The following is a 288,358-nucleotide window of genomic DNA, read 5'->3' on the forward strand; positions in this document are numbered from 1 at the left end:
GATAAGGAGGAAACTTTAGTGCCAAATGAAACAAGCATTTGCAATGCAATAGGTCTCGCATTAGGAAAGCTTGAGCTACTGTTATTGTAAATGACACATTTTTTATTTATGTGTTGGTTTTGAAAATAGCGAAATTAGTAGCTTTGTCATTTACAATGCCAATAGTTATAACTTTCGCAAATGTGACCCCTATAGCATTTGTAATGCAATATGTGTTGTATTTACGACTTAGATGTATGGATATTACAAATAACAATGGCTTTTAATTTTTTTAAATAATTAATACTTAAATAAAAGTTATTGTAATTTATAATGGCAATAGTTTAAGGTTTTGTAAATAACTTTTGTGAAGATTATGTTCAGTGTATTTTATTGTGACGAAAATCCAAGAACAAAAGTAAAATATTAACATCTTTTGTGACATTTGTAATAAAGCGTAAAACATTGAGAGAACATATTTGAACCAGTTGTTCTTCAATGGTTGCACAGATTGATGCTGTGGTGGGGCTGAGTGATGTTGTAGTGGGGACTAGTGATGCTTTGGCATTCAGTGATGCTGTGGTAGCGCATAGTGATGTTGTGGTGCCCCTGAGTGATGCTGTGGTGGTGCTGAGTGATGCTGTGGTGATGCGATAGAGTGCGATAGATAGAGTGAGGGCAATATATATATATAGAGTGAGGGCGATAGATAGATAGAGGGAGGGAGGGCGATAGATAGTGGGAGGGCGATAGATAGATAGATAGATAGATAGATAGATAGATAGATAGATAGATAGATAGATAGATAGATAGATAGATAGATAGATAGATAGTTGTGTGTGTGTTTGTGTGTGTGGTGGTGTGTGTAGTTGTGTGTGGTTGTGTGTGTGGTTGTGGGAGTGGTTGTGTGTGTGGTTGTGGTTGTGTGTGTGGTTGTGGTTGTGTGTGTGGGGTTGTGTGTGTGTGGGGTTGTGTGTGTGGGGGGTTGTGGGTGTAGGGTTGTGTGTGTGTGTGTGGGGGGTTGTGTATGTGTGTGGGGTTGTGGGTGTAGGGTTGTGTGTGGGGGGGGTTCTGTGTGTGTGTGTGTGTGTGTGTCTGTGGGTTTGGGTTTGTGGGGGTTGAATTATCATTTAACTTGCAAGTGATACAAAAAAAGTAAGCCATGTACAAGTGATTAACGAATGCTGATATTTTTAAGCCCACAGCGAATGTTACTTTGCTAGTGGGAGAATAAAAAATAAAAATAAATTGACAAAGTGCGCAAACCACAGAGTCAATGGCCAATAAAACAAGTGGTGAGATAGAGTGAGGGCGATAAATAGATAGAGTGTGTGCGATAGATAGAGTGAGGGTGATAGATAGATTGATAGAGTGAGGGAAGATAGATAGATAGTTTGATAGAGTGAGGTCGATAGATAGATAGAGTGAGGACGATAGATAGATAGAGTGAGGGCGATAGATAGATAGATAGATAGATAGATAGAGTGAGGAGCGATAGATATAGTGAGGGCGATAGATAGATATAGTGAGGGCGATAGATAGATAGATAGATAGATAGATAGATAGATAGAAAGATAGATAGATAGATAGATAGATAGATAGATAGATAGATAGATAGATAGATAGATAGATAGATAGATAGATAGATAGATAGATAGATAGATAGATAGATAGATAGATAGATAGATAGATAGATAGATAGATAGATACATAGATAGATACATAGATAGATAGACAGAGTGAGTGCGAGAGATAGATGGTTAGATAAATACATAGATAGATAGATAGATAGATAGATAGATAGATAGATAGATAGATAGATAGATAGATAGATAGATAGATAGATAGATAGATAGATAGATAGATAGATAGATAGATAGATAGATAGATAGTTGTGTGTAGTTGTGTGTGTGTTTGTGTGTGTGGTGGTGTGTGTAGTTGTGTGTGGTTGTGTGTGTGGTTGTAGGTGTGGTTGTGTGTGTGGTTGTGGTTGTGTGTGTGGTTGTGGTTGTGTGTGTGGTTGTGGTTGTGTGTGTGGGGTTGTGTGTGTGTGGGGTTGTGTGGGTGTATGTGTGGGGGTGTGGGTGTAGGGTTGTGTGTGGGGGGGTTGTGTGTGTGTGTGTGTGGGGTTGGGTGTGTGGGGGTTAATTTATCATTTAACTTGCAAGTGGGAGAATATAGAAATAAAAAACTAAAAATTGACAGAGTGCGCAAACCACAGAGTGATTGGCCAATAAAAATTAATCCTAGAGCCAGCCGTGCACGAGTGAATAAGTAATGCTGATATTTTTAAGCACACATCTAATGCTACTTTGCCAGTGGGAGAATAAAAAATAAAAATAAATTGACAAAGTGCGCAAACCACAGAGTCAATGGCCAATCAAACAAGTGGATAGATAGAGTGAGGGCAATAAATATATAGAGTGTGGGCGATAGATAGAGTGAGGGCGATAGATAGATTGATAGAGTGAGGGGCGATAGATAGATAGATTGATAGAGTGAGGTTGATAGATAGATAAAGTGAGGGCGATAGATAGATAGACTGAGGGCGAAAGATAGATAGAGTGAGGGCGATAGATAGATGGAGTGAGGGCGATAGATAGATAGAGTGAGGGCGATAGATAGATAGAGTGAGGGCGATAGATAGATAGAGTGAGGGCGATAGATAGATAGATAGATAGATAGATAGATAGATAGATAGATAGATAGATAGATAGATAGATAGATAGATAGATAGATAGATAGATAGAGTGAGTGTGAGAGATAGGTGGTTAGATAGATAGATAGATAGATAGATAGATAGATAGATAGATAGATAGATAGATAGATAGATAGATAGATAGATAGATAGATAGATAGGTAGATACTTGTGTGTGGTTGTGTGTGTGTTTGTGTGTGTGGTGGTGTGTGTAGTTGTGTGTGGTTGTGTGTGTGGTTGTGGGTGTGGTTGTGTGTGTGGTTGTGGTTGTGTGTGTGGGGTTGTGTGTGTGTGGGGTTGTGTGTGTGGGGGGGTTGTGGGTGCAGGGTTGTGTGTGTGTTGGGGGTTGTATGTGTGTGTTTGTGGGGTTGGGTGTGTGGGGGTTGAATTCTCATTTAACTTGCAAGTGATACAAAAAAAGTAAGCCATGCACAAGTGATTAACGAATGCTGATATTTTTAAGCCCACAGCGGATGTTACTTTGCCCAGTGGGAGAATATAGAAATAAAAAATAAAAATTGACAGAGTGCGCAAACCACAGAGTGATTGGCCAATAAAAATTAATCCAAGAGCCAACCGTGCACGAGTGAATAAGTAATGCTGATATTTTTAAGCACACATCTAATGGTACTTTGCCAGTGGGAGAATAAAAAATAAAAATAAATTGACAAAGTGTGCAAACCACAGAGTCAATGGCCAATAAAACAAGTGGATAGATAGAGTGAGGGAGATAAATAGAGTGTGGGCGATAGATAGATTGAGGACGATAGATAGATTGATAGAGTGAGGGGCGATAGATAGATAGATTGATAGAGTGAGGTTGATAGATAGATAGAGTGAGGGCGATAGATAGATAGAGTGAGGGCGATAGATAGATAGATAGATAGATAGATAGATAGATAGATGGATAGATAGATAGATAGATAGATAGATAGATAGATAGATAGATAGATAGATAGATAGATAGATAGATAGATAGATAGATAGATAGATAGATAGACAGATAGATAGAGTGAGGGGCGATAGATAGAGTGAGGGCGATAGATAGATAGAGTGAGGGCGATAGATAGATAGATAGATAGATAGATAGATAGATAGATAGATAGATAGAGTGAGTGCGAGAGATAGATGGTTAGATAGATAGATAGATAGATAGATAGATAGATAGATAGATAGATAGATAGATAGATAGATAGATAGATAGATAGATAGATAGATAGATAGATAGTTCTGTGTGTTTGTGTGTGTGGTGGTGTGTGTAGTTGTGTGTGGTTGTGTGTGTGGTTGTGGGTGTGGTTGTGTGTGTGGTTGTGGTTGTGTGTGTGGTTGTGTGTGTGGTTGTGTGTGTGGTGTTGTGTGTGTGTGGGGTTGTGTGTGTCTGTGGGCGGTTGTGTGTGTGTGTGTGTGTGTGGGGTTGTGTGTGTGTGGGGTTGAATTATCATTTAACTTGCAAGTGATACAAAAAAAGTAAGCCATGCACGAGTGATTGACGAATGCTGATATTTTTAAGCCCACAGCGAATGTTACTTTGCCCAGTGGGAGAATATATATTTTTTTTAAATTGACTGAGCGCGCAAACCACAGAGTGAATGGCCAATAACAATTAATCTAAGAGCGAGCCGTGCACGAGTGAATAAGTAATGCTGATATTTTTAAGCACTCATTTAATGGTGCTTTGCCAGTAAGAGAATAAAGAATGAAAATAAATGGACAAAGTGCCAAACTATGGAGTCAATGGCCAATAAAACAAGTGGATAGATAGAGTTAGGGCAATAAATAGATAGAGTGTGGGCGATAGATAGATTGAGGGCAATAGATAGATAGATTGATAGAGTGAGGGGCGATAGATAGATTGATAGAGTGAGGTCGATAGATAGATAGAGTGAGGGCGATAGATAGATAGATAGATAGATAGATAGATAGATAGATAGATAGATAGATAGATAGTTGTGTGTGGTTGTGTGTGTGTTTGTGTGTGTGGTGGTGTGTGTAGTTGTGTGTGGTTGTGTGTGTGGTTGTGGGTGTGGTTGTGTGTGTGGTTGTGGTTGGGTGTGGTTGTGGTTGTGTGTGTGGTTGTGGGTGTGGTTGTGTGTGTGGGGTTGTGTGTGTGTGGGGTTGTGTGTGTGTGTGTGTGTGGTTGAGGGTGTAGGGTTGTGTGTGTGGGGGTTGTGTGTGTGTGTTTGTGGGGTTGGGTGTGTGGGGGTTGAATTCTCATTTAACCTGCAAGTGATACAAAAAAGTAAGCCATGCACAAGTGATTAACGAATGCTGATATTTTTAAGCCCACAGCAAATGTTACTTTGCCCAGTGGGAGAATATAGAAATAAAAAATAAAAATTAACAGAGTGCGCAAACCACAGAGTGATTGGCCAATAAAAATTAATCCAAGAGCCAACCGTGTACGAGTTAATAAGTAATGCTGAAATGTTTAAGCACACATCTAATGGTACTTTGCCAGTGGAAGAATACAAAATTAAAATAAATTGACAAAGTGCGCAAACCACAGAGTCAATGGCCAATAAAACAAGTGGATAGATAGAGTGAGGGAGATAAATAGAGTGTGGGCGATAGATAGAGTGAGGACGATAGATAGATTGATAGAGTGAGGGGCGATAGATAGATAGATTGATAGAGTGAGGTTGATAGATAGATAGAGTGAGGGCGATAGATAGATAGAGTGAGGGCGATAGATAGATTGAGGGTGATAGATAGATAGAGTGAGGGGCGATAGATAGATAGATAGATAGATAGAGTGAGTGCGAGAGATAGATGGTTAGATAGATAGATAGATAGATAGATAGATAGATAGATAGATAGATAGATAGATAGATAGATAGATAGATAGATAGATAGATAGATAGATAGATAGATAGATAGATAGTTCTGTGTGTTTGTGTGTGTGGTGGTGTGTGTAGTTGTGTGTGGTTGTGTGTGTGGTTGTGGGTGTGGTTGTGGTTGTGGTTGTGGTTGTGTGTGTGGTTGTGTGTGTGGTTGTGTGTGTGGTGTTGTGTGTGTGTGGGGTTGTGTGTGTCTGTGGGGGGTTGTGTGTGTGTGTGTGGGGTTGTGTGTGTGGGGGGTTGAATTATCATTTAACTTGCAAGTGATACAAAAAAAGTAAGCCATGCACGAGTGATTAACGAATGCTGATATTTTTAAGCCCACAGCGAATGTTACTTTGCCCAGTGGGAGAATATATATATTTTGCGCAAACCACAGAGTGAATGGCCAATAACAAATAATCCAAGAGCGAGCCGTGCACGAGTGAATAAGTAATGCTGATATTTTTAAGCACTCATCTAATGGTACTTTGCCAGTAATAGAATAAAAAATAAAAATAAATTGACAAAGTTCCAAACCACGGAGTCAATGGCCAATAAAACAAGTGGATAGATAGAGTGAGGGCGATAAATAGATAGAGTGTGGGCGATAGATAGAGTGAGGGCAATAGATAGATAGATTGATAGAGTAAGGGGCGATAGATAGATAGATTGATAGAGTGAGGTCGATAGATAGATAGAGTGAGGGCGATAGATAGATAGAGTGAGGGTGATAGATAGATAGAGTGAGGGCAATAGATAGATAGATAAGAGTGAGGGGCGATAGATAGGTGAGGGCGATAGATAGATAGAGTGAGGGCGATAGATAGATAGTTGTGTGTGTGGTTTTGTGTGTATGTTTTTGTGTGTGTGGTTGTGAGTGGGGTTGTGTGTGTTTGTCTGTGTGGTTGTGTGTGTGGCTGTGTGTGTGGTTGTGTGTGGTTGTGTGTGTGGTTGTGTGTGTGGTTGTGTGTGGTTCTGTGTGTGGTTGTGTGTGTGGTTGTGGTTGTGTGTGGTTGTGGTCTGTGTAGTTGTTTGTGGTTGTTGTTGTGTGTGGTTGTGTGTGTGATTGTGGTTGTGTGTGTGGGGTTGTGTGTGCGGGGGGGTTGTGTGTGTGGGGGGGTTGTGTGTGTGGGGTTGTGTGTGTGGGGGGTTGAATTATCATTTAATGCTGATATGTTTAAGCCCACAGTGAATCTTACTTTGCCCAGTGGGAGAATCTAAATTTGTTTTTTTTTAAGTTGACAGAGAGCGCTAACCACAGCGTGAGTGGCCAGTAAAAATTAATCCAAGAGCGAGCCGTGCACAAGTGAATAATAAAGCTGATATTTTTAAGCACACATCTAATGGTACTTTGCCAGTGGGAGAATAAAAAATAAAAATAAATTGACAAAGTGCGCAAACCACAGAGTCAATGACCAATAAAACAAGTGGTGCATAAACAAGCAATTTGTAGTTATAGTCCTTGTTTACGAGAAGCAAGGCTGGCAGTAAAAGAGGCACAGTTACTACCAGCCTTGCTTCTTGTAAGCAAGGACTATAAGTACAAAGTGTGTGTTTACGCACCACTTGCAGATTTTCAAAACACATAAATAAAAGGCACTGTCTTTTACAATACCAGTAGCTCAAACTCTCGGAAATGTGAGACGTATTGCATTGTACTGTTCCCTCCAAAGCAAATCATAGAAGGAAAGGCTAAGGACATGGTGGATAAAGAGAACTCTCCAATGAATGGTACTATCATGACACAAGTCTACTTCTGCAATGTTACGATGGTTGAAGCACGTTAAAACAGCACTGAAAGGTGACAGAGCAGAACATAAAACAAATGAAAGTTGGTCCTGGGGCAAAGGAAAATAAATATGTGACAACTGTGGTTGAGGCAATCGACAGGCAGCATACAAGAACCTATTTGCTCTTTTAATCATATAACACATACGGCTTGCTGTACAGAGTAACTTAAAAGGTAAGGACACGGCATTTGTGTAAACTTCACATGTGCCCCTTTGTGGCAAAGGTGGGCAACTTACCTGAGCAGAACTTGCGATTACATGGATCATCCAAAGCGAGCAGTGTAATTGCTTGTAGTATTCCAGGAGCCCTCCGGGAGAGAGGGTGATGGAGAGATGTGATGGCACCCCGTTGAGTGGTGAATATGCCAGGTGAGAATACTCCAGTGGGGCTGCCTACCATTATATGTAAAGATACAGCGCGGTGTACTGTGCTGACATGCAAAAGATAAAGCGGACGGGGCACCATATTTAAAGTGTAAGCGCGTCGCATTGTATAAAGGCAAACTGCTGTTTACACAAGATGGCGCTGACTGCGCCACAAAGCTGCTAGATGCGGTCCTTTGGGATTAGGGAGGGGCCAGGAGCGAGTGTTGTGGGAAGGGTGAGAGGTTTGGGAGCCACCAGGATGTTAACAGTGAAGCCTATGCGCGGAGGGTGGCGGGGAGCGGCTTCCTTTGAAGTCTGATGCCGAGGCTTAGACAAATGGTATCCCCAAAACCAGCCTCACCATGACGAAACATTCGACAAAACACACAGTAGCACCCATCGCCAGAGGAAGGCCTTGTGTATTGTGTTATAATTGCATTGATATACCGCTTACTAACCCCAAGGTTAGTGGTTAATTCAAGGTTTATTGCTGGTTATTAGGGTTAATCTTGCGCTGCCATTGATAAAATTTCAAACCAGAGTGTCTTTGAGTGGTGTAAATCAGCAGGGGCTGGGTGTGATTATAAGCAGGGCCTGGGGGGATTATTAGCGCGGGTGGGTATGTGCGCTAATGCCGCTGGCAGGCGCTATTTGTAGCTGCGCCCAGGATAGTAGGTACTGCTGGCTGCAGGGCGTGACTTTCAAAAAAGGACAGACTGGCATCTTTGAGGTGCGGTGTGGGCAGCTTCCTAGTTGTACAAAAATAGAGATTAAGGCAAGCATGCTACTCGACGAAAAGCACTTTGACGCCTTGTCAGGGGTAGTAAGCACTATATAAACACAGTTTACAATTGGCTGTACTCAGACAGAGGAGGCCGGAGGAAGGAAGGTAAGGAGAGGGTTATTCAGAGAAAAACAGGAGAAGAAACAATCAGAAGTTTTAGGCTAGGTCAACATTTTTAAGCAGGATTTTAAGAAGCTAGAGTGCATGATGTCCCGAAATTCTTTCTCTATGAAATGGGATCACAACGAACAAAAGAAATGCGCAGCTCTCATTAACCCTGCTGAGGCGTGCCGTGGTGGTTAAGTAAATTTGTTTTAAAGCATCAAGGGAAATCGTGTACTGCTTGCATGCACAGAGGGGGGCAGGGGAGCGGCTTCCTTTGAAGTCTGATGCCGGTGCTCAGACAAATGGTGTGGGATGTGGCTGGCAATGGTGTGGGATGTGGCTGGTGATGTGCACGCGCCTGGTCACATGAACTGTATCGAATCCGCAGTTTGGGGAGTCTTTTCGGAAGTCTTACTATAATCCCGCCCACCATCCCTACAGGATGGATTAGACGAGACCTAAAAAGGAGCTAAAATTGGGCAAAAAAATGACTGCAACCAAAATTGCTTTAAAATGTTATTCATACAATGGAGTAAACGTGATTCTTAAATAAATGCTGCTCAGTTGTATCGCCGCTGGTAGCATCCTGTCATATAAAAGAGTTTACAATTTAGATAATACATTTGGAGCATTATTTCAAACCAAGCAGAGTTGTCTAGCTTTTTGGAAGGTGAAATCAAACCAATATTTGTTACTGTCAAGGTAAGTCTTATGACCTTCTCTGTAAAAGTCAAGGATACTCACGAAGTTTAGAGTACATTTTGAAGAAATGCGGGAGACAGAAAATAACATGTAGCCAGCCCATCTGGGGAATATTGTAATTCAAAATTAATCACATCAACAAAAACAGTTGTGGCATCCAAAACTCCAGATGAAATCATAAGCACATTTAGACTTCATCGTGTTCAATTGAATTAGTTGAAATGACTGCACAGAAAACAAATGTAACAGACGCTGCTCATGATCAAACTAACATAACAGAACCAGCTTTTTAGGAATTACTTCAGCACAATAAACCACAGCAATTTCACAAAACGTTCTAAGACAACTGACATTTTTACACCATATTTGGAAATCTACAATATACAACACAAATCATGTGATCTTTACTAAGTTGTTTTGGAAACTTTAACAGAAACCTTTTTTTATTTTATCTAACCAAAATTATAGATTGATGGACTCTGAATCAGAAACAATAGGTGTGTTTAAACAAAAGGCACCAGAGAGTGTCCAACTCTGAATAACAACATTGGAATGCACAAACAGCTGCTTGGAAAGATGTAAAAAATATATAAGTCATACCCAAGAATACCAGAATGAATCTAACAGCCAGTGAGCGGAAATCAATTTAACAACTGCGGGAGGACAAAAATCTGACAATGTAATCCTGCAGACAAAGGGGTTCAAGTGTAATCATAAATATTCTGGGGTACAAACAATCAATAAAGAGAGCGTTAATTTAAGGTAGAGAAGCACAATTGGAGCCCAATACAATATGGGAGATTCAAACAAAAATACAAAAGATTGTTACACAGGTTCTAGTATCCCAGATTACAGACATAAAACAGTACAATCTAAGGACACTAGTGGTAAATGGTCTTACTAAAGTATTTAAGGATAAGACAATTCTTAGTTTCAGGATGAAATTCAGTGTTTGTACCCATTACCAAATTTATGGGTGTCTATTTAAAAGATTTATTAAAATGGTTATATGATTTTACAAGACAGACCAGACTAATTAACTAGACAAAAACCTAATGAACACAGAGAAGGAAATACAACTTTCAATTGTGATATCATTAAATTGTAAAGAAGCATTTTTAATTTAAAACTGACCATGCATTTTTTGAAATACTTGAAATTATGATCATTTTAGAATTACTTTTGATTTCAGGAGGATTGTTTTAGTTTAAAAACCACTGGCACTGACATGGGCTGCAATCTGACTCCGAATTACTCAAAGGTTTTAATGTATAATTTTTAAAAGGATGAAAGCTTTCAAACATCTGCATTATAAGAAATTTTTCACCTTATTCAAAATAACTTTAAATGTTGGTTCTCCAAGTGTTGAGTTTTTAGACACCATAATAATTCCCAGCAATAACATTGGGGTCTGATCTTCACATACAAATACTGAAAGAAAAAAATGTCATACCACCAAGTTTTCATCAAAAATCTTTAATCAAGAATATGCCTTATTGTCATGGATGACACGAAGTTTAAGATAAGACAAGGAGATATTATGCAAAGATTTCATGAGGAGAGTTGCAAAAGGGAGGTTTTGATTGATACTAAGCAAAGATTCATCACAATTAACAGAATGGATTTGTTACAAAAAAGGAAAAAACATGATTCTTGATAAAATGAGATTAAAACTGATTTTAACTTACAAGTAACAAAGTAGAAAATACATAAAGTGGTGAAAATGTTATAACATAATTTCTCTGTAAGGGAAGAATATACAGTCTGGTTGTTTATTATCCCGCAATGAGCCTTTGCCTCCATATGCTCACTGTGATTTTTCTATCACAGTTGTATTAGTTTGTGCTTTACCTTAGACTGTTCTCTTGTAAACCCATTGGGGGAATTAATGTGGTATAGTTCTATTTGCATCTCTTCTGAAAAGGGGATACATTTGTTAGTGGCTCCCAAATACTCATATCTTCTTTTTTGGGAACTAATGATATTGCACTTGTTGTATCTTGCACTCCCACTTTTGAATTTTTAGTATTATGGTTGGCAGGCAAGTTACTGTCACTCTACTATATCATCACAGATTGACTTGACTTGCTTGATCTCTTTCAATGTTAAATGACAATGATATCTGTAAATACATCAGATTGTTCAGTCTTGTAGCAATTGCCTTCTGTCACAACATGTGCTCTGGTTTACTATTGTCCTAACTTTTTTTTATCAAAACCATGTGTGAATTGTACAGTATTGTCTATACTGTACTGCCCATTGTTCTACACAAGCTTAATGTTATGCAGACATTTATACTTTTATACTTATCTGTTTATTGCTTTTATTCCAGTTGCACTCACTGTTCTTGATGTAGCAGAACACTCTGGTTTCCCCCGAGGACTGTCTATTGGATTCTTCTCCTGTATGTGTCTTGTAGGCTTATCAGCTCACAACATCTCTCCTCCACCTGAAACACATGTTGCCTGGAAAGGTGTGGCAAGCAATAAATGGGGTTATTTATACCATTACAAACAAAAATGGGCACCAGAGTTCTAGAATCTTACTTCCATAGAAAATATTGGGACTCCATAAACGTATGAACCATCCCACATAAATGCAATGCTAAACAAGGCTAAAGATGTACTTACCTCCACAAGTCACTTTGGAGAAAGGTTTGGGCTAAAGTGAGAGAACCTTCTACCAATTATTCAACACCTTCACATGATGGGCTGGTAAGGCTATGGCTTCCCGTTGCTGCAAAGATGTGAAACTTCAGCTAATGACTGGCACATAATTATTGCTGACCATGACAAAGTTCTTCCATTCTTTAAGCATTCAGTTCTTTATTATTAAATGCAAAGGTAGAAAGTCTGAGGGGAAAGTTCTTATTGACTATAGAAATTGTCTTCCACTTTTAGTTCTGGTGCTTAAAAACCAGGCATCTCTCTAATATGAGTAACAACCTCCTGAAGTTGGGACACTTGAGCATATTTCTCATGAGGTAAAGGTTCTGGTCACCGATATTAGGTCACCTCGGTCTACAGCAAGGTGCTTTGCTAGAGGAGCACCCATATATAATAGAGCAAATACAATTGCTTTATAGATAATGTCTTAGAGTTGTGCACAGAATAATGAAAAAAAATTCCTTATCCTGTTGAACCTCCACATTATTTTGTTCTCGGTACACTTTTATTACTCCATATTTTCAAATATGAGAATGAAGGAAAGTCACTTTAAATCTGGTATCAAATCTCAGATCTTGTGAGATATGAGAAAAAAAGAAGTTAACAAAGTGAGGATTGGCTTGTGCATTACTTTCTAAGCCACAATGAGGACAGATGAGAGGTAAGCTTAGCAAACCTCTATGCTATGAGAATAATTAGTATTATGATTTCTCTCTTGTTTTTCTGAATTTAGCATAATGCATTTTCAAAACTACCTAAGCACTATTAAATTACGCGAAGATTTTTTTAACTTTCATATCCCAACCGGGCTGGGATGGGATATGAAACAGGAAATCTTGATCTACAGTTGGCAGCTCAACTGTAAGGCTATATAAACTTTAACACTTCATTGTACTGTATTGACGTGACTCCAAAAAACCACTTGCAGGATTATGCTTGCTTGAAATTCTGCTATAACAAGGATTAGTAAAGCAAGAATGTTTGAACATGCTAAATCCGGATATAGCTGGGATCAATGTAGCAAATTTATTAAAACCCATAAAAACCTGTAATAGTATAATCTAAGTAGCAAGACTGTTCTAAGCTGTTAATTCATACTGTAGCAAGGATTGATGCAAAATCCATTCAAATCCACCGAATCCCTCCACAACCATACTATGTTGATCACACAGTGAACACCTGTATTTCTGCTTCAGCATTGATCTCTAGCCAGCTTTTAACTTTTTTACCTAACTGTCCTGCTAAAGCAGAACTAATAAGCAGAATGAGGTAATGTTTCTTCTTGGTGGCTAGGAGTCGAGATAAATAGGCAGTGATAGAGAAAATATAGAGGTTAAAAGAGCCACATTAGACTCTTTTCTTGTGTGTGCCCACATTTTAAACAATCTAATTGTTATCATGTGCAGATAGCATCAAACAACTAAATAAAAATAATTTATTAATATAATGAAAGAAAACTTACCTAATGAGGGCTTTTCTATTGGAACATAATAGAACACTTAGCTTAAGATCTATCAGAAGTAACCTTTGCTTTCCTTTAGGAGAGTGTATTTTGGTTTGCCCATGTGATGAAATCTCCCCCTCTACGTTGACTCTCTTCGTGTTTTTTTTGTAAATTTTATTAACCTTTTAAGCGCCTTTATTTATTTAAAAATAAGCATTTGTTAAAAATCTTAGATTAACATTTCTGAATATATTATTATCAGCAGATTACACAACACCAACCATCTCCACTCAAAAATGATCAAACTAAACTTCAACGCTAGACACAGCTGCCAAGGTTTAAGACTGCTTACGTGTGACATTTTCATATGAAATTTCAGTGTAAATGTGAGTGACATTCAACGACTATGAGTGAATCTTTTTCACAAGTAAAACCAAGCAATAAAGATGAGGCAAACATATATAAATATCAGAAATTACATCCATTTGAGCAACGAGAAAACTCTAAGAAGATCGTAAAACTGCTGGAAAGCACCAGAAATGGAAGGGCACCAGTGCCCTTGTAACCTGATCCTAGTTAAGCAAATGTGTATCCATGATAGTATTAGCCTTCAGGATTGCTGGTGTGAGCACAAGCAGCATGAAAAAATATCGTCTAAAAAATGCAAATATGAACTGTAGCAAAAGTACAAACATAGCTGCATTGTATTTGATTACCAAGATGGTTTTAATTATGTTCGGGAGCTGGGATGACCTGAGAGGATGGCAGTAGAGCAACATTAAGTCATTCCAAGACCCCTGAACTGTTTTCCAAAAGTAGCCCAATAATGTGTTTTTTAGCCAGTTGTCACATTTCTTATCCAATATAAAGTTGCATTCTGGGACATGTAGTTTAACTTTTCTGTGTAGTATTGACTAAAAAGCCAGACCTTACTGAAGATGTTTGATGCAACAGATTGGTCAATGATAAATAAAAGTTCCTTAAAAGACGTGGTATGTATTCTGTTATCGAAACATGATGCTCTGCATGTTGTACACTCATCAGCGAGCACATTTGTACATGTTGCTGACACCATGCATGCAGGGCCAAAATACGTAGTCAGGGCCAGAAGACAATTTCCCCCTAGCACTGTCCCTTATCTGCACACCTTGTTGGCGGGAGCACCCTAGCACAGCTGTGTCGGCAAATAATTGCAGAATATGGTCTCCGCTGAAATCACTATGTCACACAGTGCCTACTGGCGAAGCCTGAGAGATGCATAAAGCAAAAGCAGCCTTAATCGAGGCATGACAAAATGCTATGCGGTCTACTTATAGTAAGTTAAATAAATTATCAACAGAGGGCCTCATTACGATGTCAGGTGGAAAGCCTCCTCCCATCAGTCACATTCCCCTAGACCAGAGGTCTTCAAACTTTTGTAGGTTGAGCCCTCCAGCTGAATTTTTTTAGATGTTGGTCCCCCCTCTACCTGACAGAAATTTCTGGACTCGAGAAAGCAAAATCTGGGGAGGAACATGGCGGCGGCAGGTTAACGGCTGCTGCGAGGCTCTGAACCCAAAACGCCCCGGGACGAGTGTTTGGCCGGTCTCTATGCCTTAGAACGCGGATAATCGTATCTAAACAACTGGTGAGATGGACGATTATTTCTTCGCCGATTTTTAATGCATACCGCTGAGTTTTCCCCGTTCTTCTCTTCTTCGGAGATTTAAGTCACGGTGAATACGGAGGCACTAGGACCCTGCGTGGTGATCTGGTCGGGATGCGAGAGCGAAGGTACGCAATGGAGCAAGGCACCGGACAGCTGTACCGGATTCCGAGCAAGGAAAGTAGCGACCTACAGAAGCAGGGAAAAAGCAGCAACGGCTCGTCTGCAGAGAAGGGCGCAGAAATCACCAGACTCCGGGTAAGCTGCTGCGACATATGGCTGCGCTCGAGATAAGCTTTTTTGTGTCGAGCGAGTACCCCAGTGTGTCGGGACTCCTTTTCAGTAGTATTTAGAAGCGGTGTAGTGGGTGATTTTATGGAGGCAGACAGAAGCATAATTGACCCCAGAATGTTAATATCACCCCAATAGAAGCTACTTAGAGAGGAGAAACTTTAGAGGGGGGTGCTTCAACTGTTCATTTCGCAGAACTACCCCTAAAGCAAGTTTCCGCTACTAAAGAAAAAAGAGGAGAAGTAAAGAACCGTTACCAGCTACGATCTAAGCAAGAGCTTAAGAAGAAGGGGGTTCTCAATTCCACTGATTCAGCTGAGAGAGAGAGTAGTGGGCCGGTACCTATTTCGCCCTAAAAACAAAACAGGAAAGGGGGGGCAAAAAGAGGGAAGTCCAAAGGGATAAAGCAAACGCAAGTACCCAGAGGGACCCCCTCGCTAAAAAGTTACTTCAAAATAATGGAGCAGGCTATGAACTCTAAGGAGAGCATTACAGGAACTACGGGAGTTGACATAGGTTTACATGGAACTGAGAAGTCCAAAATAGATGAAACTACCAAGTCCACTATAACATCAGCCCCCTCACTTCTATCTACTTTTTCTTTGAGTAATAAGTATGCTGTTTTGGACTCAATTCATCCTGGAGAGGGGTCAGGGGCAATTACACAGGAATTCTCTAGGCATAATCTTGAGTTAGAGATAGATATCTTACCGAATGGTGAACGAACGATACAAACTGTTCCCCCTCCTTTGGAAGATTTTGCGGCCATGGATGCAGTAGAATTTCCCCTAAATAGTTCTCCACCCCTGCCTCCACCTAACGCAGGCTCGGGAAAACATGGCTTAACTTCACATCCTGATGAGGCAGCTGGAAGGTATGGAGTGGAAAAAGAAGAGGATAGACTGGGTTCCCTATTGCATACGTTGAGAGACGATTTATTGGGAAAATTTGAGATTTCTGAGAAGAACCAGAGAGGCTTACATGACAGATTTGACCTTCTGGAGGCCAAAATTGAAGGTATTAATGCTAGAACTAGTGTCCTAGAAGGCAAAGTGACAGCCCTTTCAGAGACCTCTAAAGGAAACTCTAAAGACATAGAAGCCCTAAAAACACAGAATTGTACCTTAACAATGGATCTGGAAAGGTTGGAAACCCAAAGTCGACGCAACAACTTGAGGATCCTCAAAATTCCTGAAGGGGTTGAAGTTGAGGACATAAAGGGGTTCGTATGTAGACTGCTTCGTGAGGATATCTTAAAGGATCGTCCTGATATCAATCTGGAAGCTGAGATCCAGCGAGTCCACAGAGATCCATTTAGGTTACACCCTGATCGTAAAGCACCTAGGAAGATTCTGGTGTACTTCCAGACTTATAGTGTTAAAGAATTGATCCTCACTAGATGTTTGTCACGTACTTCTTTACATTTCCGAGCCAATCCCTATCAAATAAGGACAGATATAGGTGGAAAATCTGCTCAAAGACAATGGGAGCTTGGCTCTAGAATGCCAGAACTGAGTTCAATGGGGGCGCAGGTACAAATGAAATTCCCAGCTCTCCTCAAAATAATGTGGAATAATAAAATGTTTACGTGCCATTTCCCAGAGGAAGCTGAGACAATATTAGCTAGGATGAAAGAGCAGAAAGAATAACTGTATCATCATTTAAATTAATTCTATTAAAGAATGGTTAGATAATAAAAAGGAAGAGAAAGGGTGATGGTGTGGGAAATAAGAAATAAAAAAAATAAAAAACAGAGGTGTGGTGTCCAAGGAGGGGAAAGGGGAAAAATAAAAAATAAAAAATAAATAAATAAATAAATAAATAAATAAATAAATAAATAAATAAATAAATAAAATAAAAAAAGAGACCAATACCTAATTATATGTAGGCGGGGCGTCAGAGGTACAGGGCCTCCAAGGGCGTAATTACGCCAATCAGGAGGGTAGGGTTCCTCGGAGGGAGGGAGGGGAGGGTTCACAGGGGAGAGGGAAAAAAACAGATAAAAAAGTCCTCATTTGCCATAAATCTTTATTCTTCTAAATTCAAATATTACTATAGGCCACTATGCTCATTACTGGCCGTATACGGAAGGGTAGCTATGCCACATGATGATTTTGTCTAGATGTAATAAAATCCTTTCCTGGAACTTGAATGGCTTGGGGAGCCGTAAGAAACAACAAAATATTTGTCACTTTTTGAAAAATACTGGAGCTTCCATATTTCTCTTACAGGAAACTCATCTAGAGGCAGAAGAATGTAGGAAAATATTTATTAGGTATAAATGGGTTCAGGATATCCTGTGCTCAAAACAAACGGGTGCCACAAGAGGGGTAGCAATAGTAGTAAGCGCCAATAAAGGGATTAGAGTTCATGACTGGACTACAGACCAGTCAGGAAGATGGCTGGCTGCAGTAGTTTCAATAGGTAATGTCAAGTTTCTATGTGGGGTTTACTATGGCCCGAATGAAGACAATGCCTGCTTTTTACAAAAGCTAGAAAAATATATGCTACAGCATACAATTCCTATTATATTAGGAGGTGACTTTAATTTACTATTAGATCCCGAAGTAAATCGCACTTCGAAAGCCAAATATAATTGTCCAAAAAAATTCCTTACAGTCTTGAAAAATATCATGAAAGATTATACATTGCGCGACGCATGGAGAGTTAAACATGGCACCCAAAGCGAATATTCCTTTTACAGCAAAAAGTACCGCCAGTTTTCAAGAATAGATTTCTTTTTATTGGACCAATCCTTCTTAGTAAATATTTCTTCTATTTCTTACATTCCAGTGGGTCTGTCAGATCATTCTGCGGTTGAATTATACATTAATTTCCAAAATAACATTCTAGAATATAGGTGGACACTGGATAGGACCATTCTACTAAATGAAGAGTTTAAGAATAACATTAAGGAAATTTCAATAGAATTTTTCAGGTTTAATAACAATACCGCTTCAGATTACATTATATGGGATACATTTAAGTCTTATATAAGAGGAATATACGGCTCCCAGATGACTTTAAACAGGAAGCTTAATAAAGAAAAAGACATTCAAGAGCTTAACTTGATTAAAATAAAAGAACTGCAACTTCATTCCGCAACTTTGGATGATAGAACCAGTATACCAAGACTTGAAAAGGAAATATTAGAACTACAAATAAACTTCAGAACAAGAGCTGAAAAAATACTTAAAGATAAATGGGAAGTAAGTAAGTTACGCAACTTTGAATATGGAGAGAAATGTGGGTCTTTGCTAGCGTGGAAGGCAAGGACGGAGAGAAGCAGGAACAGCATTAAATCCTCGATACAACGAGGGACCGGTGTATCCTTAACAGAAGATGCAGAGATTAAAAGGGAAGCCAGATCTTTTTATAAAGAACTTTATCTAGAGAAAACCAATCAACCTGTGGGAGAACTGGATACTTGGTGGATTTTAAGAGACGTGCCAAAGTTGAGTGATATAGATAAAGCTTTGTTGGTAAAGGAGATATCAGAGGGAGAGATTAGGTCCCAATTGAAGAAGATGACAAGAAATAAGGCTTCTGGACCTGACGGACTCCCGATAGAGGTCTACAAAGATAGTGTTGAAGAAATTTTAGATCCATTACAGAAACTATTCAATAAAATATTCATTCAGGGAGAACAGATATCGTCTTTTTGGCTAGATGCCACAATTTCTTTATTAGCTGAACCAAACAAAGACCCGGAAAGAATTGAGTCGTACCGCCCCATCTCGCTTCTGAATTCTGATTTAAAAATATATTCTGGTATCTTGGCGTCTAGACTTGCTAAAGTCATAAAATCAATTATCCATCCAGACCAGAGGGGATTTATTCCTGGCCGTCAATTAAATGAACTTACCTTTCAAGTAATTGGAGTCATAGATATTGCAATAGAGAAGAAGAAGCCGCTCACCATCGTTGCAATAGACGCGGCCAAAGCGTTCGATAAAGTGAACTGGCTTTTTGTATGGAAGACGATGATATCATTTGGCTTCCCAGAGATCTTTGTTAAGGGAATTGAAACCTTATATAGGGGCCCGAGAGCTAAAATCTTGGTAAACAGTGGTTTGTCCGACTGGCTGAACATTTGTAGAGGGACAAGGCAGGGATGGCCCTTGTCTCCTCTTTGGTTTGATATATATATTGATCCTTTTGTTTGTTCCCTAAGACAGGACCCAGTAATCAAACCATTTAAATAGGAGATCTAACATTTAAGACAGCTCAATACGCAGATGACCTCCTTCTTTATACATCGAACCCGCTGGAAGCAATACCAAGATTATTTAAACTAGCTGAGGATTTTGGTACAGTATCTGGGTATAGTATCAACAGAGATAAAACTGATATTATGTGCTGGAATAATCCTGTTCCTATCCCAGAAGCTAAATCCAAGATTAGATATTTGGGCATTCAACTTACTCAAAAACTGGAAGATACTCCTAAGGTCAGCTGGGAAATTGTAATAAATGAGGTTAAAAAACTCCTGTCTAGGTGGAACACCCTGCCTTTAAACATCTACGGCAGGGTGAACTTAATTAAAATGATAATCTTGCCAAAGGTAACGTTTCTCTTTAATTCCATTCCCTTAATTTTTAATAAAAAATATATTCTTAATTTGCAAGGTAGGATAGGCTCTTTTATCTAGGCTACAAAATCTCCCAGGATAGCTTGGAAGAAGTTGAGGAGAGGATTAAAACTTGGTGGTTTGGCACTCCCAGACTTACTTCTTTATTGCTATGCCTTCCAATTAAAATTTTTTAGACTTCTAGCCAATAAGCAGGATTTTACTTCTCACTGTAGACTTTTTCAGGCTATGCTACTAGACCTCCCACATAGTGCATATTTCTTTCTGTTTAAGTTTGGAGACCAAACATTTTTTTTAAAAGTTCGACTGAAGCTTTTGAAGACAGCCCTAGATAATTGGCTACAGATCCGTAAAATGTTAGATATTCATTACTATCACTCACAAGCCCCAATTTGGGACTCCCCCGGCACCCCAGAATGTTTGATGGATCAATTAGCTCTTCCATTAAGGAGAGCCAGTCTCTCAAAATGGGGGGACCTTTGTGACGCATCGAAATTATCAAACTGGGAAGTCCTAGTGAGTTTAACCGGGGGTACTCTCACGAGATTTAAGTTCTATCAACTGTCGGCCTGGTGGGGGAGTTAAAATTGGAATACAGAAGATGAGAACCCTTTGTTAGATTTAATAAGTGGTAATACGGGAAGGAAGGGGGAGACTGCTCAATGGTATAAAATCTTACTGGAAAGTAAGGATAATTTGGAAACAGAAATTATTAAATTATGGGACCCCTCCACAGATCAGATTTCAGCTAATTTAGTGGAACTTTGGGTAGATTCCTTTACGATGTCTCAAAAAATTATTAAACCTTCAAATTTAAGAAGAAATCACTTATTCACAATGTACAGGGCTTATTGGACTCCAGCAAAACTATCCAAAATGTCAGCGGTACAATACTCTTGTCCCAGATGCAAGTTTCGAGAAGCTAATGATACACATATGTTTGTTGGATCACTGAAATATTATCGACGGTCACATTATCGACTTGCTAAAATATCATAAGAAAAATTATCGACGACAAAAATATCGACTTTCTATACTTATTACACAAACTACAAAAATATCAAGTCAACAATATCCACTATTAAGAATATCGAGAACATAAATATCGCATCACTAAATATCGACTACTAATATATCGTTTTTCAAGAAATTACCCCTAACACTACAAAAATATCGACTACAAAAATATAGACTACTAAAATATCGTTTAAAAAAAATATCGAGTTCAGTTTTGTACCCTTTCATGTCTAAAATACCATATTAATCATCAAAAAAAGTCATTGCTCTATACAAAAGACATTTTACATATTATACATATTACTTTTATAACATGCCTATTTTTCTACATTTGCTATACATTCTATTAAATGCGTTCTATCATTTAAAATACATACTTTACATTTAACAAACATTTTCTTTACTTTTGATGGAGGGTCCCGTTCAACCATCTAACATCACCAGAAAGGAGAGTTCTGACAGCCTTGGTAACATAAAGGTCTGATGTGGGCCCTGCGTGATAAAAATCTGAGAACATGCTAAAATAACCAGCTTTCTCCATTAGTAAACAAAGGCCCCAGGGCCCACTATGCATGCAGGCTTACAAACTCACGTTTCTGTGCACCAAAACAAACAAGGTGAAAATAGGCCTTCAAAAGAGTGTTTAGCTTCACTGTCAGCTCCCAGACCAACACCCACACACACACACTTGCCCTGGTACATGTGGTACAACTTCCTGAAACCCCTGCTAACGTTATATTTTGAAACATAGCTTGCACAAGTATAAGCAGCAATTTCTAGCAATAAACAGCATCTATCATGGGAATTCACACTTTCAAATATGTAGAAATGTGCGTGACAGAAAAATGTCCTTTTTTAGTAATGTACAACATGTAACCATTGTGTTTAGAAAGAAGTGATGAAAATGTTCTCTTTCAAAAGTACAAAATGTTCTCTTTCAAAAGTACAAAATGTTCTCTTTCAAAGGTACAAGATGTTCCAGAAACGTTCTCTTTCAAAGGTACAAGACGTTCTGTCCCAAAAGTGTACGGAACATAATGTACTAGAAACATTTCCTTCCGGTGTCCGAAACACTTGTGGTTAAACCACCTGCACCGAAAGGCCAGGGGCCAGCGTCATCATAGAACCCTAGTTCCTCAATTTTGGGTATATCAGGCCCAACTGTCAAATCTGAAAGCAGACCTTTCCTGCGGATGCCCTGCTGCATGAGCGTGGAAGGATCTCTCGGCTAGCCGAAGACTATCTGACTTGGGACGTCGACGCCTCACTCAGGTTGTGGATCTCCCAGGGCAGATAGCCCATCTCTCTCTCTCTCTAGATCTCTGACCCTTCAACTATCTCTCTTCATGGATATATTCCTGTATGGTAGGCTCTTTTTAACATAGGTAACTGGCCTCACTCTCAGCCGTTTCCAGACACTGAATTAGTAGCAAAATGTTGTATCTTAGCTAAATCTACTTGCACCTTCTTTGCCCTGCCCTCATAATTCAGGGCTCTGATAGAAATGTGCAATCTATGACAATGGACCTGTCTCAGATGGTTGGCCCATAGATAGTTGGGCTCTATATTCTTGTACTCAGTAGTGTAGCATCTTTGATCATCTGTGTTAATGTTCTTTTAAGTGCATCCCATTTCAGTATTATCTTGAGATATTTTGAGCATTAGTCATCCAGCATTCATACCAGACAGAGCGAAGTCTGGGTCATATTTAGAAAATTACATTGTTGCTTGAATTGATATGCATTTAGCTCTCTGTTTGTTAATTGAAAAATAAAGTGCCACTCCAATTCGAACGTCTGGTATCTTACATTTGTATTCCTTCTCTTACTCAGTGAAGTGCTGTGTTGGTGATGTGCGAATTTTAGCCACACCTAAAAGTGGTGACCACTGACCGAAGGGGTCAAGACCTTCCCCTTCACACGTGGCGCCCAACGACTTCATCGTACCTGCCTGATCCATTCTGAGGAGGAATTCGGTGGTCTTCCACGAACCGCATTGGGTGTCCCCGCCGCAGCCTCTTGCCTACCATTGGTGAGTCAAGGAACGTTTTATTTTTTCCCCCTTGAGTCCCGGTGTTGGCTACTTGGCTGTGTGCGGGCCCCGTGTGCCTGGTTCTGGGCTAGACTCCTGACCCCCCCCCCACAGAATTGCACATGGTCACGATCCAAGAACCCTCTGTGCCCCTCAGTGGTCACATTTTCCAACTTGTCATTACGATTTTCATGTCAATGGTTCTGCGCCTCATTTTTGCACATATCTGTTCTTAACAATTGCTGTTGTGGTTTGTGGTTTGTCGGTGTCAGACAATTCTCTCTCTGTCGGTTCCAGGCCGAGGAGAGCGCCTCTGTGGTTTCTTCTTTCCTGTCAACTACCCCCAGGTTTATGATCCCTCTCGACAGTTTAAGTCTGTGAGCTGGGTGTGGTCCGGACATTACAGGTCCTGACTCGGGTTTGAGACCCACCCTGCCCCTTTTCTGTGGGCAGGTTCCTGATCCCTCTTCCAAGTCGAGTCTTGGGAGCTGGGTGTCCCCTGGGATTATCCAGGGTCGGAGGTTCTAGGTTCTCCACTGGGGGTCGTTTGACTCTGACTTTCACACTCTGGCATCCTTGCCACCTACCTTTACCACTGCCTACTTCCCTTCAGTCCTTTACTAAAATACTACACTGTTTTCTTTCTTTTTTCATCGTCATGCCATAAATACATTTCTCTTTTCTCCTATTCAATTCACTACATACCGTGCCCTTTCTACTTCTGCTTTTTTTTTTCACCGCCTTCTACTCCCCCACCCACCCCTCCCTTCACTCCACTTCTCAGCTTTACTGTCCACCCCTCTTCAATGAGGGCTCTGCCTTCGCTTTACTTTCCTCCAGACCTATTTTTACACGGTCTGGCTGTATTATTGTACATTTCCCTGCCGCTCCTACGGCCACCCAGCCAGCGCCCCAGCCAACGCCCACGGACTTCCTGCCTTTCACACCAGCGGCAAGAGGAACTGCTCTGTGCCATCTGTGGTTCATTCCGCTCATCGCGGACTCACTTCCTCCCCTGGCGCAGCAGCGCCACTCTGCCTCACAGCTCCCCCGAGCCCCCACCCGTCTATAACATTTAAACTCTACACACGTTCTACACACGTTCTCTCGCTCATCTTTTCTCCTCCTCCGTGCTCTTCCATCATTCTTTTTCTCACTACCACTGCTACACTCCTCTCTCTCCCTATCCATACCTACCTCTTTCATTCACTCCACTCTGTTCTTTCCCCCCCTCCTCGTAACATTTATCATTGCTGCTGACATTATTTTACACTGTCTCTCTCTCGCTCTCCTGCTATTGCATCTCTACATTGGTGACGTTCATTCTTTCGCTCACTAAATATTCCACTCCTTCCTTTGCCAGCATTGGTACTTCTGACATCTCTGTTCTCTGTTCTTCCATGCTCTTAGTTATTCCATCTCTGTTCTTCCATTACTGGAATTTCATACCCAGCCCGTGGATATCTTCAGGTCATTGATCACATTGTCAAACAGTGACATTTCATATCTTGATAATTGTTCTGGTCCTCAAGTACTGCAATTTATTTTCTACATCGTTCTTTTATTTCATATATTGGTCATTGATCTGATTTTCAAGTAGTGAGATTTAATATCTAGATCGTTCTTTTATATCTTGGTGATTCATCTGTTCTTCTACATCGTTTTACTTCAGGATGCATCCTCTGTATGTCATCAGTATTTATTGTTCTGTCATCATGTTGTTGATTATGTACTATGTTGATTATTGACCTTCTCAATTTCATGTTTTGTTCATTTGCCCTGCTCTATGTCACATGTGCTCTTGCATTCATGTGCTTTGTGTAAGTAGCAGCTGTGCTTTGTGACTACGACACCAATTCCCTTCCCTGTGACCCATTGTTCCCTTACTCATCTCTCTGCCTTGTCCCTCACCTAGGTACAGGGTACCACACGCCTTATAAATACCCCATTCCTCGCCCGCCTCATTGGCCGCATTGCCTTTCCCGCATTGCCCTTCCTTTCTCCACACATAGCACACCCATTTTTTGCCAATCATTTGCTTCACAATTGATTGCCAAGAGGAGGGAAGAAGTCATTCATCCTCTCCTGCCTCCCTACATCCCTTGCCTATACGTGTTATGCCTTACACCCGCCTATTTCCGTAATGTCCACTAGCCCCCCACACATTCACCAGTGTACCATTCAGTTCCTTCACGGCATACCTGACCTACTTCACAATTCCGCAACCAACGAATTCACATCCCTTACCGACAAACACCGCACCATACTCACAGACGCCTGGACACTTTTAGGAGCTAACCTTACACCAGGCACCCAACTTAACATCTCCACCCAAGCTCTTGATAATCTTCCAGACATATCTCTTACCCCACCATCCCCAGACACCGCTGCCCCTCAGCAGTTATATACAGAGGACACCTCTAGTTCTGGCTCTTCCACCCTATCTGTTCCCCACTCACTTCCCCCTGAATGCCCAGAGTACCCATATCACCCTGCTACCTCACCCATTCTCATCACTGACGACGAGTCTTCACGAGATTCAATTCTCACCATTAACGACGATTTTTCACTGGAATCAATACTGTCAAGTACCACATTTGAAATAGTATACATCCCACCGCCAGAGGGAAGAGGACCAAACTCTCCTCAACCATCCGGCCCCAACGAAGATACATTACCCCTTTTGAGAGCACTTCTGTCTGATCCCTCATAAAATCCTGGCCCCAGCATTCTGCCACACCTGCAGAGTCCATCACACTGCTCCAACTTTCACATAAGGGAATGTGCGATCATACCACTGATCATATCACCATATTCCTGATAAACAATAACGTTGTAGGCATTTCTGACGGCCACCCCTCTTGTTTTGTCCACGTCACACCCCTCAGTAGCACTGTTCTTCTCTCAATATTTCGGGCACTCAATATCGATTACGCCTACCCTCGTCAAGTCACTCTATCTCTCGCACCAGCATTTTCACGCCCCGCCGAGCCTGTAGTAAAGGCTCTCCCACACAAACAGTTCCACGCACCACCGCCCCCATAGTAAAGGATCACAGTAGCACTCACTACACCTCTGCATCACCTGCCTATCAAATCACAGGAAACAAACCCCATGCAGGCTCTTCAGGCAGTTTACGATAAACGAATATTTGGCACGTCAGTGCATAGAACTCCAGAGTGGATCTATATAAGGATCCGCCTATTATCCCCAGGCCTAGAACTTCCCACTGTATTCGAGTCCTCCTGGCCACGGAACCCACTGCAAAGCAAAATTCGCGACGCCTTTGCCCGTCACAATCTTGAATTCCCTGACTTCTCCCCAGAGGGAAAATACAGGGGACCTGACGAAATAGATTTAAGATTCATACTCTACCACATTGTCTGTACTGAAGTAGGAGAAGAGCTCATCAGAGACCTGCCTCCTCACGACTATAGCCCTGCACAAACTTCACAGCCCACAGACCCCAGCCCTCACAACAACTAGGCGAAAACACAACCAGGCAGGGTTGCTCAGTCTCTCATACATACATCAGACAGTATCCTACACAGGTTTGCAGCGACCATATAGGCACTAAGTAACCTCATGAATAGGATACAGAATCCCACCGTGTATAAAACACCGTACGGCTATCATATATATTTTATTGTGCATCTTGCAAATTTGGGAGGACCAGCAATCCTGTCAGGATTCTTCCCCAGACACCCACTCCAGTCTCAGATAGCAGACGCCTGCTTTGGCGGCCAACTCCAGTTCCCTGGGTGCACCCCCACACAAAATAGGCAGTTGCAAAAGGAGGTTTATGACCACGCCCTAGCAGGAGTAGCAGAAGAACTCGTGCCCAATCTCTAGAGAAGCGTGGCCAATACCCCGCATTAAAACCCCTGCCTTGCCGGCCCACAAATATCTTGTCATGGCAACACCACTCCAACATGTCCTGAAAACTTTCAGTGCCCAAGAAAAACGCATACTCAAACACTGTAGGGAGCTTCACAAATTAACCAAGAATATGGATTATCCGTGGCCCTCTGAAGGTTCTTTTGACGTAAATACTCTCGAGCACGCCACCACGTTCCTAAACACCAAATATTCTGGAGCCAGATTACAAAAAAGGAAAGAAACCTTAGCTCTCTGGCGTATTTTTAAAGAAAACACGCAAGAGCATCCTGCCACCCTGCCCACTGCACCTTCTGTGCCCCCACCATATCAGGCCAATGGCATGTACCCTGCCCTAGGATCAGCAAAGAACAAAGAACTAGATTTGCAGAGCACAACTAACTCCTTACCCACTGTCGGATACGATCAACTCCCAAGTGACCTCTTTTCCACACCCGAACACCCTCCACCAGGTGGTGACGGTAGTACTGCCTCATCGCCGCCACCCGGCATCAGCAGTGGCCCACTGCTCCCCGCCACAGGTTCAACCACCACACCCGTCACAATGCAAGCCCCAGTCAGTCCCCTCCACGTAACACCTGCCGCCGGTGGCAGTCCAACACTGCACGCCACAGTCCCAGGGTTGCCAGGACAAATAAGTGCGCAGTTTTCACTGCAACTGAACCCCACCTCCGTTCCAGCCCTACCGGGTGAGGAGGAGGACGAAAATGCGGACTGTAGGTCCATCGCCTCATCAAATAATTCACACGCGTCATCACATCACTCCTCTCGCCATGCACCCCCGCACTACCATGATCTCAACAACGTCCGCGAGACCATTGCTCCATCACCCCAGGAACAAGGGCCCACCTCACGAGACAGCATACCATTCGGCGGTACAAGCACAGGCGAATCACTAATGACATTTTCCTCAATTCACCAACAGAATAAGGAAAGGGAGACACAGGGCCCGCCGGCACCTGAGTTGGTCCATTATGACAACTGGAGACCGGCCATAGAACTCAATAAAAGCCTAGAGTGCAGTCCCAACGGGGATACCCGAGCAGACATGATCAGCAGTGAAGCACCACACGACCCTGACCATGACGACCTAATGCGGGTAATCCGACGTGCGTCATGTAAGTTAGAACACATAAGTGACAGGATGTCTGAGATTGTCAGAATCACTCACCCCGACACGTCACCCACCCAGCAAACATCACAGGCAGATCCCTTTGGAGGTGCTGAAGGGACTAGGGACCTAGGCCACGGTCAACCACAGACATCACTTTTCCCGTCCACATCTATGCAAAAAGCGGGCCCCTCTCGGGACATGGGAAACTATGGAAGACTACCCGGAGTACAGTACCATGGGTCCCCTTCCCAGAGCCACCAGACTACTGCACCTGACCATACACGCACTCCCACTGGGTCGGCACTGGTCCATTTCACATTCCCTGACAGACCATCTCGGCATCTCACGCCCGTGGCGGATCCGTTTGCTCCACTATCCGCCACAGCCATGAGAGACTCCCTCAGCCCGTCACGCACCCCAAGCTTGACAGAAAAACCAACAAACCCATTCTTTGACAATCAGACAGAACGCCCAATAAACACATTTTTTGATAACCAGGAATTATCGAACACAGGGGACCCAGTGAGGAAAAAGAAGAAAAGGACAACAGAGGTAGAAAGACTAGCTGTGTTAGGAACACACGGACGCCCAGAGGACATCGCATACGATGCCCCCGGCAATGACACTCCCATCAAATACCAAGTCACTGGCACTGCCTCCATGCGAAACACTCGAGCTAGAACAGGCAATGGCATGTTCCTTAGCAGGCCTTGTGCCCTGCGGGACAAGGACCTTACCCCCAACCAAATAGTGGAGATAGGCGAGAATTCAGATTTCGCTGTCATCCCCTTCACAGACAATCTGGCCGGATGGACAGAGTCCCTAGCCCCACAGATGATCCCATGGCCAAGGGAAGGGTCTTTCGAACCGCAGCATATGGCCACAGCTGTAGAATGTATCCTAGAGGGTGTAGGGGATGAAGACTGGGACTACGACTATATGCGAGCCAGTCTTGAAATTTGGCAGAAATATGCAATAAGATATGACACCACAAGACCAAAGTATCCAGGTGTAGGGATTAGTCGCCAGATGCCGCTAATATACAAAACACCAGGGGCCCCCGCGATATACAATTGCTGGTCATATGCAGAGAAGGAAGCCATTAAAAAGAACCTTCCACCCCTCACAGAGGGTGCCAGCAAATGGATAGTGGCCCTAGAGAAGAATACCACAGGCACCAAACCAGGGATTGGAGACATGAAAAGTTTGCTTATATCCATCATGGGAGGGGAAGCAGAAGACATTTTCACAAGTATCAGTAGAGGATTAATAACAATGAACGAGACAAAATATGATGGGGAACCATTTGATAAAATAAGGGCGGCAGTCTGGACTAAGTTGAAATTAAAATACCCTGATGTTCCCGACATTGGGTCTCTCATGTCTCTGACCATGCAAACAAATGAGGACCCTATTAATTTCATTTCTAGAATGAAAGAAAAATGGCATCAGGAGCTAGGTGACTCCTGGAATACAACTGGAGGAAACAGCAGGCTCTTTTACCACATGGTTAAGAGGGGATTACCAGACGACGTGCAGGAGAAATTAGATGGGGTGGTAGCCATGGAAGCAAAACCATGGCCTGAGATACAGGACCACATCATACATTTCTGCAAAAAGAAAATAGAACAGGAAAAAAGTAGACAACTAGCCATTGAAAATGCAGCTGCAAAGCTAGTACAGCAGAAGCTTAACAGGAAAAAGGATACAGTGGACACTCTCATGCTGGCGGCACCAGTCAGCCAAATGACAGCTGTCACCACCTTTCCACAGGACGCTCGAAATATGCTCGCCAACAATACCCAGTCCACTCCCCAGCAAGTGCAGCAGCCTGCCGTACAATATGCACAGGCACAGCCGCCACAAACACAACCAGCCATACAGTACGTACAGACTTCACCACAGCCAGCCATACAGTATGTGCAGACTCCGCCACAACAGACAGTACAGTATGTGCAAGCCCAGCAGCAGCCCACAGTGCAGTACATCCAACAGCAGCCCCCGGTGCAGTATCTAGCACCACAACCTGCCTACAGTAATGACCAACATCAGTATTACAACAACAATAGAAATACAGGGATGCAGGGAAGGGGCAACGGACAGCAAAGGGCCCAACTACAGTCAGGCCAACGTACATGCTTCTATTGTCACAAAGTGGGGCACCTGCAAAGAGAGTGTCGTTCTAGGATTCGAGACCAAGGCCAACAAGTTATGGGTCCCGCCCAGCAAACACCCCTGCAGTTCCAACCACAACAACAAATGTATGCTCAGGCACCCCAGATGGTGTACGCTTATGCCCAACAAACACCACAGCAGAATATGCAGCTAGCACAGCTCCAGACACCTGTAATGACCCAAGCTCAACAGCAATCCACAATGATGCAAGTTCCCGTGCAACTGCAGCAACAGTCACCCTCATACCAAGTGATGCCCCAAGCCCAAGCTGCCCCACCACCAGGTGGTGTGGTAGTCACGTCCAATAACCCATTTGCACAAGGCACCATCCAGCAATACTCACGCTAGGACAGCCCACAGACAACTCTTGTGTGCCCAGTTTTATCATGCATCATGAGCGGTGAAGATGACCCCACCGTCCTGGTCACGATAAACAATAAAACATATAGCTTCCTCATTGACACAGGCGCCACATACTCCTGCATTACAGGCGGACACCTGCCTATTTCTGATCAAGTAGCGGACACACAGGGATTCTCTGGGGCAATAGCAAGGGTCCCCTTTACAAAGCCAGTACCTCTGCAAATAGGAGACCGGGTGCTGGAGCAACAACTGCTTTATTCACCACACTCTCCAGTCAACCTTTTAGGGAGAGACCTAATGGCTAAACTGAACATGACTATTCACTTCCATGAGAACGGAACAATGGTTTGCTCTATACCTGGCACACCCTTAGCTAGAATGATGGCACTCACTGCTCAATCTTCCCTGACAGATCAAATGAGGGCTCGCCCTGTGGATGAACAAGCATTCTCCACTGCGGTACACATCATTGTAGCCAACACACCTGAACTGCACCAGCGCACTGTCCAGCTCCCGAAGGAATTCCTCTTTCGTCCGGAGTCCCAGCACTTTCAGATATGGGACAACAGCATGATCCTAGGCATACGTGCTCTTCACATTACACCTACATACGGGGCATTCATAGCAGGAGACGACAATATGCGCTCATGGGCCTGTGTGATTTTCATTGAACCCGGACACCAAGTGAGGGACATTACAGATGAACAGCTCTTTGGGGATCCTGATAACTATCCAATAACAGAGATTGTCTACGAGTATGAGGTACCCCTGTCAGCGACAGTGGAAAAAAGAACACCCACTGCCCCGCAGAAATATGACTCAGTGCGTGAAGCTGACTTAGCCCAAGTCCCGCCACACCTGTGGACCACTGGTCCTAATGATGTGGGCCTCATCCGCTCTGCTACTCCCTTTAAGATAACACTGAAACAAGGCGCGATCCTACCCAGAATAAAACAGTACCCACTTTCCAAGGAAGCAGAGGAAGGCATTGCCCCAACAATACAAGCCCTGCTAGATCAAGGAGTCATATACCCATGTGTATCTCCAGTTAACACCTGCCTTTTTCCTGTGCGCAAAGGCAAGACCAATCAGTGGCGCTTAGTTCATGATTTGCGCTCAATAAACAACATAGTGGTACCAGAATTTCCCATTGTCCCAGACCCTTCCGTCATCCTCACCAATGTTCCCCCGAATGCACAATACTTTTCGGTGATCGACCTGAAAAATGCGTTTTTCAGCGTCCCCCTTCACCCAGACAGTCAGTACCTATTGGCTTTCGTATTCGGCGGGGTGCAAATGACTTACCGGCGTTTGCCTCAGGGGTACTGTGAGTCCCCGAGCGTATTCAACAGAGTCGTCAAAGAGGACTTATCGAACTTCCAATGTCACAGTACCTTACTGCAGTATGTCGATGACATTTTGCTCTGCAGCACTACAGAATCCCAGTGCAGAACTGATACAGTCTCTCTGCTCACCACACTAGCTCATAGAGGCTACAAGGTGGACAAAAACAAACTTCAGTACTGCCAAACAGAAGTACAATACCTCGGTCAGTTAATATCAGCATCAGGGAGACGGGTCACGCCAGACAGAGTTGAAGCCATCAAAGGGACATCAGAGCCCCAAACTGTCAAAGACATGCAAAAGTTCCTAGGATTAGTGAACTATGTCCGCCAGTGGGTCTTTGATTTTTCCACAATAACTGCCCCTTTGTTGAAAGCAGTTAAAGCAGCCAAAGACAGACGCAACAAAATAGACTGGACACCTGAAATGGCAGCATCCTTTAAACAGCTCAAAGATGAAATAACAAACGCACCAGTGTTAGGCACACCTGACTACACAAAAGAATTCTACCTGTTTACCCACTGCAATGGCCAGGTCATGACTGCCGTCCTCACTCAGAAATACCCAATGGACCACAAGCCCCTTGCTTACTTCAGCGGAATGCTAGATTCAGTCATGAAAGGTCATTACCCCTGCGAGCAAGCTCTTGCTGCGGCAGCCTTTGCAGTGGATAAAAGCACACCCATTGTCATGGGATCCCCTTTGACACTATACACTGAGCACGCTGTCTTTGCCATAATTCAGAAAGCTAAAACAACATTGACAACACAAAGAGTGTCATGCTATGAAGTCATACTGTCATTACCCACCCTGAAGGTTGTTAAATGTCACACAGTCAACCCAGCCACATTCTTTGCCCATCCCATTGCCGCATCCGATGATGACACCCATGACTGTGCCACATATTGTCCCGATGAGTCAGGAGCAGCAAAAGAGGACCCCCTGCCAAACAGCACTGTATATTTTGTAGATGGGTCCTCCACAATAGACCAAGAAACAGGGATCAGATACACAGGAGCCGCAGTGGTTAGGGCTCAGCAGCATGAGTCCTCTGACTCCCTAGACATTGTACAACAAATTACATTGCCATCGCACTACTCCGCCCAAGCCGCTGAACTAGTGGCACTAATTGCCGCTTTAAACAACGGGGCTGGTGACCGCATCACTGTATACTCAGACTCTGCATATGTCACAACAACGACACACTCAAGCATCTTGCGCTGGAAAAGGCGCGGATTCCTCAAATCAGATGGAACACCGGTATGTCACAAACAATTGTTGGAAGAACTAATAGAAGCCCTGACACTTCCAACAGAGGTAGCCGTTGTCAAATGTGCTGCTCACACGAATGGACAAGACTTTGTGTCCAGAGGCAACGCTCTGGCAGACTGGGCAGCCAAAGCTGCAGCCAGACCCCCCTTGCCTTTCACTGAGCATGACCCACACAACACCCCAATTTTACTTGCCCAAGCTGTAACACCAACAGAACTGACAAAGACAAATGAAGACAGGGTACCCTTAACACCACACACAGACAACAACAACGACACAAGCACCATCCCTATTGATCCAAATGCTTCCTGCCCACTCGATGACACACAACAATACGATTTCACTGCCCAATTGCATCTCAGAGAGATACAAGAAAGTGCACCACCACAAGAGAAAGAGTTATGGAAAAAGAGGGGAGTACAGCAGGACCCTGCTGATTTTATTTACAGACAGACCATGTCCGGAAAACCTGTCATGCCACAAGCCTTACTGCAGGTAGCGTTAGATCAACTTCACCTTCCCGCACATGTCTCCCGAGATAACATGTCCACCACATTACAAGCAGACTGGTTCATTCCCAATGCTTATGAACTAATACAGCTATTTGTTAACAAATGCATCATTTGCCAACAGTATTCCCCAAACCCAACTCTCAAAACTGTTGCCTCCACTATTCCTAAACCTTCTGGCCCATTCAAAGAACTCCACCTTGACTATGTCGACATGATTGATCGGTGCCAAAATTACCGATATCTCATTGTGGTAGTATGCCCCTTCTCACGGTGGATCGAAGCTGGACCATGCGTCCACTGCGATGCCAAAGCAGCAGCCACATTCCTGCTCCGTGACGTCATCTCCCGCTTTGGAATTCCTTCCGCCATCAGGACTGACAACGGAAGCCATTTTTCAAACGCCATCTTCTCCTCTCTCACCACAATGCTAGGCATCAGACACAAGCTGACATCCGCTTACCACCCCCAAAGTAATGGCATTTGTGAACGCCTCAATGGTTTACTCAAAACCAAAATAAGCAAAATTAGCGCCACCATTGGCAAAAAGTGGCTCTACTGTCTCCCACTGGCCCTCTTCTCATTAAGAAATTCCCCGAGCTCGGATCACCACCTCACCCCCCACCAACTTGTCACCGGACGATCCATAAATGTAGCAGTCCCTCCCAGCAGGCCCAAAACTGATAGCGAGTCATCCTCTGAGATTGTTAAGGCTGAGCTTTATGACTTCCTGTGCACACTAACCCGCGCTGCGCAGTTCCTCTCTGTCCAGGTATCCAAAAGGAAGGAGAAGGGCCCCATCGATCCTGAGCTCCCACCTATCCGTCCTGGAACTCTCGTCTTCATCCGGAGGCACGTCAGGCGTTGGAAAGATCCTAAGTTCGACGGACCCTTTGAGGTGATTGACTCTTCTCCAACTGCCATCCGGATAGCCGAAAGGAAAGCATGGATCCACAGGAGAGACGTCCGCTTCGATCCTGCACCTGCGCAGCAACAGCCAATGGACTAAAAGAGGGAAGCGATATGCCCATGGTCTCCCGAAATGAAGACGACGACTTCCCATCCACCGTTCCATCCATCATTGAAGAAGAAGAAGAAGACGTCCACGAAGATAGCGCCCATGATGCGAAGTTATGTATACTCACTGTTCTTATGTTTTGTATTATTGTTGGAGTGGCACTAGCAACATTCAACTGGTATATCTTTTTTCTTGCTGTAAAAAATTATAGTGATAGAAACAGCCAAGTTGCCTCACTGCCTATTGTTCCATCCACTGTACCAGCGGTCACACTCAAACAGCAAAAAGCACCACACAGCACACTAGGTCCTGAACTCCCAGAAAACAGCACTGCTAGCAACACGTCCATTAGTGTGCACCTTGAACTCTCACCCAGTACCCCAGAGGGAAGGACTAGTTCCTGGAAGATAGCTACCAACGCCACAAAACTAGCGTCCTACCGCCACCCTTCCCGCCACCATAGAAAACGCAGATTCGCTATTGCCCCGTACAGAACAAAACCTCTCGTCCCCCGTAAGAATCAGAAGATAGGGCATAAAACATTCCAACATCTCGTGCAAATACAAGAAGGCCTAGGGCCCATGCTCAGCCTGCCCCAAATAGTAGGGGACCATTCAGTCCACTCCTCTCTAGTAGACAACTCCTGGTACAGGGACATGACAGCAGTAGGGAAAAGAGTGACAAATGAGTCTTGCTACGTATGCTCCTACATTCCCCATGCAGTAGGTGCTGACAGACTGATTTTTCCCAAGGAAGTCCCACCGCACATAGCCATGTGCCTTCTGCACTTGTACCTCTGCCGGATACTAGGGCAGATTAGGGTCCTTTCAGCCCAAAAGGTAGTGCTGCTTGTAAACGCCACCAAATGGGATTACCTTTACACGGTACACCAGGTTGTCACCGACGCAGCGGAACTTAGGGAGGAGTTCAAGGAATTGCGAAGGTTAGGGGTACAGGACATAGCGTGGCATGAACATCGTATTAAGTCACGAGGGTACATAACGAACCTCAAACCCCGGGCAGGGTGTGAATTAGCATTTAAACACCCCCCAGGCCCACACAACTGCCCATGTAATAATAGAACAATGCTACGCCTCCTAGCACAGGTCTACCTTAACTACAAATGGCAGACCCCCGGAGGGTTTTTGTGTAAGGCGGCAGCCTTGGGACCCCCTTGGGCGGACTGGAATGAAGGGGATAAGTGTGGTCAAATATGGGCTGAGGAGAGCGGGAGGTACACATGGAGTGGGGAAGGAATGCCAGAACATAAAAAAGGATTCAAACTAAAAAACCCTTCTCTTTGTTTCATAGGAAATGGCTCGGTGGCTGTTGGGCGCAACACAGATTGTAATTCCACGATTTTCAGCTTCGATATGCAGTTCGGCACCACTACTTTAATGGATTATTACTGGGCTTGCGGAGAGCACCTCTATATCCAACTACCTCCTCAATGGCTCGGACTATGTACCTTGGTAACTTTGCATGAAATCCATCTGGTCATACCAGCATCAAATGCTTCCCACATACTGTCACATCCAATGACAGGTGATGTGACATTCCTCCACCGACACCGACGAGCAGCCGAGTATTTCGCAACTGAAGCCCGTGGTAAGGTCCCAGAAGAATTCCGCCTCTTCAATGAGGCCCAGCTTTTCTTCGGAGGGGTAGTCCCATCGTTTCAAACTCAGGCTAATGCCCGCTGGCTGGAAGTAACTCGCTATGAAGTCATGAAAGCAATCAACAGCACCAGGGATGGCCTAAATGCAATTCGGGAAGAACTGCGCCCACTACGACTAATGGTTCTGGAACATCGCTACTTCCTCGACATGCTAACGGCCAAAGATGGTGGTCTGTGTCATCAAATCGGAAAATCCTGCTGCACGTTCATACCTGGGAACGACGAGGACAACGGATCAATATCAAGGGCCATTGAGGAATTGACTAACTTGGGAAAAGAAATGATTGAGGAAGGAGGTGCCCCTGCAGACATTATTCCAACGAACTGGTTCGACTTTGACTGGATGCCCTCCTGGCTAACTGCTATTCTAAAACTGATGATACCTATAGTCGGAATTATGGTCTTTCTGTGTTGCGCCTTTCAGTTAGGGAGTCACTGTGTCAGGAAATTGAGTACAAAAGCTGTAGGGATGAATTACGCTAGGACAGGGATTTACCAGATACCAAGATATGAAGGCATAGATCGGGCTCCTGGGGATGGGAATGGAGAACAGGTACAAATGATCGAGCTAGTACAAAGTAGCACACATCCAGCACCACCTGCCACACACTTTGGAGTACCACCAGCCCCACCTCTCCCTCCAGGTAGAAACACCGTAAGTAACAACACTGCAGCTGCCCGGTATGAATGCCTGCTCAACAAATCAGGTCAACAGTATAACCAGCTACTAAGGTCAGACGAAGACATTGCACGACCAACCAGTTTTCAGTGCTATGTCAATGACATGCCATGGATTCCACCCCTGGCAGAAAATTCAACAAAATACTCACTTAAGAGTGTGTTCATAAATGAACAAGAGGGGGCAGATGATGGAGGGTCCCGTTCAACCATCTAACATCACCAGAAAGGAGAGTTCTGACAGCCTTGGTAACATAAAGGTCTGATGTGGGCCCTGCGTGATAAAAATCTGAGAACATGCTAAAATAACCAGCTTTCTCCATTAGTAAACAAAGGCCCCAGGGCCCACTATGCATGCAGGCTTACAAACACACGTTTCTGTGCACCAAAACAAACAAGGTGAAAATAGGCCTTCAAAAGAGTGTTTAGCTTCACTGTCAGCTCCCAGACCAACACCCACACACACACACTTGCCCTGGTACATGTGGTACAACTTCCTGAAACCCCTGCTAACGTTATATTTTGAAACATAGCTTGCACAAGTATAAGCAGCAATTTATAGCAATAAACAGCATCTATCATGGGAATTCACACTTTCAAATATGTAGAAATGTGCGTGACAGAAAAATGTCCTTTTTTAGTAATGTACAACATGTAACCATTGTGTTTAGAAAGAAGTGATGAAAATGTTCTCTTTCAAAAGTACAAAATGTTCTCTTTCAAAGGTACAAGATGTTCCGGAAACGTTCTCTTTCAAAGGTACAAGACGTTCTGTCCCAAAAGTGTACGGAACATAATGTACTAGAAACATTTCCTTCCGGTGTCCGAAACACTTGTGGTTAAACCACCTGCACCGAAAGGCCAGGGGCCAGCGTCATCATAGAACCCTAGTTCCTCAATTTTGGGTATATCAGGCCCAACTGTCAAATCTGAAAGCAGACCTTTCCTGCGGATGCCCTGCTGCATGAGCGTGGAAGGATCTCTCGGCTAGCCGAAGACTATCTGACTTGGGACGTCGACGCCTCACTCAGGTTGTGGATCTCCCAGGGCAGATAGCCCATCTCTCTCTCTCTCTAGATCTCTGACCCTTCAACTATCTCTCTTCATGGATATATTCCTGTATGGTAGGCTCTTTTTAACATAGGTAACTGGCCTCACTCTCAGCCGTTTCCAGACACTGAATTAGTAGCAAAATGTTGTATCTTAGCTAAATCTACTTGCACCTTCTTTGCCCTGCCCTCATAATTCAGGGCTCTGATAGAAATGTGCAATCTATGACAATGGACCTGTCTCAGATGGTTGGCCCATAGATAGTTGGGCTCTATATTCTTGTACTCAGTAGTGTAGCATCTTTGATCATCTGTGTTAATGTTCTTTTAAGTGCATCCCATTTCAGTATTATCTTGAGATATTTTGAGCATTAGTCATCCAGCATTCATACCAGACAGAGCGAAGTCTGGGTCATATTTAGAAAATTACATTGTTGCTTGAATTGATATGCATTTAGCTCTCTGTTTGTTAATTGAAAAATAAAGTGCCACTCCAATTCGAACGTCTGGTATCTTACATTTGTATTCCTTCTCTTACTCAGTGAAGTGCTGTGTTGGTGATGTGCGAATTTTAGCCACACCTAAAAGTGGTGACCACTGACCGAAGGGGTCAAGACCTTCCCCTTCCCAGTTTTGTACCCTTTCATGTCTAAAATACCATATTAATCATCAAAAAAAGTCATTGCTCTAAACAAAAGACATTTTACATATTATACATATTACTTTTATAACATGCCTATTTTTCTACATTTGCTATACATTTTATTAAATGTGTTCTATCATTTAAAATACATACTTTACATTTAACAAACATTTTCTTTACTTTTTATCACTTACACATCTATTTTATTTAACAACTAACCTGCTTCAATGCGGAAATCACCACATACCACCATTCTCACATCAACAAACACACCAATTAAAAAAAAAAATTCAAACTAGCCTATACAATGCTTCATTTCATCCTACAACCAATCAAATCAAAGCACACAAAATACACATACTATAAAAGGGATACATGCATTCTACCATTTGTTGCTGCTAACTCTATCGAAAGAAGATGCCAACACTCTGAAGATTTTCTTCCTGAACAAACATCTTTAAAGATCCAGCTCACTAGCTAATTATTCAAGTAAGTTACAGTGCATCATTTTTAAATCTAAATTAGTAGTGTACTATTTTACTTATATCTCCTAACTCTTGCATTTATTTTATTTTTATGTCCTCCTACATTTCTGATAGAAACGACTCCAAATAAATTACTAATACATGCTCATATTTCTTCACCTGGAAAATCAGATAGTAAGTATATATTAATGCTCTGTTATACACCAAATCCTGTTTTTAAACACTATTGCACAAGATTCATTATTTATTTTAAACATTTGTTTCACAGATATTCTGAGATTTTCATATTTCAACACTACAAGTGTATAAAACGACACTAATTAAACATGTAAGTATATATGTTTTTGTAATTAAACACCCAATATTAAAACTGCTATTTTCTAAACAACATATCTTGCATATTACATCTTCCCTACAGATCCTATAAAAACATTCAACATCAACGATACCAAAAGACAAGACTACCCTCGTAAAAAATGTAAGTATACTTGTAATTTGTCTAAAACTTCCCAAAAAAACGCAAACTATGTTCTTAACACCATGTTATATATTTTATATTTCCTCTACAGATATTCTGAATACATCATACATCTATTCTACCTACAGCAAAGAAAACTACTTATTTAGAAGTTAGTATACTTTTAAATATTTCCCATTTCCCAACGGTTCTAAATGATATTTATCATAATTAAAATTAATTTATTCTATCTTCTCTACAGAGCTGAACTTTACTACCTTGATGTACTCCACCAAATACTACAACTCAACTATTTAAACAAGTAAGTATATGTAATGTGTAAATCAAATGTACTACTAAGCTAAATGAAAACTGCTTTTTCCTAGAAAAACATTTGTTAAGTGTAAACATTAACTTAGCATTTCTATATTTTCATACCAACAGTAAATAAAGAAATACAAACAAGAAAAGCCATCAAAATACAGTTCTGCATTTGTGATTACTACTTTTAGTAAATGTAAGTATAAATACATCATTAATTATGTTTGCACCACAAAGTGAAATATATGTATTTTGATTTTCTTTCTTTCTACTCTTTCCTAGAACAAGTAAAACAAAATGACAGAAGGTGCAGAATTTGTTATGTCACAAAAAGTTACTGTTATGTTATAAGGGTTATGTGTATAATCAGGAAAGACAAAGTGGTAGAAAAGTTTTTTGGAAGTGTACCAAATATTACTCCAACAAATGTTATGGGAGGGCTACAACTGAGGAAACTAATGTGTTATTAACCAGGGAACACAATCATCCCCCAAATGTCACAGAAATTGAAATAAGAGATGCTTTAGAAAGTATCAAAACTGCCAGCACACAAAGTGATAAACCAACAACACAAATCCTTAAAGAAGAACTTTTAAAAGTCCCAGCCCATGCTTCAGGTCAACTACCCTCTATTGACTCTCTGAAACGCACAGTTGCACGCACTAAAAGACTCACTAGCACAACCCAACCCAACCCTACTACTTTTGAGGAAATTATTATTTCACCAGAAATGTCCATCACACACAATAAATACAAATTTATCCTTTTTGACAATGAAAGCAGTACAAACAGAATCATTATGTTTGCAACTGCAAGTAATTTAAGAAAAATCCAACAGTGTCCCCAATGGATGATGGATGGAACATTTAAACCATGCCCAAAACCTTTTTATCAACTATATTCCATCCATGGTTTATACCATAACTATAACATCCCTTTCATTTACTGTTTGCTACCCAACAAACAGCAAAACACTTATACAGAAATTTTAAATGTTCTCAAAACAGAAATCAATAATTATTTTCCACAAAAAATAATTATTGATTTCGAATTAGCTATGATTAATAGCATTTTGAGAACATTTCCCCACACAGCAATCCAGGGTTGCTATTATCATTTCAATCAGAGCATATGGAGGCATCTCCAGAAATCAACTTTAAGTATTCTATACTCTACAGATAGCACCTTTGCCTATCAAATTAAAAAATTTATAGCACTGGCCTACGTTCCTGTTACCGATGTACACTACAATTTATTAATTGACAGCACATATTACAAGAGAAATGAAGATAAATTAACCCCATTACTGGACTATTTTGAAGATACTTGGGTGGGAAGGTTGCACAGATCTGGACATCGACGCCAACCCAAATTCCAAATCCCTTGGTGGAATGTCTATCATAGTACTTTGAACCAAGAGTCTAAAACAAACAACAGTGTAGAAGGGTGGCATAATGCTTTCCAAGCTATCACAAGCAGAGGCAAACCCACATTCCATAACCTACTTGAAGCTTTGAAAAAAGAACAAAGCTATCAAGAACTAAGAATGGAACAATCTTTGACCCAACTTGGTCCAAAACAAACAAAACAAATGTTCCGACTCCTGCAAAGTCAAGTCACACTCTATCCTACAACTAGAGGATTAGAATACCTATCAATAATAGCTAAAAGCCTACTATAAAAATGTCTTCTTACAATAATGGTAAATTTAAAAAGCATAAATATTAATAAACAATTATAAATAATACATATTTGTTTAACAAACTTATCAAACATTGGGACATTATTTCTGAACAAATATGCAATATTTATAATGACATCACACATACACATTACATAAAGATCGACATTTCCCACCCAATAAAAAAATTACTTTAAATACTTACAATTTTAGTAGATGAAAAAGACGTAATAAAGCAAAATACAATCCATACAATCCCTTCCAATATAGAACAATTCCAATATGGAAAACCCTAAAAAACCCGAAAAATAAGTAAAAAAGAAATAAACGCTCCTGGAAATCCCGAAAACAGTAGTGTGTACACTTTATTATTTAAAGTGACATACACACAACTTTTAAATAACGGTAACGCATATCAAAATATCAATCCAATTCGAAACCCTCCAAAAACCCGAAAAATGTTTAAACAATGTAAAATCCGCTCCTGGCAAACACGAAAAATAGGAGATACATGTGAAAATATAACCATAATAAGTCATACATTAATATCTCCGAATAAAAACACGCTTCCTTCCATGTAGTTTTCATGCGAGGAACCGGAACCTGTAAAAATAACATACATAACGAAACCCACCCACAAATAGCCCACAACATTTGTAAATACACTCACAATTAACATTAAGCATGTAAGAAGACATTTCCTAACACTTAAAATAACACTAGAACTAAAACATACACAACGCATCAATAAGGACGACATTTCACCTAACCGCTACCTAAACAATTCATACATACACACAAAAGCACAACACAGTTCGAATATACCCTCAAACATTATCACTTTGTTATAAATAGTATGTAAAATTAACCTTACCTCTCTCCACGCGAAGCAACTCCCAACCGCGAGCTTCTCAGTCCTGAACGAAGCGCAATAACCTTACGCGGTAAAAAAGTAGTCCCCTTAAACCATTTGTGCAAAGGTATCAACGGAAATACAATGTTATAGTTAAAAAATTTAATACATACACATTATTATTTTAATAATTTAATACACTAGACTCATTATAATTGAAACTGTTTAAAAAATAATAAATATATTTAATATTAAATAATATATATAAATAATAATATATTATTAATAATAAAAAAATAAGTAAGACTTGAAAAAATTAGATGTAAATAATGTATTAGTGTGTACATTTATATGAATAACTTTGTGTTTGTTTGTAACTAAACATTATAATTGTTTATGGTAATTATTAATAATAATAAATAATATAACTTATTTATTGTTATTAATATAAACATTATAACCATGTAATATATAAACAATGCCCTGAAATAATATTTAATTTTTTCTCTGAATGTCTGTTTTTGTGAAAAGTAAATATAAAAGATTATGTATTTTAATTAATAATAATAATAATAATAAATATATTTGTTATTATTTTTATTAATTATTACAAAATGTTTTATAATAATTTCTAAGTATTATAAAAGTATATAATTGCATAAATAATATTTTGTCAATACCAGATATTATTATTAAACATATTGTTCCCCTATACTGTTAGAAAGTTTACAACATCATATATTTATATGTTTAATTTACAAACAACATTGTCTGAAATATTTACCAAAAAATGTTATAATTTGTATTTCCATGTCTTGAGCAGATATAATAATTGTCATGTTACTTTATATAAATGTAAATGTAAAAAATATATATTTAATAATATTAATATATAATATTGACATTATTAAATATAAAAGGATGAAGCAGAAAAAAACCAGTTTTTTTATTTAATTCAATATAAATACTTGTTACTTAAAGTTAATGATGAAAATATTTGTTATTTACAGACAGAAAGTTGTAAAAAAAATTGTGTGATAATTTACTACATGTATATAAATTATAATGTGTTATTATGTGAATAAAACATTTCTAAATAATGTAATGTTATTTTTGTTTGTGATTGTATTGAAGTACACAATAAAAAATTAAAAATGTTTAATAAAGTTTTGTGCAACAATCCATTTTGTCTTATTTTGTAATATAATAACACAGTAATGTAAACATATATACTAATGTGCTGGACACTGACCAATTAATATTTACTATTGCTACTCCAGTCAAGGTAATATCAGGGAAGGTGGTGGACAGTAACCAATTACTAATAAGTATTCCAACTCCAGTGTATCTAATATCATGGAAGGTGCTAATACATATACATTAAAAAAAAATAAAAACTTAATAATGTGTAGTATTATTTATTTTTTAATTTCATTTAATGTATTTAATTGAATTATAATTTTGGATTGTACCTTGTACGCCTGTACACCAAAAACCCAAAACTGACCCTGAACCCTACAAATTCCCCTTTACTCAAAAACTGAAAACTGACCCTGAACCCTCCAAATACCCCTTTTCCCAAAAACTGAAAACTGACCCTGTACCCAAAAAATACCCCTTTAACCACAAACTGAAAACTGACCCTAAACCCAAAAAATAGCCCTTTACACAAGAACATAAAACTGACCCTGAACCCTAAAAATACCCCTTTGCCCAAAAACTGAAAACTGACCCTGATGCCTTTAAAAACCCCTTTACCCACAAACTGAAAACTGACCCTGATGCCTTAAAAAACCCCTTTACCCACAAACTGAAAACTGACCCTAAACCCAAAAAATACCCCTTTACCCAAGAACTGAAAACTGACCCTGAACCCTACAAATACCCCTTTTCCCACAAACTGAAAACTGACCCTAAACCCAAAAAATACCCCTTTACCCAAGAACTGAAAACTTACCCTGAACCCTACAAATACCCCTTTACCCAAAAACTGAAAACTGACCCTGATGCCTTAAAAAAACCCTTAACCCACAAACTGAAAACTGACCCAAATCCAAAAAATACCCCTTTACACAAGAACTGAAAACTGACCGTGAACCCTACAAATACCCCTTTACCCAAAAACTGAAAACTGACCCTGATGCCTTAAAAAACCCCTTAACCCACAAACTGAAAACTGACCCTAAACCCAAAAAATACCCCTTTACCCAAGAACTGAAAACTGACCCTGCACTCTACAAATACCCCTTTACCCAAAAACTGAAAACTGACCCTGAACCCTACAAATACCCCTTTTCCCACAAACTGAAAACTGACCCTAAACCCAAAAAATACCCCTTTACCCAAGAACTGAAAACTTACCCTGAACCCTACAAATACCCCTTTACCCAAAAACTGAAAACTGACCCTGATGCCTTAAAAAACCCCTTAACCCACAAACTGAAAACTGACCCTAAACCCAAAAAATACCCCTTTACCCAAAAACTGAAAACTGACCCTGATGCCTTAAAAAACCCCTTTACCCACAAACTGAAAACTGACGCTAAACCCAAAATAAACCCCTTTACCCAATAACTGAAAACTGACCCTGAACCCTACAAATACCCCTTTACCCAAAAACTGAAAACTGAACCTGATGCCTTTAACCCCTTCGAAGCTAATGACGAGCTGGGCTCGTCATGGCGCTTACCTGCCGTGCGCGGATGACAAGGCCAGCTCGTCATGAATAATGTTCATTTTGGTTCTTCAGCGCAGGACGGGAAAACGCCTAGCAGCCATGTGGTTAAAAAACACCTTTACCCACAAACTGAAAACTGCCCCTAAATCCACTAAATACCCCTTTACCCAATAACTGAAAACTGACCCTGAACCCTACAAATACCCCTTGACCCAAAAACTGAAAACTTACCCTGATGGCTTTAAAACCCCCTTTACCCACAAACTGAAAACTGACCCTAAACCCAACAAATACCCCTTTAACCAAGAACAGAAAACTGAACCTGAACCCAGAAAATACTCCTTTAAACTAAAATAATTATTAATAATTTATTACTCATTATTTATCCTTTAACTATCATAATTAAGTAAATATATTAGCACATTTGCTGTAATTAATATAATTTCTTTATTATTATTATGTGTTCCCAATTAAATAATTAACAATAACACAACATCATATATAAAAAATAATTAGAAATAATGAAATTAACTAATTTGTAATAATTAACTAGAAATGATTTACTAATTAAAAATAAGTACAAATTAATAATTATGAAATATGTAATTAATATTAATTAATTACCAATTAATAATCATTTACTTAATTTTTCAAACAAATAAATAAAAAATAATAATTTGTAAATTACTTCCCACCCTATTCCCCTATAAACCCACAACCCGCTCCTAAACATTACCTACTATTTATATGACTAATAATATTTTTTGTTACCTTTTTTCAACATATTATCGATTTTTTTTTTTTATAATAATTAATTAACTAATTAATATTAATTAATTACCAATTAATTATTAATTACAAAATTTTAAAAACATATATGAATTAATTATTTATTTTTAAATTACTTCCCACCCTATTCCCCTATAAACCCACAACCCGCTCCTAAACATTAACTACTATTTATATGACTAATAATATTTTTTGTTACCTTTTTTCAACAAAATCTCGATTTTTTTTTTAAATAAATTATGTACACAATTATATTAATTAATTAACTAATTATTAATAATTAATTACCAATTAATTATTAATTACAAAATTTAAAAAACATATATGAATTAATTAATTATTTTTAAATTACTTCCCACCCTATTCCCCTATAAACCCACAACCCGCTCCTAAACATTAACTACAATTTATATTACTCTTAATAAATATTCCTTTTTTTAACCTTTTTTCTACATATTCTCGATATTTTTTACATTGACTAATTATCGATATTTTGTGTTGTCGATATTTTTGATTCGATATTTTTGTCATCGATTTTTTTTTAACATTATTTTACTCGATATTTTGACCAACGATATTTATTTTGTCGATATTTAATTACTGTCGATATTTTTGACTCGATATTTAGTCCATTCGATATTGTGGAGTCGATATTATGTCTAGTTACCATGTTTGTTGAATGTCCTGAAATAGGTAACTACTGGGGACAAGTGTGTGGTTTCCTGGAAGAGGTACTTTCATCTTCATTTGTATGTACCCCCAGATTGGTTTTCTTTGGTCTCCAATTTGATTATGATATTAACAGCTACATATCACAGTTTATTTTTTATGTGATAGTCAACGCTAGAAGAGAGATCTGTAAAGAGTGGAAGTCGGAACTCCCTCCAAAATTTGCTGACTGCCTTAAAAACATCATGGCGGTGAGTAGATTCGATACACTATGTGGGGGTGAGAAGTCTGTTAATCTTTGGTCGGCCTTGAATGCATGGACTGAGAAATAAAGAACTAATAGTCCAATGATTATGCCAGAGGTCATGTGGTCCTGTCCTCCCTAAGTAGCAAGAACCATCACGAGAGGAAGTTGGACGGGTAACAGCCGTACCTCTGGCCAATCTTCATTGGCTATCCACAAACATAAGGGTTGGAAAGGAAGGTTTGTGTCAGTGGCCTGAAGAACGCCTATTTAGAGCTAACATCTACTGGTGGCATATATGAGGACACAAAAAGCTAAAAAAAAAAAAAAAGAAATTTCTGGACTCGTCCGCCAAGCGCACATTCCGGGCATATTGAGAGAATAACATTCAATACAATAAGAGTGTTGAGTAAACTGCAGGTTTGTGAGTGGGTGTGGTGAAAAGACCGAGGCTTATTACACAGCTCAAAACACCACTTTCCAAGATAAAATGCGTGCAAATAGTTTTTACTAGGATGCTTTGTTTTACACATTACATGTATTGCTAACAACACCACCAACATAAATGTGACAGGTGTGCCTGTTTTTCAGAGATGGTCTATCTGTGGATGGATTTTTGCTACTGCCATCCTCAGGTGTGCTCCACATCCAGTCTTGAACGGTACTTAGTCTTTAATACCGCAAGTGCTGAGAATCCAATCTCACATAAATACTAGGACGAGCTGAAAGGCAAGAGAGTTTTGATAGCAGTTTCTCCCAAAGCTAAATATTCGGCAGACATTTTCAGCCAAGACAGGGACTGTAAGGGAGACAGTGTTGTCAGATGTTTCGAGCACTCCCTAGCTCAGAGCTGGTACATGAGAATCAAATCTTCTGTATAAATCATTAACAAACGTTTTAGGCAGCATTATAATGGGATAATAGCCCACCAACCAGTTATGAATCCGAAGACAGTTGAAAGTCCACAGAGAAGGCTCTGAACAAACACCTCATTGAGAATTCCTTAGTGGTACGATAAGTTGCTTGCCTGAAGTAGTGGGGGTTTGGGACACGTCAGGCTTATGTTTAAATAAAATAGAACTAATAATACATTATTGATGTTGTCTAGTTTACTTCAGAGTAATGTTGTCAGACAGACTTTGTGATGGCAGGGACATGTTAGGGATTTTGAGTGCCCTGGGCCAAAACTATTTTGGGGGCCCCTGTTCATTACAGGTTTGAGTTTAAATTATTTATTTTCAGCTCCGCCATACCCTATTTAGCCAGGCTACTAACGGTGCACAGGCACTGTAGTCGAAATTCTAAAAGCGTTTAGAGCTAATATCCAGAGATAGTGATGTGTTTTCACTGTTGTAACAAAGCAGTCGCCCACTAATTTTACAGTGAATAATATCTGTGATATCCTTCAATTTCTCATATGTGAGGACCCGCTTGAATTTAACTTTTTATGGTTAAATTTTTTATGGTTGTTGCATGAAACAAACACATTTCTCTACAAATAGTAATAGACTCCCTCACATCAATTACATTAAAAAAGAAATTAAAACAGTATTTGCAAGAATCTGTTTAGGAATTATTCCATTCCATCAGGGCAAAAACAGAACTGTCTCTATCAAGGGGCCCCTGGAAGGCTGGATTGTAGTGCATTTAGATGTCTCCTTTTGTAATTTAGGACGAAAAACTTAATGGGGCACGACATGCCCATACTGTGTACAGGGGTGAGTGAGGTAACCATATGAATTTGGGTGCGCATGTTAGTACGAATGAATGTATGGTTAGTGGTGGGCTTATTCAAGCGAGATTGCAGATTGAACAGTGAGGGGGGGCAGGTGAGTAAAGTGTCACAAGTTCAGGGTGAGTTGTGTGCTCGTATGACTGCAGGGTGAGGTACAGGGTGAACAGCGCAAGTGCATTGTGAGTACAGAGTGATCACTGTGAGTGCAGGGTGAGTGGGTGAATGGTGTGAGTGCATGGTGATCAGTGTGAGTGCATTGTGATCGCTGTGAGTGCAGAGTGATCACTGTGAGTGGAGGGTAAGTAGGTGAATGGTGTGAGTGCATCAGCATCAGTGTGAGTGCTGGGTTAGATTGAAAGTGAAGGGCGAGAATGAGGAGTGAGTGGTCTGAATGCAGGGTGCATTCCCAGACACTTGAAGTAACTCAGCATGTTATTGACGGCAGCGTAGGGTTTCAAATGTAGTAAACTATTGCTATTATGGCAGGAACCAGGGATCAGGGTGGAGGAAATACATAATGTGCTGATCCCCCGACAAACTTCCAGTCTTATGATTAGGGTTGCCAGCTCATTATTTTGATGTCACAGATGGTATAAAAATAAGCAGTCACCTAAAGCTGTATTTTCAGCACTCGTCTGTGCATACTTTGAACAGCAAATATAAATAGAAATAACTTTTGTTTTCTAGAGCTGCTTGAATGATCCATGACTGATAATAAAAGGGAACAAAGATAGAAAAGTCACATTACAAATGAATCAACAAAAAGATGGGGGACTGGGAGCTTGTTAACATTACAAATTAATACATACTTCCTATTTATAACCATATTTAGCAATTAAGCTGGTTACTTTAAACAACACATGGCTGGCTGGCATTTTGCGCGCCTGCCTGTGAAATTTTAAAATAAACATTCGGGGACGTTTTAAGAATTTTGGGGCCTGTGGGCTAAATGTATTTTTGGGGCCCCTGTTCGGACCAGCTTTGATTTTATGATCCAGCCTCAGCTTTTTCAAGCCTTCTTTGGTCAAATACTAAGGGCCCGATGTAGGTGACCCAATACCGATCGGTAACGGCCGAAAATACCGATTTTCGGCCCTTACCGATCGGTATCCAGCCATCGTGATGTAGGACGCTGAAAGCCGTCCGATTCGGTATTCATACCGAATCGGTATAGTTACCGAATCGGAAATAAACCGATTCGGAAATACACCGAATCGGTAAAAGAACGAATCGGTAACAACCGATTCGGTAAATATACCGAATCGGACCATGTACCGATTCGGTAGATATACCGAATCGGTAAATATTCCGAATCGGACTATCTACCGAATCGGTAGAGTTACCGATTCGGTAAATTACCGAATCGGACAGGCCAAAACTCTGATTGAGATGTAGGGAAGCACAGAAATACCGATTTTGCATCAAAATCGGTATTTCAAATTCGGTATTTACCATGGATTCCAATCAGGTGGTAACCAACTGCAACCTATGAAAAGAGACCCAAAATGCGATGCAACTTGCAGGATGGCGGCATTTTATGTCATTGCAAGGCGGCTACGGCTACAGCAGGAAGGAGAGAGGGAATGGCAAAGAGAGGAACAGGTCTACAGACAGAGGATCACCCTGTTCATGCTCACAGAGGCAGAGATCCTACAGAGGTACAGGCTGGACTCAGACACCATTCTGGAGCTCATCAGGGACCTCAAACCACTGTTGGACCACCCCACCCCAAGGGCACACGCCATCCCAATGCATGTGCAGGTGCTATGCAGCCTACACCTGCTTGCGTCTGGCAGCTATCAAAGTGGAGTCGCTGCGGTAGGAGGGATGACCCAGAGCAGCCTGTCAAGGTTTTTCAACAAATTCCTTGACGCCATGATACAGAGGATGGACCAATACATATCTTTCCCTGCAACCCATGCGGAACTGGTACAAAAAAAAGCAGACTTTTACCAGATGGCACGATTCCCCCAAATCATCGGCTGCATTGATGGCACGCACATTCTGATTTGCCCCCCTGCTGACACAGAATACATATACCGCAACAGGAAGTCTACGCACACCATCAATGTGCAGGTGATCTGCAATGCTAAGTGCACCATCACAGACCTGGTAGCAAAATTCCCAGGGAGTACCCACGACTCGTACATTTTTCAAAACAGCGGCATCTATGCATGGCTGACGGCTGGGGAATTTGGTGAAGGATACCTCCTAGGTGAGACACATCATCAGACCCCCATAACACAAAGTAGCTAAGTAAAGTACATGTATGCATGTGAGTAATGTTACCCCTTTTCCTTCTAGGCGACAATGCATATGCCCTCCGCTCATTCATACTCACCCCCTACCTCAACCCCTCTACATCCAGCCAAAGGAGGTATAACCGGGCCCACAAAAGCACAAGGAATGTAGTAGAATGGACCTTTGGCATCTGGAAAAGCAGGTTCAGATGCTTGCACAAGAGTGGAGGTGCAAGGCAGTATACCCCCATCACCTGCTGCAAGATCATAGCTGTCTGTGCAATGTTGCACAACCTTGCGGTGAAGAAGGGCACTGAGGTGGAGTTGTCAGACTACGAGGACCATGACAACGATGTTGCTGTGCCACAAACACAACCTGCTGGGGTGTCTACACCAAGTGATGGCAGATACAGACGTGAGGAGATAACAGAAAACTATTTCTGAGTGAGTACAGATGCACAGACAGGTCAATGGATGTGGAAAAAATAAATTTAATAATGTTGGCACAACGTTACTGCACTGATGTGCAACAAATTAAATAAGTACAGAATAGGTGGGGAATGTAAATTGTCCGGGTTGCCTCACCCACCCTGGCAGTCTTACTTCTTGCTGCGCTTAGCTGACCCACTTGGATGTGGCTCACCCCCTTCTTTGTGTCCGGCTGCCTCAGCGGAGCGCCTGGTGCTCCGGCGCGGCTCAGATACAGCACTGGACGGGCTGCTGCGGCTGCTGCTGTCCCCAGCCTCGCCCACGTCCAGGGCAGGATTCACCACCGTGTTTGATATAATTAGTGCCTCCATGGCAGTGGTGATGCGGGCCATGCCCCTGGTCACCTCTGCAGTGTTCTGGGTGAGACAGTCCTCCATGTTAGCCCCTCAGCGGCATAGCTGGGCGGTTGCTGCAGCAAGGCAGTTGATTGCCCGGTTTTGCACGCGGGCATCCCTGCGCCTACAGTGCTCGTGCTCCTCCATCTTACTACACAGCTGGGTTAATGCAGTAGTCATGCGCCCCAGCCCAGTTGCTATTTCCTTGTTGCTATCAACGAAACTCTTAAATCCCTTTGTCATCTCCCCCATCTGCAGGTTGTGCTCCCGCAATTGGCGCTGGCAAGCCAGGATTGACTTGGCCTGCATCCTTTGGATCCGGACCATACTCCCCTCCAGCCCTTGGAATACGCTGCCCTCCCGTGCTGGTAAAGCACTGCTGGATGTGCGTGGCCTGCGCCGATTGCTGCTGACCTGCTGTGTGGGCTGGTGTGCCACAGGTATTGCAGGGGTGGGTGCTGGAGCCTGACCCGCTGCTCCCTCCATGGTGTTCAATGGTGCAACGATGATCCTCCTGGCAGGAGATGTGGCAGGTGCTGGGTGGGTCTGTGTGGGTGAGTTCTCCGGTGAGAACTGCAATGGGGGTGTTAGTGACAGTAGGGGGGAGTGGGGAAATGAGAGGGTATGTCCTGTGTCATCCTCTTTGCCCACGGCACTGCTGTTCTCCTCCTTCTCCTCCTGTGATGGTACAATGCTGCTTGGCCCTGCCACCGCACTGTCTGATGGTGCTGGAGCTGGAGCTTGTGTAGCTGCTGCTCCACTGCCTGATGGTGCCCCTAGGTATAAAGAAGCATTTGTGAACTGAGTGCAAATGTCTTACAGTCACTACAATAAAAGCATTGCACATCTCATTTTTAATACTCTGATTCAGTTATTAGGTGCATTTCATTTGAAAGTGCACTGGCATTTGTTACTACATTAGCTGACTACATTTACCATGATGCATTGCTCATGTATGTTGCTAGCAGTACTGGGCTGGGGTTTGGCTGTGCATTGGGGCTAAAGGGGAGGTGTCTGGTAGGGTGTGTCATGCTGCGCATGCTTCTTACCTTAGACTGTAGCTCTGGATGAGCTGTCCAGGTCCCCAACTCCCACCACACTCTCGGTCTCAATGGTCGTGGACACAAGTTCCTCAAGGTCAGTGAGGGGTGGCGCTGGGTTCCTGCCTCCACCTGTTAGTCCTGCCTGCTTGTGCAGCTCGGCCAGTTTCCTCTTGGTGAGGCTGCGAATGTCATAAAACCTCTTCTTGAGGTCGTCCAGGCTCTTGCGGGTGACACCAACTGCGTTCACCCTCTCACCGATTGCACTCCACAGCTTCCTCTTGGTGCTCTCTGGAACTGTGAGAGACAGCCTCCCAAACAGCTGCCTGTGGACCCTCACCACCTCCTCCACCAATACTTGCAGCTCCATGCTGCTGAACTTGGCCTTGCGCTTGCGCTCAGCCTTCTGGCTCTCAGAGCTGCTTGCCATTTCCACACAGATCAGGATAGTGCTACCACTGCTGCTCACTCTGAATGCTCAGCTCAGGCTGCCTCTCCAGAAAGTTCTAATGAGTTGCAGCTGCCTGGGTAGCCACTCCCTGCTAGGGTGGGGGAGGGTGGTTCCACCTCATTGGTTGTTGTCATTAGTTTCACTTTTACTTGCTCGCCGATTCCGTGTTTACCGATTCGGCTAATACCGATTCGGTAAATACCGATTCGGTATTTACAATGCATTCCTATGGGCCTTTTGGCCCATGGGGGTGTATTGCAATTACCGATTCGGTATTTGCCGAATCGGTATGCGCCGAATCTGTAATTACTGAATCGGTGAATACCGATTCGGTAAGTATCAAAACACGATACCGATTGTTACCGATTCGGTATTTTACCGAATTTTTTTTCCTACATATCATTTTCCGATTTCAAAATACCGATTCGGTAAAAATCGGTATTTTAATATCGGTAAATGGGTTTTACCTATATCGGGCCCTGAATGTGTTTCAATTGGATATTCAGGGATAGTGATGTGTGTTTTCAGTATGTAACACAACAGCAGTTCACTAATATTACTGCAAATAATATGTCACAACCTACTATTTCTCATATGTGAGGTCATGTATTGATCTAAAATAAACTTTTTATATGGATGTTGCATGACGCATAAACACATTTTGTCTGCAAAATGTCTGTAATAGACTTTTACACATTAAAAATGAATGTTCGAAAAACGCTGTTTACAACATTGTGTTTAAAAATGATTCAAGGTCATGAGGGCAAAACTCTGTAGAATGGAACTGGCTCGTTCAACCAACCCTCCCCCCCCCCCACCCCCCTTTGAAAGGCTGGGGCCCTGGGCCAGAGCCCATTTTGCCCATGCCTTAAACTCCTCTGTAAACTTTGTCTTCGTTCTGGGAAGAGGTAACTCTCCCAGGAGGGGGTAATTCATAGAGCTGAAATGCTTCAGCTGCATTGGGAGGCAAGGAGTCTCCTCTGCTAAAACCGAAACCGTGTCTGTTTGTTTGCTTTTGGTTTTAGCAGAGGAGACTCCTTTCCTCCCACTGCAGCTGAAGCTGTCAGCTCTGTGAATTAACCCCCTCATGGGAGAGTTAACAAGACAAAAGATCTCCCCTCCCTCCCCCTTCCACATACCGGAGTCCTCCAAGAAGACTTGCACGGACGCAGGGAACAAAGGTCAGATTAGAGTGGAGTGCGCGCCCCCCTAGGATGGAGTCACGCCCCCCCAGGGGGGTGCGCCCCACAGATTGTAAAACACTGCCCTAGACCATGTCGTAACCCTTCCGACCGACTTGGTCGGTTTGCAATCCGCCCAACCGATTACGATGTGCGTGGTCGGAATGTAAACTGCACGTTCCTTCTTTATCTGTTCCAACCCGCTCTCAGAGAATTTGTGTCAGTCAAAACCGCATTGTGTAACTCTACAGTTAGCGTTTGTGACTGAGTGTTTATGATGCTGGTTTCCAAGAGCCTTTCAGAGTCGGCCTGTTCAACACAAAAAGGCTGTCAGAACTGACTTTGGTGAATCCTGGCAGGCCCTCCCTTTATCCTGCGGACTCCGCCGAAGGGGTACTTAAGGGACCCCCCTGTTTTCTGCACCCCCCCCCCCCCATTTCTCCATAGGAACCTGTGTTGTCGGGGAGAACACAGGCTCACATAGAAATCAATGGGACTCCGACTCAACAGAGTTCGGTCACATCGTAATCGGTCAGGCGGAACTGCTGACCACAGGTCGGTCGGCTCCGATTACGAGACGGAGTTGGGCAGAACATTTCCGCCCGACTTTGTAATGAGGCCCAGAGTTGTAATATCCGCTTAGAACACACAATTACAAAATGAGAAGCTGTGGCATTAAGTGCACTCTTCCATTAAGGGAGGTGTAAAGAGAATGGTACAAAACACTAGAGCATTCTGAAGCTCTGTTGAAACATTACAGTGATCCCTAAAGCGGGCAAGGACCCCAAGTACTGTGCGTCCTATCGCCCGATTCCCCTTCTGAATGTCGATGCAAAACACTTTACCAGTGCATTTGCCAGCTGACTAGCTCCTTGTGTGGATCCAGGTCAAGCAGCGTTCATTCCGGAATGGGGGTTCAGTGACAACACTAAGTGACTGTGCCATCTGGTAGACAAAGTGCAACGCACCCGGACACCAGGGGTCCTCCTATCGATCGATGGCAAAAAAGGCCTTTGATCGGGTGCACTGACCCTTCCTACAAACAGTTCTGCAGAGGCTGGGTTTAGGTACCCAGTTCCGCAAATGCGTCCAAGCATGTTACCAGGACCCTCGGGTGGGGGTACAGATTAACGGACTGAAATCCACCACATTGCCCATCACACATGGGACACGGCAGGGTTGCCCCATGTCCCCCAAGCTTTTCGTGCTCTATATGGAGCCCCTAGTGGAACGTATATGAAATAACCCTACCATTGCGGGTATCCAGATGGCTGAAAGAGAGCATAAGATCATGCTTTACACAGACAATGTCCTTTTGACACTCACCAACCTGAACGATCTTTAAGTGCCATTGTGACGGAGCTGGCTGACTTTACAGCTGCTTCAGGCTTTAAAACCAATCTACAAAAGTCATAAGCACTTGGTATCACAGTCCCGGCAGCATAGAGGGCCCGTTTGACACCCCTCACACCTTTCCAGTGGGCTTATGGCGGGATTCCATATTTGGGACTCCAGATTCATGCTACACTTCCGTTCATAGCTGCCCAAAACTATGTTCTCATCCTCAACAGCATGCATTCGACCCTCACCCCCTGGAAAACTCATTACTTGTCCTGGCTTGGGCACGTAGCAGCCGTTAAAATTACAATACCCCCCAAGATCCTCTATCTGATGCAGACTCTCCCACTCCAGCCTCCCCCGGCCCTCTTGGATAAATTGCAGACACTTCTTTGGGATTTCATCTGGGCTGGCAAGCGTGCAAGGATGACCAAGACTCGTACCTACTTGCCGATACAAGTGGGCGGCCGAGGAATTTCGCACCTTCGCTGCTATTAACAAGCAGCGCAGCTGCGAAACATGGTGGAGTGGTCCCACAACTTGGCGGAGAAGCACTGGTGTTTTATCGATCAGGCTATTGCAGGCATGCATATCTGGAAAATACCCTGGCTTCCGAAAACAGGTACGCCGCTATGTCTCTACAGTGACCCGTGACCCATTGATGTATGGGATCGCGTCCAACTGCGACACGGGCTCTCAACACCCATATCTCCCCAAACTCCCCTGATTGGCAACCCAGATTTTCCCCCAGCCACTTTGGGTGTGGCATTTTAAGCATGGTAAGACTCCAACTGCATACGTATCGGGTATCTATTTGACACAGAGGGACTTATGGACTTCCCTGCACTCCAGGCCTCTTATGGTCTCCCGGAGACCACAAGATGGCAGTATCTGGCTGTAGCCCATTGGATGATGCAGCCATTGATCCAACTGCATGCCAGTAGAGTCTTGACACCCTTTGAGAAATGGCATCTCACGAGACACACAGATAAGAAAATACTCTCTGATATCTATACTTTTTAAAATACACTGGAGCCACCACTGCAATCGCCATGGCAAGCCAGATGGGAAAGCGGATGTGAGAGACCCTTCACAGACAGGGAATGGACTAACATACTACACTGAGTCCACACGTCTGCTCTTTACACTACCAGTAAGGAAATCTTCCTAAAAATAGCCCATTACTGGAACCTTACTCCAGCTAAAAGGGCGAATTGGAACCCGAATGGGGACAACCACCGTTGGCGAGGCTGTGGACAACAGGGCACTCTTACTCACCTGCTTTGTCACTGCCTCAGGCTACAATCCTTCTGGGAGAGAGTACTAGATGCAGTAAACACCATCTACATGTCGGACATTCCGAGGTTCCACAGCTACATACAATTAGGCCTCCCAAACTCACTCACTTACCCGTTACGGTCACCTAGAGGGAAAGTTATCACTCTCGCTCTTAGTGCAGTCAAACACCTTCTTCTTAGTGGATTGGAACCCCGCAACCATCCCGTCACACCTAAACTGGGTACATAAACTGTGGGACATAATTGTCATGCAGAAGTTAACTCCTGTAGCAATGCAGCGACTTCCCCTGTTCGACAAGATGTGGCAGGCTGCCTTGACATATCTCTCTACTGAATTCCGGGAACTCTCCTGTCCCCGCTACCTATGAGTCCTGCGTTTAACATCAGCAGAAGCGCCTAGAGAGCACCATAACACTTGAATACATCCCCACAGATTCCTTTACTACTTACTCTCTCCCCAGTTCCTTTTACTCCTATTCTACTGTGCTTGTTTACACACTACCCTGCACCCTCTGCTCTCCCAGGTTTTGCCTCTCCTAGTATCCGATCACCACTGGCTGAGCAGGTGAAGGCGGGTATTAATGTATTGATCTCTACAGTTAAATAAATAAAAACAGATTTAAACCTAAAAGCATGACACAGCAGCAGCCTCAAGCAGGCACCACCTGCTCCTATGTCCCAGACCATCCAATCCCCAAGTGATTTGTCACAAGAAAAAGATGCATGAATATAGAGGGCTTTTCATCCCCATTTTATCCAAGGATGTTACTGTCCTAACAGGACATTACACCACTAGTGGCTTAAGCAGTTCTCACGATGACAGCCTAACTCGGCCCCATTTTTTCCATAAAATAATGTTAAATTAATATAGTGTGCTCGTGAAAAATCGTAATGATCGTGTTCTTCTAGTGACTGCTCGCTTTTAAACTTTACCTCCCTTTCTCTTTAAAAAGTACATTCCCCACTTAAAGTTGACAGATGCCAAGTGATGCCCGATTTCCCAGTAAAGAGATATCATTAAAAGGACTGAGGAGACAAGTAAAAAAAATCTAGAATGTTTATCATTTAAATATGACAAGGGTTCCCCAAAGTCAGTCCTGGAGGTCCGATTCATGCCAGATTTGTAAAATAACTACATTTATGTAAACGGGGATGTGCTAAAAAACTGGCAAAGATCTGGCCCCCGTGGATCGACTTTGTAGAACTCTGAAATAGGCATATAAAGAAACACCGTTTCATATGGAAGAATGTCTATCGCCACATGACATTTATGCATCTCAAAATGAAGTTCACAAAATGATAAAAGTTAATTATTAGAACGGTTTGTTTGAGCATTTTTTTTAAAAGACATTAACAACTGGAGCACTAAAGCGAAGGCGCACTTCCTACCGGCATGTCATGATTCCTGAGGTTGGTTATATAGTGTTCTGTCACTGGGCTTCCAGCTGGATGGGTAGAAGGGGGAACCTTGAAGCTGTAAAGCACCCAAGAGAACTCAACATTCTTAGTCTTGAAGGCAGGGGACGAACAGTTGATCGCCTTGCTGTTGGGAAAAGCCTGATGTGCTCTAATTGTGGCCTAATGCTGCTGGTGCTCACTGTTGGTGTAGACGGGGTTCTAGGAGGGCAGAGGCTCTCTGGGAGGCTAAGTGCACTGCGGCTACAAGTTTGTTGACTGCCCTCTTGCAGAGATGAGTTTGGCAGCAATGTCTTTTAGGCCCTGGGTGTGGGTGAACAGAATATTGGCACCCTTGCTGATGATAGTGAATTCAATGAGGCAGCAGAGGGCCCTTTTGTGTTCACTGGTCAGTACCAGGATGAGCAGGGACTGACCCCTTAATACAAACATCCCCAAACCTTCCCCCTGCTCACCTAAATCACTGATAGCTTAGCCTCACACAGATGATGGTTTTGTTGATGTGTGCCAGCAGGGGCCAGATTGTGAAGGGAGGGCAAGGAAAGTGGGTAAAGGGATGTTAAAAACATTGCCTGCCATGTGATAATGAAAGACTAAAACCACTTTAAACTGGAAAATCAGACCAAAACAAACAGGCAGGGAAGGACAAGGACAAAGCTATTGTTGGAATAATCTTAATACACACATCTCCATGCGCTCCACAGAATATTGCCACCCTGTGCCCAGCTCACTCATGCTAAAGGGGGGCTTACTTCCTGGAGCTGCTGAGGTGGACCAGACTGTTAGGACATGGAAAACAGTCCTGCCTCAATGGTAGTGAGTGTGCCCTTCTACATGCTTATATGGGCGCCAGTCCGGAAAAACAAAGCTGCCAGCCCTTCTCTTCAGTGTTTGCTTATGGGCACCAATTGTATACTGCGTGATCACTGGGGCAGGCACCTTGTCTGTGACCTAAGTGGAAAACAGCAACAGACAAGGTACCACCCCTGGATCTACGTGAGGGACTGACTGATAATGTTTATCAAGACAACATGCTGACTGTGGACCATTAACAGTACTGGCTGACTGAAGGTGACTCCCCTGCTCTTGCAGCACCTAAAAGGAAACTTGATGAGGGGTGAAATGAACAATAAAAGAGCAAACTAGATAGAAAGATGTTAGTTTATCATGACATAGAGAGCTCTCTTTAAGTGCGCTCACTGCCAGCGCATTCGCTGCTTAATTGCAGCTTCTCATATGGCAAACTTTGTGGGGAGGTTCCTGGGTGCTACAATGCACGACTAATGCATTTTAGTGCCGTGTTGCAGACACCAGCACTAAAATGCGTTCCTCTAACACCTGATGGGTGGTACTTGACAGGGCTGGCTAGAAAGAAAATCTTCTTACATCAAAACCTCACAGGGTAAACGTTTCCAATATTAACTGTAAACATAGAAATTTCACCAGATTGCAATCCTTTTTGCAGTAAATAATTATCATCATCTCTTACAGATCTAACATTAAAAATGCATATATATTCTTTGGTGCAGACATCGGCGACATACATGGTTATTTTAAAACAAAGCACTAATTATTTTCTCCTTTTACTCCAATAGAGCAAAAGGTTTCAGAATCATGGAGAATATGCCATTAGCTGCATATGCTATATCAAAACTTGGAAACGTGCTATTAACCCATTGCGTGCTTCTGTCGGCCAGCAGCCGTCGCGCACACTACCTCTGTAGTGATGCGCACGTCCATTGACCGACGCGACCCCGCCCACTCATCAAAGGTACCGCACCACGGAGGAATTGCCGCCAGAGTAAATGGGTTAAATTTAAAGGGTATATTTATTGCAATGACAGGAATACTGGACCAAGAACTTATTCAGGGTGTGTTAATTAATGCTGCACCATTTGCAGAGGTACAGCAATTACTATTGGTGAGCATATTGAAAAATATACAGAACATAATCACTATGCCACTGCACCTGAATTAGAGGTACTGGAATTGGAACACCTCACAAGGTTTCTGTATAGCTTGGACTGTAACATTCATGCCGTGTACAAACTGATGTGCATGCACACAGGGGGGCACATGTTTTACCACCCTGTGTCCATACACAGGGCGCAGAGGAACATGTGGGCTCTGTAGGGCCCCCTTTATTTTCTCTCAACCAGGATTTTCATAGCTGTGGAACCGCCATGAATACCCTGGCGGAGAAGAAACTCATAATATGCTTGGCAGGACCACGGTGGTCCCACCAAGCATGTTGCAGCCTCTGACTGCTGCGTTACCACCAGGGAACAGCAGTTCCTTGGTGGCATCTGCGGTTGCAGGGCACTCCGACCGACCAAGTCGTAATGGGGCAGTTGGACCGCCACCAACACGCAACCACAAATCGGGCGGTACTCGGACCGCCAGACTCATGATTAGGCACTTAGTGACCTACTAATTCCTCCAGACTTAAAAAAAGTTACATAAATAAACCTTTAGTAATCTATGACAATAAAAGCCCTTTAAAAAAATACTAATCTTTGGCACCATACACAACCTAGTGACACTAGAAAATAGTGATAGCTGGATGATGGATGAGTGTTGAAAACATCACCCTATCTTTTCAACCAGATATATATTATGTATGCCACCTTTACTCACAGCAGAATACTTCTAATCTATGTTAAGGAAAAGAAAAAGGAATCTTCCACCAAGTATGATTTTTTTTATACAACAAAATACAAAATATAAACAAACGTCCTAAAAAAATTATAATTGATTTTGAATTAGCTAGGATTGCTACAATATTCAAACTGTACCCATCTGTCCTAATTTACAGATGTCTTTCTCCATTTATCACAGTAAATTTGGCATAAAATACAAAAATCGTTCTCTGCAGAGGATTACATGTCAGATAGCAAATGACAGTTCAAACTTTAAAAAAAAGCTGCATTACCTTTTGTACCCTCTAAACATGATACAAATTCTACACAACAATTATACAATATGCATATTTTAACTAAAATTGAGAAAATGGTTCACAATGCGTAATTATTGTAAAGAAAACTGGATTGGCCATTTTAACAGGTCAAATTGCAAATGGTTTCCACATTTTATCATATTGAATGGTGGAACTGCTACTCAACCTGGAATCATCGAGCCATGAGGGAAACGGCAAAACTGCGCCAGGCACTTTGAATCGCTCCAGGGTAGGAGCACAGCAACGCGAGCCACCATCCTCGCCGCCACCGCCGCCACCGCCGCCACCGCCGAGAGGGCAGGACTACAAGCCCTAGGTGCCCCGGCGGTCGCGGTTTCAGCCTGTCACAGCAGAGCGCCCGGAGGCGTGATAAAGCAGAGGTGCACCTCTCGCCCCGTGAGTCGCGCGCTGGAGGCGCCAGGGAGAAGCCCGGGACAAGGGCGGGGCCGTCTGTGGCCGTCAGTGGACTTCAGCGGCCGGGCGGGCCACCCATCTGACATCTCTCATTAGGTGAGTGGAGTCCCATTGAACATGGAAACTATCACCACCACGCCCGCACTTGATGATTTTCCATTTCCGCCCCCTTCTTTCGAAACCTATTAGAAAATGCTTTAAATATGGTGTCCAATGAAATCGCCAATACAGAAAGGAGAATGTCAATGAGCAATTCAAATACCAACCTTAAAGAGTTACCATACGCAAGTAACCCCTAATATTCCCATTTCCCCTGTGGTCTTGATCACGAAATCTACCTCCGGTTCTTTACCACATGAGCCCTTACCGGATGAAACTGGCCCTGCCATAATTATCGATTCCCAGACTGATACTATTTCAACAACCCCGGTGAATGGAAGCACTAAACCGGCAGGGGAAAAACGCAAAAGGGCCTCCTCCAAACCTTTTGTTAATAAAAGGAGACAACCCACTTGTAACAAAAATCAGCCCACACCGCAGAGTATGTGGACTAAGCAGAAACAACAACCCTCGAGTGGGCCAACAATTTCTATTGCTGATTTGGAACTTGTTGACCCCGATGTTACCTCCACTCCCACTGGCATTCCTATCGGTAACAACAATACAATATGGACACATACTGCCCCATTAGGGGATAATAACCCCTTAACTAAACAAAATGGGAACCTAATAGAGACTATTGTGGACACTATTTTTAAACGTTTAGAGAGTCAAATGATCTTACAGGTTAAGAATGTTTTTAAAAGATTGGATAGATTGGAAAATTTGGTAAAAAATGAAGAAGTGAAAAGAAAGGGAACTGTTGCGCTGGATCAGATTAGGGGTGACCGTCTCCTGAAAGACTTGGAGACACTGAGTAACACCTCATCTAGTGGGGGGCCTGCTACCTCTTGTAGTAGTACTAAACCTGTCAGTGCATCTAGCACTGGCGGCACCCAGACACCTAGCCAACCACCCATCCCTCCACTAAGAACTAACAGTGCCGGGCATAATAAGGCTGCAGCTAGCTTGCAACCTAAAACAATTACACCTGATGTCTCGAGCACTTCACACAGTGCTTGCCCTACCACTAGCAACCTGAAAGACTCTCAGCTATTAGCAAGATCAGGGTCTAACTTGGGCAGTACTAGTAATATGGGTCGGTCTAGGGATAGCAGACCCATAAAACATCAGGGGCCTGCCTTGCACTTGCCCCCTGATGCCTGCCCTTACGTTTTGGTCTTGGCAGGCATTCCACCACTTAGAGAGGGACAAGGTGAATCATGGGTCCAGCTAAACAACAAATGCATTGACTGGCTGACAAAGCGTAAAGGGGTTGGCTATGATATATCAAATAAGATTGTCTCAGCCCGTAGGGTGTCGTGGGTAGGCCCCCTATTTAAAGATATTAAAGGTGACTGAATTGTCATTAACTTTAGGAACCCCGGCACAGTTAGATTTTTGCTCAACACAAATATTGCACGCCCAGGCCCGTCCACTGTTGTAATCCCACTTCCTTTAAGTCACTTCTACAGACCACCACAAAGGCCACTTTATCCAGCTCTTTCTCCCTTTGGGTTATATAATAGGTTTGCACCCCTATCAGATCTGGATACCTTGGACTGACCACCAGTTACCAAAGTGACTGATCAGTCACCAGTGTTACCGAATCAAGAATTAGCATCAACGACCCCTGTGGCCGTTTCACCCACTGTTGAGAATAAATTGTCATGCATCACAGAAATGGTAGGGCAGAATTCTGACCTGTCTCTTATGAGTTGGAATATAGCTGGCCTTAAATCGAAATTAAAAGTCAAAGAATGGACCGATTGGATAAAAAGCTTTGATATACTAATGATGCAGGAGACCTGCTGTACCACCCCACTCACATTAGAAGGTTTCTGTTGCCACAATCAAACTTTAAATGCCCCGCCTATGGGTCGACCTAGCGGGGGTCTTTCAATCTGGGTGAAGATAAAAGCTGGTGTGCAAAGCAAATTGATTAAGAGTAATGCAAAGTGTCTCATGGCCTTGAAATATACCAATAGGTTAAAGTTATGTTTAATTAATTTTTATAATAATGATTTTACATCCCATCCAAATGAATTTTTTTTAATATTGTTTAAATTTATCGATGATGTGATTGTTGGGCAAAAACATGGAATTTTTGACGGTATTTGTATTGGTGGAGACTTCAATGCTCATATGTATCGTAGTAATTACACATGTAGGAGTGGAGAAGAATTGAGGGACCATCTTGCCCCTCGTGTCTTATTAAATGCCATGGAAATTGCTGGTACTGAGGGGAATAATGTTTCTACCCCCACATTTATTGGTCAGGGGAGTTCCTCAACTATAGATTATATAATTGTCTCCCCAACATTGTGTAACATCTTGGAAAAAGCTGAGGTCGTTTGCTTTCCCTACAGTGACCATTACCCAATATTAATACAACTAATCAATTGGGATTAATCAAGATGAAACTAATAGGGTAACTGGAGTAAAAAACCTGGAAGCATCCACAGATGGGTTAAGAGTTGTATGGAAGGGAGCGGACAACAAGGGCATTTTAGCAAGTGTGATTAATAAACATCTCAGACTAATTATGCACTGCCTGGCCTGCGACAAACCGGGGCACGTTATTATTGATTCCTTCTGTGAACTCTGTACTGCCATTAAAAGAGAGACCTCTAAACCTGCACGGGCTAATAGAACTAGTAACCCATGCTGGTTCGATTCGTCGTGCTCCAGGGCTAACAGAGATCTGAGGGATGCTATTAAGACCATACCGAGAGATTTGGCACTTGTAAGAACATTGAGGGCCAGGTACAAGTCCACATTACGTACCTGTTCTGAAGCATTATTGAAGGATCATTGGGAGGCTCTTGTACGCACTGCAGTTTTAAAAGACACTACAGGGTTTTGGAGGGAGGTCAAGGCCCTTAGATTGCTTGGCTCTTTAACACCTATTAGCTGTAACATCACGGGGGACACATGGGCCGAGCACTTTTCTAAAATCTATGCTGTATCAGGGTCACCCCCTGACACTGTCTTCCCCGTCAGGCCTTTGAAGATTGGACTACACAAGGTTGAGGATGCCATATCAGAAAGTGCGGGTAATAAAGCCCCAGGCCCTGATGGCCTATCAATAGATCAAATCAAATCAGAAATTAGTTTTTGGGCACCCCTCCTTTGTAACCTTTTTAACAATTTATCTGACAATTCCATCCCAGAGTCAAGGTCTAAAAGTGTTATCGTGCCAATATTCAAAAAAGGCGACAGATCAGACCCAGGCTGCTATTGCCCGATATCACTGATCGACAACACCTTAAAGGTTCTTGGGAGGGTAATTTTTAAGAGGATAAGCAGTTGGGCTAACGATAATGATATCTTACATCAATGTCAGCTCGGTTTTAGATCCAATGTGGGCACTGTCGAACAATGTCTGAACTTGAACCTGTTAACGGCAAAATATACTATTATGAAAAAGTCCCTCTGTATTTTGGTTTTATGGATTTAAGTTCTGCCTTTGATTTTGTTAACTGTTCACGCTTGTGGTCACTGCTGCTTAATTATGGTTTAGATGGTTCCTTGGTTTATTTTCTTTCCTACTTGCACAGGGATTTAAAAGCCTGTGTTCGCATCAATAATGAGGGTGAGGTCTCCAAGGACATTTTAATTGGCAGGGGGGTTAGACAGGGCTGTGTGCTCGCCCCCCTGCTTTTTATTTTGTATATCAATGAGCTGAGCAACACTTTATGTACTCTAACCAATGATGTTCCAATCGTTAATGGCACCCCCATTCCCGCTCTATTCTACGCGGATGACGCGGTGCTAATGGGCCACACACCCAATGCCCTGCGTATCTTAATTTTAGGCTTTGTTTCCTTTATGGCAGATTTGGGTTTGCCGACTAATTTCAATAAATCGTATATTATGAATTGCGGCCCTAAAAGATATAACATCACCACAATTAAATCTGGAGAAAATACTCTAAAAAGCACAAGCACTTTTCCATATTTGGGACTACTTTTCTCAAACTCTGGATCCTGGCAACCACATGTCGCTTATGGGAGAAATAAGATTGGCAAATCTATTAACTCGGTTCTCTCCCTCCGTCAACCTAGACATGCAGATGTTGTCTCGTCACTCATAAAGCTGTACCATACCCAATGCCAACCTACTGGCATGTATGGCTCAGAGGTGTGGGGTTATTCCAACTGCATCTCTATCCAAACTGTGGAAAATAGATTTTGTCGAAAGGTATTGGGGGGTGTTGTCTCTGCGGCAACATATATTTGCCATAAAGAACTTAACTTACCCTTCATAGAAGACTTCATCCGTTCAAGACCAGCTCTTTTTTGGCTAAAAATCTGGCTGAACCCTTCGGCCATCCTAACACGCAGCATACTATCTGACTCCCTACAAAGTGATAGGTCCCACCATATTTCATGGTTGAATGCGGTTGAGAAAAGTTTGACCAGTGTGGGGCATGGCTCTTTATTTACTTCTCCTAATACCATAGACCACTCCCATAAGAATAAAATTAAAGGGGCCTTGTACAACCTTTATGGCATGGAACCGGCAAGATCTGAACATCTTAAGCCATCAGTTATCAAGTGCTCTACCCTTCTCGACCCCAATGTTGGCTCATCAGTGTCACCACAGAGATATCTGCTTACTATATTAGGTAGATGGAATAGGAGCCTTCTGTTCCGGTTTCGGGACGGTAGTATTGTGAATCTGTTAAACTTTTCTCTGGGATATAACAAACATCTCGATAAGCTGGATTGCCCTTGTATGGCGGGTGGCAAACAAAGCTTGGTACATTTCTTCTTTTTTTGTGGTTTTTATAGGCTGTACACCTCTCGATACTTAATGCCGTATTGTCGTAGACATGAACTTAGAGACTTCAATCTGGCATTAAAAACTTTTCGAATGTTAAGTTCGGATGAGGAGATATTCTGTGCAAGCACCTTTCTTAAAGCTGCTGTTCGTTCCCGTGCTACTATGGATTCACTTTGATGAAATCAGTATAATTGCATTTGTTGCACAATTTCTTTTTTGTACATTTTGATGGCTGTATGTTAACGATTGGACATGTGGAGGCTCTCCTCTATATAAAATGATATTTTTAACTTTTATATAACTTTTGTACCAACCATTAATGGCCTTTATTAATTGCACTAATATGATGTACCTGTTGTTTTAACTATGATTATTTTAATGTATATTGTACTTTTATGGATGTATCTACTCCGAATAAAGATCATTTGACTTGACTTGACTTGACTACTCAACCTATTTAGAGGGGGTGCACAAACTAATTATATTATAGAGGGATGACATATCTCTTCCAGCTGTGCTATTGAAAAAGCCCATCTAACTTTCTACCATTTGCTGGAAATTTTCAGAAAGGAGCGATGTTTCCAGGAAATGAGACATGCACAATCTTTTGTCAATAGTCTACAAACCTGAGTTTCCTTAAAAACAAAACATATGAATGAACAAACTCTTTCAAACGTCCAACAAATATGTGGGGGTGTCGATTATTTGGAAAATGTTGCTTATATTATCAATTACTAACTTCTAACCACTTCCTCAGCATAAAAACACTATTTGTTTTCTTTTACTTTTCTGTCTACCAAAAAGATTATTTACGATTACCTGTACTCAAACAGTTATTAAATTCCTTCAAGAGAAATATTTCCTACCTGAATTTGTTTTCTCAATAGTTGCATATATATTAACATTGTTTTACCAGCTTCCCATGGTAATCTGAAAGTGATCTATTATTAAAACCCTTCAAAAACCTGAAAATATTTTTTAAAACGATAAAAAATACCCCAATAGAAATAAGGTACAATGCAAAATGGAAGGGTAGCTAAACAGTTTAACTTGTCACTGCACCTTCCTTTCTACAAAGAATCTCTTTTTCACCCCAGTTTGAAAAAATATATCTATTAAACAAATTCCAATGTAGGCACTAAACAAAATAGAAAAATAAACGAAAAATCCTAAAAAATATAGAAAAGGAAGAAAATTCAGGAAATTCAAAATAAAACCACGTGAACATCAATAGAGGACAAATAAAATCCCGAAAAATTCGGCATCTAGTGCCTATAGTTTCTGATGACCTCCGTAGGACTAAAAAAAATATGCAAACTAACAACAACTTCACTTCACGCAAAAGCCTCCCTTAAATTCTCCTTTCCATAAACTGTACTCTATTTTTAAGCTTTAAAGTAAAAAAATACCTTAAAAAACGTCTGCAGTAAAGAAAATAAAAGGACAATTAATACCATAGACTATAATGGCAAAGTGTGAGACTTTATACCTCAATGTATTTCTATAAGTGTATATAAATGCTATAAAATTCTAAAAAAAAGTCTAAACATTATTTTGTTAAATAAAAGTATTTTATATATTAAATATCTTATTGATTTGCATTCAATATTAACACTAATGGTATCATAAAAAAGTATTTATTTTTTAAAATATGCTCTTTGTTTTTTCATGTGTTTTAAATTATTTATATATTATTTCATTATATTTGATAACTTATAAATAATTAAGAGCAATGTTTCTACTGTTTTCTTATATCAACTATCTTTCCAATAAATTGATATATTTTCACAGATATGAAATGCTTTCTTTTCTTATATGCAATTTATTTAATTGAAAAATATAACTAATCAAGTTTTAATTTGTAAAGTATTTCAAATTATTAACTGTGTATTATTACACTGCCCATCAGCCGTGGTCCGTCCAGGTAAGAGCGATGGGGTGATAGGGCGATGTTGGGGGGGATTCGACAGACGAGCACTAGGGAAAAATAAATAAATAAATAATTTTCCCTCAATGTCGTCTGTCGAAATCGCCCTCCCACTCAGCCCCACTGCCCCACGCTCTTACCTGCATGGGTCAGGCTGCTCCTCCACCTATTCCCTTAAAACTCAAACATCCCATCCCTAATCGAAATCTTTCTAGAAGAATAAATAAAAATTCCTTTTTTATAATAAAAATAACAAATATTATTGTTTACTTTTATTTTGGCAGGAAAACTCCTCGACACCCCTTTTAATAATTAAGACATCTTATACAATGTTTTTATAATTCACAATTAATAATACCTAAGTATTAAACTACTGCCTACCCATGTTCTCTGTAACCCTTACACCTCGCTCCTTAAATGCAATTTATACAGTCATTTTTCTTTTTGTATTGAGGGTAACCCCGCCCTAAGACCTCTCTTACATTTTACAATAAATATAATACTACGTTTTTAAATTTATTTTATGTTCTGTTTCTTTCACTGTTGGGTAGTGGCCCCAAAGTGTTCCTTAATAAACTACATTTAATAGAAATTTGTTATTCATTGGATTTTAATACCAAATCATGAATTTTCTCCCCTCCCTTTTCCCCTATAACCCTCATTCCATTTTTTTATGTATTTAGTATTGTGCTTTTATAATATTGGGGTAAACTTCTGCAACCCTTCGCCCTTTTAATAAATATTATATTTAATAAAAGTGTGTTAAATTCATTAAATTATAATTCCTGAGTTTTAAAATGTTCCACATCCATGTCTTCTATTAACCTTACATCTAATCCAATGTGGGGATGGTGGATAAGTTGCCCAACTTCCTCTTAATTTAATATTACATTTCTAACACATTTATTTTAATTCCCACCCTTTTCCCCATATATCTCCCGCTCCTGAAAGTAAATTTATATTGTAATTTCTATTTTTATATTGGGGGTTATACCCCCTAATCCTACTTTTATTTTATAATAAATGAAAGAATATTTTGTATTTAATTATTCATAATATACGAGTATTAAAACACTCTTCACCCAATTCTCTTTTTAATAAATAAGAAATGTAATATTTACTTTTTAAATACTTACCAATACATTACGTAGCAAAAGCAGGCAAGTGTTAAAAAAATATATACCATGCACTTAAAATGTTATTAGATAAAGGCACTTGGGGTACGGTATGTGAGGTAAACTTACTTGCGAAAAAAAGGCTGCAGGTAAAGGTAGTGCAGGATAAAAGTTGCAGAGTAAATGTAACTTACCGTCTACCACCAGTGCTGACAAAACTATCATGGGCTAACATGTAATTCTGGGAGCACTTGAATGAAGTTGCATCCTGACCCCTTACTTCCATTTCAATGCCCACTAAATAACTTGCCTTAATTTTTTAATATGAAATAGCTGAAAGAGTGCTTCAATGGGCTGCACTTGTTGAAATAGATTTCCCCAGTAGGTAGAAATTCGCCAGTTGCCTTGGCAATGTGTTTAAAGTGGATGAATTATTAGCCTTTGCCATAAGGTTCCTCTTTTCTGCTGGCCTCCATTCCTGCACTACTTTATCGAATGATTCATCTGACCACTGGTTGAGTTGCCTCTGGGATACTTAGAGGCTTATTTACAAATCCCTTGTGCCTCCAGTGTGTCATTTTTATATGGGGAAAAGTGACGTACCAGTGGCAAAAGAAACCCCTTAATTTTTTCTCTAGTAGAGCCAAAACTAAGAAATATGCTGTGCGTGATGCTGCTGAGAACAGGATACAACGTTGGCAAATAATAAGGCAATCTCTGTCAAACTGCAGGTATTGCTAGTTATTCACCAATAAAAACTCTTTGCCAGGCGAGTGGTTCTTCAATCAGGGAGTAAAATGGTTGGGAAATAGGCAGTTTTTCATGATTGCTGGCCCTTTGCATCCTTCACAATAAAATAACGTTATTGTTTCTCCACTTGTAGTGATGGCCATTGGAAAGAGGTCTAAATAGTGACGAACATGCGAAAGGTAAGAAACAGATTCACTTTTTTTGTCCTCTCATCCTCTACATATTGCAGCTTCAGTTCCTTTCAATATCGGTTCCTTAGCTGCCCTCTGTCCCATGGACCTATGCATGGGATATTTTAATAGTTACATAAAATAGTAATCAGTTTGTTGCTAAAATCATATTAAGGCATTCATTTCATAACAACATGAACACAACTGTTAGACTGCTTCTACAACTTCTGTATGTAATTCATGTATGAACATAGGCAACTAAAATTGAAAAAGAACAGAAAATGAGGTTCAAGATTCTATGGCATCCAAGTCATATCGGAAATCTAAAAGGAACTCAGCCACAGTTCAGATAGGCCCTAGGGTTTGTTTTTGGTCAGTTAAGGATGTGTTGCATATTCAGAATGGATCATTGGGCAAAAAAAACATAATTAGCCCTGAGGCAAAACTTACCAAAATCAGGAGAAAAAAACTCTGAGAAATTCATAAAGGACAAGGTTCAAAAACGACTTTGTTCTTTTCATTAGTAATTCCTTTCACATTGTTCTGGATCGGGTGTTTGGCCAGTCCTGATGCCTTCCTGAATCAGGCGGCAAGGTCTGAACCATGGTTAGACACAGACACTAAGTAGATAATTTAATGCAATCGTTTTTGAGGTTTTGGTACAGTGGTTTAATGAATTACGGTCCCAGCAACATGCTGAACTTTCAGGTTCGTGAGCCTTCTTTGCACTAGTGTGCATTGTTTTCACAAGAATCCAGCTCAGTTGTACCAGGTACTCCTCCTGGAAGCATAGTCTCCACAGCATGGACTCCTCAACTCCCATCCCAATCTGTTTCCTGTCGGACTCTGTGGACAATTATCTGGGATACTCAACAACATAGAGAACTTTCTGGCACTTGCTAGATCAAATTAAATCAGACCTTTTCACTAAAAAAGAATGAATATGGCGGAAGTATCTAATGCAGGAGAGAGACAGTGGAAGAGAAAGGAGTCCAGAAAAGAGATTGTGGTGACTGGCGTGTGCGGAAGAGCTCTGAAGCAAGAAGCTTTGAGGCTCCAGGCCAGAGTACCACGTATTCTTTGTGACTTCCTCATATCTTCATCGTCCTTTTGGGCTCCCTCTACTACTCTCACACTTTCTCTGTATCCTAATGAGCTTTGCCAAAGCAGTGGTCCTACAGAGGATCCTCATGACCTCTGATGTTTGCCGTTTGGTACCCACCTTTGGCCTGGGCATCAACCGGGTCTGGGGTTCGTGACTCTAGGCCTAGCTCTGTATGGCTGACAGAACTCGCCATGACTCCATCAGCCTTGCAGCCACCAGCTTGCTTGCTTCTGCCACAGAATCTACTGTCCTAGGATACCCTGCAAACATCTACCTCGAGGCCAGTCTCTACCTCCTCTCTCAGCTCCTACTCGGCCTGAACTGTAATTTACAAAATGTTTCAATTCTCTGGACAGCTTTATTTTATACCTGTATGATGCATCTGAATGCGCTGTAAGAAAAGAGGAGAGGTGCACCACATAGTATTCAAATCACCGGCTTTGTTTAGGAAGGAGAAATATTCAAGTGGGAAACAATTTTGAAGAAAAGTAATAAGCGATTTAAAGTATAAAAGTGTGATTACAGCAATTGTCTAACTCTATTTACAGTACAGTGTACGATTTGTAGAGTAAGCACAATTGAGCTTAAGAAAACAGAAACAACATATGCTAGTAAATCACATGCCTTTGAATTGATTATTTCTGCCTTGCGTAATTAATTAATGCATAAATCAGGAATATTTATCAACGTATAAATAATATTTTGTAGTCGGTTCTTGGGGACGACTATCTATTTATTTACTTAACTTCATGTATAGCATTGGGTCGTACCCTTATAACCACTTTGCATCATGATTATAGCACACATAATGGAAAGAAAAAAGCGTTGCATCTAAAATGTAATGGAAGCAGAAAAAGGGAGCAGAAACACCCGAGGTGTTCGTTATCAGTAAAGAATGGAAATCATGTATTAATCCCTAGGTGGTGCATTCTTCAGTGGGGTAACATAATGAGGTATCACACAGGGTCCAGTGCCACACTGTTCATCTCAATGCATGACTTGCATTGACACAATTAGACACGAGCATTGTACTGGAGAAGCGCCCAGCACAACCCGGCTTTTATGGAAATAGCTCAGGAAGGCGAGTAATTGCCTCGCCCAGCAGTCTGCAGCTTCCCACGGCGGGCAGCCGCTAGTGGATGTTTAGAGGCCTGCACATCCTTGAAAACAGTACAGTGACATTTGGGACTGAATCATGCATTGAATTCCCTCTCAGGCACTTTTCATCCAATTTAAATTTAATGGTACAATTATTGAGCATCTGAATTGCTTTCAGTTCTTCGGCTTAGCGCCGCAGATTATCCTTAACCCCCTCGCTGCTGCCAGGACGTCCAGTTCAGCAGTTCACCTTCTGAGAAGAACACTGGCTTGCAATGCTGTTATTTGTTCTAATGCCTCTCTTTTAAGGGGACTGGCATAATACTCTGCAGCCTCTGCAAAGAACTGAAGGTTGGATGCTGGATCGTTTTGCAAGCGGGTCTAATGACAAGCTGACAATACCCTTTTCAATAGGGCGGAAAGGCGGCAGTGTACTTGGCTGCAGAGATACTTCAGGCATTTCTACATGATAGCTATGGAAACAGTTAGAAATAAATGGGCGATTTTCTCCTCACTGTTCAGTGCTATTACCATCACGTTGACAGGGAAATAGAGTGTCTTTTGCATGCTAGTGAACTTCTAGTAAATCAGTTTTCTCGCATTGAACTTACCTCTTTTTGTGCCTGTTTATCTTACCAGTGAACAATATCAGTCCCAAAAACTATTGCCCACTATAATTTAGCAATGGGGGTCTAAGATAGATATAGGCTTTGAGTGCAGTTACAGAGACAGTTGTTTGATTTGACACTTCAACATTGAAAATATAACAGGGAAGAGTGAGTCCTATGAGTTTTCCTAGCAACAAAAATCCCTTCAATAGGCTGGAATTTTGTATTTCCACTTGTATTCGGACAAAGGAAATGGAGTATTTCACTTTTTCTAATGTGTAGGCCTTCAAAATATATAGATCGAGATTACCATCTGGTTGGACAGGGTTACTCTGTCTCTAAAGTGACCGATATCCTGTTACCAAATTTCCATTCCATTATATCCTATGGAACTTGTAACATGGTGGACGGATCCTGTCCATCAAAATCGCAATCAGACCTTTAGTGTTGTTTTGTTCTACACGGTCAAGTGTTATGACTGAAATGTAAAATTGTATTCATTTATTTTATATATACTGAGTTTATAGAGCGCCTGGTTACACTGGCCAGTGTGTCCCCGCGCTATTCTGTGGCCTAAATGATCCCTAGTACATTGCATTCTGTGTGTTTTTATTACACAAAATATGGAACAGGTTTCACATAAGTGTATTACACGTCAAACTGGGATACAATAGTGTCTGGATAATGTCAGTAAATTTAAAATGCTGTGTATCCTCCAATGGAATGCAGTCTTTTTAGGTCTGACTAGAGACAGTTTTATTTGTGCGCCAGTGCTCCAATTGTAACAAAATAAAAGATTTAACAGACGAGCTTTTGTCCAGCCCTTTTGTTATGGGCCTGTTTATGGAAGGTCAGCATTTGGATGATGAGCAGAGAATTATTTTTTAGTCCGTTTCCAGTTGGAAATGTCTCTCTGGTGCCTGTCCTGCATAACAATAGAATTGACCACTGGGCTGCATCTGGTCATTGAAGGGATGCCTAGGCGTGTGATGTTTGTACTTGAACATATAGAAGTCTGCACAGGGATTTCTGGCTGTGCTTTTGGCAAAGGGAGCCATATCACATAAAGAGCCTTGTATACTAAAACTGTTTGGTAATCACAAACCCCGCCATTAGCAAAATACCCTTCCACTAAATCACGTGTTTTTATTTATTAAATCCCCTTGATATCTGAAAAGCCTTCCCGAAACATAACATTGGCATTTCATTCCAAATTGCAACAAGGAGGGGTTATGAAAGAACCATCTCCTCCTAAAGATCAATTGCCGTGAGATGTAGCAATGGGATTCAACCATTAAATGTTGCCAACTCATCAAAGTGATTCGCACAGGAACACAAAGGACAGCTTCCACTTTGGTACTGTGTCAGGTATCTTCAAGGGGAACAGACAGTTGTCCAACGGACCATTGACTCCTCCCCTGATACCTTCCCAAATGGGATTTTCTTTTTATGGCAGCACTAGTTCCTTTAAGGAAGATAGGCTGCTTATTAAAAAATGCTTTGAGTTTACAAATGTAAGCACAGAGAAGGTGGTCTTTTGTACCTTGCAAGTAACCATTCTTTGCAGCGGTAGCATTGCAAAATTACAGAGAGGTTGCTTGGGGTGCACAATTTGCACCCACTGTTTCCAACCTCATTGTTAGTACAGTGGGCTCAAAGTGAGCAATAAAAGTGCCTATTTAAGACATGTCTCTGACATTTTTGAGAAGCTGTTGGAGTGATATGTAACAACCTTAAACAGTAGCAAATGGTGGTTTATCACAGGAAATGTGAAGTAATGTGATGCTTTTGACTGGTATAGTTGGCAAATTTGTTGATGTTCCTAAAGTAAACAGCTGAACATAACACAATAACGTACTGAAAATTAAAATGAAAACACAACTAAAACATAAAAGGCAAAACATTAACAACAGTTAACACAATGGCCACAGTACAACACAACAACAACACAATGCAATAATGCAGCACGAAAACACAAAACCACAACAACTAGAAAATACAGTAAAAAGCCAATATACAAACAGTGTTTTCACATATTACATCCTACTTTAATCTAGTTTTCAATACAGGGGTAAAAAGTGTTTGAGATAAGCACTGCCGTACTTGTCACCAAAAGCAAGTAATAACGCGTATCAAAATGTTTTGTGATCTGGGCCATAACATTTGTTTATGGGTACGGAAATTACGTCTTGGATTTAGGACTGTATATGCTCATTTGGAGTAATACATTGTAGTGTTCTTGCATCCTGTTTATGCTTTGCATGTTATCTCCCTCTCTACTCCTGCTTGTAGAATGTTGCAGCAATGATGCTTTGTAGAATGTTGGGGCTCTGTGGGCTGTGGATGACAGTTGGCATTGGGCTGAGCATCATGCTAGATGTTCCTGGTGGGATGTTATTACCATCTTAACTACTTGACTACTAATAAACATCTCTACATCATCTTCTGTGTGGACCTATTCACTACATACATCTAGTAGGATTTAAAGTCTGAGCCTGTAACATCTCCATATATACCTCTTCCTTGGGAATTCACCATAGGCGGGTGATCCCAAAACAGGGAACCACCCACTAGACACCAGAGTGTAGGGAGCGGCCTTCGAAGGCATTGGCATCTGCTCCCTCCAAGTAAAACAAAAACAGTAACTCTGCCCCCAAGACAAATGAGTGAGACTCAGGAAGTTTCATATTGAAACGGAATTAAAGAGTTAATGGGTTCAGCTGTGTGAAATAGGATATCATTGGCTGAGGCAGATAGGTCCATTTCTAAGGAATTGTTTTTAAAGTTTTTCCTAATATATTACTATGAGGGAAAGGAGAAAGATCCGGATGACTTACCTATACTGCCATTGCTCCCGTCTTCCAGGCCAGCCCACTCACAACCTCTAAGAGGAATAAAAAGTTAATCATAAAAAAAGGACAAACAGGGGACAGAGACTAACAAAAATGAGAAACAAAGGAAGGGTTTCCATTTCATCCACAGAGAGCAGAGCCAGAGGAGACAGAACAAGACAGGACAGAATTGAGATGGCACGTGGACATTGGATGAGGATACGTTTCAGAAAACAGAGGAATCTAGGGATGAAGAAGAAATGGAGAGGCAAATGCGAGTGCAACAAGGTCCCAGAGTGAGGAACCTGCATCTACCCGACCAAGATAGGGAGATCCATCATTGGGAGGCCAAACGTTTAGCCACAGATGCTCACAACAAACAGAGGAATCGGAGAGACACTCTGTTCTAGTCATGCTAACCAGAGAGATGGCTCAGGCAGGTTAGTAACCACATATGCGAGTGGCAGGTGACCTGAAAACTCAAACGGTGCCACCATGTGTCAGACGACTTCAGCACCCTATACACGGTCACCCGGTGAGGAGCCGAAATGACATGGTGGAAGGAAAAAACAAGCTGAAAAACCACTGTAAATAGAGGATTTTTGTTGTGCCCTTGCACAGATGTAGACACAGGTAGCCATGTTGAGTTCAGTAGACCTGTTTATTTGTTCCATGTAATAGGAAAAAATTACTATTCCCACTCCAGTGAGTGCAACAGTAGGGAAAGCATTGGATAGCAGGAGGGGAAAAATTACTATTCCCACTCCAGTGAGTGCAACAGTAGGGAAAGTAAATACTTCATATATAAATAAAAATAAAATGAATAATAATACCAATAACAAATTAATTAAAATACTTAACACTTTTATATAATATATTAATTAATCAATTAAAAATGCAAATAAAAATTAATTAATGAAAAAAATTACCTACTAATACAAATTATTTACCAATTAACAAAAAATGTATTAACAATCAGAAAAGAATTAAAAATTTGATAAAATTAAAAAAATAATTTAAAAATAGAATTACTTACAATTAAATTACTCCCCACCCTATTCCCCTATAAACCCACAACCCACTACAGAAACTAAATTAATAAAATGAACATAATTATCAATTATTAAATTATTTACAATTAATTACCCATTATATTTTAATTAATTACCAATTAATAATTAATTAACAAATATTTCACAATAAATACAAATAAATAAATTAACATATTTAATTATTTATAATTAAATAACTTCCCACCCTATTCCCCTATAAACCCACAACCTCCTACTGAAAACAAATTACTAAAATTAACATATTTATCAATTAATCTATTAATTTTAATTAATTACCAATTATATTTTAAATAATTACCAATTAATAATTAATTAATAATTAATTCAAAATAAATACCAATAAATAAATTAACATATTTAATTAATTATAATCAAAATACTTTCCACCCTATTCCCCTATAAACCCACAACCCGCTACAGAATCATATTAGTCAAAAATTAAATACCATAAAAATAATTAATTAATATAAATAATAAAATAAATATACACTTTTCAAACATATACTAACATAAAAAACACTTCATAAATTGATATTAACTTACTTACCTCAAATTCGATATTTTTGTAGTCTATTTTCTGTCCATTCTATATTTTTGTAGTCTATATTCTGTCCATTCTATTTTTTTGTAGCCTATATTGTGTCCATTCTATATTTTTGTAGTCTATATTTTGTCCATTCGATATTATGTCCATTCTATATTTTTTAATTCGATATTAATGCTATCCTATTTGATATTTTTGTAGTCTATATTCTGTCCAGTCGATATTGTGTACATTCTATATTTTTTAATCGATAATAATGCAAATCGATAATAAAAACTCGATATGTTGACTGTATACCAATGAAACCTACTCCCAAAAACTAGGCAACAATCCAACAACATCTTCGAACTATTGCCCAATTATGCAATAGGTGAAAACTTGTCAACCTGAGAGAAAGTGCTGTCGTGGCTCCTTCAATTAACTGTCAGCCCCCATAGGGAACACAAACAGAAGTTGGCCCTGCTGACACAAACAAACAGCACTTATTGTGACACTGGACAACACCACAACTATAGTGGATTTAAAGGGAGTAGCAGTATTTTTACCATTCAATCAGTCATTCAATCAGAACATTTGTAGAGTGCACTACTCACCTGTGAGAGTCTCAAGGCGCTCGGTGGGATAGGGGGGTTGGACTATTCCTCTGCCTTTGATATAGTTCACCATGCTACATTGCTCTGGAGACATAACATTATAGGAGTACAAGTCACTGTCTTCAACTTGAATGTGTCATTTATTTCTAATAAATCACTATTAGTAGCCCTTCCCATTTTATGCTCTGCAACTTTCCCCTCAACGGCTGGACTTTGACCAGGATCTCCCATGGCAACTGAAAGAAATTGGGGTATTAGTTGAGGGGGGATCAGTATTCACCTCAAGCAATACACACAACCCTTGTTAGGATGAACCACTAAAGTCACTAAATAAACCTGAGCTCAACCTCATGTTGGCTATGAACAGATCAAACATAGAGGCATTGTATAGCCAAAACAGTAATAAGATTGAAATATAACAGAATAACACAATCAGCTGGATAGGACTAATGTAGGTACCCATTGAACTATGGTGCAGGGGTTCCTCAATTGGTGTATGTCTGCTATATGTGCCGGAGTGCATGCAGTTACTACATGATTGTGCCACACCTTGTAGACACACTACATTGCTGCTCTTTCAATGTGAGTTAGGATAGCCCAACTATGATGCTTGTGACGTCGCACAAGGTCAACATGTGATCCAAACATCCATGAACCTGCAGCCTTCCATTGATGTAATAGCTAAGCATAGAGTAGCCAGGTGGCTACAGTTGGACCTGCAGACAGTGCGACAGAGCATTAGGACATAGCTGCCTGTCCAGCTACTCCAGCCACCGACTCCTCAGGGATGACTGTGGACACCTGCTCCTCCAAGAGATCGAGCTCTTCCTGGGGCGCTGGACTACCACCTCCAGTCTGCAATGCAGCCTGTAGATTAGTTGCCAGTTTCTCCTTAGTTTTGCGCTTGGTATCATACTAGTGTTTCTTACAGTCTGTCACTAGTCTTGACTTCAGCTACGCAGTTCACCTTGTTCACTTTGGACTGCCATATGGCCTTTATGGTCCCCAATGACACTTTGGAGCTGACTAAGAGCTGGTGTTGGTGCTCCGTTACCTCCACAATCAAGATCTCATTCTCCTCCTGACTAAACCTGCATTTACTCTTACCTTTGGTATCTGGCTGGCCATTCTGGCTGGTAGTGGGGTTAGGGAGGTTGTTGTCCGGGTTCTTGTCCTGTGCTGTGCTCCTTCCTTGCTGCTCCAGTGTGCATTCAGGCAAGAGTAATTTATTTTTCCCCTCCTTACCAGTGGTTTTGTATTTTTTTTTTAATGCTAGGCACAGAAAAGTGACAGTAGGCTGGCTAACATGGTTTTTTCTTGCCACTCATTGGCCGAACATCACTTTTTTCACTGTTCTGTGTATTTTTTTACCAACTTGACGCTCGCGTTGGCAACTTTTTTCAGCCGTAACCTTTTCCTAACACCATGTAGTGCTGTATTGTAAATACGACACCAGCATGGCATTAGGATTTTTCGTACAGCAGCTGCAAATTCTTTGATACTCCGCTGCGTGAAAACAGCGGAGCGCCATTTCTTGTGAATTTACCCTTCTATTTGCAGCATCACCAAGGTAGCATATTGTTAAGACCACGAGTACACAAGTAAGTTTAAGGAACTTATTGTTTTAAATATGCCTCAAAGTAAAGTCAGCTGGACTTGCTGCCCTGCTGAGCTCTTCCCCTGCTCTAACTCTCGCTCGAGCCGCCGCGTTCTCAGTGTGGCCGAATTCCAGGTTATGTAATGTGCCAATATGTGTCAATCATTGTCAAACCACGATATAATTTATTTCCCTTTACAGAAAAACAAAAATAAGTACAATGCAAACCTAACTAATCTTAATAACATAGCTGCAGGGTGACAATGCAACACAAATCATGGAGTAATATAAACAGAGGAAAGCGAAAACAGCAAAAATGTAAGAACATACAAAATGTGTCTATTAGAACAATGTGTTACCTCTGTAAGTGTATAGGGATCTGAAATACAATGAGCACTCTCCTTAGCTGTCGCAACTGGTGATAATATGCTTTTGTTAGAGCCAATGTCAGAAGCAGGTACTGAAATAAAATTTTCAGTGTAGTTAATTCTGAGTAAACGGGATATCGCTTGAACGTCAGCAGAAAATTGCTCTATTTTCCAAAGGGATGTTACGGGAGACATTATCTCTACCCATATTATTTTCACCAACAGCTAATTGTTAAATACAAGAAAGACCTCCTATCAGATCCCTTATCAACGTTCAATCCTTCCACTCCCTACTTCTAACATCACGCCCTCATTTGTCCTCCTCTGAACACTTCTTTACCCAGTGTATCTCTCCGCGCCCCTTTTACTCTACAATGAACCATTCTGAACTTGAACTGAATCCTTACTTGAATGATTTACTTGTGCAGCATCAAAAACATTGATTGTGTTTTGCAGACGTTATACATTTTTCTCATCTTGACCACATTCCTCACTTTTAATGTACAACGTCTAACATGATGGGACTTCTTGTACCTCTCATTAGAGTGTGCCTGTTTTGTTTTGGTTTTCATATCACTCACTCTATCTTTTCCTTTCAAATCTTGTACATAGACAGGAACTAATTTGGAAATAAGAGACCTTTAGTAAACATAACATTTTATACCGGTTGACACCAGTTATAGAGTGCGGAGGGGAAAAGTAGTTCCAGAACCTGTCTCTCAAAGCGTATCCAGTGGTTTATTTGCAAGCCCATTGTGCCGCTGGTGCATCACTTTTTTTGGACGCACCGGCGGCCTAATGTGCTTGCCCATATTTACAAGGCAGCGTAAAGTCACCCTGCATGACTTTTCATTAACCCGGGGCGTAGTGGGCGTAGCGGGGCTGCGAGGAGGGCCACAGAGTTGAGAACAAACTGTGTGGAACTCCGTGGAGCTCCGCTATGCCACCCGCCACCTGCCTCCCACGCCCCCTATTAACAGCTGCTTAAAACTTAAATAAAACAACTTTAAAGTAAATAAAAAACACTTACCTTGGCTGCGGCGTCCCTGGGCTGCCCTCCTCCTCTCCATCACTGTCTCTGGGAAAACAGCCAAGGTACATGTTTTTTTTATTTACTTTAAAGTTGTTTTATTTAGGTTTTAAGCAATTGTTAATGGGGGCGTGAGAAAAACCAAAGGAAATGATTGACGAAGCGTTGACAATATAACCACTCACCCCCAGTCAACTGATCTGGGTTTAATCCATCACCGTTCTTTAGCCCACTCTGCCACCCCAGTTCACTCTACTCAATGAACTATGAGGAATTGTCCACCCCCCAATAGGAATAATATGGTGTTCAATACGATGTCAACACCCAGGATGTCTTTTAAGATGGACTCGATATTTGCGCAAAATGTCTTTATTCTAGGACATGTGAAAAAGACATGTTCCTCATCCGCTTTCATAAAGCCACATCTTCAGCATGGCTGTGTTACAAACGTTGCAATTTTTGGGGAATACAATAGAGCCTATAGATAGTGAAAAAAGTGATTTGACTTTAAGTTCACGGGCTTAACCATCAAGTATAAAGATTACAGGGGATTATTCCATATCAGTTGAATGTCCACCCTCTGGAGAATATCCTCCCAGATTGGGTACGGTGCCAACAAGTTTTTATCCTCAGCGCCAAGAAGCTTTCAATACCTGAAGGCAACTTCCTTCCTTTTGAGTCTCCCATCCTGAAGAGAGGACTCGAATTACCAGTCCCCTCTTACCTCCAAAGTTGAAGTTGCAAACCAGGAGGAAAGCTGCACATATTTACACCTAGAGAGGGTGCCTCTGGTTTTAGCTTTCAGGACCTCCCATGGTAATATTTCCCCTTCTGTCATCAAATCACCCCAAGACTCTGCCCCTCTCTACCTTAATGTAAGACTTAGCCCATCCTTCATGTATTCCGGGGTGCCAGGAGCATCCCAAATAGGGGCGAAATTAGAGTAATACCCTATATTGAGTATCTTCCTCACCCAACAACAAAGGCTTAATGCCGTCTTTAAAACCTTTATCCGAACCTTCTTTAAAAATGTTGTAGCTCCAAACTTATACAGGAAAACGTTCTCAACAAACTTCCTTGTCATTACACCAAGAAGTTTCCTCCACATAGAGCTGCCTGGTTTCCTGAGTAGCATCCAGAGGTTTTTAAACTGAAATTGTAAACAATAAAGGTTTAAATCTGGTAAAGCCAAACCCCCCTTCACAAGCCTTCGCCTCAACTTCTTCTAGGCCAGCTTCGCCCCATGAGAAGCCCATATAAAGCTGGATATTTTCCCCTGAATCTTGTTGATAATAATTGACCGTGGAAAAGTGAGGGGAATACAATTAAATAAATATGGTAATTTGGGTAGAATTGACGTCTTATTGAGGTTCGCCCATCCATAATTTGTCTGTGGCAGGTCCTTCCAGCTTAACAACATAGTATCCACCTCCTCAGCCACTTTCCTCAAATTATGAGCTGGTATTTCCTCAAGAGAATTAACCACAGATATCCCAAGATATTTAAAATCTGCTGATGCTGTCCCCCTCCAACTCTGCCACATACCTCTCCGTCCTAGGTAAAGTTTGGGCAGGATCAAATGTATAAATTAAGAGGTCATTAGCATACAGCACAATTTTATTGCTGAAAGGGGGAGAATTAAAAAGGATAACATGCTCATCTTCCCTGAGCAATTGTGCTAAAGGCTTAATGGCTCTATGTAGATATCAAACAAGAGAGGTGACCTGGTGCCTTTTGAATGTTAAAACTCCTGGTAAATGACCCATTAAGGAGAATCCTAACTGATGAGTTTTTGTCTAATGCTCGTAGTGTAGAAACTGACTGAAACCCATAACTTCCCAAACCATCCATTGATAGGCCCAACAGACTCAAGGTGAGTCCAAATTTCCTCCTCAGTTATCAGGGCTTTCATATGTTGTCTACCTTCCCTTGTAAGCCGCAGGTGCCCAAATGCCTTCCAACCAAGCTCTAAGAGTCTCAGGATCAGGATGAACTTCTTCAGTAGGCAACTCATTAAAAGAGAATACCCAAAAAGTCCTACATATCCTCAGCCTTGTACACAACATCTCCCTGTGCATTAATTACCAACTCCCTAATGACATTTCTAGACCTCTATGCCCTTCCCTCCCATACTAGCAATGCCCCCGCTTTCTTCCCATATTCAAATTGCTTCATACACCCAGCTTGTCATCTCTCTCTACACTTTGCCACCAATTTGACCTTGTAATTTAACCTGACTTCCTCCAGTTTACTTGATAGCCCCTCACAGATGTTATTAGAACAAGCATTTTGCTGCTGCATCTCAGCTTCCAATGCCCCCACTCTTTCTTCCAATCTATTCATCTCAACCCTTTCAGCCCGATTTTTACAGTGTGCCAAACTTTTCAACAACCCTCTGATGTCGTCTTGAAAATGTCCTAGAATATATCCAGTGAGGCAGAGCCCGCATTGATTGAGAAGAACTCTACACTAGCCTTTTTCAAAGAAGTAACTACACCGGTATCTAGGAGGATCATCCTTTTTATTGTCCACCCTGTGTTACTGATATAATCCAATCTGGAGAAGTGACCATACTTCTTGCTATTGAAAGTATAGCCTCTTCTTGACCCCATTAAGTATCTCCAGATATCCACCAGGCCTATATTATGGAGCCTATTCTTAAGGGCTTGTCTCTCCCTAGGGACTTGGGCATGAAACCTTCTGGTAGATCTATCTAAAAGAGGGTTCAGCAGGATATTACAGTCTCCCCCAATTATTATCGGGGTTGTCAGATCCACTAAGTTCCACTCCAGGTTTATTGTATATTGATCATCAAGGTTTGGCCTATAAAAACTGACTTTCGCATCTCAGAGCTGCCATAATCCACCTACCAGAACTATCTGTTTTTGAAGACATCACCTCCACCCCAGCTCCCCTCCTTATCAAGATGACAAACCACTTATTGTGCACTGTCTGTTCTAAGACAGGGTACCCATCTATCCAACTAAATTTAGAGAAGAGAGCTCTACTCTCACAAGGCAATAAATGGGTCTCTTGCAATATATTGATGTGGTCTAGGCTATCTTGTAAGTATCTCTAAATCAATTTCTATTTTTTTTTTAAGTCTAAGGCCATTCACATTCCACAATATGAATGAGATCTCCCTGCTAATGCCAATCCTTATTGGGGGGACTTGGGGCCTATATTTAGATTATTAGGCAAGCAACAGACCCTATTTGGAAGGGGGACATTGAGGTCTTGTTTTTTAGTTCACTGCTCCCCACTGCTAACCATCCATCCACCCACCCTGCCCACCCTTGGGCACCCTCACATTGCTGACAGGCATGGAGTGCCTGATGAGCTTACCCACAGAGGATTGGATGAACTCAAATTAGCTTAGCTTTGGCGGGATCCCATTTTATTCCCCCCCCAGCATATTTTGTCTTGATTAGAATTCAGGAGCTTGCCCCCTTTTTAATGAGTTCAATTAAGGCCTTTGCTTCTTCAACAGTACGAATTTGATTGTTCCACATAACCTGGATCATTGCCCGGAATTTCAACTAAGCTTTTGCCTCTAACTTATGGAGTTCCTCCATCCTTTTCCCTAGTTCCCACTGCTTTTGGTCTGTTGCCTAACATACCTCAGATCTGATCGCAAGGGAATAGGAACCGAACGTGAAGAGGCCATTCCTTAAAGCTGTACTCAGTATTGCCTCTTCCACTGAATATGAAAGGAAGTTCACAAAAATGTTCCTCGCCTTCTGACTTTGGGTATTACTTGTAACCTCTTCAATGCTCATGACGGAATTGTTCCGTCATGAGCATCGGTGCTCCTGTGCTTATGAAGAAACCATTCCATCATAAGGACATGGGCAGGAAATCCCTCTGCTGTACTCTGCAGAGGGATTTTCATTTTTTTTTTGCGCCTCAGGAGGTGAGGAAATGCTTCCCCAACCTCCCAAGGCCCTCCCCTGGTTTTGAGTGTAATGACGATCGCGCGCATGGTGCGCTGTCGTCATTACATCGAAAACGAAACTGAAACTAAGTTTTAGTGTTTCAGTGCTCGTGGGGCTATCTCAGCCCCCCGAGCACCGAAACACTTGGGAGAGGTATCATTGGAAAGGGTAGAATCTCCCCTTTCCAATGGTACCCATCCCTAGTGGATCCCTGCTTGGGGATCACCCCAGGAGGGCGATCCCCAAGCAGGGATCCCCCCACTAGCGCCAGTGAGGGGGAGCGGCCACTTGGGCAAGGGCCTTTGCTCCCCCTATTGTGTTTTGGGCCTACCAGTCTTTCTTCCCCCGGGGCAGAAAGCCCGGGTGGCCAGTGATTTTTTCCTAAAAAATGTACTTAGGGTGGGGGCTGCCCAAAAGGGGCATGACAATGCCCCCACCGCCTCACCAAAATTACAGCCTTTCTGCCCCCGGAGGGGTAGATGGAGGCAGTAGCCCTAATCTGCCCCCCAGGGGGGCAAAAAGCCCACTAGACACCAGGGATTTTTTTGGCAAATGAAATTAGGGTGGGGGTTCCCCAAAATAGGCATGTCAATTCTCCGAACCCCCCAAAAAATATTAGTCTTTCTGCCTCCCTGGGGGGCAGAAATCACTCTAGAAACCAGTTTTTTTGTATTAATGTAGGGGAAGGGGCTGCCCAAAATGGGCAAGACAATACCCCCACTCCCCCAGAGAAATTCCAGTATTTCTGCCCCAGACTTATTTTTAGCAATGTGCCTACCTGTGGATTTTGGGCCCTAGCAAAGGCAGAACATAGGGAAACCTAGCAAACCTGTACATTTTTTTCAAACTAGACGCCCAGTGGAATGCAGAATGGGGTGACTTGTCTGGCTGTCACCAGGTTCTGTTACCCAGAATCCCCTGCAAACCTTAAATTTAGCTGAAAAAAACACTTTTTCCATACATTTTGTGTGGAAAAGTTGTGGCATCACTGGGCTGACACAAATGTCATACCACCCAGCGTTACCCCAGGTCTCCCGATAAAAATGGTGCCTCACTCGTGTGGAAGGCCCAAGTACCTGCGACAGGCAAGGTTCCAAAACGTATTGAAGCAACATCAAAATTGCCTATCACGAAACCACCTGGTTTTGCAAGGGGAGTCACCTGGGTTTTTGGTCCCGTGCCCGGCGACCACCTAGGGAAATCTACCAAACACACACATTTCTGAAAACTAGACACCCAAGGAATGATAGGGAGGTATGGCTTGCATGGATCCCCCAGAGTTTTCTTACTCAGAATCCCCTCCAAACCTCAAATTTAGCAGAAAAAAACACCTTTTCCTAACATTTTTGTGTGGGAAAGTTGTGGCATCACCGGGCTGACACAAATTTCCTACCATCTAGCATTTCCCCAGGTCTCCCAATAAAATAGGTGCCTCACTCATGTGGGAGGCCCAACTAACCACGACAGGCAAGGGCCCAAAACATATTGAGGCTACATCAAAATTGCCTATCACAAAACAACCTGGTTTTGCAAAAGGGTCACCTCGGTTTTTGGCCCTGTGCTTGGCAGCCAGCTAGGGAAACCTACAACACCCACACATTTCTGGAAAGTAGACACCCATGGGATGTTAGGGAGGTATGGCTTGCCTGGATCCCCCCCAACGTTTTCTTACCCAGAATCCCCTGCAAACCACAAATTTAGCTGAAAAAAACACTTTTCCCACACATTTTGTGTGGAAAAGTTGTGGCATCACTTGGATGACACAAATGTCCTACCACCCAGCGTTACCCCAGGTCTCCCGATAAAAATGGTGCCTCACTCTTGTGGGAGTCCCAAGTACCCGCGACAGGCAAGGTCCCAAAACGTATTGAGGCGACATCAAAATTGCCTATCTCAAAACAACCTGGTTTTGCAAGGGGGGTCACCTGGGTTTTTGACCCCATGCTCGGCGGCCATCTAGGGAAACCTACCAAAACCATGCATTTCTGAAAACTAGACACCTGGGGAATTCAAGGGAGGTATGGCTTGTGTGGATCCCCAAAGTTTTCTTACCCAGAATCCACTGCAAACCTCAAATTCAGCTGATAAAATCACTTTTTCCACACATTTTTGTGTGGGAAAGTTGTGGCATCACAGGGCTGACCCAAATTTCCTACCACCCAGCATTACCCCATGTCTCCTGATAAGAATGGTGCCTCACTCGTGTGGGAGGCCCAAGCACCCACGACAGCAAGGGCAAAAAACGTTTCGAGGTGACATCAGAGATTGATTCTCAATCCTCTCTTAAGGCTTGGTTCTGTTTTGCAAACAAACTTAGGCCAGAGGAGTTTTTTTGTGATGTCATGTCTCATAAGACCTACCTCCTTCTTCTAATGCTTCAGTATGAAGAGCTACTTCATCCAACTTTTGGGCGAGGACAGAGCCATATACCACATAAAATAACATAAGGAGATATACCTACCAATAGCCCGAATACCAAGAACCAATTAACCAGTCAGTTGGCAGTGAAGAGAGTTCAATCGTTTATTATGCAAAATACTCTATAGAAGAGCCTCTACAACCCTCACCCATCAGGTGCACAGAGAAGATTGCTGGCTTACATTCAAAACAACACATATATACTTTCAGCACAGTACATGAAGTCACCGTAAATGGAAAAACACTACTTGGCTCTTGGGCCTCGAGGAAGGACCATATATGGCACACATGATTAGTTCAAAGCTCTGCTTAGTTATTATTGGGGTGGTCAGGAGGGGTGACTCCCTTTTGTCCCGGTGCCCGGGAGTGCAGGCACGGCACCTTCAGGAATGCACTTATCACACCCAAAGCCAGATGTGACCTTGAGTCCCAGGACAGAGGAAGAATGGTGTGCATTCAGCTGCTCTCAATAACTCAACTGAACTGGGGCCTGACAACTGTTGGAGAATAACACGTGATCACTGCTCGGGCATGGCACAAGCATAGAGAAAAGATGGCATCTGCATGGTTCTCGGCCTACTCGATGTAAATAGAACACACGAACAGCATATACCCTTATCAACTAGCTAAGACAGATATAGGTTAGGCATTATGCATATAAAACGCAAAAAGTATATAGATACATCATGCTAACACAATATATAGATATGACTAATACTGCTAATATAGGGGGAATTGGATTTGTTTCCCTCAGAACCGCCCTTTTAGCATGATGTAGCTAATTAAAAGGAAAGTCAGTCTTAAAAACTACCTTCATCAATCTGCATGATATCCTTTATTTCCTGCTGAACTAATCGAGCTTTTACTGCTGCTGGAGAAGGACTAGTCACAGAAGAGGCGTGCTTAGAAGCACAGTAAGAGCAACAAGCAGGCCCACAATGTATGCAGAGACAGCAGGTGAATATGATACCAGCTATACCCGCTAGTACCATCAAAATTATCCATCCCCAGGTGGACAACAGGCCCCAAAACCAACCTGATAAGGACCAGGTACCAGTATCTGCATGCACTTCAGAGGCCAAACGGTGTAACCTTTGAATGGCCAGATGAACACAGGGGGTGGAGTCAGGGATATATACACAACAGGAGCTGCCGATCACGCGGCATGCTCCTCCTCGGTCGGCCAGAATGACATCTATAAACATTTGATTCGGAAGCGAGACGAGTCTCGTCGCTTGAAGCTCTACTGTTAGATTGGTCAATATACCTGCAGTGGTATTGATCACCCTTTTGACTACTCTAGACAGACCCCTCACTTCCTTACTGGTAATGATGGGACCCCAAATAGGAAACACCCCCTTCGCAATGTCAATAAAATGTTGTTCAGGAGTATCTGTCTGATCTATGTCGGTGGTATCAATCTCTCTCTTATCTCTGACAATTGGCAAACTCCGCTTATCTAATCACTGATCCTTATGATAGTTAGAGGGGGCTATGTATACTGGAGGATACAAAAAGGACAAGTAACAACGGCCAGCCCAACCACGGGGGAGCCATGTATATGCATTTTCTCCACAGACAAAATGTACATTAGGGGGAGTCAACAATGGAGGACTACTGACGGTGCACAGTCGATAGGTATAATTACATCGACTTTCTCCTACTGAAATGTATCCTGCTCCCTGAACACAAAATACTGCTGTACTGTTTAATATGAACACTGGGATTGCTTTGTCATCTGTAACATTTCTTTCCTGAAATTGCTGAAAATACTGGGTAAAATTAAACTCTTTAAAGTTGAGTATTTCATTTTTCAACCAGCTAACATTCTCGTGCTCGGTATATTTAAATTCATAAAGGCATTTGGATCTAATGACCCTTCCCCTTCGTTTCCCTGCTGGTCAAAACCTTGATGTACTTCTATGTATGCTAGGATCATCTCATAGTCTTTTTCGGAATATCATTTAGGGCCAGATGTAGGTAGCCCTTTACCGATCGGAATCGGCCGAAAATACCGATTTTCGGCCGTTTCCGATCGGTAAAGGGCTATTGAGATGTAGGGGCACATTTTCGGTAATTTTACCGAATCGGTATCATTACCGAATCGGTAAATTTACCGATTCGGTAATATGTACCGAATCGGTAAAATAATTACCGATTCGGTAATATATACCGATTCGGTAAAATTACCGAAAATGCTATGTAGGTAGGCAATGTACCTTCTGCACATGGCTTACAGAATTGGTATTTTACCATGGAATACAAATCCATGGTAAAATACTGATTCCGGTGTGCATGCACATGTGTGCATGCACACCTATGTCATGTGACAGGCAGACCTGCCCTTAGGGCAGGTATGCCTGCCACATGGCACCCAAGCCTGTTTTGGGGGTGCCAGGGGGTGTCAAAGTGACACCCCCTGCACCCTTGTGAAATTCGGTATTTACCGAATCGGTAAATACCGAATCGGTAAAGCCTATTGATTTCTATGGGCTTTGAAGCCCATAGGAATCAATAGGCTTTACCGATTCGGTATTTACCGAATCGGTAAATACCGAATTTTCCCGATTCGGTAAAAGGGAACATCTGGATTCCCTACATACCAACCCCTCACATTTACCGAATCTTAATTACCGAATCGGTAAAATTCGGTAATTTTCGGTAATTAAGATTCGGTAAATGTTACTTACCTACATCTGGCCCTTAGTATCTACAGTATAATGCATGTACATCATAGATAACAACTTAAACCAAGCTTCGCAACTTCCTAAATATGATAATGGCAGAGAAATAAATAGATCATGTATGTGCATTACAGAGGGCAGAAGGCCGCAAACCCAACAGTTTGTTGTATTCGTAGCACTGTGCGTTTGATGAAGCATTTCAACAAATACATTTTTAGTATAAGTCTGATGGTGCCTTTCTTTATGTGGGGCTAAAGTATAAAATAGATGTTCTGGACGCGGGGTAGTTGTTCCCAAGACAGTATGCATAGGATGTTGAAATTCCAAATAAACAAAAACACTCATTAATATTAACAACATCGCTACGGGGACCACAAAGGCTACTTTGACACGCATGGTCTAACTAGAAAAAATAGGCATGTATGTAAGGTAATAATGGGGTGCAAGAGGGCGTTACTCTTCGGGAACAAAACGGGCAAAAGGGTACATGTTAGCTAAAATTCCAAAACGGAATTCGGGCAATGCAGTCCAACCTGCCAGAGGGTTCTTCTTTCCTGTGTCCGTCTAGAGCCTCACAGGTAGTCTCCTATTGTTCATCACAAATAAAACCAAAAACAGATCCTCGCGTTGGAGTTAGGTTTTTACACAACTCTTGAAGAAAAGGACAACATGGGCCCCTTTTCCAGGAGATTTAGTCTTTCTTTCTGAACAGAGCAAACAAAATGTACCAGGCTCTCAGCGTGTTCAGTCCAGTGTCTCGCCCAGTACCCCAGAGAGATTTCTAACAAACCCTATTACTCAAGTCTTCCCCTATCTCCTTCCATCTTCATCTGGGGTACTGTGTTGTTTTCTGGGCCGCAGACTGTATCGAACATGACCAGGCGCTTCCTTATCAGAGAACAAAACAGAGGAGGGTGCACCGTTACAACAGGTATATCATGAACCTTTCGTTCAACTGTAGGGGCAACAGAATTCAGGGCAATTACTGGTGCAGATGACAAAGCTCCTTTCGAGCCCACTGCTCCTTCTCCTTACCCTTCTCCAACTTTGAGGGCATCAGAAAAAGGGACAAAGCGAGGGGCTTGTTTACTGTCCTGGGTCAAAATTCCTTCTTGGTTCTGCTGATCATAAGGAAGCGGGAGAGGCAACTTTTTAACGTGGGAGATATGGATCCAATGTCTCCTGCGGTCCACCTTCACCGCCGTCCGCGTGGCCAAAAGAATCTGGTGAGGCTTGGACCACCGAGGGTCCAAGCTGGATTTTTGCTGATAGTTGTGGACCAGGACCCCCTGTCCTGTCTCCAAACGATGTCCAGGACCCTCCGGTAGGGGCTGCAACACTGCTGATACCTGTTGATGAATAGAACGGAGATCTTTAGTCAAAGCATACAGATAATCTGTCATCATAGAATAATCAATATCACAAAACGTTCTGGGTCTCGGGACACCACAAACATTGTCTGGTCGTCCAAAGACAACCTCATACGGTGACAAGCCAGATCGAGAATGTGGGGTAACTTGTAAATACATCACATCAATGCTAATGGTAGGGCATCGGGCCACTTCAGCCCAGTACCCTCTTGAATTTTGGCCAGTTTCAATTTCAGTATTCCATTATACTTCTTAACCAGTCCAGCAGAATGGGGGTGTCGTGCAGCATGAAACTTCTGCTTAATTTGAAACCCATTACAAACAGGACTGATAAGATCTGCATTAAAGTGTCGCCCATTATCTGTCGAGATCACCCGAGCTAATCCGTAACGTGGGAAGAACTCCTTTATCAAAGCTTTTGCTGCTGCCAGAGCAGTATTTCCTTTGGTCGAGTAGGCCTCCACCAATTTACTAAAGGCGCACATCACAACCAGGACATACTTTAGATTATTCACACGCTCCAGTTGGATATAATCCATTTGGAGCACCTCAAAAGGCAAAGATGCTGGTGCAAAGTTCCCAATGAGAACAGGTTCCCTGCCTCCAGGATTGTGTCGTAAACAAACCATGCAATATTGAACCAAATGGGCAGCAGTCTTTGGCATATTAGGATTATTCCACACAGGATCCAAAAGTGCACAAATGCCTTTTGCCCCGATATGTGGTGAACCATGTGCCATAGTTACTACAGCGTTAACCAATGCATTGGCTAACAACCATCTCTGTTTTTCCATCAAATCAACCCAACAGTTGTTTTCATCTAATCTCCCCACTTCTTTTTCCCAATGAGCCAGTTCAACAGGAGTAGCTTCTTTCTTTCTCGGGCACTCTCCATAGTGTTGTCAAACATCTCTGTTTCCGCCACCCATGTAGCAGAGGTAGTTATAAACATCGAAGACATTTTGGATTTGGCAGTTTCCTTTCCTACCTGATCAGCGAAAGCATTTGCCTCGCCTATCGCATCTACTAATGCCTTATGTGCACTGCATTTAACTACAGCCACCTTCTTTGGTAATGTCAATGCTGTTAGTAGTCGTAAAATCAATGGGCCATGTTGTATTCTTTGACCATGGGAAGTGAGAAAACCCCTCTCTGCCCACAGCCGACCGAAACTATATGCCACGCTGAAGGCATATTGGCTATCTGTGTAAATGTTTACTCTCTAATTCCTTCACTCAACTTACCGGCCCGCAGCAATGCCACTAACTCAGCTGCCTGTGCTGACTGATAGGGTACTTGAGAAACCTCAACTACAGTGCGAAGGGTCGTAATCGCATATGCAGCTGTTGTCGTGCCATCTGGTAACTTGAAACAAGAGCCATCCACATACAATTCCCCCTGGAGGTCAGATAGAGGAATGTCTGTGAGATCTACCCATCCCTTCGTCTCTTCTTTGGTCAGAAATATACAATCATGTACATCATTATCTTTCTCGTCCGAAGGGAGGGGTAGTAACGTGTAGTAAAGTGGCAGGATTCAGAGTGGCACACCGCTTAAGTGTAATATGGGGAGCAAACAAAGTCAATTCGTATCCAGTAAGACGTGCACTCGTAAGGGGCTGGGTCTTCGTTTTGTTCAATAATGTATCCACAGCGTGCAGTACCATCACTGTGAGGTCTGTATTCAAAACGAGCCATTCCGACTGTTGAATGGCCACCGCGACTGCAGCAACAGCATTCATACAGCTATGGAGGGCTCAGGCGACGTTATCCAACACCGCCGAGAAATAAGCACAAGGACTTTGCTTACGACCAACTCCTTGTGTTAACACAGAAAGCGAACAACCGTCCACCTCATGTACATAAACCACAAAAGGTTTTTGGTAGTCAGGAGTACCCAAGACGCGTGCAGAACAAAGCGCAGATTTTAAAAAGTCAAAAGCTTCCTGACATTCATCAGTCCAGGGTAGAGGTTCATGCACATCTTTAGTGGTTAAGTAGGAGAGGTTTAGTCACTCACTCTACTTAGGGAAGAAGCGTCAGGACTGCAAAAATATCCAATAGCACAATCCTGGGATGGCATGCTCAAAACTCTTATTCGCACCACTGCGGCTCTGCGGGAGCCTTCCGCAAGATAGGAGTTACCAAGCGTCCTACAAGCTGCATGGATATAGAGGTTTTGTCGTACCCGGGTGTCACCTCAACTGCGACCGATGTGATTGGTGCAGGTCTCGCAACCCTCACAGGACGTTATACAGTAATGGCTTTGTGACATGACACATAGCATTTACGTACACTGCATGGCACACGAGAATAGTAGTCCACATTTCTAGACTGCGTAATAGCCTAGATGTCACCATGCCCAAATGACACACTGCACACTAATTACATATCCACTCGGTTTTTTGGTATCTCATTCTTTTGCCTTGATATTGTTATTATTATTCTTTCTTCTTTTTATTATTTTATTAGACATGGTTGTTTGGTATAAAAATGGATATCTAATGTGAGAAATCGGCATTTACATGTAAATTGGTTTTACTTACCTACGAAGTGCTCTATACTGTGAACTAACAAGTGGGCCACTGTAAACAGACTGCTCTTACTTGTATGGTTGCATCATTGCATTATCAGACATCGATGCGGATAGTCGAAATTACTAGGCCCACTATGACCCATGACTGGAGACAACAGACTGTGCGGGCTGTAGATGCCCGAGGCGCTATGTACAGATAGGAGCATTCCCACACTGGTGAGGCGAATATTTTACAACCTTGAGAAAGAAATGTGTTAGAACATATACGCACTGTTACATAACGATTGTTATCATCATAAATGCTGACATGTATTATTGCTAGCAATGTATGTAATGGATAAAATGCAATAAAGATATTTTTAAAAAAAATAAGCAAAAAGCTCCAATGGGGATATCTGGACGCGCTAGTTCAGGCCAGCAAAGGCGTGCAGGACGGCTACATGGACCCAGTTAGGACCGCTTCACCAACCGAGGCTGTGGTGTGAGGTATCGATGCATAAACGTCGAGAATCCTGTCAACAGTGCTTGTGATGCGAAGGCCGATGATGATGTGGAACAAAATGAAGATGTTGCGTCAGTTTTGATGAGCAGTGAAGCTGTGATGCAGAGGTTCGGCGTCATCGTCATGTTTGCCGTCGATGAGGGTTGTGAGGAGCTTTCTCTAGGAAAAGCATTGCGCAATATTGGTTCCAAAGGTGATGCATCGGTCCCAGATGCAGGATGTAGCATCAACGTGAGTCTTTTGAGATGGGTCCAACCCACGCAACAGCGACGATGCGTCGGTTCTGTAAAAGATGCGCCACACGCCGAGGAGCAGCATCGGTTCTGCTCAGGGTTGTATCACTCAGCAAAGGATGCTTCGTTCTACTGGAGAAACACCTTGGTCCCACTTCCAAGGGTCCAGGACTGGGCTGGCACCACTTGGCAGGGCAGACTCACAGATAGCAGAGCCCAGGTGAAGAAGCAGTGTGGTTGGAATTCTTTTATGTCCCTGAGACTTAAGACCAGGTGGCCAGCCAGCTAGCCTTTGTAGTCACTCCGGGTTCGAGTGATACAGGTCCAGTTCCCTTACCCAGGCAAGAGGGCAGCAGGTCCGCACAGCAAGGCAGAAGTATGGCAAAACAGCAGTCCAGTAGCGGGGCAGTCCTTTCAGAAGCATAGCAGTCCTTCTTCCAGCAGTTTTCATGGGTTCAGAAGTGTACTAAAGTGGTAGTGTCAGAGGTCCAGTACTTATACCCAGTTGGACCTTTGAAGAGGGAGAATCTTCAAAGACAAACCTTTGAAATACACAGAAGTCTTGCCTTTCCTGCCATGGCCCCAGACTCACTACATAGGTATGCAACCCTTTGTATGGGGACAGGCCACAGCTCCTTCCTCACATCCTGCAAGGATGGTCCATCAAGTCACACCTAAGCTCCTATTGTGTCTGTGGCTTTCTAGAAGGAATACACAAAACCCAACTGTCACGCACCCCAGCCATGTGATGAAAGATAGGCAGCAGGCACCAAATGGCTAAAGTGAGTAAATGCCAACTTTTCAAAAGTAGCATTTTCAAAACTGTAATTCAACATGCAACTTCACCATAAGTCAGGATTTAAGATTACGATTCCAGAGACACCTGACTTGGGGGTTTTATCTTTTCCAAGTTGGAAATCACAATTATAAAATGTAATAAGGTATCCCCAATTATATCCTTTGGGAGAGATAGGCATTGCAGTAGTGAAAAATGACTTTAAGAATGATTCACTAACAGGACACTTAAAACTCAAAGGTACATGTCCTGCATTTTAAAGACATTTCACCCTGTCCTCTGGGTTGTTTAGGGCCTACCTTAGGGGTGACTTATATGTATGAAAAGTGAAGGTTTGTGTCTGGCAAAAGGTTTATTGTGCAAGGTTGACATTGCAGTGTAAATTGCACACAGAGGCTCTGCAATGGCAGGCCTGTGACATGGTTAAATGACTACTTAAGTGGGTGGCACAATCAGTGCTGCAAACCACCAGTAGCATTTAATACACAGCCCCTGGGTACAGGAGGTAGTACTTTACTGGAGACTTATAAGTAAATTAAATATGCCAATTGGGGATGAACCAATGTTACTATGTTTAGGGGAAAGACACAGCACTTTTGCACTGGTTAGCAGTGGTACAGTGCATAGAGACCTAATTTCAGCACAGATGAGGTCAGAAAAGTGGAGAAGGAAGGAAAAAGGTTGGGGGGGAGACCAACTGAAGGCTGTCGGGTCTACCACTTGCCTCATCAGCATTGGCGTGGTCTGACCCCGGATGGTGATCCATAGTAAAGTTAATTCCCTGTATGGAGCTGGACCACCTAAACAGTTTAGAATTTTTGCCCCTCACTGCATTTGCAATCTGAGGGGCCTGTGGTTTGTCTGAACAAGGAAGTGAGTCCCAAACAGGTATGGTCTCAACCTTCTCAGTACCCAAACCACAGCAAAATCGTCTCTCTCATTGTCAATGCACCTACTAGTGAAGGCTATTTCTTCATTTAACCGTGTTAAGACCACCCCTATGCCATGCTCAGAAGCATCTGTCTGTACTATAAACTTGTTGGAGAAATCAGGTGCCTTATGTACAAGTGCTGTACGCATGCCTTCCTTGAGGGTATGAAAGGTTTTTTGGAAAGCCTCTATGCAGATTACCAATCTGGACAGGTTCTTAAAAGTCAGCTCTGTTAAGGGGACCACAAAGGTGCCATTTCCCTCAGTGAATCTTCTGTAGTACCCTGTGAGGCCCAGGAAGGCTCTCACTTCTGTTTGGGTTTTAGACAGTTGCCAGGCCATCATAGTTTCCATCTTGGCCTGGAGGGACTGTACCTGCGCCCACCTACCAGGTGATCCAGGTACACCTCAGGACCCTTCCTTATCTGGCACTTACTGGCCTTGATGGTCAGGCCTGTCTGTTGCAGTGCCTGAAGCACTTCCTGGAGATGATGCAGGTGCCCCTTCAAGATGGAACTGCAGACAGCAATATCGTCTACTTAGACATCACAAAAGGCCTCCTTACCAGCTAGGACCCTTAACCAACCTTTGAAAGGTCGCAAGGGCATTCCTCAAGCCAAAGGAAATCACCCAAAATTGGAAGTCGCCTCTGGTGTTGAGAACGCTGACCTCTCTTTGGCCACCTCAGTCAGAGTGATCTGCCAGTACCCTGATGTCAAATTAAAGGTACTGAGGAATCTGGCAGCCCCCAGCCTGCAATGAGCTCATCATCTCGGGGAGGGGGTGGGCGTCAGTCCTGGTGATTGAAATGAGTCCCCGATAGTCCTGGGGGGACAGCCTTTGGTACCAGTACCACAGAGCTGGACCAAGAACTACTGGAGGGCTCAATCACCCCTAACAACAGCATCTTGGAGAACTCCACCTTGATACTGGCCTTTACTTTATCTGACAAACTGTAAAGTTTGTTCTTCACAGGTGAGCTGTCTCCATTGTCGATATCATGGACGCACAGGTGGGTGAGTCCATGAGTGAGGGAGAACAGAGAGGTAAGCTGCCCTGTGACCAATACCAGTCACTCTGATGCTCTGGTGTCAGGGAAGAAGAGAGGTTGACATCTTCCATAGACCCATCATGTTCCTGGCCAGAAAGGAGGTCAGAGAGAGGACCTCTAGAAGTAAGTCTTCAGTCAATCAATCAAAATATCTTTATTTGATTGTTAGAAGCAATCATAAAAGTACAAATAAAAAGAAACACATTTCATTACAATATTAAAAGATACATATTTACAATACAGGAATTCATCAATTTAAAGGGATTCAAACTCGAGGAAAATGTAAGATTTAAAGTGCGTTTAAATAGTCATGCTTTTCCTACTGCGCATCACATTTTTTTAAATACAGTGTTGTTGTCGCTACACATAGGTGATTGTCAAGACATTGAAAATTAAGCCTAGCCACACAACACTGACGGTGTCCTAATTCTCTTAAAAATAGTAATAAAACATTCTTTCTTACTGCATCATAGAATTTACAGAACAGAAAAACATGAATAGTACTCTGGGGTGAAATATTGTCATAGGGGCAGGGAGGTAAATCATGCATCCAATGATTAATCATAGGAAAACTAATTAATCTGTGAAAAATACCAAATCTAAAGCATGAAAGTAAAAAGTGCTCATAATTATTAGATACATAGATTAAATAGGGCTGAATGTTAAAAGTCGTTAAAACCATTTGATGCTGCAGAACAGAAGGTTTTAGGACCTCCGTTGCAATTCTTTGAGAATCCAGAAAAGCTAGGCCCTGCCTCTTCAAATCTTTCCGTGAGATAGTTGAAACATTGAGAGGATTCAAAAAATAATTCTATCTCCCAATATCTTTTAAAAAGGTATGAACATAGTTCACCCATGGTATCCTTGTGGCTCCCTCTAAAAAGTCTGTCAGAACATCTCTATTTATGTATGTTGCTTCTTGCGTCCAGAGCCGGTGCCATAATAGGACAGGCTCTAGTTTAATTAAGTTGGATATGTAAGCAAGACCCAGTTCTGCATGGCAGTTATAATTAGGAGAGCTTTTAGGTAGCGCCAGGATATACTTTAAAAGTGAATTTTCAGCCGCCTGGATGGGTGCGGGGTTTGCAAAACCCCAAACCCCACTACCATATGTAGCACCAGCCACACACTTAACTTGGTATATTTTAATTAGTTCTACAGGTGGTCTGGTCCCTAATTTATTTGAGAAGATTTTGAGAGCAGCAGTCGATTGGATCAGCTCACGTATTTTTTGCTGACACAGCTTGCAACCACCTCTCATTCTGAGCGGAGAGTATTCCAAGGTAAGAAAACTGCTTGGCGAATTCGAGCTTCTGTCCTGCTTTAAATAGGGGCCTCTTAGGTTTACATTGCCTACCACAATACATAGTGAATGTTTTTGATGTATTGACTTTTAGGCCCAGCTCATTCATAAAGCGGGAAAAGCTGTCAACCACACGCTGTAAACCCACTTGAGTACGCGACATAAGAACAGCGTCATCCGTGTACAAAAGCGCTGGGATTGGTCAGCCACCTACATATGGGGGATCCAAACTATCTTTGCACAGAACTTCTTCCAAACCATTTATATACAAATTAAAAAGGATAGGGGCCAGGACACAGCCCTGCCAGACCCCACTCCTAATTGGAATTTTTTCAGTGCGTTCTCCCTTTAGGGCAAAGCGAACGCGGGCTGAAGCGTCGATGTAAAAATGTTTAAGATAATAAATAATGTTATCTTCAACCTCAAGTTGTTCTAGTAGTATCCACAGCTTAGAATGGACCACAGAATCAAAAGCGGCCGAGAGATCAACGAAGGCCAAAAACAAGTTACCCTGTTTTGCTCTCGTGTATTTCCTGACCAGCATTAAAAGATTCAATCCCTGTTCCACTGTCCCCAGACCAGAGCGGAAGCCATACTGAAGGTCAGAAAGAACAGAGTTTTCCTCTGCCCACTCCAAAAGCCGATGCTAAATTACTCTGCCTGCTATTTTAGTAAAAGAATCCAAAAGGGAAATGGGCCTGTAGCAGCCCGGATTGTGTCTATTCCCCTTTTTGTACATAGGAACTATTACAGATTCCACCCAAGTGGGCAAGAAATCTGTAACACAACTGGCGTTAAACACCTGGACCAGAAGGGGCGCCCACAGAGAAGAAGTGGTCTTAAAAATATCTATGGGGACACCATCTGGGCCAGATGCCTTACCGCACTGGCTTTTACACAGAGCTTTTTCAACCTCCTCGAGAGTAAAGTGCAGATTTCTAGAGGGGGGTGATCAAAAGCAGGCGTCACAGATCCTACTTGTCCCTCACCCTCATATACTCTCGGGAAGTGCCTGACCCAATCCGATTCAGGAATTGCTATTTCTATTTTCGGGCCAGCCTCTTCCATTAGGAAGGGAGTTCTGACAAGTTTCAAAAAGCCCGCACTATCATTCCTCGTGGAAGCAGAATAAAGAGCTTCCCAAGCTTCAGTCCTCAGAGTATTCTTCCTGTCTTTAATTGCTGTTTTATATTCTTTCCTACATCTACTGACCTCCCCAGGACATCTAGGTTTTTTATGCAGCTACTTCTTTAGGAGCGCATAAGCCCTAGTACACTTGGAGTCAAACCAACCTCCCTCCTTTTTTTTGGTTCTTAAATTGCCTCGTAAGGGAAGCCTTAAGTTCGTTTGAGATTGAGAGGAAGGATACAAGAAGAATTTCAGGGGTGAGTCTACCCTTAGGCACGTCATTATTTCTGAAAAGCATTTATCAACCACTAATTTAATTATCTCTGTCTCATTCACCATGGCCCGTTTTAGCGTATATCCATTGACGCTACCAACAGCTAAATTTATGTCCAGACTGTCACTTTCTTTTTCATTAATCAGAGTGGATGTAGTAGGTAGCAGGACGGCCACACAGAGCGGGAAATGATCACTCAATTCTATATCAGAGTGTCAGAAGCAGTACCTGAATTGTCCTGGTTTCCGTGGGAGCGAGTGGCCAAGGCTTCTACGATGATTATTTCCTAATTCCCAATCACCCCTGCACCCGGATTGCTCCAAGCCCAGGAATGGAAGGGAAAGGGGAAGTGGATAACAAACAACAAAGAGAGGCTTCCACACTGGTGTCTTCGTCACTACCTCTGGAATGAGTAGCTGGGGAACACCTGCAACAGTTAACAGATCATTACTAACGTTCAAACCTTTCTTGGGAACATCACCATCACACACGCCCTCAGCTCACTTCGCTCATACCTGATTCTATGTGGAAATTGCCGCTCTCTTGCGGAGCCCAAAACGTTCATAAGGGGGATTGAGGACTCTTGTAGTTGTTTGTGTTGATTGGTGGAATGTAGTGATGAGAAGAGTAGAGGTGGTAGACAACAGTATTACCATATGCATATAATATATACTCTCATTTACTTGTTGAATCACACTGAAGCGGACTGAAACTCCGAAGTGTCTTTTCTGAAGCACAGAATATGTCCTTGCAATTTGACAGTTCTATTAGGAAACCAAACTTCACTTCTGACCAAGAAAACTCTGACGCAGAAGAAACCCAATTGCAATGGACAAGGAAAGCTTCACCAGAAGTCTTTGAGGATAGAATATTCTTACCGCGTAAGACTGAGGAGATGCGGAAGAATTACTTGCCAAGCTGGAAAAGTTCTCTGGAGAATGCCGCTGACAAGAACGAAGCCGACACCGCCGAACACTGGCAAGCGGAGCTGCGGCTAATGTTCCGGAATGCTGGAATCAAACTGAAAGGGAACGAACACGCTCGCAAGTCCCAAAATGAAGTCTCTGAGGATACTGACTGGGAAACGGGCAAAACTAGGAATTTACGCGGTGATTTGACGGGAGCCAAAATCAGGGCGTCGAACTGCCTGAATAGAACAGTTGAAGTGCGCCACATAGAACGCGCGGGATAAGGAAATGGCGGACTGATACGAAAGACTAGAGCGCTAACCCAACCAAGCGGTGGCACAATCAGGAAGCGCAACTAATCCTCACTCCGACTGTGGACATGAACTAATTTCTGAATGGAGCCCCAGAGTGGAAATGGTTGCCAAACAGAAAATCTTCTCTTAACAGTAGGGACAGGAAGTGATTTCTTTATGAAGCCCGGCATGGACCTGACACAGAGACACTAAAAGAGTGCATTCTAGTGCCCTATTTGTTGGAAACAGTAACACAATCTATAATTGCATAGCAACCCCTACCATTAAATGTTGAAGATGAAACCGAGGGTAAAGTACACAGTTCGTTTGCAAACCCTAGATCAAATGTAGCTAGCAAACTATTAAACTGTTCCCCTAAGGAGGAATGATTAAAATGTAGCCGGCCTTCACCATCATCCTGTGCTAGGCCACACCTATTATCCTGGGTTGCATCACACAATTACAGTTGAAATCCCCAAGCATAATTATGATTAATTTGTGCTTAAAAATATTTTCATGTTCAAACAATGCTTTACTCAATTTACTTAACCCCTTCCATGCTCATGACGAGCTCAGCTCGTCATGATCATGTCCACTAACATTAGGGCCCAGCACAGCAGGGTAATCTCCCTAGCATCCAAGGTGTTAAAACAATAGGTACATCACCAGAAGGAATATTGTTATATAGATTGAAAATAGCAATTGGAGTATCGCAGATCAAAACAAGTACTAAGAGTTGGAAATAAATGTCTGTGACAGGTTCAGTAACTCTTACAAGATCTAACTTGTTGGACAAATAAACACTCAAACCACCATTTGCTCTTCCATGCAAAACAGCAAGGGCCGGAGTATGATAGGTCCTATAGCCGTTCAGATGTACAGACTCAAGACTCCAGGTTTCCTAGAAACAGAGCAAGCCTTGTGTTTGGATAAAATCCCACCAAATTGAATTCGTGATTTTTGATCTAATACCGGCAATATTCCATGATGAAATTTTAAACACCGATGGGTCTTTCAGGGGAATGGACGGGAGAGCAGGAGTCACAAAGGTGGGGCCAGTTTGTAAGAAGGGGACCATTTGAATAATTCCCCCCCATGCCCACATCTGCTGTCAGAACACCCCCCGCAAATTCTAGAGCCTCAGATATGGCTGAGACTGCACATGATAGTTTCTCCCCAGAGTAGGAAATAGGGTCTGACTCTATATCTGGCGCACTAGAGGTAATAGTATCTAGCTGTAGTCAAACATTATTTTCCAGACCGCTAAGAGTTTCATAATAATTAAATGTTGGGATACCATATCTTCTACCTCATGGTTCTTCCAAGTTCAAAGGCGGGCAGGGAGGAGCAGGACACCTAATTGGTCGAGGCGGAGAATAAAAGTAACCAAGGGGAAGAATATTAACAGAGTGTGGATCAAGTGTCCCCATGGCTCCTCTCACGAGCAGAGTATGGACCAGTTGTGGGTACCGGAACGAAAGAACCACTCAGTCACCCCTCAACATTTTATTTGAGGTGCCTACCCATCTCACTCTTCTGGCCATTTTGAACTCAGCGTACAGGTGATTTTTAAAACCAATCCTAGAAGATAGGAAATAAAGAGATTTATTTCTTAGGGTCGACCAATGTTCAAAAGTATTGGGGGGTAATGATGCAACATTTGCTAAGACCACAGTATATGGTGTTGCTTCTGGGGGCAAATTTTAATTAAGTAAGTTTGGAATTACTCTTGTCTCAAGTTTATCCTCTGCTCTTCCATTTTGATGAGGTGGTACATAGGGAGATGCATTAGAAGCTACTAAGGTTGAGGCAGATGGCCCATTGGTATTAGATGCAATATCCCCACTTGAGTTTTTGTACTCTGGTCGACCAGTAGGCTTTGGATTGGGATTTTTAGCTTCAGCTGGAGCTGGAATATGAGTTACTAAGGTCGGTGTAATAGTTTTAAAATTTAGATTCGAGCAAGTGGCACTAAGTTGAGGTAATTTAAGAGTTGAATTTTCCTCAGTTGGTTTCTGCTTCTTGTCAAGCTTTCCCGCAATATTGGCCAACCTTGTTTCTATATTCTTAACCTTTAGGGTGATAGGTTGTAGGAAAGTCATTAAAAGGGTTTCCATTCTTTCCCAGAAGGGGTCCTCTTTAGTTGAGTTCCTAACGATAATTGATGGAAGTACAGTTTCGAGTTGATTATTCTCCTCACTTACTCTACTCCCATTTAACTTTTCAACAACATTTTTTTGTTTACTGTTGGTATTTCTTTTGCTACCTTTAGTAGATTGCCTTTCCCTAATGATATGTTTTTGCTTACGTCTAGCCTTCTGCCCTCTAGTCCTCACACAGGGGCTATCACTAATGTCTAGGACAGAAGTTGGGCTCTCATAGATACCATGCCCCTCCTTATCTAAAATATCCTCATTTAGAGAAATAGGGTCACCTATCTGATTACTGGTAAATATTGTAGGGGTCATAGATAACCTTGATGTCGGAGGCAAAAGTTCAGTAGCATCAGGGGGCACCCCAAGAAATATCTCATTTGTTGGCGTGATAGGATGTGACCCAGGCAAAGCAACAGAGGATGGAGCTAATATGGAATCCTGGGAATCAGTAGTTAACATTGAAATATTTGTGTTGGGTAGAGGCGGAAGAGTACCAGATGGAAATGAAAGACGTCTTTCTGTGCATTCAATTGCGGAAGCGACCACCCCAATGGTCTTTTGCAACATTCGGTCTATTGCTGTCAGACTAGGTAAGGGGGGATTAGGAGCTACCCTTATACCCCCATTAGAGACCGATTGAATGGGGGTATTCTTCCCCATTTTTCAGCGATGGATATAGGTATATTTAGGTAATGGCACAATCAAATAATAAAAACCATACACCAACAAATAAAAATAAACCTTCTCAATAAAAACACAATACTACTATATACAAATGATTGCTTCAAAGGACTAAATAGAATATGCCTATTGCTAATTAGTGGGGTATAATATATACAATGAATCGAACCAGAAAGGAAAGTCCAGAGGGGTGGCCCTGCCCAGCCTCGTCCTGCCCCGGACTGCCGCAGACTGTCCCACCCTTGTCCCGGGCTTCTCCCGGCACCGCCCGCGCGCGTCCCGCGAGGTGGGAGCTCCCCAGTGACTTTATGTGCCGGCAGACGCAGGAACAGCGTCGGCGGCGTCCAAGCCGCAAGTGGTGTTGGGGGATGTAGTCCCGGCAGGCGAGCACCACGAGTAGCCCAGTGCTCCTGTGCAGGGGGTCAGGAAGTGCTGCGGCGGCTCTGGAGCGAGAACGGCGTCCACAGGTTGGTGTGCCCAGCTCACTGGCAATGGCCCCCACTCCCCCGGAGCTCCCCAGTGACTTTATGCGCCGGCAGGCGCAGGAACAGCGTCGGCGGCGTCCAAGCCGCAAGTGATGTTGGGGGATGTAGTCCCAGCAGGCAAGCACCATGAGTAGCCCGGTGCTCCTGTGCAGGGAGTCAGGAAGTGCTACTGCGGCTCTGGAGCGAGAGCGGCATCCACAGGTTGGTGTCCCCAGCTCACTGGCAATGGCCTCCACTCCCACGGTGCTCCCCAGTGACTTTATGAGCTGGCGGGCGCAGGAACAGCGTTGGTCGCTGTCCAAGCCGCAAGTGGTGTTGGGGGATGTAGTACAACTGGGGTGGCAGAGTGGGCTAAAGAACGGCGATGGATTAAACCCCGATCTTTTGACTGGGTGTGAGTGTTTGATTGATTCAGATGCTCCGTCCATCACCACCCCCTTTTGTCCCGCTTTTGGCCGCCATAAGTGTGGCAGGGTATGCTCAGACGTGAGTCCCTTGCTCACTTTGCCACTGGATTCAAGCAAGCCGGGCTGAAGACGGCTGGAATGGCAGAAACCGGTCCTTGGAAGCTTGTTTCCGGTCCAGGGAAGACATGGCTTGGCAGTTCGGGCTAGACTGTTCCCATGAGGCACAGGGTCAGACTGATTTCCATATAGCCATGTCTGAACTGGGTTGGCAGAGTGGGCTAAAGAACGGTGATGGTTTCAACCCAGATATTTTGACTGGGTGTTAGTGTTTGATTGATTCAGATGCTCCGTCCATCACCACCTCCTTTTGTACCGCGGGAGATGTAGTCCCGGCAGGCGAGCACCACGAGTAGCCCGGTGCTCCTGTGCAGGGGGTCAGGAAGTGCTGCGGCGGCTCTGGAGAGAGAGCGGCGTCCACAGGTTGGTGTCCCCAGCTCACTGGCAATGGCCCCCCAATTGACATGAAGCACCCTTAGGGGGCTTCTAGGGGTCTGGAGATCTACCAATCAGGTGGTCTGGAGTTCTACTAATTACTGTTAGTCATGCGGTCCTGGAGAGCTTTGGGCTGTACTGGCTCTATGACCCATACTTTCCGGCCAGATTGAAACTCCACCAGAGTGGCGTTCAGGTCATATCAGAGCTACATGACTTCTTGACTGGCCTCAAGATTACTTTTTGCCTACTTCCAAATGTGATGCAACTGGTTGTCGAGGGCCAGCATGTAGCTGACTACACCCTGAGTTCCTGGGAGCTTGCACCCACCCCTGTCTGACAAGGCTCAGCGGTCCCCTAACAGGGTAGCCATAGAGAAGCTCAAAGAGAATGAAACTTACTCCTTTCTATGGCACCTCCCCTTGGTGACTAGGGCAAAGAAGCGGACTCTAAGGTTCAGTTTGCTGACCTTCTCTTAAGCTACAAAGCACAATAAACGGTAAGACGCCTAGCCGAATAGTTGCGACTGGGCCCTCCTGGTGGCTTCTGCTGGAATGAATCTTGAGGGCTTGCGACCCTTGGCTGTTGTGAAAGTGCACTCCTCTTACATCCTGAGAGCCTGGGACTTAGAAACTCTTTGGCACCAAAGACTTCCAGAGGACTGGTACAAACTTGCCAAGTCAATCCGACAAAGGCACATTGCAGCTGGGCGAAATATTTAGGTTGCTCTCCTGACCATTTCCACAGAAGCAAATCTTTTTCAGCTGGAGGGTGCAGAGGGTTCTGGCCTTGTTTAGCCCTATTTCACTACAGCTTGAAGTCTTGCTCTGCTGGAGGTATCCAAGCTTTTTCTGTCCGTATGTAGAAATGTAAACAGGGAGAAGGCACCAAAAGTATCCCACCAGTGAGGGACGTTCCTTTGATTTTCTTCCGCTCATAGATTTCCTGCCAACAGTCAATGGATTCACCAAGACCTCGTCCAATGGCAATCTGACCTCGTGGAAAACTTCTCAGCCATAGCCTACTGCCTTGCCCTGCTGAGAATTTTGGGCTTCTATTTCATAGACTAGGTCCAAAGGTAAAACTCCCAATTGGGTCAAACCTGGTTTCATTATCCGACCTGTGCTCTATCATGGTCAGCCCTAAATCATGCCTAGGTACCAGTCAAAAACTACTAGGTTATAGATAGAATGCTTGAACTACTCTCAACCACTGACTATCACTTGAGCCGCATCCTAATCCGTCATTTTTTTTCCCACCATATCACCTCAGTTTCGACTCAGCTATACGCATATCAGTCTTGACCCTGCTCCTCATATGAACAGCCAAGCCCGAACTGCCAGTTCATGGAGGACCTGGCTTGGTAGTTTAGGCTAGACTGTTCCCACGAGGAGCAGGGTCAGGACTGGATTGCATATGGCTGGTTACAAACTGAGGTGGCATGGTGAGCAAAGGAATAATGGGTTTGAGTGCTATCCCTAGTGATTGCCCGTGGTCAGATTTATTGCAAGTAGTCTCCCATCACCTTTTGTGTGTTTCATGTACGGCCCTGAGTGGCATGGGTAAGCCCAGACGTGGGTCCCTTGCTCAATGTGTCTCTGAAACCAAGCTGTTTCCGGCTGATGAGCACATACCTAGTGCGTAATTGGTCCCAGGTTGCTTGTGTTCCGGTTCAGTGAGGACCTGACTTGGCAGTTTGGGCTAGACCGTTTCCATGAGAAGCAGAGTCAAGACTGATATGCATATGGCTGAGTCCAATCTGAGGTGGCATGGTGATTAAATGAATGATGGAATGGAGAGCTACCTGAGTGATTGCAGTGGTTAGACTTATTGTAAGCTGCCTCCCATCACCTTTTGTGCGTTTTAGTTACCATTCAAGCACTAACAGATTACCCTTGTTACCACCTAATGCTTTTTGGTGATATTTGTATTTAAAACTTTAAAAATTCATATCTTTTGTTTTTTTTGTTGTTTTGGTGTCATTTTGTTCCCTAAATTATTCTCTATTTGTATAACTTAGAGCGGAATTTTTATTGTGATGTATTTTCAACTTTAAAATTGTTTTGTACTTTTAAATGATCTACACATTTTCTCAAGTTAAGTCTGTCTTCTTTGTGTCATAGCTACCAGGAGTTAAGCTCAAGTTTAAATTACTGTAACCTTTACTGGACCTAAAAAGAATAGTGACATTATTTCTTGTTGTGGACAACCATTCACCCCTACTAATAATCTGCTTTCTCACATGCTCTTACAGTGACAAAGGGTAAATATTCGAAATATTCTTATCTCAATACAAAACAACTTGTGAAAGTTTCAAAATTATTTTTCCATGAATTTGCCATAACCTAGTCATTCAGATTGCCACAGAAACTCATTAGTAAAGGGTAAAGAAACAAATTCACAATCATGTTCCTGCATCTGGTGCAACCTCAGTATTTTAACTGAAATATTTATTTTGTGATGTCAACCACATGAAATACATTTTAAGTTCCTCACTCCATTGATTTGCCTGACTTTGAACAGATATGCACACCCAGTTAAAAATAATACCAAATACGGCACAAAAAAATTGTTCTGCTCTTTTTGTCTACTGAATTACAAACATACTTATTCAAAATATGACACAATGCATAGTTCCCAGTGTTGCTGACCCATGAAGCTGATTTAAAACTTATTCCAGCTTGTCAGAGTTGTGGAACACACTGGCTGTTTCTATGACTTTGAAAAAATGTGATGCCTTTGCCTGATTGCGCAGGGATCGCACTTACAAGTTGTGTGATGTTTATTGAATCCAGGAGCTAAAAAGTGCAATACAGACCACACCTCCTAATTTCACCCTCTACCCCCCCATCCTGATAAATTTTGGTGGGTCAAACCTTCTGTTCAAGAAATATTTGGAAACACATAAGTTTTATTGACATGTTTTCTCAAAGTAAGACAGATTGTTACAACCAGAGAAGATCTTTTTTGCGTAATCCATCTCATAGATTTACAACTTTGGGCTTCATTTTGATTTAGTCGATACAACAGCCAACACACCGTGGCAGCGGGTTCCAAGTACTCCATCAAGATGACGGGGGTCCACCTGCCATATTTAGTTGTTGCAGCAATAGACAGGAGACTGCCGCTGTGATGGTCTTCTCTACTGGCTAACAGTACTGAGCAGATTTAGGTGTTCCAGTTGTGCTGCTGGTGTCCTGGCGGCAGTGTTGTGATGGAGTGAGGCCTCGGTGGTGTGGAGACAGGTAAGTCCAACTCATTATTATCTTACTACACATAAATGTTGTTAATGTGTCACAATGTATATGTAGGTACTGTGTTAGGTCCCTTTTTAGTACATATTGCAAGTCACACAAACAACATACACAGACTATTGAAAGCACACCCACAGGCACCACAAGCACCACAACATTATACTTTTTTGAAGTGTCAATGCAGGTGTGTTCATTTTACCTTGATGAGTAGGAAAATGAACACTACTGCATTACACCTAAACAAATGTTAGAGCAATGCTGAAGTACACACAACTGCAGCAATTGTCAATACGTGATACGTAGGACAATTGTACAAGTAGCTTACTGTAGATCTCAGCAACCACAGAGTAATTTGGTGTCCTGGTGGAGTCGGTGCAGTAAAGGAGGCACCTGATCGATAGGGTACAAGACAGAAATGGAAGCAGGAAGCAAGAAAAAAAGGTAATTTTTACCTCATTTCCTTTGATTCTGCCAACTCGAAGTAGGAGGGATTTCCACCACAGTTGCCACAGCGTAAAGGCACATCATAATCGGGACAGCGAGAATCAGTCGCTTCTGCCTATACCACAGTTGACGCAGTAGAGTATTCCTGCCTGAGTCGGTGGGACTGTAGCGGTCTTTGGTCTATGAATCAGCCACCATCTAAATACATCGGGTGGACCACCATGTCGGCGGGCGAGAAAAACAACAGCAGGACTTAATTCACCAAGATCTAAATCAGACCCTCTGTTTGGGACTGTACTCTCACCCAGGTCGTCATTCTTTCAAAAACTCACAATTTTACTTCTGCCTAGACCTAAGATTGAGGCATATATCTCGGATTCAGAGCATACAACCTCTACTTCAAGAAAAGCCAAAAGGGTAGATTTGTTCATTTAATGAAACCTCCTGTTTTTTATTTCAGGTTGAATACATAACACATGGGGGTCTGTATTGGGCGACATTACTCTATTCTGAAATGACTTAATTTTGAGACAAAGAACTGTAATGCGGCTGGTTTGGCAGAGCTGGACTCTCCACCACCCCATCGTCAGCCCGTCAGCCAAATGAAGACTTTTCTAGCAGGTCAGCAGGAATTTTAAAAACAAAAATAGGCTCAAGACATTTGCCTGGCTCATATTGATCACAAAATACATGGTAGCATGCTTTTAACTTCCTAGGACAAACACCACATTGGAGGGAGGTTTACTGAGTGGGGGACATTGTTAATTTCCCTGTTCAATAACATGAAATTCTGCATGGAGATCATAGACAGGAAAATAAAGTGGTCCGGTGGCTTGGGTAGGTGTTTGTAACAACAGAGCCTGTTCATGCTCTGTCATCAGAAAGACAGTGATATCTCCAGCTTTTATGAGGTAGGGGAAGTAAGAGTTAGGTAGATGGGGCAACACCATTTTCCAAATGTAGCCCGCTTATCAGGCTAACCTCCACAAGGAGGTCACAAATGCTCAGATTGTAGGCAGCAGGATGAGCACGAGGTTTCATTTAAAATGCTAAACATGATTTAAAGAAGTAACACTCAAGCTGTCCTACCAATATTAAATTGTGCTCATACTGTATCTCCTTGCACTCACACTACACCCTGCTTCCTTCCTCACCCTGGAGCATTCTCGTAGCATACTGCCATAGTATTTCTTCCTTATCATAGGTCTCAATAAAAAAGGGATGGTGAGTGTGGAGATGGTACTACTTCCATCAAGGTTACCCACCCATTATGTTACCCACCACAGATGCAATCATTTTCCACAAAGAAGGTCTCTGGCACCGTGGTGGCGGGAGCCTCTTCAAGGGAAAAAGAATTATAATGGTGACTCCGAAATTCCTATGTGGTATGTTGGACTTACCACCAACACATGTGGGTACTGAAAACGTATCACCAAAGTCGGTGTATATTTTCAGAAACCTATAAGAAGTGTCCCTAAAGTGTTAAAGATTTTCTCCTAGAACATTAGAGACAGTTCTGCATGAAAGACTGCCATGGTTTTATCATGATCTTCCACTGAGGGAGCACCTTTGACATGAGGCATAGACGGAGAGGGCCTTTTTTTTTTTTTCACAACAAGTTTATTGATAAAGATGAGCACATGTGATAGAGTGGCCCCCTACAATCAGGATGGCACCACCAAACATACCGAGACAATCATGAAGATAGGACTAAGCGTCCAGTCAAGAAATCAATGTAATACAAGGATATAGGAAACATTAACCCCGTCTTTATCTTTTCAACTACCCATCAACCCAACTCCCAGAACCCTCCCCTGGATCCCACCCTAACCCCAGGCATGTGCGCATATACAGTATCGACGTAAGTTCCTAGTGCGGCAAGTGTAGGTGTGGGGGAGCGGGGTCACCAGGCCACATGGGGCTAAAGATCTTCCTCCGGTTCAGCAGGGGGGTCCAGTTGCAAGCCCCTGTGGTCTGCCCACCTTTTCCATATTTTAAAGTGTTTACGGGGGCATCCCCGAGCCTCGAAGATCGGGCGTTCCAAACCCATACAGAAGTCAATGCCAGCCTTCCACGCACTCAGGGGGGGGGGCCTCACATCCTTCCATGCTCGGGCCAGATCCCTCTTGGCCACCACCAGCCCCAGGAGGAGCAGGTGCCTCTTGTAGATATTACCACCCACCCCCTCTAGGATGTGCAGCAGGCCCAAACGGTGGGTACGGGGGAGGGTCCAGCCCAATACCTCTGACAAACAGCCCCATACACCTCTCCAGAAGCCAATCAGTCTGGGGCACGACCATATCCGACCCACACCGCAGGCAGTCCGGGGTCCCAATCAGTCCCGCCTTCCACAGACGCTCGCGCGTATAGTAGGCCCTATGGAGAATTTTGAATTGTATGAGTCGAAAACGCATCGCAATAGCCGCACCCCTCGGGGACTCCAGGGCCTCTCGCCAATCATCCTCATCCAACTGACCGACGTCGGCCTCCCAGGCTGCCTTCAGCGGGAGGAGGGTGGAGGAGCAATGGATGACCATAGTCTGGTAGATGCGCGAAAGTTTTCTATCTCCAAGGTCGCCCATGAAGACTTTCGCTTCGATCGGGCTGAAATCAGGGAGTGAGTCAAGGTTGGTAAGACTGGGCAGCAGCGCATGCCGGAGTTGTAGATATCGAAAGAATTGAGTTTGGGGCATATCAAATTCGGTACGAAGGGCCTGGAAGGATTTGAGTGTCGTGCCGGACAGCACATGGCCTAATTGCGAGATACCAATCGCGTCCCAGCCGTCGAAGCCCGATAGCTTAGACAGTTCCGGCAGCATACCGTTATGCCACAGGGGCGTCTCCGCGGTCAGTCTGCCCCACCAGCCCATGCGACGCAAGGCCTGTCGCCACACCGCAAAAACAAGTCGCGTAACCCTTGGCAGCGAGCGACGCAGTCTGGGTGAATAGAGGATGGTGTGAAGCGAGTTGCCACCCATCAAGGCACGCTCCAGGGCATAAGCTGGGTCACCACAATCGCCATACCACCAGTCATTCAGGATGAGAAGATGTGCGGCTTGATAGTATGACAGTAAATCTGAAGTGGCCAAACCCCCACAGTAGGTGGACAAAAAACAAGTACGCAATGCAACTCTGGCAGCACCTCCAGCCCACAGAAAGCGGCCCAGCACCGAGTTGACCTGCCTAAACCACTGAGGCGGGATGGGATACGGATGGTTCTGTAATTGGTATAATAGGCGCGGTAGCGCCACCATTTTAAATATAGCGGAGCGGCCAAAGATTGATAGGGGCATCCGAGACCAGGTTTTAACATCTGACTGTACCCGCTCCCAGACTGGTATGAGATTACGGTCCCATGCAATGTCCGCCGAATCGGAGAGAAACACGCCCAGGTATTTCAGCCCGGTCGTGGCCACTCGCAGCCCCGAAGCCCAGGGGTCCGTCACCTCGCCCCCTTCCAACACCCACAGCGTGGATTTATGGAGGTTCAGAAACAGGCCTGAAGCCTCCCCAAACAGTTGCATAACCTCTAGGACACGCGGGCCTGAGCGCCGCAGGTCGGTAAGGAAGAAGAGGACGTCATCGGCGTACAGTGCGATTTTGTCGGACAGGGTGGCAGTCCACTGGAAGCCCCGTATCAGCGCGTCCTGGTGCACCCTGGCAGCCAAAGGCTCCATGGCGAGTGCAAATAAATAAGGGGAAAGAGGGCACCCCTGTCTGGTCCCGGAGAGGGCCTTTTAACACCATTTTTGGTGACATCGCTGCCGCTCAATGACAGAACCAATTGTAGAGCTACCATTAACTCAGCCATCTTTCCAACTGTGTTGTAAAAGGGTGATAGAACACTGAGAAAGATGGAAGATTGTCAGAGGTTTTTGGTGCCATTAGCACAATTCTCAATGTCTTCATACCAGCAATTCATACCATATATGCACCTTTTATTCTCAAAACTTCCATTTTGTTTGTCAGTGTGGATAAAATGAGGTAAAAAGTGATAGTGCTCAAAAAATAGACATTACATGTATCTGTGACTGATTCTTCACCAGTACCTGACTTGAAATTAGTGCAATTTCTGTTTCTTTTGATGCGCACTCACACGTAGTACTCATGTTTGTGGAAGCACATCTGTGGGGAGGTATTATGATGTGTTTTGTCCGTGATGTGTTAGAGGGCGAAGACGGCCTATGATGAAGCATGACACCAGGTGGTGTGTGAGGCCAGTCCTTCACCTCTTGTGAGATGCCCCCACTGGACATGCATCTTTAGAAACCCTGTAGGAATCTCAACTAGGGACAGCCCTATTTGTGTTTATATGTTGTATTGGAGGCTGGCTAGTCCCTAGGCCCTGTGCCTCTATTTAACATCCCTAATCAAACACTAGGGCTAGTGTGTGTGACTTGTCCGTGATGTGGACACTTGGGGGCCCATTATGATGTCGGGCGGATTGCCCCGCCAGGCTGGTGGTGGCCACCGCCAGCCTGGGGGGTGCAATCCACCCGACATCCACTCTTGATTTCCCCCCTGCCATATTAGTATGGCGGGGGGACCTCGGCGGACGGAAAGACCGTCCGCCGCTTTTCCACCCCGGTCGCCTTGCGGCAGGGGTGGAATAGGAATAATATGGTGGCGGTGTCTATCAGACACTGCCAGCCATATTATGATAGGCACTTTCAATGCCGCCACGGAAAGGCATGCAGACTTCACTCTAGGGGCCCCCTGCGGGCCCCCAGAGTGAAGGAGAGTAGGGGGTGCACACGGGGGGTACCTGTGGTACCCCCCTGCATTTGCATGATCAAAGCGGCAGGCACTGTGCGGTGCCTGCCGCTTTGATTATGCAAATGCAAAAGTGCTTTTTAAGCATTGTGGCGGGCGGTGCTGAGACCACCGCCCGCCACAATGCTTAACATGCAGGATGCGCCCGCCACTGTGGCGGGCACATCCCAATACCCCCCATGGGACCCCCGCCCTTATAGCGGGCGGTCCCTATTACCACGAGGATGGCGGGCGGGCAAAGTCCGCCCGCCATCCTAATGACCCCCTTGATGTGAAGTGAATCCTGGCAGAGAAATGCATTTATGGTCTAAAGTCTAGATTTACTACAGGATTTGTTTGCTTTCACGTAGAGCGGAACATTTTGCTTTGTCCACATGCCTTTTTATTTACTCAACTGGCTTATTTACCTTTCCTCTTAGTTCATTGTAAATAGTGTAGAAAATGGACATATGTAACGAATTTTAACTGTCATAGGTAGGATTCAGTGTAGATTTATACCACCCTCATATATGACATCAATAACTGGCTATCATCACACATTAAAAAGGGGAGAGAGGTACTACTCATTCTCCTTCCTCCCTATTGTGAGCATGAGTACTCACAAAAAAAAGGAGGCTGGTGTAATAAAAACACTTTTCCCCTTGGGAAAACGCATGGTTTGTTTAAAACCGCCATCACCCACTAAATAGTGGCATGCTTCATCATAGGGCTTCTACTACATACCGGGCAGACCAACGTCTGGGATGGAGCAAAGAGAGGGGGAGTACAACACACACAAATATGTAGGGATCCATGCAGTAAACTACATATAAACAGACAATCAAAGTAAAGATATATGTATCATATGTACTGCAGATCATGCCCTCCCAACCACTGATGAAGATGGCCCTTGCTTTCCGGTATTGGACCTCTCAGCTACCTTTAACACACTTTTTCACCCACCTCATTTATTCCCTAATGTCCCGAAAACAGCATCATCGCCAATTTGAAGAATTACTATTTCAGTGCTGCAGCCTACACTGAAGCTGTACGAACAGATTGTTGTGATTATTGGCTTGTTTCAGCTGGGCTTTGACACAACTTTCAAGGAACTTGTTCAGAAAAGGCAAATTTGATACTGGATGGAAATTATTTATGTTTTTTTGGGTCAGATACAGGCTGTTTCATGAGTCAGGTTATGGGTCCAAGTTTTTCGGATGTCAGTTATAGTGCTTTTGATAAGTTTGGTGCAGAAATGTGGCAAGCTGATACTTCATGATACAGGAAAGGAGGAATCATGTGAAGTGGAAGCTTCTAGTTCTGTCAAGGTGGATGCAAAGTTTCAGAGCCAGATCATTGATAGGGCAAGTAGGTTGAGTCAAACTGATACAAAGTTCAATCTTCATTTTGCCCTTAAAGAAGGTGGCAAGTTTGTCACAGATTGTTTCAGGGTTGCTGTTAATCAGGGTTTAGGTGTGGGATTTGTTGACTTTTTGAATATTTCAAATATTTTTCTAGGTCGATTTCTGGTGAGGTTGTTCCCCAATCATGTGGCCTCAAGCACATTCCTATACTTTTTTTCGCTCATTCCATAATGTGTCAGTTTCATGTATGTTTTAATAAAGCAGAAGTACAACAAAATGTTGGCAGATAGACCCATTAGGTGGTTGTATGTGTGATTTACTGTTTAGGGTGCTTGGTTGGTGTTTGATTATGGTTTCAAAGCACAGTTGACAGAATGGGATTAGGACGTGGCAAATGCAAATTGACTTGAATATAATGTCCTATTTTGATTAGGTTGACTTTAGTGATCTTGAGATCCATATTCCTAGGTGTTAGAGATTGAAAATTAGGAGATATCACTGTTGAAGGGAAAGCATTCAACTGAGAGACACAAGATTCATTTTCTTCTCCCTATGCAGATTAATGTCACCTGAGAGAATGTGATTTACTGGGGAGAACAGTTTCTCATGGATAAACTCATTGATATGTGCTACAAAGGACTGATTGTCCCTCGGCAGGCAATACATTAACTTACTAGAGTAATGGGCAAATTTACAATAACTGGCGCATCCCTGCATATCAGCAGGGATACGCCAGTTATTGTGCGCCACGGCTCCGCCACCATGGATGCACCGCATTTACAATGCGGCACACTATGGGGCAAAAATGGCACAGATGAGTGACGCATCTGTGCCCTAAAGGCGGCGCATTGCTGGAGTTATGTCGCAAGCGCAACGCAGCTCCAGCAATGCTATGGGGGCCCTATCTTCACAATGCTGCGTCAATCCTTACGCCTGCTTCAAGCAGGCGCAGGGTTTTGACCAAGCATGTGCTCAAAAGTGAATGAGTAAAATCTTGTAGATTTCACTCAGCCACTTAAAGGAGGCGTTCCTGCACCGGAGCGCCCCCATCCTGCGCAGGAACGCGTACTTCTGGCGCAGGGCCTTACAACTTGGAGATGTGTCACGTTCCAAATACCCCGCAGCATGGCGCATCTTTTGCGCCGCCGCTGTGTCACAAAAGTGATGCACCGGTGGCGTAAAAGAGGCACAAGTGGCTTGTAAATCTACCCCTTAGTGTTTAGTGTTTCAGTTTCTATTGAGGGGCAGTGAAGGTGTGGGAGATGGTGCTACTTTTTATTGGATTGAGTTTTTGTGAATAATTGTAACTCCATCTCCTGTTCTCCCTATTCTACCAAGCCTAAAAATAGAGTAATCTTGAGGCTCCAGGAAGCCCATCACTGGTTAAGAGGCCTCGTTGAGCCTGGTCTCAGAAAGTTATAGAATGTCTAGGTTCTCGATGGGGATAAGGTCGGAGATCTCGATTTTGTACTAAGTTTTTGAGCTGAAATTGTAGAGGAGTCATTTGAGCTGGGTTTGGGTGTGCAAAATGGAGTGTGATGTGGAAATAAGTTTGATGAAGTTTTTCTGGATGTATCTTCTATCATTATTTACCAGATGCATCTTCCTCCAACTTGTGATAGTAGGTATGTTGTAAAGTATTCTGAAACATTTTTGGTAGGTTTTAGATACATATTCTACCCGAAGTGATTTTATGTCATCCTCAAATAGGTATGATCACAATCTCTTCTTTCTAGATTCTTTGATATTCCTTGGAGTATTGATAAACATCGACCACATAGTGATGGTGAGAGGATCAGAAAGGACAGACAACTCAATACATTGGAGTGCTGAATGAATTCATTTTACTCCATATGGAAATAAGTCTGATTTCATAGAGAATGGTTTCCACATTGGTGAAGAGCAATCTCAAATTGGGAGTGGGAGAAACGGTGTCCCAGTTATAATTTGGTGTCTTGATGGGGTTCTTTATGAGGATTTCCAGAGAACGTGATCTTGTGCGATTGTCAATAGATTGTGTCTGCAGATTGAACTTAATAAGAAAGTGAGAGGTTTCAGAAGGTAGAGGAGTAGTAATAAAGGACCGAGGTGAGAGGTCTGATCATTTTGTCTATCCCAGATGGAATCCAGTGCAGTGACCTGATCTTACTCTATAGGTCACAGAGGAGGGGACTTAGGGACTTTAGAAATACTCTTGTGTAGGACATGTTTCCCATCAGGTTATTGGGATACACGTGGGTTTTCTGAAAAGCTTTCTGTATAATAGGGATCTGAGGAATTGTAGGAGGTTGAGTGGAGTAGAAGGGGGAAGGTTGATCCAAAGAGTGTGAATGGGAGTCATGATTGGAGAGGCAGGTAAAGAGGTGTTGGATTTCTTAGATGTGGGGTTGAAATGTGCTTGTGTTGCTTTATGTTTATGTAGTAGAGTTTTAAAGAATGCTTTGAATGGCTGCAGAACACTGACTAAGCATATCCACTACTCAAATAGGTGACTAAATAAGATACAGATACCCTATATAGGTGTTATGAGTTTGTAATGTTCTCTGAACAATGTGTGAAAGGGAACGTAGTATTTCTTCCAAATCTGAGAGTTGCAGGCAATTTAATCATCCAAGGTAAGGCCTTGGGGTAGCTTGTCTCTTTCTGTCTGTTTTTACTGGTTACTATTGCAGGCAAGAGGCCTGTCTTCAGTGGTTATTATTACAGGCATGTAAGAAGGCTGCTTCCAAGTGGAAATACAGAAACAAGAAGGTTTGATGCAGAATTTGGTAGGAGAATGAGGGATGAGTAGTCTCTCTTTAGTGTCTGTTCTAACAGGTAAGTCGTCTTTTTTCAGTGTTTAATAATGCAGGCAGGGTGGCTAAATCCATGGAAATATAGACTAGATTGTTGATAGCAGGTAGGTAGTCCGTCTGCATTTGTAGTTGAAAATGTGTCTGTTTACGTATGGGAAAGTAATCTTCAGAGGTTGTAGAAGTGTTTTATTGGGTGTGGGGGACTGTGGGCCCAACTATTATAGGAGTGTGCCTTCTATGGCACCATAATAATGATGAAGGTTCCTGCAACCCTCAGAGTACCAAGAAGGAGCTGCTCCACCCCCAGCATGCCAGTGGATACCCACTGCCTATTGGCCCTGAAAGGCCGAGGTCCACCCAATGTCAGATTCAGGATGATCAGTTCTTGGTAAATATGCACATTGGAGTTCCAGTGGCCATTGGAAAAGGGCCTGTGGTCTCTGAGGGAAAGACTGGCCGTTGGGAGAAGACCAGTGGTATATGAGGGAAAGACTCTACTAGCATCTCCCAAGAACCTACAGACCTCCTCAGGGGCAAGTGACTGAAAGGGTGAAGGTCAAATCTGGGGTATTGACAGAACCATGAGCTCTCCCATGGAGGATTAGGCCAATGGGGGCCAACAGGGCCTAGTATCTCTACATGGGATATTCCATACCTTCATTGGAACCGACCTGGGACCCTGTCATCATCTCCAGCAAGATCAAACGGTGGAGCCTCTTAGAAGCATGGTGATTTTCATGTCTTATGGGTCAGTAAAGATGGCGTGATTAGGCAGCCTCTCACTTAGCGTAATCACTCAGGCCTTCCGCAGCTGATCAGCTGAATTCAATATTTTGCTGTCATGGGACTCTCACCTGACTTCCAAAGCATCTGAAGTGGGTGGTGGTTGGGAGGAGGATGCAGATTGAGGTGACCTGGAGGATCTGCTGCTGTCCTGTGGAAGGTAATGGTATTGCGGGGACACAGCCCCTAACTTCTACGGCACTGATCAAGTGAGATGAGAAAAAGGCACCACACTTTAGTAGCCAAATCCAGGTTCATTGTTAAATCATTACTGCTGGAGGATAATTTAGCTTGGATGGCTTTGTGGCTTAGGGATTTACAATGGACTGTGATCCTAATCCATCAGAAAGGCAGAGGTGATGATCAGTTGGATCAGCCATCTTGCATGTCGACCCATCAACAAGCTGAAACCTGGCAACTGTGACAAACATAGAGAAACTGAAAACTGATATCCTCATATCTAATGCCCATATCCATTCAACTGCTAATTTCTTACTGTCCGTCTGGAGATTTACTATCTTTGGATACAGTTTGTCACGATAGGGGGGTCCAAGGCCCATTAGTCTTGCAATTCTATGTCAGGACCGGAGGAGAGGATTATGCTTTACTTTCTTCACTTTATTACAAGCAGCCATTCAAAGTTAACCAACTGCTATTCCCATGAACCAAAGGGAATAACAACACACAAAACAATAGAGTGTTTATGGATAGATAGTCCTCCTTCAATGCACCAATCACAGGGCTCCCTTGGGTATGTAGTCCTCTGTCCCTCTTCAGTCTCCCTCTTTCTTCGCTGCTTGCAGCCAGGAAAGGTGCTTTCTTTTTTCTCTATGGCTTGGTGACTGTTTGCTATACTATAACTTCGTTTGACTAGAGTTTGCTTTATGGTTGCGTGTTCATTCGTTTATTTATGCTATTCAGCTGCTCTAGGGCTCATGCTGTGAACCTGGCTTTCCTTTCAGCGCTCGAGCGCTCTGCACGTTTTCTTTAGCACTTGTGGTATTTGGCTTATTATTGCTGAGGTGCTGAGTTTCGTTACTGTGTGTTTGTTTATCAGCGCGCCTGCCGGTTTCGATTCACGCTCGGCCGTGGTAGGGTTTCTCTCTCCCTAACGGCCGTTTATTGTGGTGCGGGCTTGCAGCACCTTTCTCCCGCCGCCAGAGGGCGCTGGTGTGCGTCCTTTCCTTCGGCGCGCGTCTCCAACATTCCGCGCATTCTGCACATTGCTGAGTCGGAGACGCGTGCCGAGCTGGGTCCTTGCCTGCCAATTATGCCATTTGTGGCCTGATTTACTGCATTTTAGCAGCGTTCTGTTTCCAACGCCCCTGCGAACGCTCGCCTTAGCGAGTCTGTATCTGCCATGAGGCAGCTTTGGTGAGTGGTGTTTTCCGCTCTCTGGGGGTCCGTATTATTAGGCCGTTTTCTCCACGCTCCATTGGGAGTCTGTAAGGGACACGTTTGGCAGGCTGCCCTTGTATAACTTGCACCAGGGCTGATTGTCCCAGGGTTCTGGCCCATTATTAATGCAAGCACTGCCCGCCTTCTATTTGGGCTGACACCCAGCCCCCCCTTACCTGAGGTTCTTTCCACCTCGCTGTTGCCCACTTACCTGTCTGGTGCTTCTGCGTCCGGGCTTATGGCCGAGTACCAGGACGAGTCCTACCAGGAGGGTCAGTGGGAGGAGTATCCCCTCACTTCCCTTCAATGGGATGAAGACTTTTACGACGCTGTAGACGACTCTATCCACAAGGCAGTGAAGCAGGCCATGGAGTCCTTGGAGGACCGCCTGTCTCGCTTCATTGAGCAGGCTTGCAAAAAATTGGCCAAGGCGGCCCAGGCCCTGCCCGCTCCTTTGTCAAGCCACGGCGGTGCCCCTGCCGATTCACAGCCCCCACCTGCGCAGCCCTTGCCAGCCAAATGCCCTAGGAAGTTTGGCGTGGACTTGGACACTTTTAGTCGCCTTAAGCAGGCGTTCTTCACGAGCAAAGCGGCCACTGGGGATAACGTAGCAGACGACACAGATGACGACGCAGGCCTTTCCCGCCCATGGCGCCCTTCCTGTCCGGACCCCGCTTCGGACCCGCAGAATCTCTGCTTGACCCGACGATATTCTCCATCTCAGGTCTTCTGACTGCGCTCCTTCGGAGAAGGTTGCCCAGTATGTAGCCAGCAGAATCCGCCGGCTGTTAGAGGCCACAGCAAAGAACTGTCTATGATCAGAATGCCATCAACCTTCATTGGAGGGGAAAGTGGCGGCAATTCCGGAGATTGATCCACGCATGGCCACCTTTCTCCAGAAGTTTGTCAAGGACCCCAAGAGGGGTATTGACAGATCCTGGCATGCTTGTCAGGACAAGCTTCTCAATGTCTTGGGCCCGGCAACTAAGATATTGGACATGGCCGAGGAGGCCAAGCAGTTCGCGCCCCTTATCTCTGACAATCTGTCAGCCTGGGCCCAATGTGTGGTGGTTTTCCTGGGGAACGCCAAGTGTGCGATTTCTACCGAACGGCGCAGGAGCTTACTCCTTGGGATGGATCCCAAGCCGGGGGACTTGGCTGATTCAGAGGCTGGTCCCGTTGCCTAAGGGGGTCTCTTCGGAGAGCACTTTATTAAGGAGATGGGCATATTTGTTAATACATTTACATCCCTCGACAGGGCCCAGTCTTCCATTCGCAAAGTCTTCCGCCCTCTGGTTTTCTGTAGGGCCGGACGAGGCAGGGGCCGCTCATCCAGCCGTCCTAATCAAGGGCAAGGGTCCGGTACCAGACAATATTAGGACCAGGCCAGATTCGGCAACTTCTACCCGACCAGAGGGCGTCAATGGAAACACCCAGGCGGCTGAGGCGGTGGAGCCTCAAACAACTCAGGTGAGTGTTCTCCCTTCTTCCCTTCTAAAAGTTGGGGGCCGTCTGGCGCATTTTTTCCAGGCTTGGACTACTGTCACAGGAGAAGCTTGGGTGTGGCAAACTGTCCGGGGGTTTCAATTAGAATTTCACGCGGAGCCCTCACAGCCAACGCCTCCTCGCCCTCTTTCATTTTTGGCATCAGATGACACCTTGGTCGCCCGGGAGGTTGCCTCTCTCCTGGACAAAGGGGCGATTGTAGAGTCCCTCCCTCACCCCAGGGGTTTTCTCAGCAACCTCTTTTTGGTGGACAAAGTGGACGGCTCCCAACGCCCGGTCATAAATTTGAGGGAGTTAAATTGGTGGCTCATTTTTGCCACTTCAAGATGGAGGGGATCTATCTTCTGCGCGACCTCCTCAGGCCCAATGGTTGGATGGCGTGCCTCGACCTGAAGGACGCCTACCTTATGAACCCCATTTTTCCTCCACACAGGCGCTTCCTGCAGTTTCCAAGGCGGAACAAGGTGTAGGAGTTCACCACTCTTTCTTTCGGACTGTCTTCCGTGCCTTGGTGTTTCACCAAGGTCCTTCGGCCCGTGATCGAACTACTACGGTTGTCCGGTATGCATTTGATTGTGTCCTGAGGAGAACCGGGCCTTATGGGCCTGGCGGCGCTGGGTAATGGGTATGCCTTAAATCCCCGAGTTCACCTGCCTTGTCGGTCAGAGACACAAGACACTCTGTTAGGCGTAGAAAACCAGGTTTATTCCGTGGCGCACAATCTTTTATAGCACACATATTTGCAACATATACTCCCAATACATACAAAGCTAACCAATAGGAAAAGTTGGAAAACAAACTATCAGGTGTCCCAAATACGCCCTTCTTTCAGACCCTGTGTATCACCCATCCCCACAAGTTAATCAGTGCTAGTGCCTACAATCCAATTTGCAGGTGGCAGGACGTATTTGTATGCCTCAGAGGATGGTTATGTAACAAGAGAATACAAGGAGAGAATAGCGAAGGCCAGTCGGATAAGATAAAGTAAGGAAAGAATAGGGGAAACCAAAGAGTCAGTTGAGACAGGGATCAATCAACCCAGACATGGATTAGTGAACTCGGCCAGACCCTGACATCGATTTCGAAAAAACAAGGGCAGGGGGTTAATTGTTAACAGAAAAGGCACGTAGCAGCTGGAAAAGGCAAAAACACTCCGTTCGCCGCGCTGCCTGAGTGAGAGCAACACAAAATGGCGACGGGACACAAAATGGTCGCCTCAACAACACAAACTGTCTAATGTTTCTTCTATTGGCCATTGGGCCCCAGAAAGGAAGTAACCCTTTGATAAAGTCCCCTCCTTCTTGTCCTGCTGTGTCCTTAGAATCGATAACCTCGCTGCCATGTCTTTTTCTGTGATGACCTGAAGGAGCAGTATATGTCGGAGGGAGAAGAAAAACCACATAACAAATTCCTGAAAAGTAGGTGGGAAGCTACGTGTAGGCTCTGTCGTGACAGACAAAAAAAGTGCCTTGAGATGGCACTAACGGTGAAGAAATCTGAGGTAAATAAATGTATGTATGGGAACAAACACTCTTTTCCTGTTGGTTTTTACTATTCTGGCCATTTATCTGCAGACATAAATTACCTCGGTACGGTTCGGTCCAAATTGGTGGGGATCTTCTTCATCTAGCCTTATCTGTGAGGCTAGTAACGTAACGAGTCACGTTCCAACCATCATACGCTTGTTTCTCATCAACGGGAATCTTACCAATTTCGACAATTCTAGCCATGGCCACTATTCCCTTTATCAAAGAACTGTGACTAAAATCTGCTCCACCATCATATGGACCACCAGGAGGATATCGAAGTTGATTCTGATATACATTAGAAAACATGGCCAAATTGGCCCAAGCGGAACCTTCGTAAGAAAATGGAAGGACTAAATATGGCATCCCTCTCTCTGTGTTATGGGGCATGAGTCCACAAACCCAACAGTCAGTAGTATTGACTACCAGTTGATGCTGATTTAACAACTGGATAAATGAATTGTTGAAGCATTCTATTCTCCTAATTTGCTTGTGCTCTGGGAGTGTATGGAACTGATGCGGGGAGGCAGTAGTAGAAAAAGACAAGGAAATAGAAGTAGGAACAGGTGCTTGCTGCATACTGTGAGCAATCCAACTCACACAAGCCAATAAAATACATGAACATATTAAAATACCTAAGGTTACGCCACATGGACTAAACAACAATTTCTTATATTTACTTTTCATTTCTTGATTTTTATCATTCTTTTCCACTTTAATATCCATTCTCTAAAGCGTTGCTCACGGTAATCTTCCTAGATCACTTAGTTGTGATTATTAGCCGTCCTATGACACTGTAAGTCCTGGAGACCTACTGCCACTACTCAGGTCACAGCCTAAGACTCCTACTGTGACCCTGCAACTTGATGGATAGTGAAAAGAAATGTCTCTCAAAAATATAACCAGAAAAAGAAAAGAGAAAAAGTTCAATTGTTCTTAATCGATCTAGGTCTTAAGTTGTACCGAGTCTTATCAGGTACCGTTTGCTCTCGAAACAAAGTCTCTGAATGTGTTGTATTCAATCGCAAATGTGAAGGTACAGCTTCTTGTAACACGTCATTGTCTTCTTTTTGAGACCTCATCCAATCCAGATGTGCACTACTGAAAGGTACCTACCGAGGGACCCTTTCACTCTCACTATCACCTATACCCTTGCGGACCCACTGGTCAAAAGGTAAAGGCAAAGGTACCCTTTTGCAGTGCACGCCATGAACCCAATTCTTCTTTCCAATGACTTTTACTGCTGTACGTGTTACCAAAAGAACTTGCTGAGGTGGCCTCCAACGAGGTTCCAGATTCTTTTTCCTCTGAAAATTCTTTTGGCAAACCCAGTCTCCGGGTTGGATGGAATGACCTGGATCTGCGAAGGCCTCCGGCAAAGCGTTTTGAACCTGTTGGTGAAGAACACGCAATTTAGTGGTGAGGTCATGTAAGTAGTCAATCAACATAGAATACGGGATATCAGAGTACTTTTTAGGTCGAGGGACTACCCAGACGTTAGCTGGGCGCCCAAAAACGACCTCGTATGGGCTGAGTCCTAAACGAGAATGTACAGCTGTTCTGGTAGATAAAAGTGCCAAAGGTAAAGCGTCAGGCCAAGCAAGGCCCGTGCTGGCCTGAATCTTTGCCAGTTTGAGCTTGAGAGTGCCATTATAGCACTCTACCAAAACTGCTGACTGAGGGTGGTTTGCCGCATGGAATTTCTGTCTAATACCAAGACCCGCACACGCCTTCTGCATAATTTTGCCTACAAATTCACTTCCATTGTCACTCCAGACAATTCACGGCAAACCAAACCTCGGGAAGAATTCCTTCAATAGAACTTTGACAGTGGACAAAGCAGTATTGTCCTTTAGGGGGTAGGCCTCTATCCATCTGGAAAAGGCATACACCACCACCAGAACATACTTAAGGTTATTACAACGTTCCATATGAATGTAAACAATTTGTAATACCTCAAAAGGATACGTAGGGGGAGCAAAATGACCTGCCGGAGTTGGGGTTCCCTTTCCTGGATTATGCATCAAACTAACAATACAATGTTTCACCACATTTTCCGCACATTTAGGGATTCCTTCATTCTGCCATACTGGAGCCAGAAGTTTGCATATTCCTTTCGCACTGATGTGGGCTGGACCATGCACCATAGTAACTACAGGCAGTACATAGGCATCTGGTAACAGCCAACGCTGATGTTCTGACAGTTCCGTCCAACACCCTGTTGCGTCCAACATTCCCGTACTTTCTCTCCACTTCCTTCTCTGTAGCCTCTTCTTGAATCATTCTCACACTTTTTATTGTGTCCTCACACATTCCTCCTTCTCTGACCCATCTTGCAGGGCCTGAAACACACATGCGACTTGTAGCATCTCTCGCTGTTTCTTTTGCTACCTCGTCTGCAAAAGCATTCCCGCGACCCACATCATCAGTGATCCTTTTATGTGCACTACACTTCACTATTGCTATTTGGGTAGGCAAAGCAAGTGATTCGAGAAGGTCAGTTACCAACTGACCATGCTGTATCTTAGTCCCATCCTCTTTCCTTCCACAAACGACCGAAACTATGAGCCACGCCAAAGGCGATTTGACTATCGGTGTAAACATTCACTCTCTTTCCCTTAGCCAACACAAACGCTCTTATCAGGACAATCAGTTCACCTGCTTGGGCTGAATTATGTGTAATGCGTGGTGTCTCTACTACTGTATACAAGGTGGTAATAGCGTAGGCCGCAGTCGTCTCGCCATTAGGAAGCTTGAAACAAGACCCATCCACCCATAGGATCCCATCTGGGTCCACGAGTGGTGTGTCTTTTAAATCTATTCTGCCTTTCGTTTCCTCCTCTGTTCGGAGAAAACAATCATGCTGTTCTTGAGTATCTTTCTCTTCTGGAATGGGTAACAATGTTGCTGGATTCAAAGTATTACACCGCTTGATGTGTATATGACTAGCCAAGAGCGCCAGCTCATATCCAGACAAGCGGGCACTCGTGAGATGTTGTGTTTTTGTTCTGTTTAAAAGAGTATCCACTGCATGTGGTACCATAACAACAAGAGTGTTATCCAGTACCAATCCAGCAGATTGACGAATGGAAATCGCTGCTGCTGCTGTAGCTCTGACACAACTAGGCAATGCCTTGGCTACTGGATCCAATGTAGCCGAAAAATAGGCACATGGCCACTGTTTGTCTCTAAATTGTTGTGTTAAAACTAACAACGCACAAACTTCTCTTTCATGAATGTAGAGTGTGAAAGGCTTACTGTAATCCGGAGTACCTAACACAGGGAGGGAACACAAGGCAGTACCCAAGTCAGAAAAACTCTTCTGACATTCGTCAGTCCAGGGAAGAGGTTGGGGTGTGTCTTTCAGAGTAAGTGCCAGTAGAGGTTTAGCCAACAGAGAAAAATTTGGAATCCACTGTCTACATTGAGAGGTAATGCCCAGAAAAGCACGCACCTCCCTTTGTGTGGATGGTACAGACATTTGTGCAATTGCTTGAATACGTTCTGGGGTCAATCGCCTTCCCTCCTTCGACAAGAGATGACCTAAGTAGGTAACCTCTTGGTGGCAATATTGTAATTTTGAGGGTGACACCTTGTGATGTAGGTCAGACAAATGACGCAACAGCGAAACAGTCACATTTTTACAAAAATCCTCTGAATCAGCAGCAACTAACAAATCGTCCACATACTGAATAAGAGTGGCACCTGGGGGCAAAGTAAAAGCATTGAGCTGAGATTTCAAAGCCTGACTATAAATGGAGGGACTCTCACAATAGCCTTGAGGTGCACGTTTGAATCTGAAACTTCGGCCTCCGAGAGAGAAGCCAAAAATATCCCTACTCTCCTCATCAATAGGAATGCGGAAGAATGGAAAGGGGCGACCATTCGGTCCCCCCGAACGTATGGCAGAGTACCACGATCCCCCCGGGAAGCCATCTTGGGCGGGAGGCGAGTCTCGGCTGGTATGCCCGAAGCGGCGTAGCCGGGGCGCGCTTTTTCCCGCCCTAGAGTGGGTTGGCCTAGACACGGACGCGGCTGGCCACGCCCTTGGGCAGGCAGGGGCGGGTTTACGCCCGCCCTGAAGACGGATAAAAGGAGAAGTAAGACCAGAAGGCATCCTCTTGTTCCTGTGCTCTGAAGCTGCACCTCCTCGCTGCACGTGAGCTCGAGACGGAACGAAGAGCCAATTTTGAGCGTTGTAATCGTTCTTGTTTGTTTTTCAGATACTCTGTCGGAGAATGCCGAAGAAGGCGGGAAAGCGAATGACTACCGACCAGATGCTGCGTGTTCTCATGAAAGAGGTGACCGACCTAAAGAGGCGAATGGATAAAGACGAGGAAGGGGGGCCGAAACGTCCTTTGGCGGGAGCAGCCCCGAGAGGAAAAGGCAAGAGGCCCAGGAGGGGAGCAGCTGGGGGAGACATCCCGGGTCCCAGTACCCCGCTCGAAGCACCCACTCCCGTGCCGGAAGAAGGGAACCCGATTCCCGTAGTGGTCACTCCCGTGTCCGGGGAAGATATGCCGCCCGAACTGGCAGCACAATTAGCAGCGTGGTTGGGTAAAGGTAGCGAGGGCGCCACGGCTGTCGACGCGCAGGTCTTGATGAAGCAACTGCGTGAAACTCGGGAAGCAGCGAAGGTATCCACGCCGGCTGCGGCAGTAGAGAAGTCACAGGGGACTGGTTCAGTCGCAGAGACAGCGTCCGGTTCAGGTAAGCGGCCATTGCCGATTGCGAGGGATGAGTCAGCACCCTCTCGAAGGGAAAAGTTGGGTCAGCATGTCCCTGTAGCTATTAAAGAAAAGATATGGGCAGGGGAGTATGTAAACATCTTCTCGTTGCTTACTGATCATTATGAGATGGAGCATGTTAAGGGCCAGAAAGACCTCATGCATCCGAGTGTTTGGCGCGCAAAGATGGCCGCCTTTAAGGTAAATGAAAACATTGGCAATTGGGGCAAAGCGTGGGGGATATTTACATCGATCTTGGGGGAACGAAGGCCCGAATTGCCACCCGAATTGCCGATTTATCAGTCACGGATCATGGGGTACTCTGTATCACACGAGGGTAATCATTGGTTCTGCTATGATAATCTGTTCAGAAAGGCAAAAGAACACGATAAGAATTTAACTTGGGATTGTTATGATTCTGTGTCCTGGTCCAAGATGGAGGATACTGGTATGTTGAAATTGCCATTGGTAGGGAGTAGCGTTGGCGAACCCTCCCGCCAATATGCGGGGACGCCCTTTCGATCAGGTACGGGTACCGACAGTCACTCGAGGCCTACCGGCAATACAGGTAAAAGGGGGGTCTGTTGGAACTTTAACAGGGGTAAATGTACTAGGCCCCAGGGGTCGTGCAAATTTAGACACGAATGTAGTGGGTGTGGGCAATCATCCCATCCTGAATCCACGTGCAGAGCCAAAACGGGTGATAACGGGGGTAGAGGAAGCGCCAAACAGGTCTAACATAGTCCGAGGGGCGCCTTTACCTACCCCGATTGATACCTTGGCAATGATTCCCTGGCTCAGCGAATACCCGGATCGTACCTCCGCTGGGGTGTTACGAAGCGGTTTTTCATATGGTTTCCGCATCCCAGTGGGGGACTTTCAAGGAATAGAGAAATGTAAAAATCAGATATCGGTCTTGCAGCATACGACCGTGGTACAGGAAAAGATCCGGAAGGAGGTTACTCGAGGTCGAGTCGCCGGTCCGTTTAGTGTACCCCCGGTGGCTAACTTTGTTTGTTCTCCTTTAGGGGTGGTCCCCAAGAAGGACCCGGGGGAGTTTCGGCTGATACATAATTTATCAGCCCCACGTGGTGCTTCCGTAAACGAAGCGATAGACCCGGAAGTGTGTTCGGTGCGGTACGCATCCTTCGATGAGGCCGTAGCCATTTTGAATCGCCTGGGGCCCGGTGCGCTGATGGCAAAATCTGATATCGAGTCAGCGTTCCGGTTGCTCCCGGTACACCCAGACGATCAGCGTCTCCTAGGTTTCATGTTTCAGGGTCATTATTACATGGATAGGTGTATGCCGATGGGGTGCTCTATATCTTGTGCCTATTTCGAGAAATTCAGTAGTTTCCTACAATGGGTCTTCACAAAGAAGACGGGTTTCCAACGTGTGATGCATTATCTTGATGATTTTTTGTTCCTGGGGGCAGCCGGGGATCCGGAATGCGGGCAGGCTTTGGCTGCATTTTGTGTCTTAATGAATCAGTTTGGCGTGCCATTGGCACCAGGTAAGACTGTTGGTCCTTCGACTTGCCTCGAGTTTCTGGGGATCGAGTTGGACTCCGGAGAAGGTTGTTTCCGTTTACCAGGTGACAAAGTGTTAAGGTTCAGGTCATCCCTGCAAATGTGTATGAGTGAATTTAAGGTTAAGCTGCATCAATTACAGCAGTTAGTGGGACAGTTGAATTTTGCCCTGAGAGTTATACCAATGGCCCGCCCCTTTTCCCGCTCGATCGCTCAAGCCATGGTCGGCCTGAAGGAGGGCCATCATCGCACAAGGCTCTCGGCAGAGGTCCGCCAGGACATGCACATTGGGTTGGCATTTCTGGCGGATTTCAATAGTCGAGTCGTCTGGAGCAAACCGGCCGTGTCCTCTGAGGAGCTGGGGCTGTGGACAGATTCGGCAGGGAGCATAGGTTTTGGTGCCATTTTTGGCACTCGATGGTCTGCACAAAAGTGGCCGGCATGGTGGCATGACAGTGGACTGACAAGTAACATTGCTTTCCTGGAACTTTTCCCCATTTTGGTGGCCCTGAGAACATGGCCCGAAGGGTTCAGAGATCACTCTGTGGTATTCTGGTCTGACAATATGACCGTGGTTGAGTGTATCAATAGCCAGGCAGCACGATGCAAATGGATTTTGAGGCTGCTCAAGGAAATCGTATTACTGTGTATGCAATTGAATGTGCTATTCAAGGCAAGACATGTCCCTGGGGTAATGAACCAGGCGGCTGATGCCCTTTCTCGTTTTCGTATGCAGGCCTTCTGGGGGTTTTCTTCCCACAGCGGACCCGGAGCCGGCACCCTTTCCCGAAGCTCTCTGGTCTCTCGGTGCCCCGAACTTCGTAACCTCGTGGGAGAGAGTTTAGCACACAGGACAAGGAAGGCATATGAAGGGGCGTTCCGGTCCTATTTTGCCTTCTTGGGGACTGCTAGAGAGGAGCTTTGGGGTCAGGAGGAATGGGTAGTGAACTTTCTGATGTCTTTACATCTGGCTGGGAAATCGGTGGCCACGGCCCAGAGGCATCGGGCTGCCATTTCCTTTGTTGCTAGGGCTCATGGGATCCAGGACCCGACAGCGTCTTTCGTTGTACAAAAAGCGCTACGTGGGTGGCAACGCCTTGAGGGTCGCAGAGTAGATGAAAGGCGCCCGATAGGTTTGGATAGGTTGGCCCAGTTATTATCCAGACTCCCTGCAACTTGTTCATCTCAGTTTGAGACAGTGTTATTCCGAGCCGCTTTTACGCTGGCATTTCATGGGGCTATGCGGGTAAGCGAATTAGTGGCAAGGAACAAGCAGGATGTGACGGGAGGGCTGTGCGCAGAGCACGTACAGATCAGAGGGGAGACAATGACTGTCTCGTTTGTGAGGTCCAAGACCGATCAGAGTGGGATGGGTGACTGCATAATCATACGCAGGATTCCCGGGTCCTCCATGTGCCCGGTGAAGTGTTTAGAGGATTATTTAACACGAAGGGTGGCATCATGGGGGGGGACCTTGTTGAGACACGCTGACGCCACCCCACTGACAAGGTTTCAGTTTCAGCGGGTGCTTGCGATGTCGATTACAGCTGCGGGCTTGAACCCGGGCGAGTTTGGGACCCATTCCTTTCGGATAGGGGCTGCTACAGAGGCTACAGCCAGGGGTCTGAATGTGGAACAAGTTAAACGGGTGGGGCGTTGGTCCTCCAATTGTTATAAGAGGTATGTGCGTTTGCACATGTTGTGAAGCTGTAATGATGTACTCACGCTTCTTGTTTGTTTGGTTTTCAGTTACGCAAGCCTACGAGGCGGGGCGGACTATGCAGTCGACCCAACACCGGGCCAGCGGTCAGACATCACCGGCTGTGAAAAGGGAGGTGTGGGTCGTGGGCCACTCATACGTGAGGCGTGCCGCGGACGTATTCAAGACAGGTGACATGATTCACGTGGCTGGGGAATACGGGTACAGTGTGTCCTTCTACGGAAGGGGCGGTCTCTGTATTGACCAGTTTCAATCGTTTTTCGAGGGTTTGCTAGGGCGGATGAGGTCACCGCCGTCTGTAGTCATAGTACATCTTGGGGGCAATGATTTGGTCACCACTGGTAGACGACTTCTCCTTGAGGCAATGCTTTCCACTGTAAGTTGGTTAGCAAGGAGAGTTCCAGGGTGCACGATTGCGTGGTCCCATATGATCCCACGAAAAGTGTGGCGGGGGGCTTTTTCTGTTTCAGCTTTGAATCATTCTGTAAGGAAAATTAATAACAAAGTGAGTAGGTTGTTCCGTTCCAGTACACTGCATTCTATTTCGCATGGTTGTATTAATGGGGACAGTATGTATTTGAGGGATGGTGTGCATTTGTCTCGGGTGGGGAATGAGTTACTCATAGGAGACTTCATAGCTTGGCTAAAGACGTTAAAACATGACCTTTAGGTAGAAGTGTTGTGGGGGGTCCGGATAGCCGGTCAACTATCCGGTCCTGTGGCGGTAAGGTCATGATCGGTGAGCACTAATTGGAAGATCCCTATGAGTGGGCGTCACCCATTACGGATGGGAGCGCGCGGGGGAGGTGGCCATTGGCCCCTCAACGGGGAGGCGGTCCCTTCTAAGGATGGGTCGCCGAAAGGAAAGGAAAGGCGGTCAAGACCCCTTCCTGGGTAGGAGGGGTTACAGCCCCCTCCTGGGGAATTTCCCGGGGCCAGGACGTCTGCGACGGCAGATGTGGTAAGTTGTGTGGGGTTTGGGGGGGGGTCTACGCTACCTTCTAGATACCTCACACGAGTCCTCGTACGACCTTTAAGTGGCGTCGAGTTTTATTGGGGCCCCCGTCAAGTCAAGGGAAATTGGTAAGTTGCACTTGAGGTACGCCTCTGTGCCGCCCCTCACAAGTGAGGGGGATATCTCTGGGTTAGGGATCTTGACACCGGTTACGACCTTGCCGTTGGCCCTTAAACGTTAGGATGTACAATTTCAAAATTTCAAGTAAATGTTTTGTAGGATGTTAGTTCGGCTAGGAGGACCTTTGTATTAGAGAATATGTTAAGGTTAGCCAAACATCGCAATGTGGTTATGAAATTGTACATAATATGAAACTGTTAATTTTGTTTTGATTTTGTTTCATATTTTAATAAATACGGCCGGGAGGGTCACTCCCTCCCGTCTTCCAAAAACTTCAGAATTGTTTCCGGTTTCCCATCCTTGGGGATTTGTGTTGAGAGGGGGTGGCGGGTATCTCAGCCATAAGCATTTTTGAGATCAATAACTGAGAACCAGGCAGCTGAAGCAGGTATCATTGTGAGCAAGGCAGTGATATCTGGGACGACAGGAAATTTGTTGACCTCCCGAAGATCGATCACAAAACGATATACAGGAGGCTGAGAAGAATCAGTGTGTTTAAGAACAGGTAGAACAGGACTATTGCAAACATTTCCTCTTGTTTCTTGGACCACACCCTTCTGAACCAGATCCTAGATGATAGCCAACAAAGCTCGTTCACCATCGTTGGAAATTTTATACTGAGGAATGCAAGGTAATTTAACATTAGGCTTGACAGTAACCACATAAGGCGGAATCTGAAGCAGACCAACATCATTCGGACCCGTAGCCCAGAGTGTAGCAGGAAGAGAATGGAATTCAGGTGGGAGTTGGTCCTTAGACAAATACATAGGAGAAACCAACTTCTCACCTAGAGTAAGATGTACACCAGCGGGGGAACAATACAACGTTGCATGAAGACGTTTCAATAAGTCCAAACCCAGCAAATTCTCGCCGCAACCAGTCGTTAAAATGAGCGGGGCTTCCAAATCATAAGGACCACTTGAGATAGGCAAAGGGCAAGAAACCGGGTTACTAACCAGGGCGCAGAGAATCCTACAGAAACGTTTGTTAAGCCAGACAAAGGTGACCCAGGGAGTTTGGAGTGAATGATAGAACGGATCACTGACTAAATATCGAGGGACAAAATATAGACTACCCAAAATATAGATTCCAAAAAATCAACAGACAAAATATCGAATTCCTATCTACAAACAGGTAAGTACCAAAATATCGACCCCAAAATATTGTTTATATATATATATATACATTATATAAATATCGAATTTCTTAAAATTAATGTAAAAGTAAAAAAAATATTAAAAATAAATAGCTAAAATATACTTAAAATACTTAAATTACCTTAAAATTATTAAATAACTAATTTAACTTATAAAAAAAATACAATCATATCTGTTAAAACATATATATATATTAACATAATATTAATAAAAAATACACAATATTATTACCGTAGGATAGCGGAGGTGTAAAAATTACTAATCCCACTCCTGGAAGTGCAACAGTAGGGAAAGCGTTGGATAGTGTAGGGGTAAAAATTACTTTTCCCACTCCAGACAGTGCAACAGTAGGGAAAGCGTTGGATAGCGTAGGGGTAAAAATTACTATTCCCACTCCAGAGAGTGCAACAGTATGGAAAGCGTTGGATAGCGTAGGAGTAAAAAATTACTATTCCCACTCCAGAGAGTGCAACAGTAGGAAAAGTGTTGGATAGCACAGGGGTAAGAATTACTATTCCCCCTCCAGAAAGTGCAACAGTAGGGAAAACATTGGATAGCGTAGGGGTAAAAATTACTATTCCCACTCCAGAGAGTGCAACAGTAGGGAAAGCGTTGGATAGCGTAGGGGTAAAAATTATTATTCCTACTCCAGAGAGTGCAACAGTAGGGAAAGCATTGGATAGCATAGGGGTAAATTTTACTATTCCCACTCTAGTGAAAATAAATTAATATAATTCACATAATTATCAATTAATAAAAAATAATAATTTAAGAATTAATTAATTACCAATTAAAAATTAATTAACAATTTAATCAAAATAAATACCAATTAATTAATTAACATATTTAAATAATTATAATTACATTACTTCCCACCCTATTCCCCTATAAACCTACAACCCGCTACAGAAAATAAATTAATATTATTCACATAATTATCAATTAATCAATTAATAAAAAATAATCATTTAAGAATTAATTAATTACCAATTAAAAATTAATTAACAATTAATCAAAATAAATACCAATTAATTATTTAACATATTTAATTAATTATATTTAACATACTTCCCACCCTATTCCCCTACAAACCCACAACCCGCTACAGAATTAAATTACACAAGAATTAAATAACATAAAATTAATTACTTAAAATAAATTACAAAAATATATACACTTTCAGACATATACTAACATAAAAAACACTTTAAAAAATTCGATATTATTAAAAATTCGATATTTTTAATAAACTATATTATGTACTTCGATATATTGACTGTCTATATTTTTAAAATCGATATTACATTACTTGCCTTCAAAACTATATTTTTGATGTCTATTTTCTGTCCATTCGATATTTTGTCCATTCTATATTTTGGACTCAATATTTTGGTTTGTCTATATTTTGGAATCGATATTCAGCCCATTTACCGATAGAACTTCTCATTGCACCAGAATCCAAAAGAAATGGCTCTGAAACACCCAATACAACAACTTCAACATAAGGCCCATTCTGATCCACTGGAACTGATACGGCTCCCTTGCTTTATTTATTTATATTCTTATATAGCGCAGGACTCGACCCCCGAAGGGGTATCCTTGCGCTTGCGCTTGTACCAGAGGAGCCTAATCAAAATTATACTCTGTGAAGTGGCTGATATTTAGGATGTTGAAAATAAATGGGTTTTTAGAGACTTCCTGAAGGACTGAAAATGTGTTGTTTGTTTCAGAGTGGGAGGGAGTGAGCTCCAAAGAATGGGGCCTTTGTAGGAGAGAGCTCGACCTCCTTGTCTAGCTCTCCTGACCCTTGGAACCTGAAGTAGCTGCTGACTACTGGAACGCAGGGAGCGTCCTGGACTGAAGAGGTTGAATTTTTCATTAAGATATTTGGGGCCAGTACCAAACAAACACCTATGTATGGTGCAACAGATTTTAAATTTGACACTTTGCCTAACCGGCAACCAGTGAAGTTTGGCCAGAAGGGGGCGTGAGGGAGTCCTAGGCTGGGCGTTGAGAACAAGTCTCTCCGCGGTATTCTGGACCACTTGTAGTCTATTTAGTTGTTCCTCATTGGCCGAGATGAACAGGCCATTACAGTAGTCAAGTCTACTGATCACTAGGGTCTGGACAAGTGTTTTCCTGTAGTTATCAGGCAAGAATGGAAAAACACGACGTAAAAGTCCGATAACACTGAAACAGGATCCAGCAACTTGGCTTGTATGTTCTTTCAGCAATAATGCCTGATCTAACCGCACTCCGAGGTTTTTTACAGTCTGTTTCGGGCTAGGTGCTGGTCCAAGGGCCACAATTCTGGAGACCACAGGAGAGTGGCCTCTCTGAACAGCATGACCTCTGTCTTTCCTACATTGCACAGGAGGCAGTTTGAGGCCATCCAGTCCGATACTGCCCTCATGCCGTCCGCAAAAGATTTTTGTATTGCGGGCATGAGAGTCTGAAAAGGGAACAGAAGTTGGGTGTCGTCAGCATATGAAATCGGGGTGAACCCATATGCTCTTACAATGTCTGCCAAAGGGGCCACGTACACATTGAAGAGTGTCGGGCTTAGGCATGAGCCCTGTGGCACTCCCTTGGTGAGCTCCCTTGAGATGGAATAGTGGGAGCCCAATCTGACTCCTTGTAGGCGACCTGAGAGAAAACTCTCCAACCAGGACAGATCCACGCCTCCTATACCCACCTCCCTCAAACGACCGAGAAGTATCTCATGTGACACCGTGTCGAAGGCAGCGGATAAATCTAACAGCACCAGAATCATGGAGCCGCCTCCATCCAATGCTATCCTGATGTTATCGGTCACTGAGAGGAGGGCAGATTCGGTGCTGTGATTGGGTCTAAACCCAGATTGAGAATGGTCTAGACCCTCCACTGTCTCGATGTAATTAGACAAGTGGGTGTTCACATGCCTCTCGGTCATTTTGCTAAGGTATGGCAGGAGAGAGATGGGTCGGAGGTTTTAAAAATCGGTCCATGGAAGTGCTGCGTTCTTACGAATGGGGTTCACCACCGCTTTCTTCCACTCCATAGCCACCTGTCCTTCCTTTAAAGAAAGGTTTATAACTGATTGAATCTGAGGTCCAAGCAGAACGCTCAGGGAGGCAACCATTTTAGCAGGCAGAAAATCATCAGGGGATTCCGATTTTATGTGGCTATTGAGGAAAGGAAGGTCTAAATCACTAACTGCCAGAAAAGAAATAGGTGAATTGTCTCCACATGTGGGCATAATGGAGGGAGTTAAGATGTTGTTCCTTTGGCTGGAGGCCTTCGTTATTTTATCATAAATCATATGAATCTTGTTTTCAAAGAACAGAGAAATGTAATCGCATAAGGACTGGGAAAAATCATCTGGGCTTTCACAGGCTGCCGGTTTAGTGAATGCCTGTAGAATTTTATATAATTCCTTGGAAGAGTTGCCCGCCTCTGCAAGTTGCTGCGTAAGACTGTTCTTCCTTGCCAGCTTTATGTTTTTATAATATTTAGATTGGGCGTCTTGATATGCTTTCTTATTTTCCTCTGTTCGAGTTTTCCTCCATTTTTTTTCTATCTTTCTGCATCCCTGCTTCTCAGTTCTTAGTGCTTCAGTATACCATATTTCTTGCTTAGAGGAGGGGTATTGTTTGTGTAGCTTTAAAGGGGCTAATAAATCAATTGCTTCTATAAGAGAGTTATTAAACTTAGACAATGCGGACTCCACATTATCCTTTGCAATTAAAATAGGCCGTTTCCACACCCTCTGCAGCTCATCCACCGTAACTTCATGCCACTGTCGATGCCAAATTGGCGGGAGAGTGTTTTTTTGTGAAGGTTTGTTCATGCCCAGTAGAGAGAATTCCACAAAAAAGTAGTCAGACCAATGGCTGTCCTAACTAGTGTGAAAATCCTGAGTCTCACTTTCAACACAATAGTCGTCATTGTAATATTGCGCAGACTGAGTATTCTGCTGGTCAAAATAATCCATAGAATTCTGAGGGGGAAGGAACGCAGTCCTTGAAACAACGCACCTCGCCCTCTACCTCTGGGTGCTGATTGAAAACCACCACGGCCTCCCGGCCCTGGAAATCCACCATTACGCTGCAATAAAACCGGACAGCTATTCTTAAAATTACCTTCTTCTTTACAATAGGCACATTGATTAGGACCTAGCAAAAGTCGCGGAACAAAGGGTTCAGGTTTCTGTAACAACCTCTGAAACTGGGGAGGCTGTTGAAATTGGCGCTGAGCAGAATGAGGGGGATAAGCCAGTTGCAAAAGAAACTTAGTTTTTAATTCTTTAGTCTTCTTCTCGACCTTATCCTTTTCCTCCTTATCCCTGTTCTCGTAATACTGAGCAGTAGCTAATATCTGGGCAGACGAAGAAACAGCCCACGAACTTTCGGAGTCTTTCAATTTATGCGATAATTCTGGAAGTAAATTAAATACAAATTTATCCACGGATAATCGCTGTGCACCCTCAGTACTCATATCTTGACCACTGTGGTCGATGAACGTCTCCTCGAAACGGGTAACGAAATCGGAGACACTCTCATCTTTCTTCTGTTTACACGCAGCTAATTTATCCCAGTTAACACGTAAGGCAGGCATCATCGTTTTCATTAAGGTGATGATTCTACCGGGCAATTGTGCAATCAAGTCATCTGGTTTAGAACCACCTACTTGTGCTGCATCCGCAGCAGTTATAGCAGCCCAATTACCACCTAAAGCTTGGTTGTGGTCCTCCCTACGAATCCGAGCCCATAACGCTTGTGGGACTACATTTCCCATCAGCATATCAATATCGGGCAAATTCATAATACACGCATCAACAGTCTGGGGCAGCTCTTTATAATACCCAGCGGTATTTTTAAGAGGGTCCGGTAAAGACAGTTTAAGCGCCAAAACTTCAGATCGTTTCCAGGGGACATGTACCATATACGCTGGAAATGAGCAGGGACACGCAGAATATTGCCTGCCTGTGGAACCTCTTCTCTCCATACTGGTGGAACTTCCCTCATAGGATAATGTTTCATTTTCTGTCTAACTGCAGGATCAGGTTCAAGAATAGTCTGAGAAGAAAATAAAGACCTGAAAGTGACAAGCGTCCTTACAGGGTCTTCAACTTCAGAATCCACAATAAGTCCTTTATCAAATTTAGCCTGCACGTCTAACAGACCCTGGGGAGCTAAACCCAAATCCATATCCTCCCATCCTTTGACAAGATTGTCACACATAACATTAAAAACATATCTCTGCGTGGGCACATTCCACTGGAGAAAGGTGCTTATGATATCGTGCACACTATACTGTGGACCACTCATGCTCCATTTGTGAGCAAGAGAGTCCAACGCAATTCGATTGTCGGAACCTGGGAGTTGACTACGGGATTGCCTTCGGGACAGAGCAGGAGTCATGGTAAAAGACCCAAAGAAGGGGGAGATAAGGCCAGAAACGGTATTGACCAATCTTTTATGAGCTGAAGGAGAATCTGACAGTAAAACGGGAGACAAGGTATTAAGCAAAGGAGGAGAGGAGCTAACAGTTACAAGAGGAACCGAGGGTAAGGGAGACTGAGGTACGGAAGTCGGTGGTAAAGGAGGCAGGGGTGGCAATACTGCAAGGGGCAATTGTGGAAGAGCTGGATCACCTGGCTGAACAACAGGTTGCTGGACAAGGGGTAACAATGGGGGTGCATTAGCACCTGGTACATAGGGCAGAGGCAACCTCAACAAATGGAACATTAAGGGATCTTCATCAAGATCCTTACTCTGTGGAGAAGTAGGCAACACAGGGTAACATCTATATATTGCCATACAATGCTGTCTTTCTGAGATGTCAATCGCCTGATCAATCTCATTTTCTTTAAACTGCAGGGCAGCCTGTATAATCGTCATACCTTTTGGTTTTTTTAATCTCTTTTTGCCTGCTTAATTTCTCTCTTTTTGTCTTCTTTACGCCAAAGGCGGAAAGAGTCAAACATTGCCGGTCGGGCTTTTCTTTTGAACAAAATTGCTTCTAGATTGTATAATCTGTCAGGCTCAAAGCTACCATTTTGTGGACACTGCAGAACACCATCTTTCTTTGTGTATCGGATCCATGCCTCATTAAAGGCAATGGGGCCAACACCATGTTTCGAATAGAGCTCATAAGTGGGAGTTCCAACCGGAGGAATCGGACAAGAGTCCTCTAGCCGGGAATCCCTATGGCACCCAAGACAACAAAACTTCCTAAACTTGCTAAAACCAGGCATCTTTCATTCACTGGTCCGTTTACAAACTTCAAGGGGTTAAAGCAAATAACACAGCACAAACGTACTCACCCCTTGACTTCCACTAGTGCAATGGTCGAATAACAAACCCAAAAACAAAACAAAGAAGTGGGCGCTACCCACGAATACTTAACTAAGTGTTCTCTCACGCCAACAGAGGTCTGTCTAACGTCTCGCAATACCAGTCATCACCAAATGGACCAAGGCAGGGCGGCAGTCAGGGCAGCAGTCATCCGCAGCCATCGGAAAGGAGTAGCCACGCTGCAAAAGACCTTCGGTCCACTTCGACATACAGGGTTCGCTTGACATGGTTCACGAATCCTCCGGAATTTTCTTGCGAGGCTCCTCACGACCACCGGGCTGAACCGCTACCACTGAAGCCGCCCCGCGTTGGGCGCCAGTTGGAGAACCGGCCCTTATGGGCCTGGTGGCGCAGGGTATGCCTTAAATCCCCGAGTTCACCTGCCTTGTCGGACTGAGACACGAGACACTCTGTTTGGCGTAGAAAACCAGGTTTATTAGCTGCAGCTAAGCACAGTTGTCCCAGAAGTACAGAGTAGGTTCTCAGGAGACTGCCACTTTATTCATTGGAGCACAATCTTTTATAGCACACATATTTACAATGTATACTCCCAATACATACAAAGGTAACCAGTAAGAAAATCTGGAATACAAACTATCAGGTGTCCCAAATAAGCCCTTCTTTCAGACCCTGTGTATCACCCCTCCCCACAAGTTAATCAGTGCTAATGCCTACAATCCAATTTGCAGGTGGCAGGACGTATTTGTATGCCTCAAAGGATGGTTATGTAACAAGAGAATACAAGTAGAGAATAGGGAAGACGAGTCAGATAAGATAAAGTAAGGAAATAATAGGGGAAACCAAATAGTCAGTCGAGACAGGGATCAATCAACCCAGACATGGATTAGTGAACTCGGCCAGACCCTGACATTGATTTCGAAAACAAGGGCAGGGGGTTACTTTTTAACAAAAAAGACACATAGCAGCTGGAAAAGGACAAAACACTCCGTTCGCCGCACTGCCTGAGTGAGGGCAAGACAAAATGGCGACGGGACACAAAATGGTGGCCAAATATGGGACGAAGTCGAAAACCCAAGAACCTCAGCTTTTGATGGCCCAGTGTCCCTGCGCCTTGGCGTGGCAGCTTCAAAAGGCAGTCGACCTCCATCAGAGCCTGGGCTTCGTGATCAACGAGACAAAGTCCACCCTCGTTCCGACCCAGAAGGTGGTGTTTCAGGGGTTTGTGATCGACTCGGTGCAATCCACCCTCAGTCTCCCTTCCCGGAAGTTGGCAAAGATTCATCACGAGATCCGGAGAGCCCTGGGGCCGTCTCGCCTATCTCTCAGACATCTAGCCCGGATCGTGGGGTTCCTCTCGGCCTCCATCCAGGTGATATTCCCAGGCCCTCTGCATTACAGGGCCCTCCAGCGCCTCAAGGCTCGCCATCTCCGCATGGGTTTGTCCTACTCCCAGAAAGTAACCCTCTCGGCCGAAGCCAGAGGGGAGCTCCAGTGGTGGTTTGCCAACATGGAAGCCTGGAATGGACGGGCGATTTTTGGTTCCACGCCCAATCTGGTATCGAGTCCGACACCAGCAGGTCCGGCTGGGGCGCATGGTGTGGAGAGTTCACTACTGGAGGTGTGTGGTCTCCACAGGAACAGCAACTGCACATCAATTGTTTGAAGCATAAGGCGGGCTCTTTCGCGATCAAGTGCGGGACCAGGGATTCAGTCCATTCTTGTGTTCTCCTCAAAATGGACAATGTATCGGCCATCCGGTACATCAACCATCTGGGAGGCACTCAGTCAAGAGCACTGTCGGAGCTAGCAGAAAATTTCTGGCAGTACTGCCTGGACCATCATGTCTCAGTGACCACAGAGTATCTTCCGGGCCAGGACAATCAGGTGGCGGACTTCCACTCATGCTACTTCCACGACGTGAGCCTGTGGATGCTTCATGCAGGTGTCTTTGCGGACCTTCGGAGCATTTGGGGCCCCTTCTTTGTGGATCTCTTCGCTTCCCGTTTGGATTTCCAGCTTCCCCGGTTCTTCAGCTGGAGACTGGACCCTCTGGCGGTGGCCACAGATGCGTTCCTGCAGGATTAGATGAAGGAGTCAGGGTATGTGTTTCCCCCATTCGCCATGTTAACGAGGGTCTCCGCCCAGGTTCGCCGCCAGGGAGCGGACGTGGTGCTGGTCTCGCCGATTGGGAAATCTCAAGTCTGCTTTCCTGTTCTTCGGGAACTTTCTTGGAATTTTCCAATCCCACTCCCCCGATTTCTGACTCTTCTCCTCAGTCCCGACAAAGCTCCCCATCCGCTCATCACTCAGGGCTCTCTGACGCTGATGGCGTGGCGGATTACAGGGGACATTTGGCGGTCCCAGGCCTTTTGGGAACGGCAGAGAAATTCATGTCCAAGACCTGGGCCGACAGTACACTCAGGCGGTACCGCTCCACATGGAGACGATGGGTTCGCTGGTGTATGCAACAGGGTTTTGATCCCGTGGCAGCAGATGTGACGGCCATCCTGAATTTCTTGGCCGCTTTGGCGGAGGATGGTTTGGCGGACAGAACCGTTAATACCTTCCACTCTGCCATTTCTGCTGGAGACTCCTTGGTTGATGGCTCTCCGGTGGTTGAGCACCCCTTGGTTTGTCGTCTCCTTCGGGGCATTCGTCTCTCATTGCTTCCTGAGCCTCGCTATTCATAACTGTGGGATCTCAACCAGGTTCTTCATGTATTTTCGTCCTGGCAGCCCAACTGATTTTTGCCCAGGAAGGAGTTAACGGCCAAGTTGGATATGCTCCTCTGTCTCATATCCTGCTGCCGCGTTTCCGATGTTCGAGCCCTGGATGTGACGGGCAGGATTTTTCCCCCTCAGGCGTTACATTCACAATCCAGAGGCGGACGAAGTGAGGTATGAAATCTATTACTTACCCGGTTTTCCCGGACTCTCCTAAGTTGTGCGTCGTAGCCTGCCTTAAGGCGTATGAGGAGATGTCGGAGGAGTTCCGCCCCCGGGTGAGCGGCAGTTGCTTATTGCTCTCAAAAAGCCTCACAGGGCGGTTTCGTCATCCCCCATTGCCCGTTGGGTTCGTTGGGTGATGCAAGAGGCTAGTATTGATCTTCGGGCCTTTGGTGCACATTCGGCCAGAGGGGCCATGGCCTCTAAGGCGTTTGCCCTGGGAGCTCGTCTGGAAGACATTCTCAATGCAGCAGACTGGTCTTCCGACTCCACCTTTAAGCGGTTTTATTTTAAACCGGTGCTGGATATGGCACATTTGGTGGTGAGCAAGCTTTAAACTAGCATAATCCTCGCCTCCGGTCTTGACATAGTATGAAAAATGTCCTCGTTAACGTAACGGAAAGTTTCAATTCTATTAAGGACTCAGAGGCATGGATTATCCCACCCAGGGTACATGTTGTCATGGTGGTCTTCCCGCCCTCGTAATGAAGTAAGCAATTCATTTTCCAGTGTCTATGCTTGTTTCTGGGTATATGCTGTGCTGGCAGGTTAAATCCTTAGCCATTTCTGTCGCTTACATTGTGCTTTGCTTGAGCAGATGATGCCAGCAAACAGGACTCGTGAGAATTTCAGGGTGCGTTGAAGAGGGAGACTGAAGAGGGACAGAGGACTATATACCCAAGGGAGTCCTGTGATTGGTGCATTGGAGGAGGACTATCTATCCATGGACACTCTATTGTTTTGTGTTTTGTTATTCCCTTTGGTTCATGGGAATAGTAGTTGGTTAACTTTGAATGGCTGCTTGTAATAAAGTGAAGAAAGTAAAGCATAATCCTCTCCTCCGGTCCTGACATAGAATTTCAAGACTAATGGGCCTTGGACCCCCCTATCGTGACAAACTGTATCCAAAGATAGAAAATCTCCAGACGGACAGTAGGAAATTAGCAGTTGAATGGAAATGGACATTAGATATGAGGATGGCAGTTTTCAGTTTCTCTATTTAGTCACAGTTGCCAGGTTTCAGCTTGTTAATGGGTCGACATGCAAGATGGCTGATCCAACTGATCATCATCGCTGCCTTTCTGATGGATTAGGATCACAGTCCATTGTAAATCCATAAGCCACAAAGCCATCCAAGCTAAATTATCCTCCAGCAGTAATGATTTAACATAAAACCTGGTTTTGGCTACTAAAGTGTGGTGCCTTTTTCTCATCTCACTTGATCAGTGCCGTAGAAGTTAGGGGCTATTCCCCTTTCAATACTATTACCTTCCACAGGACAGCAGCAGATCCTCCAGGTCACCTCAATCTGCATCCTCCTCCCAACCTGCCACCCACTTCAGATGCTTTGGAAGTCAGGTGAGAGTCCCATGACGGCAAAATATTGAAGTCAGCTGATCAGCTGCACAAGGCCTGAGTGATTACGCTGAGTGAGAGGCTGCCTAATCACGCCATCTTCACTGACCAGAAGACATGAAAATCACCATGCTTCGAGGCCGTTTGATCTTGCTGGAGGTGATGAAAGGGTCCCAGGTCGGTCCCAATGAAGGTATGGAATATCCCGTGTAGAGATACTAAGCCCTGTTGGCCCCCATTGTCCCAATCCTCCATGGGAGAGCTCATGGTTCCATCAATACCCCAGATTTGACCTTCACCCTTTCAGTCCCTTGACCCTGAGGAGGTCTGTAGGTTCTTGGGAGATGCTAGTAGAGTCTTTCCCGCAGGACTATCTATCCATGGACACGATTGTTTTGTGTTTTGTTATTCCCTTTGGTTCATGGGAATAGTAGTTGGTTACATTTGAATGGCTGATTGTAATAAAGTGAAGAAAGTAAAGCATAATCCTCTCCTCTGAGTCCTTAATAGAATTGAAACTTTCTGTTACGTTAGCTAGAAAATGCTTCATTCTCCTTGCATTTCTATATACGATATAAACGAAGGACTGTAAGTGGTGTTACATTGTGCACCCGCATTAAGTCCATGACTTTGTAACTATTACATTGACAGAGTAAGAATGCCACTATTTTTGGGATATTTTCTCTACATAAGCTGATCAATTCTATGAAGGAACTTGGGTATTACAATACTGGTTGCAAAAAGTAGCTACAAATTATGACCTGAGTTATTGCAACCAATATCTAATTTTACGAACTAACCGATGTACTAATATATCAGTAAGCAAAGTAACGAATTATAGAGGGTTGTCGATGACTTGTCTACTAAATATTTATTTGGGCAGGCCACAATCTACTACCCTACTAACACTAGCTACAACTGCAGTGATGGTATTATAGAAAGGACAGCAGACCACCATACCTGTGATTCTATTTCAAAACTGTTTTTTTTTTCAGCAGTTCGAATTCCTGAAGGAAATAGGGTTGCTTTAAAAGAAGAAAAAGTTTTCAATTTTGAAGAACTTCAATGGGAATTTGAAGTTGGCCCTGAATCAATAATTACCATACCAAATTAAATGCCTGTAACTCATCAATGGGTTGCAACCAATATTATGGTTGCCACCCATTGATACATAGTATTCCGATTCAGTATTTGGAGGGGACCCCAAAATCATGTCCATTGCAAATATTGAATTGGTAACCACTTCTAAATCATTTTGCAATTCGAATTTTTTTTTCTAAATCTTAAAATGTATTTAGTACATAGACAAAAGCTCTTTAAAGTTCACAAACCCAGGTGGGTGCGCCAATCATTGCACCTGTCTGCATAGGGATCTTGGTCTCCTTTTGTAATCGAGGCTAGGTTGGCGCCAGCGCTGCTGCCAGGGCTACTTTGAGTTCACCAGTGCCCTATTACAGCGCATTACCTCTCTGTTTAAGTGCACCTAGTTAAAGGTATTCCATAAAGCAGACCAGGGCAGCGCACCTTATGCATGTATAATATAACCCCTGTTGCACCAGAAAGCAAATAACACCTGTCGCTTTTCATCTCGCTAGTGCAAAGCCATACAGCCTGATTCATCAAGCCAAAATCGGCTCGCAAAGGGCCAGATTCTGAGAATCTGGCCCTTTGCGAGCGCTATTTTTGCATTTGGGATTCATCATCCCAAATGCAAAAATCGGTAATAGCGATTTCGCTATTTTGCGAGGAATTACATTTAAGGAATCTCTATTTGAGATTCCTTAAATGCAATTCATCATCCATTTAAAAATTGCGAATTCGCAATTTCGGCCCGCTATTTACCGCGAGGTCAAACCTCGTGGTAAATAGCGAAAACTTAGAAAAATGCTTTTAAAAGCGTTTTTCTAAGTTGCATGTTGCACACACACATGTCCTTTGGACATGTGTGTGCGCAACACCTGTTTCAATTTGCATTTAAGGGGTGCTACAGGGTGTCCTTTGGACACCCCTGGCACCCTTAAAATCGCTATCTTATTTGCGATTAGCTAATTGCTAATCGCAAATAAGGAATACTCCCCATTCATTCCTATGGGCCTTTTGGCCCATAGGAATGAATGGGGAGTTATTCCTTATTTGCGATTAGCAATTTGCTAATCGCAAATAAGGAATGTGTAGGAATCGCAATTCTTTTTACGATTCCTACATGAATCCCGTTTTGCGAGTCTGTAATAGCGATTCCTTATGAATCGCTATTATAGACTCGCAAAACGGGCTTTGATGAATCAGGCTGTTAGTCTATATGGGCCCTAGTATTTTCAGATGAGGCTCATATGAGTACTTAACTGGTAGTGTTGTTCCACCCGTGTTTTCCATAGAAAACCTCTCACATTAAATAGCTCACTTTCATCCCAAACTCTTTTTTTCCCCAAAGATATCGCTATGTATACAGGAGAGCCAAACCAGCACACCTCACCCCAGTTTATTCACGGTTTCCACCGGCAAACTTGTTTTTTTTTTATTACATTTTTTGCCAAGCCTGCAAAATTTGGTAAACAATGTTGTTTTAGTCTCTCACAGCACTTTCCACAATGTTTCGCTCACTAGCATGCTTATTGGTGTGTACCATCCACTGCTCTGGTTTTGTGACCAATATTGTTTTCCTACTGCATGAATAACGAATTTGTAAGTATGTCTTTTTATAATGAGTTGGTCAAACGGAACGTTCTTACTCTGGATTTTGAACATAATAAAGCTATGAGCCGGCGGTTGCTCGAAGTTTCTGGAACAATTGTCAAACAACCAATCATCCGTGAACCATTCACACAGGAATTTATTAGAGCTTTGCTGTCTTCTGCAGCAAGCAGGACACGGACCGTTTTTATGTCACCTCATTTCAAATTTTACAATGAAAGCTTATTTAAGCATTTAGCATGTTAACATCTGAAAATGTTAAAGTAAAAGATTTCCTTCAAAATAAAATGTTTTTTCACCAATTCCAAGTCCACAGAAGGACTCCCACCATCTGTCTAGCAAAATATTGCTTTTCAAAGGATTTTTAATTCAATATAAAACGTTACAAAATGATATAAAGTAAGTTATCACCCTTACTGAAATAAAATGTCCAACTCAGGCTCGAATAGTTGACTGTGGGGCCCACTTACAGACAACATCAGCTCTTAATTCATAAATACCTTTCGGCCTGATTTCCTCTAACTTTTTGCCTTTTGACTTCCTGTTTTTGACTGTATGCTGAACTTTATTTTTGCTCGCTTTAGAACTCTGTGCACTTGGGTGGCTCGCTTGCCTGCCGAACAAGTTGGCTGCCTAGCTCGGGAGCTCCATGCGTCGGCAGACGAATGGAGCCAACTGGAGCTTTTCCAGTGTTTAATTTGTAAAATATGAGGTGCAAGTGCTCCAATTTTTGTAGGAGGTCCCACCCACTTCCCTCAGCTGCACCCACTTTCACCAGTGGCCTCACCCACTGACTCAAGTTGCTCTCAGTGCTTAATTTGTAAAAAATAATAATAATAAGTGACAGGGACCTTTGCGGGAGATTAAGACAGCCTGCACCACCCACTGCACCTGCCAGCAGTGACAGTACCAACACAACAACATACCATCTCAGTCTTAACAGTGATACAATTCAGACTATTTTTATGTACTTTGACTTATTAAACACAGTTGCTGTGCTCTTGTGAGCAATATTTTACTGGCATGGTTGGGATTTTAATTTCAAGGTAAATAAAAATCAATAAAAAAGAGAAAGAAAAAACAAACTACTGAGGAAATCATCCAAAACCGGCGTTTTCCCTTTTGTAACATACACTTTAAAAAGTATATATGTATAGTAATCATACAATTCCAAATCTGTTTTAGACTCACCTCATCTATCCATAAATGATTAGTAACACAATAAACAGAACAAATTTGTTTAAAAGGTGATGCAGAGGACTGTAAACAAGTTCGTATTGAACCTTCCAGAATTACAAATTAAGATCAAGTGAAGAAATATTTATTGCACTGACTAAGGGGCAGCCCTGGCCTCAGAAATAGCAAGAGAGGGAAGAGATGATTGGAAAAGGACAACGGAAAATAGAGCACCTGCAAGAGCGAGAAACATGAACAGAAGTGGAGCGAGGTACAGAAAGAGGAATGGGAAAATTAAGCAACCTTGCCATGCGGCTGTGCTGACAGGACCCAGAAATACTCGAGGACCCTGCGTCTAAAGTTTTACAAGATGAGCATTGAGCACAATGCACCTGCACCTCAATTGTATCCAGCAGCAAAACATAGCATCCACGTGCAGCTTCTATGCTAATGCACCTCCAGAGTAAACTTGCTCTACTCTGGTAACAAAAGCTTAGAACTCCCACAGTTAATGCAGGGCAGAATAAAACAGTGAAGAAACATAACGATGCAAAAACCACCACAAACACCACCCACCCAGTATGGCAGCATTACACTTTATTAATCTAATGAAAAACATGCTGTTCCACCTGAGCCTCCTGGTGTTAGGTCATAGGTGTGAGACTGGGGCCCCTTCCCCTGGGATTTGCTGCGGAAAATATGGTTATGACTGCAAAGCCTACTGGGGGTTCTACTTCCATGGGTCCGCAGCCCTGGCATTGTTATATATAAATAATTAAATTAACATAAGTATACTATTGGCACGCGTAGGTGTCCGTGGAGGAAACTGGACAATCACAGAAAGATTTGGATTAAATATTATCTTTTTCTTGTACGTCACGTGCCAATTATGTTAACTTTTTATTTAAAATCTGTAAAAGTGGTCAAAATGTAGGGTGTCTTGACCGCACAATGAATGTAAAGTTCGCCACAGTAGACCTTGGCATTGTACTTGTACATGGACGGTGCCGGCACCGGAGGCATGATTGCCTTAGGCATGCTGGCTTGGACTCGCATGAAGTGAACTGTGAAGTCCAATGTCCAAGGCCTGCCCTGAGCAATCATGCCTTCGCAGTTGGCACTGTCCGTGTGCAAGTACAATGCCATGGTAGGGATCCCCAGTAGGCCGGGCACTGCAGCCATGTTTTATGGTACAGCTGCAACCCTATGGGGAGGGGCCCCAGCCTCGCAGCCTTTACCCAAGCTGCCTGGGAGGACCGCTGGCCCTGGTGAGTGAAACAAGCAAAACCTGCTGACTCTATTGACTGCATACTGCAAGTGCCAGGAGAAGACTGGTCTGCTGGATGAAGGCAGGGCAGCAGGGTGGGTGCAGCCTGCAGGGCCTTAACCCCGGAGGTCTGGACGTCATCACATCCGTGGGAGCCAGAGCTAACCTACGCCTACCATGCCTGTTACCGTTGGTCGCAGACATACTCCACCCACCACGCTACAAAATAAAATAAAAAAAGCAGCATTGCTACTTACGGTTTGTTGGTGGTGGATTGGTGAGCGGCTTGGTTGTGGCCTGCCGCTGCCTTTATTCAAAAGGCGGCCTAGGCCTGATGTTGCCTGCATTCAACGTCGGGCAAATTAACTGCGTGTGAACCCTGGTGAGGAAAGGCGTGTGCGTGCGTTGGTGTGCAGAGGCGTGGCATACTGACAAAAATACACACACATGCTGCCTGACGCAGAGCAAAGCCCATCCCCACAGAAACAAACTTTGCCCCCTACTCAATCAGTATCCCGGGGCCGCAGCCCACCCATTAACACTAACAGCAACAATGAAGGGCAGCTGGCCATCCGCTGCGGTGCAGCGCAGCTGAAAGCAAACTTTAAATGCTGCATCATCGGCATCATTGGAATAAGACGGTTTTAAATGATCACACATGTGATGCGCACCGCGCCTGAGGTAATTTAGTTTTATGTACTGACATTCACATTAACTACCAGATGACAGGCAATTATATGACGTGCAGAGTCAGGGTTGCAGACATGGTGGTGTTATGAAGACCCGGCCCTGTCAAATATGTGCCGGTGCTAAGCACAGGAAAGCACCAGCACAAATTAAGCACTGGCTGTTTCATTGATCATTTTACTGAAAAAGCAGTCATTATGAATGTTGGAAGGCAGGGTGAGCCCTCCTATATGCTGCACTGATATATTTGTTTCTTTTTGAGACCATTGTTAGGTCTTTCTCTTTTTTCCTCTTTGCGGCAGTCCTTTTAGATACTTTTGACTTATATCTGAGGACATTTCTTTTTCTCCTGCATTCTTTCCTGTGCCTTCCCAGGAGGTTTGTTGACGTGTTCTGCCGCATACATGGACCTAGTGGTACAAAAGTGTCTTTTTTGGAGACAAGCACAGCGGCAAACAATCCCCCGAATCAATCTACTGCGGACATAGTCAAGCCCGTAGAGGGAGTAAATTCAGAAAAACCAAGCAGACCAGGTCAGCAAAAGAAGCATTAGTCATCAATATCTCGTCTCATGACTTGTCTGACAAACAATTGGCACTTTTGGAAAAGGGCAGTTCCTTTGTCCCCACGTTCCACTCTAAACCTTTAGATTCAGAAGTGCCTTTATATAAATTCACTAGAAAATGTTGTCTGCGGAACTTTTTTTCCGCCTTTAACTCTGAACCCATTGTTGACCAAAATTCTGAATATCTTGAATTTAAGCCAAAGATTACTTTTACCTCTCCCATTTCTCATAAGATTATAGATACTTTTGAGACTCTAGGAAGACAAGATTTATCCAAATTGCTGCTAAGACAACTGTGCCAGAAAATGTATCTAGAAGTGAATGTCTCGCTTTGAAAGCTCTCAGGCAGAACAAGGGCCTACATTTCACCAAGGCAGATAAAGGCAGTGCACTAGTTGTGATGGACCATAAGTTTTACGAGAACAAAATTGAAACCATTTTGAAGGACGAATCTACTTACCTAGCTTTGTCTGAAGATCCCACTGAATCTTTCAAGACTTTATTTTCTTCCATACTGTCCCATGCACTAGACATGCATTGATTCACTGATAAAACCAAAGAGTTTCTGACGATTAGATACCCCCGTAGACCATGGTTATACATGCTACCGAAGATACATAAAGATTTGATGAATCCACCTCTCAGACCTATTGTATCTGAAGTGGTTCTTTACATGAACCACTAGGACAGTATTAGATACATTTCTACAGCCTATAGTGCAAGCGGGTGACTCCTACCTCCAAGATACTACTCATTTGTTACAGTTTCTAAATGAAGTTCAGATTCCAGACGTAGATGACATATGGTTATGTTTAGTGGACGTAGTGGCTTTGTACACCTCGATCCCCCATACAGATGCAACATGAGGTACCTGGGGCAAACAAGATCGTTTTGCTTGAACTTTTGCATTTGTGGTTATTCCAAAATTATTTCAAATGGAAAGATCGTTTGGTCTTCAATCCAATGGAACTGCTATAGGTTTTATCGGGGGCTCCTAGCTATGCCAACATCTATATGATGAAATTTGAAACAGAACATATACTGTCAAACACCAATTGGAAGAACATCTGATTGCATATCATCGCTACATAGATGACATTTTAATCATTTGGCTTGGCACACGTAGCCATCTGATAAGTATGGTTAAGGAATTAAACAACAAGAACCCTAGAATTCAGTTTACATTTTCTATAGATTCTCAGACTATTTCTTATTTGGATGGCTGCATAGAGTGCAATGGTCACCACAAGGGTATTTAGGAAAAGCACTGATTGGAACAATGCTTTGTTGTTCCAGAGTTTTCATCCTTGGTCTCTAAAACGTCACCTTCGGTATTCACAGTTTACCAGGATTAGGCGCATCACGTCAGACCCGGTTCTAAGCACCATGACAAATCAGGAATATAAACAACAATTCCTGGCCAGGGGCTACCCTCTTGATATAGTGAATCAAGCTGAGGCACGTGCACAGCAGGTTGATAGAAGTGTCTTATTGAGGAAGTCCACTAACAAGAAAACTATACCTAGAGACGTGTTTGTTTCTACTTTTTCATCACATTCACACTTGATCAAGAGGATGGTGTTAAATCGATGGGAATTACTTCTATCAGAAACTGACTTTCATGGGTTATTTGCTAATCCCCCTTTGTTTGCATACAAACATTCACGTAACGTAAAAGAGATTTTGACATTGCCTTTATCCATCCCAAAGGGTACACACAAGGGCATGACAAGGTGCTTAAATTGTTCGCACTGCAACACAACAATGTGATAGTGGGTAAACAAATCTCACACCCTAGATAAGGCAAGAACATCGCATTTAACTTTACCGCCAATTGCAATAGTTTGCATGTTATTTATGTTTTCAAGTGCCCATTTGGTTTGTACTATGTTGGAAAAACTGGGAGGTCCCTACAGACCAGGATTATGGACTACAAGAGCAGAATACGGACACGAACTTTGAGTTTGCCTTTGTCATATCATTGGTTTGACAATAATCACTCCATAGCGCAACTCGGATTCAGCGTAGTGGAAATTTTCAAGCCGTCACTAGAGAAAGACCTGTCCAGACTCTTATTACAGCATGAAACGCATTGGATATGGATCTTGGACACTCTTCACCCAAAAGGGTTGAATGATAAGTTGGAATTGTCGTGTTTCTTGTAACATTAGTATCAGATGTAAACTTGTCATTGTATCTAGTTTTCTGTACTATCTCATTTCTTATGTTGCTATGTTTGTAAAGACTTTATCATGAGTTTATGTTCGCACAAATTGGCATTTTGCTTTGTATGTATGTTGGTTTATTGATGGTAGGTCATCAAGAACTAATGCACATTTCTTTGTGATAGTTTTGTATAGGCAGGTACCTAAGACTTAAGTTTTGTATAGGTAGGCATCTTAATTTATTCACCTATTTTATTTATAGTTTTTAGTTTGTTTTGTTAGATTCATGTTTCGGATGATTCATTGTTTAGTCACTTGCCTTTGTCTTTCGATCTGTCTTTTTTACTACATTCTCATTTTTAGAACACTCTATGTCACTTTATCTATTTGTTCTGCCCTTATTATTCAGTTTTTTCCATTCCAGTTTCAACCGAGGCCTTTATGTGGGGTTATGTCACTTCCTTTCTTTTTGTTTGTCTATTCCGGTGTTTGGCACAGTCCTCTTTCTATTTCAGGTTATATCTTTTGTATTGGGCATGAAGTATTGCAGTTTTTGTTTAAAATTCGACGAGCCCCACACATCGACGAGTCGCTGTTTCTGTGTAAGTGACATCGGTTTTGTGGCTATACAGGAGTCTTCACTTCGGTGCTGGTAAGAAGGACGGCTTGATCGGCTTTCAGAATTGGTTTTAGTTTTAGCACTAATCTTCATGCTTCACATTTACTATTTCATTTTATGAGATGTGGCTATTCATTTGTTACCTCGTGTGTAGCTTTTACAGCTATTACTGGAGGTATGTACTCACCACTGACTGTTGGTTACTGGTTTCTGTTTACGATATCTATTGGCGAAGCTCACGTATTATTGTTGTTCCTTTTCACAGCTGTTCGTGCATTTGTTCTGGTTGTACATTTACAATGTGCTTGTCTCCAGCGTTGTTTCAGTAGGTTCACAGATTAGTTATTTTTAATTGTGAGAATTATAGCACTTCACGTTGGGTGACCATTGGATTTTTAGTTTTCTTTGACTTTTAAGGCCATCTACCTGCCTCTCACTATCCATTTCTCATCTTTCTTTCAGAAGGCATGTCTAATTTCGTTAATATCATTTCCTCCTCATCTTGTTGACCTGACACTCTTCCGAGTGTTCTATCAGTTCTCTTCTCTCTTCATTGTATAAGCCTGTTTGATGAAGGCATTTATTTGATTATTATTGTTTTAGATATTCCTGATGAAGGGCACATCATAACCCGAAATGCATTGGGAAAGACGCTTTCGCTGATTTGTACTTCTGAGATAAAGCATCAATGCGCTTATTGTTGAAGATCCTCTGCAACCAATTGAATTAAAGCAGATTGAACTATTCGTCACTTTCTACACCTGATAATTTTACAATGATTGGAGCCATATGTCTGAATTGGATTTGATTATGTTTACGATGATTTCCTTTATGATTATATATGAATCTGATACACGTAATTTGATGTACGCTTAGGACTAAGCGACCTTATAGTAGTATATTTCGAGCCCCAGGATATTGTTCCAGGTTTCACTGTTTACTTTTAGAAAGTAGGCATTTTCCAACTTTAACCATTCTGTGCCTTCTGCCTGTCTCAGGAATACATGTCTGGGTTGGGTGACAGCTGGGCTTTGTGCATTTACTCTAGACAGTCACACACAACGGGAACGAAGGTGTGCCACTCACATCCTGATTGCCCATCACCAGACTAATGGGTCTTCCTGAGCTAGAGTGAGAGGGAGGATCTGACCCTTGCACCTGAATAAGGGATGTGCCTGTCCGTGCACAAAGGGTTGCATAGCTCCCTGTAGTGAATCTGGGGCCAGGAAAGGAAGGGCAGAGTCTTGTACAAAACAAAGACCTTTTTCTGAAGTCTCCCTATGTCAAAGCTTAAAATGGATACAAGTACATGACTTTTCACACCACATTGTCAGAACACTTATGAAACTGAGGACATTCCACCAGGAAGAAGAGCTGTTGTGCTGCCAGGATGGACTGCCACTTTGATGGTTGCTTTGCTGTGTTGGCCTGCTACCTGCTGCTTCTTGCCTGGGAGTGAGAGGACTGGACTTGACTCTCTACATTCTGCCTCTCTAAAGGTTATCGAAGAGCGTGTTGAGCTTGCTCTCTTTTTGTGAAGTCTAAGGGATATCAAACACTTCACTTGCTCCTGGCCTCTCTGCTGTGAGTCCTGCTCTGCCAAGCGATGCCAAATCAGTCCTGGGCCCTTGGAAGTGAGTGTTTGGTGCTGCAACCCAAGAAACCAATGCATCTATCTCGACGCATCGATCAGAATCATTTCATATCAATGCATTGCCACTGCCTGCACCAAAGTTGTGGCCACTGCTCGCCGACTGCGTGATGCAATGACGTCAAGCTACAATGCAGCCCCTACTTTACTGATGCAGCCCCTCTACATCACCACTCCTGCAAAAGTCCCGGAAACTGTATCACCAATGTCTGCAATGCATTGCCCCTGACTTCGGTGCATTCCCAACACTGCGCGGCTTAATGCGCATGCATCGCCTCCAGCCCAGAGATTCGACATTGATACATTGGCCCTATGCACGCAATTCTTGACTTTGACGTATCAACGATGTTGCCACTCTTCAGAAACAACGCATTGCCTTCCACAGCGAATCATCCCTCCTTCGTTCATCGCATCATACTCCAGCTTTGACGCATCCAAGGAACTGTCAGCAGGTCTGTGCGACTTCTGTATCCAGCCCACACTCTATTGCGGGCGTACTGAACTTTTGGAGTTGAAGCTATTGATTTCTAAGCACTGCTTTTTGATTTAATCCTGCCAAATTCATAACTTGACTAGTGTATGTTGGATTTTTATCACTTTGGTCTTGTTTTACTCACATAAATATTGGCTGTTTTCACTGTGTTACTGTGTGTGATTTGTGCACACATTGCCTCTTTAGTTTAGATTGTCAGATCTGTGCCAAGCTACCAGAGGGTGAGCACAGGAAGGCTTTTAGTGTGTACCACACTTACACTGTCAAGGATTGCTGTTCCTGCTTACACAGGGTGCATACCTCTGCCAACCAGAAAACCAATTTCTAACAAAGTCTAATAACACATCTTATTTTATCATCTGCCAAAGGCCAAATTACATGCTCGGTGTCAGTCTCGGGCAACAAACAATTTGTTTGCAAAAATAATTGCTGAATGCTGGAGCTTTGGAACACCGAAGATGCCTAGTTATGAATCCACCACATCTCTTTTTTCAATAGCCATTGGATTCCTGCCTCTTTCTAAGTTTTGCAAATTCTTCTTTTCCCCCTATTTTTCCTTTTGTTATTCTTTTAAATTTCTCTTCTGTCCTTCTCCTTTTTTTAACTTTTTCTCTCTCACTCTGGGTTAAGAGTCTGAAAATGAAAAATAAAGTCCTCATCCCCAAAAATGAATGCCAGTGTCTACTACTTACAACCGCCTGCACAAATTCAGGACCGCATGTAATGCTGAGTTAGCATATTTAAACCACAATTGTCAAAGCCATTTTTGTATTGCTCTTCCAGTCTACCCTCAGTTTCTAGTAGTAGGAATTGGGGTTGGGAGTGAGATAAGTAAGCAATATTCGATCCATTACTAAGGTATACAAATCAATGTATTTGCCATCACACTTTCATAGTCATCCGCTCCACAAAATACAGATTATCATAAATCACTTTCCTAATGTATTTTAAATATATTTTTGACTGCTCACAGTTTTTATTTTTTATTTTTATTTATCATTTTACATTAACAATTCTCATACAATATGATAATTGATATGCAGGTACACCAATAGTAAATAAAAAATGAAAACAAATACGTAAAAAAGGCAGATTACACCTGAACAAATGCATTCCCCTAGCTGGCTAGTCTAGTGCGCAACTTCTAGTTCTGATCCATGTTTATCCACTTTCCTGTAATGACTTCCTTTCCTTCCAAATCCACAATAGTTTGTTACTACAGTCAACTTGCTAACATCTCAATGCATCCCATCACCAACCCTCAGGTTGTGCAATCTGACTGGTGTTTTATCCCTCAGGAACCTGGGTTATGTCTAGTGACTCTTGCGATCTGAGGTATGCCTTGAGAGGCTCCCATAAGTCTTTAGGCCGTGACGTGGGCGGTTGTAGTTCTTAGAACAGCTCACTCGTGGTATCGCAGTAAGACATACTCTTAAGCCAGCCCTTTACGTTTGGCTTCTGTCTGGTGCCCCAGCAAAGAAGCACCTCTCATTTCACCAGCACCAGGGCGACTGCTATGAATTTGCATGTTTTTTTAGGTAACGAGTCAACATATCCCATTATAGCTATTAGGGGATAAGTCGGGACAAGAATCCCCATCATCTGTCGCAATATATCATGTATTCCTTGCCAATAAATGCAGATCGTGCTGCAGGACCAAAGCATGTGAAAAAATGTTGCTGCATGTTGGTTACATTTAGGACAATGTGTAAACAATGTACTCATTATTTTGACCATCTGTGTGGTGTGAGATAAGCCCGTCTGGGTACCTTAAACTGCAATAATTTGTGTCTGTGAATGCATGAGACTAATTTGACTTGCTTACAGCATCCTTTCCATATGTCATCAGTGATATGTTGGTCAATGCTGGATGCCCAAGGCGACTCTAATCTTGCTGTCATGCTGTGGCATCAGAGCTAGACTGGCTTTATACAATCTAGAGGCGATGTGTTTTCCGCTGGTATCTGAGATTACCATTATAAGTGGACTGAACTCTGGCGGTTCTACCGGATAGGTCACTATCGTGTTTCGGAGTGCACTCTGTAAACGGATTAATACAAAGTGGTCCATGAATGAAGCACACGCAAACCGAGGGTCCTCAACCTGGGAGAATATGTGACCGCTGGGGAAAAGGTCCCGGATGGTTGCAAGCCCTAAGCGTGTGAATGCGTGCTTGCTCCCAGTGTCTACTGCTGGGGGGAGCCAAGGATTCGCTGGTAGTGATAACGCCGGGGAGTACAATACAGTTCCCCCTGTTTTCGCGAATAGCTTTTTCCAGGCCAGCTAGTAGTGGACAGAGGCTGAATGTCATGGGGGTCGCGTGGAATACCCATAGGGAGTACAGCATTTAGTGGGGTGGGATTGGCTGAGTCTCTCTCTGGTTTGGCGTAAGGTATGCGTGCATCTGCGTTGGCGCTTTGACTTGGAGGGAGCGAGGTTTGAAATGGAAAATCTCACTTAAGAGGAATGGCTGGTCGAGACTGACTCAAACCAGACACCTCAAGATGGCCGCCACCTCTAGTTCCTAGTGGCGGTCTAGTCTATTTGTCCACAGGTGCCTCAGCCTCAACGCTAATGTGAAGCTAGCGCATACCACCTAATGCGGACTTCACTGAGGCATTTCCCGGAGTCAGCAGCGGAGAATTAAGGCTCGTGTTAAAATTGAAGTTAGGAGGTATTTCGTCGGGTATTCAGCAGGTTCCTTGCCCCCTTAGTGTTTAAAAGTATTTAGTGATAGTTTCCCAAAGATAGCACAAGGGAAAGTAACTCACCTGAGAAGTACGTCAGAGAATTCTCTTCAAGCCGAAGTCGGAGTCACGGAGTCCAGCGCCACCTGCCAACGAGAAAGCAGATGACAGGGCTACGTTTTTTTCAATTACTGAATAAAGCAATAAAGCACTAACAGGTACATGCATCAATCTCGGCATTTGCGATTCCTTAACTGCGATTTTTAAGGAATCGCAATTAAGGAATTGCAAATGCCTATGCATTAAGAAATCGCTAAATAAATTGCGATTTCTTAAAATTCCTTAATTGCGATTAGCATTTTGCGAATCGCAGTTAAGGAATCCCTTCCCATTCATTCCTATGGGCCTAGAGGCCCATAGGAATGAATGGGAAGACAATCTCAATTTGCGATTGGCAATTAGCTAATTGCAAATTGAGATTGCGATTTCAAGGGTGCAGGGGTGTCCAAAGGACACCCTGTTGCACCCCTGAAATCAAACAATGCACATATGTTGTGTACACACATGCCCTAAGGGCATGTGTGTGCACAACATGAAAGTTAAAAAAATGCACAAAATTGCATATTTCTCACATTTCGCAAAATTACCTTGAGGTCCAACCTCATGGTAATTTTTTCTCTCTAATTGCGAAATCGCAATTTTTTTCAGTTTCATGCATTGCTTTTAAGGAATCGCAAAATTGCGATTCCTTAAAAGCAATCGCACTTTAAAAAATCGCAAAAATAGCGATTTCTTCACTTTTAGGATAATGCATCCCAAATAGTGATTTGGGAATCGCAAACGGCCGAATTTTGCGTTTCGCACCGTTTGCGATTCCTAAATCGCTTGATGCATGTGCCTGTAAGACTGTTGCAGAGGAAACGATATTTACAGTGTAAAAGGAATCATTATCACTTACCAGAATTTAAGGGAAGACTTCAACCTAGGAGAAAAGAAAATATATAATTTAGTGAAAGGCAAAAGGTTCAAGGAAAAGAAAGAAAGTAGAAAAAGAGAATGCTTACCAGAATCAATATACGCAGATTCCTGAAAGACATAAAAAAGAAGACACAATGAACATTAGTCAGTTCCAAATTAGGGAATTCTAATGTTACACATGGATGTACATACAGAAGGTTAATTAAAAGAAGCTCCAGAACCATTAAGAAGTAAGTTTAGAGAAAGACAAGAAAATAGAATAAATAGAAGAATTACGGTGCTAACAGAAGTTGTGTATTTTAGGTAATTACATGGTTCAGAGAATACGCAATATCTGAGAGGAGTTACTCAGGAAAACAGAGGAGAGGCACAGTTTCCTAGGCTTGGGGTAGGTAGTGACTCCTAGAGAAAGAAAGGTATAGGAAAAGAGTAGAGTAGGTTAACATTCTTTTCTCATTATTGCATTATAGATTCTCTTCATGAAATTCGATCTACTGAAATAAGAAGTGATAGACGAGTTGGAAGAGGACACGCTCAGGACCAGTCTCTTCTTGATTCATTATTTTCTCCACTCCCCCTTCCCCCTTTTGAGTGTTTTTGGGATCAAGTTTACTTATTGGTCTCGGAGGCATTCTTGAAGGGGAGTTGGGAACAAGCATCTCTGTTCCTGCGCAAGCTCTTGGTAAGGAAATAAGAATCCTGACAAGCAGGTGGACCCTCCAGAGAAGAGTTCAATCAGGGACATCGTGACTGTCCCACCCTTGAGAGCTTGAGGCAGATTGCTTCTAAGCTAGAGGAGGGGGGGTGACAGTGGGTTTCACAAACTCTACTGGGAAGATGGACTGCTTTATACTGAGGCCAGAAACCTCAAGGAGGGGGCCACCAGGAGGTTGGCAGTGCCCCGGAAGTACAGAGAGTTAATCCTGACTTTAGGTCATGATATCCATTTGGCAGGACATTTAGGACAAACAAAGACATGAAACCGGTTGGTGAACCATTTCTACTGGCCCCATATGTCTGGAAAGGTAGGGAGTTTTGCAGCTCCTGTGTCACCTATCAAGCTAGTGGCAAGCCAGGGGCAAGACAAAGGCTCCCCTAATACCACTGCCAGTGGTTGGGGTTCCTTTTTAAAGGTGGGGATGGACATTGTTGGTGCCCTGAACCCACCTACTGCATCAGGGAATAGGTATATCTTAGTGGTGGTTGACCATGCCACTAGATACCCTCAAGCCGTATCTCTCAGAACCATGTATGCTTCTGGGGTGGCTAGAGCACTGCTTGGTGTGTTCAAAAGAGGTGGTGTCAGATAGGGGCACGAACTTCCTGGCCAGCTATCTGACTGCTATTTGGGATGAGTGTGGTGTTAACTACAAATTCACTACCCCCTATCACCCACAAGCAAATGGTCTTGTTGAGAGATTCAACAAAACCCTGAAGGGCATGATAAATGGGTTGTCAGAGAAACTCAGGAGGATATGGGATATTCTCCTCCCATGCTTACTGTTTGCCTACAGGGAGGTGCCACAGAAAGGGGTTGGTTTCAGTCCCATTAAGTTGGTGTTTGGACACCCTGGGAGGGGGCCATTGAGCTTGCTGAGAAAGTCTTTCGAGAAGCCTCTTAAAGAAGCAAAGGATAATGCGCTTGACTATGTGCTAGGCCTGATATCCTGAATGAAAAGAGTACATGTATACGGCGAACAGGAAACTGGAGGCCAGCCAGGAGCTCATGAAGCACTGGTATGATCAAAAGGCTACTATGCCTGAGTATACTCCAGCACACCTGGTGTGGGTGTTGGCGCCTGTTGCTCCCAGGGCCCTCCATGGCAAGTGGAGTAGGCCCTATCCAATCTTAGGAAAGAAGGGTGAGGTTACCTATTTGGTTGACCTTGGCACCCCCAGGAACCCTCATAGGGTCCTGCATGTGAATAGATTGAAACCCCATCACAACAAGGCATGTTACTGGTCACTAATGAGGGTGTGGAGGAACAAACTGAGCCTGTGCCCGACCTCCTCTCCACCAATGTGCAAGATGGGTCCCTGGAGGGAGTTGTAGTGTCTCCCAAATTGACAGACCAACAGCACAGAGACTGTAAGCAAGTGCTGGAGCAGTTTGCTGGCCTGTTGTCTTTGACCCCAGGCATCACTGAGTGGTGTGAGCACCACACTGACACTGGTGACAGCCTGCCTGTCAAAAACAAACTGTCCAGGTTGTCTGACCATGTCAGCGCCAGCATTAAAGCTGAGGTTGCTAAGATGCTGGAACTGGGGGTCATTGAACCGTCTGAGAGTCCATGGGCCAGTCCAGTGGTGCTGGTACCTAAACCTAATCCTCAGGGGGGACCCAAGGAGTTAAGGTTCTGTGTGAACTACAGAGGATTGAATGCAGTCACAAAGACTGACGCTCACCCTATACCTAAAGCTGATGAGCTCATTGAAAGGTTAGGGGCTGCTAAGTACCTGAGTACTTTTGATTTGACTTCAGGTTACTGGCAGATTTCCCTCACTGATGAAGCAAAGGAGAGGTCAGCATTTTCTACACCACAGAGGCATCATCAGTTCAAGGTAAATCCCTTAGGTTTAAAGAATGCACATGCCACCTTCCAAAGGTTGGTGAACAGGGTCCTGTCTGGGTTGGAACAGTTCAGTGCAGCTTACCTGGATGTTATATCTGCATACAGTTCTACCTGGGGGGAATCACTTAAGCCACCTAAGGGAAGTGCTGCAGGCCATGCAGCAGGCAGGCCTGACTATTAAGGCACGAAAGTGCCAAATAGGGCAGAGTTATGTGGTGTACCTGGGCCACCTGGTAGGTGGGGGCCATGTACAGCCTCTCCAAGCGAAAATCCAAACTATTTTGGATTGGACAGCTCCTGTTACCCAGACTCAGGTCAGGGCATTCCTTGAACTGACAGGGTACTATAGAAGGTTAGTTCAAAATGATGGGACCATTGTGGGACCCCTAACAGAACTCCCTTCTAAAAAAGAGGCCCAAAAAGGTGATTTAGACCCCAGAGTGTCAGAAGGCTTTGCCACTCTGAAAGCTGCCATGTGATCAGCACCAGTGCTACTGGCCCCTGACTATGCAAAGGAATTTGTGGTTCAGACAGATGCTTCAGAGCAAGGGATTGGGGCAGTTTTGTCACAGCTAAATGAGGGGGCCTTGATCAGCCAGTTGCCTTTATTAGTAGGAGGCTTCATCCCTGAGAGCAGAGGTGGAGTGCCATTGAGAGAGAGGCGTATGCTGTGGTGTGGTCCCTGAAAAAGTTGGGACGATATTGTTTGGGACTCACTTTTGTGTTCAAACTGACCACATACCTCTCAGGTGGCTCATGCTGATGAGAGGGGAGAATCCCAAGCTGTTAAGGTGGTCCATTTCCCTACAAGGAATGGACTTTACAGTGGAACACAGACCTGGGGTTTCCCATGCAAATGCAAATGGACTTTCCAGGTTTTTCCACTTAGCTGAAGAGGACTACCAGGGTGTAGGTTAGTAACCCATCACCTTTCGTTTTAGGGGGGGCTATGTTGCAAAGTTATCCTGTGCCTTGGGTACCCCCCAACATTTTGCTGACTGATACTGGAGGTAAATGACTCTGACTGACCCTGGGCTCTGCCTAACCAGGCCCAGGGCCAGTGTTATGCTGAAAGAGACACATTAGAATACAGTCAAAACACCTACATACACTAGGGTACACAATGGTATGGTGGGGTACCCCTGTGATTAGCATGACCTACCCTATAGGCCCCTAGTATTTAATAGGGCAGGGGGATGGAAACTACCTAGAAGTCCCTAGTACCCTAGAATATGGCAGTTTAAAGGCCAGAAGCTCTTTTTGCACTTTCATGTATGCACTGCTGAAGCCTGAAGTCATTTTAAAAGCAGCCCTGGGTGCCAGGACTTCTTTTAAAAAGTAAATTGGGCCCAAACTCGACTTTGGTGTTTGGGGCACCTAGAAATGAATAACCTACAATGTTTCTGCATATTAGATATCTCAGGGGTGGGGGGTCAGATATTTATAATTTACACCCTTCTAAAAAGGAGTTTTGATATGCCTGGGTAAAGTGAAATTTCACATTTCACCCCCCACATTGTGGTAAAGGGCTGCTCAAATTCGTCTTTGATGCTAGGATCACTGTGGAGGGAGACTCTGCAATATTTCTACAGACTGAGAACCCCTAAAGTCTCTCCTAGTTGCACATGGGGTGGGGTTCCTGTAGGTATAAGACAAGTACTTATAAAATATGTTTTTGTAGGTCCTGGTGCTGGAAAAATGGCCCAAGTAATTTTTCCCATTGCAAATCCCCTGTTACATAGGTTAACATGGTAGGAAGTTATTGATTAATAACTCTTGATAGGAGGAGCCTAACCAGCAACCAAGATGGCCGCTTAGAGAATCGGCTCCGCCGATCTCCCTCACCCTCGACATAATCCTGTGAATTATCCTGTTCCCCAACCCCACTCCCTGGTGTTGGAATAGAAAAGATCTCCGCCAAGCCTCGAATGAGTCGCCTCCGATGTCCTGGGGCAAAGATATATCGACGGACATATTGGGGTCTACTCCTGAGACCTGACCGGGACCTGGGGTTCTCGGCCAACCGACTGTGAGTGCATCAGCATCGGCCGCGGAGGACCGGAAGTTCCCGACGCCCTCCGATACAATTTTGAAAATTGGCCCCAGTATATAGAATTGTCAGTGTGAGGCACTGTGGTGGCTCCTAGACAGAGGGGTTTGCTGGATGCATCCTACTGGGCCACTCGGCAGAGGTCGGACCCTTAGAAACGAGCAACGATGTTGTGGCGCAACGGACACTGGGGTGCTCTGAGTCTGCCCTTCGCGCTCTTTGGAGACAATAGAATCGTGGACGAGAGATATCTAGACCGCTTGAGTCACTTGTGCTGAGTGCAGAGTTGGTGGCCTATAGGAGTAGTGTTGGGTGATCGGACGTAGCGGCGAAGGCCCGGTCGATTGATTCGATGCACATCGCCTATGATAAAATGGTGTGAGCCGGCAATAGCGTGTGTGAGTCCCAATGGTGACCAAATTGGACCAGCATAAGACCTTGCCGCGTTCCACCAGAACATCCAAAAACGTGCAATTCAACATGCTGGAGTGCTACGCCTTACCAAAAGGATCACCAGCAGATTCAAAAAAAGCGCCAGTGGCGTGGATATGGGAGCCCCTTCGACAACGGCTCCTACTTTATCATATCTCATGGTGGCCATCACTGGAGTCCAGACGATATTGGGACAGAAGATGGAGGCCCTTGACCACAAAATTGACCACAATATTCACATTTTGGGGGTGCCTGAGAGGTAGGAGGGTCCAATGCCAGACCTGTTCATCGAAAATATTGTACTCAATCACCTACAGCCTAAAGGCCTCAGTAACTTTTTCACGATTCAACGTGCCCATAGAGTCCTGGGAGGTAGGCCCGACCGGGTGCGCCCCCTCGTCCTATGATCGCAAGAGTTCTTAACTTTCGTGACCGTGATGCGATATTGCAGGCGGCCCGTTCTGGGCCCCCGTTAAAATTTGAAAATGCGACACTATCCTTGTATCCAGACTTCACTCAAACGGTGCAGAAGCAGCAGCAGGGATTCCTAGCGGTGAAGAGGAGGTTACGGGACAAAAGCATGAAGTATGCCATGATGTTTCCAGCCCGGCTGCGAGTGGAACACAATGGAAGGGCTGTGTTCTTTGACAATCCTGAAGTAGCAGCGGACTGGCTAGAATTTTTCTGTCCCTGCCCTTCAGAACTTTGATTGTTGGGGGTGACTTTAATGCTGTTATGAATGGTGAAGTGGATAGATTCCCTCCCCGAGTGTTGCCGTTGTCCAGCCGATGGTTGATTGATTTTGTGGAAACTACTGGTTTGATTGATGGTTGGAGGCTGCGAAACCCGCTTGATGTACACTACACAAACTCCTCGGCCGCTCATGGTTCCCTCTCTAAAATAAATTATGTCCTGGTGCCAGTGTCACAGTCAGATGGAGTCAGGGAGGTGCGGCACCTAGGTAGAGGGATCTCTGATCACTTGCCAGTCTGGATTCGCATAGAGGTGGGTCATAGCGATGTAGGTAGGGTGGTCCCCATAAACGCATGGCACTTAAAAGACCCGGCCATTAAGAAGGAGATCAGCAGGGCCAAGGATCTCTACTTTCAATCTAATGTGGGGACAGTAGAGTCAAGGAGTACTCTTTGGGAGGCTTATAAAGCTGTGATCCGAGGGGAGGCATTATTATTGATCTCCGGGAAGAAGAAAAAAAGTCAAGCAGAAGTGGACAGAGTAGAGGCGGAGTTGGCAGTACTGGAGGGGGAGGAGTCAACGACCGGGGTAACGGAGGGGGGCCACAGACTGAAACTCCTCCGAGATGAGTATAAGGGCTTGACAAGGGAGAGGGCAGAGGCGCAGTGCGCAGACACCCAAAGTAGGATTTACGAACATGGCGCTAAGGCTGGGAAGTTGATCGCATGGCTTGAAAGAGGGGAGAGGCCGACACGACTGGTGCCGGAATTAGGCAAAATCACAGAACCGCTGGAAATCGTGGAGGAATTCTCGTCCTATTACAGTCGGGTTTACACTGCGAATATGCACACAGAGACTGAGAAAGCAGATATATTGCGAGATATCCAGATGTCGTCGTTGTCAGAGGAGGCCGGAAATTCTTAGATTCTCCCCTTACTAACGATGAGGTCGCGCAGGAGATCAGGGGGGTGAAGTCCGGGATTGCCACCGGCCCAAACGGGATCCCCGTAGAGTTATATAAACCGAATGCCAACAAATTGGCACCTTTTCTGCGTGATATGTATCTCGAAAGCAGAGATGAAGGTCATCTTCCTTATGACCAACGTATCGCCAACATAGTGGTCATTTATAAAGAGGGTAAGCCTCGGGGGGAGTGCTCCGCCTACCGACCGATCTAGCTGCTTAATGCAGAGCCCAAAATTCTGGCAAAACTGTTGGCCACCAGACTGGTTAAGGTCATTACGACCCTGATACACCCGGACCAATCTGATTTCATGCCCGCCGGAAAACAGCACTAAACATATGGAGACTACACAGAATTTTGGCTAGTGCTTCCTATATCCACGAGCCAGCTGTTCTCTTGTTGCTAGATGCCGCAATGGCCTTTGATAGGGTCGAGTGGCCGTACTTGTTTGCTGCTCCGAGTAAAATGGGCTTTGGGCCGGGATTTGTTTGGTGGGTCCGCCTCTTGGACACAAGCCCTCTTGCTAGAGTTGTGGTGAACAATCATAGACCTGCTGATTTCCCATTGGGACGGGGTACGAGGCAAGGATGCCCACTCTCCCCATTACTGTTAGCATTGGCACTTGAGCCGCTGGCGGTGTGGGTGTGATGGGACCGGACGATCAGAGGATTGAGATGGTCGCCTGACTGGGAGGACAAGATATCGCTATACGCAGATGATATCCTGCTCCATCTGACCACTCTCTGGGCATCATTGATTGCTTTTTAGACATCCTTGCTATATTTGGGAGATACTCAGGCTTTGCCATTAATTGGACGAAGTCGGTTCTCTTTGTCCTCAGCGGGGACCCACCCGTTGTCCCAAACTCCTGTCCCCTCCGGATGGAGTCTACGGGCTTCAGATATCTGGGTATATTCATTACTTAGAGCATAGCGACATCTAACAGAATGATCAAACAATGACTTGGTACTCACCATGGCATCTATTTGGAAGGAACTAAAACAACCTATATTATAATAAGTTCCCACCCATGTATCAAGACAGCAACTGCCAATCTCCTGTAAAAGAGGGTAGCATTTTCCCCAGTGCCCTGACAAAAATATAAATAGTACTAGTAAACTCTTTTCTAGGATTACTTTATCCTGAGAGCAAGTTATCTGCCTCACTTTGTATTGGTGATGAAGAAACGCTTCTTCTCAGAGGCTAGAACTACTAGCTGGTTGTTTTAGCTGTATGTCAATTGTTATTCCCTTTACTTATGATAAGTCGTATATTGATCTGTGATGCGGTCATGCGTCATCATGATGGTCACTGTGAAGCTTGGAATCTTGCCAGCACAGTTCTACATCCAGAATGGTGTCTAATGTTTGAGGTCCAGTGGTGGTTGGGCCTTTCATAAATTAATTTTACTTTTCTTTCTGTGCTTATTAAAGGCCTTAAAAAAAACTCTTGATGGGAGAGGGATAGAAATGCCATTCAAAGACTTCCAAGAATGGTATTAGTAAATCCAACAATATCATATTGTTAAATTTCTCTTAAAGTGTACATACAAGAAGTTATAAGATTTTCTTGTTTGTAAGTCCAAATTCAGCCTTCCAGTGGTCTGCCCTGATTGGTCAAAGTTAAGTGGATTAGCCAGGCTGCCTTGAAGAGATGATAAAGAGGCAGGGCAGTGTGCGGTTCCTTGTACAGCTCTGAACTTCCCACCTTTGGCAAATGGTAGGATTAAGGAAGGTATGAGCAGATGCAGGGGGGAGAGTCTAAGTAAAGTAACCATCCTAGGGGTGTGTTTAGCCAGCTCTTACCTGCTTGCTGGAAAATCAGCCATTATGGTTTTGGGAGATTTGATGCACTCTGGGACAAATATTGCCACACTCTACAGGATGTGGTCATATCTTGGAGGAGTTACCCTACTCCCATTGGTCAGAAGTGACCTCCTGCTTGACCCAGAGAACTTGGAATAAGTATCTGAGAGGGACAGAGCCCTCCAGATCTACTGCTTGAAACTTACTGAAGCAAGAAGTGCCCTGTTGAAAAGTTATGTTGTGCAAAGATTTCTAAGGTTTGACCTCTGAAGACTGCACCACCTGAAACTACAGCCCTGTGGATTATCTTGCTGAAAAAGAACTTAAGAGTGGACTCCCTGAAAGCTACAGGTTAAAAGTGCTCATCTGGAACATCACTAACTAAATCTACACCTTGTAGAACCATCAGTGGATTTGTAAGGGTTTTGTACCAGTGGATTGTGGGAACTGAAGTCCTCAACTTTCAAGGAACATCTGGGAGCTTACAGGCCCTTGAGCGAGTTTGAGACACTTTGGGAACCCTTGAGGAACTTCAGGAAGAAGTTCAAGAAATTTGGAGAACTTTGGACCAACTTTGAAAAAAAGCTCCATAGAGGGACCGACTCAACCTGGCCAGCCAGGCAGACTGCCTTCAACCGCGAGCTGGCCAAGCCAACCAGGTTTGTCCCGCTAAAAGCTCCATCGCTCCAACTTCCAGAGATTGACCAGGACTAGAGAAAATCTGAAGTCGGTGAACCCTCACCGGACCCGTCAACATGAGGAGCATTGAGAGACCCCAGAAGAAAAAGCTCCAGAAAAGTTTCTAAGTCGGCTCGTAGAAAAGGTGACCGGGAGCAACCGTGAGAGCAAAGCCGCCTGCCTTCCATCGGATACCGGCCTGGATTCCTGGGTTGCCCCGCTGAAGCAATCTTGGGTAATGTTCTAAGTCCGCCGCAGGGAAGTTGACCAGGACCTCGTCACAAGTCAAGCCGGCTAACCCTCACCAAATCCGGACTGACTGGGAGTTTCGAGGAGAAAAGCTCCAGAAAAGTTTCTAAGTGTGAAGGTAGAAATTGAGACCAGGACCTGCCGCAAGCTGTAGCCGCTCAGTGCTACATCGCGCCAGGACTGAAACTTTGACTTTGGCCAGGTCTATTGCGAGCAGGTATCACAATATGGCGCTATAATCGTCTAAGTATTATATTTTATTAAATCTTTGAAAATTCATATCTCGAGTTCCCTACATTGGATTTTTGTTGTGTTGGTGTCAGTTTAAAGATACAAATATCTCTCATTTTTATAAATTGGTTTTGGATTTTTATTATGTGTAGTGTCTTAATTATTTACTGAAATTGTGTTTTTAAATGCTTTACATACCTGTCTTTGAAGTTAAGCCTGTCTGCACGCAGCCAAGTTACCAAGGGTTGAGCATAGGAATAATTTTCTAAGACCTATGCTGAGTCCTATCATGTGTTAGTGGCCTTATTGCCAGTGGCAGACCTCCATTTGCCCCTACCAATAAGCCACTTTCCAACACCCATCTAATCCAGGTGCTTTAGAACCATCCATTGCTTTGATAGCCTGTTCTATTTTTTCAATGGAATGGGGTTCACTTAAAAACTGCCTAGGTGCCTCGGGAGCCATACCATGGCTATTTCATCCAGGTACACCCTAATCTCGGTGTCATCGGCATCTGACATTGCCATGTATAAGTCTGTGTAGTACACCTGCAGTGCACCCTCAATAGCAGTGTTGCCCATAATGAGTCGCCCTTCCTCGTCTCATAATTTGGTGAAATTGATTCTGGGTGTAACGTGGTGTAAGAAGTCTCGCCAATGTACGACCAGGCCTTTCCACCTGCCAATATCTACATGCTGTGGCATACTTCCCCAGGTATAAAGCTTCTCGGTGAGCTTTGCCCATATATTCCGCCAGCAGTTCCGTTCTGCGGAGGATGCACCATGTGCTGTCCTGGGCTATTCCCGTCATATTTTCCCTGTCTAATGCATGTAAATCCTCTTCTAATCTAGCGAGTCTTCGACTCAAGTTTTTCAGGACTCCTGTGTGTGTGGGAAAAAAAACCGCCCTCACGCATGCCTTAAAGGCCTCCATGCCTCCCAGAGGACTGCGTATGTTGAAACAGATCCAACATTATGAGCAAAATAGTCTCTATTGCTGCACGTATCTCCTCTTTGAAAGACTTGATCTTTCAGCGCTGTGGAGGGAAACCTCCATTGTATTTCAAAGCCACTTTCTGAAGGGAGATGCAGCGAGAAGGAGACTGGACAATGATCAGAAAGTGTGCGGGGTAAGTGTCCCACCTTATTGACCCACGTAACCGTTGGCCTGGTGATTAATCAGTAATCGAGCCTCGCCCACGTGCTGTGTTGTTGTGCATAGTGGGTGTGTTCAGTGTCTGAGGGGTGTAAGTACTGCCATGCATCCACTAAGTCACGGACCCAGCACAGATCCTGAAGTACCTTGAGAAAAAGGGGTTTAGTTGCAGGGGACTTGGCAGTGCTGTTGATAAGTGGGTCTAGTAATATATTTAAATCGCTCCCCAGTGCTATGTGAACCATTGATAACGTGTCCAGCAGTGCATGTAGTTGTTCATAAAAAGTGAAGTAATCAGTATTCAGGGCATAAATCTTAACCAGCATCATTTTGTGACCCGCTATTGCACCCGTTACTATCAAATACCGTCTCCCAAGTCTGCAATTGTGTGTATGTGAACAAAAGGCATCGTACGGTTGATCAATATGTCCACCCCTCGGGAATAGGAGCTGTAACTGGAAAAAATCTATGTGTCCCCCATGTGGATGCAAACTTAGAAGGAGAGTAAGGGGCTAAATGCGTTTCCTAGAGATACACTATATTCGCCGCATGCTGTCGCATACTTTGAAGCACTAGCCTGCATTTCTTAGGACTGTTCAGACCACGGACATTCCAGGTCAGTAGATTAATAGTGACATTGCGTTGAGTTTCTATCTTATTAGCAATATCAGGGATTCTGTGTATGTGTGTTGTTCCTGCATCTGTAAAATTATACTACAATCCACTAAACACATTTCTAAACCTGCATCAAATAAATGATAAACCATTTCTAATCCCTTCCCCCCTCCCCCACCCTCACTCTGTGGCTGTCCACCAGGTCATACCCCTAAATCCCACCCAAACAACAGTGCAATGCAAAATGCTTACATAGCAATCCTTCCCAAATTAGTGACATTGTGTACCCACAGGGGGGTGGCAACGCCACGTGGGACCTCGCACACCAGACAGAAAATTAACGTTTACCCCATAACAATAGTATCAATGGATAATAACTAAATTAAGAAGTATAGGCTCGAAGCTGAGTCCATGTTTGTTACTGCTCTACCTAAACCAAGGTGTCCATCTCTGCATAGGCACTCAGCTGTCAAGTAATTATATCTAACCTGTTGAAATAAGTTCCGCACTCGACCCTGACAGTGCTTCCTGAGTGGGTTCTCCAGAATCCTCTTTTCGTGCCATAGGACCCAGCAAAGTGTTTACAGAAGCTCAGGGCCTCTTTTGGCGTCTCAAAAATTCTAGCCTTGCCATTGACATCGACTCAGGACTCAGCATATCAAAACGAAGGCCCAGTTTCCGGACCCCTGTCTTGGCTCCAGCAAACTTGTGTCTGGCCTCCTGCACCAGCACTGTAAAGTCCGGGTAGAAGGAGATGTTGGAGCCCTGCCATGTCGAGGTTCTCACTCCCCTGGTAAGTCGAAGTACTGTGTCTCTGTTCTTGAAATCTAACAAGCCTGCCATAATTGGTCGAGGCGGTAGCCCCTGGTTGGGATGGGGGCCAAGCGTCCCTATGGGCTCGCTCCATGGTGAAGGTGTTCGTGAATTGTTCTGTCCCAAATAGATCCATCAGCAGGTGCTCCACAAATTGGTTCAGTCTGCCGGTATTGGTAGATTCAGGAATACCCATAATGCACACATTATTACACCGATTTCTGGCCTACAAATCTTCGTTTTTTTTGCTGCCACAGTTTTTAGAATGCTTATTCTTTTGCCCTGCCCCATCCTCTAAATCCAACATGCGGCCCTCCACGGTGCAAAGTCTGGACTCGTGACAATCAATCTTTTCAGTCATACAGCAGTGCTGAGATGTGCAGATACTCTACCCTTCACATTCAGGAAGTGCAGGCACGCAGTACCGGATAGTATCTTCCCATTTAAAGCACTTCCCTTTCCCTTTTCTCTAACCACTTCACCAAGCCCCTAGAGAAGTCTCCACCCCCCCTGCCTTCTATTTATTCCCTGCGTAGCATGCCCCCAGAGATGACCTCTGCCTTCTACTCTCGGCACAGCACTTCCCAGAAAAGAAGACGCTTTGCCTTCTACTGCCTGCATAGAGTCCCCCCCTCAGAGATGACCCCTTGCCATCTACGCCTTGCATGGCATGGTGTGCCCAATGGGGGTGATGCTCTGAAGACTATCAGATTTTGTGCACTTGATCCTCTTCAGATTAATGCACTGGGCGTGTGTGGACAAATCTACCTGGCTGGGTGGGAATATAATGATGCTCTCCAGTTGACAAAAAGGACACCTTGGCAGATCTTTCAAGTGAGTGTTGCCGGGGACTGCGTGGTAATGGCATTTTGTTTGCTTTGATACTTGCACAAGTGCCACCATTGCCTTTGCCTACGAACGTAACGTTTGTTCTTGTGCTCGAGTGTCTACCATATATTGCTGTATTATACCTCCTCTAATTATACTTTGTTTTCTCTTGAGCAGGCTTCACTTTAAAATAGTTTATTGCAGGGGATTAGACTGTAGAAACCTAGATCTTTGTTTACCCAACAAATTCCAAATCCGGTGCCCCTGTCATGGCCCTGCAGCTGTCTGTGCGCCCAGTAAATGTAAATGTAAATGTATTGCGATTTATATAGCGCACGTATCACCCGAAGGCATCAAGGCGCTTGCCTTGGGAACCCGTCCTGGTATTCCCCTGTGAGATAACCCCAGCAGGATATCCACAAGGTGAAAGCTAGGCATCCCGCCACAAGGGGCCGTAGTGGAGATTAAGCAAGCTATTGCCCAGAGTCGCAGAGTGTGAACCCGTGGGTCAAGTAGGCACCAGAACGAGAATTATCAAGTCCATGGAATTTTTGAGCCCAAGACCCACCGAGGTGGGGAATTGAACCCTGGTCCAGGACCGATCTCAGATTCCGGTTCTGCCGCCTCTAACCCCTGAGCCACACTTCTCCTGTCCCTCATGTCGTGTGTCACAATGCCCTCCTCCTCCTAAATTGTATCGTTCTGAGATGAATTCGGAAGGGTAGGAGCAGCCGCAGGTACTGGTCAATCATCTAACGACTTTTCTGGACGTATTATTAAAACACCTTCCTGAGCTTCGCCCTGTCCGGACCCCCTCTTCCGGGGCCCCCACCTACACTCCCTGCACAGGGCCACCATGAGCCTACAGCTCATGGTGGCCCTCTGGCATTCTGGTCCACCTCTCCCCTTTTTTAAGATCATTTTCGCTTTTTGATAGTTTGTCACTTCCCCAGTGTGTTTATTTCAATTTTTAATGGTACCTCATGGGTCAAATCCAACTCAAAATTATTATAGGCTTTTTGGACCACCAGGCTCTCGCTTGCTCCTGGCTCTGGGTCCGCAGTTCACAATACTGAATTCCCTATTCCAAGCCATAATAATCTTACCAACCACTTTAGAGGCTACAAGGTCCTGTGTTACCTTCGGAGGCACATGAAGATCTTGCAAAATTCGTCTCAGGCTATTCCTTGAGCAGCTACCCAGATTCCTGAACACAATCCACTTCAGGGTGCTGGTCCTCCTCCTCTCTATCTAGAGAAGAAGTCGTGGGCACCTGAACCTTTTTTTAAATGTTGCTACAATGTGACATGAGGTGGCAACCTAAAGCTGATCAACTTATGGAAGGGCTGCACTACAAATAATAAAGAAAACATAATTGGAAAGAGTGAGTGAATATATGTGACTATTTAAATATTTCTGATGAGTGGACAATTAGAGGAGAGCAAGACAGACATTACAAGCATATAATACAGTTAAATTACAATGCAAGGTGATTCTGGGGGATTTAGGAGAAGTAAAGAAAGGGGCACCTGCTGCTCCAGGGTTATCAATGGAACAAAGTGAATTTTTAGGTTGGTTTTAGATAGTTTACTCTCTGGTTATCAATGAGTGAATTTCACCAGAGCAATCCCTGAAAACATGAGTGTTTTAAAGATGTCCCTAGGAATAAGCTGCAAAAATTATATTTTTCCTTGACAATACTTCTTATATATTATGTTCTAAAATGAGGAATTAAATATTTTTAAAAAAATGTTCATGCTCTTGAAAATAAATGGATTGCTGGTCAGCTTGTAAACAACAGCATCTCAGCTTCAGAGCTTATCTATTATATCGGTTGGTTGAAATAACCATGTCAAATATTCTTCAGAACGTCCCTTGTGCCTACAGTGTCTCAACAGAAGCTAGAGTAGTTCATTGTTTTAGGTAATTTCCTGAACTTCCAGTGATTGGGTACAGGTCAATGGTTAGGGTCAAGGGTGTTCCAGAGCCTCTAGCCATACGCAACTGAATACGTGCCACCATGTTATACTGTGTTGAAGGATTGATTATTGAGCCAATGAGCAGACATTGAACATAGTTACTATAAGTAGGCATGTAGGCCCTTTGTCTTAGAAAACCTTGGGCGTCATTACTATTGGCCCATTAAATTGCAATCACAATTACAATTTTGACAATGTTTGCAACACTTGGTATAAGCCAGAAGCACTAAAGATCACACCCTTCGTTAATTTTCGGAATGTCAAACCTGCTCCACTTTAATACGTGGAAAAGGGATGGTTTAGGCTGAGTTTGGTGCGTCAGGCACCCAAATATACGTTATTCCCCAAAAATTGATAGTAGGAGATAAATACCGAATCTGATAAATTATGAACTGCTCTGTGCCAGATTTGTATCTAACTGCAATGAGTCCTCTAGATGATGGGGTATTAGACCATGAACTTCACCATAGCATCTACCAAGCGCCAGCGGTGAGGGTCATTGAAGTGCCTGCTTATGACAAATGTTTAACATTTCTCAATCTTTGAGGAATCTCTCTGCTGAGGCACTGACACCTGTCTAAACATATTAAAAGCCTTGAGAAAACGAAGACAGGCTAATTAGACAAACAATTTTGTATGTAAGCATTTTCTCAATTCTATAAAGAAAACAAAAGCAAGCCAATGCATATTTTATTTGTACGATTGGCATTTTAGATGCCATTAAGTCCTGCTTAGTCAGCAGCGATGTTTTACGGCAGGCGCGGCTTGTTTTTCCTCTGATACAAACAGAATGCATTTATTACCATGAAGTACTGTGCCAGTAGCAAAGGGACCCAAGCGGACTCCTCTATATGTAGCACTTACAACATTTTCCTTATTGCAGTACCACCGCAAGAAATCACTATATATGACAATTATTATTCAGTACATCGCACCCTTCTGTAAAGAATGCCACGCTCCATTCGCCAATTTTTGGAAAACGTCTATTCAAGTATAATATGCCCTGTCAGACTCATGTCAATCTGTGTCTTTCAAGTCACTCTGACCGCCTGAAACACCAATCAATACACTTGTTGTGGGCAGACCTAATGGAAAAGGGTCCTTTTGAATTTGTGATGACATGACACAAGCCTGCACTAAAATGCAACTATTGCATTTAAAAAAGGACAGGAAAATGCTACCATAGACAAAAATAGGTACTGCAGAATGTTCCTTTGTTCTGGACCGTTGCAGTACAGTTTATAATTTCAAGTAAATAGAATTATTAAACTGTGGTGTTTGTCATTAAACACCACTTTAAATTTGATAAAATCGTCTGTAGAGAGCAATGTGTTCTTTATAATATTAATTAACTAAATGCAGTCCTGAGTTCAATTGGCTGTTCCATGACACTAGAAATGTGTAACCATATGCATATGTGGCGCTTATTTCCTTACAGGTAGCCCGTAGACCAGCTGCAAAGTTAAACAGGTGTCTGCACCAATGTGTTTATATTGCAGATGGTGATGGTTGAATCAAGTCATAATTACATATTGGTAATCCCGCTGCACTGGATCCCCCTCCCTCTCAACAGTCTTTAATAGCAAAGAAAGTCAACTTCTGGATTAGGTATCTTGGTGCTTCTTTTGCTGATTGCATAGGCGTTGATTCACCAAACTGCTAGTGGTAGAGGAAGTGACATCACATATTCTTTAATCAATCCAAGGAACATCATCGGAAGTGACGTCATATGGCTTTTGCCCTTGACTTTAAGAAACCTGTAATAAGTTCACATATCTATTTTGTTAGAAATGTGGGCAGGGCCGGACTGGCCGTAGCGGGCACTGGGCAATCCCCTGGTGTGCCGCACTGGTGGGGGGCCGGTTTGGGGCCCCCGGGGAGCCGGTTTTGTTACAGGGCCGTTTTTGCAGCATAGCTGCAAAATCGGCCCTGTAGCAAAATCGGCCGAAAACCGACCCTGGCAAAGAGCTGTATTTCACTATCAGGACATGTCACACACACACACATCACTACAGTACAGTACAAGTCCTACCTTTCACATACACTGAACCCTGCCCATAGGGGTATCTTGGGCCTACCTTAGGGGTGACTCACATGTAATAAATAGGGAAGGTTAGGGCCTGGCAAGTAGATGCACTGCAAGGTCGACATAGCAGTAGAAACTGCACTCAGACACCGGGTTTTTTACTTATGCCCAGATTTACCAGAACTGGTGGCGCCGGGTATACACCAGAAATATATGACTTCTCAGGTGAGGTATAAGGAGGAGAAATATGTTTATTTCTCCTTGTTACTTCCTCTTTCTATGTGTGCTGCATACTACAGCATACATAGAAAGCGGACTATGCTGTTCAGGATCGTTTTTGTGCAGGACGGTGTCCCCGCCAAGATGGGGTGTATGTGAGTGTTGTTCTGAGGGTACATGGTGCAAAAGCACAGGGCCACTATTCATCCAACCCGGACCGGGCCACTTAAGGGACAGGACAGTCTCTGCAAATGCAAAGTGCCTCAGAACCAGGTAAAAATCAGGGTTGTTCCCCTGTCACCTAATAGCAGAACGCTGACAACAGGTCGTTGTTTTATGAAACCCCTCTCCCACCTACCTAGTAGGTGGCATGCTTCAACATGCTTCAACATTGGGGTCCAGCTGGATTGCCGAATGCAACCCAGCTGTGCTTAGATGCCTGTTAACAGCGGAGCAGGATTTTGAGTGAAGTGAAGTGCTATGTGAAGTGATATTGTACTTCCTTCTCCCACAAATGCCATGTTTATCAAAATCTTCGCAGGGCCCCCATGCAGGAAACCCCCGTGTGACCGGATCCAAGTATCCTGACAAAAGAAAAGTTAAAGTGAGCATTACTGCTTTGTTCGGTGTTGTGAGTCTTGTCCTTCTGTCCATGTTTGATGTATTCTCAATGGAACCCATGCGCTTTTACTCACTATTGTGTACAATCATAAAAACACCAGATGTGCCATATAAGCGAATAGCCTCCTGATATTGGCACAGTATACGCATGTATCTTTGAACTCCGATTCATAGAATGTTAAATACACCTAATGGCACATTGTACCCACGCTTGGTTCATTACAGCTACTTTCCATGCATGCTCCACATTGTCCGCATGCATGATGCATTATTTTGAAAGCAGGTTTTGCCATACAAAACATATAGGGACGCAGTTGCTTAAGGCATGCATGAAAAGTCATCTTCAATGTGAACATATTTGTTGGCTTCTATTGTTTTATTTTCAGATACTTTTCTCGTCGGATCTGTAAGTAACCTGATCCACCACACTCACAGTGCATTTTGGGGTGTGCACTGATATATACACCTCAGTGGCCCCCTAACCTTTTTGGCCACTCACACCACCCATGATCCTGAAGAAAGCCTCACGACTATCGTAGAAGGCTGAAACTAGTTGACCTACACTTTTTTGAGGGCCATTGAGGCACATTCTTACCTCATATATATCCCGCCTATGTTTTTACCCATGCCATAGGACCCTTCTATTAAAACTTTTACAAGGGCATTTCCTATAGGCATTTTTAGCATTTACCATCACTTCACATAGCACTTCACTTCACTCAAAATCCTGCTCCGCTGTAAACAGGTGTCGAAGCACAGCTGGATTGCATTCGGCAAGCCAGCTGGACCCCGATGATGAAGCATGCCACCTACTAGGTAGGTGGGTGAGGGGTTTCATAAAACAACGACCTGTTGTCCGCTTTCTGCTATTAGGTGACAGGGGAACAACCCTGGTCTATACCAGCAAAAGGACTTGTCCACGTTGTTTTCTCGCTCTCTTGTTGTTACATTGTATTACGACAGTGCACAGCTGTGAGAGTCTTTGTCCTACTTCTTTCATAAAACCTATTGCACATACGTGTCTTCAACGCTACTACTTAAGAATCCACTGGTAATATGACAAAGAACCTGGGACTCACTTTTACTGAAGAAGACGTCAGTAACATCTTGGCAGCTCCACCACTTTTGACAGACTTTAATGTGGCTCAAACTATTTTACAGAGTGCAGACTGGGAAAAGTTAACTGAAAAAAAGAAAAAACGCATACGGACAATATTACACAGAGTAATACTAATGGAATACCTAAGCTCAAATACAGCCCCGAAACGGTTAATAGTGACCAAGGCACCACGTATATTTCGAGATGATGCAGCATTTCGCAGAGACTGGGCGCAGATTGCATGGCACTGCATCAGAGACTGGATCATATTGATAATTCAGATGCCATACTAATAGATATCCAGGCAACTGAGAGCCATAACAAAACCACACATACGTCATTTAAAAAAAGACTTTACGAAGTTAACAAGGAAATGACAGAATATAAAGAAGAACTGACCAGGTCTAAGATCCAATAGTTTCAGAAAGATCTTTAAAAAAATTCCTTTGTGAAAACATATCCGTACTCTGATGTAGATTACAAAACTCCTAATAAGACTGGATACTCCATTTCCTCAGATGAGGGATCATCTGTAAGCAGTGGTTCAAGCAACGGAAGCTATGGATCAAACACTGGAAACTATAAAAATAGACAAAGAGGAAGGGGCCAAAATACTAACTGGCAACAACATAGGCCACCTGCACACCAAGGTGGACATACAAACCACTTTGGGCCTCATCCACCAATGCTCCCACCAATGAACCCGCAAATGATGTATGGCTGGAACCCTGCCTTCGCGCCACTACCAATGCAGTACAGGAACCCAAACTAAAGGTTTAATTTTTTAGAAACAGGCCGGAGAGGATGAGGAAGAAGGCGAGGAAGGAGCCAAGTACACCGGGAGGAAGACGAGAATCCGAGTGCCAACAGACGCAGCAAACAAGCTGGCCCGAGAACATCCAAACATTAGTAACAAATCTGTTGGATTAAACATTCACTAATACCGAGGAGGACCTTCTAAACTAAGGATAGGGTTTTCACCAACTGCAAAACGTGACAAATTCAAGCTTCATTGTGAACTCTCTGACTTCTTTCGGAAACTCAGGCTAAAAGCCTTCTTTGAGAATCAAGGAGAGACCACCACCCAAAACGAAGACAAGGGGGACTCAAACCTCAAACTTAAATCTACGTTTATCCCAACACCCCATACCACCCTGTTGGAACTGATAACTTTTGAACAAGGCAATTGAAGAAGTCAAAGAGGAACCTGCTTTCAAGAACACCTGTGCAAAGCATTTCACGGCAATCAATAGACTAAAAAACAACGATACCATCATCATAAAACCAGCGGACAAAGGAGGAGGCATAGTCTTACAAAACAGAGAAGCATATCACCAAGAATGCCTCCGCCTTCTAAATGACACCAAGAACTACCGGAGATTGGATCAAGACCCTAGCAGTTGCCTGAAAACCAAAATAGACATCCTGGTACATGAGGCAGAAGCAAATGGCCTCATCAGCAGACAAGATGCATTATATCTCACCTCTGGAGAAGGTACTTCTATACAATCCCTAAAATTCACAAAAATAAAAATCCACCTCCTGGCAGGCCAATCGTATCCGGGATTGGTTTGTTGCGTGTTTATCTAGGTTCCTGATCGATACTGTGACCTTATGCCCCTATTCGGCTATAAATCCATTTATTCCCTATATTGGCATAACCGTTCAAGTGCGATTTTCAGAAAAGTCATCTCTGGCCTCACACGAACAGAGTCACATTCCAGCATAGCTCTCTGCCACTTCCTTTGCGACCAATTAGTGCAATGACAGAGCAGAAGTCACTATCTGATATTCCTAGATTAACACTCCGAGTTCTTCAACAAGATAAAAACTCAGCAAACCTGGAAATCCCCGCTTGCTGTGTTTTGATTAGTATTGGAACTCTAATGAGCAACTGATAACTATCACTTCCTAGTGACATCTTTAATTGACGTCTTATGTCCAGCAAACTTACGTCAAACCCGGCACCTGTCAGGTATAAATATTACCAACGTTGCCTTAAGCAATGAGCTACTGTTGCTGATGCCAGCTGCCTGCAAGACCCCGTGTTGGTGAATCTAGCACTCTGTCGCTGCAGCCTGCTGTCCCCTTGGTGGTGAAGCTACTGATACCATTATCGCTGCTAAAGCGCGAACTATGGTGCAGTACGCTTAGGAGCTGAACAGCCGTCCCTCTGCGAAGACATCCAGCAGATTCCAGCTGCCCGCGGAGGCTGTCCCCCCTCCTTCCTCGACGCGCTGAAGAGACCCGCTGCCTTTCTCCTGCAGAGAAATCCAGCTCCGGCGTTTCCGGTCTACCCTCGCGGGTGACTGGGATATCGAGAGTGACCCCTGAAGGAGATACCAATCCTCCATCATTCTATTCAGAGGTATGGTGTTGACTAAACCCTTAGACGAGAATTCTTGAAACAAACCTTGGCAAAACCAACTTAACTTAAAGCTACTTACTTACTCCCCTTCCACGTGTTAGGCTTAGGTCAGGCACACTGGGGTAGGCTTAGTTAGAAGCACCAGTTGAGTATGTTAGCCTAATGTATATATGACTGTATATATGTTTTATTACTTTTAAACCATTGTATGGCTAAGAAACCATATCAATGCTTTTACAGTTCTATTTCGCAATACTTATCTTACTGTACGTACTTTTTATAATAACAAGTCTTGCAATTGTGGCAATACATTTCTCTTGTACGAGAAGAAAGACTGTTCAATAAATGTTAACCCTTTATTGACAAACGCCCGTCTCTCTATTCTCTACATCTCGTGAAAGTAAACTGCACTAGACTGACTGAGTGAAATACATGTCTATTGTTTCACACGACCCTAGAGATTGACTCTTGATCTGAGGAGCAAAGTTGTCATGTTGCACGGTTGTTGGAAAGCTGAATCCCTTCTTGTCTGTGCCAAGGAAGCTGATCACTTCCTATGCAGAGAAGAAAGTTTCCAGTGACCTCTGAGCTAGTTGGTAACACAACCCAATTAAGTTTAGCATAGTCAGTGGAGGCCTGGAATATCCGCAGTTCCACGTCGATACTACTGTTTATGTTATTCCAATGCGCAGGGCCTAGTGGGAAACTAGGAACTACACTACATGGCGCCCAACGTTTGGTAAGGCAATAAACTAACGCAAGACAGTTAGAGTAACTCAGTCGTGCATATTTCACAGACCCCTTTCTCCCGTAAATACTCCAATAGACGTCTGGAGTGGGTGAAAGGTTAAAATCCGCCCGACCTTAGTAGGAAGAGATTCCTATGTAAAGCTCTGGTTTATTCAACGTTGAAGGATACAGTGTTCCAAAATATTGTGCACCTAATCTTTGTCGCCTTGGAGACCTACTCTGCAAACCTTGCATTTTTACAATGCCAGAAAATAACGGAACCACTGGGGCCGCAGCAGATGCGACTCAGCAAGGTCCCGAATACACAGACCCGGATGCTATAATCATCCCGGTCCACTTAAGAAGATCTATAACGTTAAAACTTATAGAGAACGGACTGACACCACAAGGTGGTACAGTAATTTTCGTGATAGAGGCTCACGAGTATCGGCAGACAGAGGTATTCTATTCATGGATAAACTTTCCAGCGGTAAACGCTATAACAAAAGAGTTTCACTATTACAAAATAGAGAAACCTCCGGAAGAGTACGCTCCTTTCGAGGAGATTGAAATTCCACTTAAATTTCAAGAGCACCTGCTCTGGTTTAATGGCGCCCTAAAACATACTGATCACATTACCAGGCTCGGTCCACTAGGTAGACCAGGAGCCACGTGGCCGGTTCTAGCCAGCTACACACCACATCCTGACATTGTAAAAATGTCTAGAGAAGAGCTGTTAGTACAGCTAAACACATTAATAAAAATACATAGGCAATTAGTCCAATATGTAATGTGGACTGCAACAGTCCAGCCAGCAGTTAATACTCCACAGCTGACCCCTCATCAGGGGAACACAAATAAAATTACACCACAGAACATACAGTCATGTCTTGGTAAAACACCCGTAAAACGGGAACAAATTCCTTTCTGGTTAGCACAGAAAATCACTCAAATAGAGGCAGTATTTCCTGATACTACCCCTATTGAGAAACACAGAATCTTGACCATCTGCCTTCCTATGGGAATCGCACCACACGTGGAGGACTGTGACACTTGGGGTACAGTCTTTGCATCCATTTACACAAAAACACACGGTGTTCCGTCTATGGCGGTAATACCAGAAGTGCTAAAACAGATTCAAAATGAATTCGGTCCAGAGCCCGCTTTAAATCTAGGTATGAAATTACTGAAAGACTTCAAGCAGGTCTCGGCTATATTATTAGCCAATATAAGAGGAGAAGCAGCATCTGTGGCGATTTGCCAGAAGTTGAAGGAAACAGATATAAAAGATCCTGTTGAGCTTGCAAAAATCATAGAAAAATGCTATGAAGAATTAGGTAGAGACAGCTTGGGTGGAAAACCAGTTAAGCCCCAACTGCTCGAAAATCCTGAAAAATTATTTATTAAAAATAATTTAAACACTCCTAAAAAGAGCTGGGATGGAAATAAACAATCCACTCCCAAGGAAAAAGTTTTCCAGTCCAGAGGAAGGTCTCCTCGACAGAGGGAAAGAACTCCGACTCGAGAACGCCAGTCTCCCCAGAGGGAGCCCTCTGAGAAGAGATATAACCTTAGAAATAGGGATAATCTGAAAAAACCTGATAGATATCAAAGTATTGATACACGTCCCTCTCGATCTTTTCCACAGAATTCGGAAAGAAGAGGACGGTCAGACCCAGGAGAGCACACCAAGTCCAAAGACAAGGAACCTGCTCAAAATAAGAAATCTCAATTTCAGAAAAAGAAGGTAGCCAGTATTAGAGTAATCAACCATGCCGAGAATACTGAGGACACAGTTGAAAAACGGGGAGTGGGCATTGACAATGTTGGACAGTGCAGCAGAAATCAGTATAGCGCGCAAGATCTTGATGAGTCATCTGGAGACAGTGGACACGAATGAATTCATTCAGGTTGAAACTGCCGACGCCAGACTTAGCGAGCCCCATAAAATATACGAAATTACATTGCGTATAGAGGGTGATAAGACTAGGAAAATTAAGGGTCTATTTTGGGATAAGCTCTCAAAAGGCTATGATATTCTGTTAGCTGAAAAAGATTGCCCCCCAGAGTTTGTCAGGGAGTGCCCTCGTGGCGAAGAAGTGATTATGCCTGCCTTCTCGCATCACATTCCGATTCACAAAAAATATACACATATGCAAGGAAATGGGCAGTGGCCCAGGCACCTGCATTGTATAAAAATCATGTAGGATGGGATGAGGATTCACCTCCTCACAAAATCCAACTAAAAAGTGAACCAACTGCCCAACGGCAGTATCCCATAAAGCAAGAAGCTAAAAAACAAGTCAGGGAGATCTTAGATCAACTTGAGTACCAGGGGGTGATTGAAACATGCACCTCTCAAATGAACAATCCTTTGTTTCCTGTCTCCAAGCCAGACAATTCATATCGTCTAGTTTTGGACTACAGACACCTTAATACATGTTGCAAAACATTTGCAGTACAAAACTCGCATAGTGCAGCCCTAATGAATAACATAGTTAGGAAAAAATATAAAACGACATTAGACATATCTAATGGTTTCTTTTGTCAAAACATTGCACCGGAAAGCAGATATTTGACCGCTTTCTCTGCATTTGGGTCGCAGAAAAAATTCTGTCGACTCCCACAGGGGTTCAAGAACAGCCCAGGACTATTCTCAGCTAGGGTAACAGAGTTACTACAAATCTATGATGATGAAGCATTATCTTACGTAGATGATATTTATCTCACAGACGACGACTTGGATACTCACTTGAAAAGAGTGAACACCATTATACTTGGGTTCGCAGCAGAGGGTTACAAATTCAACTTTAAAAAGTCCCGAATTGCCCATCTGACAGTACTGTTTTTAGGGTACGAATTATCAAGTGAAGGGAAAAGCCTAGCGGACAACTTCTTAGATAAGTGCGCTGTACTCCAAGCTCCAAAAACACTGAAGAATTTACAATCCATACTAGGTTTTCTGAATTTCGGAAGAACTTACATTCTAAATTACGCAGAGAGGGTTAAACCACTCTACGAACTAATTAAACCTGATTTTAAACAAATCAATTGGACTCAAAAACACACAGAAATTTTGAGATCACTGCAAACAGACATGTTAGCAAAAACAAAATTAGATACACGTGACAACACGATCGATCTTGTAATCCGATTCATCCCAGGAAGATGCGGATTCACATACCTAACCTCTAATGAGGGAGAAAAGGTACAAATTTCAATTAAATCTCACTTGTACACACAAGCAGAAAAAACATTCAGTCCCACAGAAAGAACTGTGAAAGCAGTGCAAATCGCATTAGCAAATGAACGAGAACTAGCACACGGCAAACGGATTAATATCCTCAAAGCGGAATCCGCCTTCGAGGCGCTATTCAGCCCAGTAAACCTGCCTACAGTGTCACTGGATCCAAAATGGATACAGTGCATAGATTCTCTAGGAGCGGAAGAGGTGAAATACTATTTCGCCCCGCAATTTGAAGAACTGAATGATTTAGAGTATGAAGAAGAATATCCTCTGCCAATCGAAATTCTGCCTCTCCCACAATACGCCTGTATAATCTATACAGATAGCTTTGTACAGCATTTCAACGTAGAGAAAAAATCCTACAATGCAGCCTGTGCGATCATTAAAGGTCATTGGCTGTGCGGTAAATTCAGACCGAAAGTAACAAAAACAGAATCTGTAAGAAACTGTTCGGTTCAAAGAACTGAAATCAGATCGTTAAAGATGGCGCTCGAAAATGCAGAACGTGAATTCCCGACACTTATAGTGTGCGATTCTCATTTTTGCGTCAACTCTTACAACAATAAACTGCAGAGTTGGATCGAAAACGACTACAAAGATGACACAGGTGCCACAATAAAGCATAAATTGCTCTGGAACGAGGTAGCTCTTTTACACAAAGAACTACAAAAGACTCACGTGATTCACGCACAGAGTCTTCAACGTGATGGCGTTCACGTTGCAGGGAATTCATTGGCTAATACAGCCAAAGCGGAAGCAACTAAACGGGCTTCCGTAGCCACAAAAAAGCGTACAGATAAATACATAGACGGGGAAACCATGCTGGCAGTAAAAACGACCGTAAAAGGCGACTGTGCAGCACTAGCCGTAAACTATCCACTCAATTATGCATACATAATCGATGCAAACTCCGTTCCTTTTGCTCGAATCCCTGGAGTGGGGGACAGAGTAATTCCAAACATGAACAGGAGAATATTTTTAATAGCAGACGCACACATGGGTTTGGGTCTAAGGCACAGAGAGATCAAGGAATCACTGACTGAATTACAATCAGTATTCTGGTGGCCGGGAATGAGTGTAGAACACCAAATATATGCAAACAACTGTGAAAACTGTAATAGGGATCGCAGTAGCGAACCTTGCTACCGGCTACCAGTCAGAAAGAGCGTAACGCTGCCTACACCCCATCCTGCGTCCTATTAACAGTTAAGACGAAAAGCACTTAAAAAATGAGGCCTCCAGCGCTCGGCTGACGCTAGAACGGTTATAAAAGATTTGCGAGTCAATATCGGCACATACGCAATTACCACGTTCCATTCTGACCAGGGTCCTGCTTTCAGCTCTCAAGCCTATAAGGAGGCCATGGCCAGCATGGGAATTGGGTTGCGGTATTCTTGTCCGTCATACCCCGGAAGGGAACGGTGTGGTAGAAAGAAAAAACCGTGACATAAAGCAATCTATAACAGCGAAGGTATTAGGTTCAGGCGCTGGGTGGGTCAAACATTTAATAAGTGTCCAGACTAGTCTTAACAACATGCCAAGAAATTCTCTAAAAGGTTTCAGCCCATACGAACTATTGTTCGGAATTAGAATGCGAGTTCAGGACGTCGATAGTCAGATGTCAGTGGTACAAGAAGAAACAACGCACTTTGATGTAAAGGATCGTTTGGCTGTTTTACAGGAACTGAATGAAACAAGAAAATCATTAAGCAACATAAAGTTAAAGCAACAGCCAAGTACCACTGACGAGGCACCACCAGCAACAGCCCCAGCAAGGCCTGTCTGGATTCCAAAGATTGGGGATCTAGTCAGAGAAAAGATCGCGGTGAAGAAGGAATTTGGACCTTCTTACAGAAAAGCAGTACCTGTCTTGGCAGTCACCGGAACAAGATCAGTTGTGCTACCGCCCCTTGCTGGTAAAAAGGAGAACAGAGTCGTGTCTATCGATCTGGTAAAACCACAAGCATGTGGCCTATAATCAACAGTAGGCCCAGTGGACTCCCAAGAAACAACAGAATACCCAAACTTGCAACAATCCAAGAGGTTCAAACTGAAAGACTCATCACATTCGATCAGCCTGCAGTGCACAATGAAGGACTATGCAATAATGCCATGGAACTCGTGCCTCTTGAAACACAGATTGAAACAGTTCGTCAAGAAACAACACCAGTCTACAATGATGTGGCATCAGAAAGTGCTACCGAGAGACAGATTGAAAGAACAATCCCATCAATTGACAGAACTGCCTCTGGTTATTTCATCAACTTCGACAACTTCTCTGAAGATTTTAATGACCCCGAAGTGATGCCAGAAACAAAAAAGACTTTTAAAGAAAAAGCAACGGAACTCTTTCATCAACTGAAGGAAATCTACCTAATTCCCCTTGGATAGAGTTCTGGTTCGGTCTAGGTATATTTTTCCTCCTGCTTTGGCTCATCATGGTACTGTGTTTGGGAAAATTCATTGAAGGAAAATATATTACAATGGACACAGCAAGTCAGAACATCAACCTAGTCCTGAAACCACACAGATCATCCCACGTGAAGAAAAGAGAACTGTCAACAGTAAATGTCACAGCAATTCCAATACCTGGTGGGGTAGTATGGGAGAAAACAGACTATGAGATATATGGTCCGGTCGAAATCCTGAAGTATCCTCATCAAATAAAGGTTTCCTTAAGTGACTTTGTGACACCTAGTACATTCTCTGATGATTGGGACTTTAACAGTATTAATGACATGATGTCTGATTTAGTAATGTCAGCTAGATTCACAGATCGTGATTATTTACAAGGTTCATCTAGTTATGAGCAGTTATTCTGTTACACCCACTATGGGGATCATTACTTGCATAAATCTGCACAGCCTAGAAATGTTTTTATGTATAATCAATGGGAACATTGTTCTACACCACCTAAAAGCAGTTCTAAAGCATTTTTTGAGAAATTCAAATACTTCTCAGGGTTTAACACCAGTGATGCAGAAACATTTTATTACAAACTGTTAGATAAAACAGGAATGAAAACAATGCTGACAAATTCTAAATTGATATATTCAGAAGCATTTTATGACAAAATGATGATATTTGGTTTTGATTATTGGAAAAATAATATTGAAACGAAAACAATTTGGGGTACAAAAGATTGGCAGGTGCAAGGCATTGAAGCACTATTTAGAACCTGCATGATACCAGAACAAATGTTATTTTTAAATGACACAATACACCAAACATCTTGTCTTGGCCTAGCTAAGATCAAAGACCTTAAAACACCGTCTATACCAAAGCCAATACCTAAGAATACAACCACAGATATTGAGTTAGACGTGTCACAAATTTTACATTTCAACAGAACAAATCCTGATTGGAAAAAGTGGTTAATCTGGCCTACAGACACAAATAGCTGTCAAGATAGATTCCTGAATAAAACACAGGGGTTAAAAATGACCAGATTAGACTCGAGATATTCCCAGAGACAACATCCAGGGATTATAACAACATACAGTGTAGGGAAACTCTGCCTTGAATGGCTAACATCATCCACACTGGCTGAAATTAAGCAACACTTGTCTTTACTAAAAGATGGTGCTGATTTGCGCGATTTCATTCTTGGACCATGCAAACAGCGTCAAAAGCGTTTCATAGCGACCAGTATCTATGCTGCTTACAACGAGGCTTGGAAAGTAAAGCAAATTGAAACTGCTGAAAAAATACGAGAAATTGATCGTATTAATTTGGAGAAATCACTTTCTGTAGTAGACAATGGGTTAATGACTCTGTCTTCCAGAATATATTCGTTGGACAATATTGTATCCTCTGCCTTTGATGTGATAGACAGAGACTTGCTAATGTTACAACATGGCCAGTCTCAATTACGCTCTATTATAGAACTAGGCTGGACGCTGCAAAATCTTCGTTCAGGCTATGTGCCTTGGCGTTTAATCAACACAACGTCATTATTTTCCATTTTTAACCTTACTGATAAACAGATCAGTTTGGCACAGAAAGGAGCAGACTATACAATCCTGAGCATCGAAAAACTCGAGAGATTACCATTGACAATGTCAGAGAGTCCTGTCATTGAATGGATAATACACGGAATTATCACAATTCCGATAACAACTTTCCGATTTAAAAAGTGCCTTGAGTACATACCTGCTGGCCAGTATGAACAATTGGGTAAAGGATATGTAAAATCTGAATGGAAATTACCATACACTCATTCTTGCTATAGTGACAGTGACAAAAATGTATTTCTTAGTGGTGAGAACTGTAAACATTCACTAAGCGGTATACTTTTGTGTCAGGGTATTAATTTACACGGAGCATGTGATGGAAATTCTAACAACCTTTCATGCCACCAGCTAGTCACACCTGCAACTCAGATAGAGCCCTTCTTTATGCAACTTTCGAACGGGAGTTACATTCTTAGAACGGATCACAGATGTGTGGCCTCGTGCCAGGGAAAAGTTATCTAGTAGAAGTAACATCCATGGTCAAATGCTGTATGCAAGCATTGTTTCCGAGTGGGCCTGCAGACACAGTGACTCCCATCTGGCCTCGTCTGAATCTCTATTCTATACGAATTGATACATTAAGCAAAATGAAATCTGTACTTTTACAGACAACAGGGCCTATAACGTCATCTAAAGAGACGTATGATCTTCTAGTTGCAAGGACAGCTACTGAAGTTCATGACCTTTTATCAACAAATTGCCCCGTGCATTTCGTAGAAATGTTGAGCCAACTCCTTAACATGTCTAGTGCAACAAGCATCCCAGGCATATTTAAGACAGTCTTTACGGGACTGCTAACACCCTTCCAGGCAATTTTGGGAATCGTTCCTAATTTTGTGCACTCTGTTTTTGGCGGCATACCATTATTTTTGGGACTCGTCGCAGGGATTTTATTTTTGACCCTCCTGATACGTTATGGCAAGCCTCGGCTCAGACATAGTTCCCATGGGAATGGAAGAGACAATCCTAGCAATGCGCTACCGGGACAGGATAACTAACGTCCTTGGATTGGCCAGGCTGAGAGATCTAAACATGACCTGGTTCCTTTCATTCTGACCGATATGGCAAAATTGCATTTTACCTGTGCTACGGTGTATGCTTTGCGGCGATGAATGCGTGTTGGACATCTGTCTTTCACTTCCATCAGCAGTACCAATGGACGTCGATACTTTGCTCAGTCCAATAACGGCTCACGCATTGTGTTGTCCCCAGCGGCTACCAATCCTGATGACGGCATTCGTGGAGACTCCTGTACTACAGCCAAGTGGTAACAGTGGAGCGAGTGACAAAAGCAACATCATCCAGGTACAACGTTCTGTGAGCATTGCTGGTCCCGACTATGATGACAGCAATCATTCTCACACCTGCCAAGTTACAGCGCTATCTAATTTGGTTGAACTATCACCTGAATTTGTAGACCAATTCTTTGAGAGCCTGTCTGATACGATGTTCTCACCCGTACAGAAACAATAACTTTTAGAAGCTTTTCCGACACACAGCGTTCCCATGAACTCTGAATTCGGCCTTCAGTTTTGATCAACAAAAACTGCCAAGAGCTTTGGAAATCTATTTTTTCCCGTTCAAGCAATAATTCTTTGAATTGGACATTTTTAATATTGACCTCCTTTTTGGCACGAACAATTCTTTGCTTAACGTAAAAACTATTCTTAGAGAACAGAAGCTTCACACTTCTATTTCTAAACACATCTAGAGACATAACAATATTACACCAGCCTCTAGCACATGTTATTACAATGCATTTTTATGTGATGATTTATCTCGCCTTTCTTGTGTCAGAGATACTTCATGTGTAATTCTTTTTGCATAATCGTTCATTGATTTCATATGCAATAATTTTTTGAATGATTTCTATGCTTCAAAAAACGTACAGTACCTAAATTTCATGTATTACAAGTACGCCTATTTCGAATGCATTTATGTATTTTGGGGTGGGCAATGTTACACATGCATCTAATTGCTTTAGTTTTAGTAATTTGATGGACATGAATACGTGGAGTGGGTGTTACGTGTTTATCTAGGTTCCTGATCGATACTGTGACCTTATGCCCCTATTCGGCTATAAATCCATTTATTCCCTATATTGGCATAACCGTTCAAGTGCGATTTTCAGAAAAGTCATCTCTGGCCTCACACGAACAGAGTCACATTCCAGCATAGCTCTCTGCCACTTCCTTTGCGACCAATTAGTGCAATGACAGAGCAGAAGTCACTATCTGATATTCCTAGATTAACACTCCGAGTTCTTCAACAAGATAAAAACTCAGCAAACCTGGAAATCCCCGCTTGCTGTCTTTTGATTAGTAATGGAACTCTAATGAGCAACTGATAACTATCACTTCCTAGTGACATCTTTAATTGACGTCTTATGTCCAGCAAACTTACGTCAAACCCGGCACCTGTCAGGTATAAATATTACCAATGTTGCCTTAAGCAATGAGCTACTGTTGCTGATGCCAGCTGCCTGCAAGACCCCGTGTTGGTGAATCTAGCACTCTGTCGCTGCAGCCTGCTGTCCCCTTGGTGGTGAAGCTACTGATACCATTATCGCTGCTAAAGCGCGAACTATGGTGCAGTACGCTTAGGAGCTGAACAGCCGTCCCTCTGCGAAGACATCCAGCAGATTCCAGCTGCCCGCGGACGCTGTCCCCCCTCCTTCCTCGACGCGCTGAAGAGACCAGCTGCCTTTCTCCTGCAGAGAAATCCAGCTCCGGCGTTTCCGGTCTACCCTCGCGGGTGACTGGGATATCGAGAGTGACCCCTGAAGGAGATACCAATCCTCCATCATTCTATTCAGAGGTAGAGTGTTGACTAAACCCTTAGACGAGAATTCTTGAAACAAACCTTGGCAAAACCAACTTAACTTAAAGCTACTTACTTACTCCCCTTCCATGTGTTAGGCTTAGGTCAGGCACACTGGGGTAGGCTTAGTTAGAAGCACCAGTTGAGTATGTTAGCCTAATGTATATATGACTGTATATATGTTTTATTACTTTTAAACCATTGTATGGCTAAGAAACCATATCAATGCTTTTACAGTTCTATTTCGCAATACTTATCTTACTGTACGTACTTTTTATAATAACAAGTCTTGCAATTGTGGCAATACATTTCTCTTGTACGAGAAGAAAGACTGTTCAATAAATGTTAACCCTTTATTGACAAACGCCCGTCTCTCTATTCTCTACATCTCGTGAAAGTAAACTGCACTAGACTGACTGAGTGAAATACATGTCTATTGTTTCACACGACCCTAGAGATTGACTCTTGATCTGAGGAGCAAAGTTGTCATGTTGCACGGTTGTTGGAAAGCTGAATCCCTTCTTGTCTGTGCCAAGGAAGCTGATCACTTCCTATGCAGAGAAGAAAGTTTCCAGTGACCTCTGAGCTAGTTGGTAACACAACCCAATTAAGTTTAGCATAGTCAGTGGAGGCCTGGAATATCCGCAGTTCCACGTCGATACTACTGTTTATGTTATTCCAATGCGCAGGGCCTAGTGGGAAACTAGGAACTACACTACAGGTTCACTATTGGAACCACTATCACGCTTTTGCGATTTCCTCTTGCAACCGCTGGTGCAAGCCACACTGCCTTATCTTAAAGACACCAAAGATTTACTTTCTCAAATCAGGAACATCCAATTTGACCCCATCACATCCTTCCTTGTTAGAATGGATATCGAAAGCCTGTACACCAGCCTGCCCCAAGATGATACATTGGAAGTACTGCGTACCGCACTGGACAGTGTGGAATGGACCCATAGAACATCAAAAACATTCATCCTACAATGCGCTGAGCTTGCACTAAAAGACAATTTTTTCGAAAATCTAGGTACCTTATATTTACAAGAGTGTAGTACATCTATGGGCAGCACATTCGCGCTGAGCTTGGCAGGGTTTTACGTGTCCAATTTCGAAATGCTACATATTCTGAATACGACATCACCATTTCATCAAGAACTTGTCTTTTATAAAAGATATATTGACGTCATTTTTATATGGAAAGGTACTGAGGTAAGACTAACAGACTTTCTGAAATGGGTCAATACACTGGATCCTAACCTAAGGTTCACACACTCAACCAGCTGGGAATGCAGACGCTTCATGTTGCGGTGGTGTGGGCCGGACTGCTGCTGCTTCCTTAGAACTCATGGTCCCACAAGACCCACTGGCAACGCCTGCTGCCTTGCTCTGCCTACGCTACACCTGCAGCCAGGAGCTTTAAAACTGCTTGCGCCGCCCGCTTCGCGGGAGACGCTGTGTGTTGTGGTGGTGTGGAGCGGACTGCTGCTGCTTCCTTAGGACTCAGGGTCCCACAAGACCCAGGGGCATGCCTGCTCCCTTGTCCTGCCTACGCTACACCTGCGGCCAGGAGCTTTAATACTGCTCGTGCCTCCCGCTTTGCGGGAGACGCTTTGTGTTGTGGCGGTGTGGGGCGGACTGCTGCTGCTTCCTTTGGCAGCAGGCGTGGCCCCTGGGTCCCACAAGACCCAGGGGCCACGCCTGCTGCCTTTACCTGCCTACGCTACACCTGCAGCCACGAGCTTTATAACTGCTTGCACCTACCGCTTCGCGGGAGACACTTCGTGTTGTGGCTGTGTGGGGCGGACTGCTGCTGCTTCGTTAGGACTCATGGTCCCACAAGACCCAGGGGCCACGCCTGCTGCCTTACCCTGCCTACGCTACACCTGCGGCCAGGAGCTTTAAAAGTGCTTGTGCCTCCCGCTTCGTGGAAGATGCTGCGTGTTGTGGCAGTGTGGGGCGGACTCCTGCTGCTTCCTTAGGACTCAAGGTCCCACAAGATCCAGGAGCCACGCCTGCTGCCTTGCCCTGCCTACGCTACACCCACCAGAAGAGCCAATTTAACTGACCCTGCTATCCGCTACGCCGAACGCGCGCGGACGCGCGCCGGGCGAAGCCCGGTCCCGTCTGAGCTCGTCCAAGACTGTCTGAGGCTGGGCTGGGCCATATCCCTTGGGCTTCGCTTCTGGAATTTTGCTCCTGGATAGGTTGCAGATACTGTGAGTAGCTGGCGTCGACCAGTACCAATCAGCATATCCCTTTCTGGCAAAGGACCTTACACAGGCTAATATAGACCCTGGTTGACTGTTTTTCTAATTTCCACCATTTTTCTGTTTTTTTATTTTTCAATAAGCTTTGAGTCGGTGGCTCGAGAACTAGATACTCCGGCCCCTTTTAATTTTTTCTCTCGCATTGCATTTTCTATGGAGTTCAAGTGCGTTTTTCTGATATGACCCTATGTATATGTGGGTATATGAGTTTACTTTGGTATAAGTAGTATTCTGTTAAACACATTACTTCAGTTATGTTGAAACGTAAAGGTAATAAAAACAATGTTGAGCCCGCAATTTCTACTATTGATACATATCTTGTGAAGGCAGTGATCGCCATTAATGTTGAAATTTATAGAGCCGAATGCCGACTTTCCTTAGGCTTAGGTAGCTTGCCGGCCCCTGTAAGCTTGATAGACCCCCCCATTGAGCTAAGTAATTCCTCCAGCCCAGGTAATACACATATTGTGGACTGTGCTGGGACAGCCCCTATACTTAAGTTCCCAGAGCCCAGAGATGTTCTTTGTCTGTCGACAACCAACGAGGTGCCCACCCCAAGAAAGAAAAGGAGATGTAGGAAGCCTCAGCCTAAACAGGGAACAATAAGTTTAAACAAAGGAACAAAAACAACCCCTGTCTCCTGTGTAAGCATGGGCGGAAAATCCGTTCCGCTCGCGGATTTTGCGGATTTTTGGTAAATTAGCAATCCGCGAACTCTCGCCAATTCACCGAAAATCCGCAAATTCGCATGCCGCAGATTTTTTTTCTTGGTGATACAATATTGCGGCGTGCGGTGTTCACTTACCGCCATTCAGCGTTTGCCAAGTTGTTTTTCTCGATATTTTGCGAGTGCTGCGCCATTTTGGATCTTGCAGCGGGATCCCGCGGGAGTTTGGCGACGCATCGCGAGAGTTCGCAATTGCGAACATGTAGGCAGCAACAATCTCACACTTGCGAAATTACAAAATTTGCAATTCTGCACAAGAAATCCACTAGCAAGCAGCATAGACCTTCTGAAAATGAACATTTTTATCAGAATAACTCCTCAGGTTGACATTTGCCTGCACTTTTTTGGATTTGAGGCCTTTTGACTTTCTTTGGATCACTTTTGGATTAGAAATCAACTTTCACAAGTAAGTTTGTGTGGGGCATTACAGTTGCTGTATTGCAGAAAAACGAGTTTTGCAAAACTGAAAGCACTCAGCAGGTGCAAAAGTTCACTCATCATTAGTAACCATTCCCTGTAGTACTTCCTGAGGGGCCCCTCCAGAGTTCAGTTGCCTATGTTTGTTTGGGGCATTACAGTTGCTGTTCTACAGAAAAACGAGTTTTGCAAATCTGAAAGCACTCAGCAGGTGCAAAAGTTCAAGCTCATCATTAGTAACCATTCCCTGTAGTGCTTCCTGACTGGGGCCCCTCCAGAGTTCAGTTGCTAGTTGCAACAATTCTATGACCCTGCTCTGACCCTCACAGCAGGCTCATAGAATAGCTACAAGTAGGCCACAAAGGTCCTGGAAAAAAAATTGCACTGCAACAGAAAGCAAATTACAGATAAGGAAGCAGGTGCCAGACTGGAATTTTAAAACAGTGACACATTAATAAATCAACCACAAATTAATTCATGTCAGTTGAAGCAGGGCAGGTGTGCTTGCTTTTCCCCCCCATAATCTACAGTGATGATGAAGCAGAGGGTGGCATTGATGTACCAGAGGGTGGCATGGGTGAAACAGAGGGTGGCAGTGGTGAAACAGAGGGTGCTGGGAACCTGTGATGATGAACCAGACGTAGAAACAACATAGCCGGGACCGTTGCAAGCCGACAAGTAAGTTCTCAATTGCGAACTGGTACAAAACCCTTGCGAACTGGCAGAAACCCTTGCGAACACAAAAAAAATCCGCAAATTCGCAAGAATTCGTGGATTTTGCGGATTGCGAGTTCACAAATACGCAAATTCGCGAACGCCAGATTTGCAAAATTTGCCCATGCTTACTCCTGTGTAGGTGAGCAACCAGTTAGCACCGGGATGTTAAATGATATACAAGTCAATCAGATCATTAACGTCCTGGTTGCCAAAATTGAAATATATCTAAAGCCGTTATATGATAAAATTGACACAATAAAAGGGAAAGTTACCAGGTTAAGCGGGGAATTGAATATTTACAATGAGCTACTTTAAGAACTACCAACAGACAGGCAGAATGCCCCCAAATTATAAGTGATCCCCGAACAGCGGTAATAACAGAAGTGGTACCTGGCACTGTCAGGCCGGTGAGGGCCGATCTCAATGCTCATGATCTGGCTATGGGGGACAATTTAGTCCCTCTAGGCCCTACTAAGCTTTTGGGTGGGGAGCAATAATACAGGTGATGCACGTAACTTAGATACTGGTAGAAAGGAGAGTTGACTGAAGTCTAAAACCCAGACAGAGAGAGAACCAGTGGAGGGGAAACATTGTAATACAATTAATCTACCTCCTGATTGCTCACCGTATGTGGCAGTCTTGGTGAATGTCCCCCCCCCCTCAGTCATACACCAACGGAAACACATTCATCACTTAAAAATAAAACGGTGCATTGGCTTAATCATAATTGTGACTTCCCGGTTAGTCATGCTGATCAGATTCTTACCAAAAGAAGGGTTAACTGGATAGGTCCCTTAAAAAAAATATACAGAGGGACTGTGTCATCATTAATTTTAAGAACCCACATTATGCTAGGATTTCCCTGAACAGAGTAGCAACCTTGCCAGCTAATTAACACTGTACTTCATTAGTCCCACTCTGTTTCCTTTATAGTCATTTAAAGCAGGTACTACCTAGAGGGGCAACCCAGGATCGCTCAAAAATAAGCTGAGCTTTACCGTTTCAGCCATATTCTGATTTACCTGTATCTAAACGATTCCAACCCCTCAGCTCTCTGGAGGAGAACGATTGACAGGATCTAGACCGCCATAATATTAATATGGCAGACAGCAGGGGGATTGATGAATCGGGGGATGAAAACATAGTGGGACAGGGACCTGTGGATTTGGCTAACTCACAGAGAGTTGCATATTCGTCTGGCGAAAGACAGCTTAGCCAAGAGCACGGGGTGATCTGTGAAGGTAACACTGGCCAACTTGTAGAAAAAGTAATTGCATGTCAAGTTAGAGGGCTCTCCATGGCTACTTGGAACATAGCTGGGCTGACTCAAAAGAGGGAACTGTTAGGTTGGATGGATTTTCTTAAGTCTCATGATATTATCTGTCTCCAAGAGACCTGGTGTAAAAAATGTGTTCGTTTTGAGGGGTTTGTCTCTTACGACTTACTAGCACAGGGCTCTGCGGCCGGTAGAGCTAAGGGGGGTCTTTTAATTCTATTGCTAACTAGCTTGTCAATAGAAGTAAAAAGGCACAATAACATCGGGTCTCATTCACCGATCTTCTGGATACACCAAAAACATTCCCAGGATGTTCTTTAAATTAATTTCTACAAAAACCTCTTTGACAGCTCACGGTCTAAAGTTGTTACCAAACTGGAGAATGTTATTGCCAAGATAAGTTCAGAAGAGGATGTTATATTTGATATAATCTGGGTCGGTGATTTTAATATATCTATCTGTTCGCTATCCACTAAAAGGGTCTGTGGGGTAAGAAATGACATAGGAGATGATGGTATTCACTTCTCCCATAATATGTATGGCGAATTACTGAATATATTTATGACAAACTTTGATTTGGATATTATGCAATGTGCAAGAGACGGTTCAGGGAATTTGGTCCCCACCTTTACAGGCAGAAATGCAAATTCAATTATTGATCATGTCCTGGTATCGACTAATATCATCCCTAAGTGTACCACCCCCAGGATTGAAGAATCCTTACTTAGTGATCATAACTGTATTATTATGACAGTAGAAATATGGGGAAATAGGTCCGCAAATATACCAGTAACAGTGGGTAATATCGAACCGCATAGACCTAATGGTACAAGAATAAAATGGAAAGGGGTGAACACGGACAAGGTGCTAAAAAACATTGTTACTGAATGTTTTGTGGAGATTAATGATACTTTGAATGTTAATAGTGAGCCTGCAATGATTTTAATGAATTTTAGTAAAATTAGTAATACTATTGACTCAATTTTTACCAAGACCTCTAACAGGAAATTTACCCAGAACAAGGGTTGGTTTGATCACGCTTGCACCTACTCACTTTCCCAGTTAAAACAAGCATTGACGAGCAGACCTAGGGACCCGATGCTTGTAAAGAAATTAAGATTAGATTATAAATCCATACTTAAACAGAGGAAGAGAGAGTTGCAACAGGAGGCTTGGGATAAACTTACTCAGGCCGCAGATGCATCAGGCTGCCAATTGTTCTGGGCTACAGTTAATTCTCCCTTTTTAAAAGATGAGGCGGTTCCTGAATTGATGTCCCATGTTAGCAGCGAGGATTGGGTCACCCATTTTTCAATTATTTTTAAATCAGGTAATCTTATTAGTGATAATTTTAATAATCCTAGTATTTGGCCTATTGTGCCATTAAATATAATCCTAGAAGAGGTGGAACAAGGTATTAAAACAAGTAAGGGAGGAAAGGCCTAGGGCCCGGATGGGGTCCCAATTGATGTTTATAAAGCTGTACCAGCTTTATGGGGCCCTTTACTAAATATTTTTTTGAATGCCGCGGTAACCGAGGGAGTTCCCCCCACATGGGGAGAATCAATTATTATTCCCATTTTCAAGAAGTAGGTTAAATCGGATGCCAAAAATTAACACCCAATTTCCCTTCTAGATTCCTCTATTAAAATCATGAGTAGGATTTTGCTTGTTAGATTAGAAGAATGGGCGGAGGTTAATGGGATTTTAGTAAGAACACAATACTGTTTCAGGAAAGGGCGAGGAACGCTTGAAAAGTGTATAAATTTTGATGTATTAATCGGAAAATACACATGTGCCAAGCAAGGATCCCTTTTCCTATGCTTCGTTGACCTAAGCAGCGCTTTCGATTTAGTGGACCATTCCATTTTATGGCAAACCTTATTAGAGCTTGGGGCCCCTGAGCCTATAATTTATTTTTTGGCTAGGCTCCATGAAAGACTACGTACATCTGTACGGTATAGGCATAGAGGAAAATGTATTCCTAAATTCAATGTTAGATGTGGCATCCGACAGGGCTGCGTCCTTGCCCCTCTCCTTTTTACACTTTTTATCAATGAGGTGGACGCAGCTTGCAAATTAGTAAAATCAGATGCACCACAGGCGAACGGCGAAGATGTGCCGGTACTGCTTTACACGGATGACGCCGTGCTTTTATCAAGGACCCCAATTGGCCTTCAGCGGCTGCTAGATAGGTTCGCTGACTTTATCATTACGAGGAAGTTGTAGATTAATAAGAGTAAAACATACACTATGGTATGTGGCCGAAGCCGAAAAAAGACTGATTCTTTTTTTATAGATGGGCAGAAAATCCAAACGGTGGACAAATTTTGGTATTTCGGAATCACCTTTGCCAGAGACGGAACATGCTCACAAGAGATGCTGAATGTCCGGGCAAAAATGGCTAGAAGTGCCCACAGTGTTTTTAGATTTGCAGCAAAGCTGGGTGACCGACGAATCAGAGATATGATCCATATTTACCAGTCAAGATGTACCTCTATCGCACTTTATGGTGCAGAGTCTGGGGTCATTACTCTGATAGTAGTTTACAAATAGTGGAAAATATGTTCCTCAAAGAATTGCTCGGTTTACCACCCTCAGCGTCGACAGAATTAATTCATAGGGAAGTTGGGATTAGCTACCTGTCAGACTTAATAGCAGTTAGGCCCTTACTGATCTGGAGATCCATATGGCAAAAGGAATAGACTGCTTTTAACAGGACAATAATTAAAGATTTTCTCCGATTGGATAATTGTCTTAAGATTCCCTGGCTCAAATACATCATACATAGTTTTAAGGAAGTTTTTTAACCGCTTCGATGCTCATGACGAGCTCAGCTCGTCATGCAGTACACTGCTCGTGTGCTCATGACGAGCTGAGCTTGTCATGAACAATGGGATTCAAGAAAGTGCAGCATCCGGGATGAACTGCTGCAGCACTGATGGTGTTAACTAAACATTCTAGATGAACCTAATGCCGTAGCTGAGCTGCCCAAAGCAGAAATGAAGAATTTGTTTCTGTTACACAAAAAAAGAGGCGCCTGAGTGACAACGGGCATTTAACAACTTGCCTATTTTACAATTGTTATTCGGTCTATGAGGGTTTCCAAACATACTTGAATCTCACATAGATATGTTCTTACCAGATTGAGATTCGGGCTTGTCCATCCTTTGGTAGCTTTCCCACGAGTAAAAGAGCACCCGGGTTCTTCCTGCCCCTGCGACGCCCACACTAAACAAAGCACTCTGCACTTTCTCCTTATATGTGATTTGTACATGAATTTTCGCATAGCATTTTTAAAACCATTGTTTTTAAAATATGGTACTTTCACTACGGATGCAGCTATGAGGTTGCTTTTTACAATGCAGGAACCTGATATATGTTTTTTTACTGCAATGTTTGTTCTTAAAGCCATCAATGCAAGGAAGAGTATTATGTTTTCATTGCCCCAACATTTTACTGGATTTTAAAAATGTATTGTATAGGTGTGTTTTCATATGTATGATGATGTATTTTCATGTGCTTTTATGGTAGTTTTTTCAATGAACCGAATAAAGCCTATTGAATTGAATTGAATTGCATCACCTTCCTAGACATAGGCATAGAGGCACATCAAGGTACCCTATCTACTAAAACTCACTTCAAACCTACAGCAAAAAAATCACTCCTCAGATTTGAGAGATTCCACCCCAGACCATTACGGGAAAACCTCCCATATGGTCAATACCTCAGGCTAAAATGCAACTGCAGCAAAATCAAGGAATTCAAATCACAGTCGGAATCCCTCACAAAGAAACTAACAAGCAGAGGCTATCCACCGAAAATCATCTATGAAGCCCAAAAAAGAGCAAGCAATCAAAACCGCGATGCCCTGTTGGAAACCACAACCAAACAGGAAACTGCCATCCCATTGACTTGTGTGACTACCTATAATTCCATCTCAAACAAGGTAGCAAAAATCATCCAGAGCAATTGGAAGATAGTGACATCAGTCAAACTACGATGGGAAAAACCATTATTTTCCTACAAGAGATCGCAAAACCTGCGAGATAATCTGGTAGCCACATGCCCCAGACCACTAACATCTAGAGACAACACAGTCCTGAATGCCTGGGGCCTACCTAATATCACTGGCCACTACGCTTGCGGCATCTGCAGCATCTGCCACTTAACAAAGACCATGAATGATCTCAACCTCGAACTCGGAGGAGTATGGCTTATTAAAAAACACAATAACTGTAATTCATCTAATGTTGTAAACCTTATCACGTGCCTGTGTAACCTCAGGTACGTAGGTATGACATCCCGAAAAATAAAGACCAGGATACCACAAAAATGACTGACCACTTTCTCACCAAGGGACACACAACCAATGACATGAGTTGGGTAGTCATTGAGCAATTGGAAAGCCAAACACATAACCTACAGAATGCACTTCTTGAAAAAGAACAGCAATGGGTGTATAGACTTCAGACTCATGTCACAGCCCTCAATGATAATGTGCCTTTGAACTCTATACAACGATCATAAATATGCCATCATATAGCTCTTTTAAAATGCATTAACTATATCTACCTATCTGTGCTTAACACTATAGAGTGACTCGCCAACTTAATGTGCATAACACCAATGGCAGCTGCTATTTGGCTAATGCTTGACCACTATTTCTAGGTCTCACAATTCCATCACTTGTCATTGCCGATGCGCATTGACATTTTGTCACTTTGGAATACAATTGGCAGCATCACCTATTAGCCGCACATGCGCATTTGACACTCTGTCATTTTGGACGAAATTGGGCAGCTTCACGGTTCTTTCCCCATTATCATGTATTAACCGCAAAATCATTACGGCAGTAATTAGGCAAATGCCTAACTATAATCGCATCGTCTTACAATTCCATAACTTGACTTTGCACTTACGCATTGACATTTTGAATTAAAGTTGGCAGCATCACGAAGTAGCCGCATATGCGCTGTAACACTTTGTCATTGTGGAATGAAGTTGGCACTCCACTGTCACGTAATAAAAAAACAAGGCACAATCTCGTTGGCCACGTAACCTCGCCTAACGCGTCAATCACCACATAGAGCAGTAAGTAGTCTAGCTCTTCACGTGTCTCACATATGACCTTTTTTTCTACGACGTAGCGTAGTTAGCGGTCTAGTGCTTCTGGGATCACGTGTACCACGTGCATCCATGACGCCATGCCCACCCCCCGGCTGCCGATACAAACATGGACTCTCCTACGGCTCTCGCATCAGCGAGACCCTGTCCATGAACTAGGTTAGGGCGGACATGGCAGAGACAAACGTGAGTAAAATAGCCATAGTATAGATCTCAGAGAGATTTTCTCATATCAGCCGATTGATATTTGTGATACCGGCAGTTCGCAACCTGCACCTTCTTACGCGACCGCCATAATTTTACACCAAATAACGCAAGACTAATTTCCCTGAATTCACATAACATGTGTGCTCTTCTCACACAACTCCTTAATTTTACACTGAATAATGCAAGACTAATTTCCTTGAATTCACATAACGAGTGTATTCTTCTAGCGGTCACTTGATGATAAAAAGTGATATTGTACTTCCTTCTCCCACAAATGCCACGTTTATCAAAATCTTCGCAGGGTCCCCATGCAGGAAACCCCCATGTGACCGGATCAATGTATCATTACACACGAAAAATTAAAGTGAGCGTTACTGCTTTGTTCAGTGTTGTGAGTCTTGTACTTCTGTCCATGTTTGATGTATTCTCAATGGAACTCACACACTATTACTCACTATTGTGTAAAATCATATGAACACCAGATGTGCCATATAAGCAAATAGCTTCGTGATATTGGCACAGTATAAATATGTGTCTTTGAACTCCAATTCATAAAATGTTAAATACACCTACGGCACATTGTACCCACGCATGGTTCATTACAGCTACTTTCCATGCATGCTCCACATTGTCCGCATGCATGATGCATTATTTTGAAAGATGGTTTTGCCATACAAAACCAATAGGGACGCAGTTGCTTAAGACAGGCACGAAAAGTCATCTTCAATGTGAACATATTTGTTGGCTTCTATTGTTTTCTTTTCAGATACTTTTCTCGTCGGATCTGTAAGTAACCTGATCCACCACACTCACAGCGCACTTTAGTGGGTGCGCTGATATATACACCTCAGTGGCCCCCTAACCTTTTTGGCCACTCACACCCCCATGATCCTGAAGAAGGCCTCACAACTATCGTAGAAGGCTGAAACTAGTTGACCTACATTTTTTTGAGGGATATTAAGGCACATTCTTACCTCCTATATTTCCCACCTATGTTTTTACTCATGCCATAGGACCCTTCTAATAAAACTTTTACAAGGGCATTTCCTATAGGCATTTTTAGCATTTAACTTCACTTCACATAGCACTTCAATTCACTCAAAATCCTGCTCCGCTGTAAACAGGCGTCGAAGCACAGCTGGGTTGCATTCGGCAATCCAGCTGGACCCCGATGATGAAGCATGCCACCTACTAAGTAGGTGGGTGAGGGGTTTCATAAAACAACAACCTGTTTTCAGCATTCCGCTATTAGGTGACAGGGGAACAACCCTGATCTATACCTGCAAAAGGACTTGTCTACATTGTTTTATATACATTACTGGGGAAAGGGACAAGTACTAAGGTCAGTTCCTCGCTCTCTTGTTGTTACAGTGGAATCTACAGTTCACCATTAACAAACGGTGCGTGCTTGCATATAAATGGCGATGCTATGCTTAATATTTCAGTTGTTTACAGTTGTCCAATAAGCTGGTTATTGACATTTTAGTGGTGACTATTGATGACATTTGTAAAAAGTGTAGCTTCCTTGTGTTTTTTACGTTGGACACGTGCGGTACAGTAATGTCATGACCTGATAAGAACACCACAAGTAAGTCCCCAAACAACCACGCATCCTCACCGGAGCCTGTAAACCCCATTTGTAACCGGAGAACTGGAATTCCTTACAGAGTACATAATTTTCCCTTTAACGAGATGTTCTTATAAAATGGCAAAAGCTTTTATCCACATTCATTTGCATGAGACATCTTATATTTGGCCTGTATTTTATCCAATTATACCCGAGGTATGTATTCTGTATTTATTACATGTAGGAGTTTTGTATGATGGTGGGGGGGCATTGCCACATAGCAGTAAACAGGGTATGACTTTCACCCAGTTGTCTTTTTGGCCAACCACGCTTAGCATTCTGGGATTTGTCGGCCCATATTGATAAGGCGAATTTGGAAACCCAGATGATTTGGGCGCAGAGGAGACAAGTGTTTGCACGGTATTCAGTAATGGGGGTGAGATGAGGGAGAGAAGGGATGGAGGGATTTGCAGAGGATAAACAGTCCAAACCGATGGGTGGGTAGCTGACACACTCTTGAAAATACATGACGTATGCTGCACTTGCCTCCCAGCCTCCAATGCTCGTTTATTGAGTGACAAACACACTTGTCCCTGAAATGTGAATTTCTTGGAGTGGTAACGTGTCTGATTTGGAGATTTGCACAGACATGGGATGAATGATAAGCGAAACACACAAGATGATGGATGGAATGTTGCACAATGGCAAAACATTCACCCCCAGTAACAGATCTGGGTTTAATCCATCGTTATTTTGCTCACCAAGCCAACCCAGTTCAGACATGGCCATATGCAAATCAGTCTTGACCCTGTGCCTCATGGAAACAGTCCAGACGGAACTGCCAAGGCACGTCTTTCCTGTACCGGAATCAAGCATCCTAGGACCGGTTCTGGTTATCAGCCGTCTTCAGCCCGGATAGCTTCACTCCAGTGGCTTAGTGAGCACGGGACCCACGTCTGGGCATACCCTTCCTACATAGAGTGAACAACAAAACACACAAGAGAATGATAAGCGGCTATTGAGCTTGAGGCATACATGGAAATGTTAGTAAATGCGTTTTATTATGCAGTTTTCTAGCACTTCCAATAGATGCAGATAAGGGAACTGAGGTCCAGGGTCACACAATGTGCCGAAGTGACGGAGCCAGGATTTCAAGCAGAAAGATTGCTATCCCTGATATTTACGGTCTTTAAACTGCGAGGTAAGAATGCATTATTCTCTCCCCATGTTGATTAGTTAAGAGCCCACACTGTTATGTACTATGTTGTCTTCTGTAAGCAAAGCGCATGAGCAGAGCATTATCGATTATTAGTGACCCTGCCTCATGAGATGAATTCGTTTGAGAGCCTTGCTCATTCTGCAGACCAGTAGCTGCAGTTTATATGCAATGGGAAACATAGATACAAAGGAATTTTTAAGGGAAGCGATTTCAGTGTTGAACAGCCGGGCTCTGATCGTGTTTGCAGAAGTCACATGTTAGTTGCAAAACCTCCGGGCATTTTTGGCTTTTAAATCAGTGGCACTTTGCATTCTCCGCGATTTTAGGGTCAAGTTTTGCGGTGTAGAAGCTGCTGTCAGCCAGGAGGCCCCGTGCATGATGAGCTTACTTAGGGACACCAGCAACTGGAGCACCTTAGTTAAACTTCTGTCATGTGGTGCTGGCAAGCATGATCGGAACGTGTGCTAATGTGTCATGCTGGACTCCTCAATGTTTTCCTGGAAGATATACATCATTTGTTCAATGAGCTAACCTTGATTCTATTTCATTCTGTACATCTGAACAACACTGCAATTTTCTGGGGCTGCGATGTTCTGAAATTTAAAAAAAAACGAAAGCTGTCCCGACTTTGTACGAGGTTTAATACTTCCATAATTAATGCATTCTTGTGAAGCCTGGTTCTTGAGTTTCCTCTTATCCTGGAGCTGCACGTAGCAGTTCTATTGTGAATGTATATTTAATTTAACTTTTGCCCATTCGTGTTTTTATGTCCTGACAAATGGTTTGTATTGCATTGCTTGCGTTTGCCAGCTTTCAAACAGTTTTATCCAGGTTGCAAGCAATTTGTCAGGACATAAACAATGGACTCGGGCTGTAAACTTTGGGGGAGGAAATCAACGCCTTGCCTTTGATGCGCTCGCTGCTCTTGTGATCACGGGGTTAGCAGATGTGCAGCTTCCATTCTGAGCCTGAGTGTGCTGATGGTAAGTGCAGCAGGTACTGACAGCACCTTGAGGCCCAGAAAAGGAAGCGCATCGTTCTATTGATCTGGTCTGCTGTGGAAGCTGCTGTAGTGCTGGAACAATTTACAGAGTGGGGGTGTTGCCATCAATGTTACTTTACTGAAAATAATGGGATTTTGAAAAAAGTGTCGAAAATGCATTATAAACCTTCTTGCTTTCTCAAATTTGCTTTAAAATGCACTCTTTGCCCACTCTTGTTTGCACACTTATCTCGGTGGAAGAACTCTACCCGAACTCCTTGATATCCATTGGGGTCGCTCACTTGTGATTAACACTCATCTTCAACTTTTAAGCCTCGCCACTTCAAAATGTCACCAGCCGCCACTGGTGCCAACTCTCAAAGACGTCCAATGACACGTTGGGAATTAACATTTTATACTAAGGAGGCGAGAGAGAACAATGTTAATGTAAGATGTGGCAAATCTGACGTAAGGCTCAAGCAGTCTGCCCCAAAAAGCTAAACTGGTTTCTATGAGGAATCCCCTGTCATATAATCTTGACTGAAGCCTCAATGTCTTCTTAAGCTAACAATTAATATGGGTTAAGTGCAATCACTAGCTAATAAACTCAGCTAAGAAATACAAATGTAAAATTTCAAAAGTAAGTTAAAAATAAAATATGTGTTAATAAGAAAATCAGATATAGAGATCACGTTCAACTGAAAACAAAAAACACACTGTAGAAAAGCATTAGCAAAACACTGTTATTCTATGGAAAATTCAAACAAGGTATAAAAAAGTGGCAAATTGTCCCCCACTCAATTGACAGAGACTTAAGCCCCCCTGCAAATGAACATGGTCACATTCGTGATGGTGGTGAGTCGCCTAGAACGCTTTTGCCTTCAGACATAGAAACGTTTCCAGAGTTTAAAAATCTTCGATGGGGCAAACTCGGATGCAGTACAAGGAAGGGGCTTCACTCTGTCTGGCAAAATGCTCTTCACAGAAAACACCACAAAATGTAAACCGTCAATATCTCGACTTTTTTGGAAAGAGGAGCAGTCTGTCCTTCTTCCTTGAAGAATATGTTAAAAATCTTTAGGACTAGCACCGCAGGTCAGTCAAATGTTGTGCATTTGAAAGATTGCACACGGCACTCTGCTTTCAGGTGCACAAAAACACCCATTTGACTTTTTTCAGGCAGATATCAACATATTCTATCTCATAATCATCTGCACTTTTTAGCCTAACATGACATGTTCTAAAGGATCGGTCAATCTTCGATTTCTAGCCAATGACCATCTTTAGCCTTGTGGGCCAGCAGATCACCACCACCAACAGCTGCGATTCAGAATGCTGGCATGCAGAATTTCAAGACAACCCAAGAAAACACATTCTAATAACCAGGTCTGCAGTCAAGCAGAGGTTCTTCAGTGCAGAAGGCAGTGAAGATACTTGTAGATGCCCAACTTGGAGGGGGTCAAGCACTGAATTTTAAATAACAAACATATTGTAGCAATCTATGTGGACTCAAAATATAACATTATTAATCCAAGTCTTAGGTGTGGAGAGCTATCACCCTCCTCCCAGCTCTACCGTTTGTCCTTCCAGTTCAGCCAACTAAAATGCAAAGGGATTCTTACTGTCCTAATATTTGACCTCCTGCAAAATCTGGATGCAATGATACTCCCAAACTCACCTCTATGAATGGGTAAAGTGCCACACATCCTGTTTCCTCGAAGTTGTTTCTATTGAGAGACCCAAGGGTTTCCCCCTTTCATTCTTGGAATTATGTGACCAGCTCTTTGAAGTGACAGATAAAAGTTGAAACCAACAAAATATGTGAATGGAATGTGATCTGACACGATAAACTCTGGAACGATGTATTTAAAAATCTAAAACAGGATTAAAAGTAATAGATAAGAGGAATTAAGCACCACAGCATATCTTTCAGGTCAGATCGTTTATAACATACAAATGTGTTTTTGATGCTACATTTCATTACATTTTGTAAAGCAGGAACATATCTCGTGGCAAAGGTTGCTTGAAAAAACATGAAGTCTAAAATCTCATGTTATGTTTTTTTAAGTAAGTAGGATTAAAATATCCTTCATTCCTACAAAATATTTTTGTACTCTAAGCAACAGCATTGTGGCCCTGCACACAGGCAATTCCTTTAGCAGAATGTTAATTATGCCAAATTGAAAATGAAATGTCTATCATTTTTGCAAGTAATCTATAGCAGAGCCTGCTCAAATTTACCTGCAGTAACCAGTAACCAAGCCTATGATTAAGGAGTAGAGGACTCCGAAACCGGTCAGGCGGAAAAAACTTCTGGGACTGCAATCACTGGTTTCCTCCAATAAAGGTTTGTGAGAACTGCTGCTGTTCGAGTGCTTCCCATGCTTTTGGGCAAACTTGTGGAAATAATAATACGGCCGTCCAAGCCGTAGGGAATGCACCACCGAAGGGTTTCAATGCCAAGGGTCACGGGGCTTCCACTGGTGAAAGCCCGTAAGTGGTATAGCAGCATCCAACCATGTTTTTACTTTCTTGGAGCCCACCAGAGGGTATTGAATGAAATGGAAGAGACTGATTAAATGCGGGACACACCGAAGGGGAAGAATTAAATTCGGGCAAACTACAAAGCCCAGAATGCAAAGCAGAATAAAGCGCACCAGATCGAAAAAATGAGAGGTTTAAATACACCAATCAGCAAACGGCTTTGTAATGCTCGAATTTACCTGTAGTAACCAGTAACCAAGCCTATGATTAAGGAGTAGAGGACTCCGAAACCGGTCAGGCAGAAAAAACTTCTGGGACTGCAATCACTGGTTTCCTCCAATAAAGGTTTGTGAGAACTGCTGCTGTTTGAGTGCTTCCCATACTTTTGGGCAAACTTGTGGAAATAATAATACGGCCGTCCAAGCTGTAGGGAATGCACCACCAAAGGTTTTCAGTGCCAAGGGTCACGGGGCTTCCACTGGAGAAAGCCTGTAAGTGGTACAGCATCATCCAACCATGTTTTTACTTTCCTGGAGCCCACCAGAGGGTATTGAATGAAATGGAAGAGACTGATTAAATGCGGGACCCACCAAAGGGGAAGAATTGACTTCGGGCAAACTACAAAGCCCAGAATGCAAAGCAGAATAAAGCGCACCAGAGCGAATCAATGAGAGGTTTAAATACACCAATCAGCAAACGGCTTTGTAATGCTCGAATTTACCTGCAGTAACCAGTAACCAAGCCTATGATTAAGGAGTAGAGGACTTCTAAAGCGGTCAGGTGGAAAAAACTTCTGGGACTGCAATCACTGGTTTCCTCCAATAAAGGTTTGTGAGAACTGCTGCTGTTCGAGTGCTTCCCATGCTTTTGGGCAAACTTGTGGAAATATTAATACGGCCGTCCAAGCCATAGGGAATGCACCACCGAAGGTTTTCAGTGCCAAGGGTCACAGTGCTTCCACTGGAGAAAGCCCGTAAGTGGTACAGCAGCATCTAACCATGTTTTTACTTTCCTGGAGCCCACCAGAGGGTATTGAATGAAATGGAAGAGACTGATTAAATGCGGGACCCACCAAAGGGGAAGAATTGAATTCGGGCAAACTACAAAGCCCAAAATGCAAAGCACAATAAAGCACACCAGAGCGAATCAATGAGAGGTTTAAATACACCAATCAGCAAACGGCTTTGTTATGCTCGAATTTACCTGCAGTAACCAGTAACCAAGCCTATGATTAAGGAGTAGAGGACTCCGAAACCGGTCAGGCGGAAAAAACTTCTGGGACTGCAATCACTGGTTTCCTCCAATAAAGGTTCGTGAGAACTGCTGCTGTTCGAGTGCTTCCCATGCTTCTGGGCAAACTTGTGGAAATATTAATACGGCCGTCCAAGCCGTAGGGAATGCACCACCGAAGGTTTTCAGTGCCAACGGTCACGGGGCTTCCACTGGAGAAAGCCTGTAAGTGGTACAGCAGCATCCAACCATGTTTTTACTTTCCTGGAGCCCACCAGAGGGTATTGAATGAAATGGAAGTGTGGAAAAAGGGTGGGGCTATGACCTTTTTCAAGATTTGCCCGGGCCTAACCGCCTTTGTACCATTCAATTTACCAAGCAATGAGGCAGGCGCCGGAGACCAGAAGACAGGAAACAGAAGTTTTTATTCCGACGGAGCAGAACACATCAGATCAGACAACAAGGTATCGTCTCGAGGTGCTCTAACAACCTCTCTGAGGCCTGGCCTCTTATACCCTGGTTTGTGACATGTGAGCATTCTTTATTGCATAAAAGACTCTTTAGACTTGTGAAATGACGTCCCCATAATCCTCGTGTCGAGCCCACCCCCACATACATCTACAATAGAGGTCCTCACGCTGCTGATAACTGAAGGGGGTTATCACGCGGTTGAGTGTTCCGCCGATTCTTAGGATGTGTGCGCCTGATCGTATCCCATGGGGTGGGGAGGCCATGATCAATAGTGGGTCCTTTGAAGAGGGGTGACTCCATACAATAAGGGGCAGTAAACGGTATCTCCCGGCTTAGGCGATGGCCTCGGACCTGTGTGGTCAGTCGGACTCGGGGGAAGGGGTCATCAAAGGAGGGGTATTCATGCCGCGTGGACAATCAAGCGCGGAGGGATGGTTTATCAACAGAGGGGTTTTCATGGAAGGAGAGGAGGTGCTGGTCAGGCGCGGACGTGACTCCCAAGGACAGGGTCATGCTGGAGGAGAAGGGGTATGCTCATGTGAGGGAGGGAGGGGGAGCCAGGGTGCGCGGAGGATGCTTGCAGGGTCAGAGGAGCGCGCTGGCGATCGATCGTGGACAGGGAGACCATGATACCTAAAATGGCTGTTGTGCACGTTGTTCGTGGGTGACAAGCTGGCGCAGATGATGTTCAGCTCGTAAACTAAAATTCCACAGTCCTCCCTTTCAACATGTCTCGCCAACTTGTCAGTTCGGATTTATCCCCATAAGGCCACGTATTTCTACTTCATAGAGGGGACTCATGTGCTCATTTCGGAAGTCCAAAGTCTTTGGGCACATACAGTTGGAAACAAGGCCGAATAAAGATGGCAGACATTGGATACCCAAACAACACCCACATAATATCACAACAGGTATCAGTACGAAGGAAAACAACCTCCAACCCCAGCCCTTCAAAGTGTCCCAAAACCAGCTCCCAAGCGACCATCCTTCTTGTTCTTGGTGAACCTCCGAGGAAAGTCCGTGGAGGTGCTCAATTGCTTTGTAGACTGAAGGCGAGTTATCTGGCACGTAGGTGCAGCAGCTAGATCCGATGATGCGGCATGCTCCTCCTCGATCGGCTAGAACCACATCTAGAACAAGGCGGTTTTGAAGGGTCACAAGGCGGACCGCCTGAAGCTCAGCCGTGTTGTTAGCGAGGATGCCAGCCGTGATGTTGATCGTTGTTTCTACTGCCTGGGTCAGGTGTCGGATAGCGCGACTGTTTGCCATTGGGCCCCACAGGGGAACGAGTCCCTTTGCTGCATCCAAGAACTGTGCTCCAGTGGAGTCGGCTTGTCCAATGTCATCTGCACGCCTCTGCCGGTGATGGTTAGCAGGGGCTACGTACGTGGGGGGGAGAACGAAGGCAATGAATGTAGCAGATACCCTTCCAACCTTTCGGGAGCCAGGTGTAAGCTTTGGTGCCACACACAAAGTACATGTTTGGAGAAGCAACAAAGGAAGGGGGATCAACTGAGTCCAATGTTCTGATGATTCGGCAGGAACTGTGACCCACCAGCTGTGTTCCCTGGCCTTCGAGACACACAAGACCAGTGACATTGATAACAGACAGAGCCACAGTCAGAGTGGCGGTAGTTTGTTTTTGCAGATGAGAGAAGGTGGATCTAGCTGGGTTGTGGAGCACCTGTACTTCGACATGTTCTTTGGCTGGAATGTCTTTAAGGAAGGTGGCGCCCGTGAGCGCAGGACACAGGGTAGCAGAGGTCTTTCCGGTTTTGTTCAGCCAAAACCCAGAGTAGAAGCGCGACACTGTCTGGCCGGAAGTGGCGTTATCCTTGTGGCTCTCTTGCATGAGGATCAACCAGGCAAGACAGGAGCCGTGAACTGAGAAAGGAGAAGGGATGAAGGGGATGGAGTGTCCAGTGGCATGCGGGAGCAGCCCGCAGATCCAGCAGTTCGTAGCATTTGCAGCAAGGTTGTGTTGGTGCAACAGTTGCACGAAGGAATTGTTCCAGAATTCCCTGCGCCTTTCTCGGAGCTGAGGCGACAGGGAGATCAGGTGATGCTCTTTCATGGGGGTCGGTTGTGCAGTGGGCAGCAATGCTTGATGAGCCGGTGTGCTTTCCTCCAGGATCCAGAAGGAGGTCATGAGGAGGAGGCAAAAGAGGAAGACAATAAAGAGGGCGATTGTCTTCGATTTGTGCAAATTGTCAGTCTTTGGGTTCCTATAGTGGGTATTTCCCGTTGCTTCCATCATTTTCTTATCTGGCGCTTCCATCATCTTCTTATCTGGCGCTTCCATCATCTTCAAGGTGCTCGGTAGCGGGCAGAACCACATACTTTGTTTAGCTTCTCTCCCGGTAACCCTTGGTTGTGTTTAGGTCACCGTTCTGAGATTCAACTTAGTCCGTGGCCTACTTAGCCGAAGCTCCCTCCTTTCGACGCAGGAAATACCCTTCTCTGGTTGGCACAGTGGGATCAGAGAATTTTGCAAGTTCAAGTGCCTCAGTATCGGGATAGCAGTTCAATGTTGGTCGATCTTTGTTCAGGAGCTCTTCTTGGGTGTTGACGTTTTCTGTCGTGGCCAGGGTCGCGGAGACCTTCCGGCAGTGGTGTGCGTGCAGCCAGTGCCTCTTCCCCTCCACTCGAAGCGCCGTCCGTGTGGTGATAAGCACTTGCCAGGGGCCCGTCCACCGGGGTTCCAGGCTCTTGGTCCGTTGGAAATTTCGGATTATAACGAAGTCCCCCGGTTGGATGTCGTGGCCTGGGCCCCTGGAAGCATCGGGGATGGCCTGCTGCACCTGTTGATGAATGACAGACAACGTTTTAGTTAACTTGCACAAATAATCAGACAGCAGGACGTCCGGGACGTCATGAATGGAGGTCGGTTTGGGGGCAGTCCAGAGGTTCATCGGTCGCCCGAATACAACCTCGTAGGGAGTCAAATGGTGTTTGGTGGGAGTGGAGCGCATCGATAGCAAAGCCAGTGGGAGGGCATCCGGCCATTTAAGTCCGGTGGTGGCCACTATTTTTGACAATTTCAACTTTAGTGTGGCATTATGGCGCTCCACCAGGCCGGCGGATTGGGGGTGGAAGACCGCATGAAATCTCTGTTTCACCCCCAACCCCTTTAGGATTAGTTGGATAACCTCAGCTATGAAGTGGGGGCCATTGTCGCTCCACAAAATTCGACAAAGGCCGTAGCGAGGAAAGAATTCTTTCAGTAGTACTTTAGCAGTAGTCATGGCAGTGTTGTCACGGGTTGGGTAGGCCTCTACCCATTTGCTGAAGGCACATACAATGACTAGTACATACTTCAAGCCTTGGCATCTCTCTAGCTGGATGTAGTCCATCTGAAGGACCTCAAAGGGGTGATTGGGGGTCCCAAACCCTCCCCGGGGTACCACAGTTCCTTTCCCGGGGTTGTGTTGTAGACAGATAAGGCACTGCTGGACTAGGCGTCTGGCTGAGTCGGGGATTTTGTCGTTGTGCCAGACTTTGGAAATGAGTTCGATCATGGGTGCAGATCCTATGTGTGCGGGGGAATGAGCCATTGTCAGTATGGGGATCAGGTATGAGTCAGGCAGCAACCATTTGTTTGCATCTTTTGTTCGCCAGCAGCCCTCATCATCCTTCAAACCCACCCCTGCCCACTTAGTCAGTTCGTGAGGGGTGCTGGCCGACTGGATGTCTCTGATCATTTCCCTTGCGTCAGTCCATTTCTCTGCTTGTGACCTGGTCACATACATGCGTGTCACCGTCCTATTCTCAGCTGTGGTTCGTGCAGTGATGTCGGCCAGTGCATTCCCTTGTCCGACCAAGTCTGTCACCTTCTTGTGTGCCTGGCATTTGATCACTGCTAGTCGTTTGGGGAGGAGAACCGCTTCAATCAGGGCAGAAACCAGATCTCCGTGAAGGATGGGGGTGCCGTGGGACGTCAGGAATCCCCTTTCCCTCCACAGGAGCCCAAAATGGTGAACCACCCCGAAGGCATACTGGCTGTCTGTATATACGTTCGCGGTGGTCCCTGTGGCTATGATGCATGCTCGTGTGAGGGCTATCAGCTCTGCTGCCTGGGCAGATCGTTGGGTGATGCGGGCTGTCTCAACTACTGTTCGGGCTGTCGTTATTGCATAGGCAGCTGAGGTGGTGCCATCTGGGAGTTTGATGCATGAGCCGTCTACCCATAGCTCTCCATCGGGGTCGGTGAAAGCAGTGTCTCGGAGGTCAACTCTACTCCTAGTTTGTTCGTCCGTGAGGGTCACACAGTCGTGTATGGGAGGAACGTCGGGGTCATTTTCAGGCAGGGGCAACAATGTGGCAGGATTCAAAGTTGTGCATCTCTTTAGTGTGATGTGGGGTGCAAGTAGCGTCAATTCGTACCCAGTCAGTCGTGCGCTAGTCAAATGTTGAGTCTTGGTTTGGTTCAGAAGGGTGTCGACAGCATGGGGTACTAACACGGTGAGAGAGTTTGAAAGTACAATTCCCTCGCTCTGACGGATAGAGACAGCAGCAATCATCATTCGTCCCACATCAGAGTCATTTTTGGCCCATAGGTACGGAGGCAGGGTATCAAGCAAGGACAGGTCAGCATCAGTTATGGAGCACATGTGTCGTGCAGGGCAAGATTTGGGTATGTCTGGGTTATCGTACAGGATGACTCGGACTCCATCCGGGGAACACCTAATGGTAGCTCGAAAATGCTTCAGTAAGTCAATGCCCACAATGGCGTCAGGGGAGTTGGAGGAGAGCAGAAATGTTGTGTCAGTGGTGTTGCTTTCTAGGTCAAAGGTGACAGGTACGGACAGGGGGTTAGTGGAGGGCGTCCCATCGAAACCTATCGATGTAATGTGTGAGCCAGACAAGGGTGCCCTTGGAATCAGTCGTTTTGATAACACACTACGTGTCGCCCCAGTGTCTACCAAAAATGGAGACTCTGTACCCAGGACCTTAGCAGTGACATAAGGACCTTGCTGGTCAACACAGAGCTCGACTGGATCCCTCCCTTGCCCCTGGCAGTCCTATGCAAAATCGGGGGCATTCTCACCGTCGGATAGTTGATACTGGTTCTGTCGGGGGCGGTCAAATGTGTTCGATCTCCCTGATCTGTCATTGTTGGTGTTGTTTGTGTGCCCTCGTCCTTGTCCCCTATTTCTCGGTCCACCCGCTACATCCTTGGGGTCCCTATTTCTGTTCATCTCTAGCAGGACCGGACACTGGGATTTCCAATGGCCGAATCCTTTGCAGAAGGCACATTGGTCATTGCTAATGTCTCTACGTCCAGCGTGGGGTGTTGGGGTGTGATCTTTAGGAGGTGGATTTCTAGGGATGGTCGATTGGTAGTTCCCCCTTTGGGGTTCCCGTCCGACCGCTATACCTTGTATCTGGGCTATCATCACCCTTTCTTTCAAATCTTTCTTCTTTTTCTCGGACGCCCTGTCATTCTCATTTTTCTGGTGCTCGTAATACTGAGCCATCTGAAGGATAGCTGCGGGTTTGGAGGCCCCCCAACTACTCTCACTCGTCTGCAGTTTTTGGGAGACCTCTTGTGATAGGCCCTTCACATAGTTTTGTACGAACAGGTGTTGTCCGGTTGCGGTGGTCATGTCTTGGCCACTGTAGTCGGAGAACACTGTCTCGAATCGGGAGAAGTATTCTGATACATCTTCCTGGGGTTTCTGACGACAGGCCGTGACTATCGACCAATCTACCTTTTTCTCTGGGATCAGTGTCTTTAATTTCTGGACTAATTTGTCTGGGAGTTCTAATATGTCCTTTACTGGTTTCCTTCCAGGCTCCCGCTGTCTATCTAGTTCACTGAGTTGGTTCCAGGTATGCCCAAACAGATCTGTGTGGTCAGCCTTCCGGATTTGCTTCCACACGTCAGCTGGCAGGCATAACCCGAAAAACAAGTCAATGTCCGCTAAAGTCATTATCGTCGAACCCAAGGCTGTGGCCAATTCGGTATAGAATGCTGTCGGGTTCTTTCTTAAATCGGGCAGAGTTTGTCTAAAAGTTAGGATATCTTGTCGGTCCCATGGTTGGTAAACCCAATTGTACACAACCCTCCCTTTTGCATCTGCGTGATTAATATCATCGTTTGTTCCCAGACCACGTGGCGGAATCCAGTAAGGGGCCGCTTCTCTGATGGGCATCATAGTATTGGCTACTTCTACGGAGGTCGTTTCAGGGACTGTAACCTTGGCTTCTGGTTTTTGTTCCGTGAGGTGGCGGAAGACCTCAAGCATCTGCATGAAGAGCTCCGTCGCCTCACATTCAGTCCCATCTCCAACATCAACCTTCCTATATAGCGTTGTCAGGTTAGCGGGGCCCTTACTTTGATACCTATCCTCATATGCGTTCAGGGTGTGGTAGCTGAATCGCAAAATGAAATGCCGTCTATGGCTGTCGGCATGCGAGTTATACATGTTCATTGTGTATTCTTCGCTCTCCCTTCGTTCTACTAGTGTCTTTGCTATTTTGTCAATCCCATCCCGCTCATCTTTGCTCAACCTATTTGGTCTTGCTGGTGGGTGCTTGCTAACCTCGAGGTCATCAGGTGGTGCTGCTAATGTGGCTGGTGCGGAGGCCGTGAGGGCTGGTGCACTAGCGCTAAGGTCGTTCTCGTTCGCACTCAGGGCCTGCAGGTGTTGTTGGCAGGGGGCATATGGAGGGGGCATGTAGATGATTGGGGGACCTAGTAGTAACTCATCGTTCGCCCGCTGTTTGGAGGGCAATTCAGGGTAGAGCGCAGAGGGGGTCCTAACGGGACATTGACCTGTCGATCCTGATTCTTGGTTTTGTGTAGCTTCCTTTCTTGCTTTTATTTCTTCTTCTAGTTGCTTAGCGGCTAGGTGGGCTGCCTTTCGTAATTCTTTCCCTATTTTTGCTTCTTCTCTTTTTCTTCGCTGTTCCGTTTCTTTGCGCCACATGCCGATACTGTCGAGCATAGTGGGCGTAGTCTTATTTTTCTGGAGCGCTATTTCTAATGTTTTTATTTTATGATCATCAAAGGAACCTATCAGTGGCCACTGACTTTTGAGGTCCGTTTTTGTGTATTTATGCCATAACCTAGTATAGGCAATAGCGACTAGTCCATGCTTAGTGAACATGTCCTTATTAGGGGTGCCTTCCAGTGGAGCTGGATGGTTCATCTCTAATAATCGGTCCGGGCTGAACAGGCTACCAATCAGTGGGGAGAAGATAGGCATGACGGGTTACAACGGGGACAAAGGTCTGCACTACCTATCTTATCACGGCGGGCAAAGACTAGACAGAATATTTCTATTCTCCGTTGTTTGCCGACGGTGAATACCTCAAAAGAACCAATAGCGAACAATCAGTGTTCGGTCAATCAAACAATCAGTGGGGAGAATAAGTGGGTACGACGTGTTAAAGGTTTGCGTTACCCACTCTTTCTCTACCTGCAAAGAGAGTCCTTGTTCTTCCCTGTTTGCAGACAGAGAATCTCCAGACAACAATCCACGAACGGCAGTTCGGGAAAACAGTGGGGGAGAAAGATAGGCACGACGGATTACAATGGGGACAAAAGTCTGCGTTACCTATCCTTCACTGCTTGCAAAGAGAGAGCCTGTTGTTTCTCCGTTTGCAGACGGTGAATCTCCAGAGGGATCAACAAAAGAGTAATACTAGTATTATCCAAATCAAACAATCATTTCTCAATTTGTCGTGTTTACACAACCTTACCCGGACCGCATGGACGGTTTCCTGTCTTCCGAATCCAGCGCCCGATCGTCCTCTATTCTTCGTGATGTTCGTGGCACTCCTGATGGTTCCCAGTCAGGACCGTAGATCACTCGAGAGAGGTCTGTTCGGAACTAGTGAAGGTCGGATGATCGGCTGTCAGACGAGGGTCTATCGGACACGAGCTCTCCCGATCGTTGCAGTCGTTCACTCTGTCGTCGGGACCTCTCCCACTGGATCCACGTGTCGCTGATGGGCCCCACGCTTTGGGACGCCAATTGTGGAAAAAGGGTGGGGCTATGACATTTTTCAAGATTTGCCCGGCGCTAACCGCCTTTGTACCATTCAATTTACCAAGCAATGAGGCAGGCGCCGGAGACCAGAAGACAGGAAACAGAAGTTTTTATTCCGACGGAGCAGAACACATCAGATCAGACAACAAGGTATCGTCTCGAGGTGCTCTAACAACCTCTCTGAGGCCTGGCCTCTTATACCCTGGTTTGTGACATGTGAGCATTCTTTATTGCATAAAAGACTCTTTAGACTTGTGAAATGACGTCCCCATAATCCTCGTGTCGAGCCCACCCCCACATACATCTACAATAGAGGTCCTCACCCTGCTGATAACTGAAGGGGGTTATCACGCGGTTGAGTGTTCCGCCGATTCTTAGGATGTGTGCGCCTGATCGTATCCCATGGGGTGGGGAGGCCATGATCAATAGTGGGTCCTTTGAAGAGGGGTGACTCCATACAATAAGGGGCAGTAAACGGTATCTCCCGGCTTAGGCGATGGCCTCGGACCTGTGTGGTCAGTCGGACTCGGGGGAAGGGGTCATCAAAGGAGGGGTATTCATGCCGCGTGGACAATCAAGCGCGGAGGGATGGTTTATCAACAGAGGGGTATTCATGGAAGGAGAGGAGGTGCTGGTCAGGCGCGGACGTGACTCCCAAGGACAGGGTCATGCTGGAGGAGAAGGGGTATGCTCATGTGAGGGAGGGAGGGGGAGCCAGGGTGCGCGGAGGATGCTTGCAGGGTCAGAGGAGCGCGCTGGCGATCGATCGTGGACAGGGAGACCATGATACCTAAAATGGCTGTTGTGCACGTTGTTCGTGGGTGACAAGCTGGCGCAGATGATGTTCAGCTCGTAAACTAAAATTCCACAGAAGAGATTGATTAAATGCGGGACCCACCGAAGGGGAAGAATTGAATTCGGGCAAACTACAAAGCCCAGAATGCAAAGCAGAATAAAGCGCACCAGAGCGAATCAATGAGAGGTTTAAATACACCAATCAGCAAACGGCTTTGTAATGCTCGAATTTACCTGCAGTAACCAGTAACCAAGCCTATGATTAAGGAGTAGAGGACTCCGAAACCGGTCAGGCGGAAAAAACTTCTGGGACTGCAATCACTGGTTTCCTCCAATAAAGGTGTGTCATGAATGATGTAATATGTGACATCATCAGCAGTGGATTGCGGGTGCGCGATATATAGTTATTGCAACTAACTATATATGGAATTTCATTGGGTTTTATGTCAATAAAATGTCCAGCTAACTATATAGGAGGAATATCAATGGTTTTTTATATGTTAATTCCTAACTATATAAGGCCTAAAACCTATGTTTTTTTTAGTGAATTTCATTGGTTTTTTAAAGGCTAATTCCTAACTATATATAGTGTATAACCTATGGTTTTTTCAGTGAATTTCATTGGTTTTTTAAATGCTAATATATAGATATGTAAGGGCAGAAACCTATGGTTTTTTCAGTGAATTTGCAAGGTTTTGAAAATGCTAATTCTATTAGCGGATAACGTTTAAATATGTTACTATCCTTGTGGGACCACCTGAGCAGCCCTAGGGATCCGATTTTTGATGCATGAACGATGGTTGGATGCATGATGGATGAATGATTGTTGGGTGGATGCATGGATGGATGCATGCATGATAGATGGGTGAATGGATGCATGAATGATGGATGGATGCAGGATGGATGGATGGGTGGGTGGACAGCTCTGATGATGCACCTCACGTACGGGGCTGACGCAGTTATTATTCACACAGCTCTGATGATGCACCTCACGCACGGGCTCACAGCTGTTATTATTCACACAGCTCTGATGGTGCACCTCACGTACGGTCCTGACGCAGTTATTATTCACACAGCTCTGATGATGCACCTCATGTACGGGGCTGATGCAGTTATTATTCACACAGCTCTGATGATGCACCTCACGCACGGGGCTGACGCAGTTATTATTCACACAGCTCTGATGATGCACCTCACGCACCAGAGGAGGATGGAGTGCTCATTGAGGGTACAATTGCACACACTTGAACTAGATATTGCCCCACTTGACAAACCGCCTGAAAGTAGTGGTGAAAGGGCAGCCTGGGTAACCCTTCAGCAGAAACACCCCCCCTCAAAAAAAAACCACAAAAAAAACCAAATCAAGATCCCTCAAACCGCTGTGAAAAGGGTAGCTAAATTTCTGGGTCAAACGGTGGCGGCTGGGAGATCTAGGGAAGGAGAACATCCTGGCAGGATGTTTGCCTCAGAGACAGGGGAGAAGGGACTCTTGAACAAGCACCGAGCCATCTTCTTTGAGAAATTTGCGAAGATTCATCAACCAGGGCCAAAGTTATTCCCAATAGAATGTTGGGGATTTCCTATGGGAAACCGTCCTAACTATATATACCTACTGGCTATCGCCAGTAGGTAATATATATATATATATATATATATATATATATATATATATATATATATATATATATATATATATATATATATATATATATATATATATATATATATATATATATATATATATGTATATATATCTATATATGACACATGGGCACACAATTGTCAGGAATACACACTGTAAGTGGCCCCACCAGTTTTATCTTTGGTCCGTTGTGTGCCCCCCTGAAAATCACTTCTTGCGATGCCACTTTTAATTATTTGACAAAAAAAATCAGTCTTAGAGGTTTCAAGCAAACCCTGTATCCCACGCTTCCACTACGATAGCGAACACAAGCATCCTACTCTTGAAGAGTGAATGAAGCAGCGTGTCCTTTCTTGTAACTGCTGCTTTCCCTTGCACACAGGGCAGGGAAAATCCATCAAAGTGAAATGTTTGCCGCAAATTGGCCCATCTGTTGTGTGTGCAAAACACACCTTTGTTTATATCTTGTACACCAGTGTACATAGACGCCCGCCTAAGTACTCGACAAATGTAAGACTGGCGCCGCAGGTATCACTTTTTAAATGCATACATTTCCACCGCCGCCGGCTACCTTTCCAACTCTTCTCAGGTTTCTTTTCGCTGCCATGCACGAGGAAAACACGCACTTCGGTGAAACCTCTCTCTGGCAGCCTGGCTGCATGAAAGAGAAGATTGGTCGTGTCCGTAGAGTCATGCTCAGAAATGAAATCCTGCAACCAGATTCTGAATCAAAGAGCGGTTCTGGGCAATCGCGTTAACAATTTACATTTTACACATTTCCCCAAGTCATCGTCAAATAACCGAAACGAGGAGATATCGAAGCAAGGCTTGTAGGTATTTGAGCGAACAATTGCCTGGCGCTCAGATTACAGCAGCTTGGCACACCATCTTTGCGAAACGCTCTTGCTTGCTGTCACTGCGCGAGAGGCGGGTATGTGTGTGCATGGTGGGGATTTACCTGAGATCAACAACAGGTTCCCCTTGTGTCCCGTAGTCACAGGCCCGCACGCGTCCACCTGCGCCCCTCCCACCAAGTTTCCTCTCACCTTTTGAAACCCTGACCGCGGCACGCAGGACCCACCCGCGGCAGCGGCCCCTCCACTCCGCTGTGGTCAGTAACCTTAAGCCCCCTCAACACTCCCCTTGTGAGTGATCCAGCAGCGCCTGTCCTTCCAGCAGCGCTCCCCTCCCCACCGAGCTGCGCGCCAATCCCGAGGCACCGGGGCGGGCTCCGCCCGGCTGCTGACTGCCCCTGGGACTCCGGCACCTATAACCTGCCGGACAGGCGCTGGGTGCAGTGCTAGGGGGCTTGAAACGAGCATGGTCACCCGCAGCCAGGATTAGGAGGGGAACACCTTGGAGAGGCGGGGTGCGCTTCACCCGTGCACACAGGTGGAGTCTGCGCGCCTTGCAGGACTTTGGCAAGTTCCTGAAGTTCTTGAAGGGACGCGGCGAGCATGGGAAGGGGGACCGCTCAGGGCGCCCGGGCTGAGGCGCTGCTGTCATTGCTGCTTTTGTTGGCTGCAGTTGGCATTGCCCGAGGACAAGCCGTGGCGCAACGGGACAGTGCCCCCTTATCTTACGGAGCCCCGGATGAAGCGGAGGGGGCTCCCCTGCTCACCAACAACGGCGTCCGAGTGCCCTTCGGCAAGTCCGTCTACCTGGATCCCGTGCAGGACCTGTCCATTACCGTGCACCCGGGCGACCGGTGCCACCTGTCGGTGCTGGACAATGACCCCCTGTCCCAGAGGCCCGGCCGCCTGTCCCCGGCCAGGTTTCCCTGCGACTTCGGCCCCGGAGAGGTGAAGTACACGCACCTGTTTATGTGCGTGCAGGGCATGCGCTTGGGTGCCGGCCAGCAGACGGGCTGCCCCGGCGTGCACAGATCGTTTACAAAGGAGTTAACCTCCGAACGATGGGCCAATCCCACCACGGCCCTGAGGCGAGCCCCCTGATGACGTCAGAGCTCCTTGACCAATCGGAGCGCGGCTCCTTCGCTGGCCCCGCCCACAACCAGGCGGCGGCCATCTTAAGGCAGCTCGGGCGGCGGCGGTGATCTCGGGGGCCAAAACGAGGGGTGGGCACCCTCGAAATTAAAATAAAAACATTAAAATGAAAGAGAGAAACCCCCCAAGCCCCCCCCCCCCAAAAAAAAATCGCGAAAAATCGCGGGGTGCGCGCACGCGTTCGCGCTTATAGATATATAATTGATTTCTCTTCTAATTTTCTCAGGAACCACTGGAGGGATTTACACAATTTTACCAAAAGCGTGATCTGCATACCAGACACTACCATTTTGACAAGTTTGGTGTATTTCCCTTCAGCGGTTCAAGCTGTAGCTGAGTCTAAAGGTCCTATGGAAATTAACATGGGGAAAACACGTTTTGGGACCCCCCTTTTTTCTCAGCCCCCACTTGACGAATCCCCCCCAAACTTTCAGGGAAGGAGCGGAGCGGAGCGAGCCATCTTCTTTGAGAAATTTGCGAAGATTCATCAACCAGGGCCAAAGTTATTCCCAATAGAATGTTGGGGATTTCCTATGGGAAACCGTCCTAACTATATATACCTACTGGCTATCGCCAGTAGGTAATATATATATATATATATATATATGTGACCAAGAGCCCGTGAGCTCGAAACGCGTCGTTTATGCCCAAATAAACTACCTTCTGAAGTACCTGATGGTGTGGCTTGTCATCCTTGATCGAAAACGAGAGGATTCTTTGGATATATATATATATATATATATATATATATATATATATATATATATATATATATATATATATATATATTTATATGTGTGTATAGGACAGTGGCAGCTCCTCGAGGGAGTGCTGTGGGGCGGTGAGGTGAGGCGGGGGAGGGGAGAGGCAGGGTGGGAGGTAGTAAACTCCGGCATGTGGTCGAAGGGAGTTAAGTAAATATATAAATAAATAAAATGAATTACATTGCACGCGCTGCATCACAATTTAGCGTTTCAGCGCGTGCAATGTAAATCGTTTTATTTATTTATATATTTACTTAACTCCCTTCGGCCATATGCCGGAGTTTACTACCCCCCACCCTGCCTCTACCCTGCCCCGCCTCAACGTCCCTCAACACTCCCTCGAGGAGCCGCCACTGAAATAGGAGTATAATGAAGGGCCTTTAGCACTCATAACAGAAGTGCATGTAAAACAACGGACTGAGAATTCTATGAAGCTCTTCCAGTTCTTCATTAGACTTATATGTAAGCAATAATGAAAGTCATGCAAAATTATTTGCATATTCAATAAGTGAACAAGGCTGTGTGAGTATGGCCGAAACGAGCTATGGGCTTTGCATTGCGCACTTTATAAATTATTGGACTAAGCAAATAAATTGAGTTTACACACCTTAAAGGAGTCCGTGCCTACATCGATTGGGAAGTTCTTTGGTTCTGGATTGGAAATTGCATTCAATAAGTATTCTACATCTATCAAGCTACATTTACTATATAAATATTGTTGGCGACACGTAATGCATGCACAATCAAGAGTTACGCCCTGATTCGAGTTTCTCAGAATCCGTGTGTGTTTTTATCACACTAGATAAATAGTGATACCCTGGCGTACATTATTTATCGTGTGTCATAAATAGCACCTATAACGAGTTGCTCTGGAATTACCTTAGGAGTTTGGTGCTCATTGCACCAAAATTCATTCGCTAAGATTAATACTATACACTTTTCCCCTGTTAAATGTTTGAAGATTTGACCTGCTGAAATTTAACAAAGGTTTAGATGCTCAACTCACCCATTAATTACTGGCTGCAGTAAATACCACCCAACTAGTAATTCCATCCCCTGTTCAAACAGGGGTTTATCCAGGGTTTGTAAAACTCCAACCCACTATTAATCGTGGCTTTTGTGGTCAAAACAAAGTAGCGAGTTTTTTCAAAACATTTGGAAATATTCTAGTTCATATACATTACTAAACAAAAAAAAACAGTAGCTGAACTAACGGTTACTTTTAAATGCTACTACACAAATGATTTGGAAAATATGAACTACAGGTTCTGTTTCATTGTTTCAGACATCTTAAAAAACATACAAATCACAGTTTCTCTCAAGATTACCCTAAATTTGTGTGACTCTCCATTACATCACATTCATATTCAACTTAGCCCTTCTGCCTATAAAATAGTATCCAGTTTTCGTCTTCAGCAGTAATCTCATGAAACCAAATAATACACCGTTCTTTGATCTCTGTTTATAATTACAATAAAATCTAATTAATTATGTAGACTGGTTAGAAAAAGAAAGAAGGTGCTTTTGCAAAATTTTCATAAATAACGAGTTCACATCATTGATATTCAGTTTATTTCTAGATTGGACACATGTGGCGATGTTGTAATTAATCTAATTTTGTTATTTTTAAATTAATGGATGAGACCAGAGCTGTTTGAAAGTCTGTTAAGATTATACATTTAAAAGACATATTTCTCATCAGTGACTGATCAAAACACAAATATATTCATGCTCAACATAATGCATAGATTCTAAGAATGTATATTAGTACAGTACCTATTTTTTTTTAAATAGCACTTTTAAACATTGTCAATTATTATAATAAATCAGTACCACTGACAATGTATTCTGAAAATAGATATAAACCTAAATAGCTTCAGATTTTCATGAGTAGTTTTATGGCTGCTTCACATGTTTTTAAATTTTTTTTTTATAACTTCATTTTTTTTTTCCATTAAAGAAAACATGTGCAGGCAGAGAGGCTGAAATCAATTAGAAAAATAAGAGAAAAGCATCACAACATCAACCACATAAGGTAACTACATATAAGTTAGCACCAGCAATCATCTTTCCTTGGGTGCTAAGGGGTTTTCCCCCTTGTGCGCTGGATTTCCAGGATCCCCATTGTTCATGACAAGGTCAACTCGTCATAAGCACAGGGCAGGTAAAACCCATGACGAGTTGACGAGTTGACCTTGTCATGAGCACTGAAGAGCAGGATGTATAATAGAGTTAAGCTGGGAACAACACAACACATTCAGTGTTAAGTTGATATATATTTTACATATACAATATACATGGTTCTGGGCCATCCTATTGTTCACAATTTCCCCCCTCCTGTCAAAACATTTCACACCATCTGAGGTTGCACAATTCCATCTTCCAAATCTCACAGTCAATGTGAGTTCTCCAATGACCACTGCATTTTCTACTCATTCTCATCCAGCTGGACAGATAATTCATTCCTAAGAGGACCTCAAATGTCCTGAGCTTGAAACTGCAGAGCCTGCATCATTGTGGAGTCCGACACCATAGTTTCGCAAGTAGCAGCGTCTCTCAACCAAACTCAGGTTTGCAACATAAGACCTTTCATCCAGGCTCATAATAGGCTATATTTTGCAAGAAGAATCAGAAAAGCCACCAATCAGCCAACTGGCTGGAGGCCGAATTTAACATAATCCAAAAGTAGCAGTTTAGATGAACATTTCATTGAGATACCCATCACGTCGCCAATCATACCTGCCACTTTCCCCCAATATACAATCACCTGTGGGCAGTTCCATGCTAAGTGGCAAAAGTCCACATCAGCAGTCCCACACCTGGAGCAATAAGATCAGCGTCTTATCTAAAAAACAAAAATGGGCGAGTAAAATAATTGACTGAATTTGAATTGAATAAGTTTATGTTTGTGATTGAGCTATACCCTCCAATTTTGCGCTGAGCAATATTTCCACACTGCTTGCACAGTTCCTTCTCCGAGGTCTGCCTCTCAGCTGTCTAGTGCATTATTGTTATAACTATAAACTCAGCAGCCGCGGTCCGTGCAGAGAACAGTGGTGGGGCCAGATAAGGTGGGATTTCGAGGGACAATGCAGAGGGAAAATCAAATAAATAAATAATTATCCCTCAGAATCGTTACTTGAAATGCCCCATTATCCAGCCCCACCGTTGTTACCTGCACGGACCGCGGCTGAGACTCAGTATATAGACTACACAGCCAGGATATACAGCCTCTGTTCTGCATGTATTGTAGCATCTTTGAGTTGAGCAAAGTCTGGAGGCTCATCTGGGAAGCAGGGCCATCTTGTGTGTGGTGCAGCTTTGGAGATAGTGCATGATTATCAAGTAGTGATAGTTGTGGGAGTATATCTCAGGGAAAGCGTAGTGTGTTGCCATTGTCCATAGAGACCAGAAAAGTATGGTCTGGATCAGTTACATGGGACAAGGCAGGGGCGTTGCCACATTAATGCTCAACGTTCCTATATCTATTTAGTCCCATTCTATCAGCAGATGTGACACTTTAAATTGAGGTTGAAACAAGTAGGTCACAATAGTGCGATCGCGCAGCATGATAATAGTGTTCCATATCCAAAACGTCAAAACCACCTTTTTCCTGAGGAAGTGTAAGGGTCTTTCATTTTACCCTGGGACTCCTACCCCTCCTCCCTCCAGACCAATCAGGTTAATAGCGATTGTGTCTCTGAAAGAAAGATCAGCCCAACGAGTTTAGTATTTTGTTGAATCGGTAGTATAGCTGAGAGAGCACCAGACTTGTATTACTGGCAATCTGACCCGTGATGGATAATGGCAGTGAGATTCATTGTTCCACTCTACTCACTAGCTTTTCTATGACTGGACAAAAGTTATCCTGTAGGACACAACATTTTCCCTATTTACATGTATGCCCAGCTATAAGACTGAACCTGTACACCATCGCCGAGGACAGACAGTCTAGCAGTGGTTCCATTGATACTACTGTGACAAGGAACATCTCTGATTTGTTTCAATTATGCACACTGTGCCAAATCTGCTTAGGTAAACACTTATAGGTGTTAGTTTAACATCAGGATTTTCTTTTTTTTTTAGTTACAAATATTTTATTGCCATTTTTAGTAAGAAGAAAAACAATACATAGAGGAAACAAGGAGGAAGTAGAAGAAATTACATGAAATAATTAGTAATGTCAAGATATGCACATCAATGTGACACATGATTGTTTGTGTTAAAATCCGTAATTGCCATTAGCTGTAAATTATACCAAGGAATTGTAGTGTAGCGTTAGAGCGTTGATGTGTGGGAAAGGTATGGAGCGATATGCGGTAGGAAATACGGTGAGTTCTAAGAGGTGCGAGTCAGAAATATATGCATATTGTACACATCATTATAAGTGTGTCTGGTTCAATATCTAAGGATGGGGAGAGGAAAGGGGAAAGGAAGGAGGGAGAGGTGATAACATCAGGATATTTAACAAATAATAAGACACCATCAAACAGCATACATAAACAACAATACACGTTTACATGGAAGTGCAATGCATGTGTGTAGGTGGTTTTTGAATATACAGGGTTCAAATGGACTCCATAGTCAGCACAAAGAGGAGCAGCAAGAGCGGGAAGCCCTGCTGCTTACACCATAAATGCAAAACGGCTGTAAAATACAGCCACTGACTGTTATGCTAGCCAAGGGATCTTTATATTAGAGCCTAATAAGAACTAAAATGTTAGCGCTGATCCTTAGTTTGCACAGCACCGCAAATAGAAGGGGTCACTCCAACAAGTTAAATGCCTGATGAGGATGGCAAGGGCGTTCATTTTGGGGTGAATTTGGTGTATAATTAAAACAGCAATCTCAGGATAGTGGCTCTGCCCAATACAATGTTGAAGTTCTCTCGCAACACTAATGCTTGCGTCAGTTGGTTGAGTCTATAGGCTACTACCCGAGCCATAATCATCCAGAGTCAAGATTCATAAGAGAAACTAGGTGGTATGATCCACAGTTCTGAGGATCCCTAGAAGGGACTTCTTTAGCCTGGTGAGCAGCTGTCCCCTAGCCACTGAGTCTGGTACAAATCAGCTAGTTTGAAAGCTAGAATACCTTTAAAGGCCTTGTCAAATTCAGCTGTGAGTTCATCTAGACCTGGGGATTCACCACCTCCCAGTCTTTCAATGGCAAGGATTATTTGTTGTGCATCCATTGGCTTTGTAGGAAGGTTCTTACCCCCACTCGGTTCTTGCCCTCACTCAATTCAAGCCAGAGCTAACCCCTCAAGCTATCACCCCATTCTTGTTACCACAGAGTTCAATCACTTTTAATAAAGCTACCCATCGTAGGAGTTAAACTCTTGTAGAATAGTCTCGATTCTTCTTACCACACCACCCTTGAAGCTTTGATGGTATAAATTGCATTCTTTGAGTGGGTCTTTAATAACAGCCAGGAAAGTGTTTTACTAAGCTGATCCTGATCTGTGCATCTTTACCACGGTACAGAGATACTCTGCCAGTTATGTTCATATATGAAGTCAGTGCCTCATTCAAGTATTCAAGGATATTCTGACTTTTGTTAGTCTCATATTGTCACTCCAGATCCTGGACGTGTTTTTCCGCCACCTCCAATTGCATGTGAAAGGGGCGTAACACTCCAGTCTGTATACCCATCATAAACCTGCAGAACTACAACTTGAAGGCATCTTAAAGGGCTGGTGAGTGGTCAGAAAGTGTACCCTTGCCTCCCAGGGCTGCATTTCTTGCCAAACCATTCAGTTGTCAATTCTGGAGTTGGAGTTTGGTACTTATAAGTGGAATGAGTAAACCCCTTCAAATCCCCTGCGTCCCTCTATATATCACTTAGCCTGTCTTTCTCTAACCACTAAATGACTACCTTCGCCGCTTAGGGATGATCCGTTTTGGCAGGATTATTGCTATATAAACCTGGCTTCAATGTAAGGTTGAAAAAAACATCTCCATATGATATTTTGTGCCCAATGCTGCCTTCAAGGTGTTATAATCTCCTCAAACAATACTGGGATATCCATGTTTGGGGCATGTACATTGATTAGAATGACTGGCATGTCGTGGAGAGTGCCAATTACCAACAAGAAGCTCCCATAAAATCAGATTGTGTATGTAGGTGAATACATTTGAAAGAATATTTAATCAACACAGCCACCCCACTAGAATATCTGCTGTATGAAGCCGAATATCTACTCTGCCCCTAGCTACATGCAAAGGTGTTTGTGGAACGTGGGGCAAGGCATGTTTCCTGTAGCATTGTCACTTCCGTCCTGTGTCTTTCCATAACCCCCGAACGTGCCAATTCCGTGTTTGCCAAATCGTAACTCACCCCGTCGTTCCACCCCCCCCCGACCTGCTTCCCACTTGTACCTCCTGCAATCATGTCAGCCAACAATGCCGGTTAAAGTAGTGGTCGTTGTTGGCCACAGTTTATTAATATTAAAATTGCAATATTAAAATTACAATATTCAATTTTCAATATTACAAACAAATACTGGTTATGCAATTTCTTCATTTACGAACTGTCCTCATCAATCATACATGAATATTAATAGACACATGACACCGTCTTGTGAGCAACAGGTGTCAGTTTTCTTCAGTTCGGAAATGGCACTTTGCAACCAGTTCCTTGTGAATCCTTGTTGTCCCATTGGTTGGTTGCCCACGCCGTCTGCGTGTCGTGGAGGGGAGCTTTTTCCAACTGGAGTTAGGTCCCCAGCTCGCTACCATTTGCGCCCTGCCGCCCGGCTGGGTCTGGGCCGCGAGTGCCGTCTTCTCTTGGTACTCCCCTCCTTGCTGCGGCCACGTCACCCTGCCGTGCGGCATTGAAAAGTGTGTGGCCCGCCGGTGTGTATCCTTACCAACCATTGTAGGATTTCCCCCACGCCGCAGGGAGGCTTACGTCTTTCTGCGGCTCCCCCCATCCTGTTTTTTTTTTTTATACTTACTTACAGCCTGCCATCGCCAATGCACCCCACAGGTTGTCCCAAAAGACTTGCATTCCTCTTTCGGAAAGGTGCACCCCGTCCTGGCCGTACAGCTCTGGACGTCCTGGGTAAATGAGGCCGTGGCGGATTGAGTCCATGCCGTTCGTGACACAGAACTTGTGCATTGCGATGTTCAGTTTCCTCCTGGCGTTATCCACCGCTTTGTGTGAGTCAGCGCCTCTCCAATGTTTTCTGCTGATCATTTCCGACCAGATCACCGTCGTGGGACCCAACCACGATGTTGTCGTTGTGAGATCCTTCTGGATGGCCTGTCCCAATGCTTTGCACACCAGGCTTCGTCAGGTCGTTGCCACCGAGGTGGATGATCAGCGTGTCGGGATGCCACGCCGAATCTGCCAGTAAGCTGTCCAGGGTTGGCAGCAGCTGCTCCCATCTCATCCCTGGTTGTACCACCCACCGGATGCACGTCGCTTTGGGTCTGGCTGCCGCTTTGTGCCCCGACCGTCGCCACCGTGACTCCATCCTGGACACGAAAGAATGTCCCACCACCCAAACCAGCCGCGGGCGTCCTCCTGTCAAGAGAAAGGGGGTTCTGTTAAGGTGGCCCGCTGCGCACCCGGGTTCATCTTCTTTCGATGCAGTTAAACATACTTTATCATTCTTCCCTTTTTTTTTTTTTTGATATAGTTATTTGAGCTCAGGTGGCCTTCTGCGCACCGGAGTATCGGCGTGTCGGCGGAAAGTGGGCATTGCCACCGCACCCTGCTGCGCGGCATCCCAAGGTGACTCCCCTTTTTTTTTTTTTTTTGGGGAACCTTTCTTTCCCCTTTCCTTTTCTTTTTTTTTTTTTTTATATCAGGTGTGGCCGTATATACGATTTTTAGGCCCTGGATCGCCATCTGCCCACAGCCTGTATCCGATCCTCTGGCATGCCATGCTGCGATGCCGTGGTTGCTACCCCGATCCTGAAGGAGTGTGGGGCGAAGCCTGCTGGGTGGAAGCCCGCTTTTCCGAGACCTTGGCGCATCACAGCTGTGAATTGGAAACTGCTCAGGTTCCTCCCGTCGCGATGCCTGAACAAAGGGCCATCGCCCACTGGGCGGGTTATCATGTATTTGAACAAGCAACACACTGCGCAGAGCCCCCTCTCGTGCCTGGTCTGTCTTAGACTGTCTTAAAGTAATCTCTACCGCTCTTGCCAAGGGTTTAACGTCCCTGGCCTGGAGGCATCGCTGTGCCGGGTCCATCTTGTTGGGCGCCACTAGTTCGCTTATGCGGAACGCGCCAAAGACGGCTGTGGTGAATGTGGCTCTAAATAGTAGGAGCTCGTATCTGTCTGAGATGATTCCATCTAAAGCCCTCAGGAGGAGGCCCACCTTACAGAAATCAATGGGGCGCCTTACATCTGTCTTTTTCCCTTCTACTCTCCTCCACCCTTTCAGGGCCCCTTGAGATATGGGGAGGCCGTGGGGTCATCTCCCGTATGAAGCCTGGCAAAATGGGCAATGGCTGACAGGTGTGCCTGTGCCCATGACCTTGATTTATTGGCATTGAATGCCCACTGCACAAACTTCTCAACGGCTGTCCGTGTTCCTAATTTGTCCTCCAGTGTGCTTATGCCGCCCATGCTCATTACAGTACTTGTGCATCTCTTGTATCTTCTGGTGGCTTCAGGGGTTAGTGAATGGCCCACCAGTCTGGATAGGTCTACCCCCCCAGGTCCCACAGGTATGTTGGGAAAGGGGTCATATCTCGGTCCGCCCCAGGGACCAGGTCTCTGAATCACTCCATCTGTGACCGGGACAATGCGTCCGCTGCCATGTTCTCTGCCCCTGGGACGTGGCGTGCTTTCAGCTCCAGATTCCCTTTCAGCTGCAATTAGCCTCAATGTATCTGGGCATCGCGCTGCGCCCCGGTTAATGGCTTGCACCACCCCCTTGTTATCTGACCACAGTGTCAGCTTCATGTTCTTCAACTCCTGCTTCCAGAAGGTCAATGCCACTATTATTGGGAAAAGCTCTAGGAACGTGATGTTCCTGGTGACTCCCTGAGCGTGCCATTTGTCTGGCCACTGGCTCGCGCACCATTGATTTCCAAGGATGGCCCCAAACCCCATGCTCCCTGCTGCATCTGTGAATAGGGCTATCTGCCTGGCAGTCACCCAACCCTCTCTCCAGATCAATACTCCGTTAAATTCCTGCAGGAACTCGTCCCACATCTGGAGGTCCTGCTTCACCCCCGCACCCAACCGAATGCGGTAATGTCTGTGCGTGACTCCCGCTGTTAGCTGTGTCAGGCGCCTGGAGAAGACCCTGGCCGCAGGTATGACCCTGGCCGTGAAGTTCAGCTTGCCTATCACCCCCTGTATGTCCCAGAGGGTGGCCTTGTTTCGCCTGCGCAACCTGCCAACATCCTCCCTGAATTCTTTTACCTTTTCCGGGGGCAGCCTGGCTGTCCCTGCCACGGAATCCAGTTCTATCCCTAGAAAAGTTAGTCTCGTGGTAGGGCCTGTTGTCTTATCCGCTGCCAGGGGGACCCCTAAGGTCCTGGCTAGCCTTTCAAATGCCGACAGAGTGTCGCTGCACGTGGGGATCCCGCTGGACCTGTGAACAGGAAATCGTCGAGGTAGTGTAGTTTGCCGCCGTCTTGGTGGTGATCATGAAGGGCCCATTCCAAAAAGGTTGCGAATTGCTCGAAGTATGCGCACGATATGGCACAGCCCATGAGCGTCGCCTTGTCGACAAACAGGTCACCCTCCCACTGAAAACCCAGCAAGTGAAAACTGGATGGGTGGACGGGCAGCAAGTGGAACTCCGACTCAATGTCCGCCTTGGCCATGAGGGCTCCCTTCCCCGCCGCTTTTACTAAATCTATTGCGTCATCCACTGTCGCATAACCTACTGAGCAGGCTTCCGGGGGAATTCCATCATTCACTGATGTCCCCTCGGGGAATGAAAGGTGGTGTATCAATCTAAACTGACCTTGCTCTTTCTTGGGGACCACTATGCCTCCGCGTAGTCCCTTCGGTAGTGGACCCTCAATCCTACCCAGGGCTTTCTCTTTCGCCAGCTTGGTGCATACCACGTGTGGGTGTTGCATCGCCGACTTTAGGTTTCTTGCCCCCTCGAGTGGTAAGATTCCTTTGAATGGAATGACGAATCCTTTGTCAAAACCTTCTACCAGCACCCTGGCATCCGCCCTGTTCGGGTACTTATTCGCCAACCTGCGCAGCTGTTGTCTGTTGATAGGAGACCTGGCCAGATGGCAATCTTGAATGTCTACCAGGTCACCTCGCCTACTAGGCCCGGGGCTAGTGCTTCTTGCTTTTCTCTTTTTTGTCCCCTTTGGATTCGCGCTTGCCTCCCCTGCACGCCACTGCCGCGTGCTTGCCCCCACAGCTCGAGCAAGCGTGTTGGAATTTACATGACGAGCCCCACGAGCAATCCCCTTCATCGTATCTCCAACAAATGGCCTTGGCTTTGTTCGGGGAATGGGATCTCCCTGTGCTCTGCTTCTGGTAAGCTCCGCTCCTGCCCTTCTGGTGGGAACTACGAAAGGAATGGTCATACTTGCCCGCCCAAGATTTTACCTCCTTCGCTGTGAGCATTTTATGGATGAACCCAGATACATCCTCCTCGTTCCATTCTATCTCCGGATGCCTCTGCATTTTGAGCCTAAAACCCTTGTCGTATTCCAGCCACGCTTCCCCTGGGAACTGCCTATGTGCCAGGTCAATATTAGCCTCATAAAGCCAAAGGTCTGCCGCACAGTGGGGGAATTTCTCTACAATAATGCAGGCCATTATTCTGAAGGCATCCAACCAATTTTCAAAATTGCGCTCTTTTCTGCTGCCACGCCTCTCTCTCCTATCCTCCTCTTTCCTGTCACAGGTGGTGAGGTCTAGACCCTCGAGTTGAATTTCGAGCAGAGAGAATATATCGATAAATTCCTTCCGCCATATTCTTTCTTTAACAGCTAGTGGGATAAGGCATGCTAGGCCTGTGGCCTTTGTTGTCAAAGATGCCGGGCCGGGGGATGGCCTGCTGTATGGATCGGAGGTTATGCCTCCCAGCGCTGGGCTCCCTGACGCGGGTCCGTAACCCCAACCCATGACCGGAGACATTTGCTCGCCCTGTGCCGGCAGAACCACGTGCTCCTGCCCCCTAGCCTGGCACGCCCAACTTAGGTCGACCATGTGCCAAGATATGCCTGCCGCCTCATCTGCGCGCTGCTCCCTGGGCCCGCTTGCTACCTCCTGTCCCGTACTGTTGAGCAGTGCTGGCGCCAGTGATTTTAAGCATTCCTTAACTATCTCGCTGATATGCTCACCATTCGTGCTGGCCGATGTTTCGCTCTGATCACCATCATCGTGTCGCGGAGGGGGGGGTTTTGGCGCTCTTTCCTCGGGGGGTTCTTCCTGGAGGACTTCCTTATCGGTGTCTTTTTGCGCCTTTTGGGATCCGATGGGCCTGCTCCCTCCTCTGCCTGGTTGACTGGTCTGTTCTCCTTCCCGCTGACGATGTGCTGCTGGAGCCACTCACTCCCGTGGATGGCCGTGACCTCCCGGATCCTTTTCAGCAACTCGGCCACTTCCCCAGGCTGGCCCTCCGCCATGGCTCCTAGCGTAGCCGACGACGGTTTCTCCGCTCCGCCCAATGCGTGGGTTCCGATGAAGACGGAAGGGGTCGTGCTACGCAGTCCCGCTTCGCTTCGGCTGCGTGACTCCGCCGGGGAATTTCTTTGGTGAGCCTCGTCGCAACTTCAGCCACGTAGTGGCACGCTGCGCACCGCGGGGCGGCTGGTACGATGGTGCGGGGAGAGGGCTTCGGTGCGTCAATTCTTCTCCCTCGAAGTCCTAGTGTTCCAGAAGTTTCCGAGCTCTGCCGTCCGACTCTGCAGATCTTCTTGTCGCGCCGCTCTCTCAGCTCCACGAAGAAGTTGTGGCCGAGCTGGGGGAGTCGGCGACTTAAATCCCCCTGACTCTCCTTAGGGGGGCTTCGGTGTCTCCCCTGATTGGGGGATTTGAATGAGGCAGGGGGTTGCCATTGGGCGCCTCTTAGGGGCGCCCAGGCCAAAGGTTACTTCCGGCCGGGCAGGCAGGTGCGATGCCCGCTTCTGCTGGCCCGGAACCAGTTTCACCACTGGTTGGGGCACCACGTGGGTTATGGCGCCGGCCTTCTAGCCTCCCCCCCTCTGCGGGAGGGTGCGGCGGCCTCTGCGAAATACACTGGTATCAGCCGCTGCTTTTTAGGATTTCCAATGCCGCATACATTCCATTTCATTAATGCAATTGGTTTCATATTAGGTCTGTCATGTTTTCCTGTGTCAAAATTTGTTGTGGCCCCAGTCAGATGCTCCAAATGTGTCATTTGATTGTGGCAATCACACCTACAGTAGCCACTAAGTTTTTTGTGCCATCTAACTGTTAAACAAGAACCTCCCACCCACACGGATACCCCGAACATAAAGTGATATTCTCAAAACCAACCCGGTTACCCATCAACGATATAACCATGCACATTGATTGGGAACGGGCTGCTCGTTATTTGCCGCAGTGTTTGTTGCATTTCACTTTGGCAGCATACCACTATGAACCCAACATTACAAAACTTACAAGTAGAGCGAGAAACTAATTTAAACACGTTGCCCACATTAAGCGGATTTACAAGTCTGTGTGTCTCATGTCATTTCTAACTTAGGCCTCATGCAACTCCGGTTCAAGAAAAACAGTAAGATATTTTATATATTAGAAAGCTTAAATATTAAAGGGTAATATTTCATAAATAGCTTGCAAAATATAGCCAAATATCTACATGTTGTAGAAACAAATTAAAAACAGTGCTAGAAAACAACACTGCTACATCATATGACTATATATCACGAAGCATGAGTTAATATGTACACTACAAAATAAATGAATGTGTAGCGCAGCAAAAAGACCTTCAAACAATGATTCTGAAAGTGATGAATTCCATAGAAATGGAAACAAGACAAGACCACCAAAGACCTTTCTTAGAGCACAAAAACAGTGACCCACACTGAATTAATTGGACCCTCTGAACCCAGAGGATGCAGTGCCTCTTATTGGTGCAATGGTGTGAATCTGGACATATTATTTGGATCTTACCTCCAGTTTCTGGAACAAGTTTGGTCCTAGACCATTGCGTGCCCTATAGTTTTTGGTGCTGCAAGAATATGAAGCTGAGTACTGCCCTATCCTTCCTTGCTAGGAAGAAGTCTGTTTGCTCCTTCTGAAGCCCTGTTGGCCTGCCTTCCTAATGCTGTGGAGCTTGCTTGCTTGCTTGCAATCCATCCCAAGGAGTTCAGCACCTTGATTTCCTCTCTATCCTGCAACAAAGAATAGATTAGGGATCTGTTAAATTCTAATTTCATTCATAAATATATATATAATTATTCAGTAAGTATATTTCTCAATTGCACCTCCTTCCTTAGCCTCTTTCTCTTTTTTTCTGTGCTTTATTTCTTGAGTTCTCGATTCCCCTTTTGCCTCCAATTACGGGACCTTGTCTGATTGTTCTCTAAAATGTAATCTTTCTGTGGCAGTGGATGCCCTGCTTCCTGACAAAGTGATGGTGATGAGTGGACGATAATAGTCTTCATGTGCCTATCTTCATTCCTACTCTTAATTTGCAACTACAACAAGCTGCTAAGGAAAACAACTGCTATAAGTTTTTTTCGGCAGCGAGACCATTTAATAGTGTTAGACTGATAAGTTAATAGGATGGGAACAGGTCAGATAAAACCACCATATTGTTTTCATGTGATCTGTATCGCTTTAGATTTTTGGTTGGATCCGTGTGATCAAGTATTCAGATCACGAGTTATGAATTATATTCCACATGAACTTGTCAGCAGACAGAGCGTACAGCTGTCGGATAGAGCTGTGTTAGAAATAACAATACCTGGCTCACCACAGACTACTCTTCTGTTATTTGTTATTTATGTGTTGTCTAAGTAAAGTGAATAATAGGGAGTCAATTTAGTATATATACGTTGCTGTTGCTTCTTATTAAGTTTCAGCTGGTTTATTGAAAACTAACATTACCTTTACATTCTGTATGTTTCAGGTTTGACCTTCTATAAATGAAGACATGGACTGGCAAGGCTGTGATATTTGACAGCAAAGAACTGCTGAAGGGCTGAAGTGCCCCTTGAATGCAGTAGGACATGGCTATAAATCTCAGCCATATAAGAACTTTCTAAACACAGTCAGTGCATTTTGCAAATTGAACAGGCTCCCTGTGACTCTCTACTTCGAAGAAGAAGCCACAACTGTTGAAGATTTGATCAAGCTTGTTGGTATAAATCCTATCAAAGAAAATTCTACAAGTACAAATTGGTAAGAGATCAGTAAGAGACTGGGAAGAAACAGGACGATCCAATAATGGTGCAGAATGAACGCTACGAAGTCACAGACAAAGAAGATCTGCATCTTCTGTACAGCAGGTGAGGGTGACCTTCATGAGTACATGACACTTAATTCTGATAAGAAAATCAGACGCATGGCCACTGACCAACAGAATACTGCTGTTGTAGCGAGAAGAGCTGCTGGAGATGTTGTAGCAATAGATGGCATGTACCACTAGAATTGCCTCACTGTTTTCCGTAATTTTCATTGATCACTCATGAGAAAAAGAAAATACACTGATGGAGGTCAGATGGAAGAAAGATAGATTGTGGTATGGGCTTTTATTGAATTTATCAATTTTATTGAAAACTCAGTAGAAGAAGATGTTTTCTGCTTCAAGCAGCCTGCGGTGTGTCTCAAGTATGCAGATCATCTTGTGGCACTTGGAGTTCAGAAAGAGGTCAATGAATTAAAAGGTTTATGGCTACTTTCCACTTGGCCAAGACCAGAATGATGTGAAGAATATTATGCTTATTTTCGGCCAAGGCATGAAGCAAATGCTGAAACATGCATTTATAGATTATGAAGGAGGTGCATTCATATTGGCAAAAGCTGCCAATACCATTCAAGAAGGCATCTTGGGATCTGATGGATTTCACGTGATGCCACCTTCCCACCAAACTGTCAAAATACCTCCACACCAACGACATTGAAAATGCTTTTTTTAATGTTGTTGGTAGGTCTGACATCAACTGCCAAGACTTGCACGAATCCCAGGAATCTCCCAAGCAATCATGTTTACCTGCAAGAAGACAACAGAATCTAGGGGACAATATTGCCATTCTTTGTCATTTTAACCACCACTTCCATTGTACATAGGGAGGAATGTGCACACCCTGACATATTCAAGAAAACTGATAACTCAACTGCACCATTTAGAATTAGCGTCGGCTACCACCATGTTATTTAGGTGGAAAATCAGCTAGCAACTCCTGTTTCCCAGAAAGCACAGAGAGAGGAATTAATGCGCCATCTAAGCTCTGATCTTGGCTTTTCACAGTTGGTGCAATAGACAATCTTGATCACAACCCTTCAAACAGCACTGCCAAGGGTTCTTTCCATGGCACAGGAATCAGCATCTTTCAGAAACCATCAATCTTAAACCCAGGACAGCCCGGAGAAGTTATCACTCTTCCTGGAGAGGCTGAGAAAAATAACTATCTTTGCCTGACAGCTTCAGCCACTGTACCAGCAGTAGTTCTGAAAGACTCTACAGTTGAGGTGCCAAAAATCAACATGACAAAGGTAGTTGTGGGAGATATGGTGGAAGCAATGAAGCATGAGAAACTGTTGATTGAATCATCTCTCCACCAACTGATTGAGAAAGAGAAGCCCAGAAAAGGGAGACAGTTTGGCATGGTCAGGTCACCGTGCTTCCCAACAGACAGTGCCATCTTTGAATGAAGAGCCTGCTCTTACACAGCTTTTGCCTCTCTTCTATGAGAAAAGCAAAAAGACCAAATGACGGATGAAAAGGTAAGCAAATCAAACATTCATCAACAGTCACAGATCTGGGCTTAATCCATTGTTTTTTTGCTCACTGTGCCACCCCAGTTTGGACCCAACCATTTTCAAATCTGCGTTGTCTCTGCTCTCCATTGGAACTGTCCTCCTTGAACAGCCAGGCTGGGTACACCCTGGACCAGAGACAAGCATCCTGGGACCGGTTTCTGGGTATTACCACTCATCATCCAGACTAGCATGAATGCTGGGGCATAGTAAGCAAGGGACCCGTGTATGTACATACCCTTTGCACTAACGGTAACAAAATCAAAAAGAACAGATGACGGAGGGAATGCTGAACAAAACAAACATTCATGCCCTGTCACAGATCTAGGTTTAAATAATTGTTTTATTGCTCACCACGCCACCCCAGTTTGGACCTAACTACATTTAAACCATTCTTGACTCTGCTCCCCATGAGAACAGTCCAGCTTGAACTGCCAGGTCGGTCCTCCCTGGACCAGAATCAAGCATCCTTTGACTGGTTTTGGGTTATCACCCCTCATCAGACAGGCCAGCTTGAATGTGGTTGGAACCCAAAGGAGATAGGTCTATGAAAATGTGGTAAAGGCTAGACCCTTTTTAGTTTCAAAAGTGTTTTTATTGAAGATTTCAACAGGCATATATTGAGACATCTCAGCAGAAAAAAGCAAGCTCAGGGTACATATAGCGAGCGGGACAGACAAGCATGTCTTTCCTAGTATTCCAGAATAAGCAATATACATATCCCCGAGAAGCTGTTTGACATCATGCGTGTAAAGGCAAAAGAGTGGTATAAGGAAGATAACAAGAACTAGGAACTCCCTCACCCTCCCCCCTAGAACCCCGCACCCCCCACCCCGACCAGTGTGCTCTTGAGTGTCAGTGTGACCAGTAACGTGCCGCAGAGGTGCGGTGAGACCAAATGTAAAGTCACCGAGAGTCATCGGTGGCGCTGGTGAGACGTAGGACTCTAAGGTATTTAGGACAGGTAATTTCATTGAACTCCTTGGACAGGAGAGTCAGCAAAGGAAGCCACGCTTTTCGGAAGGCGTCGCTTGAGTTAGTGAGAGTGGCATGGATGCGTTCCATGCCAAGGGTGAACCAAAGTTTGTGGAGCCATCCCGTGTGTGTAGGCTTAGTCGTGGACCCCCAGAGTGATAATATATGCTGCGTGGCTGCTTGCAGAGCAATGCCCATCTGTCGACCACGCAGTGATTTTAAGGGGAACGTTAATGCGTTGGGCAGGCCTAGTACAGTGTATGCAGGGAACCTCGGGATCTCAGTCTCAAAGGTGGAGTCGATCTCATCCAGGACTAGTTTCCAAAAATCTCCCAGTTCCGGACAGTCCCAGAGGATATGAAGCAGGGTACCCTTTTCCCCGCACCCCCTCCAGCACAGTTCGCTGCGCGCAGGATTTCCTTTGTGTAGTCGGACTGGGGTAAGGTGCCAGTATATGGCAAGTTTTACTGCCGTCTCCCTTGCCTGAGTGTTGCGCGTGGTGTGGGAAGCTCTATAGTATATGTATCCCCATTCTTTGGGTGATAAGGCCCTCCCCAGTTCAGCCTCCCAGCGCCTTTGGCTTGGTGATTTAGCTGGGGCGGGTGGAGGTGTAAGCATTTGATAGAGTTCGGAAATAAGGTGTTTCTCTGTAGTTTTAGTAAGCAGCCATTTCTCAAAGGTCGTCATGGGGCGGCTCACTAGGGCAGTGATGTCAGGGTTAGTGAGCCAGTGTCGTAGTTGAAGGTATTGAAAAAGGTGAGGATGTTCTATACCATACCCTTGTTTAATGTCCGCGAAAGGAAGAAAGCCCTGTAAATCAAAAAGGTCGCCCGCGGCTCGACATTCCGTGCCTCGCCATTGAGGGAACGCGCCCGCGCCATCGCCTGGGGGGAAGTCAGGGTTGTCCAGTATGGGAGTAAAAGGGGAGGGGAAAGTGGTTAACTCATGTCTAAGCGCCACCCGATCCCATACCTGTAGAGTCGTGCGGGTGATAGGGGATCGGGACATGTATCTCGGTCTGTGGTGTTTAGCTAGGAATGGAATCTTCCACAGCGACGTTCGCGCCATGGCCCTGTCCTGGAAGAGCCATCTCTTCTCCGATTCGGGCCGGTACCATTCCACTAGGTATCGAAGCTGGGATGCTTGAAAATATCGCAAAAGGTTCGGGACACCGAGACCGCCTTCATCCATGCTCTTATATGTCAGTAGTTTGTGAAGTCGTGCCCTCTTCCCTCCCCAGATAAAGCTAGAAAGCAAGTCCTGTAGGGTTTTTTAAAGTGCCTGCTGGGGGCATAATTGGGATCGTTTGGAACAGGTATAAGATCCGCGGCAAAATGGACATTTTCACTGCCGCCACTCTCCCCAGTAGAGAAAGAGGTTGTTTGGACCATTTCGCCAGGTCCGATCGGATCTGAGTAGTGAGAGTGGCGTAGTTGGTGGAAACTGTGAGATCTGTTGAGGGGGTTAAGGTAATTCCCAAGTATGGTATTTGGGTGGTCAGCTGAAGGCCGCTACCGTGCCCTATTGCCGGGGCCCATGGCCGTGCATGTTTGCCTAGCGGTAGGATTAGGGATTTGTCGACATTGATCCGGAAGCCAGAGATCGCCCCAAATGAGGCAAGTTCTTCCATAAAGGCGGGTATGGAGGAATCAGGACGGTTCAGGGTGGCTATGACGTCATCCGCGTATAAACTGATAGGATGGGGTTCGCATCCGAAATCGATGCCCTCGATCCTCGGGTTGTCCCGGATTTTCTGGGCTAGCGGTTCGATATACATCGCAAATAGGAGGGGGGAGAGGGGGCACCCTTGCCTGGTGCCACACTGGATTTCGAACGGGAGTGAGTGCAAGCTACCTAAGCGGACCTTGGCCTGCGGGCGATGGTAACAGCTCGCTATGCGTGAGCAGAATCTGTCGCCAAGGCCAAACCGGCGGAGTACATGTTGTAAGTAGGTCCAGTTCAAGCGGTCGAACGCCTTTTCTGCGTCGATAGCGAGCAGTGCAGAGTCCGAGGTTTGAAAGTGTGATTTATCGATAAGGTGGAGCACCCGTTTAGTGTTATCGCTACATTGGCGGCCAGGGACAAAGCCAGACTGATCTGGTTCCAGAATACCGTGGAGGCACGGGCCAAGGCGTGCGGCAAGGATACCTGTAAAGAGCTTCAGGTCCAGGTTTAATAATGAGATAGGGCGGAATGCGGAGCAGTGTGTGGGTTTCTTCCCGGGTTTCGGCAGAACCACCACTTCAGCGGCCAACATGTCCGGAGGTATGGCTCCCACCCCCTCAAAAGAATTGAAAAGGCGGGCAAGCACCGGGGCCAGTTGACGGTTAAAAAGCTTGTAAAAGCCTGCTGAAAAGCCATCCGGTCCCGGGGATTTGAGTTGGCGCAGTCTAGATATAGCGGCCAGAACTTCATCTTGGCAGATAGGGGCGTCATGAGCCTCCGCAGTAGACTCGGAGATTGCGGTGATGGCCGTCGTGGCTAGATAGTTTTCGATATCCCTGGATGAGGTCTCCTCCTCCCCGTATAGGGAAGCATAGTAGGAACGAAATGCTTCGGCTACCTGGGTGTCGTCAGTGAGCACCGCACCGTCGGTACCTACCAAAGTATTGATTTTGGCCCGTTGGGTCTTGGCCTTCAGAGCGCTGGCCAGTAAGCGACCCGTCTTGTTTCCTCCGACATAATAAGTATGTCGTAGGCGGAGAGCTGCGAACTCCGCTCTATCTATATCGAGACTAGCTAGCTGGGCCCGAGCCGCTTTCAGCTGTTTCCACACACGAGGGGCGCATGTGCGGCTGTGCACTCGCTCCAGTTCCGCTACTTGCGCCGCAAGGTCCTCCCGTTTGCTCTTGCGGTCTTTGGCCTCCGCTGCAGCGATAGCTATAAGTTCGCCCCGTACGACTGATTTCAAGGCTCCCCAAAGAGCTGTTACCGAGACATCTGGTGTGTCGTTGGTGGACAGGTAGGCATCAATGCATTCACCAATACGTTTAGTGACATCAGGTCGCTGTAGCAAGGTTTCGCGGAGGCGCCACGGGCCTCGGGGACGGCGGGGTGCCTTGAGAGTGAGGGAGAGTTCCACTGCGTCATGGTCAGAAATGGCTGCGGGTACTATAGCAACCTCCTCAAGGATCGGAAGGAGGTCTGAGGTGCCCAAGAAATGGTCAAGCCTGGCGTAGGTACGGTGCACATGGGAGTAGAATGTTAACTGTGAGGCGGTCGGGTGGTGGGCTCTCCAGAGGTCGATTAAGTCCCTATCTGACAGCCAATCACGACCGGTGGATGACAAAGCCCCAGTATTCCCGTAGCGATGTCCAGATCGATCATTGTGTGTGTCCATAACGACATTAAGTTCCCCACCCAGTAGTAGGGATGCATGCAGGGTTTGAAGAGCTTCGGAAATGGCGCTTTTCAGGAAAGTCTCCTGACCTGTGTTTGGGGCGTAAAGGGAGCCAATTGTAAGTGTTGTGTCGCCCAAATAGAAAGTGTGTACTAGGAAGCGGCCCTTGATCTCCCCCACCTTGTTACCCACCCTCCCTCGGAAGGATCTAGAAATTAAAATTGCAACCCCAGCAGTGTTTGTCGGGAGTGAGGAAAAGAATTGCTGTGGGAAGACTCGCGAGCGCATCCTATGCCAGTCCTTCTGCAGGAGATGCGTCTCTTGTAATAGGCAAACATCCGCTCCAGAGTTTTCCAAATAGGAGAGGACAGCTATCCTCTTGATCGGGTTGTTTAGCCCTTTCACATTAAGCGTTATAACCTTAAGGGTACTGTCTGTCATCGTGCAGGGGACATGTGACACAGCGCAGAGTGGACTGTAGTCGCGCTAAGGGAGCATGTGGTGGTATATGGCAAGTAATGTATGACGCGGTCTCGCAGTGTAACTGGTCGTGGACATTGTGCGTGGGCGCGTGCCCATGTCGGCATTGGCACTCCGGTAAAAAGCCTCTCGGCGCAAGGACAGAGCTAGCTTGGCCCACTGGTCCCTTCCCTGGATCCCTCCCTAACCCAACATCCCCTCCCAAAACAACCCACAGCCACCAAAGTATGCAAGGCAGTGCATATAGATAAGAATAGTAGCGGGCTGTGGCACTATAACAAAACCCCCGATTCCACCCCCCCCCCACCCAGTCCCAACATCCCTGAAACCTGTAGTCCCAATCCTGTCGAGGCACACAGGATCGTGGTAAAGAACATTGAGGGGGTCATCTCCAATGGCGGCTTCTCCGGACCCCCCACCCGACCCACCCGCCATTGGGGCAGAGTATTTGCGATGTATGGTCTCCCTAGCAAAAGTGTTTATCACTCTGGGAAGAGGTCTCCTTGATCACCTCCGCCACTGCAGTCTCACGCTCCCGGAAAATGACAGAGGCATCTGGTTTGAGGCGCCGGTAAGGGGATCGTTTGTGGTGTACAGTCTGCCAGCCCCCCCTGGAAGAGCCCTGCGAGCTTCTGAATACCGGCTCAGTGTCAACTTGGTCCAAGCCCAGGAGGTCACACGTGTCCTTAAGAGATCGCAGCTGCTGCAGTTGTCCGTTCCACTTAAATATTATCCGGAAGGGATGTCCCCAGGAGTACGGAACCTCTTTTTCCCGCAAAAAGTCAGTCACTGGCTTGAATTCTTTCCTTTTCTGGAGAGTGATGGAAGAAAGATCCTGGTAGAGGGCAATGGGATGGCCATGAAATTGAATGGGCTGAGCTCGCCGGGCCTCCCGGAGGATCCGTTCTTTTAACGGGAAGTCTGGAAGGAAAGCCAGTATGTCCTGCGGCGGGGCTGGGGCCCTACGGGGCAGCCCCACCCGATGTGCCCTGTCGATGCGGATGGGAAAGTCCTCTGCCTCCCCCAGGATGCTCCTGAAGAGGGCTTGCAGGTATGCGGCGACGTCAGCCCCCTCGTCCTTCTGAGGGACCCCCCGGACCCGTATGTTGTTTTGACGGGAGCGGTTTTCAAGGTCCTCAGCATGGGCCTGGAGGTCCAGTTGCTGGTCAGTGAGCCGCAGGACTTCTTGCTGGAGTTGTTCGATTTCGGCGCTCCTGGTTTGGTCAGCTTCCTCGACCGCGACCACGCGTTCACCGAGGTCCTCCACATCGCGCCGGAGTTCCTTAACTTCCCCCGCTACCTCTTGCTTCAGAGATTTGAAATCTTCCCGGAGCGAGTTGAAGAGTGTCTCCAAGAAGGATTTGGTGATGGGCACCTGGTCATCTAGGGCCGCAGGCGGTGTCTTCCCCGTCCCGGGGGACGGCGGGTCTTTGCTAGACCTCGGCTGTGATTTAGCCAACAGTTCGGGGAGAGTTTGCGACCCTTTCTTGCTTCTTTGTCCCGCCATGGCGCGGGTGGACGTGCGCCTCGGAGGAGGATCGTGAGGAGGTGGAAGGGGTGCAGGCGGCTACTCCCGTCGGCGCGCGGGCAAGGACCGTTGTCTCAAGGCAATCCCACGCCAAATGGGGGAGTGGAGAAACGGCAACCAGCCGGGCAGTCACAAATTGAGGTGTAGGGAGTGTGGCCTCACTGCCTTGTGAGGCGCTCCAGGGACGACGTCTAGTATCGTGCAATGCTGGCCCACACAGATGGTCGTTCACTGGAGGCTCGATTGTGCCCCCCGAGTTCTCCCCCCTCCCTCCTCAACTCTCCTCACCTGTGAAAGGTTGGTGTGGTCGGGGTTCACTGCTCGCCAGTCTGGTCCAGCGTCTGGAGAGCGGTCTGTCAGCACTCCAGGGCTGTGCTGTTATGCCCCGGGCTGTTGGGGGCCGCCAGGAGATGTGGGGAGGCGGTATCCGGGACCACGCCGGTTGTGGGACTCACCCGGGTCTCAGGCCGGCCCCTGGCAGGGACCCGAGTTGGGCGGGAGCTAGGCCTGAAGCCGGGGCCTCAATTTCCACAGCCACCGGCTGGGCCCCCAATCGTCCACCGGGCCGCCCGGACGGCGGCCGCTGCGTCCTGCAGTGAGTGCGGCGGCAGGGGAGGGCACACAGCGTGTCCCGCGGTGGGGAGGACAGGCCGGTGCGCCGCTAGTCGCACTGATGGGCCGCTATGGAAAGCGCCGATGGTCCGGTAGTAGGCCAGAAGCTGGGGCCTCTCGTTGCACTGCCGCCGAATCGGGGTGGTCCCAGGCCCGGGTGGAAGTGTTGGTGGGGCGGGCAGCACCCCGAAGCTCTGGATGTGCAGCGGCGGTGGCGGAGCTCGGCAGGGCGCCGCTGGGTGCACCGGAGAGCCCGCACCCCGCAAAGAAGCCACAGACTGCTGGTGACCACCAAGGGAACCCCCTCTCGCTCGCCGCCACAGCCGCCGTCTCAAGGCGCCAAGTCCGGTCCCTCGGCGATTCCATCGCAGCAGGCACCAGGGGCCGCGATAATTCGGCAGAGTCCACACCAGCGTGCAGTTTCCTTCACCCCCGTGTGCAATTTGGGGGAGTTGTATGGCGTTTTGTGGCGAAACGGCGGGATCAGGCAGGGAGCTCCGGAGACCTGCGTCCGATCACGCCGCCATCTTAGACACGCCCCTGGCTAGACCCTTTTTAAGTATAAAGCACACAAATTGCATAAACCACACTTACTTAAACGAAAAAACGTTTTTAGGTTAGAAAAAATGTATTACATTCCAACCAGGCATGCTTATTCAATGCCAATTATTTTGACTTTTAAAGTATCTTTTTTAGCATTAATAGGCAGAAATGAAACGGACTGTGCATTCAATATTTACATCACTTGTACAATTGGTTTGATACAGATAGAAATAAACAATGTCAAAATAATATATAAAACATCAAACAACCTACAAAGAAATTAATACATAACAAAACACCAATATCATATACATATTGAATCAATGAATGAAACAAATCGAAAGAATGGGGAATATGGTCAACTGAATGACTCGAAATTGATAATGTCTTGACTGGCTAATCCTAGTATTGTTTGATAATAATGCTCTATTCCACCAAAGCTGCCGACGCGTTTCGAGGCCAGGACAAACCCCCCTGGGCTCTCATCAGGGCTTTTAGTCTTTGTGTCTGAAAGATTCAAAGAAAAAAGCGTTTTACTATTTTGATTAAATGAAAGCCTCTATTCTAGGTAATTCTAGGTAATTCTTTACTCTAAAGGTGCCACTTTTGAGCCAAAACTTGAATTTTGTTTGAATTTCCAATAAAGCGTCCCTTTTACTTGACAGGACCGCGAGTGCAGGGAACACATTGAATTCAAGAATAAGGAAGCATTTACAAGGTAGGCTCTTGTTGTCACTCCATAGTGTTCACTAATGTAGATGAGAACCAACCCCCCACCCCTTTTTTCAAATTTACTTACACGCGCTTACTTTGCCCTTGCTAGGAAATAACGCAGATGGTCATATTTCACAAGCCACCTCGCCGGTTGGCGGCAGATACAAGGTCAGTGTTAGTTATGAGTTATACCGCCTATTCACTTATTCATTAGGCAACAATGTAAACGCTCAGCCTTATTCAATCAAACCCTGATTTTTCAGATAAAATCGCCTGCCTACAGAAAATGAATGATCCCTTTGGTTCCCCGCCCTCTGAGAACAAGTCCCAAAAGCCTTCTCCACCCCATAAAAAGAGCCTGGTGTGTAGATTCTATCCATGCACAAACTAGTAGTATATGTAGCAACTTTAGATAGAGGCTTTCATTTAATCAAAATAGAACAATGCTTTTTTCTTTGCATCTTTCAGACACAAAGAATAAAAGCCCTGATGAGAGCCCAGGGACGTTTGTCCTGGTCTCGAAACGCGTCGGCAGCTTTGGTGGAATAGAGCATTATTAACAAACAATACTAGGGATAGCCAGTCAAGACATTATCAATTTCGAGTCATTCAGTTGACCATATTCCCCATTCTTTCGATTTGTTTCATTCATTGATTCTATATGTATATGATATTGGTGTTTTGTTATGTATTAATTTCTTTGTAGGTTGTTTGATGTTTTATATATTATTTTGACATTGTTTGTTTCTATGTGTTTCAAACCAATTGTACAGTGATGTAAATATTGAATGCAGAGTCCGTTTCATTTCTGCCTATTAATGTTAAAAAAGATACTTTAAAAGTCAAAATAATTGGCATTGAATAAGCATGCCTGGTTGGAATGTAATAAATATTTTTCTAACCTAAAAACGTTTTTTCGTTTAAGTAAGTGTGGTTTAGGCAATTTGTGTGCTTTAAGCTTGAATGTGGTGGCATAGATTGAATAAGGTGGCACAGTGAACATGGGACCCATGTCTGGGCATACTCTTCCTACTTAGCACCACAAATGCAAAAATGAGCAGATGATGGGTGGAAATTGCAAATAATCTCTGTTAGCATAAGCTGAAACCAACTTGTTTGTGGCATCCATTTTGTCAGCTATATAAGTCTTCCATCCTCTGCTACTCGTCTATTTCGCTGCCTGTGCTGTCTATTTTAGTTAACTTCCTGACCCAGCTAAAAGCAATATGCATGCTAAAGAGTTTGTAGCTGCCAGAACACCTGGTCTCAGACTCAACTGTCAATCTCTTATTACTGCCATATGCACTCCTGCTTCCCCTCCCACTTTGCTGACTAAGTGATTTTCCATTTGTCCATGTTTGTTGGTAGTTATTCCTGTGTAGACCTGTACCTTCTATTTGTGACTATATGCTTACCAATGCAGAAAACTCAGTATAAAATGCCCATGGTATGTGTATTCAAGTCACTACCTCCTGGAACACTCAAGGGTGTTGTATGGACGTGGTTCACTCATGAGTGAATAAACGTCTTATTTTGAATTTCAGCTTCAGTGTCAATCTCTATTTTGTTGGTCTAAGGACCTGTGGACAAAGATAAGGGTGACCCCTGCACCAGTGTGCCCCTAAAAAGGCACATTTCTACAGTTTGGCACCCGATTCGTGGGGCTCATCGGAGACGAGGCCACCCGAAGGAGTGGTCTTGACCGAAGAGTTGAATCTTGCTTAGGTGACGTCCTGCATGAGGAGACCCTTATCTTTGTAGACCGAAGTGTTTTTCCGGTTTTCTCGATATTGACCCTCCAGGTGGTAGCCGGTCCCAACAGATATCCTTTGGTACCCGTTTTTGCAGTGACCATTAGGGCGACCAAGAGATTGGTAGTTGGAGGTGGGAGACTTTTGTTTGGTAAGGTCGCTGAAGCGGCACTCTTGATTTTAGATTTGCTTGGCCAAGATTCTGGTTTTGTTTGTTTGTTTACCTATTGCAATAGGTAAAGACGGATAATGTGGAGATTTTTCTCTACTTTGATATATCTCGGATAAGCAATATTTTACTATAATTTGTCAGCATGCCTGCTCCTAGCACACTTCATAGGTTGTGTTGCTGTCTTGTAGGTACCAAAATGGATTTAGAAAGAAGTCAGCCGGCTCCCCCAGAGGGGACACCTAATAGGCATATGTACATTAAATACGGTATTTCTTCAATAATGTATAGTACACTGTGGAACAAATATACAAAAAAGGATCCTGATTTACGATGGCCAGTGAATGGTTCATTTGACTTTAAAAAGATTAAATATTCAGAGCAGTGTTTATTTAAGAAGAAAACTCAACAACATATGTTTGATTGTGTACGGGTGTGGGAGAAAGAAGTGCATGAGAGAGTGAGGAAAGAAGAAGCTATAGCAGAAAAAGAATAGCAAAAACCAATATATAAAAAAGCGTTAGAATAAAAAAAAGGGAAATGAAGGAAATAAAAGAAAAAGAGGAAAGGAAGCTTTGTTTAGAGGTAACTGGCCAGTACCCTATTAGGCGCCCCATTTATCCCATACTTAATAAACCTCAAGATGATTCCATCTTGTTAGATAAACCTCCACCCCTGTATACATTCCCTAAAGCCCCTGAGAATTAGATTTCTGATGAGGAGCATTTGTCCTCAGATTAGAAATATATAGCTAAGCAAGATGGGCGCCTGACTCCTTTTACTTTAACTACGGAATGAAAGGCCACTCTTAGATCCGCTGCTCGTAAAAGCAGCTTTTGGGAATGCCTCCACTCCAGAACTCATAACAATGGTTCAGCAGTGGGTAGATTTAGAGCAGTTATATTTTGTAGAGACGTTTACTTGGGAAGTACTACTCAGTTGTAGAAAACATTCTGGTGATCTAGAGCCCTCTGATATCAATTCTGATTATAAACAATTAAGTGATGGCACCTTTCTTCCTTCACAGGTGCCTGATCTAATTAGGCGAGTGGTTAAAATGCAAACTGACGCATTCCGTCTGCGAGAGGAGAAAAAAACAGCTAGCAAAGCTACAACTGAACAAACAGTTCAGTCCTGGTGCGACAAGAAGGAGCTGCAAGGACAGATAAAGACACTAGCAATACTGTAGTTACTGTGAAACCAATGTGTGAAGCTGCGCCTCTGTATGTTCCTCCGAAGGGTTCGGGAACAAGTGAAGATAAAACCTCAGATGATGCAAAGGGATAATTTATTTATAATTGGGTTTATACCCCTTGGAGTAGAGCAGATGTTATGGCTCCTAAAGCTGCTTTGCCCAAACCATGGAAAAATCTGGCCACTTTTTATGAAGAAGTGGAAGAAGCTATTAGTTCCTGCACTATGACCCTGCCAGATATCAATATGTTTTTTGGACCTATTTTTCCCCTTCTATGTGGAGAACAATTCAGAAGGTAGATGATATTGCAGCTTATGGTGATACTTGGGTGCATTCAGAGGCAATAGATATAGATGTGGCTAGAGAATCTGCGCAGAAACCACAACAGGTGATATTAGAACTTCCCAAAGCTATTTCTTATACCCCCTAAGAAAATAGATTGCACAATGTTAGCGTCTTGTAAACAGAAAGCGGATGAGTCAGTTTCTAATTCCTTTACACAATTTGAAGAGACATTTCATGACGTTAGTGGGCAGTTATTGACAGATGACACAGGTAAGCATCAGTTTGTCGACAAATTTGTCGCTAACATGTTGCCAGCGAGAGTTCATGCACTACGTCTTCCCCAGTCTCCCTTTTGACTATGGCCCAGCATTATGAGCATAAGGAATTGGGAGCAAAAGGCAAGGAGGATAAAAAGGTTAAGGATTTAAAAATTAAAGGTATTTTGGATCAAGTCGATAGTCCACCATTTAGAGGTAGTGGAAGAGGTGGACGTGCAGTCTACACCCCTGGTATACCCCCTTTCTCTCGAGAAACTTTGCCTTCGGATCAGTGTGCTTATTGTAAAGAGATTTCACATTGGCGTTCTGAGTGCCCCCTTTTGCGAGGTCAGCAGTATCAAAGGGGTAGAGGACGCCCAGGGAATTCAGGACAAAAGGTAGGAATAGGAAATCGTACCAGATTTGAGGCAGCTGAACACAACTCGAATTATTCTACTACCTTCGATAGACGAAATCAATATCAAATGTCTGATTATGCAACCGATGGTCTTGGGGATTCTATTGATGCATAGGAATGTCTAGGATGGGGTAAGGAACCAGTTGAGGTGCCAGTAGATCAGAAAGGTCCTTATGTTGATGCTAATGTCTTGGGCTCAACTGATCAGTTTCTAGTTGATACAGGAGCTACTCGTAGTGCTCTGTCTAAAAAATGGTTCCTAGGGCTTCCCTGTCTGGCGCAATGAAAACATTGATAGGATTCGATGGGACACCTACACCTAGCCCACTGTCACAGCCACTTGCATTTAGTCTTGATAAACTCACTGCTGCACGTTCATTTTTGCTTTCCCCTACATGCCGGATAACATTGTGGTATTGATATGCTTAAACATTTTCATGCTACATTACGTTGTTCCCCAGAAGGTGTGCGTGTTATTACAAATGATAACTATCTAATGGTTGAGAGGTCTTGTCTAAAGAGGATGTTGCTCTGGTATGGTTACCTAGTACATTGTGGGCTACATCAGATACTGATGTGGGACGAATCATTATTCCAGCAGTACATATTCAAGTGAAGGAAGGTGCTTCGTTGCCTCGACTGTCCCAATATAAAATATCTCGGGAAGGCAAAGAAGCATTTATACATATTGCTCAGGATTTGATCAGAGTGGGGGTTTTGAAAGAAGTCCCTTATAACATTTGTAATAGCCCTATTCTTCCTACTTTGAAAAAAGACACTGACACTAAAATTTATAGATTCATCCTCGACTTAAGAGAAGTCAACAAATTTATAGTCCCCAATATCCAGTAGTTTCTGACATCATGACACTTCTTACTATGGTTCCTCCTACTGCAACTACATTTAGTCTTTGATTTGAAAAATCAATTTTCTCAATAACTATTCATCCTGAAAGTTGCTATTTATTCGGCTTCACTTTGAATAATCGATCCTTCAGATTCTGTAGAGCTCTACAAGGGTATACAGAGAGTCCTAGCCGGGCATTGAAAAGACAGCTTGATTCCTTTCCTGTATCAAAGGGGGTGGGTCTTATTCAATGTGTAGATGACATCTTGTTGGCTGCTGATACCCCTGAATAGTGTGAAGAAGGTACACTGTCATTGCTCTCATCACTTGCTTCTCATCATCATAAAGTCTCTCTGAAGCAATTGCAATATTGTAGACAGCAGGTTACTTATTTAGGTCACCTCCTGTCTAAGGAGGGATGTGCACTCACACCAGACCGCATTCAAACTATCTTGGACACACATGTGCCCTGTACTCAAAAGGATGTTTGTGCACTGATTGGCCTTACTGCTTTCTTACTTCTTTCTGTAGGCAGTGGATCCCTGGTTCCCTAGTTTTTCTCACAATATTAAACCTTTGTTGGCCCTTTTTGACTAAAGACACTCCGATGCTATTCCCATGGACCACTGAATGCCAGAATGCTTTTCAACAGTTACGTGACGCTCTTTGTTCTGCACCAGTATTAGGAACTACAAACTACACTCAGGGCTTTACACACAAGGTACACGAGAGGGACGGTTGGGCTCTTTCAGTTTTAACACAGACACACAGTGATAAGCAGCTTCCTTGTGCATATTTCTCAGCTGCCCTTGATCCAGTTGCTCGTGCGCTGCCTGGTTGTTTTTTCGAGCGGTGGCAGCATCAGCTGCGTCTCTATGTCAAAGTGAGGGAATAGGCTGGTCGTATAGATTGCTTGGGCTAGTACCCCATTCAGTTGATGCTCTGTTAAATTAAACGAAAACACAACATTTGGCAAGTGCCCGTTTGACAGGATATGAATTGACACTTTTGGCCCCTCATATCACACTGAAAAGATGTTTGACTCTAAATCCTGCTACATTATTGCCATTTCCAGCTATTCAGTCTCAGTCACAAGAGCTACTTGACTGTATATACCTTACTGAAGAACAAGCAAAGGGTTGTGTTGACCTACAAGATACGCCTCTTTCTAACATTGATGGGTAACTGTGGATTGATGGGTCTTGCCTGAAGTTGCCTGATGGCACGACATCTGCTGCTTATGCAATTACATCACCTCAGACAGTAGTTGAGACAGTTCGCATCCCACAGAAGTTGGCTCAAGCAGCTGAGTTAATAGCACTGACGAGAGCATGTGAGCTTAGTACAGATCTACTTGTTAACATGTACACCGATAGCTAATATGCTTTTGGAGTTGCTCACGATTTTGGGCAACTCTGGAAGGAAAGAGGCTTTCTTACTTCACATGGGACACTTATAGTGCATGGGGAATTAGTAAATAATCTCCTTAATGCCTTGACATATCCTAAGAAAGTGGCAATTGTTAAGTGTAGTACACACACAAGAAAGTGACTGATAAAATAGGAAAAGGAAAGGCCTTTGCAGATTACACAGCTCGTGAGACTGCAATGCAACGAAGTACTACATCTATGTATGTAGTTAAGTCACAGGCTGAACGTGGCATGATGCCAGACAAGAGGTGCTAGACATGCAACAATCTGCCTCTGTTGATGAATTAGACCAATGGTCCATGGAGGGAGCATTTGATGATGAGGGCTGTTGAAGGAATAAAGAAATGACCAAATGAAAGTTCCCCTCAGGCTATTCACATCCTATGATTCACATGGCACATAGGACGGCACATGTTGGAGCATCCTCAATAGCAAAGCAACTTATGCAAGTTTGGGATCATCCAGAGATTGTCGGTACAGCTAAAAAACTAGCCCAGTCCTGTCTGATTTGTCTTCAGTATAAGCCTGGAAAGAGAACACAAACTCCAACAGGATGGTTTGCAATACCTACTGCACCTTTTGAGGTTCTGCGAATCGATTATATCCATCTTGAACGCTGTATTAATCTGAAGTATGTTCTGGTAGTGGTTCGTGCCTTCAGTAAATGGGTGGAGGCATACGCCGCAAAACATAATACAGCTCTTACCACAGCAAAGGTGCTCCTAAAGGAGTTTTTCCCCAGAATCAGCATTTGTCGAGTTTGTGGAGTGACAACGGACCCCATTTTATTGGGCAAGTTGTTGAGTATCTCAAGAAAGGGTTGGAAATTAAGCAGAGGTTTCATGCTGCTTTTTACCCACAATCAGCAGGGCTAGTGGAAGGTTGGCACTCTACCCTCAAACTAAAACTGGCCAAAATACAGGCTTCCACATCTTTGAAATGGCCTGATGTACTGCCATTGGCTTTACTATCTATTAGATTGGTACCACATACACGATCTGGCTTCACACTGTATGAGGTGGGTTTTGGGAGGCCAATAAATATTTGGGGGATTCCTAAGCCACGCCCTATACATGATGTACTCCATGTATTGAAGAACGACTACTTTTCTCAGTTGACTGACAGTTTGTCTTCTATTTATCATTAGGTTCGGGAGACTCTTCCAGACAGGACGCAAGATGAAGGCCACTGCTTGCGCCCTGGTGACTTTGTCGTCACAATGTCCTTCCAGAGAGCCAGCTCCCTAGCACCCAGATGGCGAGGCCCTGAGCAGGTGCTCTTGGCTACCAGGACTGCGGTTCGAGTGACCAACCGGAGAAACTGGGTACACGTGACACACTGTCGGAAGGTGTTGCAGGACCTTGTGAGCCCAGCTGTGTTGGCAGATCACCACGATATCCTGGACACCAAGAAAGGACAAGCTATATCACCTGAAGGACTTGAAGAAGTCTTCCCGGACCACACGACCCCTGGTGCATCTCGATATCAACTGTGATCCCAGAAGAAAGACACTAGTTGCTGAAAAAGACTGTTTGAGCCACTGTCCCGGGTGGTTAAAGACTGAATACAAAGGGGGTTAGCCTTTTAGTGACTGCTCGTTTCAACCTCAGTGAAGAAACCAACGTCTGCCCAGAACCTTAGGGCACCATCTGTTTTGTTGTTCACGACGAGATGAACATGCCTAAGGAGAAGAAGCAAACTGCTTCAAGAGTTTGTGATCGAAAGAGTATTTTAATTATTGGACTTGCTTTGATTGTTATTCTCATTGCTATAATAACAAGGGTTGTAGAGGGAGTATCTCCTGCTCAAAAACTACTGACTGCTACTACTCCTGTCCCCATTACACACCACCATTTCACTCTTCCTTATCACGAGTAGAAGCATAGACTGCCTTATCTCAACAATGCGTTCCTTCAAATGTTGCATCTCACCCATAATGGTACAAACATTATCTGTTGGGTTTGTGGAAAGATGCATCTCATCAGAAAAAGAGACGCACGCCTTTCATTCCTTTGCCGTTTTCACACAATGGCTCCTGTAGAGCCTGGTTTGCATGGCCAGGGCCTCTGAAGTTGCTAACATTACTTATGCTGATGTAGGAAGACTAAACTTTCAGTTAAATAGAGCTTGTTACCCTGATGAGGAAGGAGATCCACAAACTAAAGACTCTGTATGGGAAATGGAGGAGTATTGTCGAGGAAATTCCTCTGTGCGCTATGTTTTCCCTAAAACTCGAACTATGAAGGTGAATGGATCTCCTGTTATAGCTGTTACTAGAGCTCGAGAAGACCTTTGTGTGAGCAGTATTGGCAGTATCCCTGTGGGAAAAAGTGACTGTATTATAATATTGAATATTACTTGATAAACAATAGTAGTTTTTTGTCCTCACATAACACCTATTACATATGTGGAAATAAAGGTTATTACCACCTACCTATTGGGTGGTCAGGTAGCTTCTTTTTGTTGCTGTCACCTGTGTTTTTGGCACCTGCAACCTACCATAAGGACTATAAACTGTATAATGACATTTCTAAGAGCTGATTCAAGAGGACAATAAAGAATGATGAGGTGGATCAAACTAATACTACACTGCAGCAGTAAGTTGACTTTAATTTGTAACTAATCTTCATTGTTGGTGCAGCCTTAAACAGCAGAAAGATAAGGCGTGTGACAAGTGTTGTAGAGATTGTAACCAATCAGACAGCCATGGCACTTGGAAATATCACAGAAGAACTACAAATTGCGAGAATCGTGGCGCTCCACAATAGGATTGTCCTTGATGTCATCCTGGACGATGTGGTGGAGCATGCCACATCATTGGGAGCAGCTGCTGTGTGTATATCCCTGACCACGCATCTTCATTTTTTGAATAAATGTCAGAGCTGCATCCGTCAGGATTCAGGGACATGGATTTGAATGGATGGCTATAGACTATGTTTACTGTAGGGGGCTAGAAATTATTTTCAGCCCTATGTATATTTACTGGGATTCTTTTAGTTTCTTGCTTATGTATACAATGTTGCACAATGCTTTTTTCCCTTTGTATTTCTACTTGTACCTCATGTATACTGACTAAACGAAATGTCACAAATGTAAATGCTCGCTTGGTAATGTACCAAGAAATTACTGAATTAATGTAGGTAGATGTGCCAGTGTTTTCCGTACTCCCTGGAAATTATAGGAAGATGTCTTTAGCATATGCAAAAAGGGCCGTCTGTGGAAATCGAAAATACTATTTGTTAGCATTAGCTGAAACCATCTTTTTTGTGGCATCCATTTTGTCAGCTATGTAATTCTTTCATACTCTGCTGCTTGTCTTTTTCCCTGCCTGTGCTGTCTGTTTTGGTTAACTTCCTGACTCAGCTAAAAGCAATTTGCATGCTAAAGAGTTTGTAGCTGCCAGAACACTTGGTCTCATACTCAACTGTCAATCTCTTAGTGCTCCCATAAACACTCCTTGTCCCCCTCTCACTTTGCTAACTAAGTGATTTCCCATTTGCCCATGTTTGTCAGTAGTTAGTCCTGTGTAGGCCTGTACCGTCTATTTGTAACTGCATGCTTACCAATGCAGAAAACGCAGTATGAAAGGCCCATGGTCCATGTTTTCAAGTCACCACCTCCTGGAACACTCAAGGGTGTTGTATGGACGTGGTCTCACTCATGAGTGAATAAACTTGTCATTTTGAATTTCAGCTTCAGTGTCAATCTCCATTTTGTTGGTCTAAGGACCCGTGGACAAAGATAAGGGCGACCCCTGCATTGGTGTGCCCCTAAATTGGCACATTTCCACAGATGGAGAGAATGCTGCACTAATCAACCATTCACCCCCAGTTACAGATCTGGGTTGAAGCCATTATTTTTTTGCTTGCCGTGCCATTCCAGATGGACCCAGCCATATGCAAATCAGACTTGACCCTGCTCTCTATGGAGGATGTATCAGAACCTAGCAACAGAACCTCAGTCTTTCTGCCGTTCAATTTTAGGCAGTTAGACCGCATTCACAGGTTTACCTACATCATGCAGCTATTATAACAATCGGCTGTCTCTTCAATGACACCACTAACTGGGTGTCGTTAGCCTCTGAAACCACTGAAAAGCCAAACTGTCTGAACAAAGAACAAATGATGGAAAGGATGCTGAACAAATTGATCATTTACCCCAGTCACAGATCTGAGTTTAATACATCATTTTTTGCTTACCACGCCACCCCAGTTTGGACTCAACTATATGCAAATCAGTCTTAACCCTGCTCCCCATGAGAACAGTCCAGCCCGAACTGCCAGGACGGTCCTCCCTGGACAAGAATCAAGCATCCTGGGTCGGGTTTCTGGGTTTCACCCCTCATCAACCAGACTAGCTTGAATTTCTCTTCAAAGTGAGCATGGGACCCACGTCTAGCCATTCCCTTCCCACTTAGGGTGACAGAAGCAAAAAAGAACAAATAATGGATGGAATACTGAACAAATGAAACCTTCACTCCCAGTCACAAATATGGCATTGTTCCATTGTCTTCTTGCTCTCCATATCACCCCAGTTTAGACCCAGCATATGCAAATCAGTCTTGACCCTGCTCCCCATGGGAAAAGTCCAGCTTGAACTGCCAGGCCAAGTCCTCCCAGCCACTGTCTTCTATGGGCAAATATCTGCATGCTTTCTGTGGAGTACATGGGACTGTTCATGTTTTTTCACCTGCTTGAGGTTGATTTGCCAATGCAGTCACACATTGCTTTGCATTCACTGGTAACTGCCATTTTGATAATGTTTCATTCCCTTAATGAAATCTCATTACTCCATCTTTGGTGTTTCTTACAGCTTTTTTTCATACTCAGGACATGAGCATAGCCATAATAAGCCCTAGTTGTTAGGCCTGCAGACTCCCAAGGTTGGTTCCTTTAGCGGTACTGCTATCTGTTTAACATAAAATAGTCTACTTAGGGATTACCAAATCTCCCCGCAATGCAATGCAGCCTACCCCGAGGCTGCGCTGTGTTGTGCCACAGGGAGGGAGCAGGAGAGCCCCATATCTTCAAAGATATGGTTCTCTTCTCCCCTTTCCCATGCGCTGGCACTGATTACAGCTGCTGTGCGCCACGCACTCACCGTGGCGCCATAGGGCTTGGATGTGTGTGTGAGACTAGCATAGGTTTTGTACAGGAAGGGTGTACAAAATACTATGCTAGACACAAGGGAACGTTTTTACCACTTTGTATTTATCCAGTGCAGCACGCATGCAAAGTCAGAAAAGGAAGGAGAAATGAAAGCATTTCTCCTTCCTTACACCTGGTTTAAAAAGGCACAGTTTTCTCACGCTAAACCCATTGTACTGTTTTCAGTAAATTGGGTTTAGGGTGGTTGCATGGGAACGCCCATTCTCCACCCTTGGTACGCCCCCATGGCCCAAAGTAATATTACTTTTACGTTTTACGCTATTTTCAGCTACAAGTTTAGCGCTTGAAAGTTGATCGGGAAAAAAATAATTTGTTCCGTTTCGCATCACACAAAATCTTAGTAAATCTCCCCCTTAGTGTTACTAAGAAAGCCTTACATTCTTGGACCAATATAATTTAAATTTTAGTTAAACTGTATTAATCTGTATGCATTACATTAATCAATTCTAGTGAGTGGTTATGAATTAATGTAGATAAGAGACTTCCGTATATTTTGTGGAGTTATAACAAATGTATTTGTTTTTTGTAAGGGAATGTATATCCTTCTAAGATGTACTCAATATATTTACTTATGCTAACTGTACTCGTTTAGAATTTATTGTGAACCTAATGTTTGCTTAAGTTGTTACCAGGCCTGAGTTAACACATTGCATTTCCATAAAATGTCTTGCAAGTGCTTTGTTTTACTCTCTTCGCTATAGGTGCCTTTTCATGTGTCCCATTAAATTATAATAGGCATACTGTGTATTAAATTAGGCTAGTAGACTACTGAACTTTTAATTACAAGTTGGCTTTGAACACGGAGACTCGGATGTTGGGAGAGACACCTCCCTGTACCTGACAGACCAGACTGATGTTACATCCAATCTCGCTGAGATGATTGCTCCTATTGTGGGGGCTGGGAAATTAGAGAGTCTGCTTCTCCCAGAGAGCACTGTCCTCGGATTGGTTCATTTCATGGCAACTGATATGAAGGAGCCTTCTAGAATATTGTGTCATCTTTTCAATTGTGTAACTTTAGAGCAGACCCTGTCCTGATTTCACTGTGAGAAGACTTCTCGTCCTTCTCTTCTCTGCTGACTTCTCCTGCCTAGAGTGATGAGCTTCATGCTTGAGCACTTACACATTCCCCTTGAACTTTAAACTTGGTTCATCTGATGCTTACACCTTCTCCCAAGTATTGTATTTCGCTACTTTCGATACCTTATAGAGAAGTTGCTTTCTGCAACCTGCTTGGCTGATATTTTGCTTTCTGTATGTGATTTTATTTCGCATATTTTTCTTGAGTATATACACATTCAGATTGCATGACCATTTAAATATGCATGCTCTTAAAATATTGTTCTCTCAATGTTGCTGTTGATTTAATTTGTAACTTGAAATACATTGTTAATAAAACCCTTAAGGTTTGGACACCATCCTCTCTGCATCTTTGTGGAGGCACATTGGAATGCATTGTTGATGTTAGCTCTTTTCTTATATTTCAAGTTGACTATCAAAGGCCCGTATGACCAGTAGGGGAGTCTTTTTGAGGACCAAGAAGCTGAGATTTAATAAAGCCTGCGCTACCATTCTCCTAATACATTCATGAGTAATCACCCAAATGGAATTGTAGTAACATTTCTGTATAAAAAAATCCATTGTTCTATTTTTTCCAATAAAATGTTTATCGGTACTGTAAGTATGCCTCGTTATTTGAAATATATTAGTCCTAGCCTTTATCTGCCTTTTAACATTAATGTCTTGTATATTTTGCAAGAAATGCATTCGCTTTATAAATTAATGTAATTAAATATATATTTAATTAAAACAAACAGAATTCAATTGCTCATTAGCTTAGACCCATTGTTACCAGTTTGTTACTCCAGACACCTCGATCAGTCTTTTGCTGGATCACATTTTCACATACTGTTCCCTTGTTGTTTGTAGCGATAAATACTTAATTTTTTTATAGCCACAAGAGAGCTAACATAAACAACATCTTAACAAATATTGGGGCATATTACCAACAACTAGCGATAGTTTTTGTCTCTAACTTGTTTAGAGACAAAAATTATCGCCGCACATCGGCGATTTTTATCGCAGATAAACCTTGCTATTAGCAAGGTTTATCGCAAATGCGATAAAAAACGGCCGCAATGCATGAATATCGCTGAAAAGTCAGCGATATTCATGCATTATCGAGCAAATGCTCTTAGCCATGTTATCCACCTCCCATTGGATAACATGGCTAAGAACTGCTCAGGGCAGGTGTTAGCTTTTGGAGATATTCGCGCTTAGCGCGAATATCTCCAAAAGTTGGTAATAGGAGATAGCGATGTTAGCGACTGTTTCCAGTCGCTAACATCTTGGCACGCCCACTTTGCATGTCATTAGTGATAAATATCACTGACATGCAAAGCGGGGCCCAAGATGGTCGCTATCTCCTATTAGCTGTCGCTAACTGGTATTAGCGACAGCTTGGTAATAGGGAGATAATTTTATCTCCGCTTTCTTGGCTTTTAAAGCCAAAAAAGCGGAGATAAACCCCCTTGATAATATGCCCCATTATGTGAGAATTTAACGTACCATGTAAGCCTCGCTTTAACAATTCAGCCTCATTTGATAAATGCAGCAACTACCAGCGTTTTGCAGGTTTCTGCGTGTGATAGAATAGTGCGGCATGTGATTAATGTAATCTGTGTATTTGTAGTAATCTGGGCAGTTCAAAAATGGAAAATAATAGTGCCCTCAAATGACTTCAATGGTCTTTTCTATTGCATGAAGCCTAATTATATTTGTTACTTCTACTTATCTGAGTTCCTTTTCATGATTACCTCACGATCATTCCATTGAATGTGTCATAAAACAAATATTCCATCTTTAGAGGTGTTAAGGCGATCTCAACAGTTTAACACCACGGGATAATTTGTATTGACTCATATATTTGCCGGTTTACTTACACAGATGCTAGCTAGTATTTAATGTTGAAATAGTGCTACGCAGCCCTACAGCTAACTACCCGTACATATGAAAGACATGCCACATGTAACGTGTAGTATTGCATATAACTACTGATAGGCTAAATATATTTTTTTCTTCTAGAGTTTCTTTTTTTTAATTGACGCCATATTGGCTCATGCTACATAACTCAATGTTTTAAAGAACGTAGGAGCTATTCAACAATTAAAAATTAAGGGCCCAATTCACAAAAGTAAAATTAGATAAAAGTCTAACTTTATGACTTTTAGTATTCACAATGGCATTTAATACTCGTAAATGCACTTTGTGAATACCAAAATTTGAACTTTACGACTTTCGGTATTCACAAATGGCATTTACGAGTAGTAAATGCCCTTTGTGAATACCGAAAGTCGTGAAGTTAGACTTTCGCCTCATTTTACCTTTGTGAATCGGGTCCTAAATGTATGGAAGGAGATTTAAATCTACATATGAATATACGTGTATGTTTGTCAAGCTACACTAAGCTTAAGTTTTCAGGTATACTAATCACAATTCCATTTGATTATCTCCGTGGGCATTTACCCCACTGTGTCGTGTTCTTCATACCGCATCATTTTGCGGAGCCAATAATTAGGATGAAGTAGATGCTAAGTTATAAAAGGTTATGGTTTTATAAACAAATCATTAAATTTTATAAGAAAGTTCGAATGAGTCTCACTCAAAGCAATTTATTGTGGTCATTATATACAAATATAACTTTTCATAACAATAGTATAATTCAAATATTTTACATTGCACTTAAACCAATGCCCGAAGTATATATGAACATTTTTACTAATTTGATTTTACCTTTTGACACAAATTAGTTGCTTCATGGTAGATAGAAGGAAAATTCGAAACTGCCAGAAGAAGTTGGAGATATGACACTGGGGGGGGGGGGGGGGGGGGGGGGCAGATTTACTAAGATTCTACGCCGTGTTTTGTGATGCAAATCTTCTTTTCCATTTTACTTTCCAGCGTTAAACTTGTTTAGCACTGTTAATAACGTGATAGTAACTCAAAGCAGCACATAGCACTGCTTTTCATTACTTAGCGCCGAGTGGGCGTACCATGGGTTGTGCATGGGCGTTCCCATGCGTCCACCCAAGGTTTCTGATGCTAAACCCAATTTACTCAGAAAAGTTGACAGGGGTTAACATCAGAAAATAGCCCACACTTGAACCAGGCGCTATGAAGGAGAAATGCTTTTTTTCTCCTTTATTTTCTGACTTTGCATGTGTACTGCACTGTACAGCACACACACAAATTTGGAATATGTTAATAATTAGTCTAAGCATAGTATTTTGTACTGGAAGGACACACTACATTAACCCGACACAACTAGCAGCTGTGCATCCTTCTAAACCCTTGGAGGGCTGCCTGTACTTCACCAACCAGCTGGCATCTCCTTTGTAGTGGTGGAGCCACTTCCCCACAGTCTGCAGGCACTGACCGGATCTGCCAGGTACACTGTTCTGCTAATCACTGGGTCTACTGAGGGAACATCACCCTAGTAGAATATATTTGTGGCTCCCAAAGGTCATCCCTGTCTCCCTAGCAAATTGTGAGCCACTAAACCCTCCAGGAGCCCCCCAGCACTGATGCCCTGGGTACCAGAGCCTTGCAGCAGCCAATACTTGTTAAGTGTCCAGTCTAGACACCAACACTGCCAAGACCAACCTTCAGATGAGGGATATCAGCATCACTGAGGCCATCCCAGAGAGTGGACTTGCTGTCCTGTCACCCTCACCCCCCCCCATTGCTAGATCGACCCCAAGAAGTGGTAGCCTCCAACACAAGCGGCCAGCCGGACAAACCACCTCTGCACCCGAGCACCACAGCCCGGGTCGGGGCCAATCGACGGTGTCCCCAAAGCCCTCTTTTAGATTCTGCCATACTTTTCCCCAAGTTGCCATTTGCAGCCTTTTTCTTGTTACAGGTTTCTCCATTAACTTTACTGTGTAGCGCTCAAGGCTACCATCAGGTACAGCAGCTCAGCACCCAGACACACAAGGGCAGGTAAAACTAAACTGCAGGTGGTTCATTGGACCTTGGCCCCTAAGCAGTAAGCACCTTAAGTCCAATTGATCAACCCTAACAACCATTTGCAAGTATACCTATGCAGTGTATGTTTCTCCCATAAGGTAACATTAACGCGTTCAAGGCTCATGCCTCAAATCTGACAGCTTTTGCTATTTTACTGCTTTTCTGTAAAAACGTTAATTTTTAATGTACTTACCTGATTCCGATGAATTTGGTGTCACTATTAATGTAAAAATCTATGTTATTTTTCTAAATTGGTCTCAAATTTCTTCTTGAGTGTGTTTCTCTTTTATTGACTATGTGTACAGCAAATGCTCAACATTCCCCTCTGATAAGCCAAAAGCTGCTCGACCACACTACCACAAATGTAGTACTTTGGGATTGTTAAAGCTATAAGGGTCGCCTGGGCTTTCTGCACAGTGTGCCTCATTTTGGTACACTATACAGAAAGCCAGCTTCCGACATTGGTGGTTCAGCGGTTGGATACAAGACTTTGCATTTGCTGTTACAACTCTGTCAATAGGCAATACCATGAAAGAATCTACAATTGCCATTAGTCAAAAAGATTTTTTCGAATTGTAAAATGTTTGCAAAATATTCTAATCTGAACTGTTTGTGCCTTGTGTTAAGACCCCTAGTCCATTGTTTTAGAAATGTAAAAAAGGTGTACAGGATAGTTAGGCCTGTAAAAGTATTTGAATTTATTTTGATTTAGTAAAAAGGTCCCAACTGACCTATAAATGTCTGGCACAGAGGAGTAAGTCCAATAACTCAACCTGACACTTCATTTGCATCTTAGTATGAAGCAGTTAAGGAACCTGTGCACAGCCAGTAAAATCAAAACTGGTTTGAATCCTACAAAAATACAGCTCCAGGAGCTCCTTGCAGTGTTTGATGTAACCAATTAAACAGAAGATCTTGACACCTTAGTGTAGGTGGGCAGTGATCATGACAGTGGGGATAGTACTCCAGAAGATTGTCCCCCCGAGCTCACTAGAGAAGGTGTGCAAGTGGCCCCTCACATCTACCCTAAATCTGTACCTAGAGTGTCTGCCACTCCTGGGGATATGTCAAGCCACTCAGGACAGGAAGAAGAGCTAGATGAAGAGTACCTAGTCCTTGAGAGACTAGCCAGGAGATCAGCTCTTGAGGCCACGGTCCTGGTCATAGAAAGAGAAAGAGCTGAGATGGGTCTAGCACCCATAAATGGTGTCAACAACAAAATAAACAGGGAAAGAGAAGAAACTATTAATCCCAAAATCCACAAAGGGAATGTTCCATATTGTGTAGAAGGTAATGATGTTACCAAGTGGTTTACAGCCAGAAGTACTGGGCTATCCACTCAGGGAATTGTTCTCAGGAAAGTTCAGGGATAGACTCCTGACACTGGATGAGGAGGATGTTAGGTCCTGTTATCTCATAAAGGATAGCACGATTGAGGGCTATGGACTCATCACTGAGTAGTACAGGATTAAGTTCTGGGAGACTCACAAAACTTTGAGTCAGTCCTGGGTAGATTTTGTTGACTTCTAGGTCAAAATACTAGGAGGCTGGTGAAAAGGCAGTAAGGTGCCAGACTATGAAAATCTTTTCAATTTGCTAATGAAAGAGTATCTGTTAAGTAATTGTACATCAGAAAAGACGCATCAGTACCTGGTGGATCTAGAGTTAGTCTTCCCCCAAGAGCTTGGGGAAGAAGGCTGGCCATTGAGTCAAAACAAGGGTGTCCAGTAAGGCCCAAGGCTGGGGGAGACCAAAAGAAAGGGGTTACTGGTACCCCCATAGGAAAAGATGTAGGAAACAAAGAGAAAAAACCCAAAGAGTCTTTGAAAGGCCCCCACAAACCTATTCAGGAGGGTGGGCTCAGGGTCACGTCCCAATATAAAAGTGGGTACCAGGGTAGTAACTGGGATCCCAAAAAGGCTTGGCGCAATCTCTGCAAGCAGAATGGTCTTAGAACTGGGGACACTATCTGCTCCTAAACGGTTTCCACTAGGGTTGCATCTTCAGGGGTTGTAAGTCTCCAGGCGGGATCCTTGGTGTGCCCAGAGCAAGTCAGAGAGCTCACTGAAGCTACTTTATTCTCAGAGGTAGGGGTAGATGTAGCTACCCTGGCTGTCTGGCCCAGTAAACTGGAGAAATACAGGCAAATACCACATATCAATGGGGTTGACGTAGAATCAGTGAGGGATACAGGTGCAAGTGTCCCCATGGTGATTGAAAAACAGGTATCCCTAGAAAAGTACATAACTGGAAGAACGTACCCAGTTATCAATGCTTATAACATTTTCAAAGTTCAACCCATGGCCATGGTGACCTTTGAATGGGGAGGGGCTACTGGCAAAGAAGGGAGTTGTGTCCTTTGCAATCCCAGTAGAATGTCTGCTTGGAAATTATCTGGAAACCTCAGTATGGGCTGAGATAGAGCAAAGAACCCATGCAGCCTTGTCGTGAATACCTGATCGGCGTGTATGTGAAAACAAGAGCACAGTTCAAAGACCAGGGTGAAAAAGAGGCGTTGGTGCCTGGAATAATGGCCCAACCCTCCATGAGAAAAAGCAAGAAGTCTGGGGAATCAAGGTCCTCATTTATAACTCTAACATACGGAAGCGAGGCGCTAAAAGGACTGGATTGTGGCCAACTAGATAAAATTGTTGCAAACATTTTTAGAACTGTCTTCCTGCTACCGTCACACACTTCACCGGCACAAATTAGGCTGGAACTGGGCATCTGCAAACAATCAATGGTTAGAATGATGACTTTTCTAATGAGCTGCCACAAGCTGAGGTCGTCAAAGGAGGGCAGTCTAGCGCAACATTTATGGACCAACCTGAACACAAAACGATGGCTAGCGGGATACCGCTATTTGTCCACCCTCAGCCTGAGCGAAGTCTGGGACCTACATGTAAGCCAAAATGAGTTCAAGAGGCTAGCAAAAATAAGTGCGAAAAAGCTCTCCTCAGCAGAAGACAGGGCAAGTCTCGCAGCTAGAAGCCATGGTTGGATGAACCTCAAGACATATGATCAGCTGAAATCTCTGAGCTATTTAACTTTCTCCTTCAGCGCACGCACCAAGCTCCGCTTTTTAAAATTAAGAATGGGGGTAATCCAATTGACATGCCATCTTCCCAAATGGCAAAGAGACCGTGCTCTGGAATCATGTCGGCTTTGAGGCCATCATAGGGAAGACTTAATGCATGTACTGTGGCTGTGTCCTAACCTCTTTAAGGAAAGAAGGGCTGTTCTACGAAGGGGCTGGAACGACAATGAGGTAAGATTGTGCAGAGCTGCAGTATTGGCCTGTTTTGATCCCTGGAATACCAACCTAAATTGCGCACTGGGGAGGTTTATGGACCACGCAGCAAAAAAACTAAAGGAGGGGAACCGCTTACCGTTACCTCGGCCAGAGATTCAGACCCCTGGCTCATCACAATAGCTTTTGAACAACTCTTTTTGCGGGGTAGACAGGCACATGAATAATTGTCGAAAATACCAAAACAAAACGACTATAGGAAGGGGAATGGCGCATAGGCTGATTAAATCTGGGACTTAAAAGCTACTTCAACCAGGATCACAATTGCCACTTAAGGGAACACCATTATAGGTTTTATGGGCAGTGCACTTACAAGAGAGTTTTACAATTGGGATGTTGGGTGCTTTTAACTACATGAATAGGGGTTCTTTTTAACGAATTTAATAAGTGCTATATTAAAGATCCTCGCCGATCTGTACCCCTAGGATAGCTTTCTGACTTACGAACAGGCGGAGGAGTCGTTCGCCCTTGGGAGGGGTCGATATTTACACTATCAGGGACTGATAGTGCGCTCTGTTTGGCCGCAGTGCCCAGAGAGACCCCTGATGACCCACTCGTTACATATCCTGTTATCCTGTGGCAGAGGACACAGGTTGATAACCTTGCTTTATGCTGCCATGAGACGCGACTCCGCTCCACCGGTTCCGCCTGCATGGGCAACCTGATAGGCGGACTTGAGGGCTCCCCTGGACCAGGGACAATGTAAGCGCATAGGGCTTTTGACTCGGCGGGTGTCTTGCAATGCTCACTTCAAGCTCATCCATTTGATCTTTATGCACTGCACCTACCTTACCCTGCAGTCGGTGAGTCGTTATGCAGGAGACAGGAGAGACAATTGCCCCAGGTGTGGAGTAAGAGCTGCGAGATTCCTACACCTAGCTTGGGAATGTTCGCTGGTGGGGAGCTTCTGGACAGGGGTAGTCGGTCGTATATACCACGACGGGCCTTCGACTGGAACTGTCCCCCCTACACTGCCTGATGGGACTGGTGCCCAAGCCGAGAAAAAAGAAACTTCTGTTTAAACTATTGCATTTAATGTTAGTGCTGGCTCGACGCCGAGTGGCCATAACTTGGATGGGACAGAGGGCCCCCGGGATGGATGCTTGGGTCATGGACATGAGGGAATGGACACTCGTGGAGGAAACGCACATGCAGGCCACTCGGAAGGACGAGAAATTGCAGGATGATCTGTTAGCATGGCGTGTAATGTGTACTGAGGCATTAAATACTGACAAACAAACATCCCATACTGACTCGGATGGGACCAGTGACAAACTGTTCTCTACACCAGGGTCAGAGTCTGAAGGGGAGGGAAGGGGGAGTGCTGAGGGGATGCCTGTAGCAGGTGCGACATGGGGCCTGACTGTTTACCCTCACGTTGTCCACAATACTTGGATTCATGCTATGATTATCACTTGGACTTCCGTGCTGACTCTTTTTGCTGTTCCTGATCTTGTCCACACCTGTAAAGTGCCGTAATGAGTCTATCGATCTGTGCCCACATGTTTTATGCCTGTAGGGGGGTTGAGGGGAGGTGGGGCTGCGGGGTTGTATTTGTGACTGGAAAATAAAATAAAATAAAGTTTAAAAAAAAAATAAGTGCTATATTTTAACTTTTTGTATTTTGCAAAAGTTTTATCAAATTATGCAATAAAGTTTTCAAGTTTTCATTTATAAACCCCAGAACATCACTTTTTGAGACGTTCTGTGGTGCAGGAGCCCGCTCCATATTTACGAGACAGCACTAAGCCATTTTTTTTGCTGCCTCGTAAATATCTTTCCCTTTAACGCAGTTTACTGCGTTAACAGGGCATGCAATGGGTGATGCTGGGGGCATTCCCAGCAACATCCATGGCTTTTTGACACTTCCCCAGATTTACGAGAAATCATAACTCTGAGGCAGCACCAAAAACGTACACCTCCCCAGAGGAACATTCTGCAGCACACATAGAAAGAGTAAAAAGCCTCTTTTTATTGTTTTTGTGCAGGACGATTTCCCTCCCTGCACAAAAATAATCATCCCTGCAACGCAGGCACCCTTGCACCATGGTGCAAAGGCACCTGCGTTCGTGCACGGCCAACCATTGTGCGCGAGCACAGGGTAAAAGGACAGGAATGCGCCGTGTCTAATAGATACAGAACATTCCTGCCCTTTTCTTTTGCGGAGGGCACCACAGCAGGCAGGTCTGGGGCACTGCCCTATAGTACAACCTCATAAATGAGGCCCCAAGTTCTCCTGAGACATAAGCCCAGGTCCCCTCTCTTTGGGGAGAAGACCTACCAGCCCTGGGGAAAACTGAGCCCAAAGATCTTGGGCCTTACACGGCAGAGCACCAAGGTAAGATCTTTGCCAGGGACAAAGGACATGTTCCACTCTTGAGAGCCTGAGACAGCAAGCTGCTGACCAGGAAAAGGGAGATGCCAGTGTCTCCCAAAGTACCTATTTGAAGGAGGATCTCCTGTATACTGAGGCTAGAGACCCCAAACCTGGTGCCGCTAGGAGAATGTCAGTGCCTCAACAGTACAGGGAGTTCGTACTCTCATTAGCACATAACACCCCCCCTAGCTGGGCATTATGGCCAGACAGAGACTTGAAGTGGGTTAGTCACCCACTTCTACTGGCCAGGTATGTCCTAGAAAGTAGTTTTGAAACTCCTGTGTTACCTGTCAAGCAAATAGCAAAACAGTTAACAAACCAAAGGCCCCCTTAATTCCATTACCAGTGGTTGGCGTACCGTTTGAGAGGTTAGGGATCAACATTGTTGGCCCCTGTGACCCCCCGTGACCCCAAACAGGAGCAGGAAACAGATTTATGCTGGTGGTAGTGGATCATGTCACAAGGTATCCTGAAGCAATCACACTTAGGACTGTCACTGTTCCTGCAGTTGCCAGTGTCCTCATAAGTATTTTTACTAGAGTGGACTTTACTTAGGAGGTGGCTTCAGACAGAGGTAGTTACTTCATGTCTGCTTACCTAAAAGTCGTGTGAGCTGGATGTGGGGTGATGTATAAGCTTACCACCCCATATCACCCCCAAACCACTTGTCTGGTTGAGAGATGTAATAAGACCATGAAAGGCTGGAAAACAGGACTCCTTTAAAAACTCTGAAGGAGATGGGATGTCTTACTGCCATGCCTGCTCTATGCTTACAGAGAGGTGCCATAGAAAGGAGTGTGCACTGGTCTTTTTGAGCTTCTGTTTGGCCATCCTATGAGAGATCCACTAAGTCCAGTACAGGAAGACTGGGAGAGACCTCTTAAAGAACCCAAACTGGGCATAATAGTCTATGTGCTTGGAATTCATTCAAGAATAGCTAAGTACTTGGAGAAAGCCAATAAAAACCTTGAGGCAAGCCAAGAGCTCTAGAAGCAATGGTTTGACCAAAAGGCTGCACTGGTCTCTCAAAAGCTGAGCCCCCTTTTAGGTTCTGCTGGACTTGTCCCCAAGTCCCCATTTACAACCTTTTTCTTGTTACAGACTTCTCCATTGAGTTTACCGTGTTGCGCTCAAAGCTACCCTTGTGACCAGTACCTTTGTACCCAGTCACACCAGGGCATGTGAAACCGAAATGCTGGTGGTTCTACGGACCTTGGCCTCTAAGCACCATAAGTCCAAGAGATCAACCCTAACAACTGTTTGCAAGTATACCTATGCAGTGTATGTTTTTCCCATAGGATAACATTACCGCGTTTGACAGCTTTTGCTATTTAACTGTTTTTCTGTAAAAATTATTACACGGAAAGCACTTACCTGATTCTGATGATCTTGATATCTAATTTAATATAAAAATCTGTGCTATTTTTCTTATTAATCTCAGAATATTTTCTTGAGGGTGTGTCTCATTTATTGACTCTCTGTGTACAACAAATGCTCAACACGTCCCTCTGATAAGCCTAGAGCCAGTCGACCACACTACCACAAATAGAGCACCTTGAGATTGTTAAATCAAGCCCCTGTAAACCAACAAGGGTCACCTTAACTTTCTACACAGTGTACCTCATTTTGGTACATTATATAGAAAGCCAGTTTCCTAAAACAGTGGAGTGGCGTACAGTGGAGTGGCATAAACTGCAATAGCGTACACTGGAGTGCTATAGAGTGGAGTGGGGTACAGTGGGCTTATGTAAAGTTGAATGTGGTACAGTGTAGTCTTCTAAAGTTAAATTGCATAAAATTGAGTGCCGTATATTGGAGTGCCGTACCGTGCAGTGGTGCAGAGTGGTATACTGTAGACTACAGTGGGGTACAATGTAATAAGCTACAGTGCAATAGTGTACAGTGGAGTAGTATAAACGATATAGTGGACTATCGTAGAATTTAGTAGTATTTAGGGTAAAAAAGTTGGGTTTTGTGCCTTTAACTATTTAGATGTACAGTAGAGTGCTATCTAGTGGAGTAGCATACAGTGCAGTGGTGTGCAACTCAATAGACTTATTTATAGAAGCGTGTATTGTTGTTGTGTCCTATGAAGTGTGGTTTAGTGGTGGGGTGCAGAATGTACTCTTGTAAAGTGAAATAGCATACATTCAAGTTTGGTACAGTGCAGTGGCATATTGTACATTTTAGTTCAATGAAGTGGCGTAGAATGTAGTAATGGACATTGGAATATCTTACCTGTAGTGGTGTACCATTAAGCTGGCCTTATTGGGAAACCATGTAGTAGAATAGCATAAATTGGAGTAGGGTACAGCGGAATAGCATTGAATTGCAAGCAATACAATTTAGGGGTCTCCAGTAAACTGGCATACTCAAAAATGTAATGCAATACAGTGGGGAACATTATAATAGCTTAGAGTATTGTGGTGTACATTGCAATGGTGTCCAATCCTCTTAGGACTAGTAAAGTGGAGTAATGAACAGTAGATTAGAATATAATGTAGCACTGTGTGCTATAGTGTCATAGAATGGAGTAGCATATTTCAAATACCTTACAGTGCAGTGGCGTAAACTAAACAGTTACACAGTGGAGGGCCATAAAGTGGAGTGTGTAAAATAAATTAAATGTAGCATTAAAGTATACCCAATCACGGAAATGTTTTCTCACCAAAATGTATAGTATATTATTTGAATGTTGTGGGGGTCCTAAAAGGTGGTTACATTCAATGCATTTTCCTTAATTATTTTTACTGTGTTGATTGTGAAATTCAGATGTGTTTAAAACTAGCCTGGATTAGATAGTATGGTGTGGAGGTGCTTAATTTGGGTAGTGCAGGTAAGCAGTATAACTATTTTAACTTTTTTTATTTTATTTAAAGTTTGTGAGATCTGTTTGCATGGTATGTTTGCGAAATATGGGTTTATTTCGCTGGACTATCATCCATGGTATATAGTAATGCCAAGTCATTAGCTAATTGGTTGATGACTGCCTTTAAAAAAATTCAAGCAGGCATGTTGTTTTTCGGTAGACTTTACCCATGTTCTGTGCAATGCCTTTGGATATAGGTAATTGGTTTGGTATTTTTCTCTACCTAGTAAAACTTTACCAAAGTGACAATATGTTTTGCAAAATATTTATGCTTCTTTATATTTATTTGTATAAGTAGGGGGTTGTGCAGTACCACAACAGTACCCCAAAAATATTTTGTAAGGTTACTATTGTTATTTCTAAATTTGTCTATATTTTTGTATATGGAATGATGTTTTATTTTAAGTAGAGCAGTCATTTTTAGTAATTAACATGTTACACTGTGCCCTTTTTCTACATATTTAAATATGTTAAAATTGGAAAATACACTTCAGCACACTATAGTTACAAAATATTATGTCTTAAAGTGTTTTTCAAAATGTAAATTAATTGTTTTGGTACCGCTATATTACCGTAGTATTCCATATTTTTTTTTTCAAATATATATAAACTGATTAATATTTTTTCCTACATATTACACTTTAATAAAGTGGTACTAGGTATGGGAAAAATACCAAACCTAATACTTGCTTACATTACAAGGGGTAACGCAGAACACAGGGAAAATCGAGGTGAAAAGAAGATGGCTTCCTTCAACTTTTGTAAAGGCAGTCATCAGCCCATCAGCTAGCGTCCTACCGGAAGCAGTTGGAAAAACAGAAGCAGCGGAAATAGATGTAGTAGGAGCGGCAGCATTGTGGAGGAGTGGAGGAGCAGAGGAACGGGAAAGGTGGCTGGGAAATCCTAAATAGTGGATGTAGGTAAATCGGGAAAGTGGGACAAGGTAAAAGTGAAGGCGAGGGACCGGAACTCAGAATACGGCCTTGTCAGCTTACCGGGATAGCGTTTCTACCTACCTGCCCGCTCACGCCCGCATACGCCTGTAGCCCCTTTTCCATCACACGCAGCCTGAGTACTCCTCTGAAAAGACAGGAGGTGTGCTGGTAAAATTGTGAACTTGGGCAAACAGCTTGTGTTGAAGATAGTCAAAGAGTTTTGAGGTCACAAGGCACAAGTTGAAACCCTACTTTTTATTTTTTTAATCAATTTAAAAAGTACCTAAAAACAAGCGAGGATGGTTGTGCCATTTCTTCTTCAGAGTTACTCTTTATTCCATTGTATGTTTCAATGGGTCAGCATGATGTTTTAAATCGTGGTAATATATTAAAGCTTTTAGTTTCTATACCAAAGCTTAGTAACCTAACATTTGACGTTCTAGAATCAGTTCAATTCAAACCAGATTCTGATAACCCCAATCATGAAGTAACCTTACTATATGGCAAAGTGAGCAGATAACTAATAGAATTCTGGACTATACACAATAATTTGAGAAATGGGGACCTGAATTAATAAAGTGCAAAGACAGCTTGTATCCAACATTGTTGATACCCTAAGTCGAGGAAGAAAGACATTTACCAACTTAATCAATGACAAAGGGATCGCAAGAGGTGAGTATCAATACTCTGAAAGGGGCAACAGGACCTCTACTCAATCCTGAACTATCTTCTGTCATAAAGATCACATGCAGTAATTGGGGCCCTCAAATTTGTAAAGAAATACAAAAACAACCAGCCCTCAATAGAGGGAAACTAGATGAGAATGACTGAAGATGGAGCAGTTTGCCCAGAAAGAAACAAACTTTCAATTTTGGTATTTGCTCTTGGAATGTATATGGCCTTTCTAGGTTATTAGAAGATCATGTCACAATACATTTTTTACAAATTTTAAAATCTTAATATTCCAGCAAACATGGAAAGTGTGCCAAGAGCCCATAATTGGTTTTCATGAATATGCCAACTTTGCAACTCGCTCATCCGTTCATGGTCAAGCAAAAGGTGGGTCATCTACTTATGTGTCTTTAATTTAGATGCTATCCACACTATAATAGACTTCCAATTGACCTGGTTATTGCGAGTCAAAATAGATTTTGAATCACCAATCATATTTTTAAATGTTTATTTGAGTGTAAAGAACACGATTAAGTTGACTCAGCTTTCAGTATTATGTGAGCCAATTAAAACTTTATCGTACTAGTATCTAGCAACTAGCTTTATCATTTTGGGAGATCTTAATATGCGCCTGTTTACTCAGACTATGGGGAACTTAAAGAAGACAGGTAACGCTATTACCAAGATGTTTTGTTCCCAATTGCAGAAATGTGACCTTATGCTGCTACAGGATATTCAAAATAATACGACAGGTGTTCCAACTTTTGAAAATTCTCGGCAATATTCTACTATTGACTATACCATCATTTCAAATAAATTATTGAAGAGTCTTATTGAGTTTCAAGTGGCCCCTAGAGTAGAAAGTGATCATAATCCAGAAATAATTACATTATCATTGGCATTGAACTACTTATCAAAGTCAAGGGTTCCTGGTAAAGGGCCTGTTGCCTATAATCTAAAGAGGCTGGCATGGCATTCAGCAAAACAAGAGGATACTTTTGCCTTTTTAGTCTCTATAATTGATCTAGTACTAAATGATGGCCGTCACGGGAAATCAATAGTGGAAATTTGTCCGGTTCTTTGTTCTTCACTTATTGATTGCTTTCTGGCAAAACCAGCTTTCAGGGGAAACCCTTTCAGTCCAAAAGGGAATACACGGTACTCTCACAGGTTATTCCAAAAAAAGGCTATGAATAAAGCATCCTGGGCTATTAGCAATACACCACATAGAGCAATTACATTTACCCAATTGTGTTTAATAAAGAATTTTGGAAAATAATGCAAACATTTGATTTGGAAGGCAAAAAGAGAATATAAGGAAGGATTGTGGGTAAAATTGTACCATGTGAGCAAGACAAATATTCTGAGAGCTTTTTGGGGTATACATAACACCCTGGAACATGGCAATATGAGAGCTAACAGTGCAAACATCCCCGCAACAGCCTGGAAACTTTTCATTCAAAGCCTATATGGGTCCACTACTATAAATGTGTCAAATTCCAATAATAATGCATGTATGTCGTTTTCGATAATCAACATACATAATGAGAATAAAGGGCATGAAATGTCACTTATAAGTGGGATTAAATCTAATAATGCACCTGGACCAAATGGGATCCCAAACACTCGGCCAGATTCATCAAGCTTAATTGCACTCGCAAAGGCCCAGATTCTGAGAATCTGGCCCTTTGCGAGTGCAATTTTTGCATTTGGGATTCATCATCCCAAATGCAAAGTTCGCTAATAAAGAATTCGCACATTTGCGAGGAATTGCATTTAAGGAATCTCTATTTGAGATTCCTTAAATGCAATTCATGAACCATTTTAAAATTGCGAAATCGCAATTTTGGGCCGCTATTTACCGCGAGGTCAAACCTCGTGGTAAATAGCGAAAACTTAGAAAAATGCATTTAAATGCATTAAGTTGCATGTTACACACACACATGTCCTTTGGACATGTGTGTGCGCAACACCAATGTAGATTACATTTCAGGGGTGCTACAGGTGCCCTGGCACCCTTGAAATCGCATCCTTATTTGCGATTAGCAAATTGCTAATCGCAAATAAGGAATAACTCCCCATTCATTCCTATGGGCCTTTAGGAATGAATGGGGAGTTATTCCTTATTTGCGATTAGCAATTTGCTAATCGCAAATAAGGAATGTGTAGGAATCGCAATTTATTCAGCGATTCCTACATGAATCCCGTTTTGCAAGTCCTTAATAGCGATTCCTTAATAATCGCTATTAGGGACTCGCAAAATGGGACTATGATGAATCTAGCTGACTGTCTTTAAAGCAGGAACGGACATATGGTCAACATTTCCTACTCAAATGTTTAAGGACATTGTAAAAACTAAATCGGTCCCAGAATCCTGGCAAGGCAGAATAATACATCCAATTTATAAAAGTGGCCTTCCCGACAACTCAGCAAATTATAGGCTAATTGCCCTAATGGATGTAGAGGCGAAAATGTTTGTAACATTATTACTTAAAGATCTAGAGGAATGGGCTACAGCAAGGAAAGTTATTCCAATTTTTCAATACGGATTTTGCATGGGACACTCAACAATTATGAACCTGCTGTTACTTACCTTTTTGACTGAGAAAGCCAAATACAAAATGCAAAAAATATTTACCTGTTATGTAGATGTAAGGGCCACTATTAACATGGAGAGTATCAAAAAATCTGCCGGATATGATTGTAATGTTGTATACAAATACGTGGGTGCAGGTCAAAGTGGGAGATGGAAGCTGTACCACTTTCCGCCTTGAAACACATATTTGCCTCAAATAGGACTGCGTACTTACCCCATGTCTTTTAAACCTTTTTATGGCTGACTTATCACATCATCTACACAATGTCAATGCACACTCTCCAATCCTTGCAGGCCAAAGTATAAAATATTTGCAATATGCAGATTATATTAAGTCACACGCAAATAGGGCTGCAAAGATTGATAGAGTCATTTGATCAATATATATATTAGTGAATGGTTCACAAATAAATATTAAAAAACGAAAATTATGATAATAGGGCCAACTATATCAGATAAGACATTATGGAAAATGAATAGACTATCTATTGAAACAATAAAGCGGTATAAATATTTGGGAGTTACACTTGATGACAGAATGACTTTTAAACTACATTTTGATAACTTAATGGCCAAAGCAACTTCATTGTCTTTTGTTTATAGATTTCTGCGAGATAATCTATTATGCCAAGTTACAAGTATTTATTGGAGGTAATGAAGGTGAAACTCATCCCCTCGCTGACATATAGGTCAATAATTTTTAGGGGAAAAGATAGCCAACTTTCGGACAAATTACAAATAAAGGTTTTCAAATCAATTTTTAAGGTCCCAAAAAATGTTGGACACGCTATTGTTAGATTGGAGTTTGGTTTGTTAAACCAAACAGTGGTGCGGCAAGCTGCATTTGTAAAATGTCTATTTTCACTTATTCACTTATTGTATCCTGAATCTCTTGAATATATGTGCTGGCAAGAAATAAATAAGAAAGAGTCTACCAGCCCATAGAGATCATATTTAATGGAGAGTTTGAATACTTTCAAGCTCCCATCTTGCTACGATATGGTTAGAAATAAGACTGTTTTAAAGCCAGTAATGAGTACCCTTGTATCCTCAGTCCAATTAGAAAGTATGTCGTCTCTGATGGTGAAGAACTAAGGGCCCCATTAGGATGTTGGGCGGATCGCCACCACCATGCGGGCGGTGGCGATCCGCCCGACATCCTTCCACGCCCGCCACCCATTTGCCCCTCCATATTACTATGCCGGGGGGGACCGCGGTGGACGGAAAAACCGTCTGCCACTTTTCCGCCCGGTCAAGGAGTTGACCGGGTGGAAAAGGGTTTTATATGGTGGCGGGGTCTGTTAGACAACGCCGTCCATATTAGGGTGAAGGTGGAGAAATGCCGCCACAGAAAGGCATGCGGGAATGTCTTGTGGGGGCGCGTTGTGTGCCCCCAGGGACTCCGGAGGGGTGGGGGGTGCACATGGGGGGTACCTATGGCTCCCCCCCATGCACTTGACTGTACAACGTGACAGGCACCGCACGGTGCCTGTCACGTTGTGCATTGAAGTGCACAATGTGCCTTTTTAGCATTGTGTTGGGCAGTGCTTTCATGTTAAAAATGCAGGATGCGCCTGCCAGTGTGGTGGGCGCATCTTAATGGCCCCCACGCGATCGCCGCCCTTATGGCAGGTGGTCCCGTTTTACGTCGGGATGGTGGTCGGACAAAGTCCCCCCGCCATGCTAATGGGCCCCAAGGTCTTATGGGATTATTAAGCCTCCAGTGTAGTCAGATAGAGTACTTGAGTAAATCCACATGTGTAATCAGAGCAGGCTGCTGCTGTCGGACACAGGACTTAGTTCTTCGCCATCAGAGACTACGCACGTTCTAATTGGACTGAGGATACAGGGGTTCTCAATACTGGATTTAGGCCTCATGAGTGGAGACAACGTCCACTAACAGGAACGTTTTACAATAACACTTATTGCTGGATTTTACAAACTGACACACAAATCCGCCCATCTTACCTTTGCCCTGAGAAACCCTTGTGAGGGGAGAAACGCATTGGCTGTTTTTCACATGTGTACACAGGATTTTTGGAAAATAAAGATTTGTAACAAAACTCACAATGCCTGCTGATTTTGTGTATTGCCTCTCATCAGCCTTTCTCGTGTCCAAATTTTCCTATGGAAATTAACATGGAGAAAATCAATTTTGGGATCCCCCTTTTTCTCGGCCCGCTTGACAAACCACCCCAAAACTTTCAAAACAGCAGCTGACCTGACTCCCCCATTAGTTTTTAACATTTTGCAAAAATTCGTCAAACGACCTCAAAGATATTGGCAAAACAAAAACTCTTTTCCTATGAAAACTAGGTCCTAACTATAGTTAGGCTCAGATTTCACTCATACACAACCAGTGAAATTCAGCTGTTATAGTTATCTGAGCTAACTATATTGTACGTCCCCGTAATACACTGCTTATGAACTCACATACTACATCACTCATGACATGGTCAGTAACATCACTGATGACATAACTGATGACATCATACACAAAAGCACTCACACCCCTATATAACCTCTCATACACCCACTCACATGCCCACACAACCAAACACATACCCATTCACAGACCCATACAAATTCTCACACAACCACCCACTCATCCATAAAGCTGCTCATACAACCAGTCATTTACTCATACACCTACTCACTCACCCATACAGCCTCTTAACACAGCCGCTCACTCAACAATACAAGCACTTACACACTCACTCACATATCCACACAACCACTTACATACCCATTCACACATCCATACAAGAACTCACACATCTGCTCACCCACACATACATCCATTCACAGACACTTACTCTACAATGCAGCCACTCACACACTAACTCATTTAACCAAACACCCACTCACTCACCCATACAGCTTTCAGACACCCACTCACTCACCCAGACAGTTACTTACACACCCACTTACCCAACCAAACATCCACTTTCTCACACATACAGCCTCTGACACACCCGCTCACTCACCAATACAGTCACTAACAGAGCCCCCCACCCACACAGCTTCTCGCATACCTACTTATACACCCACACAGCCACTCACACACCCACACATAAACTCAGACACCCTCTCACAAGCAGATACACACAATCACATAGCCACTCACATAATATATGTTAGAAATAGTATCACTCATTAGTAGTACAGAAAGTATACTATTTTAACTTTTGTACTACCTTGGTATATATTTTTAACACTCATAATATTTTAAAACACACTCATACACTCTGGATGATGTAATCAGGGATGTCATTTGAGATGTCATCACTGATGTCACTGACCATTTCATGAGTGATATGTGAGGTCATAAGCAGTGCACTGCGGGCCTCAAGTGATAGTTAGCTCAGCTAACAATAATTGCAGAATTTCAATGGTATTGTACCATTGAATCTGAGCCTAACTATAACCTTTGTTTTTTTCAATGAATTTTAATTTTTTTTTTAATTTGATTTCCTAACTATAATGCACCTGTAACCTTTAGTTTTTCAGTGAATATGTATAGAGTGGTGGTAGCCACCTCTATAGTTATAGTTAGGGTTACCATAGCTAGGGATTCCTTAGATTTGTGTCCATTAATAACCAAATTAGCAAACCTCTTTTCCCTACTGCATTGGTGGATGGTGCAATGTTTTGTAGTGATTGATCGAAGGGGAACAAAGAAAAATGGTGGATCCCAAAACACATTTTGCGGCCATTATCCATAGACATTGTATTCCAACAGAGCAGCCAAACGCCCAGGAGGATTTCCATGAAATTCTTGCAGGATTCTAGATTATTGTCTCTAGATGATCCTTTTTTGTCTTAGAAGTAAGTAGGCTGTGAAAGTTTAGCAACATTTTGCGAAAGTACCAAGGCACATGTAAATGTCAAATTATTATGCAATTGCAGGCAATGATCTCCTTTATAAACTATAGAGGCAGTCATATTGTCTCACCACATAAGGGCTGTGATTTGATTTTGGGCTTTGAATCAAGTTAAGTATTATGTTTTATTATTTTTCCCTACCTATTACCTCTTAAATAAAGTGCTAATAGGTAGCCAAAAATTATATATAGTTTCTATATATTTTTCAAAAAATTAATGGAGAACCACGGTACTGACTTAGAAGTACCGCAGTATCAAAAATAAATTTAACAAAAATAAATATGGTTTAAAATTGTAAAAACACTGTAATACACTTCATTTGTCAAATTCAGTGTGCTACAGTGTATTTACAAATTTTAACATATTTAATTATTTAGAAAACAAACTTTGCAGTACTGTAGTAATACGTAGAAATTACTGCATAACATTAATAATTTTGCAAAAATATAGGAAACATTTTGTAAAGAAAATATCTACTTACTAAATAGTACCACAGTACTATGGTAAATTGGTATTGCACTATCAATGGTGTTGCATAGGCAATGCATTACTTAAGTCACATTTAGAAAGCACCACAAGGCCACCATGTGTGACCTTGTGTTCCTTGGTAAAGGTTGAGAAATGCAAAGAAGCGCAATTCACTGTTTTGTGTTACTCTGAACACCATAATATAAATTCCTGGGCAATTGCACCTTCATACTACTGCTCTCCATTCTATACCGCCCTACCCCATTACATACACTATACACCAATCCACAGTATGATTTATCCGTACGCTACTCAACTGTGCACCACTCCACTCTATGCCACTCCACTCCACACCACTCCACTCTACACTATTCCACTGTACCCCACTCCATTCAATGCCACTCCACTCTACACTAATCCACTGTACGTCATTTCACTCTACTCTACTCTGCTCTATGCCACTCCAGTGGTATTACACTGTATGCCACTTCATTCTATGACACTTCATTCTATGACACTCCAGTCTAGGCCACTCGGCTGTATGCCCCTTCACTGTATGATACTCCACTGTACACTATTCCACTGTGCTCCACTCCATGCCATCTACTCAACAACTCTCCCCTGTACACTTTTATACCTACGCCATTTCATACCATCACACTCCACCGTAGGCCCCTCCACTATACAATACTCCACTGCATGCTATTCCACTGTACGCAACTCCACTCCACAATACTAGACTCTATGCTATTTTATTCTATGCCACTCCACAGTATGCCATGTCAATGTACACCAAAGCACTGAACTGCATTCTGGTGTATGCTTCTCCACTGAATGTCAACCTATTGTATGCCACTTTACTATGCGCCACTCCACTATACGCCACTCCAGTCTACCACAATCCATTGTATACTATTAGACTATACATCACTCCATTCTATGCCACTCCGCTCCACGCTCCTACAATCCACATTACTCCACTGCATGACACTCGACTCTATGCCATTTTACTCTATGGTGCTCCACTATATGTCACTCCTCCCTATGTCACTGCACTCGATGCCACTAAATTCAACATTATGCTATTTCACTGTACGCCACTCCAGTCTACATCCCTGCATTCTACGCCACTCGATAGAACACTATTAGACTATATGCCATTACAGTTTACCCCACTACACTGTAGCCTGCTCCACCCTACAGCACACCACTCTACAGTATTCCACTCTACAACGCTTCACTATACACCACACCACTCCACTCCACAACACTCCAGTCTATGGTATTCCACTGTACGCCACTACATTGTATCTCACTCCACTTTATGGCACTGCACTCTACGCTTCTCCAGTGTAGGCTACTCCACTGTACACCTCTATGATATTTCACAACACTCCACTGTATGCTTTTCCATCCTACTCAAATGTATGCCACTCAACTCTACAACACTCTACTCCAATGTATGCCAGCTCATTGTACTCCAGCGTACCATACTTTCCAAAAGTATATGACATGCCACTATAGTGTTAATGCTCTCCAGTCTGCAGTATTCCACTGTATGCCACTCCACTCTACACCACTGAACTCAACACCACTCCAATCTACGCCACTGCAGTGTAGGCTACTTCGCTGTATCCAGCTTAACTACATGTCACTTCATTCTACTCCTCTCTTTGATACTGCACTCAACTGGACAACACTCTATGCCCCTCTACTGTACCACACACCACTCTACTCTTCACCAAACCACTGTATTCCTCTCCACCCCACTGTATGACACTACACTCTATGACACCCTCCTGAATTGTACTGTATGACAATCCATATAATGACACTCCACTCGATGACAGTAGACTGTATCATTTCAAGCACATTTTATTAAAAGTTAAAAAAAAATACATTCAATTCAATGATAAAAACACAGGTTAAGGAAATGTTATAGTTGGGAAAACGTTATTTATTCTTTCTGTACAAACCCAGAGTAAACTATACAAACATTAGAAATTGTAAAGTGATAGTTACAACTTAAATTTATAATTTATACACTACCAGTTATAACTTACATTTATAATTTACATACTACCTTCCATTTACTAAAAGTCACACATCTTTGTACAAAGTTTTGACACCTCACTTGCCACACTATCGTAACTATAGCTCACCAAGCAACTTGTGGCATTTGGGGTGGACCAAAGAATGTTTTTGGATGGAAAACGGTGACAATGCAAAACTCAATGATCACTCACAAATGTGTAGCTTTGTGGGTGGATATTCAAAGGCCTTCACAATTTTATTAGGGAGTTTCCAACCAATAAAGTCACTTCAGCAAAAGCAGGTGGACGGTGAAAAGGAAAATGATACAATCAAGTTTCTTGATGGTAGCTTTTTTGCGACAGGGGAAAATGATTTCCTTATATAATAAAATGATTTAGTTATATAAGAAAAAATGAAAGACAACACATGTGCTTTTGGGCAATTTTGTTCTGAATACACAAGAGGGACATCTGAACTAACGGTTGACGTACTTGTTGGGATACGAATGACTCCTGCATGGTAGGTATATGGGCATGTTTCCCTGCTCTGAGTACCTAACTGAATGTGTATCTGGTATCCTGTTTATTATTTTGGCTGTACAGGCATGCTCATCTAAGCTTGTGCATGCACAGAGGTCCATGCCTATCCCTGGCTAGGCAAGGTAGTACTAGTGGCAGCTTTTGAACTTTTATAGGGGCATAGCACAAACTCATATACTGTGCTTTCCAAGCCCTCTGCTAAATACCTTCAACCTCACAGGCTTTCAAATTGAACAGACTAACACTCATTCAAACACATGCATACAGAAACAGTCACAGACACAGACATACACATGCACTCCCCAGCACGCACGCTAACACACACTCATACAAACACAGAACTTTCCTACATGCTCTTTGATTCCTGACTCCTCAGTCTCCTTACTCCAGCTAGGCTAGCAGAGCATCAGTATCAGGTGCACAAGCTTGAGAAGCCAGAATGTGGTTGAAGGTACAGAGATGGAACGTTTTCCTCATTTCCAACTTCTAATTGAGTAAGAGGGCACTTGATTGACAAGTCATGCAGTGGAGTGCAATTTCCGATGTTGAAAGGGGAGCTACTCCAAACCTTGGCTTGAAAAAAATACCCAAGCATTCCATGCGTTCAAAGGGGCAAATTAGTGTTTGTGATTGCCCACAAATGAACTTGTTTGTGGGTATTCTTAAACTTGGTGCAGAGACAGAATATCAAATCACAAATATCGAGTTGCACAAATATCGAGTTGCAAATATTGTGGGTCAGAAATATCGACAGGAAGAATATTGTAGTGAAGAATATCGACTTAAGGTAAGTAACATTGATTTTAAAAATAGTGAAGTGTTTAATATCGTTTGCAAAAATATAGTTGTTAAAATATTTTTGTTTATTAATGTTATGTATTTTACTATATATTTTATATGTATGTGTTGTATTTTTTTGTATAAGAATTGTTTGTATTTTTTATATATTTGACACATTTTTAGTAGTTATTCATTTTTTTATTTGAATTTTGCGTTTTTAGTTTTGTAGAGGGTTGTGGGTTTATAGGGGAATAGGGTGGGAAGTAATTTATTTATATTAAATGTATTGAATATTTTTGTATTTATTAATATTTGTTAAGTTGAGATGTTATAGTGTTAAATGTGTAAAGTAATTTATTAATATTTAATTAATAATTAGTTGTTAGTTAATTTAAAATAATTAATTAGTAATTAATTATGGTAATTGTGTAATTCATTTTAGGTGTGCGTTGTGGGGTTTTTAGGTGTTAATAGTGGAAAGTAATTCATTTTTAATTGATGAATTAATAATTGTATGCAAATTAATTTTAATTATTTAATTGGTAATTCATTATGGTAATTGTGGAATTAATATTAGGTGTTTCTTGTGGTGTTTATAGGTGTTAAGGATGGGAAGTAAATTATTTTAACTTGATGAATTAATAATTGGATGTTAAATAATTTCAAATCATTATTTGGTAATTGATTATGGTAATTGTGTAATTAATTGTAGTTGTGTATTTTGGTGTTTGTAGGAGTAAAGGGTGGGAAGTAATTTGTATTTAAGTAATTAATATATAGTTGTTAATTAATGTTAATTATACGATATGTATTTTGGGTAATTATTGATTTTTTTGTCTTGTTTTTACTTTTAAAGGTGTAAAGGGTGGGTATTAAATACATTTTAATGACTTTATTATTAGTTGTTAATAGTAATAGTTATTAAAATTCATAAATATGTTTTAATTGTGTTTTATTATTTTAGAGTTTAATTTAGGTGTGTGTTGTGGATATCATAGTGTTAAAATGTGTGTAGTCAATTCATGTTTAGTATTTTTTTATTAATAATATTTTTTTAAGTGATTATTAATTATGTTAATTTAGGGTGAAAAATGTATTAAAAATGTTGAAGTGTTTTGTTATTGGTCTGGTGTTAAAGGGTAGGAAATATAATAAATACGTTTATGTATTAACTAATTTAATTTTTTGTAAATATTTTCTAGTTCAAAAGATTTTCTTTTATAAATGAATATAATATTTTATATTATATAATATTTGTAGGTCTTTTTATATGTAATTAATATTATATATTTTTTTCTTTTTATATATTTAATATATTTGATTTTTCATTTCTAAATAGTGTTTATTTTTATAATTTTTAATGGTTTTTTTTGTTTCAACTGTTTGAGTGTGAAAGGCCATTTTTGTCTCTCCACTATCCAGCACTTTCCCCACTGTTGCACTCACTGGAGTGGGAGTAGTAATTTTTACACCTCCACTATCCAACACTTTCCTACTGTTGCACTCACTGGAGTTGGAATAGTAATTTTTACCCCTCCGCTATCCAACACTTTCTCTACTGTTGTACTTACCAGAGAGGGAATAGTCATTTTTACCCCTCGGCTATCCAACATTTTCCGTACTGTTGCACTCACTGGAGTTGTAATAGTAATTTTTATACCTCCGCTATTCAACACTTTCTCTACTGTTGCACTCGCTGTAGTGGGAATAATTATTTTTACCCCTCTGCTATTCAACACTTTCTCTACTGTTGCATTCACTGGAGTAGAAATAGTAATTTTTACCTCTCTGCTATCCAACACTTTCCCTACTGTTGCACTGACTGGAGTTGGAATAGTAAATGTAAATATTTTGCTATCTAACACTTTCCCTTCTTTTGCACTGATTGTATTGGGAAATGTAAGTTTAAATATTTTTTAATAGTTTAATGTTTTCATTTATTATAGCAATTTTTAATATTTTAAATTATTGATATATATATATATTACATCCAAGGAAAACAAAGTTCGTCTTGCGCTCTCAGGCAATCAGGCAAAGGAATCCAAAGTGTAATATAAGCAGTGTAAATAAACTCCAGAAGAAGCGTTTCTTTCTTGTGGATATATATATATATATATACATATTTTATTTTTATATACTTGTTAAGCTTTAAAATAAATTAAAGATAATAGTTTATGAATTATTTGAAAGTATATATATATATATATATATATATATATATATATATATATATATATATATATATATATATATGTATGAATTAATATGCTTGTGTGTTTATCTTTTTTATTTAAGGTTCTTTGTATTATTTTGTTAAAATGTATAATTTATTTAATTTATTTTGTTATAATTAATATTAATACTTAATATATTTAATATATATTATTGTATTATATATATGCATATATATATATTTATATATATATTAAAATCGATATTTTTTACATCTATCATTTTTACATCAATATTTTTGATTCAATATTTTTGTACTTACCTGTTTAGGTATGGGAGTCGATATTTTTGTAGTCTATATTTTTTTCAATATTTTGAACATCGATATTTATGTCATCGATATTCTATCAGTGAACCCTTGATTCCTCTGCACGCACAGGGGGTAATCTGCAATAATAAATCCCTCTACATCTGCCAGGAATCCTTTTGTGAATTCCTGGAAGGCGTAAATTGAGTTATTTCAGCCGTAAACGTATAGCGCTCAACCTTTTAAAAAAGAAAATCGCCAATCAATAGGTGTATCCACATTTGAGGCCTTCATTGTCTCTCTAAGCTTCATGGTTAACTTAAAGGAGAAGTCTCTTTACAAAATGATATTAAATACAGTATTTCATGGTCCTCAATGACAGATGACAAAAAGGAAGGTTAAAAAGTGTGTGCTATATTCGTTTGTTGCCTTCATGCATCTGTTTTTAACTTTAGACCTGTGCAGCAACAGAATGTTATTATCTTCTCCTTTGTGACGCGTGTTCTTTGTTGTGCCACCTGCGGTGGTCCACAGTGGCCAAGAGCTGTCAGCGCGAGCCCTCTGGCTCATTCTGCACCAATCATCTGCCGCACTTGTGTTGGCCTCCTGGCATTGTTCTATTGTATAGTACAGTGAGAGCGCAGGGACGGAGCAGAGTGTGGCTTGCCCAGCCCTAAAGCATATATCCTAATGTGTGTACTACAATCCTGCATGTTAAGATTTAATTTACCTTCTGGGATGCTACGTTGTCATCTGGTGGTGTCATTAATACTGTCTGGGCACCTGTCCGCGTTTATCTGTATGAGGAAAACTTAATTCAGTTTCAAAAAGATCTGTGGTGGAAACTTCAAATGTAAATGTAGTACAGATAATAGAGATCACAATAAAATACAACAATAAAGCATAGTTTTCTCATCTGATGCCCCCCCAAAACTTCTGGAATATTAAAACTACAAAGCAACAGCCAACATAACCACGTTTTTCTTCAAA

Source organism: Lissotriton vulgaris, chromosome 6, assembly GCF_964263255.1.
Source record: "Lissotriton vulgaris chromosome 6, aLisVul1.2, whole genome shotgun sequence".
Lineage (NCBI taxonomy): Eukaryota > Metazoa > Chordata > Amphibia > Caudata > Salamandridae > Lissotriton > Lissotriton vulgaris.